At 38.0% G+C, this 242750-nt stretch overlaps 2 protein-coding genes across 4 annotated transcripts; both read right to left on the reverse strand.

The window, feature by feature from the left end:
- Nucleotides 1–18212: 18212 nt before the first annotated feature.
- LOC118816678 (glucosidase 2 subunit beta-like) lies at nucleotides 18213–204236 on the reverse strand. Of its 3 annotated transcripts, none has more exons than XM_036583199.1 (14): nucleotides 203942–204236; nucleotides 203526–203642; nucleotides 197849–197944; nucleotides 196721–196778; nucleotides 195714–195831; nucleotides 191803–191932; nucleotides 173988–174036; nucleotides 168344–168407; nucleotides 118718–118805; nucleotides 69722–69791; nucleotides 62644–62733; nucleotides 44193–44264; nucleotides 23959–24058; nucleotides 18213–19898 (listed from the first exon to the last, which is right to left on the reverse strand). In XM_036583199.1, the coding sequence occupies exons 1-14, from the start codon at nucleotides 204030–204032 to the stop codon at nucleotides 19761–19763; spliced, it is 1281 nt and encodes a 426-aa protein (XP_036439092.1). In that variant the 5' UTR covers nucleotides 204033–204236; the 3' UTR covers nucleotides 18213–19760. The 3 variants fall into 3 exon arrangements, with proteins under 3 accessions (XP_036439092.1, XP_036439091.1, XP_036439093.1); XM_036583198.1 differs by having other exon boundaries at nucleotides 203505–203642; XM_036583200.1 differs by lacking the exons at nucleotides 18213–19898; nucleotides 23959–24058 and adding an exon at nucleotides 31418–33777 and having other exon boundaries at nucleotides 203505–203642.
- A 5186-nt stretch (nucleotides 204237–209422) lies between these two features.
- LOC118816900 (doublesex- and mab-3-related transcription factor A1-like) lies at nucleotides 209423–212246 on the reverse strand. The gene is made up of 2 exons (XM_036583507.1): nucleotides 211817–212246; nucleotides 209423–211020 (listed from the first exon to the last, which is right to left on the reverse strand). Exons 1-2 carry the CDS (start codon nucleotides 212097–212099, stop codon nucleotides 210242–210244), a joined length of 1062 nt encoding a protein of 353 aa, XP_036439400.1. The 5' UTR covers nucleotides 212100–212246; the 3' UTR covers nucleotides 209423–210241.
- Between the last annotated feature and the right edge of the window lie 30504 nt (nucleotides 212247–242750).

Genomic DNA, 242750 nt, shown 5'->3' on the forward strand with positions numbered 1-242750 from the left:
TCCACTCACTGGCCACTTTATTAGAAACACCTACCTACGTCCTAAGGCCAACAATGGACAGTGAGTGGAGTATGTTATATGATCTCTAGCTATAGAATGGTGTTACTCTGTGCTGTGCAATGGTGCCAAATCCAACCTTCAATATCCAATTAATCAGCATTAAAACAAACATTTAATCTCAAATCATCTGTACTAATTACTGTGACAACTGTTACACCTTCAGAATGGATGATCTAATTCTGGAGCAGTTCGCTTTCAATTAAAGTTAACTATAGCAGCCACTATTAAATACAGTAAGTGCTTTTGGATTAATCTTAATTAATTTCGAGCTGGAACAGCTATTATGATTAAGGATGACTAAAAGTGTCCTCGATGACAAAACCATGTCATTTTGACTTCTATTCAAACTCCAGCTGAATGAATCTAGATTTTGGGGTGGGGGTAACTTTTGTGTTAAAAACATTCAGCATGTGAAGTCAGTGCAAATGTTAGCTTTTGGCATCTGCTTTGACTAGTTTTGCATAAATGCGACAATTTGGGGGATTTTTTATTGAATAACATGATTCTGGCTAAAACTGCTGTTAATTACAGGTTTGCATAATATCTGCTGTATAGTGTCAGTTACATAATCACACTCGAGGTAAAGGGAAATTCTTTTCAGTGTCAATTTTTAAGGGCCACTAAATTATACTTTTTCTCAGGTACTTTATTTTTTTCCTCCCAACATCCACGTGTGAGTATGTTGCTTAATGTGTATTTATTTATTTGTTTTTTTGTGTTTTTTGATCCTCTCTTTATCCCTTAGACAGGCTTTTTGATACACTTCTTCAATGCACGCAGCTTATTTTCAGAAGTGGTGGGGAAATGAAAATCTAGCCTGGTTATCGGCAGCTGTCAAAGCTCATGTACACAGACAGGAATTATCACCCCAGCTACATCTCTCAAGAGAGAGTGTATGAAGAAAATCATTTTATGCACCAGATATTAATTAGTTTGTGTTTGCTGACAACACACTTTACTGTAGTTTTGTGCGAGTGGAATTTCTGGTGTAATTGAAGTGAAAGCCTCAGCTGGGTTCCAGTGGGAGAGCAGAGAGTTTGTTCTCCAGAAGCATTTCTATACAACTGCTCCAAGTCTGCAAAGGAATGACAGATTTACCTAATTTCAACCTCTCTCTTCCTGTCTACCAACCCTCATTGAGCTCTTTACACCCTTTTGCCATAATGGTGAATTTTGTGGCTCAGTCGCCTGAGCTGGTACGTGCATATTAATCAGTACTGATCTAGAAATTAACTCATTTTAAATAAGGAGGAGAGCAAACACCCCAATCCACATACACAAGGTTTCCTAACCCAGTCTTTACATTCATGGCAGCTCTGGAGTTTATGGTAACGCCTATGGGCGGTGACATCTTTGAAGTTACCATGAAGTAGAAGACTAGTCCTGGAGTACGTAAGGGAAGGTGTACAAGAAAAGATCATGAATTCGGGGCTCCCAAATTCATTCTCTAAGGGTGGGCCTTTCAGTTCAGTTCTGAATCCTTTTAGTCAGTTCTATCTGAAAGGCTCATGCTTTAATGTAGTTGTTCATTTTTGGTTCAACTGCATAGGTAGAAAGGGGCTTTATCCTATGGTAAGTAGTTGTAGTATACCACCCATAGGTGTTAAGGTTACTGTAGAGCTGTTGGGTTTGTTGTATGAAATAAACACCATCTGAAAGTACAGCAGGCTGCTCTTTCAGAAGTGCCCAATCCATTAGCATGAAATGAAGAAAATGCATGGGATGAAGTTATGATAAAAAAAAAATAATACTCAAGATTAGTTTTAAAAGCAGGCCAGTCTGTGACTACTACAACTAGAGTCTCTAGGCACCTCACGATTCGATTCGATTACGATTCAGAGGCTGCGATGCAATTATAAAACAATTATCGATGCATCTTTTTTTCTATACAGCATTTCTATTTTCTTACTGTCTGAGGACTTCGTAATTAATGATCCATAATGAATTTACTTCCAATATCTCTTATTAATAAATCAAATGGAAGTGATGTGGCAAGTAAGAAGCGACTTCAGCCTCGTAAAACAGTCAAACGCATTTTACAATACGCTGCTCTAGTTTTGAATAAAAGTTTCTTGAGGGAAAGGAGAGGAAAGTGGCTAAAGCTAAAGCAGAGCGAAGTAAATCTGCATTTTAGTTTATATTGTTTAGTCTTTCATTGGACATTATCACACACTGAGACATACTGGACATTCAATGTTGCGGCTCCCAAGCTGGTTTGAATTTTTGTTGAAAGGACAAAATGGCTCGTCTTATCATTTGTGTTGTGACTCCTGATCTAACCTGGCTTTAATGCAGAGGGAGCCGGTCGGATTTCTCGCTCATCCAGTTGTGTTTTTGTTATGTGCCGCCACAGACTGTCCGGGCGCTGCGCTTCCGCACTTCCAGTTCCACCTTTTGCGTTCCGTCAACGTTACGTTATAAATGAAATATTTAGAAAATCGATTTTTGACATTTGTGAATCGATTCAGAATCGTTCACGTTCGCATCGCGATGCATCTAAGAATCGAGTTTTTCCCGCACCCCTAGGCGTTACCATAAACTCCAGAGCTGCCATGAATGTTTATTCATAGTGCTGAGAGCAGACTGAGCCTGTTAATTTACACTATTAGTGTTAACTTTTGGATCATTTCACTTGGTCTATTCATCATAATTTTCAAATCTTTTGATACACCCTGGACAGGTCACCAGTCCCTCACAGGGCAGACAGACAGCAATTAGCCTGACTGCATGTCTTTGGACTGTGGGAGGAAACTGGAGTACCCGGAGGAAACCAGTTACCATCCAATACCCACTCAAGCCTTTATTAAAAAACAAAAAAAAGGTGTTTTATTTGGCTAGAATGCAGTGAGAAGTCAGGAACCAAGCCTGTCTTCTTCTAAGAGTATCACACTATTTTTTTTCCTTTTTTCCTCTATATACAGTTTTGGAGATACCATGTTTAATATGCTATCTAGTCTTGCATAGCTTTTTAGATGTATCATATGCTCCGAGGTAGTAAACCATTACTGAGAATGAGAAACGGCACATAGATAATAAAAATGACAATGAGGCAGTGAGTGTTTATTTATTTTATTCATTGCATACACCAAAACAGCTTCCTGTAACATACCTTGTTTCTGCTATGCACCAATGCTTTTTTTCTCTGTGATGGTCCCAATTCCCATGCAAAGTCCAAAAGTAGAGGATTCCACCCTTACGGTTTCATCTCTGCCTGTGATGCTGGTGAAGGAGGGGTATGAAGAGTTTTGAGAATAAAATGGCATTCCAGAAAGTAAAGCAGGAGATTCTCAAGCCAGTTTAATCAGTTTGACAAAAAGTGGACGTGTACAGGCAGAGGATGAACGGTTCCTCCTGAGTTTTGAAAGGTTAGCTTGTTTCCTTGTTTGGAAGGCCATGAATGAGATCCCAACAGTAAACACATTCTCCCTGGACACTGGAGCTTCCCTCTGCTCGCCTCTATCAAATAGCACACAGCTAGCCTGGAGATAGACAAGCCTACAGAGATGCTTCTCTCTTTCTCTCTCTCTCTCTCTCTCTCTCTCTCTCCTCCTCCTCCTCCCTACACTACAGTAGAGATTGGGCTCACACCTAGAAATCTTGTGAAACTGAAAATGCAGATTACACTAAATATTCCATATTACTACAAAATTCTCTGGACCGCTACAATAAAATAAACAATAACAATAAACAATATTCTTTGTTAATGCCAAGTCTTTTTTTCCCCCCTATAATGTGTAATTTTATCATTCTCACAATGTGGCATCCATCTGTCCAGCTTTGAAAGTTAGCATGGAGCTAACAGAATAAATTAAACTGGGGCCCACGAAGATGTTTTGTTTTGGCTTTTGTTGGGATGTATTAAAGGATACAACAGTACAGTAGGTCCATGGTATGGATGTATAATGGTTTTTGGGCCACAGTAAAGGTACAGTTTTGGTATCTTTAAAGAAATATGTATGTACATTTAAAAAAATCACCCTTTAAACAATAACCTCTTTATTTTTAAATAAAACCTTCCATTTAGAAAAATGCTGCATGACTGACTAGGCCTGGTTTCTGTCACTACTGAATTTAATAAGTAGAGAAAAACATTAAAATTAAAAGTTCTTCTTAGCTTTGACAACCTGAAGGTGGCTTTGCCTTTTCTATCCTAAATAAGTTAAAAAAAAAAGTTTCTCTCTGTGAAACATCACTGAGTTAGAGAATTACTTTGCTGCTGACATGGAAAAGATACACCCCCATTTCCAAAAAAGTTGGGACGCTGTGCAAAATATAAATGAAAACAGATTTCAATGATGTGCAAATCATTTAAACCTTATAATTCATTGAAATGGGTACAAACACAACATATCAAATGTTGAAGCTGAGAAATTTTGTTTTTTAAGTATATCCAATTTGAATTTGAGGCCAGCAGCACGTTTCAAAAAAGCTGGGCAACAAAAGACTGGTAAAGTTGTGTACTTAAAAAAACACCTGCTGGATAATTAATTAGGTCAACTGGCAACAGGTCAGTAACATTGCTGAGTATAAAAAGGGCATCCCAGAGGCTGAGTCTTTCAGAAGTAAAGAAGGGGAGGGGTTTCACCACAGTGTGAAAGACTGCACGATCAAATAGTGCAACAATTCAAGAATAATGTTTCTAAACATAAAATAGCACAGGGCATTTCATCATCTACGAAACATAATATCATTAAAAAAAATCAGAAAATCCAGAGAACTCCAGGACAAGGCCAAAACCAGTACTGGCTGGCCATGATCTTTGGGCCCTCAGGCGGCACTGCATTAAAAACACACGATTCTGTAGTAGAAATCACTGCATGGGCTCGGAAAATTTCTGAAAATCAATGTCTGTAAACACAGTTCATCTCTGCATCCACATAGAAGAAATGCTGCTGTCTTCTCAGAGCCCAAAGTCATTTAGGATGGACTAAGACAAAGTGTCCTGTGGTCTAACAAATAAAAATGAAAAATTATTATTGGAAGTCATGGACGCCATGTCTCCTGGGCTAAAGAGTAGAGGGACCATTTAGCTTGTTATCAGCGCACAGTTCAAAAGCCAGCATCTCTGATGGTATGTGGGTGCATTAGTGCACATGATGTGTATTATCGTATAATGGGTGTCTGTAAAGGCACCATTAATGCTGAACAATCAAGGCTTTGGAGCAGCATATGCTGCCATCCAGATGATGTCTTTTTTTTAGGGAAGGCCTTGTTTATTTTAGCAAGGCAATGTCAAACCACATTGTGTCTCTGTAGTAGAAGAGCCCAGGTGCTAATCTGGCCTGCTTGCAGTCCAGACCTGTCAACTATTGAAAACATTTGGTGCAATATGAAACAACAAATATGACAAAGGAGACCCTGAACTGTTGAGCAGCTGAAATCCTTTATCAAGCAGGAACAAGAAAATATTTCACTTTCAAAACTACAGCAGTGTCTCCTTAGCTCCCAAACATTTACAGTGTTGTTAAAAGAAGAGGTGATGAAACACAGTGGTAAACATGCCCCCGTCACAACTTTTTTCTGGCATCAAATTAAAAATGGGCAGATATTTTTCAAAAACAAAAAAAACTAAAGTTTCTCAGTTTCAACATTTGATATGCTGTCTTTATAGTATTTAGAATTAAGTATAGGGTTTTAATAATTTGCACACCATTCAGTTGCAGTTCACATTTTGCACATCGTCCCAACTTTGTTGGAAATGGGGTTGTATTTCTTTAACTATAATAAAATAGTAGAGAAACATAACGAGCATAGATGCTTCCAGACATACTCCCAGGCATACTATATGATACAACTAAGCAGTGAACATCATGTCTTGCTCTGTGGCAGGTATAAAAATGTTGTGCAGGACCAGCTGACATTGATTTTAAATGATGATAGCAAGAGAAGAGCTAAGTGACTTAGGGTTCGTCATCGGGGTGGAAATAGGAGCTTCAGTCACAAAGACTTTAACTGGCTAGTGTTTCAATAAGACCAGTGACTAAGATAAGCTCTGCATTTGGAATTGTGGGAAAGACATCAGTAAACAGGGCTGGATACTGTGGAATGAGTGTGATATGTAACAGTGCCTGTTCCTCAGGTGACTGAGAATGTCAATGCAGACAGTGTCAGAAAGAACAACCTGTCCACAGCTACATACGGAGGGATATTATAGTAGGGCTGCTGTGCATAAACCCCTCATTATAAAGAAAAATGACTATTTTAGAGGTCTCGGATGTAAAAACCATCAGCACTGGTCTACAGAGATGTGGAAAAAAGTGCTCTGGTCAGATTATGCCTGGCCCACACGACAGGATAATTGGGCTGATTTTCAGGCCAACAATGGCAGAAGGTCTCCCGATATCAGGGTGATCTTAAACGATGATCTTCCTAGATTATCCTGTGGTGTGGGGTGTCTATAATCCAATCCTTACTCCTCCGATGTTCTCCCAGTAGATGCCGGCCCGGTTGTGAATCGTTAATATTTAACGTTCACTATTTGCGATTCAGTATCCTGTAGCGTGGGCTGGACGCCAGTCCTCTGGTGTGAAACGCCTGAAAGAAGGTCAACCAATGACAGCTGAGCTGAACTGAGTCTTTTAGTGTGAGCAGAAGTAGTTGTAAGCATGGCGGCTAAATCGAGAACTATACGCCTCGTGTGTGTATGTAGTCACCTCAAGCTCGCGTTGCAGTATGTATAAGCCCTGTTGACCCCTTCTTTTCAGTCTTGGCTTCATCCACATTTTTGTCCTCCACTTGGCTTTTTCTGTACAGAAAACACACATCATCAGCCTAACAACAGCCTCGCTGTCATCCGCCGTGTTTGTTTAGATCTAAAGTCACGTTAATGACTCCTGTGAGGTTTTGAGAACCGTAACCAATGGTTGGCCCCTCTTGTTCGTGTGCATAATCTGAAAGTGCGGGGTGTTTAATTAAGGGCAAATCGTGTAGTGTGGGACTTCGATGACTAACAGTGATCAAGGACAGAAAAATCAGTGAAATATGTGTGGGGTCTCTCGTTTTCAACATCAGTTAGGATTTTTAAAATCCTGCAGTGTGGGCCAGGCATTAGTCACCCTTTAATATATTCTCTGTAAGTGGGAGAGTGTATGTGCAGTGTACAGCAAGAAAACACAGCAGCCCTAAAGGCTTGACCCCTATAGTGAGGGGGTCTGGTGGATCTGTTATACTCTGGGGGGGGCTTTTTGCTCGCATGGTTTGGGTCCACTTGTCCCCTTGGAGGGAACTAATCAATACAAAGTTTTGTCATCTTTATAATCTGATAAGTCATTTCTATCCTGATGGGAGTGATCTCAGTGCCCCCATCCACAGGGCATGAGGGGTCTTTGAAGGGTTTGATGAGTATGAGAATTATGTAAATCATTTGCTGTGGCCTTTAGTCATCAGATTTTAACCCAGTTGAACACCTAGAGAGATTCTGGAGTGATGTGTTAAATAGCTTCTCCACCAGCATCATCAAAACACTGGCAGAACGGTGTTCCATCTCTCCAGTACAGTTCCAGAGACTGGTAGAATCTATGACACTGTGCACTGAAGCTGTTATGGAGGCTTGTGTTGGCCCAGCCTTACGCTTCATGATGTTTTTTTTAATTTGTCAGCCATCTGTGCACAGATTTAGCTTCAGGTTTAGATATTGACCAATGAAAAAACAATAAACAATACATCAGCCTGAAGGTGGTGATTCAGCTGTGTCAATTTTGGATTTTTAACACTAAGCCTAACCCCAAACCCAGAACTCTTTACGGAAAAGATTTACTGAAACCCTGCAAAAACAGGGTGGGCTGTGAAACAAAATTTCCACATTGATATTTGGTGTGACCACCATTTGCCTGTAGCAGTGCAACACACTACTATGAAAAATCTTGGATTTTTTTTTTTTTTATGAAACTGCTGCAAATTGTAAGCAAAACCAATAGAATATTTAAAATATAAACTAAATAAATAAATAATCATTTTACTGTAAAAAGTACAGAGTTTTTTTATTGACTGCATTCCAATACTATAAAAACAGTTATGCAGTATTGTCTCAGTTATTATTAGTAGGGGTGGGGGAAAAAATCGATTCTTCACTTGCCACATCACTTCCATTTGTTTTATTAATAAAAGATATTGGAAGTAAATTCGTTATGGATCATTACAAATACTTTGCTTTGAAAGTACCTCACACAGTGAGAAAATAGAAATCCTGTATAGAAAAAAAGATGCATCAAGATGCATCGATAATCGTTTTATAGTCGCATCACAGCCTCTGAATCATAATCGAATCGTGAGGTGCCTAAAGATTCCCACCCCTAATTATTAGTATTACTATCATTAGGCCTGTTATTACTGCGTGTAATTTCCATGACAGAGAATCTGTGGTATATATATACAGTCTTTAAAGCTGCCTTCATGGTTCTGCGACTGTTAGCAGTCACAGAACCCTTATTCGGCACTGTACAGAAGCCGTTTTATTGTAGGGGTGGTTTGGGAGTGGAAGTTTGTTGTCAGTTTTCAGGAATGTTCTCCAGATTTGTCTGGAAAAAGATTGGCATCCTGGTCTGATCCACTCTGCACAACAAACCGCTCTTTCTCTCCCACGATGAAAAATTAATCAGGGACTTTGATTCTGCAATCGTTCTTTTGATCCTGAAGCGGCACTTCCCTCCTGCGTGGCATGCGTGTGTGTGTGTGAAATAAAGCGACAGACCCTTTCATACGTCCTCCTACTCACCACTGCCAGAGCTCAGACACACAACAGAACGACAGAAAAAGACAGAGTGGGGGAGACTTCACTGCTTCATCATCACGCCATATGAACTTTACTGTGGGCTGAAGTCTGAACATATACCACACTTTCCACTCGCTTTTAAACTGCTTTCTCTTTGTTTCTCGGTGGTTTAGAAAAAAGCAGATCAGTCCTGATCTGAAGTCTTTTATTCTAATTTTATTTTAAAAATGAGTTTTTTAGGACACAAGTCCACAATTCACTTTAATTCAGTCTGATTATGTCGGTATGATTCAGAATTATTACAAAAATACACTGAATGTACAAATGTAACTGGAGAAATTATTTACAGTAATGAAATTGAAACACTGATTCTCATAAATACAGCACATTATTGAATATTATACCTTATTATAATCATTTCTAACCTTCCGAAATCTATGTATCACCACCTTCAGATCAAAGTATTTTTAAACCCTTATCTATTAGTGAAGCCAGCTTGCTCTCTTTACTGTTTCAATTACTAAACACACTAAAGTCGTGGGCACAATGAACGTGAATAAAATCTGACTGGCAAGACAGCCAAAATAATGGTAAAGGATGTGGGAAGGTGAATTTTATCCCAGCTGATCTGGGACACTCAGAAGTATGAGCCAGCAGAAAACAAGACAATCTCTAGTCCTCTTTTTACATATAGACAGACTCACCAAACTACACGCACTAAAATAGCCAAGTGACGGTCCGGTGTGACTACGGCACAACCCTTATGCTGCTATTACACGTTGGTGATAGACTTATGATGGCAAACCAGATATTCAATTGTTTGTAAAGGGTAGTGAAGGAAAATTCTGCCACTGCCAGTAGGAGTGTTCTGCTTAGCATTATGGTCACGAGTTCATTTTTCCCAACTTTTCCTGTCACCTGTGGCGGTGGAATAAACTGGATGTTGACTTTTTCGGAAACATGGCCGCTGAATGCTCGTAGATGAAGTTCAGAAGTTTACATGTATCAACTTCTAAACGTCAGTGGGAAAGTATTAGAAACACTGTTCAAAACACAAAAAATAGTGACAACAACATCCCACAAACAGGCAGAAACCCCAGTACAGCTATCACCACGGCAATGTTTACATGGCTTTGTGCCACTGTTAGCTGTGTATCTTTACAAATTCTGATATTAGGTGCGTAACAACGGTGTTTGAACACTAACATTGAGACACAGCATTAGACTAAAGTAGGGGGTTTAGTGCTGAAAAATGCAAGGAAAACTGCACTGCCTGTTTTCTAAAGGGAGTCACAATGGGCTTTAAATTATTATAATTTAAATATTTTTATAGATTTATAAAAAACTTTTGTACAAACACAAATAAATAAAAAAGGAGGGGAGAAGAGGGTTTACATGTCATCCTGTGCTAGGGCTGGGCAATAAAACGATAACGATAATTTATATAAAGTTATATAACAATATAACTTTTCCTCGATAGAGCGATAAGACACGTTCGATAAATTTTCGATATAATACACCATTCTCACACTTCCACGTTCTAGAGAAAGCCCTGGTGGCTTTTTCTACTGCAAGGAAAGCGACACTACTCTACTCTGAGTTATGCATTCCCTGTCTGAGTGGAGCGACCGGCGATCTGTTCTCCTGTGACCAAGTGCGAGTGACGAGATAAATGGCGTAACTGTACTGCCCTAAAGTGAACTCTCCTCTTTTCGTACATCCTAACAAGCTTTAGCAGCGTTAAATCACGTCTGATACTCACAGCTACAGCACTGTTACAGCGCTCAGACAGTCATATTTGAGTGTTAGAGCATTCCCGAGCAACGAAAGTGAAAGAAAGAAGTGGGTTTATGCAAGTTACAGCCCTGATTTAAACGAAAGTAAACTGAGGAAGCTGTGAGGCATTGGAGAACGGGAGAGCGCTATCTTTCCAGGCTAGCTGTTTTTAGCAGCTGGCTAACTTGAAGCAGCGCTCCGTCACTCACACAACACAGAGAACTGATGATACTGTAGATCAAACACGACACAAAAGCACCGCTTTCAGTTTAAACATACCTAAAAGGACGACTCTGTTTGTCTGGTGTTTGATATATTGCAGTTCACCCCTTAAACTACTACGATAGTATAGAGAAATCCAGTCGTTGCTGGCTGGTGTCTGAATACTGTGATATGCTCTGACATGGAGCCAGCTAGCTTAACGTTTGCTGTTCGTACCAAGTTGATGTTGTTGAGAAACTAAACAGTTTGGCGCGGTTGTTGGCCACTTGTTTAGCATTTGTAACTGGATAGCCGAGCGCTCGTCACCAGACAGCTAAAAATATTTTTTTCTTTCCTAGATGATGACTATTACAAAAACTGCGGCCGTGCTTTTCCAGCTGATGAAAACAGCTCACCAGACACTTTCTCCCACTCTCCCATGACAGATTAGTGAAATGTTCCACTGTTTGGTGAGTGTTTGTCGAGTTCCGACCATAAAGGATAGTTTAAAACAGCAAATAACCACCCAGGAGCAAAAATCAGCCTTCAAACTTGAAAGAAATAATGATTTGACATTTATCGCAGTATAAATCGAAATCGAATGATATGAATTTTGTTTATCGTGATAACATTTTTGGCCATATCGCCCAGCTCTATCCTGTGCTGCCTCTGGCTACACTGCTCAACATGGTGTTTGGGTAAAAAAAGTTATTAGCATGTACATTATATACACTTACGCATGTTCTTTCATAGATGAGAGACAGAAAGGGCCCAGATGAACGCCAGCTGGCACCAACACTCAGCTAAATTACATCAGCCTAGAAATATCCTTTTTTTGGCCTGAGTAGCCAGTGAACCACCCAGTTAGCATCAGTTGTGCAAACCCTCAGAGCACATCAATAGAATATTTAAGGCTTATTTAGCAGACTTTAGTGAAACTAAACTGCCAAAAGCTCAAAAAAGTGCAAATCTAGAACCAGAGGCACTGCACAGTTTCCCAAGACTTCTCATGCTCGTGGAATTGATTCACTAAAGAGTTGTAGCTTGAGTTAACAAATGCATGTCTCTCCTTATGTTGGCAATGATTGGACAAAAGATGTGAATTTGTGCTGTGGTTTTAACAGAATATGAGCCAAAGCTCATCACCAACTTGGTAAAAATTTAAATGTACAGTTTCCCATTTTTGCGCTAAAGCTATGGGGCTAACATAGCTAACAAATAGTGGAAGCTTATACTGACCAATTAGCATTTGCACACTGCATGCATAAATTATCACACACTAATGGTGCAACGTTAACTTTTTACTGCTTTCGTTTTTTTGGACTTCACAATAACTACAATAACCGAAAACACATTCTGCTTAGGTGTTATTCCTTTCACTATAGAGTTGCTGTTATAGGTATAACTTTAATAACTATAGACTTGAAAGAAGGTGTAACAGCAGGCTTTTTAAAGCTGCTGTAGATTTGAGGGGGATTTCTGATGATAATCATGGATGCGTATGGAGAACGGGGTGTGAAATTAAGCAATGACTGTTTTTACACTGATAGCCAATAATTACCCTGAAACTTCACATTTAGAATTCTGGAACCCCTGCAGTTCGACTACGTACGGACATCCTCAACCATTACATAACACACAGCATCTCTTATTTCCCTTTTTGTTATGTGTGTACATAAGTGAGTGAGTGTGTACAGAATACATATAAACCTGCCGTATGCTGAACGATGACACTGACATTATTTACACACATGCACACGAGCTACAAATTTAAAATGCTGAAGTTGTCAAGGCAAGGCTAAACCCACCTTACTGCACAAGGACGAAAACAGAATTGATGTTTGTAGCTGACAGAAATTTAATCTTCCTGCACCCTGTAAGTGTGTGTGTGTGTATGTGTGTGATGGGTGACTCAGGCGTAATGTCATAAATCTGGGCGTCTCACTCTCAGGCACGATTTACGATCGCGAACAGAATGAGAGAGAAAAGAAAACGAGAGCGAGAGAAGCAATGCTAAACTTTAAAACCTTTCAACTACTCTCTCCTGAGGACGGACTTTTAAATAACAGCTTCCCTTGTGCCATTTTACCATTAATACTAAGCATGCATGGTTCTTACTTGAAGAAGAGGTGTGTAAGATTTAGTGGAAGCTAGCGGTGAGGGTGCAGACTGCAACCAACTGGATACCCCTCCCTCACCCCATCCCTTTCCAAGCATGTAGAAGAACCTACAGTAGCCATCATTTCGCTTCTTTGAGAAAAGGACTCATGCTGCCTTGCTGTTTCTTGTGCTAAATAATACGTATGATCCTCCATTTGTCAAAATTTTGGGTTCTCAAACCTCTCACCACACAAATTGGTAAGCCAGCACTGGAAGCAATGACTGATTCTTTTTCTTTCTACGTCTTCCAACCGGTGCTATAGCACCACCAAATTTAGGTTGCCAATTCAACATAAAAACGGTAATTATATTGTAGTTTTTTTAGTTCAACAAAAAGTCTGTTAATGTAATACCTGCAGTGAAAATGAATTCAATGTGTGCTCTAATAATAATATGGTAATAATAACAGTAATAATTTAAGTAAAATGCCTTATAGAGGAAGGTATGCTCAACACTGGAAAGAAAAAATACCAAGGTGTAAAAGAAATATCATGAATTAACCTACTATCTCTGCTCACTGCTGCATTGTCAAACGGTCTGGTTCCGGTTCGCAGCCCGGTGGTTGGGAATCTCTGACATAAACAGTTCAGTCAGACAGGAGGCAGCGTGCACCGTGATGGCTGAGAGAACTTTAGTATGTTTTCTTAAAGAACACAGTGATAGGTATACTGCTGAGTGTGTGCGTGTGCATGGCGTGTGTGCAGCACAGTGTCAAGCCTCTGGGCCTTTTTAGCAATTTCCAGTCAACACACAGTCGCCCACGCTGCACTGAGGGAACACTTCCTCTGCTTCGCTTCATCTGCACATCTGACTGTGAGTGTTTGAGTGAGTGGCTCACCACTTAACCCACGTTACGTCCTGCACCCCTCCAAATCCATCAGTGGATAAAGATCAATGACTGCAGTTTTAAAGAGTCTAATTGAGAATGAATTACTAACCTGGTTAAGGATTCACTGAAATGTAAAAGCCAAAAATATACACTTTTTAAAGTGCACCCTGGACCTGAATGGGGACCATTTCATAATGAAAATGGAACAGAATTGCACAAAATGATTGTATTAAAGCCAAACAGCACCAATTCTACAGTCCTTAGTTCACTGCAACACCCCACTGTAGAATGCCATCTTCATATCATGGCATCTTTTCCATGAGATCACAGATAACTGCAACGCATCAGCACCACACCGGCTATGTGCAGCAATCTTTCTGCATCAGGTGTTGCATAAATAACAGTGGAAGGGATGCATGTCGCTTTCAAAGTTTCAGGTTTGCCGTGAGCTGCAAGTCACTACAAGCATGTACAAAGTTCGCCTGCTACATTTGTCACTCTTGGACTGTGTTGCTGCTGCATGGTTTTTGGTATAAAATGAGTTTGTATCTTGTGTTTTTGGAATTTCCTGTTCTGTGACACACTGAGCTAAATAAAGTTTAATTAAGTTAGCCTACTACCAAGATCAAGGCCTCTTTTTACTGTCAATGAACTATTAAACAACACACTAGTTTGACACATGCCACCCTAACACCATCTGGGAAATATCTATTTAACAAACAGGATATCTGCAATTGTTCTGCTAGCTCTCACAAACACGTCACAGTACGAAAGAAGAATGAGCTGAAATTTCACATTCACAAAACAGTCCAATATTCCTGATTACAGCTTTACACACAATTAATCTGCAGCATTAATCAGCGCAGTATCGTCATAGCAACGTACATATGTACCATGTGACAGATTTGACCTTTAAGTGTGGACAGAGAAAGGCAGTTTAAAATGGACATTTGTTATTTCTGTGCCATGTATCATTTGCCACCCAGATGACTCAAAACTACGCTAGATGGACACTGAAGCGCAGCACTGTCAGCTAGGCTTTTTCCATCCATCCATCTGTGGGTTGACCCAAACCTACTCCCTTTCTTTCACTTCTGCAGTAAAATTGCATCAGATGCAGTTGTCATTGAAGAACTGATGACAGCTGGAGTCTGGGCTATGGGTGTTATCATCACTAGTGAGGCTGCAAATATCACTTTAGTGCCACAGGATCTGTGACAGCAAGCCTGAGACTGATTTCTTAAAGGTTTCATAAGATTGCATTGTCTGAAAGTGACCGCAACATTGGGCATTGTTCAATTTTTTCACAATGGAATTATTGTTCATAAGTCTGAGAAGCTCAAAATGCTCCTCACTGCAATGTCCACTTCATCAGTAACCTCTCTACTGTATAGCCGTGAAACAAAAGTTTGAACACTTGTTGATTTTCTCAGTGAAAATAAATTAACACATCCTCTACAGAGAACACCAAATCTTTTTTCTATCTATCTATCTATCTATCTATGTATTTATTTATATATGGTTTACCATGTTGGAGAAAAATACAACATAAAACACAAAATATGCGGTAACTTTCTTTTTTTAATGGCAAGCATTTCTAATAAAGTGGACAGCGAGCGGAAGTACAAGGTAGGTGTTTCTAATAAAGTGGACAGCGAGCGGAAGTACAAGGTAGGTGTTTCTAATAAAGTGGACAGCGAGTGGAAGTACAAGGTAGGTGTTTCTAATAAAATGGACAGCGAGCGGAAATACAAGGTAGGTGTTTCTAATAAAGTGGACAGTGAGCGGAAGTACAAGGTAGGTGTTTCTAATAAAGTGGCCAGTGAGTGGAAGTACAAGGTAGGTGTTTCTAATAAAGTGGACAGCGAGTGGAAGTACAAGGTAGGTGTTTCTAATAAAGTGGACAGCGAGTGGAAGTACAAGGTAGGTGTTTCTAATAAAGTGGACGGTAAGTGTGAAGCTGAATTTAGCTATAATTTTCTAGCATGTAGATACATCCATTTCCACCGGACACAGTGAGTGGTAATATTACTTGCATGTAAACTTTGTCCTTGTCACTACAGAAAAGAACAGCTGTCCTGTCAATAATAATCGACCATCTGTATCCCCTCAGTTACCAACGCACACACCATTTCACACATACTTGAGGCCCTGCTAAGCTCTGATACAGCTGTTCAACACCTATCAACCCATCCCCCCTTGTTTCATTCATCCATCCACCCATTCCTCCATCCACTCATCTATCATTTATTCACCATGCGGATGCTGATTAGCAAAAGCTAATTTTGCATTTCAACTGAGTATGTGAGAGAATTGGTCTACTTTCACCATCTATCCATCTATATATCCATCTCTATTTAGCCACCCGTATATTGCATGTGATCATCTATATTATATCACAAACATTACATATGATCCAGTACAATATTGCTTATTGTTGCTGTTGTAAGAAAGCCTTTTATCTCTGTAACGGTAACTTTGCTTGCGAAGAACATGCACAGTTTTAATTTAACTTCCACTGATTTTTAAAAAAATGTCTTCATATTTGATGGTCGAGATGCGAACAGTCAGAGAGATTCAGATTTCTTTACAGTGGTGGTGATAGGAACCAGGGGTCACAATGTCCACACAGATGTAGCCATTTTATTTACTATCCAAAACTACCAATGAACCTACATGTGTCGTCTGAGTTCTTATATGTAATAATGATGGTAAAATAATGATAAATCTTTCTAAGCTTTCTTTGGGGACTATTTTGCTTCACAAGGTCCTGCACGTACCTCTCCTTTATGAATGGATTTTACAATACGTTTTAGGCCAAAACCTTCTGAAATCTACCATGTGTCTAAGATATCGGATAGCGATTTATAACCATTTCATGTAATAACTTTCTGTGAGGGAGTTTTTAGAGGTGGACATCTGGTTCCTATCACCACCACTGTGAACAATTCTGACTTGTAAGTTTCTCTAGAACAGAGCATTTCACACCAAACCACTCTGAATGGCTTTGTTTACATCTTAACCATTTAATTGTGCAGAATTTTTAAAACAAGGGTGGAATTCCCCTGTAAAAACTTTCAAACTGTTGTCCATTCGTTATGAAATGTTCACACAATGTAAAGGGCAGCTGGTGTTTCAAATGGTGTTGAAAAGAAAAAAGGGAGTGTTCTTGTGACAGTGATGTTATGTACTGTATACATGCTGCTATCATCAGCTTGGCAGTGTTTTACAGTTTTACAGGAGTTTTTTCTTGTGACTAATCGTGACACTGAGCAGGAAGCTAAAAAGATGACTCTAAATACGACTTTACTGTTAACGCTGCCATGCTGTTGCAGCTTTCGTTCCAAGAAAAGCTGTCCTTCAACACAGTGTGATTCATCCTTCAATCTCTCGTCCACCTCCATCCATCCATCCATTTTTCTAATATTCCGTACTAAAAACTTTAACAAAATTCAAATTACCTCATGAAAAATAGCAAAACATGAAGATTTTAAAGCATGGCTCTGAATCTATAGAGTGAGCTTCTTGTTCAGGCATGCTGCTACATGTTTTTCTTCCAAGAAAAGCGTTCCCTTTAGGTTTTACACGTTTGCTTGAATATTCAGCATAGCCCATGAGAAGCAAAGAATTAATTAGTCAGAGGGAAAGATTTTCACTCATGAATAATGGAAAAGCGACTCCTTGTATACAATCATGTAAAATTATTTTATTCATTAATTACTGTACATCTGTGAAAAAATCAGCCAGACCGGTACGTGTGTAGAATAGCCATTTTCATTTAGACTACTGATAAAATCTGATGCTCTTGATCATGTCTAGACTGCAAAAAAGCTTTTAAGATCATGTAAAGGGGAATCATGGAAGGAAGAGTTTTAAAGGCTTGTACATAAACGATGACTCATATCCAGACCACAGTGAAGTACTGGCTCTCTTTCTGTTTAATTTAGCTCTCTAATCCTTCACACTGCACTTCCACTACTTGTTTTACTTTTACATGTGATGTACTAATATACTTATTTTACCAGTGTATATAAAAATAGATTTAAACTCTATGTGGCCAATACTAAGCTAAAGATTCTACACAGAAATCACTTTGTATTCTTTAATAAAACTATAGGACAATCTAGAAGAGACAATAGTGAACACAGTAACACAGCCACGTTAACAACGTACTGAGAAACTGAACAGTTCAAAAATTAATACCACAGAATGAACAAAAAGGATTTCCTCCAATAGGACAATACACAGCAGTAACACTGACCTTAAAGGGGATCTCCACCAATTTTCCCAAATTTCTGCAAAATTAACTTTTAAGATGAAAGCAAGCTTGTTCAGAGTGGTTTGGTGTGAAATGCTCCATTCCAGAGAAACTTACAGAGTGAGATCTGTTCACAGTGGTAGTGACAGGAACTAGACTCCCACCTCTAAAAGCTCAGTCACAGAAAATTATAGTTTTAAATGTTTTGGCCTGAAATGTAATCCATTTATGAAAGAGAGGTACATGCAGCAAAACAGTCCCCAAAGAATTTTTTTTTTAGGTGTACCACTATTTCACCATCATCAACATATAAACTCTCAGAAGAGACACACTGCAGTACACATCGTGACCCCTGGTTCCTATCACCACCACAGTGAATAAATCAGTCAATAAGTTTCTCTACAATTAACCATTTTACATTAAACTACTCTGAATGTCTTTGTTTACTTCACTTCAATTGAATTTTAGCAATTTAGGAAAATTGGTGGAATTCCCCCCATCTGGTAAGACATGGGACCTATTGCTGTCATCACAAAACCTCTTGCCTCAGAAATGGTCACTTTGTTGGAGAAGTGAAAACTTTTTATGTAACTTGTATGTAAAATGTATGTAACAAGACTTTATTTCACATAACTTTGGACAATTTCTATTGGTCCATTCATCATGAGATCACACTATGTAAAGGGCATAGGGAGTTTTCAAATGGAGCAACAAAAATCACTAAAAACCTGTTTTGTGTTTAGATGTGTTTTTACATCAATGTGTAAATAGATTTAAACTCTCATTTGTCAAACTAACCAAGATGATAAAGAGTTACAAGGTCTTAAAATGACAGCAATGATCACACTAGAACACACTAAGAGAAAACAGTACTATAAAGAGAAAGTAAGGAAAACAATCGTAACATCGCTTTTTGACGCCCAGGTTTCAGTAGTTTGGCTTGTGGGTTATTTGGTGGGTTAAAAAAAAAAAATCTCAAACTCTAGTTCCACAAGGTCAGCTGCATTATGCAGTTTAGTTTTTTCCTACTCCAACACACCTAATTCAAATCGTGAGCTTATAATGAAACCTTGACCATATCTCCAAAAGTCTCCTTCTTGTCTAATATTTCTTCCAAAATTCCAAAACATTTCTTCCAAGGCTATATAAATAGTTTTGTTTCTTCTTTGCTGCAGTAACAAATTTCACTCTTCTGAGAAGGCTTTGCAGATGTTGAAACGTTTTCTGGGGTCCAGAAACCGTTTCGACTAATTGATTCCACCAAGCCACAAGAGTGTTAGTCAGGTCAGGTCAGGTTCTGGTGATGGATGATCCCCAGAGGTGTTCAACAGAGCTGTATCGCTCCAACTTGACCCCAGGATGTCTCAACAGAGATTCATATCAACTCATCTCATAGGTTCTCATTAGGGCTTCATCATTTAAATCATTTTCAAAGTGGTTCAGTGAAGCTTCACTCCAACTCGTCCCAAAGGTCTTTGGTGGAACTTTACTTCATCTCAATTAGTAGGTGAATCTACTAATTCAACTTTCTACATATAGGGCTGACTTCCTGAACCACAATTTAGCCTAAAGCTTGAGTAAAAAAGAATTTTCAATGGTCATTTACCATTGTTGTTATATTTTAGTGAGAGACTTTGCTTAATCCATGACTAGGAAAATGGCCCATAAGTTGTATCATAAGTTAAAGCTGATGTGTTGGAGTAAAACACTTCTCCAGGACTTAAGACAAATAACCTGGGTGTAGATGGTTTTCTGACCTTTGGAGATCAGAGTTCGCTGTGTACGCTGCGTTGCTGTGTGTTTAGGCTGCAGGCTGCTGGTGTTTGCAGCTCCATGGTGTAGAGGCATTTACTGGGCTCCTTCACTGACTTCAAGTCAGTCTCCGTTCCACAAACCAGAGACACCTAAAACACAGACCACACAGCTCACTCAAGGCAGAATTGTTTTTTGTCTTATTTTGATTTGGTTTTCTCCTAAAATAAAGATGTCAGTCTATTCGTAACACACACAGGTAAGTAAGTAGCTGTAAGTAAGAAAAACATCTCTACAAAGGTTTAGTGAATATAAAGCAGCTTATCAATTGGGTATGTTTATCTGTCAACTTCATATTTGTCAAAGCACCTTCCTTGGTATGAAGACCAGGTTTTGTCTAAATAATAATCTGACTGCTTCTTTTCTAAACTATTGTTAAAAGCTCATATTGAAACTCTTTTGTCCTAAAAGGTGGTTTAAACATCTGAAAATGCATAGCCTTTGGCATTATTAAACAGTATTGAAGTATAAGGCAGTAGTTGTCAGTTGTGCAAAGAAAATGGAAAGTTCTAAAAAAAACTTATATTTTAAAAGTCTATTACTATTTACAAGATAATTCATAGTAGAGACTGAATATTTTTTAGTAGTTACTTAATAATTCATAGTAAATGCTGAATAGTTCAGAATATCAATCCAATTCCAAAAAAAGTTAAGACAGTTTGTGAGACACCTTTTATACGCAAGCCTAATTACATCCAAACTCGGTCCCAACTTTTTTGGAACGTGTTGCAGGCATCAATTTTAGAATGAGAGTATACTTACAAAAACAGTGAAGTTGAAAAGATAAAACACTTAAAAAAAAAAACATTTTTCATTTAAATACAGGTTAAAAACAGCCAAGTATAGTTGCTGAATAATTCATAGTGGTTACTGAATAATTCATAGCGGTTACTGAATAATTCATAGTAGACTCATAGAAGACTCAGATATTGATTTAGCTATCTATTCAATAACAGTAGCTGCTGAATAATGAGTTTAAAATGAATAAGTGAATCTGTAGTGAGGCTTGTAGTTTAAGGAGTTAAAATGCATCTGGATTTAAGATACTGCTACTGAGCTTTATGATTTATGGACTTTTTTCCTTTTCTTTTTTCCGGCTAAAAATGGTTTTCGTGTCTCTTTCTGTGTCAGTGGAGTGACTGTACTGTGACTGAAGGATGGCACTTTCTCTACAAAGGGAACTGCATCCCATAATACAACACAAGCCTCTTTTGTGACGTCCATCAGTGTTGTATGGAGACGTGGCTGAGTCACTCTGATCTACGACCAGCCATAATCGGCCTTATCCCAACTACCAAAGTAAGAAAAGTAGAGCTAATGCTGATCTGAGACCAGCCCCAAGCATCACCAAACCGACTCCGCCAGACCCTCTTTACAGCAGAGGAAAAAGTTATTGTACTCCCAGAGTGGTTTCCATAGCAACCCTTTCATCAGTCTCTCCCCCACTCTTACTCTCCATCTCGCTCTTGACAATCTATTCTGTGGACAAAAGCTACCTGAATACAGAGACAGAGAGAGAGAGAGAGAGAGAGAGAGAGCTAGCTACAGATTTGGTAGAGAGAGAAAAGCACTAAAACAACCAGGCACACATACTTTATTTGTCCTTATCATTATATCATTCACTGAATGACTCTTCTCTTATTGGCTTTGCTTTGCCTGAGCGTTTAATTGAAGCAGATGCAGAACATTCACCAAGGCCGGTCTGCTAACTGCAGCATATTCTGGAAATACTTTAATGCACACAGTGTTTTACACAATATTCTAGAGCTGACAGTCATCTCAGCTCAATATTCTCACATTGCTTTTAAAAAAGGCCACACAATAAAAATGAACTTACAAACCATGCAAAACACTTTACAGGCAAAAGATAAACTACAAAGTAGGGATGCAAGTTTTGGCAAATTCTTTTGACTGGTAACTGTTGCCAATAAACCATTAACCAGCAACTCTAAAACCATTGAACTCTGGAATGTAGAACCGATAGGTGTGCCATCAGTGTGTATTTGAAGTAAAGGGTGCTGAATCATATTAAACATACCCTACATAAGAATCCGGTTCTGTTTAAACTGAGTGCTTGTCAAGATTTTATAACTAAAAACTGAAAAGCTGATTACATCTTTGGAATAAACAATGATGGGCTACTTCAAGTTCTACATTCTAAAGTTATAAAGATATATTTTCTCTTCATTACCAGCTCACGTTAAAACATTCATCACTGAGGAACCTTAACTGCGCTTCTTTTTTTACTAGGCCTATCTAGCAAACCCAGCTGCCTATTGCACTATTACAAATGTCCCTCAACTTGAATGATAAGCCTGTCTAATCAAATAGGAACTGTTTCTTATTAGAAAGGGAATAAATTCAAATGAAACATAGTTTTTATTTTTACAGATACTGATCGAATAACTGTTTATTTGCCGGTTAATAGTTAATTGCTTAAGCATTTACATCCCTACTACAAAGCCTTTGATTAGACTCCATAAACAGAAATGCTATGAGGTAAAAAGAAATGCATATACATGAGTGTGTATTACAATGTGCAGTGTGTGCAAAGTTATAAAGCATTATAGAGCGCTTCAGAAGCCAAAAAACAGAAGCCACATTACTACACTTCCTGTAGTGTGTTACAACCTGTCAGAATGACTGTGTGGATCAAATAAACATTATAGAGCATTATAGAGTTTTTGTTATTTAGTAAATGATGCATCATCACTTCATAATCCACATCATAGACGACTTCTCGATTTTGTCGACTAATTGCTGCAGACTTTTCGTAAAGAGAAAGTTTAAAAAACAGTGATGCCTGAGACTCTTAATAGATATTTGTCAATTCTGAAAATGGAGAGTAATCATTCCAACAGCATTTCCACTGGGATACAGTTTGGCAGAGAATCTTAAAAAGTAGTGGTATGTGATACAGTAAAAATGACTTCAGGATACACAGTAAGTATCAAGTTCTTTCTAAGTCTGATTAGCTGCAACAGACAAAACCATAACCAGTACAGCCAGACTTTTAAAAATAATATCGAATACTATACTTTTCCTTGACCATTTCATATACTGTGCTGCACTTAATCCAATTAAACAGAACTACTGATGCTCTCTTTGTAATGAAACACACAGCTGGTCAGTGTTGACACACAATAAATAGCTTCTGCTCACCACTATTACAAACTCAGCACGGTGTCCTCAGCTTAGTTAACTAACCGCGTGCTCAGTGCCACGGAACCATTGAGATATGACTTAATGAGGTTCACTGAATGCCTTTACATTTACACTATTTCTCTGATGTCCTTTCAAAATAATAAAAAAAACAGTCCAAAAAACTAATACAATTCAAAATTCTCCACATCAATTATCAGAATGGGTAATGGAACACAGTCACAGACCCACAGTCATCACAATAATTTTTTCAGTACTTCCTAGTCTTGATTTAGCCGTAAGGCCGTAACCATTTTCACAGAACAACATAACACAGCTAAGGAAACTGTTGAGCTGCACAGTGGAAAAGAGGCTTGTTGAGAGTGCGTCCAGACTGTGCTCTTAAATTGGCTTAATATCGTGTTCTGCACCAATCCAGCTGCTTCTGTAGAGCTACACAACTGCCATCCCTCGTTTTCTCTCTGAGAAGAGGAGGGGGCTGTTAAGAAACAGAACGAGGGAAAGAGAGGCCTAGTCGGCACATTTAATGTCATAATGAGTAGGGGACTGCTGCTCTCTCTTTGTTTATCTTTCTCTCCATTCCCCACTTCTCTCTTTATCTATCTCTCTCTCATTCACACTTGCTCGCCTGGGGGAAATTGAAGGCATTAAATTTACACCTAGACTCTCAGACGGACTGAGAGAGATAGTAAAAGATCAACGATAACATCTGAAAATGCCTGGAAAACACTCAAGGCAAAAGACTACGAACATTCAAAATGTGATGCTAATGGAGCTACTAGATTACAGGCTATTAAAATAATATCAATTAATGATGAAACCCTTTGTCAGCCAGACGATGATGAGGGTGACGCATAACAGACAGAATATTGTTTGGATCACTAGATTTAGAAGATGCAAATATGTTGTCAATGCACCTCCTTTGGTGAAATGATCCCCTTCCCATTTCCTGACCCTATGCTAAAAGATGGGGTGACGTGGAATACTCACCACCGTGGAGCGCTTCGGGCCCTGCCAGCAGGCTTCTCCTTCATCATACTTCATCTGCCTATAAGGAGAGTCACTACGACCAAGCCATCCACCCCACTTCCTGTACAAAACACACAAAAACATGCACAAATTAGTATTCTTGTGTTTGTAGGGTGTTTCCATGTGCTCCTGTATGACTGTATCTAAATGTGCCTTACACAGTTAGTCTTGGAAGCCATAATTCTCAATTATCATCTGAGAGTCTGGTGTGTTTTGTCACTTAACATGACCAAGAACTGGTCATTTTAACAGAAAGTTTCAGTTCTATAGCAAAAGTTGTTTTTTTGTTTGTTTTTTTTTAAGTTTTACTTGGAAATATCATTTCACAACAATGTGCAATACATAACATTTAAAAAAAAAATGTACACTTCTTTTGGTCCTGGCTGCACTGAAGTAGTGGAAGGAGCCTTCAACATAGAGTTACAGGTAAGACACTTTATTTATCAGATATAGTTTCAATGTGATATTTATTTAGTTAACAAAATTACATTTTATGTTAATAAGCTAAATTGTAGGGCTTGGTCTGATTGTAGTGAGCATCATGCAACTACAAGTGCACACAAACATCCCTGGAGTTTATGAAAGCACAAGTCAGGCAGTTTGCGGGTAAACGAGTACAGGAAATATAAATGAGAAATCGCTAGTAGAACACAACCACTTTATCCTGATTCTGGAAAAAGACACCCAACCTTCCTGGCCTGACAATCTAATATTATCAATCAACTACCAGCTTTACTTGGGGGGCACCCATGGGTGCCAATCAAATTTCGGCGGGGCTGGTATCCCACCCCCTCCCAACAATTCTGACCACATGTGGTCTACTATCTTTTGATGTTGATGCTTCACTTAACCCAACCCCACTTTTAAAAAAAGATGGTTCTTCAATGGTTCTTTAGTAAAGAAAATTTTTGAAAATGTTCTTTATAGAACCATATACAACACATTCTCCATCAATCTGAAAAACCATTTCACTTGTAAAACCCTTTAATCATGCAAGGGGTTATATAGAGAACCGTTTTCTTTACTAAAGAACCCTTGAAGAACCATCTTTTTTAGAGTAATCTTAACCTCAACAATCAAAAAAAAAACTTAATGGCCTTGTGGTTTTTTTATAAAAGCTGCATGTTTTGAGCAAAGCAAAAACACAATTTAATACAATTTTTACATTTTTAATTTGAAATACACAAACGTTTTCAAATGTCTGAAGCTATATTAATACTAAAAAGAGTTTGGATATCCATATTTTCAAATAGCTATGTCCAATCCTATGAAATAATAGATCATATTAGGCAGATAAGGCATTCATTTCACAGTGCAGATAGGGAGTACCAATACGGCAGCCAAGTGGGTTCACTTCACTGTGTGTATAATGACACCATCAGCAATCTAGTTATATGCATAAAGCACCCCTAGTCAAATGACATTGTGTTGATTTTCTAAGTGAAAATAATAATAATAATAATAATAATAATAATAATAATAATAATAATCTATATAGCACCTTTCATTGAAAAAAGCAGTTCAAAGTGTTTTACAGGGTTTAAAAGTACAAAATGACATTCAGAATACATAAAACAAAAGAATAAAAACATATTTTTCCTAAAATACATTTTATATGTTTAATAAAATAAAAGATGTTAATAAATGCATGGAAATAACACAAGAAAGTTAACACATGCTCTACAGAGAAAACACTTTACATTAAACTGCACAATTATCTTTCATTTGCTAAATTTACCATGTTCAAAAAAAAAAACACATACATTGTGGCCTGTGCAAAAGCTTTGGCACATTTAATATCATCTTAAACTCATCAAATAAATAGACTGTGCAATTAAATTAGCAAAAAAATCCATCTTTAAGTTTGTCCCCAGTAGATGATGTGTTTGAACGTTTGCATGCAACTGTATATATATATATATATATATATATATATAAAATGAAGAATAGACTAATGTTCCCACAAAGACACACACACACACACTTTTATACTTTACTTTTATAACTTTTTATAACTTAACTTTTATACCAGAACTTCTAAGAAGAGCACTAGCTTTAGCATAAGGTTACCATTTTTAATCTTCTTGCCAACTTGACTCCACCAATGCTAGCTTAGCCTTATGCCAATGTTCAGTCTTATAGCAGGCTTCAAGAGAGGATGCACATGGTTTATGTACCCACAAACCACTGAAGCAACACATTAGCGAAGGCTGGGCGCACTGGTGTTAAAGGTTTAGCAACAGCAGAGTTAATTTGATCCATTTGAGTGGAGCAACAAGCGGCATCCTGCGACCGCCTGTTAGCGCTGGGTGTTAGCGCTCCTCCGCCACTGCAGGGTGAAAATATTAATTATCGTTTGTCTGAGTTAATTTTGTCAGAGGGGCCACAGAACCACTGAACTTGATCCCAAACGAGCATTTTCTCTCGCTGGAGCCAGCTAATTAAATCTCTCTGCAGCAGAGAGTTTGAGAAGTAAGTAAAAAATCTGTGCACTAGTGATGAAGATGAAGACAGCAGGGGACAGACTCTAGAGGGAATTTTTATTAAAAATTTAATTTTATCCTCCCTGATGATGAATGACACTTTCAATTAACATATAGCTTTAGTGAGGTGTGTGAATCATATACAACCCAATAAACATTAATAGCAGTAAACATTTGTAAACATCTGTAAAAATACATTTTTGATGATTTGTACGGTCCTGAGTGTTTTCAAATGATAATACTTTTATTTCTACTTTCATTAACATTTAGTTCCTAATTGTCTCTTTTTTGTTTTAGTTTAATTTTATTCTTCTGTGTTGTTTCAGCCCCGGACTGCTTTACTGCCGATCACTCCTCTCACTTTCGAGCTTTGGCATTTGATTTTACACCAAAGAGAAGAACTGAGCTGTGCAAACTTAGATGCTGGATGTTAAAAGAGGTTCCACTGCAGTGCTATAAGTTACTCGGTACTTAAGTCGTTTTTTTGAGTTGCTACCTTTAAGCATCTATTCTAGTTGTTTTTAGAAATTTTTTTACCTTAATTGCATTTATTTTTTCACTGACAGTAACGTTTTTTTTTTTATTGGAGGATGGGTTTAGGAAACTCTACACACCTCAGAGTACCTCACAGAGCTACACTCAGCAGCAGCCAGCATGAAGCCTGAGATTTGTTGCTACGTTTGTCCATGTTTATAGATAACAGCGCAATATACAGTGTCACCACATAATCAAGTCTATTAAGTAGATTACTGAACAACTGCACACAGTTTGAGGCAAGCGTGTGATGATATAGGCATGCAGATAGCGGCACGCTAACTGGTGGAGCATAAGCTTCCAGCAACTTCACTGCTCCAGTGCAAAATTAAAGAAGCAAATTTCAGACACCAAACATGTCTAATCATGTCACTGTTCTTTAAAAATAACACTAATGTAAAGTATGTTTGAGAAATAGAACTTTATGACACAAAGGTTTGATCTAGGTTTTAAAACGTATTTTAACTCTTAGGCCACTCTCTCTTTTTCTTTCTCCCTCCCTCTCTTTGTACCTCTCCACTGGTGTGGTACATGGTTATCTGACTGCTGTTCACGCTTTATTTCAGTCATGTGAACAGGTCAAATGGAGGTGAATCACCCAACAGAGTGGATGAGCGACCATCCCTTACAGCCTTCTTCTTTTCCTCTCTCTCTGTCTCTCTGCCTGATTAGACTTTATCCTTCCATTCTTCATTTCTTACATCAGAGAACAGGATTGTTTGCACCCCCCGCCGCCCCTAAACTGCCTCTGGCTTCAGAACTCTATTAGTTCTAGCATTCTGCCTTATAGCACCTTTCACGAACCAAAGGATTGAGAAAAAATGAGACGTAAAAGTATATTATTCATTATTTTAATCAATAAAACAGGGCATATTTTAAACATTATGAAACAGAAACCAAAAGGTAACAGTGATTTTAAACATTTGAAAGGTGATTTTTAACTATTAATTGGTGCTTTTAGAGTCTTAAATGGTGGTTTTAAACTTCTGAAACATGATTATAAACTTCTGAGCAGTGATTCTGAACTTTGATTCTGTACGGTATGGTAAATTGGGGATTTTTATCTTTTGAATGGTGATTATAAACTTTTCAGCAGTGGTTTTAAACTTCTGAGTGCTGCTTATAAACTTTGAACAGTGGTGTTATTACTGAGCCACATTGCACAAGAGTATTTCTGTATGTTGTGTGTGTGTGTGTCTGTGTATGCTGACAGTATATGCACAACTGAGTATACAGTGCGGTGTGTGTGTAGGACCCAGCGGGGTGTGCTGGTTTAATGCCTGATTTTAATGTGTATTTTAATGCATGCTGTAATGGCTGATTGATGGAGCGAATCTGCAGTTCCTCCTATTAGCATTCCCCTCACTCAGCTCCACAACTGCAGCTTAAAAGCAAACTCATTTACCACAACAGCCCTGTTCCAGCACAGAGAGGGGGAGAAAAACATGAGGAGAACAACCAGAAAAAAATTAATTACTCTGGAGTATGTAAATAGATTTTCATTTGGAGAAGAAATGAAGATTGGCCCTTCTGAATGTGAAATACTGCGCTAACTCCTGCCAGAATGATAAGAAGATATTTTTTTCATTATTATGAGCAGGACGTTCGTACATATTTTCCATTTGTAATTTTTTTGCTAATTAAACGAAGGATTTAGCCTTTCCCCAAGTCGATATGACTTTTTAATTGATGAACCTCAGCTAATCTACAATCTGCAGGTCAGTCGATGATAAGACTCAATCCACCGCTCACCCATCCACTGTCAATCATGTTATGCAAAGACAAGCCATTTCTGCGAATGAAATTAGCATTTTGAACCATGCCTAAAATACCCACATTGTTTAATTGATGTTGAAATCTAATCCTTATTAGAACTAATTAGCTTTCTAAAAAGCTGATTAACGTTGTGTTATTATGATAATGGTTTTAGCTGATTTAAGCTCATCTGTTTTTTTTTTTCTTCAAAATATGTGCTGGCCAGAAGCTCTATCACAAGCCTAATCCCGACGCCTTGGACGATAATTCCAGAATAATCCAGCACTAATCTCGGCCTGCTGCCTGAGCTGAATCGGCCCCGAACGCGGACACCCATCAGCCTGACAGCACGAAAAAGACATTATCATTTAGACGAGTCCCACAGGACGCATAAACTCCGCAGCAGTGCTGAAGGGAACTAAATTTAAAACATGGAGGAGAGGAGGAGAGAGAGAGAGAGAGAGGAAAGAAAAAAGAGAACAGCAAATCTGATGTATAAGAAACACCTGGACAGGCTTGAGCTGATAAACTGGGATGGGTTTGGATGTTTCCCATGTTATGTAAACGTTTCCTGCTATATAATGTTTTTACCTTCTGAATTTGCTTTATATAGCATGTATACTGTAGAATTCCCTCCCAAATAAATACTTCAAACATTTTACTGAAAGACACGTACACTCTTAACTCACTCTTACACATTTCGTTATGATTGTTAATTGGCCACCTGAACAAGTGATAAAATGATAACTGCAATTATTTACAGTTATTTTATTTATTTAGTCAGACTAGGGAGGGCAAATACTCTTGTTATTCAACTAGCAAATTATCAGAACAACGTTACTAAACAGAGTATATGAATATCCCAACAAGAAAATAACTTCTATTGTTATTGCTTATTGCATGCAGCTCCCATTAGATGTGATCTGTACCTGTTGGATGGGCTGATTTAATGATTTATCTGTGTTTTAGTCTGATTTAGTGATTTATCTTTGCGTTTTAGGTTAATTTAGTGATTTATATTTGCATGTTAGACTAGTTTAGACTGATCGAGGATGTATGAATGGAAAGGTCTGGGGTAAAAATGTTGTACTGTACACTACACTCTTCCACATTCAAGCACACAAGGTGAGTTCACCCACAGGGCATGTTATAACATTATGATGCTAATACTCACACTTCCTCCACTCACACATCCAGCCAGTTAGTCGTTTTAATATTTACAACATTCACTGCCTCCCAGCCACGCTCCATGAGAAAAACGTCTGCTTTTATAGTGACTCTGTACATACAGTGCAGAACTTGACCCAACCTATTTTTACAGTGTGGGCTGTTCACTAACCTACCAATGTGTATGATCTATCCTGATTGTATATTCCATAAATACATCATCCCTCTGATTCTGCTGCATGAAAATGCATGCTGTATTGGCTGACTGACGGAGGATGTTGTACAGTGTAAAAGACGGTCAGTGTGGTAGTAGACAATAATCCCTAAACCTGGGGCACCTGTAAAATCAATGTACATACAGAACTGATGTTAAATTTTAAGCAATCGTGCTGCTTATGGTCTAGATCATGCATACATTTTATGCATAAAGCTGTCTGAATTCCTCCTACAGACAGTGGCCTCAGATTACATACAGCTAATGAAAATCAGATCATTGAATCTGAACAACAATAGACTGAAATGTGAAAAATAACTAAATTCATAATCCTGCCTTTCAAAGCCACGGACAAGGCCAATCAACAGGTTGTTAGTCCAAATATTCGTTGCCCTCAATTGGTGCTCTCCCAGACTCCAAGTGCACAAATACTTGTCCTGTTAAGGACACATTTATATATTTTTTTCTGTTTGATTTTTGTTATGCAACCTGCTGAATGAAGCTAGACAGCTACTGGCGATTTGATCAACAGAGGAAAACAACTTTATGTTCAAATGTCAACATTGTACACCTGACTGACACTTTATTTGGGTTTGGGCTGTTGCTTTGATCACCTACGCCTGGCTAATCCTCCTGACAACAATGTCATCTGAGAGCCTTTGAGGCTAACCAAAGGTACATATCACCAATGATCCGCTCTCTGGGTGAGCTGTGATGGGCTAATTGGTTGTCAGACAGCTGCTAATGCTCTGTTCAAAGTTACCTCAAGAGAGCTGTCCTGAAGACTAATGAACTGCTGGATGTTGGATATGCTTGTTTTTTTATCAACACATAGTTTGTATATGTATGTATTGGGTTATTATGCCAGAATCAAATTCTGCAATGAAATTAATTTAAGCACATATATAATGGATAATATCTTTCACAACAGGCAACATTATTGGCCCTGTGTTTGATTTTTGAGAACTTTTGCAGGTGGCATGAACTCAATCCACTAATCACTGTTTCTCTGACTTTGGCATAACAACAGCCAAGCTTGATGAATTAAGTTCAGTTAAAGTTATCCTTTATTAATCCCACAACGGGGAAATTCAACTCTGCATTTAACCCATCTTTGCAGTGAAACATACACACTAGTGAAAGCACACACACTAGGGGCAGTGAGCACACTTGTCCGGAGCGGTGGACAGCCCTATCCACAGCGCCCAAGGAGCAGTTGGGGGTTAGGTGCCTTGCTCAAGGGCACTTCAGTCACGTACTGTCAGCAACCTTCCGGTCACAAGGCTGGTTCCCTAACGTCCAGCCCACGACTGCCCCCATTGGCTGTGTCCCAGCAACAAGAACTTTTTGACAAACATCAGAAAAATGAAATTGTTTTCTGCTTCATCACGTGTGGTGCTGTGTTTTCACAATCAGCTCAAACTGAGTTATGAAAATGAGAGATGTGAGTGAAAGCGCTCATAAAGTTTCAGCTTCTGAGTGAGTAACAATTGAAAGTAGCCTACCCAATATCACTGTTCACCCATTTTGTGAGGAGCAAAGGATATCTTTCTGCACTTGAAGACAACCTGTCTGTTCATTTTTTTTCCCAGTGTAAACAATGTTTTGATGCAAAAAAAATTGTGTCCATATATTTAGCATTTTCGTGTCATTTATTCACATTGCGTTTAGTTGTCAAGTCTTTGGTCTTGACAACTGAGTGAGATGTTAGGATTTAGAAAATGGCAGAACCTCTTTGTCAAACACAAGGCTCGTGGCACAATCCTATCTAGCCCATGAAATTATTTTAATTTTCCTATTAGCCTATTTCACAATGTGCTGCACTACAATCTCCAGCATGCACTGGGGATTGTGCGCAATGTAGTGTAATGTAGCTTTTTGTTTAAATATATACACACACCAGTTATATCACCAAACACATTAGCTGTATTTCATCTGTAGTCCAACTAATATAAACACTTAGCTCAGCGACTCAGAAAACGGTTCCAAGCATTAATGAACTTGCAGCGAAGAAAAGAGGCCAGGTGTCTAGATCAAGCAAATAGGTAGGTTTAAAAGACCTACCTCCTGGGGACATATTCAAAGGTTTAACAGTTATCTGTAGCTATTGTAACCTATATTATAGCCTATATGTAGCCTAAGCTTTTTTAATATATACATATGACCATGACCAGCTGCTAACTGGCCCATGCTAGATATCCATGAAGTCCGTGAAGCACTTTACTTAATGCTAATTATTATCGGGAAAGGAGGAGTACCAGACAGACTCAGTGGTCGCCATAGCAACTCCACACGAAGCCTGCAGGGTTCACAGTGCCACATCACCCCTATTCACACAGTTTGCCGCGACCTCACGTTGGGGTCACACCCCTTGATAATGGTACCCGTGGAAGAAAATTGCAGGGTGCGCTACCTGCTAAGCACATATTCCATAACGTTTAGCATAAATGTGTAGTTTTGCTGGTACTGAAAAGTCCCTGAACCTCAACACCGTGCACAAAATCCATTGTGTAAGAGCACGTACGTGCAGGTAAGAGGGCCTCCTCTGATGGCACTCAAGCCAGAACACCCTTGACAATCTGAAAACGAGCCCATTAAGCAGAAACACTTAAACATGCAATTATGCACTTAGTCCCTACGAGCCATCCCCCCACCCCCCACCCCCAGCACACCAAGAGAGGAACAGGGATGAATTAAAGAGGGAACGCTTTTTAAAATCCTATCAAAACAATTATAGACGTGATTGCCTTTGATATGAAGGCATGAAAGGTGCCGTTTCCGAGTCGTTAGGTAGAAGGCCTTTTTTATGCCAAACAGTTGTAACTACAGAGGCAGGAACATGAATGGGATAAAGCTCTGCTGGACACTGACCCTGTCCTAAATCGCACAGGTAAACATGCCCCTGAATGGACCAGGATTTGTGTCTCTACACACAAACAAAGAAACAAACTAAGAAACAAACACCAACAAACCTTGTCTTGTGTGTGATCGTGTGCGTAAACGTTATAATGGCACCGCTCAATAGAAGAATCATGATGTTTGTTGAATAATATGGTGGTGTGGATAATAAAGATGCTTGGTGGAGAATGATGATGCCTGGCTGAAAATTATGATATGATGTATGATAATAAGCAGAGAATGTTGGTGTTTGGTGGGGAATGCTGGTGATTGGCAGGGAATGCTGGTGTGGAAAATGTTCATGTATGGTGGAAAATGGTGTTTGGTGGCGAATGTTGGCAGATAATGTTGGTGTTTGGTAAGGAATGTTGGTGTTTGGTGGAGAATGAAGGTGTTTCGCGGTAAGTGTAAGTGTTTGCCAGAGTATGGTTGATGGTGAATGGTTGATAATGAGCTGATTCGGGTCAGAATTTAGCTGAGCTCAGGTCAGTTTCGGTCTCAAAACTTGATTATGTGGTTTGGATTGGGTCCGAGTCAGACAGGAAGTTCTTGGGCTGTATTTGAGTTTGCACCAAAATTTCTGGCCAGTTCTAGATTCAAAGGGGTGTTTGGCCCTGACACTTTTCTGGACAGAGCTGACCAGAAGTGGAAATTGCTGCAGTGTTGGACATCTCAGTGCTGCAGTGTGTGAGGAAGCAGACAGGTTCACACACAGACCTCAAGTCCACTCTGAAACAGACGAGAATAAGCATCAGAGTGTGTCCAGCTTCAATAGTCCTCAGTGTCACTCTTTCTCTCTGTCTGACTTCCATAGGCTCAGAGTGACACCCCTCTACAGTACAGTCCACTCCTGAGTTTCTCTGGCTGCTTCACTGTATTAAAGCATCACAATTCTAAAGAGATGCAGATCAGAAATGTTTACTGTATTTTTAGCTTACTAAAGTTTCACTATGCTCAATTTTTATCTTACTGAATTTTGACTACACTGAATTTTTACTAAATTTTACTACACTGGCTGCGTTTGCATGCAAAGAATTTTGCCAATCTGAATAAATGCATTCCAAATAAAAATGAGGTGTTTATATGCACTCAACTCAACAATCTGATGGAAAATCTCCATTTACATGCACACTACACGTAATCCGATCTAAAATTACGTACGTGCGTAGAGTACCACTTAGTGTAGATGTTACCATGACAGCGGGCATCACGTCCAGTCAGGGTGAGACGAGCAGCAGTGGATTTTCAGCTGTAGTTTTCAGCTGGCGTGTTCGTGTTTTTTAATAACTTTAAGACATGTTACCTTTTAAAGAAAGGCGAGGGGATGACGTCATGTTCCGAGACACATAAACTGGACGCCAGTCCCACTGCCATCTTCTAAAGTTCAAAGCTTAAACTTCGTATACATGGATGTATCCTATTACGAATAAGATGTTAGTCGAAGTATTAACAGATTATCAGGCTCCATGTAAACATGGCTACTGAATTTTTACCTTAATTAAATTTTTCCTCACAAATTTTTCATTACGCTGAATACTATGCTAACTACTTTAATGTTTCTAAGGTTTTGTAACTGTTTGTATGTGCTAAATTTTACTAACTACCCTTTTTAGCACCAAATTTCCAATTAGTAAATGATTTAACTGTTAGCACATTCTTAACACCCTGGTGGTTAATGTGACAAAGTAGGCATGCATGATGATATTGGAATCATACTGGTATCAGTAGGTAATTGCTTCAGAGATTATGGACACAGGACAGATGTTCAATATTTCAAACCGACATTTGCTAATATGTTTATTGTATTCTGGAAGAGAAGTTTAGAAGATGTTGGGCTACTGTGCTAAATTATCTGCATTTTATTCATTTCACTGCATTTGTAAACATACAGAAATAAATGAGCTTCATTCCAAATGCTGTACATCCATTTGTAACAATTTTGGATTTTTTGGATAATTATCTAGTTAAATAACTAGTTTAATTAAATAACTAGTTTATTTCTCTAATAATGGTGCTATTATTCATAATGTTAATCCAGGCAGATTTAGGCTCAATTTCTACATTCTATGAAAGTTTATGTATCAGCATGGGCATAAAAATAACAGCATCAGTCCACAAGTCCCGTATTGGTACATGTTCCTATTTGAATTTAAATAATAACACCACGTTTCTAAAAACATACAGCATAAACATAAACTTTTTCATGTGAAAAGTAAAAAAAATTACAGATTATTCATTAGACATTAGGATTAGGATTAAAGCAAAGGTTCAGTAGATGTAAGATAATCAAGCCTATTAGAGATTACTTAACAACACAGTTTGAGGCAAGTGTTTCATGATTAAGACATGCAGTTAGCACCATGCTAATTGGTGGGGTACAAGTTTCCATTTCTTGCTAGCTACATTAGCCTCATAAATGCAGTAATAAAACTAAAGAAGTTCAGACACTAAACACGTCGTTAAACTACTGCTTTAGGAGCTAGCACGGTTCCTCAGTGTGGATGCAGAGTGGCTGTAGGTTTCATCAGTCTCTGCAGTGTGCTTGGACTGCTTGGCTGCTGCAGTAGTTTTTCCTCAGCTGGCTGCGTTTGGCTACAGCGCATTTGGTTGCTAGGCTACAGTGCTTCCCTATCGGCTCTCCAAAAGTCGCTGTGTGACGAGAGGGAATCTCCAATTCTGCATGCAGAGCCCAGCAGCACAACAACAAAGACCCTTCTGACTGACTGACGGGGGGGTTGGGGTCGTACTTAACTGTGAACATTCTTTCTATCTCACATTCACATGCACGCGCACACGCACGCACACACACACACACACACACACACAGGGAGGCTCTAACACCTCACGTATCATCACATCTCCAGTCATTTCTGTTCCTCTGTATGAGCTTTTCATAATCTGTCACTATTCATTGATCAGTTTGCTGAGGAATTCAGTATTAACCCTTAGCGGTCTAGAGTTAACATTGCTGATTTGCTAAAAGTTTAACTGGCATTCCCTAATTGTTTAATCATAACTGCACAATTATCTTCATAAACACATAGTCTGTTACATAATGATTCACATTTTTATTTTATCTGCACTTCTGATACACTCCACATATTATCTGATTTTCTGAACAACATTTAAATGAAGCAAAATGATGACTGTATCCATGTTGCTGTACAACTTACTAATGAAAGTTATGCTGGGAAGCACAAGGCAGTGTAGCATATGAGGTATAGGTTATTGACTGGTGCTGGTTGTTTGCAAACTCTAGCTCTAAACACTGCAGTTACTTTAGATAACAAACAGAATGCCTACTGTTCACGATGCACACGATTTTGCACCATGATATCACAATGTCACAATCTACTGTCACACTCCCATGTTTTCTTTCAATGTCAAAAAAAAGACAAAAACAAGCCCCTGAGTGCTGCCACCATATAAATGGCTGTATGTCCAAGAAAGCGTAACTGTCCTCTCTCTCTCGGTAGGCAGAGTCGTCCTCCCTTTCCCCTCATCACTTAGCAGAATGCTTGCCAATGTGGGTGTCTGTCAGCTGACGTAACATTTAGCGCTGTCCTCGAAGTGTGTTGAGCTTTCCAGTGAAGTTGTGTTAGCAGCAGTTTGAAAGATGTAGTGGAGCTTCACATGCCTCAAAAGACGCATATGCTAGCCTTCACCTTCCCAGTTTGGCAGCATAAAAAGACATCAAATTCACTTCATAATAAAATATTTCCTCTTCTACTTAAAAACATTGGAATCTGCACTTTCCACATATTTTCCCCACTTGATTCAATGAGCTGAACATTAGAAATAATTCATTTTATATAAATTTATATAAAATATATAAAATATATATTATTTTATATATGCAAATATGCAAGTTTTTATTTTTATATGTTGTTGCCTGTGAAAAATGGGACTTCTAAAGGTCAACGATGAGTATTTGTCTCTCTAATTTCTTTGGTCCAGCACATTTGCCCCGACTGTGAAGCTATATCTCATCATAAGGGCCTTTTTTGAATGGCAGTGAATGGAAGGAGCTGAGTGTATACTGAATGAATGACACTCTGAACGGTTACATTTGATAAGTGATTCTGTTGCTAGACCTCATACGGGTGGGAAGGAAAAATGTATCAGACACACATGCATGACTGTTGAATCCCTACTGGCTGCGACAGATGGCTCTGTGTCACCGGCCTGCCACTTTAAGGTCACTATCTGTGACCTTTAATCTTTAGGGCCAGAGTCACATGATTTCCCCTGAGCCCTGTGTCTGAGTGCAGAGGGCGTGTATGTGTGTGGTGTCTTTGCCTTTTATCTACTCCTGTAAAAACACAATCTGCCCTGCACACATATATCACAGTATTCATATGCTAGAGACTATTTATGTACAAACAGTTAGCGCACTGAAGGAACGTTCTTATGCTGAGTTTACACTGTGAAGGCAAATCCGACAGTCCATTGGTATTCAGTGGAGCAGCGATGGAAAATTCTACCACCATCAGCAACAACACAGTCAGTGGAACGTTCCATCGTCCCAACTTCTGCCACCGACCACAGTGGTGGAATAAACTAGATATTGATTTTTTTGGGAGCCATGCATGGGAACATCTCTGTGTAAGTACAGGTGCTCGGATTCTTAGTTAAAGAGTATAGCACATCCTGCTGCCTTTTTTCAGCCTTTAATAAACAATCGGCACTGCTAAAGCTCTGATAATTATCTATTTTCGCCAGTGATGCCACCACCATTTTCAACATTTCCACTGTTGGTTGTGTACCACTTTAAGGTATGCAATAATGTTTTTTCGTCATGCAAATGCAGCGATACAGTATGACTATCGTTTTAAGATATTAAACCCACAGAATTCTGAAGTTCAGCCTCCGAAATTTTTCAAAGAAAAATTGTAAAATATGCCATTTTCAGCCAAAGGAAAAAAAAAGCCAAAATGTTGGACCCATACAAAAGATAATTTCATCCACAATGAATTGTGAACAGCTAAGAATTATGAAATTTATTGGATGGCCAAATATTCTCTGTTGACCAGGATACTAGATTTTGTAGGTACCCACTGTACATTCATAGTTCTGTGAAAGTAATGTTATGTTTCCATTGATTGTCAGCTAAGAACTGTCCTACTGACATGGCAAATATATAAAGGATGTTTTTTTTCTGCAAAACAACTCATTTCATCAAATTTAAATCATAATAAAATATTTCCTTTTCTATTTACACAGACAAATGTGTTTTAGATTGAAAGTTTAGAATCTGCAATTTCCACATATTTCTCCACTTGTCAGGTATAATTCATATTAAATGACAGCATGCTTTTGTTATCAGTGGTGATAACTGCAGTGTTTTAAATACTGCAATACTGATGACATCAACAGTGAAAATCCAAGACGTAATATTGTAAAGTAACATGATGTATAAAAGCTTTTAAAGCTGTAACCTTCACTGAAATAGCACTGACATCACTGCTAGGAGTGGCCGTGGCTGGAGAAACAGCTAGCATGCCCGCTCTACCATCTAGCACTGGCCCAAGCCAAGTCCATAACAGCAGCCATGAATATTTCAAATGGCAGGGCTCGCTACAGGGCCAGTGGACACCATCCAAAAAGCACTCAAAGCTTCTGTGTGTTTAACTGCTGGTAACAGAAATAGCAAAGGAACAGTCCAAAAAAGAGCTGGCCGCAAAAAAATTCTTATCACCCTGCCCAGAAACAGCCATAAAGACGCTACTGCCACAGGCCAGGAGATACGGACATTAGGCAAGCGTGTGGTTATTCGAATACTGTCACTGTTATATGTCATAAATCCATATTTTTCATTTATCACTTTATATTATTTTTGATTCTTTTAACATTTGAAAACGACATGGCCCTTATGATGAATGGATCAATAGAGATGATCAAAACCCTCCCATTCTCAAGATCCATCATCAGTAAGGCGTTTTCCAAGTCTCATTCTCATTCTAGACACTACTGCGGTGTAACTGTAGGATGTGAAACACAAAATGTTGTATGGATTGAAAGTTTAGAACCTGCACTCTCCACATAATTTCTCCACCTGTTTCAAAGAATTACAAGTCAGAAGTAAATCACATAAAATTGCTGGAGTCTATAACTGTGAAGGGTTAAAATGTCCAACAGATGCTCCATCTGATCAGTGACAGTAATAGACTGAGGCAGTATTATATGTGCGTGTGCTTGTATAAGCACATATACACATAATATCAGTAAAAGGACGCGAGTAAGCAGAAGCTGGATGCTTATCCACTGCTTTTAGGCCACTGTCTTTAGCATCCTGCTTAGCTCAGGCTGCTGTGAAGCCTATCCATCAGCACGAGAGACACTTACGTGTACGTGCTCACTTTTGTCTATCCGTAGTACATTTCAATCTCTGGGGTAATCTTCCAGTGGAAAAAAACACGCTGCTGCACATCTATCTATTCATTTGTTTTTCACACCTTCCACCATGTTTTTATTTATTTATTTTTTTTATCAGAAGCTGCATTTCCATATGTTAACAGTCCCGGGTGCATGTGAGTGTGTAGCATTATGGAGATTGACGAGTGTGTCAGGAACAGGCGGTGCTTTTGGCTGACTGTGTTTACCTCCTCCATTATCATTATGACACACCGCAGTATTGCCACAGTATATATTACACATACGCCCTGAGAGAAAATGTCAGAAAACAGTGAAACAGAAATGCACAGAGCTGCTAACATGCCTAGTGTAGGTTTGTAGTCGAAGAGAAAAGTGGAGTAAAACACACTGAAACCTGAGCAGCATTGCACTGATCAGACACAAAGAACAAATAAATACTCTCTAATCATTAAGTAAAGTCTGTATCACACATACTATCTGTGCATGGTATGAGCACACTGACCGCTATAACTTGCATGCACTGGCTGTTTGTACATTAAGCATTCTCACCACTTGCAACCAAATTCTACAGACATCCTTTTTCCAAAAGAATAAAAATCAAATCAGTTACTTTGCTTGATAAAAAGATTATTCATAAAAGAGCAAGTTGTATTCTTTCACTCTCTGCAGTTTTCTGACTTGAGACTGGGCCATCATTTCAAGCCTATACACCCATCAGAAATTGTGTATGTAACAAAATGTTTACTTAGTATTCCATTTGATAACAGCCATCAATGGTGTAATTCACATTTTAACATTTATCAACTTATTGTTTTTCCTAGTTTATTTTTTAAAATGTGCTCAAAAATGAGGAGCAAGACGTTAATGAGGTAATGTAAATGTAATACTGTCCCATTCTGCCTACACATATATTCCTAAAAGAATAGGTACCAAAAGGGGATCTTTGCAATGCCGTAGAAGAACCAGTGAATAGCTGTTTAAAAAACAGTTTTTGTGCTAACCTACTGCTGTAGAAGTCTAGGCCTTCAAACCCGAGACATTGTTTGCCCTTGCCATTTATTTATTTGATTACATATTAATATATCAGTTTATTTACGTGGTTAGCTGGTGATGCGTGCGTGATAAATGTGGGTGTTTAAATCGGACACCCCAAAAACCCCCCACACACACACTCTGGGGGAAGAAGTGTCTCCACTGCACATTAATATCACTGGCCAAACGCTTTCCAGCCCAGTATGACGGATGAGGTGTCTAGATAAAAAATGAACTTTATTCCCACCTCAGAGACGATGATTCATTTTAATGTTGCCTCTAACCGACACAGACACCCCCAACGACCCCCCCTCCCCACACACACACACACACACACACACACACACACCCTTATATATACATGCGTATGTACATATACCCACAAACTCTAGTAGTAATCAAATTTGCTGTGCTCATCTACAAGATCAAACAGCTTTAATGTCAAGCGAAAAAGAATTAATGTATCTTAAATGTTACTTCCGCTTTGAAAGCCTATTTAATGCACCAGTAGATGGAGAATGCAAAAGAGATATTGAGAGGGAGAGAGATGTCCCCTGAGGCTACTTTAGCCCCTTAACCTCAGTGGTTGTGGCTGGTCTGATGGCTGTGGTCTGGTTTTACTCCAGAGACTCTTTAGCAAAGTAAACAGAGAAGCAGTCGGAGCCCCAGAGGCTCCGTCCACTGAATTACCCAAACCGTCTGCTGTGCCGCAGTACAAAGTGCAGCTATACCACATAGAATGCATCGCGGTGAGAACGCTGATAAAAAAACAAGCTCAAGCTCATTTTATGCTCTACTGGTACAGATTAATTAAATAAAACTTTCAACATCATTATGTGAATTTATCATGTTTGGTATCAAACAACTACTCTTCACAAACTCATTGTTTTCCAGCTAAAATGGATGAGGAGAGTTACGATGTTACGATGTGGCTTGGCTAGTAATGCTAGCTGAGGTAACAACAGATGATTAGCATCTGTCTGTTTATCTCACAGACTACAGATTGACTGGCCTCTCTGTATAAACTTCAAGCCACCAGTCACCAACTACAGCCGTTTCTGCTCTGGGTCTTTGTTAGTTTAAAGAAGTAATTCAGCAAAAAGCTGAGTGGTGCACTGTGGTGCTTAGAGGCAATGACTAGTGCTGGAAGTCACTAAGCAGTAATGCTTTTCAGTGATGAATGTCAGCGGCAGTGCATGCAGCTTTATTAAGAGCAATAGTTTTCATTCTTTTAGCCAGAGCACACTAAACAAACAAATACCTCTATGTACAAACAGAGCCATTTGGCTGGTGTGCTGTATTTATATACGACTGTTGGGAAACTGAACAATGTTCTCCTCCTTTTACTTTGATTCATTTGGTCTGTGAGCTATTTTCTAGACATTCTAAAGACAACTGCCAATATTCAAATGCTGGTGTTTGTGGCAAAGTTTTTGATCAGTGTTCTCTGGTGTTCAGACGGCAACAATTACCAGAATTTTGTTACACTGTAATTCACTCTGCAGTGTGTAGGCACTTTCAGGCACCATTGGAAACAAACTTTTGTTTATAAAGCTAAATGCCAGCTAATCGCCACAAGCGAGTAGTTTCCTGCTTTGATCAACGTAACAACAATGCACTGGTGAGAGACGACCACTAGAATGAAAAATGTACGGCATCCCTTGAAGTTAGTCATGTGTTAGCATCTAGCTATTCAGCATCTATTAAGTATTTAGCATATAAACCAAGCCTCAGCAGGGCTGATTATGGTTAAACAAGGACACAAAGTGTCACTGATGCAAAGCACCAGCACATAGTACCACATATGGAATTTTATTGTTTTGTTCTGAATAAAGTTGGATGGCTTTTATGATTTTAGTAGCCTAATAAATCCTAGAAAGCTTGCACTTCTCGCAGGTCCACAATGCTCAGTAATCTCGTCCATTTCAGCTAACACAAAGTTGTTTTCACTCTAGGTACTAGAGTGCCAGCAGCGCCCCCCTTGTGGACAATCTTGTTAAACTTGACTAAGCGTGTGAGTCAGTGAGTGAGTTACAAGCCAGGTCCATCGGTATCGCATCTAGAAATTTTCGATACCGATACCAATACCAGTACCTTGATTCTGATTCCCAGGAGACACTTTTTTCAATACTTTAATATAATTACAAACCTTTATTTACTGACTGCAGTGGATTACAGAAGCACTTAAGTTAATAGCATGCATACAGAATGCAACTTAAACAGCCAGTCAGCTTTCTAGATTTCAGAACAAGCATGCTTATTGTCTCAGGGATGCTGACAAGACAGCATACTTAAGTATTGAACTTTGGTATAAAATAAAATTAGTTTTTATGATACTTGGTATTGAAGTTGGTACCATAAAAAAAAACTGAATTTTAATACCCAGTTTTAACACTCACATAGGGAGTCTATTTTGTTGTAGCACCATTTTGACACTCTCCTGTCCCTACATGCCAAGCAGAAATGGTCTGATGGGTTTGCATGCCAGTTAAATGGCCCTTTTCCATCAAAGCATGCAGTTGTCGATAATGTTGAGCACTGAAACCCACCAGACTTTCTGGAGATGGGCAGGAGTCTAGTTTGCAAGACTAACAGTAAAGATGAGAGGAGATCTCTTTATATTACACGTAACCCAGGCTGGCTATTGGAAGCCAGAGAGCTGCACTGGATAAAGAGAGCGACAGAGAGAGAAAAATGGGTCTTACGAGGTCTCTGTGTGTGCGCTTGAGTCTATGTGAGTGAGCAGGAGCAACAGGGTAATGAAACTGAATAGCAGCGCCACTGAATGACATCCCATAATTAGCTGCCATCAACTAGAGAATAGAGTGTCGCCAAGGTTACAGAAGAATGAGGAAAGAGATTAAGAAGTTGTTCACACTTTCAGACAAACTTAAACAGAGGCTAACCTCATCAGGTATAAAGCTCTACTGGGTGTCTGTAACAATCAAGTTAAATGAGTGTTGTAAAGCACAATATGAGTATGTTACACAGCAGAACTCAATTTTTCTAGATGCATTTCGCAATTTTTCTGTAACAGAAGTTTATTGCTAGGTTTCTGCATGTTATTTTTCATGGTTCTCAAATATAAGCTTATTATTTTGAATGATAAACAGGTAAGTGAGTATAGAGTCAGGCTTGCAGTTAATAAGCCAATTCAAGTTGAAGCTCTGCCAACAATACTAAGTTAAACTGCTAAGCTAAGAGTGTGTCTGGACTGTAGTTGAACAGTCTAGACATGTTTGGTGTCTGATGTTTACCTCTTTCATTCTGCAGTGGAGTTACGAGGCTGATGTAGCTAACAAGTTCTGGAAGCTTATACTTTTCCAATTAGCTTCACGCTAAATGCATTCATAAATTATCACACACTCCCCTCAAGCCACATTGAGTTGTTTAGTAATCTCTAACAGATCGTTAATACACAAACTATTATTTATAAGGGACTAATTTATATGAATTATTAATATTTTTATAAATGAGTATATATTAATTAATTATATGAATTAATATATACTCATTTATATAAACTAAACAGTGTTGCACAGCTAAAAACAGCAGTAGCTGTAGGTTGACATATAGTAAAAATGTAGTAGTTATAATGATTTAGTAAAAATAATTTAGTAATAATTTACTCCTCAATACGTTTCATCCTAAACCAGTAGTTCAGTATATGTTTATGCGAGTCAAGACAGCATCAAGAATCATGAACAGTGTAACACAGAATTAGTGAGAACACTTACCCCAACATAACCTCTGACCCCAGATTGTTCTTCTGAGTCACCTGACTGAAGGGACAGAGAGTATATGTGTACCTGAGAGAGAGAGAGAGAGAGAGAGAGAGAGAGAGAGAGAGAGAGAGAAAGAGAGAGATCCATTGTTTACAATTTGGGCATTCAAATGAATAAATAAACAAACAAGGTAACAAGTAAACACTGCCAATATAAACAGCTTAAAAATGACATTCTGGTATCATGGGGGATTTTGCAGTGATTAGTGCTGCTGCTAAAAATAAAGACAACTAGCTTTATCTGATAAATGTTATATGAGGAATGTTTATGTCTGGTTCCTTTCTGTGACATCTGAACCACCAGATCCACAAAGGATGACATGGCAAGAGAAAAAGAGAGACAAAGAAAGGAGGATGAACAGGGTTGAGGAGAGAATGGGAAAGAGAGTATGAGAAAGAGGAAGAGAAAAAGAGGATGAGTCTGAGAGGGAGAGAGGAGGGGGATCAAGCAGAGTTAAAGGGAGGATAGCAAGATGAAAGCAAGAAAATCAGCATCAGGAAAAGAGAGAGAGACAGAGAAATGTGTGGTGGGGGGGCAGTGAAAGATGGAGAGAGGGTTAGAATCCTCACATGCGCACACACTCAAAAGACACCCTCAGAAACTCAGATGTTCACATTTACTTCATGTTGCCTAACGCATACAGTATCTGTTTGACATTTCAAGTAAGCAGAGAACTCAGAGCTTCCCACCTGCTCTTATTTAAAAGCACTGGCAAACAAAAACAGCAGAATACACACCCCAAACCCAGCTAACAAAACCCTCAGAGTCCTCCAAACCCAGCTAACAAAACCCTCAGAGTCCTCAGAGCTAGCAAGACCCCCCAAAGTTCCCTTCAAACCCTGCATGTTTAGTTTCAAAGTAAATGAGGCCACTATCTTCAAGTTTACAAGCTATTAGACTTCAACCAGTTGCACCAAGTAACATAGTTTCAATGTAGCTTTAAGTTACAACTAAAAATTTACACATACCCCATAGCAGGTAAGTTCAGTTTAAATGGCTGGTTGATTTGATTGATGGGAAACACGTCTGGTTTGTGTCGGAGACCAGTTCTGCAGGATTTTCTACACAGTCATTCCAAAACAGGTGGGTGACTCTGTTCAAGTACACAAGTAAAATGCGTGCAGAGAAATAACTGCATCAGTGCTCAGGCTGTGTGTGATGCTAACCTTTTTAAAATATATCTAACATAGCTAACATTACCTTTTTGTCACTTGGCAGATTCAAACAGTGATTATGTTAAGTCACAGCTTACTGACCATTCATTTATAGTATCGTTAACATATAGCGCATGAGAATCTAGTTGGAACATCACAAAACTTCCAAGCAGCAGAACACAATAAACAAACATACAAGAGACGGACGCTTTGAGGACACCACTTTATTGTAAAACATAGTCTCTTTTTGAATTACGGCTAATGTGACACCTTAAGCGAAGTCAGTCTACCACGGAAAGAGAGAAATGCGAGTGATTTACTGCATGTCGAGATCATACATGTAAGGTTTCCTGCTTATGTTGGGTGCCGTTACTGATTGGCTGCAGAGGGAAAACATCATTCTGTGAGACAGTGTTATGATCTTCGATCACTTTACACACTACTAGTTAAGATGTACCGTAAGTGAACTTGCGTTCAGCTGGTGCAACTGGCCACTGACACCTAATTAGACAGCTTAATAGCATATAATGAATGCAGAAATAACCAACATGAATGCAACAAAGTAACACATTAAACTCCGGTATGCTTGCTAATTTATGTGTAAAGGCAATGCAGGTAAAAACAATTCATTAAATGAGGAATGTCTTCATTTTTTGATTCTTTAAGTCCGCTGCATAAGGTATGGAAGCATATCAGTACCAAAATTAAAATAAAAATGTAATATGTAAAATGGCAATGCAATTTTATGTTTGCATTTAAATTTCCCACTCATATATACAATGTTGAGCTGAAAATGAAAATTCAAATTGATTAGTGAGATTTTAATTTGCCATTTGGTCCATTATTATTGACATTTCAATTACACAAAGATTTACATGCTTTATGAGTAGCTTTGTTTAAAGTTAAATGTATTTCTAGAACTACATATTTATGCTTACTGTGATTATGCAATAACTGTGTCAAAATGACAATTATGTAATTATCTTACATGCCTTGTCACTCTCTAATAATGCAGTTAAATTGCATTAATCAGAGAAATCAAACTAGAAAGAGGCACCATTCAAATGCAAAAAGGAAACAGCGCCTCTCCTCTTTGCAATTACATGTTCTCGTCATACTGCGCTCATTCTGTGTCAAAATGCTTTTGAAAATGCATTTGATTAGACTGCATTTTCAACCTGTCAATCATCCCATCAAGGTGGGCCAAAGAACACGCTCAGCAAAAAAGGAGAAAGTGTTTTAATTGAATGTGGTTGATAAAAACAAGGCTGAACTTTGTTTCCTTCTCATCAGCTTCTTTTTCAAATTTTCAGTCCACCTTAAACAGTGCACCGGTTACAGTTCTCGTGCCTTAATGTGTCCAAAAGTTACAGCAGCACCGTTTAAGGTGGAATGGAAAATCTGAAAAAGAAGCTAAACTGAGAACAGTGACTGAAAGTGAGCTTGGACAGTGAGATTCCAGTTGATGCCATGCAAGGATATCTTCTACAAAGTGACTGTCAGAGGTGGATATATTGCTCTGCCATCACCTCACCTACTAAAAGCCATTGTTAATGCTAGGTAATACTACATTCTCAAACAATTTCCCTGTCTGCTGATTCCACCAGCTGGCTAACATGGTCCAGTGTCACACACATATACCAGCAATTTTTGTAATATTAATATTTAATATTAAGGACACTAGAACATTAGAGACCCTCTAGTGGATTTTGGGTGAAATATAACACAGTCACTGTAGCCACAACAACAAGGTGACAAGATGTCTGTATGAACCAGTACAGTTACAACTAAATACAGTATATTAAAGTAGAAAGTAGAAAGTATATTTTTGGTAACAGATAATGTGAAATGCAGCAATATATCCACATCTAGCTCACTATGTAAGTTAGAAAACAGCCCTCCATGCTGGATTAATTTGCCACAACTGTAGCCTACAGTCAGCTAACACAGACAGGAATTTTGACCAGCTAATAAAAACAGAAACATCTGCCACATGTTTGATTAAAGATTATTCACGGGTCGTGTATAAAGACAAAGTATTCATCAAAAATTATGTATTGCTCTGTTTTGCTCCACCTTCTTAAAAAAAACTGGCCACCACATTTTTAAATAAAGCCTTTTCCACTGAGCATACTGTTAGCCCTGCCGTGACGGGATGATTGCCATGTCATTTAATAGGAAGACCATCAAAATAAAAAAAAGTAATCTCAAGCATTTTGATACAGATAATGATGTAATTGCAAAGAGGAAAGGCGCTGTTTCCCATTTACATTAAAATTTTGCCCTCTTTCTAACTTGATTTCTCTATGATAATGGAATTTAAAATGCATTATTAGAGACTGCAAATTCATACAAGATAAATGACATTTTAATTATCATTCTTACACAATTATTGCATTAGCACATTAATCATACATGTGCTATTCTGGAAAGACATTTTAATTTGAATAAAGCTACTCATAAAGCATCTAAATCTTTGTGTAAATGAAATGTCAATACTAGTGCACCAAATGGCAAATTAAAACCTCACTATTAAATTTGAATTTTCATTTTGATTATATTTTACATTTTCATTTTGATACTGATATGCGTCCATATATAAGCATCGTATATTGACCAAATTTTATCATATGTAGTCTTAATCAATAAGTCAATATCACAATGAAATTTTACAGCAGGCTTTCTTAATTTAAAAGACACTGTTACAGCCACAAATAAGAGAAGAGAAATGAGGAGTCAGAATAAACAGTGAGGAAATCACATTATGGTTGACACGCACCTCCAACAACACTACACCCTTAAAAAAGATGGTTCTTCAAGAGTTTACTAAAGAACCCTTGAAGAATTATCTTTATAAGAGTGTAGCTTGCCTGTGATTGGCTAGCAAATATTATTCTGCTCAAATGTGACTAGGAATTGGGCCCAAAAAATGTGATCTCAGATATCTGTGCTTTTGATGGGAGGTATAGCTGTTACATCAAATATGACTAATATAGTTTATTATACCCATTACATATAGTACAGTTTTTCTGAAAAGCAAGATTTGATGAGAAAAAAATGCATTCTTCAATAAACTGCTGCCATTGAAGGCCAGTTTTAGTAGTTAGATATGTTCAACTATTTCATCACTTTGTTTACAGAAAAATCCTAAATGACATATACCAATATCTAAAATGTGTGACAAGTGAATTATGTTTGAGTTCTGATCTCAATGAGGGCTATTGCACACCAAATGCGTGAAATATTCAGATGTGATTTTTTTGCTTCAAAACTATACATGGTGGACACAGGACATGATGCAATGTTTTCTGGAAGTTTGCTGTGTTTTTGCGCCACGTAAAAATGGGCACAATACATATAAAAAATTATATATTGGCAGACAGTATATCAACCATATCAAAAAACGCCCTTTGCCTCTCATAAAATGGGCAAGCTTTGGAAAACAGCTAAGACTTTGTGAGTTCTTTTATTGGCAGCTGGGATCTTAGTTGCATTTGAGCTAAATGAAACACAAAACTAACTGGATGTCTTTAAGGGCAAATAAGATTCTATTCTTTGCTCCCAGCAGAACGGAAAAATATGACACTGGGCTACTGTCCATTTTGGAAAAGAGAAAGTAGCGGAAGAGCTGCATCACTTCATTCAGAAGCTTAAACTTTGAGTGCTTTCACATTTAACTCAATGTTTGTGGTGAGTTTGAGCTGCTGTCTGAGATTCTGATCCTTTTAGCATTGGTGAAAAAGTTTGATTTGCTAGAACACAGCTGCTCTGTCATCTTGGTTGTTGTCTTGCCAACAGCAGACGCAACAGTGACTGGTCACAGAGAAAGTTCACAAAACTCTAACAGAGGGTGAACAAAATAATGTTGCATTTTCGCCAGCTGAAAACATTGCTTTTGGTGTGCAGTTATACACATGCTCGAATTAATGTACTGTCGTCCAAATAAACTGCAACGTATTCAATTAAAGCTCATTACCTGGAATTTTCAACCTCCAACTAGGGGAAAACAAAACACTTAATCAACTGGGAATTCCAACTTGGAAAGTCAGGAAGGTGTTCTCAACTCCCAAGTTCAGCATTAGATGTTATTTCAACATGGCTGCTTACTCAGTCCACAGTAATAAAGTATAGTTTCTCTATTTTTAACAGATTTTAGTAGTATTCCCTTTAACCTTCATCAACATACAGACGTAGTAGCTGGTTAAATCTATAACACTGACCAAAAAGTTTAAAGTTTTCTGAAAACGGTCGCACCTGTGTTGTATGTTCACATATAAACCTGTGAACTCTAGTTAAAGTGCAAAGTTTTTAGTAAATGCAGGTATAGGGAACATATCGCTGCAGAGATGCTGCAGAATTCTCTGGAAAAGGCAAAAAAAATAAGTCACACACCAGCCCTGTTCAGCCCAGTTCCATTTCAGTGTGTAGAATTTAAGTTTTCTATGTACTACCATGTTTTAATATGCACAGGGCTTTTATTATTGAATACTCTGAATATTATTGAATACATTTTTTTTTTCACGAGCAATTGTGTGAGATCATTACTGACAAGAATTCGGATCAGTAACAGCTTATTTTTGATTCATTTAATTACTGTAACAATAAAGTGAGACTGATGTGTGATTTATATTGCTATTTATATGTTACCTGGTACGTTGTAATACCAACTTAAATCTCAGAATTTTTGGCTTTGTTAGATCATGTTTTTTACGTGTCAAATTAGCACAGCAACAGAATTCAGAAATCACATTATTAACAGAAAAGAGTAGACAGTAGATTTTTTTTTCTATTGGTCTTAAAGGGTTTAATAAAGCTTCATATCCTGTAGAGCTGAGAATCCTGCAGGCTAACACTCAGAATTCTACATAACAGATTCAGCGCTAATCAACTATGTGTGTGTGTGTGTGTGTGTGTTAGATCATATATGAAGAGCATGGCAGGTGCTTGAACAACAACACACTCCTCTGACCACGAGAACAGATGGCAGACCATCAGTGTGTGTGAATGAATGAATCACACTCCTTTACTGGGACCTGGAGACCCTCCTCAAGCAAAGCAGACTACAATCAGTGTTTGACACTTGCATTATAATGCTTGCCAGTGCACACATCATTTGACTTTGCGTTACAAAAATGAAACCACAAGCTGTTCAATAACAACAATAAAAGCAACATAAACAGCTCCAAATGAAAAGAGGTGGTATGTGAGAGAGGTGTGTGTGCACGCTTCTAAAGGAAATAGGGTGTGATGTGCAAATGTGTTTGTTTATTGTTATTTTCTGACATTTACACTGACCCCAAAAAGTATTTGGACAGTTTAGCCATTGGTTAAACTGAACTTTGATGAAGTTCTTTAGGTAACTTCAGAAATTGTTAAACAAAATGAAATTTGTTTCAGAGAAGAACACTTTTAGCACAACATAATACTGATGGAGGACTCTCAGGATGAAGAAAGCCTGGAAAAGAACTCTTTTCAGAATACACTAAGGCTACTGTACAGCACAGAGGTGGAACCATCAAATTTTAAAGCTGTTTTTGTGTCGGTGAGGTTGTGTTCACTGATGGGATCATGAACTCAGAAGTGTACAAAGGCATTTTGGATGTAAACCTGCAGAAGTTTTTACAGAACACTTGACAGACTGTGGTTTGTGTAAGGAACTGCTTTGCTTTACTTTTTCTTTATTTTGCTGAACTGTTATAAATGCAACAGGACACTCAAGGTCATGGCTGTGAAGTTTTTCATGATCACACACTCTCGTGTTCTATTGCTTACATATAAAATGATGCATAATATAATAATATAGAAGCTTATCATATGAAAACCTTGTTACTGCACTGTATTTACTTTTATTATTATACCAAATGGACCAACAGAAACATCAAAAATTACTTGAAACAGAATCTTGTTAAATTAAAATGAAGAACGTCTTCTCTTCAAGTTATCAACTTAAAGTTATCTCTTACACTGTAAAATGCAACTTTTTTTCACTAATAACTATTTTTTGGGGGTTTACTTTACTCATCTGTTACACTTACTAATGCAAATCTAGTAACACATACTTTTTCTTGTATAATCCTTATTTACTTATGTATAGTTATAGACATTTACTTATGTATGCTAAATTTCCTTCGGGATCAATAAAGTATCTATCTATCCAGTTAGTTGAGATCAATTAATTTGCAAAAGTCCTACAGACTAAGAGTATTTTGCCTAAGCTGACACAACTTAAATATTACAGAAATTTGGAGTGACAAATTCAAACCAATTCAAAAATTTACTCAGTCATTTTGAGTAAAATTATTTGTTAGCATATTTTGAGTTAAGGTTACTTTATCAAGTGTTTTATGTTCACTTCTCATGCTTTTCATGTAACTTTTGACAACTTTGGACAGTCAAATGGGATCTTTGAGTTGAATCAACCTCTTACAGTTTAGTTTAGTTTGTTTAGTCTTCTCAGCTTTACTTCATGACAGTTTGGTCAATGCAACCTTGAGTAAAACCTGCATCATTCCTATTGGCTCTTGGTGGCATGCATATTGGACGTGTCTTTCTACCTTGTTTAACCAACCATCTCTGTGTTGTCATTTTCCCCAGCCTACCTTCCCTTGGGCACTTATATATTTTCTATATTTTGGGAGCTCATCTAATCTCAGTCAGTACTTACTGTAGATCAGTGCTGAGTAATCTGAGCTGCCATGACCCCACCTGCTGTGAGTGTGGTTCTGAACACTTCAGACAACTTCTGTATTCTGGGCTGAACTGTCAATATTGGGTGAGATGGTCCAGAGCAGTATTAAGTTAAACTGTTTAAGGCCATTAAGTTAAACTGTTCTGCACCTAGTTTAGCTTTTAATGTAAGAAACAGCTGAATTTGAGTGGCTAGAGTTGTGTAAATATAAGTTAGAATTACTTAACTGTACTGAATTTGTACCATTATAAGTCTAGAATACTCAATCATTTTAAGATCAAAGGAATGATTTACTCAATTTACTTAAGCGTATACAACAATAAACAAACGTGTTGTTCATACTCAGTTCAGGGAATTACTCATGGTCAAATTCACTGAACTCATAAGGTTGCGTTGAGACAGCAACAAAATATTTCTGTGTACTTGTGTGCTCTCATATTGTGCTGGGCTGTTTCCATACTCTTCTGTATGAATATGTGTGAAAGCTGCTGTGCTCCAGCTAACTTTAACCTCACCGACCAGTTCAGCTTTGGCCTCTTGCACTTTTTCTAATAAAAGCTGTAGTTTTTGTTGAACAAAGCATCTTTTCTCGTGGAGAGGAGACTAATGTCCTCACAGCTACTAAAGGACCATGTTTTCATCATCCTGAAGGACTGCAGTCTCCACAGAGATTTAAGTACACACATAGATGTCCAAAAGTTTGTAGACACCTGCTTCTCTAGCGTTTATTCTGAAATCAAGGGTATTAACAGGGACTTTGTCACACCTTGCTGCAGCAACAGTCTCTGCTCATGTTTGAACATACATTGTACATGCATACATATTACATGCATGTGTGTTTTCTCTAATCCTATAGTTGTGGTTAAATGCTGTTTATTTCTTCAATAGCAGTAACTGCAAAAACAGCAGTGTGTGTGTGAGAAGGTGACTCATACACAGACACACACATACACACATAAAAACAGCAGCCCACAGAGTGAGACAGTGGACTAATTGTTCCTTTTCTGCCTTCCACAGTTTTTTACCGAATACACACACTCACCCTTTGTTACAGACTTTAATGTCTATGTATGGCCTGCTTTGTCCAAACTGCTCCATTATAACTAAAGCCAATACTTCAAAATTAAATGACTGCTTGTGCCAGCTTTTGTTCTTCCCTGTTAGCCTGCTGTGCTTTGTGATATACTTAGCTATATTATTCATTCTGCATTCTCTTGACTCTCTTGACAAATTTTACACAGAGCTCAGATTCCTCAGGGAATCAAATGAAGAAAACTTCTACAGGAGACAAGATGGGGATGCACTGCACAATGAACATGAGGATGAGTGAAACATCAAGTACAACTTTAACGGCTGTTTAAACATTAATTTTCAAAGGCTAACATACACACAGCAGATTAAAAACTCAAATATATAGCTACAAACCACAGACAGACATATGGATCTATAGATAGATAGATAGACAGATAGATATTGGAAAAAATAATGGCAATGACAGCTGGAAAAATGAAAAAATGACAAAAAAAGTTTTCAAAATGCCTGCAAATATGCGTAAACAATAATGACTTCTTTATAATCAGAATGGTACAATGTATTAAAGAATAAATGCTGCTATTTTGGCCAACCAGTGGAGTAACTGAATGTGTTGTGTATAACAAAGTCTAACACTGTCTTTACTGAGTTCATAAAGGTTGTGCTTATTGCTGCTGTAAATGCAGAATAACAGAAGGCCATCTGTGACCAAAACCCCACTATTATAAAATTACATTTAGCTTAATTACTTTAATTTTCTTCAGCCTTGGCTGCTGTACTTTTTAGGAGCATTGCAAGAAGAAAAAAAAATATATATATATATATATTTTTTTTTATTTAAGAGTATGGACATGACCTGCACTATTTATCCCTCCTCCCTCACTTTCCTCTTTCATTTCTTTGCTCTTTTCTGTTATTTCTCTCCTCCCCCTGAGGGCAGAAGAGGAAGTGGATCCTCTTGTCCATTCATTTGACCTTTTCAAAACCGTCCTCCTCCACCTCACAGCAGAGAGGACACACGCGCACACACACACACACACACACACACACACACACACACACACAGGGTCATTTATAAGCAAATGCCTATATGCAATAACAATGTGTTACACGTACACATCTGTAAGCAATTATTTATGTATTACCTTTGCACCAAAATGTAGCAAGTTAACTGTGTTAAATGTAAAATCAAGAGGCATAAAGAGCCACAAAACTGTCACAATATGAGGTTCAGATGAGTTTTTTAAATATTTGCAAGATGAAACTGAATGTGGTTTTGTTCCAGTAAGTCTGGAAAGCATTTCAGCCCAGTTTATTTGCTGAAATGTATTCTGTTCATTTATGTTTAATTTCAGTTTGTTTGGTCTGTTCTGTCACAGCTGTAGACTGAAAAACTCGCTTGGGATCAATAACAGGTTTGGAATCTGATGAAGGCCTGCGGTCACACTCTTCGTTGTGGGTAACACCACTGACCTCTGAGCAGCAGACTGGGGTTTGATTTTCCATCCCCACGTACACACAGTGCTACACCAAGGAGGCCTTGAGCATGACTCCTAATGCTACATTCAGCTACATCTGTAATATGACGAACAAATTGCAACGTGTGTAGATAAGAGCATCTACCAAAGGCATACATGGAAACGTTCTTCAGAACCTGACCTGCAGGCCGAATATTATCTTACAGAAGTTACCCAACTTCTGTTTATATGTACCGAAATAGACTAAAAACTTAGCACTGGTTGGAAGCAGTATAAAGCCGTCATTACTTAGCAAGTAGAGCTGAGTGTAATGACAGTATTTACAGCGTAATGATTTTTTAAAAATCACAAATAACAGAACAGCTAGAATGCTTCTCAATCCATCAGAATGTCTTGTCAGAGGTAGTGGCGTGTCAGAGCTAGCGAGTCAGAATTGAAGAACACGTAGAGAAACTCCAGCATCAGTATAAACTTCACTACTGGCCCCAGGACACAAACTCCTCTTAGTGAACTAAATTACAGCACTGCAGAAGTGCATGACGGACAATACACTTGTCAGGACTACGTGCAACGGTGACAGTTCCTCACTGACAGAGATAAGTGCAGGTTTGTGGAACAAGCTGCAGGATGAGATACTGAGCCTAAAGCTGCTGTACACCAGCCAGTATTTTTTTTTCTCTTATTTGCTCCTTGAGTCCTTTCTGTACCCTACGCTTCACACACAAGGCCATCACAACCTTATTTCTTCTTATTTTTATTACTGTATAATTTAATGCTCAAATTTCATTGATCAATCTCATTGATTGCTTTTGTTTTTTTATTTTAATACAACAATGTTATATATTTATATTGTGGTAATTATAACTGAATTGTTTTCTGAGTCGTTGTCTTAATTGTGTGTCAATCTGTAAAAGATCAATCTCTAAAAAATTATTTAGTAAAGGACTTAAAATCTTTAACATGCAAAGGATTTTGAAGTTTCAATCTGCAATTTCCCTTCAGGATCAATAAAGTTCTGACTATCTATCTAAAAGACTAAACAGTTCATTTGTAAATGACTTTGAATCGTCTATCTGCAAATGATCAATCTTTAAAGGACTTTCAATTTTCAATCTGTAAAGGATATGAAATGTCAATCTTTAAAGAACTTTGAATTGTTCATCTTTGAAGGAATGTGAATCAGTCTGCAAAGGATGCTGAATAGGCAATCTGCAAAGAACTCTGAATTATCTGTAAATAGATTTAAAATTGTCAATGTGTGAAGAATTTTGAACTTTGCCCCAAGGTGTGAGTGTGTGTGTACATGATTGTGTCTGCCCTGTGATGAACTGCTGACCTTTCTAGGGTGTTTCCTGCCTTCCACCCAGTGAGCACTGGGACAGGCTTCAGCTCCCCCTGTGACTCAGGACGATTAGTGGCTTAGATGATGAGCAAGTAAAAGAATATGAACTGTCAATTTGTAAACAACTGTAAATTGTCAATCTGTAAAGGACTTCAAACTGGTAAAGGACCATAAGGGCAAGAAACAGATAAGAGAGAAATATAGAGGAGACAGAACTGCTGGCTGTTTAAAAAATAATCTCTTTCCCTCTCTCTCTCTCTCTCTCTCTGTGTGCCAGAATTCATGCATGTACAGAATTGAATATGCATGAATATTATCATATTTAAATTTTATTTAAAAATACAAGGAATAGTTACTTTTTGGTGATATGAGCTTTTTATAGCTGATTGCACTGTGCAGGGATTGTGAGCTGATCACTCATTAATCTGCTCACATTGTATTTAATCATCAAATTCTGGTGATTTCAGGTGTGTATAAAATCTGATGTGAGGCTGTGGTGAAGCAAAGACATCAGAGAGAATTAACTTATTCTTAGGTAACAAGTGAAGCTTTCGTATCATGCTGCGACAGGTGAAAGCAGCTTTATAAAAGGAGGCTTCCTTAATTATTTCTATTTTGACGAAGGCCCAAACAGTGACCTTTGGAAGTAATTAACTGCTTCAGTGACTCATTAAAGTGCGGCTGAGTTTCAGGCGTTAATTCAGCAGTGTTCAGCCTCAACACATCCATCAATGTTTAAAAAGCCACTGAGTGTGACCATGGGTTCCTGAATGAATATGAATGTGTAGTAGATAACATTGTATGGCTACACACACATGCATACAGAGACTAGATTAAAGGTTGCACGCTAATTATTAATTATGTTGTGTATACTGATGTGCATTGTGACTAATTTTGCTTTTCATATATCTGATTATGAATGAATAATCAGTTAATTCTGGGGTGCAAAAATGATGTGACTTCGGTTAATTACTTCCTTTAGGTGACAGCACTGGTGCTGTGCAAAAACTGAACAGCATGCATAAGAATATATTTATAAACATGTTTTGATATTAAAAAATAGACAACAGAAAATTACAGTTTTTGATGTAGAATAAGTAACAGTGGACACCCCAGACAAACTACAGCTACTGGTAACGCTGGATGCCGATGAGGAATCGTCATCTTACACGTGTTTTCTCCTCAGCGGACGAAGTGCCAACTTGTTTCCAGAGAAATATATTTTCACTTTGGCTAAGTGAACACACTCTTTTGGGCCCTAGCTAACCTAACATCAACTACAACAGTCAGCCTATGCAGTGATAAAGCCACAATATCTCAGCCTTTTCAGTTACGTCTTTAACAACGCATCCTTGGCAACAGGCTCACGTTAAGACACTCAAGCTTCGGAGAAGCAGTGTTATTAATACTTATAATTAATATAATATTAATTTACTTACCAATACAAGTAACCACGTTACAGTCCTGTTAAAACCTAAAACTGATTTCACTGAATCGTTAGCGCTTATATTTTTTCTATTTTCCTATAATGAAACATAACAAATAACAGTAATTTCAGCATTTTAATATTTGCACCTCAGACAGTTATCCAAGTATTTGAGCTCCTGTACACATTCAAATGTGTGTAATGTGTTTTAACCTAAAATACAAAAACATGTCTGAACTTACTTTGTCCATTTACATGTGTTTACTTGCCTGTTTTGATTACGATCCTAAAAGAACACACCCTATAGCATGAACAGCAGGATTTTACACACATCAGTGTCAGTGCTGACTTAAGAGTGCTCCACCATCCAAAAATATACAGACAAGAGATGAAGGGCTTGCATATGTTAGTACCCATCCTCCAGACTAGTAACTGAAAAAATAGGCAACAACTAACATGAGGGGGAAAAATTGTCAGTATTACAGAAAAAGAGGTATTTAGAGAGTTACTATGCAATAAATATCAGGGTATTTTATTTATCAAAGCTTAGCGGAGAGGTTTGAAACACACCTCCAAGGAGTGGCCACACTTTAATCGTTTCACTTCAAAACAGCTAAATGAAAGAAACAGCTTCCCTTTCAAATGTGGAGTCATCATTATTACAGTCTAACAGACCCAGATGTAGCTCAGTAAACAAACCTAAGCTAGCTTTATTCTTAATAATAAAGCTGTGATGTGGTTTATGTAGTTCTATGATGAAATGGACTTTTGTAGAGTCTGTTTAATATCCTTTTGTGGACTTTTTAGTAAAAGTCAAGTCTCTTAAATGTGTTCTTCAACCATCTCTCACATACAGTCACTCTAGATCTCTTTTACACATTGGAGCATTGTATCTGTGATGTCTGAAGCCTCAGGCATTCGTCTCACAGCCTCTCTCTCTCACACACACACACACACTTAGAAACGGTCCATGTCTTGACGTCCCTCATCAGGGACACCTCAGAGACCCCACCATTCCCTTCCCCAAAAGAACTCAGCAGCTTTACCCTTTATTCCATGTTTGGGCTATGAATAATCATTACTTCTGCAATTAACATTTTAATTGTTCAATCAATTTAACCAGTCAGCATTCTTTGTTCTACCCTAATCACTCAAAATCTGTGCAACAAGCTTCTTCTTGCTTATAGTGCAATAAAACAACAGAAACCTGTTGTAGCTTCCTATAGTAGTATTCATTCTACTTCACACGTCTTGTTGGTGCCATATTGTTGACGTACCACTGGTCAACACGACAACAGGGCCACCATTTCTACACAGTCACTACAGCATCCTGATAAAATATAGCGATGGTGTGCTGTGTGGTTCACGGGTGTAATAACAACAGCAACGAAAAACTATATGGTGAAAGCTTTTATAGCATCCTAGTGCTCTGACATCATGAGGGGAAAACAGGCTGAAGAGCTCAGCCAATGAAGGAGAAATCTTTGGGTAGCGAGAATAACCAAGAACAAATAGACTCTCAATTTATATGCTTGTAGCCCCTGTGATGCGGCCGCTGCTGCACTATTCACAAGGTAATTAAAGATGTTTGCACATGTTCTCGCACAGAAAAACACATACTCCAATATAACTTATTGATCTAGTACGGATCAGCACCTCTGATCAAACTGACTTTTTGATTTAAAAGTCATAGCCGGTATTGACTGCTCATATACACTATGCTAGCGGAATGTCAACTATACGGCCGCAGGATGCTTCTTCTCAGTTTTGCAAATATTTTCTGTAGTGTATTACAATCTGTCAGAATGACTGTGTGGATCATATGAACATGATCGTCTTCCATAGTCAATGTTGTCAATGACTGACTTTGTCAACTGATTTCAGCCCTTTTATCTAATTAATTACAGTGGGTTACATGAGTAATATTTACATTTGATATACATTCTGTATCAACCAGTTTTTCCCCCGCTTGGTTTAATGTGAACAAACTATATATTTTTTCTTTCTGCAAAGCAAGACTATACACAACATGATTTTTTTTTAAAAATTCAAATCTTAATAAAATTTCTTTTCCTCTATTCACACATATATTTGTTGCATTGCTTATATCAGTGGCTTCTAAGTCTTATTAAAAAACAATGCAGCAGTCATTCAGGCTGGTGTGAATCAGTGTGTAACCATCTTTAAAAAGCTTAATGGTTCTTGAAACTTCAGTATTGTGTCTATGTGTGTTCTCCTATTAAGGACAAAGGTTCCTGCCACACACAGAGCAAAACACAATCACAATTCAAGCACACCAAAACCCTGAGATTAGTTAAAATCCTCAAACAAAGGTAAGGAACTACTCTCAGCAGTTAAAAAAAGCCTAAAGAATGTAGAAGTTAGAGGTGTAGGCGAATTCACAATTATACTACATGTACGAATTTACCATTGACAGTCACCTCTTATAAAGTCAGGACCTTGAGTTATCTAAAAGGTTCTCCAAGTTCTAGGTATAAACCAGTGTAATGTACAAACTTTAAAGTGCTGTGTCATTAATTTGGGTAACATGGTAAGAAGTACCAAGACAGGTTAACTAATTTCAGGCCATCAAACTACTCAACTACTCAACTCCTTCTAACAATACACAACATGCTGGCCTATCAGGACTGTTGAACTCCTAAACATATACACAAACTATGTGAACACTTTTATGGAACTCATGTCTTCTATATTAAAAATGCAGCTATTTTGTCTGTGCAATATTTACAATGTTCTCACCACTTTTATCACTATTCACCAGTGTCAAGTTTACATTTCCTGTTACACTGTGCAATAATACTATCACCAAGAACAATGTGCAATATTTATTCTACACAACGTGCAATAGTTCTTATAAATATGTGTGTGTATTCATACATATATATATATATATATATATATATATATATATATATATATATATATATACACATACACACACACACACACATTTTTTTTCCTTATTTGTATGTTTTTTATGTCTGTCTATACTGTCTAGTATGTCTATGTGCAGTTGCCTTTATGTTATATTTACGTATATTTTGCACATCGGAGTTGGAGAAATGCAATCCCGTTCAGCTGTGCACTGCTTGTATAAGTTCACTTTTACTTTGACTTATATTAAATAAACAGGTTTTAGCTGGTAAGTACAAAACACAAAAACATTACTTACATTTTTTTTTCTATTACTTGGTATTTATATCTGATACCTCTCATCACGTTGCACAAAATAATTATGTACTGCACACTTGCTGTGTTAATATACAGAAACTTAAGGGACTGTAAATGAAAGCATTATCAAACTTGTTTTTATTAAAGTTTTACTTTAAGGTCCTCTTGGATTCATATGTTTGTGAGTTCAAAGAAAAAACAACATGTATTAGAAGTTTAGGAGGTTTAAATGTTTGTACATGTGAAATAATGTGAATGTGTGTATATGTGCATGAAGGTGTGTTTTCCTGCTTTTTAATGTCCTAAAAGAGTTCTAGATAAATTTATATTTGCTGTTTTTTGTCTCGGAGTTTCAATAAAAAGGAGACAACAACAATAAAAACAACAACAATAATAATAATAATAATAATAATAATAATAACAACAACATTAAGAGTCCATATTGTTACTGTAAGAACACAACTTTGTATCTCTATAATAGTAACTTTTCAGGAGAAAAGTAAAAAAAAAAAAAAAATCATAATTTTAATGTAAGCTAAAGTAACAAGATTTTATTTTTGAGTAATTTGAACCATTTCTATTGATCCACTCATTAGGAAATGTTCACACAATGTAAACGCAGAGATGGCACTCCTCTGCCGTTTAGCATTGGGAAAAAGCATAATGCCCGGCTTGGCCTATCAAATCAGACACATAATTTGTAAGCCAGTCATTTCCAACCTTGATGTCAGTGAAGTTCTTCCAAGACAGTTCTCTTTAACAATGGCAAAACAGGTCATCAGTGTAGCCCTGAGTCATTAATGTTAGTACATTAAAAAGGTTGGTTTTGAAAAACCATTACGTATCTTTGTCATCATAACACACTAACAAACTATAGCCGTTTAGTTCTGCATATACTGAGGAGTGTTTGTACTGCTGCTGTAGCTAACCTTAATAGCATCTAGAGCTGTTAGAGATACTTTTTTTGGGTTACTGTCTCTGATAATGTCTGCGACAAACAACTATGTAATGTGAACAAGACTTTTTTACCATCCAACAATTATGAAATTAAAGTAAATTAATGGGAAAAGAGCACAGTTTTGATGTTTGATGACTTGCCAGTTAGCTGACTTGAAAGTGTTCTGCTTTGTCCTACGTCAAGTTATATTCTGGTATAAAACAATGGACTTGCCAGATGGGCTAATGTCTGAGAAACGACATCCGGCAATACATTTTGAATTCAAAACACTATACCAGTTGTTCCACACATACTTTTCCAAATTATTTCATCGTGTGTTGATCATACCATCTCTGGAAAAACGAGTTTTATGAGACACTGGTGCAAGGCCGTAAATAAGTCCCGTCACAACTCGATCTTGCTGTTACTCATCTCACAAAACCTTTGTTTTTTTCGTATTAGACACATCGCAGCTCATTAAAAATGGACATGATAGAAAACATGTTGAAAATTAATGACACAACAGTCAGTTTGATACATTATGACCCACGTCCACAAAACAGCAGTTTGTTGTTGGTATTCAGGCATTTTCTCTGTTTACTCCCAATCACTCACTCAGAGCCTCTGGTCTCCCTGCTCCCACACTGTTACGTTTTATCACCAAGGACTGCAATCTCCCCCTGGGGGAGGGTCTCTGGTAAAGGGCAGCTGGTGTTTTTAAATAGTATAAAAATAAATTAATAAACAAAAAACGAAAAAAAAATGGAGATGCAAGTTGTTCAGACATTTTTGTCATTACTATAACAGTTTCATGTTACTATTACTTGTAACTGTAATGACAGATAATAATAATGTTTGATGTCACGTCATCACAACTGCCGGTAATGGTAACATGACACTGTTATGTAACTGAACAAAATGTGTTATGATAACTCATGTCATGTCATATGACATCTGCCATGACTTGTTATTGGCATGGTTATGTCAATGTTATGTAGCAGGGTTCAAGTAGTGTGCCTAGTCCTAACAGAAACCCACTGAGATGCTGAGATGTTTCAAGCTTTTTTTGCAGCATCATACAATCATAAGGTCAGACAATAGAGTGTGACGTCAGCACAGACGACCTCAGCAGCAGCAGCGTGGACAGTACTCACTCAGAAACGGCCATCTGCACACAACGGCTCAGCAGAAACACAAACTCCCGCTCAGGACCATAATCAATATCCAGCTTCTCCTTCAGCTCCCTATAACAAACAATATTCAAACAATATTCAATTAATAATCAATTAATACAACTGTTAGCTATTTGTTCATCATTATTATTATTACTATATATATATATATATATATATATATATATATATATATAACACTATTAAATAGCCTCTACCAAGTCAGCTGTAGTAATGAGTACTTTTTCACACTGAACATATTAAACAATTAATTAAATTAATAATTTAATATTTTGTGGCATTACACATCCTTTCATTATTACTAGTTATTGTATGGATGATTCTACTGAATTGCTTCAAATCCAAAGTCAAAAACATAAAAACACATTTTGGACTTTTAAGTGGGTGAATTGGATTTGAGACTAAAATCATTTTGCCGTGAGTGACGCTATCCCTTAATTATGTTTATTTTATTTAAACATATCACTGAACATTCAAATTCACTACCAACAGAATAATAACATTACTGAAACTTCACCAAATGTTTTAGTAGTGACTTTTTCAGTAGTGACAAATTTAGCGAATTTTCAGCAGAATGCAAACACACAAGCACATGACTAGCAAATGCAGCTTTGAACAGCTGTACACATATAAAATCATCTCAGTATTTTCCATTAAAAAATAAACAAGTTTACTTAGAAAATATTTACAAATATGTTTGTTTCGGTAGTGACCATTCTTAATGTTACACACTGATCTTTAGACTTTAGGATACATTTACCTCGATATAATGAGATCTAACATCTCACCATGTGGCCAAAAGGGACAGGGATACAGTCTCACTTCCTGCTTTAAAATGCAGGGCTGTGGCTAAAATATGGACAGTTTCAGTAGTGACATGAATCTTTATTATTTAAAAAAATCACTCATAAAAGATTCAAATTTTTTGACCTCACTTTAAAAGAAATCAAAAAGATATTTTTGAAAACTACACTGAATGTTTAGGGGTTAGGGCTTGGGACAGACACTTCCCAACAGAAAGTACCTTTGGAAATGATGATTTCATATACATTTAGCTTACTGCAATCTCTATTAATGCCTTGAGTTTAAATAGCTCATAGTATAGTCTTTGTAAATATATAACATTGGAATGCTTTAAAATATACTAAAATTTAAAACTAAAAACTTTAAAATATGTATTTTTACTGTGGGACTGCAGTGACCCTGTATTAAAAAGGTTTAAAAAAAATCTAAAGGTCAAATGCTCAAATGTTAGACAATTTAATACTCAATCTTTAATTTGTAGAATGTAACTTCATATGAATTAATACATTTAAGGACCCATAGGCCAGTTTCTTGCTATACACACAAGTGAGCAATAATACACTCACACTAAATAAGTGTGCAGTCACACTAACACACGCATAGTCAGAAACTCACGTATATGTGTGCAGTGGGTAACTACTCCCACACACACACACACAATGACCTTTAAAGGAGTGTAATAGTGGAGCTATGTTGTCTGTGACAGCGTGCGGTAATAAAGAGTATGCTAGCCTGAAGCTCACTGATACACCATCACTGCAGCTCAGCAACACACACTCATCATCTCAGCTAGCATACATCAACACTATACACTGACACTGTGCCTGTCATACAGTCAGACTGCTGCTCAACAAGCAACACAGACTCACATGCATTCATATATTATATGCATACTATAGTATTTACTACACACATTCTACAGCATACACTATACAAATACTACAGTATATACTATGTAAATACTACAGTATGTCCTACAGTATATACTATACATATACTGTGGAATATACTGTAGTATATAATATACATATACTACAATATATACAATATAAGGTGAGGAGCGAGGTCCACCCACCTTACTCTCACAAAATCCTGTGGGAAACACTTCTACAGTACATACCGGTGGTTTTCAAACTGGTCTTCAGGGACCCCCAGACAGTCCACATTTTTGCTCCAACCCAGCTCATAACACACAGGGATAGACCAAAAAATATGGGCTGTCTGGGGGTCTCTGAGGACCAGTTTGAGAACCACTGGTATATATTATCCACATGCTACAGTATATACTATACACATACTATAGTGTATTCTAAACCATACTACTTTTATACAGACATATCATCGTACATAGTGTACTTATTCTATGATGCACACCATGCTGTTGCATTAAAGCATCATATACCCAAAATGGTGACTTCAAAGAAGAAGGAAAAAACATTCTTATGTTTGAATGTAAGATAATGGAACAAGATTTTTTTCCAAGTAATTCTGGATAATTTTTGCTCCATTTATCATGCTGGCAAAGTAGTATTTACAAATTCTGAAGTAAATTAACACCACAAATGGAGATTTGTTAATGGCATATTCATGAGCAATGCAGTAGCACCATTTTAATCACAATTATTTTAAAATGTTCATTAAATATATTCATTAATAGCAGTAACGAGCATGTAATATAATAAATGTGAAAAAATAGTCAGTGGTATTTAGTGCATACTACATGATAATATCTTGAATTAATTAAAATACACATTTCTTCTTTCCAGGGAACAAATACAACGCTAAACAAATGGTATTCAAAAATATCCATATTGCACTTATTATTATTCCCTTTTCAAAAAAGCATTCAAGAATGACACAAAGTCAGGCAAATTAATGACATTTTACATTTCTACACATTCTACATTTCATACGTTCTATACTGGAAACTGTGCATGAGTTTTATAAAGCATTCTGTATTCTGTATCTGATAAAGTGATCATTTTAAACATCTTGAAAAATAGCCAATATAATTTGGATCTTGATAAGGCTCGCTGTGTGTTTAGCACCATAGGTGGTTTATTCTCTGAGTAGATTTTAATTTATTCGTGACCATATCATGACATATACACTAAGCATCACTGAGTGAGAATCTCTCTTCTCTGATGATGCTTTTCTCTGCTAGTGTCCCTATGGGATTGCGGTATGTAAGATTAAACATGGATATAGACATTGGTTTAATTCTTTGTCACTTCCTAATTATGTTGGTAGCTAATCAAACATGTAAGGTCTTCAGTCCAGTTCCTGAAGTCCTAACCAATAGGAGAGCTCACTTGGCTGTATCTGCCTTAACCCTTCTGTTTCCAGTCTAAACCCTTTTACTACAATGCATACAGAGCTTAAATAAAATAAATATGTTCATATTAAAAATTACAGATATATGTTTTTAATTTCACAAAAATTGCTGGACCTTCTCTGAAGACCTAGAAGGCCCTGTGGTGTCCCTAATGATACACACATACTCTCCTAGTACACATTCCAAATGTTTAATGCGTTGGTCAATTTACTGATTAGTTATTTGAGGTGTGCTCCTGCTTAGCTGGAATAAAAAGGGTCACACCGTCCTTTTGTGGATAATATTGGTGACCCTCATACACACAATCTATATGAGTAGCATACATATACTGTAGTGCATACTGTATACGCAGGTGTGGGGCAAAGCACGTAGTGGCTGTACGAGCTGTGTTAGTGATAACTGCTGTTTTTTTTATGATGGCGACAATTTCGCTGTGGCTCAAACAGGTTACCTGAGCACTGTGTAATCATATCATTATAAAGACATGTATCTGACCACTTTTAACCGAAATGCCTATGCTCTGCATGAGTTTTCTTCGTAAGACCATTCATTTTTGCTAGAATACACTCACTGAGCAATCAATTAGGATCAATATATTAATACTGGGTAGGGGCTCCCTTTACTCTCAAAACTCATCTCCTTATTACATCGATTTCACAACATATTGGAAACATTCCTTTGAGACTCTAGCTATGTTGAGATAATTGCATCAAGCAATTCCTACAGGTGAGGATCCTTTATCAGGTGCACTTTCATGCTGCACATCTCCTTTTCTACCACATTCCAAAGGTGCTCTATTGGATTCAAATCTGGTGGCTGGAAAGGTCACTGAAGAACACTGTCATGTTCATGAAACCAGTTTGAGATGACATGGTGCATTATTATGCTAGAAGTCGGCATTAGATAAATTAGATAGGTAAACTGTGGCCATGAAGGGGTGAACATAGTCAGCAACAATACTCAAATAGGCTGCGGCATTCAAGCAATCTGTGTACCTCAGCAGAAGGGATTCCTCAGACCAGGCTACGCTTTTCCAGTCTTCAACTGTCCAGTTTTAGTAAGCCTGTCCCAGTGCAGCCTCAGCTTTCAGTTCTTGGCTGACAGAAGTAAAGGTTGGACGTGTTGTGCATTCTGAGACGCTTTTTTTCTGATCACCAGAATTGTATAGATTGATCATCTGAGTTACTGTAGCTTTCTGTCAGCTCGAACCAATCTGGCCAACTGGCATGCTTAAACCAGTCCTTCTGGCACCAACAATCAGGCCACAGTCATTTTTTTCCCAATTATGATGGTTGACATGAACATTACCTGAAGCTGCTGGCCCACATCTCCATGATTTTATGCACTGCATCGCTGCCACACGATTGGCTGATTAGATAATTGCATGAATGAGTAGGTGTACAAGTGTTCCTAATAAAATGCTTGGTGAGTGTAATTTCTGCTACAGATTTCTGAAGTTATGTTAGCCCCATTGTCTTTTTGTTTGTCTGTTATTATTGTATGATCTGTTGTGGAAGCATAGCTGCTGTAGGTGCAGCAGCTAGTAGGTATTCTAGTAAAGAATAAGGAGTGTTAGATTCAGGTACATTCAGGTTCCCACAGTAGGCCAAATGCAGCCCACAGACAGAGATGCTCTGCGAGTGTGTATACGTTTGTGTGTGCATTTTGAGTAATCTACGCTAAGCTGAGTCCATCAGCATTTCCCCATAGCGTTTAACAGTGTCTCACGGTTGCTGTCTTCTCATGTTTGTTTGGTGTGTATATGTGTAGGCTGCAGGAGAAAAGCCCTGAACCCCTGCAGGAGAAAACCCAGCCACTACTGCACAGCAGGCAGGCTAACAGCAGCATCCACGTTTGTTCATTAAAATGCACCCTGGGTGTCTGACTGCGCTAACTCATTACTGTACGCCCTCTTAACAGTGTGTGTATGTGTGTGTGTGTGTAGCTATTTTAAGGCCTGGTTGTGTGGAATGCCATGTAGACAAGTCAGAATGCAAAAGGTGAAAGCACTGAGAGAGAGAGAGAGAGAGAGAGAGAGAGAGAGAGAGAGAGAAAGAGAGAAGGAAGAAAGGTAATGGCCATATTTCTAGGGATGTGCATTCTGGCTAATTTTGAAATTCAAGTATGCATAAGAATTAATGAATGGATGTTTGGTTAACTGCTGGGAAGATTTTTTCGCTTGATATTAACATAAAAGCATGCAGCATTTTTTTTGTCGCATACACAAACATACACAACAGGTGCACTGTAAAATATGAGATGTCAGCTGAACTTTCATTTATAAGGCAACTAATCACACAGCTTAATTGGTATACATTTAATACAACTTGACTAGATTTCATCCAACTCAGTTTAAGGTTCCTAGTACTACATCTCAGTTGGGTAAACAATACAGGATATACAGGTATGTAAATAAACAAGTCATGCTGTCGAATTGTTATTTTAGCTATCTACCACAGTATTTTGGAGTTTAAATTAAATAATTTGATAATGAATATGAGTTTCAGCTTTAGTTTGAGGGTATTTACATTTACACTGGGTGAACGATGCCAGAATAACAACCACTTTCATATACATTCCCTTTTTTTGAGGCTGAAAAGTAACTGGATAGTTGGTTTAGCTGTTCCATGGCCAGGTGTAAGCAAGCAAGCAAGCAAAGTTTATTTATATAGCGCTTTTTACAACAGGTGTTGTCACAAAGCAGATTTACAAAACAGCATTACAGAAAGAAAGCCAGATCCGAGCCCCCATGAGCAGGGCTTGACAGTGGCAAGGAAAAACTCCCTAAGAAACAGGAAAAGCCTTGAGAGGAACCAAGACTCAGAAGGGGAACCCATCCTCCTCTGGTCAACACCGGATAGTAAACATTGTTAGTATAAAGTATTATAGTACAAAAAACGGGAAAAACAGGTGGAGCAAATGATTAATTTGATTAATTTGTTTATGCAGCAGCAGCAGCATCATCAGGTGTGTGTTATTCCGTCATTATTTCATTTACAAGTAAGCAGAAAAAATGTCTAGAGTTGATATGAAATATGGAATTTGCACTTGGAATGTTGTTGTTTTAACATTAAATGATTAACTTTACCTATTAAGTTTACATAACAATGATTATTAATTTGATAAGTTACTATTCGATGCTAAATTAGAGCAAACGTTTAGGTCACTATTTCATGTGCTCCTAGTACTGAGACCGATTGTGTTGGGTTAATAAAATGTAACATTTTAACCCCAAAAATGTCAAAATCTCTGTTTAGGTTACAATAAAAAAGTGCTACACAGGCCAATAAATTTAAGTAGATTTTTGTTTTACCATGTGCTAGCATGGTAAAAATATATACATATATTGTATTATCAAAAATATCCAAAAGATATCTTTTGGTTTCTGTGTTTGAGTAACACCTTCAGTTGTGCTCATGCACTACTGCTAACACTACAGCTAACCAGTGCAGTGGTAGATTGTAATGACTCAGGCTTCTACATGACATTTTTTTTCTCCCAATCATTAGATGATTAGCCAACATGTTAGTTTGTTGAAGTAACACTGAAAACACAGAAATGTCTTTTCATTGTTTTTGGTTCTAGCTAACATCACCTAGAGTAGTTTAGAGTTGCTAATTTATAGCTGCATTTCTGACTTCATGCCCTTAACAAAACATCCTTGTCAATGTGCCTATGTTCTTCTGTTTCGTCATAGCAGGCACTATATAATAAACCGTACTTCAGTGCCCTGAAAGGTATTTCACTGAATTGTTGGTCTGAACTTTTTCTTCCGGATTTTCCATGATGAAAATTGACGAATACCAGAGCAGTGATTTCAGTGCTCATCACACAGTTGCACCTACAACAGTGTTCGAGCATCTGTGCACATAACTATGTATATCAGTGTAACAGACATACCTGATCTCCATTTGAACAGTGTCATACGCCTCCTCAACCTTCTGCAGTTCAGCTACAGCACTGTCTACAGCTAGAGAGAGAGAGAGAGAGAGAGAGAGAGAGAGAGAGATAGAGAGAGAATAAGTAAAAGGTTAGGCTTGTAAAGAGCAGTGTCTGGATTGTGCTAAGTAAACACTGACTGTGTTTCATGTTTAATATTCATCATTAACATCACTCCAATATCAGTCTCATACTTCTGATACCCACAATGCAACAGGAGTGATCTTAAAAAATAACATCTGCTAAAGCACAGAGAGAAGAAATACTACCAAGGCAGAAAAGAAAAAGTAAGCAGAGAGAGAGAGAGAGAAGAGAGGGAGAGGGGAGAGAGAAGAAGAAGGGGGGAAAGGGGTGAAACAGAGAGAAGGATGGAGGGAGAACAGGGAGAGAGAGAAAAGAAGGAGAGAGAGAGAACGAGAGAAAAGCAAGAAATAATGAAGAGGGAGAGAGAACGAGAAAGAAAGGGGACAGGGAGAGAGAGAATGTGAAAGAAGGAGGGCAGAGAGATGAGTGAGAGAGTAAGAGAGTAAGTGAGTAAGATAAGAGAGAGGAGCATGACAGAGAAATAGAGCAAGAGAGAGGTGCAGAAAAGAAGAGAGGGAGAGAGAGAAAAGCCGAGCAGGTTGTCGAAGAGACTGTGCTGTGTGATGGAGAGAGAAAGAGAGAGAGAGAGAGGGAGAGGGAGAGAGACGTCCTAATCACATGTTTACAAAAACTACTGAAGGAACCAGTCCTCCCACCTGTTTACAAACAACAACAGGAAAATAATCAACAAACATCAGGCCTCTGTGCAACAAATAAAACAGCTTACAGAATGAAAACAGCACAAATTAAACAAACCCACTAAGGGCCGGTTTCCCAAACAAGGATTAAACCTCGCCTTAGACTAAACTGTAGTGGGGGCAATGGTGAATCACCATCAGAAATTACTTTTAGTCTAAACCTAAGCTTAATCTAGGTCTAGAAAACTGATGCTAAAACATATTAGGCTTTATTTTCCTTGGACTTCCATCTGCCAGTGAATTTGCGTTCATGCATTGTCTTTGAGTACTATGGGCCAGTTTCTCAAACTAAGCCAAAGTCTAGACTTAATAAGATTTTTAATGGTGAATCATCACTAGCACAGCATTTTAGTCCAAGACTAGCCTTAATCCATGTCAATGAAACGGATTGTGCAGAAGTCAGAGAGATTTTTTATCTATTATCACTATTCAAAGCAGTGGTATGGCCATCATTTAATTTTACAGGGGCTTTGTTACAGGTTGGGGAGTTCAAAGCTGGAATTCTGGCCAGTGGTCTTCAGAATCAGCAGCCCAAATCCCAGTTGTCATTGGGCAGAAGGCAGGATACACCATGGACAGGTTGCCAGTCCATCACAGGGCAAAGGGAATAGTTAATAAATAGTAAATATATAAACATGGAAGAATTTAAAATACCTGTACATAAAAATATATACTTTTAATCATTGTTGGCCTCTGCAACTGGCTGGAAAATGCAAATGAAACCTCTAACCCGAACTCTGAGCATCCCAACCAATCACAGTTTCGGATGAGTTTCTGTTAGTGTTTTGATAAATGAAGCTAATCAGCAAAAAATTTTTTGGCCAGAAGAATTCAATATAATCTTTAACCACGTCACATTATGTCAATGTCCAATTTAGTCAGAAAACCTAATGAGAAACTGTAGAACACACTCAGTTTATATCACAGTACCTACATTTAGAGTCAGATATTCATTCAACCTAATGAGAAACTGTAGAACACACTCAGTTTATATCACAGTACCTACATTTAGAGTGAGATATTCATTCAACCTAATGAGAAACTGTAGAACACACTCAGTTTATATCACAATACCTACATTTAGAGTGAGTTATTCATTCAACCTAATGAGAAACTGTAGAACACGCTCAGAGCAACAGCTGTTGACCAAAGTGCTGTACAATCAACATAACAAAACAATATACACACAGTAACAGCAATAAAACACAGAAGCCAGGTTAAATAACAAAAAATACTTGTAACAACAACACAAAAGTTAAGCGGCTCTCACACTAAATCAAAAGCCAAAGAATAAAAATGTGTTTTGAGAAAGGATTTAAAAAAAAAGAAAGTGGAGGGGCCAGCCTAGCATGCAAAGACAACTCATTCCAGAGTTTGGGGGCTATAACTGAAAAAGCACAATCTCTCCTGTGCTTCACCTCTGATTTAGGGACAGTCAAAAAGAACTGGTCAGCAGACCTAAGTGACCTTGATGGAACGTATGGTTGTAATAGGTCAGAAAGATAGGTTGGTGCTAGCCCACTTAATGAATTATAGGCAAACAATAGAACCTTAAAATCAATTCTAAAACATACAGCGAGCCAATGAAGAGATGCTTTGGGGATTAACCCTCTTCTGTGGAGACGAGGTGAATGACAGCAGGGAATCTGGATCTCCTCCTCAACAGGTACCAGCCAGGTGTACAGAGGCTCCAGAGAGCGCCAGAAAACAAAGCAACGACAACCCGAGGCACTTTTAGCCAAAATACCATGGGGATTAGTCCCAGGAAACACTGCCAAACAGAATTTCATTCTCACCAACAAATCGCTGCGCTTACCCCGGCGTCTATGACGTCTCCTCCGGGGGAGCAGAACTGGAGCGTGGCAGAAGTGAGCAGTTATTTCCGATAGAAGGGGAGGAAAAAAAGTCTTCTGTTGACCCAGGCTAAGATTTACCAGTTTTTTGGTATCAAGTCAAATATTAAGGAGTGTTTGGCGATCATAAACCAGTAGAAAGTCGGCATTTTTCGTAACAAATAACAAAGATGAGACAAACACAAAGCTGTCAAGGGCAGATGGCAGGCCACACATAATGGCGCCACCTTGACCACTTGAGATTATGGATTGACAAATGTGTTAATGACCTTTTGTAAGCCATGTATGCAGTCGCAATGTGAGGCAATATAATCATGATACTAGTATCTTGTCCATACTGTGCAGCTCTAGTACAGATCCAGCTTCTGAGCACTGATCTTCAGATCACTACAGCTGTAGAGCAAGACAGTGGTGTGAAAATGGGTGCTTTTCTGACTGTTACTCTTCAAAGCCGCTCTCTGGCTCTCCGGCAAAGGAATTCAGACCAAATCAGATCACAGTGACTCATCCACAACTCTCAAATAAGAAAGAATAGAAATAGGAGAGAGAGAAAGAAAAGGTCAAGGACATTCTCTTGTAGAATACAGACGTTTGGAGAATAAAGGAAAGCTACAGAAATAGAATGAAAACTGGTCCATTTAATAAAAGAAGAGTTCTGATTACTGCTGCATTTATGTTATGGTCACCAAAATAGCACAAACATTCAGAATGAACAGATACATTCAGAACAAAGGCACATCATGACACAGATGTACGGAAGCCCTAAAATGGATGGTTCCAGGGGCCATATTACAGAAACATCCTAACTCTGAAATCTTTTTAGTCACCATGACAACTTCAGCTAGGTCTGAATTTAGGACAGTAACTATTACAGAATAACAGTTTCTAAGATTATAATCTTGCAACTCCAGATAAGAAAATAGTATTATAGAAGCATCTTTACTAGACAAAATACCCTAAATACTCTCCTAACTTTACAGTAAATACCAGAACACAAGTGGCGTTCTAACTTCTGCTTTAACTGTCCGCTTCTATTATTTCTGCAAAACTCAGCTTTCACTCAATGTTTTTTTCCCTATTTCTTCAGTTTAAAAATCTCAGACACTACATATATGATGTCCACCATCTTCTCTTATTGCCCTCATGTGTTAACATTGATTAAAAAATTCAATAAAATAAATTAAATAAATATTTCAGTGATGGTGGTGAATAATGAGGAAGCTGAATTGAACTTGTGGCTTTACTAGGAGGATTAACGTTAGTGTGGCTCGCATGCTGGTTAAAGAGTCTGGGAAATGGAAAATGAAACTGGGGAGTGGTGACACTGATAAACAGCAGAGGGCGCTGTCACAATATTCTGAACTTTTAATTTGCACTTTAGTTTTGCTTTGACCTTTTTTACATTTACAATGGTAAAGGTAACTGTCCAGCCAACTAACTTACATTTCTAGCATCATTTTGATGTTGATTTATGTGTATTGATGGTTGCTTGGTAATAGACATAACTGATTGGCTGAGTCACAATCAAAACTGTAGTGAAACAGGATTGTGACAAAAAGTCAGAGACTACTGTTCATTTATTAAATTTCCAGTCAAGACAGCCATTAAATATTTGTTTACTTTTCAGCTTTAGAGAAAAAAGCAGAAAACACATATTTAACAGAGAATTACACAGAACCATCAACAAATAAAATCTATAAAATGTTTTGGTATTTATTCTGCTCACACTTTACTTTTGCTAACGTTTTGCTATTCTAAAAATAATTCTTTGTTTGGTTTGTCTATTTCTTCTTCTCAGTAAGAGCTTTTTGTCAGCTACACATCCTTTCAGACTCACAGTGTTGAGTTGTCTTCTCACAGTGGAAAGATAGACAGAAACACCTGTGGATTTTTTCAGATGTGAAGGAGCTTAATTTCCTCCTCTCTCTCAAGAATGCTGTTTATCTGATGGGGTCTGTTTTGGTGGTCTACCAGTTCTTGCATGTTTGTTGGAGTCACATTTTCTCTGTAATCTAGAAACACTTTTTTCCCCCACTGACTTCATGTAAGTGGATTATTTTATGTCTAATCTTGTTTTTAGTGTCTGTTAATTAAATGAAGAATGATCTCTTTTGCTATTGAGTACTGTATAAATGGGCCTGTTCCCTGTTTCTTACTGTAAGGGAGAGGAGCAGCTGAGCTTAAAATACGCATTATCATCATTCAAACAGGAACTAATCACTACCAATTCAATGTGAAGGTAATTTTTTATCAAGTCTTAACGGTCAGTGACATACTCACTTCTGGTTCAAATCAGAATAAAAACTGAGACATTTTGAGCACTAAACAGACCCCTATTTCAGTAAAGTTGCGTTACACCCTAAACAAAAAACACATTTCAGAAGCATTTTCTTTTTTACACACTTCAGAGCAGCCCACACACTTCTGGTTGTGAGCGTCTGGGCAGCAGTGTATGACCTCTGGCTGGTTGGCAGGGCTTCAGAGTGTGTGTATTGACGAGCCATCGACAGGCTGATCCGCCTCATAAAGACATAAGAGCAGTGTTCATTTCTCCAGAGGAGAAGGCTAAAGAGCTAAAGGCTGCGGGAGAGGAACCATTTCAGACGAAAAAAAGGAAGAGGAGGAAGTCTGATTTAAACACAAGATACCCATGTAACACATATATTGACCCATATAAACTCAAATTATCATATTTATCTGAGCTCTGAACTCAGTTTATATCACAGTACCTACAATTAGAGTGAGTTATTCATTCAACCTAATGAGAAACTGTAGAACAGACTCAGTTTATATCACAGTACCTACATTTAGAGTGAGTTATTCATTCAACCTAATGAGAAACTGTAGAACACACTCAGTTTATATCACAATACCTACATTTAGAGTGAGTTATTCATTCAACCTAATGAGAAACTGTAGAACACACTCAGTTTATATCACAGTACCTACATTTAGAGTCAGATATTCATTCAACCTAATGAGAAACTGTAGAACACACTCAGAGCACATTTATAAACAACAGCTGTTGACCAAAGTGCTGTACAATCAACATAACAAAACAATATACACAAAGAGGAAGTCTGATTTAAACACAAGATACCCATGTAACACATATATTGACCCATATAAACTCAAATTATCATATTTATCTGAGCTCTGAACTCAGTTTATATCACAGTACCTACAATTAGAGTGAGTTATTCATTCAACCTAATGAGAAACTGTAGAACAGACTCAGGGGAGTAATGACAGGGGAGTAATGTGTTTTTATATAGTTTATACACAATATACCTTGCCTAACAATATATAGAACTATAATCACAATACTATTACTTACATATTAGTTTCAGAGTAGATACAGAATAAGCCATAGCAGTGACTGAAAAAGTCATGATAAATGATAAATAGTAGGTACTAAACAATTCAAAGTAGATATTCACAGCAGTTATTAGACAATTCACAGTAGTTACTTAGTAATTTATAGTAGATAGGAAATAGTTAAATGTGATTCATTGTAGTCACTAAAGAATTCATACTGCACTGACACTAAACCAGGCAGTGATGTACAGACTAGACTACATGCGTCCTCTATGTTCTCTCGACAGCCTATTTTACGAAGACAGTATTAAAAAATCTACATATTCTATTCAGCCAAACAGAGCAAAATGGGCATATACAGACACAGATACAGTTTTTAGCCTTTTGCTAGCATTTTGCTAACCTATATGTTTCCACCTGTTTTGGTGAAGAAGTTGTGAAAGTGTGTTTAAATATGGGCTAAAATTGAGTGTACTCCTGGTGGGAATCTGCCAAGACGGAATGTTTAAAGTGACCAACGACTTTGTGCCCAACTGCCATGGTGTCAGCACGCTGTGTGAGTAAATGAGCGCAATACTTGGCCGATACCTGGTACCAGTATTGGTACCGGTGCATGCTCAGTAGATACTGAATGATTAAAAGTGGATACTGAATAATTCATAGTAGTTACTGGATAATTTATAGCACACACTGAATAAATCATACTGCATGTTGAATAAAGGGTTAAGATCAATGACTGAATAATAAGACTGCAAATTAAGGAGGTGAACTGAACAAAACAGAGTTTTGCTACACAGAAAATGGACAAACAAACAAAATCTTTTGAATCTGCTCTTCCTGCCCACTTTAATAGAAACAATGCTCAAACCTCTATCAGTTATGCACCACACACACATACACACTTGAACCTAGATTGGCTCAATTGTGCTCCACTGCTCAATGTCATCTCACAGAGGTCAAAAGGTCAAGGGTTAAGTGCTGTCTGACCATATACACAACATTACAACAGCAGGCTGTAATTAACACTGCTGTAGCACAGAGTAATCACAGTGGTGTCTGGAAAGAGAAAATAACAGCTGATGAACTGCCTTAGGGTGAATCTCTACCACAAGTGTCTGGACATGCTGACTGAACGTTTTGCATGTATGCTAATCTTTTTGAGTGGTGCAGCAAAGCAATGTATAATCAAAAGTACTAAATCTTGGCATACACGAATGACTATGAGTGGGTTTCAGCTTTAGTAGTATATTACATATAGCAATGATTTTGTTTCTTCTTCCTTTTGCCTATTGCAGAACACAACCCTGTCAGTAAAACACCATCAATCAGTTTTTTTCCATTTGAAAACAAAAGCTGCTGTTTATATTGTATACCAGATTTTATTCCACCATTTCTATTGTCTTTTTCTTATGAAATGCTGGAAAATTATTTGCATATATATTTATTCTATTTATTTTAAATTTTATATATATATATATATATATATATATATATATATATATATTTTAACAGCGGAGAAGCAGTAATCAGTAAAGTAACATGGATAGCTCACTGCAACCCAAAGGTCCGCGGATAGGACACAAACAAAAGTCAATTTAAAACAGAAATTTGACCAGATTACTTTCTCTTTTAGGACTGTGAACAGCGAAAAGGTCAGAGACTTCAGTGAGCACAAGGACTATGAACAGAACATTACAGGCTTTCCACAAAAGCCAAAGCAGTATACATCAGCACCATGGACAGCACCACTGTACTGTCTTAAAATATCGTGGAACAGCATCACTACACTGATCTAATTCAGCACCATGGACAGCATCAAACCTCCTAACATGTTCTTGATGAGTTCCACCTACCTTATAGTTTCACTATAAAGGTGTACAATAGGTGTACCGTAACAAATACTGTAGGCTATCTGTTGCTGCACCCCTTATTTATCAGCCTTGTTTATCAGCCCTTCTAACCACAGGACCCCCGCTGATCAGATATTAACTCAGTGTGTGTGCATGTGTGTGTGTGTGTGTGTGTGTGTGTGTGCTGGGGTTATTACACATTAGTGTCACTGCTAGGTTGATTTAGTCATTTCCAGCCAAAAGTGTCAGAAATTGATGAAGAGCTGGAGGATGGCTAACACAAACTTTGCATAAACAGATGGACTACAGGCTATAACTGTGCACCAACAAAGCGGAGCTACAAGGTAATTTAAAGCTGGAAGGTTTAAAAGCTCAGCTTGCAGCTCTGTGACCAATCAATTGGCTCTGAAAAGAAGCCGCTTAGCCATGCTAGGAGCTAACTGGTTATATTAGCTGCTTGATTGTTTTATGTAAACAGCTACAGTAAAAGCTAAGTGGCTAAACTGACATGAGTTCATGACTCATCAACACGGCCAATGAGTCAGAGGGAAAAGAAAAAAGAGCGTGAAAAAGAAAGGGAGAAACGGAGAGAGATAAGAAAGAGTCGGAAAGAAAGAAGGGGGTGGTGAGAGAAAGAAAGAGAGAAAGAAAAACAAACACAGAGGAAGAGAGAAGAGATGGAAATAGGTAGAGAGAAACAACGAGGGGGGTGAGAGAGATGTAATGTAATGATGTCGTTCTATTGGTCAAAGGTTTACTATAACTATTATGCAGGATGCTTCAGCAACAGGTGCAGCTTAATAGGAAATTCCACCATTTTTTGTTAACTTCTCCATAAGTCAATGGTTAATATGTGAACAGAGTGGTTTGGTGTGAAATGGTTCATTGTAGAGACTCAGATTTGTTTTACAGGGGTGGTGATAGGAACCAGGGGCCACGAAGTCTATAGCACAAATATAGCCATTGTATTTACTATCTAATGAACCAGTGAACCTACACGTCTTCTGAGTTTTTTTATATGCAATGTTGATCATGATAAATAGTGCTAAAACTGAAAAAATAGGTTTTCCCTGGGTACTATTTTTGCCATTCATGTGCCCCTCCACCATGAATGAATTTTATGCCAAAAAAATAAAATCAGTCTCAAAACAATCATAAAACAATGTCTTAGACATCAGGCAGCGTATTCATAAATAGGGATGCATGGATACCTGATAATGTGCTCATTTACTTCTACCACCCAAAATGCACCGATAACAATATCCGATACCATGTACCACCTGATACCATGTAAGCCTAGTGTACACTTTACGGCTACTGAATAAACAACTCAAGCTGGCAGTGAATGAGAGTCTGTTTGCAGCATTGCTGATGCCGTGGCAGTTCGATACAAAGTCGCTGGTCACTTTAAAAATTCCACCTTGTCATATTCCCGCCAGAAATACACTGTGTGATTTTAGCTTGTTTACAAACACATACAAACACAATCACAACTGCTCCCTCAGTATGGGTAGAGACATGTAGGCTAGCAAAGAAGTGGCCAAAGGAGGCGAAGAAGTGGAAATTTTGCGGTACCAAAGTCTGTATATGCCAAATTTACTCTGTTTGATTAACATAATGGTTTACATTTTTAAAGAGTGATTTTTTTTTTTTAATTGTCTTTAGTCTATAAGAGGGACCACACTGTCCTATCAAGCACATTACTGCCTAGTTTAGTTTCAGTGGACAGTGTGGCACAAGTTAGCAATGTTGCTGTAGCAGCATGTTTGCTCAGTACTCAGATGTGGATCAAAACTATGAAACGTATCTTATTAACAGCTACCCAGAAGCATTACATATGTACTTTATATTCAGCTGCACAGATGGCTTTTCAGACGTGCGACCAAAAACACTCTTCTCCACTGCAAAATCAGCTAGATTTTAATTATTTAACTGTTAAGGTACATTGCACTAATTTACACTAAGAACTACTTAATACTCAGCATTGTATTGGAATCAGTATCAGCAAGTACTTAAAAACGTAATCGTACTCGGTCTGAAAAAAATGTTATAGATGTATCACTGTTCATAATTATTTTATTTAATATCTTTCTGTGAGGGAGCTTTCAGAGGTGGATGTCTGGTTCCTATCACCACCACTGTAAACAACTCTGACTCAGTAAGTTTCTCTAGAATGGAGCATTTGACACCAGACCACTCTGAATGACTTCACATCTTAAACATTCAATTATACAGAAATTTTGATTGAAGAAGCTAAATTCACTCATTATAAAGGGTGTGTGGACACTTTTGGTATATATGCATGACTCCATATATATAACAGTTAATTCTGGCCACGCAAGCTGATTGGTTGAGAAGTGTTCTAACCGTGCTATTATTTTGCCATCACATCACAGGTTTTTCACAAACACTGTATCACTCCGCTATGACGCCGTTGCTAAGCAACGAGTTTGACAGCTGTGGGAGACGCTCAAGCCATTTGAACGTTTTTACTTCTTACTTTGCACACAAACAGAAAATGAATACTTTTAAGATCACGTTTGACCGACAGCTGATTTGGTCAGACTCTGAAGATGAGACTACACGTCTTCATCTGACCAAATCGGACTGAGCCATAAAACTGCCGCAATAAAAAACAAAAAAGCTGCTCAGTGATGATGACAGTTTAAGAATTTAGTGTGACGAGCTGGGGAACGAACTGCTGGCTGTGCAGCGAGTGAGCAGAGCTCGTTACTATGATGTTGCAACGAGCTGCTTTTTAAGGAACTATAATTTGGCGGAAGGAATTGCTAACATTAAAACATTAAACGCCGCGTTCACGGCCCAATTTATTAATTTCTTACTTTATTTATTTAACTGTTGTATAAAAGCAATAGAACACTCGAGGTTGTGTGTTATTGCGTGATATTATTTCATGATAACACACTCCCTCTCATGTTCTATTGCTTAAATATCTTATACTAATGGTCAAACCTTATTCTCTGCTGTTATTGTTTGCTACCCAGTGTTGAGCAGAGGTTTTCCTTGCACTGTCACTATTTGCTTGCTCATGGGGGCTTGAACCCGGAACCTTGACTTGACTTAATATTTTTATTAAATATTAGTACTACGTGAACTTTAAATATCTCCAATAGGGCCTGACTGATATATCGGTTGACCCGAAATATCAGTCAATATTAGCAACCTGCGGTATTACCAGAATCGTCAGAGAATGCAATAATAATTAGTGTCTTGTTTTTATTGCCACACTGCCAGGATTTGAGATCTCTGGATGATGAGGCATAGCCTTACACAGTAGTACCACTGGGCAGCTGAACACGATGCACCCTATGTGAAGCAATAAAGACAGGAGAATTTGAACACAAAACACAATCATGGTATTACAAAAACATATGAACTGCATCCAGATCTCACCTTTAGCACAAGAATGACACATTATAATACAAAAAAGTTTTTTTTTTTTTTTAAATGATACTAATGAAAAATAAGAACAATAAGAGGCAATAATCAGAAACCCAAAACAGACAGCTCCAACCACCATGGTGACTACATATTATTTAAGACTGTGCAAAAAATGTACAGCTTTTAATTCACAGTTTTATTCATGTCTGTACAGTTGTATGCAAAAGTTTGGGCACCCAGCTCAAATTCCATGAAAAGAGAAAAGACTTCAGCACATTTAATGCTTAATTACTGTTTATTTGATGAATTTAACATCCTGGGGAAAAAGACAATATAAAATGTGGCATATGCAAAAGGTACATTTTATATTTAGTTTTTTTTTTCAATAAATTCAGCAAATGATAAAAATACAGAAATTTGCAGAAAAATGTCATTTATGTTTGTTCTCTATACAGGATGTTTTGAACTTATTTTCACTTACATACTTGGATAGGAGGTGTACAAACTTTTGCATTCAACTGTACATAATCCAGTTTAATCTGTTTACACTGTGTACAGCACTGCAGTGTGGATGGGAAACCTGCTCAAAGTTGAAGTGGCTGCATTTTTGCCTACGGCACTTGTTGCTATGACGACAGTTCTTCTATGACAAGTATCCTGCATCTATTCCTCATTTGCATATGTGCATGTTTACGCATCCGTAAACGTTACACAGTGACCGTTCACAGCTTGATGGTATTAGAGCATAAATGGGCTTTAGTGTGTATGTGTACTAAAAGGGGAAATCTTTGCATCTACGTGCGCACACACACACACAAACATACATACACACACATAGACATTCTCACACACATGCATACGTAAATAAACTCACTGTTCAGGACACACACACTCAGAGCTATGATGTTATCAGGCTGTGTGAGTGTTAATTATAATTGAGGATGGCAGGTGACCACACAGATCTAAACGTGTCATGCCTGCAGGAGGACAAAACATACTCTCCATCTCTCTCTCTCTCTCTCTCTCTTTACTGTCTGTATCCCTTTCCCTCTTTATCTATCTCCAGTTCTCTCAGTTTCTCTCCTATTTCCTCTCTTTCTCCCAATCTCAATCTTCTCTCTATCTGAACATCTCTCTCTCTCTCTTTCTCTCGCTATAGATAAAGGATTTCATTCTAAAATGCTGAATATCCCTTCACTACAATTTTTGGACATAACAAGGTTTGAAAAGGACACCAGCTGACAAATAATGTAAAGCACATTTTTATTTCTATAATAAAGTTGGAATTGATTAACACTGATATTCCCTTTATTTGTAAAGCTCACTCTCAACAATGTATGTTATGAAAAAAAGAAAAGTCTTGAAAATGGTCTACAATGTGTTTGGAGCAAAACCTCCATTTATGTTTATACAGTTGTATGCAAAAGTCTAAACACTCCTGGTCAAAGTCCAAGTATTTTCTGATTTTCTAAGTGAAAAGAAGGTAACACATTCTTTACCTGGGGCCTGTGCAAAAGTTTTGGCATATTTAACATTTTGTGTGTTCTTTTTTTTTGTTTGTTTTTTTGCAATGTTTGTACAGACTATTGTCCTCTCTATCTCTTCTGCTATTTCTCTCTCTCTCTGGCTGTTTCTCTCCCCTCTCTCTTCTGCTATCCTAGCCTCTTTGTCTTTTTCTCTCTTTCCTTTCCTCTCTGTCTTCTGCTGCTGTCTCTCTCCTTACATCTCTCCATTTCTCTCTCTCTCTCCCTCCTCTTACTCTGTATTTGATTTGAGATAAATGGAAGTGGGGCAAACTTAGGAATGAGGGATGCTGGAGGAGAAGATGAGAGAGAGAGAATAAAGGAGTGGGACTGGTGAATAATTCATTGATCTGAATGAGGGAGATCCCCAGATCTGAAAAACACACACACACACACACGAACACACACACAAACACACACACACAAGTGGTCTGCAGTGTATTAGTCATACAGAAGTGTATGATGGGACATATTAGTGCTCCTGTGTATAAGCATTATTCAAATAAGGCTGCTGAACTCTTTACCCATAATGCCTCGCTGTAGTGGAGGACCGAGTTCTTAAATGTAAATATTATAGATTAAGATAGCTGATGACATCATTTTATACACAGTGATCTGAAGCCACCCCATTGGTTCTCCCTCTCTGCACTGCAAAACAAGCAGTTTAACATACTAATGTCTCTAAGATTTATATGTAAATGACCCCTGTTCTGATTGGCCACCCTGTACTGATATATTATAATTCAATTATACATGATATACATTAATAACTAATAATAGATTCTATAGTAAATTTTGTAAAATACAACCCCAATTCCAAAAAAGTTGGGATGCTGTGTAAAATGTAAATAAATGTAAATAAAAACAAAACGCAATGATTTGCAAATCTCATAGACTCATGTTTTATTCACAATAGAACATATCAGATGTTAAAAGTGAGACATTTTACCATTTAATGAAAAACATTAACTCATTTACAACTTGATCGCAGTAACGCATGTCAAAAAGGTTGGGACAGGGCCAAGTCTACCATTATGTAGCATCCCCTCTTCTTTGAACAGCAGTCTGTAAACATCTGAGAGGTGAGGAGCCTAAATGCTGGAGTTTTGGGAGAGGAATGTTGTCCTGTCCTGGGTCTTCTTTGCCGGATTTTCTGTTTCATGATGTGCCAAATGTTTTCTATTGGTGCAAGGTCTGGACTGCACGCAGGCCAGTTCAGTACCCTTCAGGACTCTTCTTCCATGAAGCCATGTCTTGCTGAAATGTGCACGGCCTTCCCTGAAAGAGACGTCATCTGGATGGAAGCATATTTTGTTCTAAAACAATATACTGCTCAGCATTGAGTGCCTTTCCAGATGTGTAAGCTGCCCACGCCATAGACACTAATGCAACCCCATATCATCAAAGATGCAGGCTTTTGAACTGTGCGCTGATAACAAGCTGGATAGTCCCTCTCCTCGAGTCCGCAGGACACAGTATCCTTGGTTTCCAAAAATAATTTCAAATTTTTATTCATCTGACCACAGAACAGTTTTCCATTTTGCCTCAGTCCATTTTAAATGAGCTTTTGCCCAGAGAAGACGGCGGCGTTTCTAGATCGTGTTGACATACGGTTTCTTCTTTGCATGATACAGCTTTAACTTACATTTGTGGATTGTACAGCGAACTGTGTTCACAGACAATGATTTCTGGAAGTTTTCCTGAGCCCATGCAGTGATTTCCAGTACAGAATTATTCCTGTTTTTAATGCAGTGCCGCCTCAGACCCGAAGATCACGAGCATCCAATACTGAGGCCGTGTCCCGTGCAGATTCTCTGAATCTTTTGATGATATTATGTACTGTAGATGGTTGGATATTCAAATTCTTCACAATTTCATGTTGAGGAACGTTTTTCTGAAATTGTTACACAATTTCTAGATGCAGATTTGCACAGATTGGTGAACCTCTGCCCATCTATGCTTCTGAGAGACTCTGGCTCTCTAAAGTGCTGTTTTTATACCCAGTCCTGTGAGTTAGTTGCAAATTATTTACATTTTACACAGCATCCCAGCTTTTTTGGAATTGGAGTTGTATAAAATTCAATAATATGTAGGCTAATTTTATTAATAATTATTATAATATAATCTTAGTCAAACTTTGCATTGTACTTTAGGAAGTAAAAGATGGTGAGGTTATTCTATGTCCCTTCTTCTCTAAAACTTATTCAGAAGCACCACCTAAAGTCAACTGAATACAAACATCACAGATCCATTTTATCTGTAAATGAAAACACTTCAATCTGCCCAGTTAAGCCATCACAGAAAGGATCAATTTAATTCATAAATTGACAGAGGGCCACTAGCCAGGTTGTCTTCTCCATGAGGGTCTGGTAAAAAAAAATAAGGAAGAAAAGTCCTGTATTTAAAGAATGAATTTTATCTACACATATGCGTTCATTTGAATGCATCTTAGTTATCGCTTAGCAAACTACGACTACTACTAGTGATGATTATGTTGATGATAATAATGATTCCTATCAGGCACTACGGCGTTCCAAACTCACTCTGGAAGCAACATCAGCAAAAGAACTGCACAAGGGAGCTTCATGAAATGGTACCAATGGCTGAACAGTTGCACATAAGCTAATGCCAAGCGTCAGCTGGAGTGGTGTAAAGCATGCTGCCACTGGACTCTGGAGCAGTGGAAATGTTCTCTGGAGTGATGAATCACACTTCATATTTGTCTGTCATCCTGATGGATGAAACTGGGTAGGCAGATGCCAGGAGAATACCTACCTATGCACGGTGCATGCATAGTGCTAACAGTAAACATTGGTGGAGGAGGGATAATGGCTTGAGGCTGTTTTTTAGAATTAGAGCCCCTTAGTTCCAGTGAAGGGTAATGTTAATGCTACAGCAAACAAAGACATTTGGGACAATAATACGTTTCTAGCTTTGTGGCAACAGTTTGGGGAAGACCCTTTCCTGTTTTACAAAGTGAGTTCGATAAAGACATGACTAAAAAGTTTGGTGTGGAACTTCAGTGGCCTGCATAGAGTCCCGACCTCAACTCCACTGAACGCCTTTGGGCAAACTCTCTAAAATGTTGTGGAGAGCCTTCCCAGAAGAGTGGAGGCAGTTATAGCTTTAAAGGGGGGGAGGTGGGCGGGGGGGGCAACTCTATATTAATCCCTGTGGTTTTGAAATGGGATGTCCATCAAGCTCATACAGGGATGATGGTTACATGTCCACATACTTTTGGCCACATTGTGTATCTATGTTTAGGCTGCTCTTCACAACACTAATGCTCCAGAAGACGCTCTACTAAGATACTGAAAATGAACAGACTGTCACACACACAAACACACACAGCAGTGTGACTGTGCCTATCAGGGGAGAGAATAGCTTCAGCACTTTGCCTAACACAAACACACTCACAGATGGTTTCACTCTTCTTTGCAAGGCGAGCAAACAGGGTGCTGTTTACTGATAGGGAGGTGTGACTGACATATACACACATACACATACATATACACACTGTTGTATGTGTGTATCACCGAAAACGTGTGCGCTTGTATGGTCCCATAAAGCAAGGCAATATACAAAATAAATGAAACTTAAATTATTACGCTAGCTTTACACGCCAGTGAAGTGCCCGTGGTGATTCCTCTGCTGAGCTGGCACCAAAGATGTTGTTTCACTGAATTAATTCAAAGTGGTTAAAGACATATGTAAATGTTTAGGTGCCCTAGTCAAATGACATGTTTTGTTGATTTTCTAAGTGAAAACAAGTTAACACATCCTCTACAGAGAACACACTTCTGTATATTTAAATGCACAATTACTCTTTATTTGCTAAATTTAACATTTTGGGGAATTAAATACAAGATAAAATGTAGCCAGTGCAAAAGTTATCATGCATTTTATTTTAATGTAAGTTTTATTTTCTGTTTTCTTTTATCCAATATGTTAAACACAGCAAACAAACAGAAACTGTGCATTAAAATTTGCAGAAAAAAGTAATATTCAAGTATGTTCCCTGTAGAGGATGTGTTCACATCAACATTTTTTTTTTCTGTTTTGCGGGTGTTCAAATATTGGCATATGACTGTGCCTACATTGCTTACATGAATGTCACAGATGAAATGAACTGAGAAGCATTTTTAAACTTGTGGAAAAACATATTTCCATACAGTGGTTGAAGACACAGTCCAGAACTCCAGGAATGAATTCACTTACAGCCAACAATGAATCTGAAATTGTATTGCTTTTTCCTTCCATACTGTGACATATATTTTAGTGAAACAGTATCAGGCAGGATCTCTGAGCCAGAGGCAAGGCACAAGTCATTACATTTTGATAGTAGATTACAGAAAAGCAAGAACATTGTCTTTTAAATGACATTATATGATAAATCATGCTTGATTTGACAGGAGACATGAACTTGACAAGTAAAAAAAAGATCAGATTCGATTTCAGGGTGACTTTAAAGGTGAGACCCCTTGAGCAAGACACAGCTCAGATAGCAGCAGTTAGCTAGTTAGCTAATATGGTTTTATATGATGATTGTGACAGCCTCAGGGCCAATTCACAATGGTATGAATGTTAGCATGTTATTTAGCTAGCTGGTTACCACTACAGAACCAGCACTGTTTCGGATGTAATGATGCCAAGTTATGTTATTATTATGTAGTATGTATTTTTGCTTTTCATTGAACTTGTTTCAAGGTTGAGACGGCTGCAACTGTTGGGGCTGAGTATCAAACAAGCTAAGCAGACAATCTACACATACAACACATGCTTGTTAACATAGACAGCTGAACCAATCAATTTGTTCAAAGAAAACAAGAAAAAAAAACTCTTTTTTTCTTTGATGAACAAGAACACACTGCACATACAAAAAAAAGTGTTTCTTTATAGTGAATTGTAATTCAGAGCTTATGATCATGCTTGTCTCTGGGAGGTAGGGTTGGTGTAATCATCTTCTGCCCATAAGAAATGTTTTAACTGTTCTGACTGCGTTCTGTGGCTCCTTAGTCAATTATTCTGAACTGCCAAAGCCTTTGTGAGTACAAGAAGGATAGACAGTTTGTTTCTGCTTTAGGTCATATTTCACACAGACTGAAGGAAGTGGATAAAGGGAGTGGGAACTGAAACAGTCACTATGTCTGAAACAATAAGGACTTGATTTACTAAACCTTTTGCACCAGTTTCAGCAAATTCAGCCTGCATTATGTACAAAACTGTTTATGGGCTGTGAGAATGCAAAAACACAAAGTGTGCTTCTGTCCTTCATACATATGCATTTGAGGCGGATCACACAGACAATGGGTGGAGATATTGGAAGTGCACCTCACAAGTGTGAGCAGCCAGCGGTAGTCGGTGTTGCATGGATTTTCCTCAGCGTTTTAAAACCAGACATAAATTAGCAGTGATCTCAATTACAATTAAGTGGTATATAGTTTAAATATGTTTATATTTATTAAAATTACACCCCTGTGGAATGTTTTGGTGGAAAAGAATTTGACAAGGCTACCACTTCATTATTAAATTTTCATTTTTCTTTTATCTTAGGCTTGTTGAGGGCTTCATTATTTCACTGCATCTTTAAAATCCTGTGCCTCAAGAGCACTTAGTGGGCAGGGTTGTGCACAGCTTCCATGATTAGATACAGCCTCAGTTAAATTCAGATGCATTATGGGCACACACTCTGCTCACATCAAGACACGTTCTGTGATTTGCCTATGCTCTCACATATGTCTGAGATCTTTTAACCATTAATTATGCACAAAAAACATATGTTAGCAATGTAAGTTGCTACATAGGAGTGTAACAGTACAATCTATCATGTTGTACTGTTCAATATGAGCCTCTTAAGACAATACATTCAACAGACTAGAGCAAATAAACTACCCAGCTTAATACCCATTATACTACATGGATCCCAGTGAAAATACACACACATCTCTGCTGTCGGAACAAAATCTTATATCTCCAAATTGCTAACTTTAAAGAAGAAGGAAAAATCCCACCCTACTTTTAATGCAAGTCAATGGAACCAGATTCTTTTCCAAGTCATTCTAGGCCGTTTCTTTTGGTCCATTCATCATGAAATTTCCATAAAACATACATCATAGAATTTTCATTGTTACACTGATCTATTTCAGCGTCAGCTCTGATCAGACTACACCAGCACCTGCTTTATCTGACTGTATTCATGACAAAGTCATGGATAAGCATGAACTTTTTAAAAATGAATGCGAGCAAAACTGAGTTGCTTTTAATTGGCTCAAAGGCTCTGATATCTCGTTCATCTTGGCACCAATATTGATGGGATTCTGGTAACATCACCTCCCCCACATCCACAGTCTTAGAGTTATCTTTGACCCCAAACTTTCTATTGACATTCAAATCAATTTTGTTGTTAAGACAGCATTTTCCCATCTTTTTGATAGTGCTTGTCTCTGACCATTCCCCAGCCAAGCTGATGTAGAAATACTTGTGCATGCATTAGTGACATCATGTTTAGACTACAGCAGTATTCTTCTATCTGGCCTCCCGTCAAAACCCTGACTAGCTGCTAGGATTGTCACCTTTTAAAAGAAAAAGGCTTCACTGGTTACCCATTCCATGTTCAGTACAAGGTTCTCCTTATTACATAAGCATATTACATAAAATAACATGTGGCTTCTCAATATCTGGCTAAGCATATTCATCTGTATGTTCTATCCTGTACTTTAACATCAAAAAATTGAGGACTTCTTCATGTTCCAAGGTCTAAACTGACTTCTATGGGTGGGCGACCATTTAGTGTAGTAGCTCCCAAATACCCTCCCCCAGTCTATTCGGAATGCCACCTCTCCATCTTCATTTACATCTGTTAAAGTCTTTCTTGTTTTCACTATGTTATCCATGATCAGTTTATATTTGAATGTTCTACTTGTATTGTCATTTTGTTGTGAATTGTTTAATATATGTCAAAAAAACATCATCAATACACCAACCCAGAAATCACTTCTTTAAAATTATGCACTCTATAAGCACAAGCTGTAAAGCACTAGCACGTAAAATGCAAAGCTTTTTCTTTCTCTCTATTATCAACTCCCTATCCCCAGTCTGTCAGTGTGATGCTGCATGAGTGATGTGATGTTGTGGCTCCATACTGAAATGTGATAAAGGGATACTATTATCCATCCTGGCCTTGAAAACTGCTGTGTTAGTGTTGGTCTTGTAGTCTGAACATTCTGTACAATCACTCTCAGTCGTGTGTGAGATTGAATCTGAGGGAACTACAATGAGAACCATCAAATATAACACGCTTTCATTAAAGAGACCTCTGACACACCGCCTCTAATGCCTCTGACACACTGTTTTCTAACCAAACACCATCTTTTTTTATCAAATGCCATACTTGTCAACCAAACATCATCATTCTGCAACAAACAGAGACATTCTCCAATCAAATGCCATCATCTGCTATCAAACACCAACATTTTCATCCAAACATCATCATTCTCAATCAACCACCACCAGCCATGGTCTACTGACCCAGCAAAAACCCAACACCGCCTAACAAAAACATTCTAATGTTAAGTGTCTGCTTTGGAAGGTTCCAGATACCACACATTCATCAAAAGGTTGGATTTCTTGGTGTTTGCTGGAGAATGTTGGATAAGCAATGTTGCTCTGGGATTCATGAATGAGTTATAGGCTTGTAGGTGTGCATGCATACCTGAATACCAACCTAGAACGGCAACAATCCAGCTACGCCTCATAAGGGCTTTTCTCCTGCTGCATGCGAAAGAGGCTGCTGCATTTAATGCTAAAGCAGAAACAGTGTGAATAATGCCAGCATTTCTGGGTGAAGGCAAAGACAGAGACAGGGTGGATAAAGCCAGCGCGTTTTGGACGGAATCACACTGGCACCTGATGTGGAGGAACCGTGTCAATGACAGGCAATACCAGCTTATACTTAATCCCATTACTTAAAGAAACGACGCTTCGTTTAAGACCCTCCGAGAGCCGCGAGAGTATGAAGGAGAAGCAGCATGCTGTAAAAAAGGCAGAAAACACACTAATTGTTGTTGTCTAAAGGGCGATTTTCTGAGGAGAAAAACTCCATTTTCTATGCTGCCATTTGGCTTGTCAGCGGGAGAAAAAAGCTCAATAAAACTGGAGACAAAAGGTACATTCAGCCGTACGGAAATGCTAAAGGATAATTAAAGTGCGTCTGAGAATAAGTGCGTATGTGTATCTGTATGAATCACTACATTACAGCAGATGCGCGTCTATTTATTCCTGAGCCGCATTTAACAGCTCTGACATTAACGAAAATTGATTCTCTGTCTCTCTTTCGCTCTCTTCTGCAGATAAGTGTGTTTGTTTGAACACACACTGCAGTGTCTGCAACCCCAGTTTAATTAGCGCACACACACACACACACACACACTCACACTCACACACATACACAACACCCCTGTTCCCTGCACTGGTGCCACGCTGGCAAAGAATCAATCACCAAGGAACCCGTTGCCCTGGCAACGGTGGGTTCCATTGCCACGGAGTAAGTGGTGAATGATTGTGTGTGTAAGTCGTCGGTGAACGAGTGTGAGAGAAAGAGAGGAAAGGAGGGGGGGTTATTGCCTCACTCCTTTTGCCCCGCCCGCAAGTTAATTAAACAAGCTGACACGAAATACATCTGAATGCGCAAAGAAATTAAACACACAGAACAAATCGAATTTCCTGCGTTATCAGGACAGGGAGAGAAAGAGAGAGAGAGAGAGAGAGAGAAACAGAGAGAAAGAATGAGGGGGTGATAGAGTCAGAAAGATGAAGAGAGAAGAAAGAAGGAAGAGGGTGAGAGAGTGAGAACAGACAGATGAAAAAGAGAGATAGAGGAAAGGATATAAAGAGAGATACAGAGAGAGGGAAGAATGAGGGTGAGGAAAAAAGACAAAAGTAGATGAGAGGCTATAGAGAGGCAGAAAGAAGGTGAGAGAAAGAAAGAAATATGTAAGAGGGACAATGCAAGAAAGAAAGAAAAAAGAAAAGTGCTAAACAGAACAGCCTTTACAGAGCTGTAACACCGTCACTGTATTTTATATCAGCGTTGAATTCCAGGTGATATATAATTGACCCAGCCTCGAAGGCCGTCGCAAACATTCAGGTGCATCCCATTCGAAGTTCAGTTACTGTAAGCAATGGCATTGGATCTCTTTCATCGAATCAACTGTTATCAAACTTAACATCTTTAACATCCATTTTAGCTAACTTTGCAATGGCCACTTGTTTGTTGGAAGGATTCTCCGGACAGTCATAGCAGTGGGACATCTTCAGAAAGAAATATGAATTAGAAGAAATGGAGAGCCGCTAGCCTGTGTCGGATCCACTTGGTTCAATTCTAAAAGTAACATTTTCTCAAGGCTTCTGGTCCCGACACCAGCCTTGCAACGACTATTCAGCACTTCTCTTAACTTATGGCACCAAGTAAAACATGTCTTTTGAGTCTAGAGGAATATTCCAGTGATATTCTGCCTACGCTGCATTCCATTCTACAGGGTTCCAACGCAGTGCTCTACATTCTCTACACACTGATCACAGGATGTAGATTAACTTCATTAAACCGGTTCATTAGGAATGCCATGTAACTTCATTATTAAAGAGACATTTCATAACCAATAGCAAAGTTTTTGCATTAATTATTATACAGTGTAATGCATGGCATTTAATTAATCAAACAGATTGTTTGAGCAGTGAAAACAATTTAAAAAACAGGCAAGTTTGGGGAAACCAAACTGATAATTTGCAAAATAATGAGTGACGTGCTTGGCAGTCAATCACAATCATCTGTAAAAAAAATACTTCCTCCATTAAGCGAAGAAAAACTCCTTAGAATAAAGCTGCAGTGAGAACAGCAGTGGCAGTAAATCAGAATTATTAGGCTAAAAGGTGCTCCTGAGGAACATTTAATTCATATACACGTTGTCCTGAACACCCCTGGCTTTTCCTGATCACCTGACCTTGTCAAAGTTAAAAAGGTTTGGGATTAAAGTCTAAAGAACACTGAATTTAAAGCTCTTATTATTAATAGCTCTTAACTATTAACAGAGATAATTAATTCTTGATATACAGTAAAGACAAATTTTATCTGGGTTACTGTATTTCCTAAAAATAATTTCAATATGATGTCTAACAATATATACTAGAAAAAATCTGGAGTCTTATTATGTGAATACAAGAATACTAATCCAGTTATTGAAGAGGCCCCTGTTCTTTTAAAGTGTGCTGTAAGATTACAAGACATCTTAAGAGAAATGGGGTTATCTTTTTGCTGACTCCCATATGTAGGAATCCAGAATTTTCCCATGGTGTAACCTCTACGCTTTTAAGTAAAGGGCAATGTAAAGGATTACGTGTGATAGGGGGTCTTTTTTATAAAAAACACTGTAATGTCGTTCCAGTGGCTGCAGCAAAAATTGAAGCCAGATCACTATAGGTTTTTTTTCGTTTTTTCGTTTACTACAAAGAATTTTCTTTATATGAAAATTTTATTCATTTATACTTTCTCAAGGTTCACAACCTCAAAACTTGGTAGAAGGACTTCAATAACATATATATGTATATATATATATATATATATATATATATATATATATATATATATATACACATACATATGATGATTGGCAAGAGGCCATAGAGTCTGTGAGAAGTACTTTTCTCTGCAACCAATTAAAGCAAACACAACACAAGATATTATATAGATTACATACAACATCAGTGATACTGAATAAAATTGATCGTAATACTTCACCTCTCTGTGCAAAGTGCTATGCGTGCTTGGGGATGTACTTTCATTCCTTCTGAAGGGGTGAACTCATTTCAAATTTTGAACTCTGGTAATGGGCAGAATTCTGAACATAAAACTAAAAAGAGATCCAGGCTTGTTTTTATTGGGCCTCCCCTCCAAAACAGTTTCACAAATTGTTACTCCTATCTTAATAATCTTAATAATTGGCTAAGAGAGACAGCACCTTCTGTTACTCAGTGGTATAGGGAAATCTTTAGGATACTACCTCATAAACGATTAGCTGTGGTACTAAGGAGCAACAACCTAAGGAGCAACAATCATTTATGAATGTTTGGAGACCATTTATAAAGAGTCTGCTTCCTGAACTCATAGACACTATTTTCTCTTTAGAATAGAAATCTTCTCTAAGATCAGATGGTAGGTAGTGTACATGGGAACCTAGTGAAGTGAAGTGTAATGAATGGGATCAGCAAAGCCTAATGTAGTAAATAGTGAAGAATGTGGAATTTTGTTTTTCTGTATCTCTCCGTTTTGAAGTGTTCCTTTTTCTTTTTGTGAGGATGGCCTTGTTTTGGTTTGGATGGGAGTTGATATGTATTTACTTGTTTTCATGGTACCACACACTCTCTGCTCATGAATACACCCTTTTATTGCTAAAAACCAATAAAATTTATGTTACTGAGGAAACAATTTAAGATCAGTTAGCTAACCAAGTTACAGCTGAATTGGCACTGAAAAATCAGTCAGATTAAATGACTATACAATGCTCACATTTGGTTTAAAACATTGTGTAAATACTAACGCATTTCATTTAAGTTTGCTAAAAGACGTGTACAAGCCGATGAGTATCTCAGCATCATATATGTCTTTGACTAGTTCTAATGTTAGCTCTAGCATTAGCTTTAGTATTAGCTTGTATGAAGGGGCAGCATTCTTGGTTCAAACCACCTTATTAGACACGAAAAGCTGTGTTTTTAATGTCATACATTCCGTTTCTGTATGACACTACTGAACATCTCATCAATTCATTTTTTTTATTTATAACAAACTGTTTTTAAAATAAAAGGTCAGAAAATCTGTTAATTCGAAACACATTCAACAGAAGCAAGCAGACGTAGTTTAAGGAAATTACTGTCTGTGGTAACAGCCTGTAACAGTTTAGAGACTGAAAAATGCTGAATTATTCCTTTAACCTCTTTCTGCAGGCCCCCAGTGGCCATTCAAGGTACATAAACTCTAAATTTTAAGGTACATAAACTCAATTGTGCTCGTGCCTTAAACTCAGCTTTTTAAAAAGTTTCGCTGCACACATGACTTTTCACCATTTGTTTTTGTTTACTTGATGTATTTTCTTCTTTCACGCTCTCAGTTTTCATTGGCTGTTGCAGCAGTCCGTTCAGATTGATCTGTTGACCAGTTTACACGAATAGATCACACTCAGGGTCAGGCTGAAATTAATCAAGCATGTTTGATGTCTGGTCTGAAATGCGACTGGGAGGCCAAAAATCTGAGTCTGCAGCCCTCACACACTACTCGATTGTTTCTCCAACTGTTGTCTCCGACTGACCCAAAAATCTGCAGACTAGAGCCAACTAGCACAGACTTGGCCAGACGGAGAATCATGTCTAAAATCGGAGTAAAAGTTGTGTAGTGTAACCCTGGCTTAACTATGATCCTGTTTTTTTTTCTATGTTTGAAATGTTGTGATTCTGTGTTGAGCTGCTAGTGAACAATGAGGGGTGAAAGGGCAGGGGTGAGAACTCCCTGCTGTCAAAACAATTCTCACCTCCCCACAAAGACAGAGGTGTCGACAGCACAACTGCAGCTTTCGTCATATCAAACAACGATGAACAAATGAAACAATAAAAAATTTATTTCAACTCAATAAAAAACAATTTTATAAATGCTGACTTACTTGCTTACCTACGAGGACAAAAATCCAGTTTGCTTTTTTTCAGTTCGCCCTGGTTAGAAGCCTTGCCCTGCTATATTCGGATTTAAGGATATATTTTAAACATGTAATTTTGTACATAATGTACATTTAAATCTAAACATATCCCATCAACATTATTCAAAAAAATGCAGAATGCAAAGCGGGCAGGGTGAGCAGGACTGAAATTCAGGGAGTTTCCCTCCTGAAGCTTCAGGGCAGCACTCCAACACACTCCAACACACACCAACACACTCCTCTCTCGCTGCTCCCTGGAGTGTTCACACACATCTGTCCAGTGTGCGGCAGCCAATTTCAGTCAAACTCACACTGAAGTGCAGCTCGCTAACTGGCCTTGGCAAGGGCAAGGAACGAAACGACTCAAACTAACAGAAACATGATGTTGAGTAATGTGTCTTCAGGGGAAAAGGCTGTGGATCAAAAGGAGTGTGACATGCAGAAAGATGCTGTGGAAGAAAAGCCACTTCAGGCAAGGAGACGTTTTGAAGCAGGTGGCTTTTGTTCAAGTATGTGCAGGGAAGACTCAAATTATCTCAGAGAAAACTGGGGGAAGTGGAGATCTAGCAATATTTTTTATTCAGCATATGTGAAGAAGTGTCTATCCAAGGAGCAGGAGTTGGGGGGGGTTCAATATTCAATTCAGTTCTATTTGTGTAGTTCTTTTTAGGACGGTCCTATTCCCTACTTGAAAAACTGCAATTTGTTCTATCCAGGGTCCCCCCACAAATGCATTCTTTCTTAACGACTGTTGGACAAGCTTTACAGAACACTGTTGAACATTCAGCTGAACATAATGAGGATGTTTCTGTATAAACACCCAAAATTAAAATGGATTTTCAAATTAGATTTATTTTGTTTGTGTTAAATGTTACACTGATAGGATAGATTAGGCAAAGTTTTTGTTATATAATTGAGTTAATGTTATCAAAGTACCAAGTTTGTTGCTGTTTCCAAACTGTGTAGTCTTCAGTTAGCTATAAAAAACATAATCCAGCTCGATAGCATAGCATTTCAATCTAGAAACTCAAGTTCATAAAGTAGAAATCTAAGAAACTAAATAAAGAACGATATAGTTTCTCATTAGGTTGAATGAATAACTCACTCTAAATATAGGTATTTTGATATAATTGTGATATATTTGTGATTGAATTTAAAGCCAAGACATGTTTGGTGTCTGAAGTTTGCTTCTTTAGTTTTGCACTGATGCTATGAGACTAATGTAGTTAACAAGTAATAGAAGCTAATGCCCCACTAATTATCATGGTGTCTAACTATATGCATAAATTATCACAAACTCACCTAAAACCTTGTTGAGGTGTTAAATAATCTCTAATAGATTTAATAATGTGGGTTCTGACACTGTGTGACATAGCAGTCTTCAAGATGGAGTTATTGCTGTTTTGAGCTATGCAGCAAACTCCTGTCCGTTTTTATAGATAACAGTAGCAGAAGCAAACTCAGGACACCAAACTTGTCTTAGCTGACTGACTTTGAGAAAAGGGGAAATTGTGTAAATTAGATTTGTCACCAAACTACAACTTTAAACTCTCTGGAGTGTCCAGATGGCGAATGCCACATGGAAGCAGCTCCAAACTGTGCTATTTTATCCTGCTGTGCTTAAAAATCCTGCAGCTGCAGACTAACAGGGGACTAAGAATCACAAGCATTTGTTCAGCTTCTATTGTACTAAAAACTGTAAAAAGTTTCCCACCTTCTCCTGACTGTGTCTTCAGCAAAACCTCTCAAAGCAGGAGAAATAAAACAGTAATGAATTCAATAGCTTCTGGGCTTCTTTTTCTTCACAACCTAAAAAAAGTCTAACAAAAGGTATAAAACATGAAATGCCAGGAGTCCCCTCTACAAACATCTTACAACCCAGAGGGGGCTACATTTAGTATTTCTAAGATGACTAGGGCATCATGGGAATTCAAATTTCGCAGAGGATTCAGTCAAGCTGGTGTTTTGTAGTCTTCAAATGGCCCAGAAGGTGCTTGTAATTCTCAAAGTGATCAGGGTGTCCATCTGCCTACCAACTTTGCCTGCATGTCTGCATGAGGTCCTCCTCCCCTTCTCTACTTTTCTCTTCTGTCTCTCCGTCCATCCATCTTTCCAATTAAAAGCTACACTCTGGGAGGTGCCCAGATGGCAGAAAAACACACCTCGAGCTTTTTTGTGCCACTTTCCACAGACTAATGTGGCAACAAATGGCTGACAAGGTCAACAGCGTTCATCTTGAAAAAATAGACAGAATTCTTTTGTTTATGCATACTTAGCTTGAAAAAAACTCTATAGCACCCTACAATCTAGATATCTACAATTTTACATGCAGTCACTACAACAGACTGTAATACGCTCCTATTGTTTCATTAAAAAGAGCTCTCTATAATGCTCTATAACGTTCATTTGATCCACACAGTCATTCTGACAAACTGTAATACACTACAGGAAGTGTAGGGAGCGGTAACAGTTCTGCTGTTACGTTCAAAGAATTGTCTATAATACTCTATAGCAGCGTTTTTCAACCTTTGGGCCTGTACTCAGAGGGAGGCAGTAATTCAGGCCGGTAACGCAAGTCATAACAACATAAGTGCAAAATAATTAGCTTAGTAATCAAAAATCTAAGAACTAAACATTTTCACAGTATAACCAATATACACAGGTAGATAGATAATAGAGACATACAAATAAAAACGTACAGTAGTGAGGCAACTAAACGTCAACAGTCTGCAACAACGCAGCGCTATGCAGACAGCTAGTCAGAGATGGCAAGGTTTCTCAAGGCTCTTTGTTTGGTGTGGACTTATTACACCTTTTCCTTAGTTTGCTCTGTTTTGACACATGTGAACACTCAATCAAACAAGGGAACTCATCAACAGAGCTGGCTTTTCTTCTCCTCTAGAGGCACATTGGTGCCATTAACGACTGAGTATCAGCGTTTAAGAAAAAAAAATAGTTATACACAGGTGGGTCTTGGGGTGGAAAAGGTTGAGAAACCCTGCTCTATAGAAAGTTTAGGGGGCAATATGGCTCCTATTGTTGTGTTAATTGTTTTTTGGTACTGCTTTTGTTGCTTTTTTATCACAAACCCAATTCCAGAAAAATTGAGACAGTGTGAGAAATGCCACTAAAACAGAAAGCAGTGATTGTAAATTCTGTTTTATCTGTATTAATTTGAAAACAAAAGCACAATATTTGATGTTTTACTTTATGAACTTCATTGTTTCCAGACGCTGCTGACAAATGATCTCTGCTGTGAACACTATAGTCTTCAGTTTATGGATGCAGTGACAGATGGTGTTTACTAACAACAGTTTGTCAAAACATTCCCAAGCCCACGTGGTGACATCTATCACAGAAGCATGCTCATGCTCATAAAGTACCGGACCTTTCTTAGATGTTCTTAGTCTTACACCGCTCTGTCCCAACTTTTTTGGAATGTGTTGCAGGCATCAGAATGAGCGTGTTTCATAATAAGTGTATCTTTACAAAAAACAATGAAGATAAGAACAAGATAAAACATTAAATATCTTGTTTATAAATAATTTTGTCGGAAAATTCCTGTGGCCCTTAACATTGTGTAAACATGGCATGATGAATGGGTCGATAGAAATAAGCTTAAATTACTTCAAATAAAATACCGTTACATTAATCTACATTAAAAGTAAGAATGTTATTTATTACTGTAGCACTGATATGCAAAGCATAGCTGCCTTTCTCAGTAGCACATCATTGACATAACATTTAAAACAAAAGCATAGGGTTCTATGTCTTCTGCTGGTTACAGTAGATTCATGAAAACAGATTGGGTGAATTTAAAAATAAAAGATTACAAAAATAATCATGTTACAGCCCTAGCTGGTGGAGAAAAACAGGAGTGTAAGCAGAGCAGCATGGTCCAGCCCAACACCAGTGCTTGAAAAACGAAGACGCTCGCACAGCTTCTCCTTCTGCAGTGATACGGTGCCAGGATGCTCCCTGAAGGACGTGTTAATTATAGGACCAAAGACGTCAGAGCTGTTGGTCCACGTTTGGAATGATCTGCTAGGAGAGGCTTGGAGCTTTGGTGAACGCTAAAGGGATGTATTTAGAAGCCCCTATACTCAGAATCACGTCTTTTGCTATATACATTAATACATATAATTTGTACCTTTTAATTTATATTCTACTTCTGCGTAAAATTCTCCAGTCACATTTTTTAAAAATAATTCTGAATTGTACCAATATAAAGACATATGAGATTTCTTAACATATTTGATAATTTCGTAAAGAATCACAAACACACTGAACCGCTATGAGGTCAGAAAGTTACCTTCCTATTAGGAGTTTGTCTCTGTTTGGTCACAAAATGCCACATTCAGCACAGTTTACATCCACATACAGCATGTATGCATGCATATACACCGATCAGGCATAACATTATGACCACCTCCTTGTTTCTACGCTCATTTTAGCGTCCATTTTATCAGCTCCACTTACTATATAGGTGCACTTTGTAGTTCTACAATTACAGACTGTAGTCCATCTGTTTCTCTGCATACTTTGTTAGGTCCCTTTTACCCTGTTCTTCAGTGGTCAGGACCCCCATGGACCCTCACAGAGCAGGTACTATTTGGGTGGTGGATCATTCTCAGCATTGCAGTAACACTGATGTGGTGGCGGTGTGTTACTGTGTGTTGTGCTGGTACGAGTGGATCAGACACAATGGGCAATGAGCATAGAAACAAGGAGGTGGTCATAATGTTATGCCCCCCAAAAAAAATGCAAACATTAATCTTCAACAAAATTCTCAAGCTTGATACTAGGCTGCAAATCTTTTTCATGACTCTCACGTCTGGTGCTCGTACTAATCATCTAACAACACACATCTGGCCAAGAAACATCTGAGCAGCTAAGCGTCCAGTTACTTTTGGTCCTTTAAAATAGGAAGACATCATGTAGTGCCAAGAAAAAACATTCCCCAGTGCTTATCAAATCAATATGAAGCCTTGCACCAAAGACTAGCAATCAGCAGTGTTCTTCCGCAGCGTTTCCCTAGTGACCAGACACCAGTCACCAAGCATCAATCATCTCAGTACACGCCCATTACTTTTCTAAACAGCTTTCTTTGTGAAGAATATACAGTACCAGGCAAGCTAGACAGGAGGACACTTGAGCTATTATGTTCTGCATTTGACCACATGGCTCAGTGCAGCTGAGAGAAGATCTGAACTGTAATTTCAATAACGATATCGGCAACAATCTGAATAATTTATGGCATCATGATATACCAAATAAATGAATACATAATAATCCTTATACATAAGTATCCTTAAAGCGCAAATCAGAAATCATAACTTATTCAACTACCATACCATGATGTATTTGTGACAAACTCTGAACTCAAGTCTCTCCAGGACAGGTGGGGTGGTGGGAGGGAGTAGTGAAACATAATATAATTGGTTAATCTTATTTGTAGGTGTTATAGATTGTGTTTGGAACTACACTCTGCACTAAGACAGATGTCCAGGACCAGGGTTGGTGACCACTGCTTTACATTTCTGCCAAGTTTCTGCCATTTTTGACATTAAAGCAAATGAAAAAAGCAGTAGTACAGTTTAGAATCTGTTGATGTAGAACATAAATCAAATGTAAATGTAATGAATTATGTGACCACAATTTTTACAAAAATTAACTATGTAATGTGAATCAAATGTACAGTAACACAGGGGGCCATATTCATAAAACTGCAGTAGTGTGCCATGCCACACAAAATGTATGGCACAGCAATTCCTATTCATTGAGTCACAGTAGCGGCGATCAGCACACCGGATTCTACTTAATCCTCTGGTATTTTTTCACATGTCCTTGGTCAAAGCCAATCAAATCAAAATCAATATATTGGTTACTCAGCTGAGTGAGTGCATGTGTACAATTACAAATGACTTGCTTGTGTGAACAAACATGTTTGAAAACATTACAGAAAAGGTGATTTGATCCACATATCTTACATTTACATTTACGCATTTGGCAGATGCTCTTATCCAAAGCAACTTACAATTTAACCATGCTATACAATTTAAGCAGCAGTATTACTTACTAAGTTACTCCACAATTCCTCTCACTTCTCCTTTATCTGCAGACTTCTCAAGATTAAATCATTAATCAGACAAACTCAAAAACCCCTGTAAGTCAAGGCAAGTTCATTTATACAACGTATTTTAAGTCCTTTATACAAATAAAAGCAACATGAAAAACATAAGCAAATAAAAAAGGTGGAAAGAATCTGCTTAAGTGTCAAAGGCATGGTAAAAAGGAAGTGTGCCATGATTGCAAAACCCAATCCAGTCTTTTCCGACTCTGTGAAACCAGAGGGGGCTTGTTACTGCAGTATCTCAGTTTAGGTGGGACTTTGCCCATTGCTGGTTCCTCTAGGGGAGAAGTCATTGTGAATTTCACCCTCTTCTTCACACTTCCAGCCCATGGATCTACCAAGATCGCACTGATACGCTAATGAGAACGAAATGTGCCAGTAAGTTCGTTTAAATTTTAATTAGCAGTTCTCAGCGCTACCCCTCGATCTGTTTCGGCTGGTTAGCATCCAGCCGCAGCTCTACAGAGAGAAGTGTAAAGCGTATCGCTGGGAAAATCTAGCGTGTAACCAAAACCGTGCGTTCTTAAGGGATGGTGGCCGTGCCAGGATATGGCTTGCTTTCAGCTGGTCTCTGCGTTCTCTTCGGGATAACAAGCAAAGTGTTTTGCTGGCTTTTTTTTTTATGTCTTTGTGAATAATTCAATGTCTCGCTTTTCATGCTGCCAAAGAATAGGACTTAAAATATCTTGACCATTAACCATCACTTTGACAAAATCAAGATGTTTCTAAATGACTAGCTGTTTATGGCGAAGTCAACAAATTTGGCTCAACAAATTAAGTCTCACTTTATGTAGAGTAGCACTAGACAGTGGATACGATCATTAAATAAACAGCAAAAAAATCAGAGCCCTGTTTTTTAGAGATGCCAAAAGAACTGGACTTATCTTCTTGTTTTGTATGAATCTTTGCAAAACTGTAAAACAGCTTTAGATTTTAATAAACAGTCAAAGAGCAGGTCTGTGGAAACTTCAGTCTCCAGTATACCAAAATAAGTTAAAGGGCAAGGGTTTTCTTGTATTTTTAGGTCTGCTTATAACATTTGCATGCACCAAAACCAGTCATTTTCATTATCTCTCTTTATTCCTTGAAATTTGTATTACAGTGTCTTTAAGATTGATATGGTCTCACTGGCTATACTGTAAATGCCTGGGCAGGGGTAACGTCATTGTGAATGATGTAGACTAGATATGTGGATATACAACACTGTACAAAGTCAGCGGCCATCCTCAAACCTCAGTTTTCTCCTGTAGCTTCTCCATATGCACATACTTAAGGATGCGTAATTGTAACTTAGCTGCAATGTACGTGTTTTTAAAGGTATCCTGGGAAATGAAGCAGAAGATGACAATAAAATATATTGGCACACTATAACCTGATCTGCTATGTATTGCATGTACGACCAGCCACTTCATTTAGTACATCTCCTTGTTTCTACACTTGTTGTCCATTTTATCAGCAACAACTACCATATAGGATTACTTTGTGGTTTTTACAACTACAGACTGTAGTCCATCTGTTTCTCTGCATACTTTGTTAGCTTGGTTTTACCCTGTTCTTCAATGGTCAGGACCCCCACAGGACCGCCGCAGAGCAGGTATTACTGGGTGGTGGATCATTCTCAGCACTCATGTAATAATGGCACATTAGTATGTGTTGCAGTTGTTCATGGGGATCAGCAATGCTGGTGCTCATTTTTTCTCTGATGATGATGCAGGATAAATACATAACTTTCATTGAATGTTCATTTAAATGTTTAAAACATATGAAATAAATATCAGCTGACATGACAAAAATGAATTCAGCTTTTTTCACTTAGTATTAACACACACATTGTTCTAACCCAACCTACATAGGTCAGCTGGGTTATGGTAATGTCCACTGCAAAAAAACAACAACAATGGAACGAAACAAAATAAAATACTTATGGGGGTACTACGTACTGGTGCTTCACATGAATGAAACTTTCTGTCTTTATTCAACATCAGAAAATTATACTCATCAGAAATCCCAAAAACTAAATGTATCAAATACTTCAGTATTTAGTGGTTCCATCGTTTTCCTCCTTTCTTTCTAGGAGACTTGCTTTCAGTTTTTCAAAGAAATCTGCAGGGATATTTTTCCACACCTTCGGAGTTCAGTCTCAGGAGCTGGTTTTACATTTTCTACTTCTCACAATCCAAATAATCCCAAAAACAGTCAATAATGTTGGGCTCTGGGGTGGATAGTATACTGTTCAGAGTATACCTTTATTTGAAGGGCAAATGTTCCTCTTTGTCTATTTCCTTTTCTCAGTAAGAGCTTCTTAACAGCTTCTTAGCCACACATTCTTTCAGACCCATAGCATTAAGGTGTCTTCTTAAAGAGGAAGGATGCACAGAATCACCTGTGGATGTTTTCAGGTCTGGAGCAAGAGTGAAGTTTGGTTTTCTGTTGTATCAGAGATGAAAGCTTTAAATGCTGTTTATCTGACAGTGACAGTTTTGGTGGTCTACAAGATCTTGTATGGTTGTTTGGTTAAGGTTTGGGTGCTATTTTCTTTGAATCTCTGTTTCTATGGCTTCCACCTTCCTACTGCAAATGGATTATCTTATATATAATCTCTTCAGAATTAGGTCCTGACTTGTTGGTCGTTTGGACTGGAAATTAACTAAACAAAAGGATGGTCTCTGACTTCTGTACAGCAATGTAAGCAAATGAATTGGTTTTCATGAAAAGTAATGCATTGAGTCCAACACTCCTACCCTGCTCTGCCACTCATACAGAACTAAAGTCATTACCCAGTTTATTTGGCTGTAACAGGACAAAAAAAGTCACGGATAAACAAACATGCAGACGGATGGACAAACGAACAAATGGACGGACAAAGCAACGAAAGAAGGAATGGAAAAACAGATGTGCAGATGGACGGATGAACAGACGAACAAACAGACAGATGAAGCAACTTTTGAATGGGGATGAACGAAAGGATCTGATGAACAATGTTTGTATATGGATAAACGACTGAATGGGCAACAGGCAGCTACAGACAGGTGGTCTAGCTTGCTAACTATTGGTTAGGCAGGGTTAGCTTTAGCTCTCTAAGTTTCTCTGACTCTGAAACTTTTTTGTGTGAGTGGACCAAGAGACATCAGCCTTGTGACTGGTAAGGACAATGCTTATGGAAGCATTACCCAAGATCAGGACCACCCAGTTTACTTTGAGAGGAGAGAAATATGGAAATATAGTGGTCAGGTATTGATCACTGGAACATTATTCAAAGGGTATACTTAGTACATGTTTACTTGTTAATCTTGTAAGAACAAGATTAACCTAATTAGAACGAAGACACAGATCTAGGTTCCCTAGGTCTTTTTTGTAGATTTGGCTACCTTGGTAGGCAAGTTCATTCAGCAGTGCCGTGGTGGTCTGTAATGAGACAAAGCCATAACAGATCCAGCAACAGTAGTAAAATGTTTTTGTAACACTTTTTAATTTGCATTTTTAAAGCATATTACCCAATGTATTTGAGTGTATTGCCTTGATTTCATTTGATTTGCTGCTGCAGTGATAACAAATGACAGATAAAAACTAAACAACTGAGATTCCCTGCTGCGTTATTATTTTCACATCCCCAACCGCATACTAGCACACTAAACAGTATGTGTAGCTTGGCTACCATACATGGCGACGCGGTCTACTTAATGACGTAAACGAATACTATGAATTGCTAAATAAGTAAGTAAGTAAATAAAGAAGGAAATTAGCTTTGTGCCAGAAACTGGCATCCTTCATTTCTTTTCCTTTTCTTTCTGTGTAGTGTGTGCAGGTGTTCAGCAGCTAGCAAGCAGTTTATTCTCTCACACCTTCCTTCGACCCTGCGATAAGTGCCAAAGCAGCATTTCTATAGGAGGACAGAGGTGATAACAGAGAAGCTAATGGGCTTTGAGAAAGCTCTGTCTGCTTCTGTGGACCTGAATATAGCGCTGATGGGTCCGCTGTGAACCGCAGACGTGACATTTTTTATTCCTCAACTCTTCACCCGCAAAAACACACACACACCTCTCACAGCTTGTCCTCCTACTTCAGCAGTGTTTTTACATGACAAGCAGGGCATGTTTCTGGCAGACTTGGCTCCAATGCAGTAAGCAAGGAGGTAGATCACACAGACTCGCTGACAAGTCAACTTAAAGGACATACGTATTTGGACAGTTACACAGTTACACTGAGCTGACAGTTTATTAGAAACCCCTACATTGTAACTTCTTGGCCATTTCACCAGAAACAGCTACCATATACAGTCGTATACAAGCCTTTACATATAACGCACTTCTGCACATTTTAATGCACAATTACTGTTCAATTCTTAAACGTAACAAAAAAAAACATAAAATGTAGCCTGTGCAAATGTTATTGCACATTTTAGCTGGACTATGTTGTTGTAGCTAGTCACATAAAACTCCGTCTCCAAAAAAGTTGGGACGCTGTGCAAAATGTGAATAAAAACAGAATGATATGCAAATCATTTAAACCCTATTTTTAATTAGAAATAGTACAAAGACAACATATCAAATGTTGGAACTGAGAAAATGTATTGTTTTTTGAAAATTATATGTCCATTTAATGCCAGCAACATAGCATCACAGCAATAGTGCATCACTGTGTTGCATCACCTCTTCTTTTAACACTCTGTAAGCGTCTGTGAACTGAGGAGACCAATTGTTGTAGTTTTGAAAGTGAAATGTTTTTCAAAAAAGCATTTCAGCTGCTCAACAGTCGGGGTCTCCTTTGTTGTATTTTTCATTTCATAATGTGGCAAATGTTTTCAATGGGTGACAGGTCTGGACTGCAGGCTGGCCAGTTTAGCACTCAAATCTTGTAGTATGGTGCCATGCTGTTGTAATACATGCAGAATATGGTTTGGCACTGTCTTGCTGAAACAAGCAATTCTCTGGAAAATTAGTCGTCTCAGTGGTAGCATTTATTGTTCCAAACCCTGTATATTTTATTCATCATTAATGGCGCCCTCACAGACGTGCCAGTCACCCATGCCATGTGCACTAATGCTCCCCCACACCATCATGGATGCTGGTGTGTCGGTATTCTGTTTATATATGGTTTCTTTTTTATATGGCAGAGTTTTAACTTACATTTGTGGATGCAGCGACGATCTGTGTTCACAGAGAGTTTTTCAGAAGTGTTCCTGAGCCCATGTATTGATTTCTACTACAGAATTGTGTCTGTTCTTAATGCAGTGCCAACTGAAAACCCAAAGGTAACGGCCAGAGAAAATACTGATTTTTTGGCCTTGTCCTCTGCATATGGAGATTTCTCCAGATTCTCTGAATCTTTTAATGACATTATGCACTGTAGATGATAAAATCCTCAAGTCCTTTGCCATTTCATATTATTCTTAAACTGTTGCCTGTGTAGTATTTTACAGAGTGGCGAACCCCCACCACCCCATCTTTACTTCTGCAAGACTGTCTGGCACGCTCTTTTTACACCCAATGTTACTGACCTGCTGCCAATTAACTTAATTAGTTGTAAGATGTTTTTTTCTTTTAGCATTACACAACTTTACCAGTGTTTTGTGGTCCCTGTTCCAACTTTTTTGAAACATGCTGCTGGCATCAAATTCAACACAGGCATATCATTAAAAGTAAATAAATACATTTTTCAGTTTCAACATCTGATGTGTTGCCTTTGTACTCTTTTTAATTAAATACAGGGTTTAAATGACTTGCCCATCGTGGCATTAGTCTGAACAAATAAGTCACTCTAAATGTAGGTACTGTAATATAAACTGAGTTCTACAGTTTCTCATTAGGTTGAATGAATAATTCTCTCTAAATGTAGGTATTGTGATATAAACTGAGTGTGTTCTACAGTTTCTCATTAGGTTGAACACATAACTCACTCTAAATGTAGGTGATATAAACTGTGCGTAAATACCTCAGCAACACTGCTGCGTCTGATACTTATACCAGCACCACACACCCCACCATGTCCATATCACTGCTGTTCTTAGATTGGCCCATGAGAACTTCTTAATAAAGTTAGTTTGTATAACAGCAACTCCACTTCAACCAGACCTACAGATAAACCTGACTTAAAAGTTTTCTGACAGGTGCTACTAAAAGCTGCTGACACTTTCAGTGAAAAAAAAAAACACACGTCATGAATACCAAGGACTCCTCTGTTTCATATGGGACATTTGCTCTTACATAATTAACCTTAAATGACTAGGGCTAATTTAATAAAATATCCAACAAGGCAATGTCCTTACATTATGAATGACTAAAATGTTTCAAATGTACTGAATGGATAAATAATTCAAGTTTAATAATTGTAATAATTTGAAAAGACACGTAGATGTAGACGGATCTGAAGGGAAAAAAAAAGATTTAAGGATTTAGACTTGATTTCTTATGTAATACACAGACAATAAAAGTGCAAAAAAATTAAAAATCCTAGGTAACATGATTAAAATGTTTCTGAAAACACTTTTTCAGACTCAAGTCACAGTCAACACACACTGCTTTATAATGAACAAGGTTCAATTATTTTTCTGAGCGTTTTACAAAAGAACTGAAACATCAGCATTCGCGTTGTGCGAGTTTTGTACTGGAATGAATGCTTTAATTTCAGATACAATCTATATATTGAAAAGTGCTGGATACAAAACGGCTTTCCACGAGCCAGGGATATTATTATGCTTTTTTAACACAACTGTTAAATCTGCCATGTATGACTACAAAACTCCATAATGGAGGGAAAAATTCTTCAGCAATTCACAGGTACAAAATCCAATCTATTCATTCAGTCGGCTGATAATTAAGAAGTGCCGCTAAATTACAGTCATTGGCTGCATCTCTGTGTGAGTGAGAGGTATAAGAATGAATTAGTTATGCAGCCAGAAGACAGAAAAAGGAGGTGATTACGTATCAAGTGAAAAATGCTGAATTATTTCAATCCCAAAGACCAGGCTTCACTGCAAGAGGTGTTAAAGTGATAATTCGGTAAGACATTTTGTTTAGTTTCTCCTCTTCCTATACCACATTTAGTCGATCAACCAAGACATGTTTGGTGTCTAAAGCTTGCTTCATTAGTTTTAGCACTGGAGCTACGAGGCTAATGTAGCTGAGAAGTAATGGAATCTTACACCCCTGACCAATCAGGATACTGCAGAGAGTATGTTATAGATCTGCAGTTACTGGCCCTCTGCAATACCTTCCAGTAAATACAGAAAACATTGAGAGGCCTCTTTCTGTTATTCTGCTTCGAAATTCTGGAATTCACTTCCACCTCATTAGACAGTCAAGCTTTCTTTTTATTTTAGCTTTAAATTATATTTCTACCTTTTTTTGTATCTTTTTAATTTGATCCATGTTATTGCTTTATATGATTTAATTGTATACTCCTCCATTTAACTATTTATTTTTCCTTATATTGCTGGAACTAATCAGTAACTAAAATAAAAGCAAATCAATCAATGATATGGGAAGTGTATTATAAGTTGTATTATTATTATTACTATTACTATTATACATATTTATAGATATTAGTATGACACAAACCAGGGGTGTCCAAAGTCTGACCCCCAGTTCAAATGAGGTCCACGGACTGATTTTAACTGAATTAATTACAAATAACTTGTAAATTAATTTACAGCACAGTAGACAGTGAAAACAGGCAATTTCACAAGCAATGGATCTTATTTTATTGATAACAAATGCTTGTGCCTCATATGTCAAAAGACTGTAATGAATTTAATTTTAAAATACATTATTAATCCTAGACGTTAAAATAAATATTCAGGGGACAAAAATGCAACAAAATAAAGCAGCTTTTTATCAGAGCAAATTCATTAGTTCAATAAATATTACTGGTTCTATATGTTTGTGTATCATATTTTAGCCATTGGAGAAACTGAAGCAGCGATGCTTACATAGGTGTCTGCTCTCGATTCGGTCACATTCTGGCATGTCTTGACTTCAAACTACATTTTGAACTACAGGATTTTCTGCCTCTTGCTGCTCCACGTCCCTAAACAGACATTACAATGCACAGAAAACCATGGATTCTGACCACAGTGCAAAAGCAAAACTGCTTTAATGGTGAAACTGGTTGTAGCCCAAAATTTCCCCAGACAAGCCTTGGACAAAATATTTCAAATCATATACTATACTGCAAGTATATTACATGTGCATGTAAATGCTGAGAGAGAGAGAGAGAGAGAGAGAGAGAGAGAAAGAGAGAGGTCACTGAGTAGATGAACAAACAGCTTATTCCAGGCAATTAATCTGCTCTTATAACAAACATGACCCTTCAGCAGTGACCCCAGAGAACACACAAACAATCGGCTAGCTGGGAAAGATCAGCAAAGAACACTCCCTAGCCTCTCCAGGTGTGTGACTGTGTAAGAAAAAAATCGGGAAATATAGCTATTTTACCCTTTGGGCAACAAAACCAAGCTGTGCATGGCATCTGCTAACAATCAAAGTCACCCCATTTCACCAGTTACGTGGTAATGCATAGCTAGAAAATGAATGTTACTGAAGTTAGAGCTGAAAAATGGATTATCCTCTCTTCAAATGACTTTCATCTCCCTTCTCTGCTTTCTGTTCAATGGTACTAAATCTTTTTTATCGTCACTCTAAAAGCATTCAGCCATTCCAACTCACCAGCATAGCATAACTATGTACATGGGTCTATGCAAAAGGCTGTAGCAAACCATGAAAATGGGTGTTGCACAACCACAGAAAATGGTGTAGCATACCCACAGAAAAGGGTGTAGCATAGCCATGGAAATGGCTGTACCATAAACATGGAACTGTGTGTAGCATAACCCTAGGAAAACAGTGCAGCGTAACAACTGAAAAGGTTGTAGCATAACTATGGAAAAAAGTGTCACGTAACCATTGAAAGGGGTGTAAGCATAACCATGGAAAAAGACTGTAGCTTATCAATGGATAAAATAAGTGGTATATGGAAATTAGGTATAGGTCAACCATTGAAAAGGAGGTAGCAATTCCATGGAAGTGGCTGTACTCTGACCATGGAAATGGAAGAAACGTAACCATGAAAACAAGTGAGGTCCACTGATGCATTCAGGAACTTTCTATCTTCCAAAGCTCTGATAAGGTCGAGATAAGAGTTTTACAAATTCATATTACAGAAGCAAATCTTATTTTAATTTGGGAATTTTATCTTATCCTACAGCATCTCCAGATAGGAAAACAGTAGTACAGAAACATCCTAACTAGACAACATGTCCTGAATATGGTACTCATTTTAGCACAACCCCAATGGTGTCCTAACCTCTGTTTCTATCATTTTTAGGCAACTGTTATAAGTAGCATAGTTCACTACTAGCCTAATGACATTACATTTATTTATACTGCAAAATGGTGGTTTCACTGCAGACATGATCTCCACCATACTCTCTTATTACCTTTGTGTGTTAATGTTGATGAAAACTCATCAAATTAAATATTACAGCAAGGGTGGTGAATACTGAGGAGACTCAGTTGAACATTTCGCTGTTTGTTAGGATGAATAACTGGCTAAAGCATTTGGGAAGTGGAAATTGAAACTGAGGAGCAACAAAGCTCTAATAAATGGGGGGGGCACTGTCACAATATTCTTTACTGTAGTTTTGTTTTGACTTGAATTTTTTTTCAAACAGCAGCAACGCTAGCTGTAATGTACATTTTGGAAAACTGTTTTGATTACGTGTTTACGTTTCAGGTGTGCTCACATTGTTGGAAACAGACATGACAGTTGATTGTCAGCTTCGATTGAGTAGTGTAAGATTTCCTAACTGGAGTTAGGATAAGATATTACTATTCTATAACAGTTACTGTCCTAAATACTAGTAGTATGTTTACTAACTAAACTTGTCATGGTGACTAAACAGTTTCTGTAATAAGTACTTTTTTTTTTTCATCAGCCAGCCCATGTTTCATTTCTTTTTCAGTCACCCTGATTATGACAACTGGTCAGTAAAAGCCATTACATTCCAAACGCAACATGAATAAACAGCATGAAAATGCAAAATATTAAGACACGGTTCATCTGAATTAAAACTATGCACAACTAGATGCACTGCCATTTTTCTGTTGAGAATACTGCCAAAAAAAGGTGACAAAAAGATATCTCTTGCCTATTAAAAAAATAAGCAAATGGCAACATTGTCCTGGCAAGATACCATCAGTTATACACGGAATTAAATATTTGTTGACATGAGAATAAATCGGTAATTTACAATGTAAAGTCCTTAAGAGTAGATCTGCTCTATTTACAGAATTCACACACAAACATTAAATCACTTTGGAATTCCACCAAAGTGGAAACTATGGCTATACATATGCACACCTAAAAGACCTCAAGAACCAATATTTTCACCTGTAGAGGCAAAGATTAGAAGCTTTAAGTAGTTGTAGTTTTATACTTAAAGCAACTTATTCATTCTGTTTAACATATGACCATATGTTTTAACTTAATGCTCTGTGACACAAAAGACTGAGATGTGTTTAATCTCTGAAAACAACATGAAAACAACTGACACACTGAAAAAAATCTGAAAATCTATTTCTGTTGTTCTGTTTTTGTGTTTTGTGTGCCCAAAAAATGCCTTTTTCCAGGAGCAAATCTCTGCAGTTCCTGCATCACAATTTAGTCACCATCTTCATCCATTATTTACAATGAAAAGACTAAAAAGGCTTCTCCAGGAAACACTCTCCTGGAGCTGGGGCTGTGACTCAAACACAGGAAACAGTGTCACCGCAGGACACACACAAAAGCCTGCACTCAATCAGGCTTTTTACAATTCATTGATAAGAAACAATAACAATTAATCAAGTTAAATAAGTGGAGCAAACACCTCAGTCAGAAACAACCAATACATCAGTTTTTAAACCTGATCTTTATCTGATGTATCTCAATTAACCAGTTCACCACATGTCCCTGAAAACCTGCTGATTCAAAACTTTATTATAGTAGAAGTCAATGGCTAGTTGTTGATTTCAGTCAGTAAACATTTATGCACAACATTTTTTTGCAGAACATGAATTCTTCAGTCAAAGCTTTTCATAAAATAAGGTGTAGATCTTTAGAATTTGTTCTTTAAGAGACAGAACTAGTTTTCCAAAGTGAAGAATTTGTTTTTTGACTGTGTTGCTCAAGTTGTGAAATCTTCATTACAGCAGCTTGGTATGACATTCTGATAGTCTGTCTCATCCTAACACTTATACTGTTAGAATTTCCAAGAGTTTCCAAATTGTGTTAAATTCAATATCTCAAATGTTTATCCACAGAATTCAGGAGCTGCCTGGTGGCTTCTGATAAAAGTTTTGAGTCAGCAGGCTTTCAGTTCTTTTCTAACCACAGGGAGATTACGATTACAAATGTGGTAGATAAAGATCAGGGCCATTATTACAGAAACAACTCTGACATCTTCTTAGTCACCATGACAACCTCAGTTAGGACTGAATTGAGGACAGTAGCTATTACACAATAACAGTTCTTAACTTCATAGTCGTGTCCTAACTCCAGATAAGAAAAGAGTATTACAGGAGCATCCTAACTAGACAACATGTTGTAAATACTGTTCTAACTTTGGGATAATTTGTCCTAAATTCTTTTTTAACTTCTTTCTACCCTTAACTATTCAACTGAAAAAAGAATGTTATTGTGCGCACTGGTTGCTTGGTAACTGACACAATTATCAACTTTGATTAAATAGTTTGGGGTTTCCTAACTTGAGATAAGATGTTGGAAGATAGGATATAGCTCAATTTTAAATTTGCTTCTGTAATCTGACTTTGTGAAAAGCATTACATTAAGATGATCAAATCTTAATTTAGAACTAAAGATAGGAGGTCTCTTAAATACAGCCCCAGGAATCTTCTATTAAAAAAATTTAGGCACCTGGCAGGAGAAGATTTCAATGAAAATCTCTTTGAAAATAAAAATCAATTCCATTGCAAATCGACAGCAAAATCTCACAGTCCCTCTTCTTGTCACTCTGGCTGCATGGACATCACACGGCTATTTTTAGCTCAAGGTCCTCCAAGCTTACCTGCACTTCCTTTCTATTGCTCTAGAAGCTTCACTGGATCGATTTCTGCTTTCCGTCGCTCTAGAAGTTTTACAAGATCAATTTCTGACTTCACTGAGATGCTGTTTGCAGGGTTTATCATGGGGGGGGGGTGTAATTGCTGTTTTCTCCAAAGCTAGAACAGATCCATGTGAACACACCAAATATATACACATATATATATATTGTTCTTGACAATGTTTGGAACAACATACACCTTAACAGGACAAACGAAGAGAAAGGAAGAGGATCGAAACAACACACAGCAGCTTCAGTAATTGGCCCCCTGGCTTAGCTTGTGGAGGTACAGATAGACAAAGAGAGAGGGAGAGGGAGAGGGAGAGGGAGAGAGAGAGAGAGAGAGAGAGAAAGAGAGAGAGAGAGACAGAGAGATAGGGTATAGAATCAGGAATAGCTTCTCTTTTCTCTTTCTGACCCTCAGTGGCCTGTATATAGTATCTTCTAGCCCAAGGCTTAAAGCACACAGCATTATGAGAGACCGCTGGAGGAACTACACAAGATCCATCTCATGTAACAACCTGCTGTTTTTAGGAGTAACTATAATCCCTTTTACTTGTGTTCCCATTGTGTGTTAATCAATTAAAGCAATGGTTTAACAAAAATGCAAATTAAAATAAATAATATTTTTACCCCCCTCCCCCATTTAAAAATTATTTTTTAAAGTTATTACTATAACTACTACTATTATTGGTACAGGAAGCCACAATCAGTAAGAAAAAAAATAAATTCCATATTTGCAGGTATTTCTTGTATGTGTACAGTGAAGACCGCTGGTATTCGCTGTAACTCTCTGTCAATTAGTGAACAAACCCAGAAGATCTTTCCAGCACTGTGCCTCATTGGATGCGTTATAGAGTCTGGCTCAGCTGGTGTCTGTCTCTACACTCACCCTACGGAGCTCAGCCAAACACTCACCCCTGGGGAAAACAAACCTCTCTCTCTCTCTCCACTACTCTCTTCCTTTCCTGTTTTGAGACCGCTCCTCAACCCTTACATAAGAATTATGTCAAAACACATATAAATAGACCGGTCTAGGTAGAGGTTTAAGTAGATTATATAAACAGTGTTAGAAGACAGAGGGAGTCATGGGGAATTGCACCAAGGGATGAGAAGAAGAGACAAGAGGAACTGTGGACTGCAGCTAAAATAACAAAGATGTTCAAAGTTTGTAGTCGTCTCTCCTGTGTGTGTATTGTCTTGCAGTAACAACTGCTAAAGGTATTAGCTGTGACATTTCAGTTTACTTTTTGAATTATTGTAATTATAATGTTCATCTATTCTATAATTTCGTTGCTCTGATGCTTTTATTAATCATGGTGGATGTTGCTGGCTGTTGGTGGTGTTGGTCACTGATTGTTGGAGTACGGCATGCTGGGTGCTGGTGGAACGCTTCGGCCATTGGTGTTTTCTTTATGAATGGTGTGGGTTGTTAGTGGGTGGTGTTGGTCTTTGGTGTTGACTGTTAGTGGGTGGTGTTGGTCTTTGGTGTTGATTGTTAGTGGGTGGTGCTGGTCTTTGGTGTTGATTGTTAGTGGATGGTGTTGGTCTTTGGTGTTGATTGCTGGTGGATGGTGTTGATCACTGGTGTTGATTATTGGTGGACGGTGCGGTCTTTGATGCGGGTCACTTGTGGATGATGTTGACTGCTGGTGAATAGCACTGGGTGCTGGTGGATGGTGTTGGTCAGTGGTGTTGGGCTTTGATGGATGGGGCTATATACTGGTGGGTGGTGTCGGGTGCTGGTGAGTGCTGGTGGATGCTGTTGGACGCTGGTGGATAGTGTTGGGTACTGGTAGATAGTGTTGGTCAGTGGTGTTGGTCAGTACTGGATGGTGTTGGTTTCTGGTGAATGGTGTTGGATGCTGGTGGATAGCGTTGGTTGTTAGTTCATAAGAATTTGTTTGTTTTAATATGAGATGGGATGGAATAAAGAAATTTATCAATTTCAAGAATGTGTGTTCAGTGCCGACTCTAACTAATAAGTGACATAAGCATTTGCTTAGGGTCCCAAGACTGCTCTTAATAAAATCTGGGTTATTATTGTACCATTACATGGTGTAAGATGCTTAAGTGTAACTGGTTAATTATGTCTCAAAAAATGTACGAATGTACGCATCCGAAGCCAAAAAACTGAAAAAAATAATGGAAGATGAGGAAAAAGTCATTTGTTTTGGCATGTAATTAAAAAGCTACAAGTAGTGGATCTCAGGTCTGTCTAAAGAAGCAGGTTCAACTTGGACAGCAATTTCTGACAAATTTTCAGCTTCATAAAACCTAACAAACATAGACATGGTTAATTTGTTTAAAACAGCGGTTAACAACTTTCTCTGTTAATCCAGGATTAGATACTCAGACTATGATTTAAACAGGTTTAGATACTCAGGCTGTGTTTAATTTTCATTACAAACAGTCCATCACATGAAACATAAGATGGAGTTGTCGTTGAATGAAAAAGAAACGATCTATCTAAATATGAAGAAAGTAAAATATTTACAAAGGCAAACAAGCAACACTATTGCCACTGCGACCACGGTTAGATCAAACTAGGCTTAAAGTTAGCTGTGTAAGCAAGAAATACTGTGTTGTGACTAAAAACCCTGGATTGAAATTGCAGGGAAGGTTGTCTGTAATTTAAACTGTAACTTATTAAATTTCCAAATAAGCATCTCATTACCAGCAGTACACAAATTACCTAGTTATACATTTATACAGTGTAAACAGCTTGCGGTAGTCATCGTTATTAGCTGGCCCTCTGATTAGGGCCCCCATTAAGCAAGAGCCTGTCTGCACGGGTAGATATTTCACTCCTTTTCTCGTTCTCTACCTTCCACCATACCTCTTCCATCACTGGAACTAGTTTGCAGCTTGACTTTTCTCATCACTTTGCTCTCTCTTTCCATTAACTACTCAATCCTGGCTACTTTCCACACCACCTTTCAGCTTACCCTTTGCTCTCTCTCTTACCCCTTCTCTTTTTTCGTTTGCCAGCTTCCCTTTTGTCTTTCTCTCTTTCTTTATGAAGTATTAGGCTGGTGGTATGTTGACTGGAGAACAGGGAGCCAGTGGAGAGACTGGTATGAACACTCCACCTGAGAAAAGCATCTTGTGCTTATTTTAGACATATCTGGCATCCACAGGGAAATAAAACACTTCTAATGCAGGCAAGCCATCTGGTATCAGCGACCAAGAGAGGGAGAGAGCAAAAGAGAAAGAGAGAGACTGAGAGAGAGAGAGAGTGAGAGAGTGTGTGTGTGTGTGTCTGTGTGTGTGTGTGTAAGAGAGAGAGGACACAAACACATTCACTATGTCACACACACACACATGCTGAGCCGAGGCAGCAGACAGGCAGTCTGGACAGGTCCTAAACACTAAACAAATTGCTCACTCCGTTTTAATTCAGCTGGATTGTCAGAGCTGCTCTAAATCATGCGTGTGCGTCTGACAGCAAATTTACTGAGTTTTATGTTACTCATAAATACAACTGTGTGTATGTGTGTGTAATACTGAAGCTCTAAAATGAAGTGAACCAGGTGGAAGCTCCAGTACAACAGTAAACTTCATCTGCCGCTGGTCTCCACACTGCAGCAAAACCATAAACAGTAAACATGCAGGAGAGAGAATTGGGTGCTCCTGTTTTTGTTTTTTTAATCAAGTAACAACTCTGCCACCTGGATTTCATTTACAGGGGCAATGTTTCCTTAACAACAGCATCTTCCCTAACCTTGAGCATTTTTTGTAGGCCTCTTTCAATGTAACCAATTCAGAAATTACTCCATCTTATAATTGAGAAAGTTGTCCATGCAGTCATCCATGATTTTTCAAAAAATCATGTGGACTAATCTATCAAGCACAGGCCACTGTAGTGACCATAGAGAGACTTTTTAAATAGGATTCATAGATGGGGCTGTTTAAATTAAAGTTTTTAGTCTTTTTTTAATCTGATGCTGTCAGAAACTAATACTCATTGATACAAAAATAAAAAAAGGTTTGAAATAAGTTACACTTCTTTATGTATTCAGTCCTTTTGTTACATGTAATTGAATCATATAATTAAACTGCAAAGGAATCATACAATTCAATTCAGTACCTTCTCCAACAGCCACTGTCCCAAGATTCAGAGGAAAAAACTCTCTAAGAGCATGAGGAAAAATCTGAGAGGAACCATGACTCAAAAGGAAAAATCCCTAAGAGCATGAGGAAGAATCATGAGAGGAACCATGACTCAAAAGGAGAAACTCCCTAAGAGCATGAGGAAGAATCACTGAGAGGAACCAACTGTTAAAACGACAACCCATCCTCCTCTGGACTGCAACAGATAATGCAGTTAGGATATAAATAATATAAAATTCAGCAGACAAAATCATCAAACGGTTCTTGTCTGCAGACCAGGTTTCTCAGTGCTGGGACTCAGTGGCATGACTCCAGCGAATCATTTTTGAATCAGAAAAATTGCTGACAGCTAGCTAGTCATGCTGGTGCTGGTGATACCTAGTCCACATGACTGGAGCAAATCTTAAGCTGGCTGACAGGATTTATGAGAGGATTTCTGTAAGGATGACTGCAGTCAGAAAAACAACCTGCATCTACCTGGGGACAAGACATCAGGACACATACAGCTGCTTTGCTGCTCTCAATGTCAAGACACATCAACGCACATACATAAGTGAAGAGAGATTTAGACTCTCCCAATTCTGGATAGCTGGAAAATGTGCAGATGTAAAAGCAAAAAATATATATATTCCATCACACTCAGCCTGGCTCCCTCAGCACTCTCCTTTCGAAAAAATCTTTCTATCAATAGAAGGATGCACCTTTTTCATGCTTATATCATGCATTTTTTTTTTCGTCGATTCCAATTTCTTTGCATCATAACTCATTCATAAAACAGTCCAGACTAAAATGTCAACATCAATGGGTGGAGTTGTATACTCACTAGGTAAATAATGTAAATGTGAAAGAGTTCAAAATGGTTTTTGGACTGTATGAGCTGGAAAGTGAATGGTACATTTTGAAACCTTAACTATTTGTTTACCAATCAACTGTTTTATTTCCAAAAACGAAAAGATTCATATAAGAATCATCTGGAAATCGCTATAATATTACTGTAGCTATTTTCCATAAGAGAACCACACTTAATATGAGAGAGAGAGACTACAATGGTAACTAAGATATTTGATGAAGACACTGTCAGATTTACCCACCTGTGTAAAAGAGTGAGTACAGGGGTGTGTGTGTAAAATATATGAGCACATGACTTACCACCCTGCGCAGCTCTGATAACAGGAGGTAATTTATCGGGGTTTTCATGTGGAGGGGTTCTGACTGGGTCGTTCTGTCCTTGTTGAATCTACACACAAACACACACACACAACAGAGAGTAAGTCCAATATCAAAACCTTGTACAGACTCACTGGCCACTTTACTAGAAACTCCCACCTTATATTTCCACTCACTGAGCACTTTGTTAGACACCCCTACCTTGTACTTCCACTCACTGGCCATTATATGAGCTCCACCTCACTTTTGGCTCCGCTATTTATGATACCGGTCAAAATCAGAAACCCTTTTTTTTACCCATCATTTATTTAATTTCTAGCCAAACGTTAATCCACTTGCACAAGGGAGGAAAAAGTCAAAGAAAAAAAAAGTTTGAAAGAGTTTGAAAAACTTTCTCTTCTTTTCAAGATGCTAAAAAAGAATAACTAGTATTTAATGGCCATGTTGACCAAAAATTAAATAAATGAAGGGTGGGCTCTGACTTTTTTTTGTGGTACTGTACATTCTCAGAAAAAAAGGTACTGAACTGTCACTGGGGCAATATCGCTCTTGTCAATAGGGTGGTACCCTCATAGGCTACATCTAAAGTACCTTTAGTTAGGGAACATAATTGTCTCATAATCCTATGGAATCATATTTTTAAATTGTATTGTCTCCACACATCCTGTCTTGACTCCACTTTTTTACGTTATTGTTTTGTTTTAAACATTAGGTATTTAAAAAGAAACAAATATGTACCTCTCTCCTGGGATAAAACTTATTTAGGGTACACAGTTTTACCTTTAAGGACAAATTTTGCAATGCCTGTCTCTTGACAAATAAAAAATGCACATGCTATGTATATTTTTTCTGACAGTGTACATTTACTGGCTGTAGTCCAACAGTTGCTGCACAATTTATCAGCTCCCCTCTACCACAGAACCACTGTTGTCCAGATATTATCTGGGTGGTGATCCATTCTCAGTTTTTACACATCAGTGTCACTGCTAGGTGGAGAGTGGATGACCAATTGTGTATTAATAGATGAGTTACAGTCTATTACTGTACACCAGAGAGCTAGAGCTACAAGGAAGGGTTTTTTTTATAAGATCATCACTTATACTCTGATATACAGAGTAAAACAGATGAAAAAGCTATCTGCTCCATTCAGCTATTTCCTGATTATAGTAAGGGCTGCAATCTGCAGGCAGAGCATGGTTCAGCTGGAGTTTTCTAAATGCTGTCTGCAGCATTCGTGATGTCTGATATGGATGATTCTGCCAAAACGGTTTAAAGTCAGAGCTCAAAACATTTTCCAGACATTTAACTGACTTAAATCCTGTTGTGAATCAACCAATACCTTAGTTCCAACCAATACCTTAGAACATTCCGTTTTGTTACTGCCAACACATTAAGAACGCCTCTGAAACTTCACCAAATGTTTCAGAAGTAACTGTTTCAGTAGTGACAATTTTGGCTAACTTTGAGCAGAACCCAAAACCCCTTGCTAGTACATGACTAGTAAACACAGCTTTTTCATTATTTTACTTACTTATTCACAAAAAAGTATGTTTTTCAGAAGAGATTATTCTTAACGTTACAAACTGATTTTCTGACACATTTACTTCAAAACACTTGGACCTAACTGCCTAACATGTGGCCATGAAAAACAGGTATGCAGTCTCACTTCCTGCTTTAAAACGCAGGGGTGTGGCTGAATTAAGGTTCTGCCAATCAACTAAAACTCTGTATATTGGTAGTGACATGAAAACTTGAGACAGCATGTTTTGAATAGTTTTTTTTTTGTATTTAAAAATGAAATGACAATTTAAATCTTTCACTTTAAAGACATTAAAATGTTTTTTTTAAACAACACTAGAAAAATGCAAAATAACTAATAACTAATTTCTGAATTTGAAATATATTGGGGTTAGGGTTTGGGACAGCCACCTCCAAACAGAAAGTACTCTATAACTGATGATTTTGTATATATTTAGCTTAACACTATCTCAATGCCTTGGGTTTAAACAGATCATAACAATCGTTGTAAATATCTAAGGTCTGAATCCTTTTTTTTAATAGTTTTTACTGTGGGACTGGAGTTTGAACTAATTTGGTAGAAATGGTCCACACATACTATATTTCCAAAAGTTTGTAGACACCTACTCATCTTACATTTCTTCTGAAATCAAGGGCATTAATAGGGAGTTTATCCCTCTTTGCTGTGGTAACAGCCTCTACGAAGGCTTTACGCTAGATGTTCGAAAATTGCGGTGAGGATTCAATTGCATTCTTCCACAAGAGCATTAGTGAGGTCAGGTACTGACGCTGTATGATTAGTTCTGGATTACAAACGCCACTCCAACTCATTCCAACAGAACTGGATTCACTACTCCACAGTCCAATCCTGGGGGTTTTCATAATCCTCTAGCCCCCGCATGACTTAAGGCTCATGTGCATCTGCTCCTCATGAAACATCCATTCTATTGGTCAATGCTTTTCTATAGAGTTTCTATATGTGTTTGTGTGCAACACCTTTGTCCCTTTGCCAGCAATGGGTGAAGTAGGTGAAGTAGCTGAATTCACTTATTATATTAATAGTGGAATTTATAATGGATCATTATATGCTGAAACTACTTTATACAGTAGTTTAATGTACCAAGGACAGAGAATTGTTTGCTAACGGTAACTGCAATGTTAGTATCACAGGAGGCTGCAACATGCAAATGAGCCCTCTTACCAATCACAGTGTTTGTTTACTGTGTGCTGTGTGCATTTTTACCAAATACAGTTCCACCTGAGTTTCTGTGGTTGTTCTAATGAAACAGTGAAAATAATGCAAGCCAAATTTTAACCATTAAGTGATCACATTAATGATTCACAAATACATTTTTAAAGGGCCTATATCACAGAAAATCATATTTTCCACTTTTGAAATAAATGAATTTGTTGTAGTATGTCAACATTGTTAAACATACTGAAAACCAAATAATTTACATGCATCCTATTTAATCTACAGCAGTTTAGTCTTGCCGTTAAAGATATAGGGAATGGTCTGATGTCAACTGCTCTTTGAATGACATACAATACAGGGCAGCCATTTAGAACAGAGTTCATTTATATATATTATATGGCCAAAAGTATGTGGGCACCTGACCATCACATATGGACATCCCTTTCCAAAACCATGGAGATTATTCAAGATCATTCAAGCTGGAACAGGAAAGGACATTCTCCAAACTGTTGCCACAAAGTTGGAAGCATACAATTGTCTAAATGTCTTTGTATGCTGTAGCTTTAACATTACTCTTCACTGGAACTAAGAAGCAGAGTCCAAACCCTGAAAAACAGGCCCAGACTATTATAACTTCTCTACCAAACTTTACTGTTGGCACTATGAATTCCAGGAGGCAAAGTTCTTCTGGCATCCGCCAAACCCAGATTCGTCCATCGGACCACCGTCAGACAATAGTGAAGCATAGTTAATCACTCCAGAGAACACATTTCTACTGCCCCATCTATGTACCTCCTCAGCGACAGGTCTTGTGCTGATGTTGCTTCCAGAGGCAGTCTAGAACTCTGAATTGAGTGACACAACAGATGATAGGTGTTTTTTACGCGCTACGTGGATCACTCAGAGGCCTCCCTCTGTGAGTTTGCATGGTGTACCGCTTTGTGGCTGAGCTGATGTTGCTCATAGATAGGGCTGCAACAAACAACTATTATGATAATCTATCGATTATTGAAATGAATAATCGATTATTCGGATTATGAATCGCTCAGTTACCAAATAACTCTTATGTAGCTATCGGCATTTAAATTTAGCTTAAGGTTGTGTTATGCATTTGTTAACTAACAAATAAGACAATAAATATAAATAATGAACTTTACTGCTAATACAAAAGACAAATAAAACAAGATATATTTCCTGTAAAAAATTTAAATCAAGGATGTGCAAAGTAACAGCAACAAAATCTAACAAAACTTAATCAGTACTTCCTCAATCACACCAAGAGATTCTCTATGCTTCACCAACCACATGGTCATATCTACACAAACAACACACAAACCATAAGCAACATACAAACAGGAGTATGGATTGCTACATTCTCATCGTTTTATAATCCTATTCCGCTTTCTAATAATTCTAATAACATGCAATATTCTTGAAATAGTGTAATTTTGCACACTTCTTAAACTTCAACTCTGTAATGGTACTAAACGCAGTCCAGCAGCAATGTTGACCGCCCAAAATAGCGGCGCTATTGCTGTGAATAATAATTATGCTGCTGTGTTGCTGTGAATAATCATTATGAGCCGATGTGTTTCCTCTTCAGATGCTCCAGCATGGAGAATGTGCTCCTGTGCCAGCTAAGGTCAGCTTTACAAATAGCACAACTGACAACTTCTTTTCGGAGTTAAGCGTAAAGCGTTCCCACACGTTTTGATCTTGGGGCTGCCATCGCACTTTGCCATTATTATTATTAGTATTATTAGCTGTTATTACTGCTATTTTTTTGCCAACTCTCCAGTAAGCAGTAATGTCAAAATATCCCTAATTAGCGTGAGAAACATGCACAATGATGTCACCAACTAATCAAAAATGTTATTAGCTGCCAACTAATTTGGTTCAATTTTAGTTGACTAAGTCGATGAATTGTTGCATCCCTACTCATTTTATACACCTGTTAGCAATGGATGCGGCTGAAACATCTGCATTTCCTAATTAAGATTATATTGGTATATCGGTCTTAAAGACACAGTAACAAAAACAGGCTCTTCAATTCTAAGGGATAAAGAGGGACTTGAAAATGATCATGTAAAGATGAATGATGACTGGTTTTGGTAAATCAAACCATGCAGATGTAATAAGTGGGCCTTATGAAATTCTGAAGTACAAGATATGGTCCCTTTAGCATACTGTAAAGCATACTGCAATCACATTATGCAACAATACGGTCACAACAATGGCATTGTGTCCATCCTGTGCAGCCCTAATATAGTACTTCATAAGAAAGGATTTATGAATTCAGTATGCAGAGTGGTTTTGAAAATCAGAAAATCTGCATGTCCTGTTTTCTGGAAGTAATTTATCTTTGTATGAGGACATGAGCCATTTGCAGTTAGATGCACAAAAAGAGGAAGTAGAAGTAATGCATGTGTTCTGATGCTTTTTTCATGTTAGAAACGATCTGTAAAACCCATCGGGAGCAGGGTGCTTACTGACAAGCCAAAATTACACAGGAATCAGAAAGTAGGTGAACATTTAAAGGGCAGTGGCTGCAGAAACGCTCAAAAAAATCTGGCAGCTTGTGGATCTGAAAAATAAACCTTCTTTTATAAATCTCTTCCATCTATCTCCCTTTCTCTTTCCTCATCTGTTTCTTCCCCTTTTTATCTTCTTTCCTTTTTCTGTCTTCTTTCCCTCTTTAACTCTTTTTTTCTCCTTCTCTCTCTCTCTAGCTGTAGGAGTTCTCATCCTTACTCTGTAGGAAATGTTCTCATTTTAAGTGAGAATGGAACACTGTTCCTAAAGCATTAATAAACTGACAAGCAGATCTTTTATTTATTTATTTTTTTGTCATTTGTAATTATCATCAAACAGACTTCATTCCGTGTACAGCGAGAGGGAACTTTATCAGCTAAACACAGACAGTGTCAAAAAATGCATAAAAACATAGGAACATAGGGGGGGAGAGAGAGAGAGAGAGAGAGAGAGAGAGAGAGAGAGAGAGAGAGAGAGAGATTGTGGATTGTCATTGTTCAACAACACAGAGGAAAAATAACATTTTTTTTTATTATTATTATTTCATTTCTGATGTTTGTTTTGTAAATGTTCCCTTCAGTGTTTCTCTGAGGGGCAGCAAGCCTAGATGTGTCATTGTCGCTGGTGCAGACCAGCCCCAAGTGATCAGGATCAAATTAATAGCTTGACTATTCATGCCAGTGTGGTAAAGAGTAAATGAAAGCTAGTAGCCCAAATTAACAAATGTGACTTGCATAATGCTAACTGGTGGCTGTTTTCATTTATTTAATTTCTCAGCTTTTCTAAACATACCTCTTTAATTATTTTCATAATTCCAAAGTCCTTGCTAAGTACTTTGATGTTAAAGCAGCTAACAAGTAGCAGAAGTCTATGAAAAAGGACAAAAGTGGTGCTGGCCCTATTGCTGGTGGTGTCACAGCTATCCGTGGCCAGGAGTCCAAGAGATCATAATTATTCTTTCTCTCCCTCTAGGTGGGTAGGATCGGCCTTACTCTTCTCCAATCACTTAGCGCGATGCTTGAAATGTGCGTCTGTTAGCTGACGTAAGAATTAGCAGTGTTTTTCAACAAGCATGTTGAGCTGTGGCACTATGTTAGCTGCGGTCTGAAAGTATGCGCTAAAGCTTAACATATCTCAGAGGAAGCCCATGCTAGCCATTACCCTCCTAGCCTGGTAACACTGTATGACAGAGGAGCTAGCACGTGGGAATTAGACACAACATAAAATGGGAAGAAAATTAATCTTGAAGCTTGAATTTTGTCTGTACTTTTGTGCATTTTTATATATACCACATATCTGAGATCCATTTAAGAACACCTAATGTGATTTGAGACAAGTGTGAAAAGTGTTCAGTTTGTTAGGAGGTGGGATATAGGCTTTATTTACTTGTTAGTTACAATAGCCTAGAAGATCCGGTGCTAAAACTAAAAAAAAAAACCTCACACACCAAGGACTAGATTTACAAAACGCACATTGTGACATTAAGAGCCAATTGCATCGTAAAAGCTGTGTGAGTTTGTGTTCAGTGAGAGGAGCTGCAGTTTATTGATCTGGTAGAAGTGTTTTTACTGCAATGTACAAACAAATGCACCGTCACAATTTATGTCACTACACTGTGTATTTACTAAATGTCAGGTTGAACCTAAGACTGCTTTCTGATCTACCATACTTGGTGTGAACTACTTCTTTAGTTCAGTAAACACTCTACCCATAAGGTCTGCACTGAAAAACTAATTCAATTCAATAGCAGAGTGTGTTTTTTCTCAGTATACGTCAGAGATGTACTGTCTGCACAATTTGCCTGTTTAAACAGTTTACTTTTTACAGATGGTAATATCATTCCCACAGCTCAAGCTTCTGTTAATAATACGAATGCATCAATAGTGAAGATGTGTTTGATTTTGGCACATGGAATGCAGAGCATATTTTTGGCCAAGCATCAGAAACCTGATTGCTTACATTCAAATTGACAAACCAATCTTAAGCAAGATATGAAGTATGATTTACTACTATTGCTATCACTGTGATATACTTTTTCCTATTTGCTGATTTTGCTGATATATTTTTTGTATCTTACGGAATTGCTCTTTTGCTTCTGAAATCTTTCTTTTGCTTCTGACTTTTGACACGGGGTGAATCTTAGAAGAGGGTGTTCACCTGTACTTTCTATTGGTCAACGGATTTGGAGTGAAAGGTCTTCTGAACACGTAACCACTAAGCATGAACCGGCCCCAACATGGAACACGATGTACTGACTGCCACGCCTTACTGGCATATCCGACATTATAAGCAACGTTTACACATTCTTTTTAAGTTATTAATGTAACGTGGGTCTTGTGTCGACCAAGGTAAAACATAATAACTTAATACTGGCGTTGAAGTACAAACTTTGTTGTTTATAAATGAACGAAGCTGTAGCAACTTTCGAGTTTGCAGCTGCTAGTGCTGACTCAGTGTGCTAGCAGTTTCCTCTAGGTCTAACTGGGCTAGTCATGCTGAGACTAAATTGCTTAAATATCTAAAGTTAGTTCATTGTATTAATGTAAAGACAGTGATTTGGATCAGAAGCATTCTGTAAACTAGCGTGCTGAGATAGAAAGCCTGTTTCAGTGACCAACATGGGCATTCGGTAGGTAGAAACAATAAAAGACTGACCAAACAGCCTTCATAACCTCCAGAACTTACAGCCAACCATGACAAGTTAACTTGATTTCTTTTGTAGCGATTAAACATTACTGTCAATCAACTATCTCATGACAGCAGTAATTCACTGCTGGCTGTAATCAGAAGTATTTTCCACTTTTCACTGTTCAGGTTAGGTCAGTGCTGCATTATTTCCCTCGACCACACAGCACCGCAGATACAATAATCTTCTGACCCAACACATCTGATCTAATATTCAGTTGGTAAACTGGATCAGGTGTTTTAATGTAAGGAATGGATAAAACCTGTGTGGAGCTGTAGGATTCCAGAAGCAGGGCTAATACACCCTAAATTAAAGAGTTGCAAAGCTCTCCTAGTTAGCTCTTTAGCAGACACTGATACACTTGGTAGCGCTAGCAGCTGCAAAGAGCTAACTTTACCTAATATGCCTCAGTTTCCAATTTTACACAGGGTGACACAGGACCCTGAGCATGTATTACATTAACAAATACGACAAACATTGCTCATAAGGTCAGACGTGTCAGCACAATGCTCTCGGGCAATACTATATTGAGCATCAAGTGCTCCGTCATGTTCGAGGCTCATCACGGCTCATGGAGTGGGCGTGGTTGCATGTTCAGAAGACCTGTCACTTTAAATCAGTTGACCAATAGAGTGTGCAAGTGAAAGTCCTCTTGTTAAAAAGTGCCTAAAGTTAGAAGCAAAAGAGCAATTCCAGGATCAAAAAATATATCATCAAAATCAGCAAAAAAATAAATAAATAAATAAAATTAAGCAATAAAAAAAAAAAAAGAGTAATACATTTAAATCAGAATGAGTGAAAATGAGTAGTAATCTTTTTGAAAAGTAAGGTTTAGATTAACTCCCATTACAATGTTCCCTGCATTCACAAATTTACGTAGGGTTAGATTATATCCATTCACTTACAATAATCCTTCTGGTCTGGTTCTGATGTTATGCCAAAGATGCCTGTTTACCGTGTTGCACAGATATCCACTGTAGTTAGCATGATAACCAGCTAGCCCTGGCCCATCCTGTCTCTTAATACCACTTTGGACCTCAAGAGGCCATGGTGAGTCACTATAGTGTCGAGTCTGCCATCAGTTCAACATGAGAGGATGAAGAAGCAGCACATCGGCTCCCAGCAAGAAATCACAAAGAAACGAAGTGACATAAATAGGAGCAAAACAAGAGTTAACATTGGTGTTGCTTTGCATCGCTGAAGACAGGTCTTGGCAAGTAAAGGGATGAAGTTTGATTGTGAACCTGCAACCTTTCTTTTGGACTGGTAAGTAAACAGAATGAGGAGTGAAGGGGGAGGGGGAGACACTGTGTGGAGTATGAATTCAATAGGTTGCGTCACCTTGCATATTGCTCCTTTAATAGCTTAGGACCATCTTTTTGTCTTCAGTTAAGATCTGACAGGTACAGATAAGATTTTTCACAAATTTGTATTACAGAAGCAAATCTTACCTTAATTTAGGAATTGTATCTTCTCACAGCATCTTATCTCAAATTAGGAAATCTTAACCTACTCGATTCAAGTCGACAATCAACTGTCAAGCAACCGATGATCCGCACACAGCTGAAATGTAAACGTAATCAAAATAATGTAGTTACAGCTACCGTTACCCTGGTTACTGATGTAAAAATGATCAAAACAAAACTAAAGTGCAATAAACTGGAGATTAAGAATACTGTTATTGTCCCCCCCTTGCTGTTTTAGGTTGACACTGCTTAACAATTTCATATTTTAACCTGGGAGCCGTTCAAATGTTGTTCCTTCTAATAAAAAGCCACACATTCAACTATGTTTCTGTCAAATTATACACCGACATCACTGTAATTTATCTGACGAGTTTTCATCAACATTAACACATGAAGGTAATTAGAGGACTCAGTGGAGATAGATTTTTAAAATGCAGAATAAGAAAAGAAAAACATCAACTGAAACCACCCTTTTGCAGTATAAATAAATGGAACATCATTTCGCTAGTAGTGAAATATGCTGCCCGTCACAGCTTCCTATAAATGATAGAAATGGACTGTTAAAACAGAAGTTAAGACAACACTGGGGTTATCTTCAAGTTCAGACAGAATTTAGAAAATTTCTGTACTGTAATACTGTTTTCAGAGTTAGGATATGATTATAAATGTAAAAACTGTTATTCTGTAATAACTGCTGCCCTAAATTAAATGCTAACTAAAATTGTCATGTTAACTAAGCAGATAAGATTTCAGAGTTAAGACGTTTCTGTAATACGGTCCCTGGTTATTTACACAAGGAAGTCCAGCAGAGCCTGGAGCCTCAATCACTTGGTGAGGGTTGTTCACATTACATACAGATACAAATGCAACAAAATTAAAGGAATTCAAGTAAAAGTAAAAGCCAGACTCCTAAGTATATGTACATCCAAGTGAGCTTGCTGCACAGAGAAGCTCTGAACTGATGTAGTGAGATTGAACACTTTAATTTTTGAGGGTTTTTGAATCTCATTCCAAATTAAAGAGGTTTTGAAGCAGAATTCCCCCTCTCTCAATGCAGTAGAAGTGAAATTGCAATTCTAACAGTAAAAGCACTGCATCAGAATCTGCGTGGACTAACCACTGACTGTCCACTTGATCAGAACCCCCCCCTCATCTAGAAGCACCTTAGATACTGAAGAAACTGAAGAATCATCAGCCAACGGGCAATTTGTGTTAGCCATCCTTTAGTCCTTCATCAATGGTGGGTTTCTGACCATAGAGCTGCTCTTGTCTGGATATTTTTTGGTGGTAGTCCACTCTCATTAAAGTGGCCACTGAATGGAAATACAAAGTACACTAATAAAGTGACAACAGAATCTAAGCACAAGGTAGGTTTTTTTCAATAAAGTGGCCAGTGAGTGGAAGCACAAGGTAGGTGTTTCTAAGAAAGTGGCCAGTGACTATGTATGTCTTTGGACTCAAAAGTGAAAAAGAAAAGAGTTTGGTGATTTCTAAACTGCCACATACATAAGAGGTATAGTCATCCTGCTTTCTGCTTTATTTGCCACCACAATATTGCCCCATCTATAGAACTCTGAAAAAAAGTACAGCACTGAATTTACTTTATTCAAATGTGTACATAATTTCCATAAGAATAAACTATATTACACCAATACAATTTTGTGTTCCAGTTACTGGCAATAGCCATATTGATGTAATATATTTTATTCATGTGAAAATGATGCGCATATCTGAATCTAGTAAATACAATGCAGCTCCATTTTTCACTGCATGCAAGATGTACTGGCACAGTATTGATTAGAGGGTAAGTAGAAAATGAAACTGTCCTAAATCACAGCAGCAGCACTGTTTTCCTCAGGAGCTTTACTAGTACTGGTGGAAAATCTGCAGGGTAAAATTAGTCACCTGTTCCCTCAGACCAGAGACACATTTCAGTAGCATTTCATCTCTGCAGGATAAGATGTTACAGTCATGGTGGAGTTTGAACCGTTGACAGTGTGTATATATGTGTGATATATACACTTGGTTGGAACATACAGACACTATTGCTCTCACTGGATGCTAGGGGTGGGAATCTCTAGGCACCTCATGATTCGATTCAATTAAGATTCACCGGGCTGCGATGCGATTATAAAACGATTATCGATGCATCTTGATGCATCTTTTTTTTCTATATAACATTTATATTTTCTCACTCAAGTTTCGAGTTCAAGTTTCAAGTTTAGTTGTCACTTATACAACATGTCAGGACATTTATGCATTGAAATGCTTGTGGTGAGGCACAGCCAATCACTCTACAGAAAGTAAAAGTAAAAATACAAGAAAAAATATACTAAATATACACAAGATATACACAAAATATACACAGAATATACACAGAATATACACAGAATATAGAGACAATGTACATTTTAAAGTGACTAAGTGACTCTGTGTTATTGTTATTTAAAGTGACCTGGTACTTTTAAAGCAAAGTATTTGTAATGATCCATAATGAATTTACGTCCAATATCTTTTTTTTATAAAACAAATGGAAGTGATGTGGCAAGTGAACTAGAAGACTCTCATTCAGTGCTCTTGTTTGGAGCATGAAAAGCTGCTGCTACTCATCTGCCATAAAATGCGCAGTTACGGTGAAATAAGATCCAGTGGTGATGGATGTCCACACAGTACGTTACAGCTATTCTACCCGTTTTCTTTAGTGATTTTATAACTTTGGTTTTGGTCTCGTTGTAGAGACGGGGGGATCGCTGTGTCAGTAAAGTATTTTTGAGACGGGACGTGTGAAACCTGTTAGCCCTGTTTCGCAACGACTGAGAACCGCCGTGCAGACTGCAGGTCACATAGCAACGATGCGTTATTCGCATTTATAAGCAGCGCAGTTGGTTTCCTGGTACGCTAAATCTGCATTGAGAGACTGTCACACACTAAAAAGTTGCGAAGATGAAGTCGCTTCTCTTTCGAATTCTCCCGTTCCACCTTAAATGGTGTCGCATTTACATTCGGCGCCTCAGTTAGAATTTAAGGTGGAACGGGTAAATTCGAACAAGAAGCTGGAGAATAAGAAGTGACTTCAGCCTCGTAAAACAGTCGAATGTTGAGAGACATTTAAGTGATCGACTTCTGAGGAAAAGTTTTCTGGTGGAGATGGGAGGAAAGCGGCTAAAGCTGAGCTAAAGCTTAAAGCAGAGCAAAGTAAATCTGCGTTTTCGTTTATATTGTTTAGCCTACACTAGGACATTATCACACACTGAGACATACTGGACATTAAATGTTGTGGCTCCCAAGCTGGTTTGATTTTTGTTGAAAGGACAAAATGTTAACATTTGAGTTGTGACTCCTGACCTAACCTGGCTTTAATGCAGAGGGAGCTGGTCGGATTTCTCGCTCATCCACTTGTGTTTTTGTTATGTGCCGCCACAGACTGTCCGGGCGCTGCACTTCCGCACTTCCAAGTTCCGCCTTTGCGTTCCGTCAACATTACGTTGTAAATTAAATATTTAGAAAATCGATTTTTACATCTGTGAATTGATTCAGAATCGTTCATGTACGCATCGCGATGCATCTAAGAATCGATTTTTTCCCGCACCCCTACTGGATGCCAGTGATGAAATTGTGTTCACTTGCAGATTAAATGCACAAAATAATAATGATTCATCACAACTGTTCTAATTATTTGACAGCCCTAATAGTTATATTTGTAATAGTAATAATGCTACTTTTGCTATGAATCACTTTGCCCCACACAAAACTGTACAAGGATTGCATTTGACTATGATTCACAGTCATTTAATAAGTGGTCATTGAGGTAGGACAGAAAGCAAAATCTTTAGACCATAACATTATCTCTAGAGTGGAACTAAATTGACAGCTCATTGAGAAAATCAAATTTACTAAATTTTTTCTCTTTACATCAAATGTAGTCCAATAGCGCAGTTAACAATTAATGGCACCATATATCCCACCAATTAGCATGATGCAAAGTGCATTTCTAAATTATCACACACATCACATTTGCCTCAAACTCTGAGGAGGTGTTAAGGAATCTCTAGGAAACTTGATTATGTGGTTTCAGACAATGTGCAACAGACTGGTATCTACAAACATGCACAAAAGTATATGTTGTTTGCAGTCACATGATTCTAAAGATGCGTAAAGAGCACAATTGTTATCTAACAAAAGTTTTTAGCTATGCAACATAGATTTGTTAGAGACTGAGTGAGAAGAAAGACTAAATGATCAGTGTTGTAACTTGTAGGTTGTTCAGGAAGAATTTGAGACTCACAGAAAAGCTGAAGAAAAGTCTTTGGGATCGCAGGAACGCTGCTGAAAGTGCAGTATGGGTGTATGTGCGTGTTTGAGTGTGTGTGTTAAATGACTGTGTGTGTCCCCAGTTGACCTGCAGCAGAGGCAGGAGGGAACAGTGCTCCTCTATATTTCATCGCTGGTGTGCCGGTAATGGGCTTAGATCACCAGAAAGCCCTGCGGTGCTGCGGACAGGAGACAAACCAAACCAGCTACTGCAGTTCAGCCAAGAACACGAGCAAAACTAAAAGACTTTTAGGAATTTGTTACATCCTGGAATAGTTACAGTGTCATTTAAATCAACATAAACACTTAGTTGATCTAATCTGACACTTCTATATACTTCCTTACTGTGGTCTTTGTGATGCTTAGTATTGTGGCTTCTACCGAGAGTGTGTGTGTGTGTATGCGTACAAGCATGTTTCAGAGAAGTGAGGTAGTGTATAAACAGCAGAATCAACTTCAGGACTCTTTAAATCATCACTAAAAATGATAGATATGAGACTAATGTAAGGAGAAAAGTAAGAAAAAGTAAGAACAATAGGAAGAGATAATGAAAGAAAAAGTGAGACAAAAAAAGAAAACAGAGAGCATGAGAAAGGAGGGACAGAGAGAAGAGGAAGAAACACAGAGGAGAGAGATGTGTGTGTGAAATGTCACATTCACAGAGAGAGAGATAGAAAGACACAGAGAGAGAGAGACAGAGAGAGATTCCTGAAGTGAGAGTATTTGTAAACGGTGTGTGACTCTAGAGACTGAAACTGAGGTAATGGGCCTGATGAAATATTTAATAAAGTTTTCTTGTCTTGGAATAAAAATGGAGACAGACTGGAGCAGCTAAACCATCCGGACATTACGTTCGTAACATATACACACACAAACAACCACTCACTTTGTGCAGAACACACAGCAAAAGGAGACAGGTGGGCAACATGAGTTTAAACCACAAAACTATATTTTCAAATACACAGACAATGAAAATATGAAATCCCAATATACTCATATCGATTTTTGCATTTATGTGAGAGGGGGATATTGGCACGGCTGTGCTGTGGTCATAGGCATAACCACAAGCCCAATGAGCAATATCACACAGTATAGCACAGCCTGAAGTGTATTACTGCAGTTATACCACAGTTATCATTCATTATAACAGCTACCCTGAATATTTCTAATACTTGCGTGTTTGTTTGTTATGTTAGTATCTGATTCTCTGTGGCTGTGATAGAATCCACAATTATAGCCAACCTGTTCAAATACAGTGTTAATGGGTTTTTTTTATGATCCACTTATATGAGTCACCTTTCCAGACACTAAAGTTTGTGATGAATTAAATGTATTGTTTTATTTACAGTTTTAGTTTTGGTTGTTTTTACATATCTGAGAGATGTCAAAAGTATCAGTACAAATGTGATTAATCTTGATTAACTACACTAAATCACTAAATAATGTGAGTGATTACAATTAATTATTTTAATCATCTGACAGCACTAATGCACTAACTATATTTTCAATATTTTATATTTCTGCACGGAAAAAAGCACACATGCACACACAGACCCAGACATTCTAGGTCCAGACACCCAGTCGTGTTTTTGTCTCTTACCTACATAAGGCTCTGTCCTTGCTGTCTGATGTTGGATTGCATCATACTGACCCAAATTCCCTCACTGTATTAACCAGCCCTCCGCTCCACTGGACATTAATACACAGTCTCTTTGGACATTTATACAGTCTTTTTAAAAACAAAGTCATTTCACACAAAATAAAACATCAGAGAAAACAATAACTAGTGAAAAAACTATCAAATACTAAAGAGTAACTCCTACTTTCTGCCGATTGGTTGAAAAAGCATGGATACATGTTTTGAGAGTGCACAATCCTCATCATTTTGGTGTTCTTGACTTTGTTATTGGTTTTGCTGTTCTCTAGCCTAGCAGTCAAGGGGAGGCCTGTGTGAACTTGGCCTACCCAAATCGATCACAGACCTACCCAATCAAATGGGGACAGAGTATTTATTAAGCCAAATCTTTAAGACAATGCAATTTGAATTGTTTTCTGTGAGTGCTGTCACTGTAATATGACCAATCATATCATTACACTCTCCACCAAGTTCTGCCTTTTATTTCTCAGCCCTCTATTCACTTAACAACAGTCGCTATTTTCCATTGCCTCAAGCCTTTAGTTAATTATCAGTACCCTTCTTGCTAATGTATCAAACCAGGACATGTGGGTGGAGCCAGAAATAGTGTAGACCACAGAATTCTGCCCTACCTGACATGCCCTGCATGTAAACTAAATATGTTAAAAGCTGAATCAGAACTTGAAGCTCCTCCACTGTTACTGCTCTTGTTTGTGTTTACTGTTAGCACTAACATGACATAATAAATGTAACCACACAGTCTCGAGAGATTTCGGATTTGGATTAGGATTTGTAAGTGTACTGTGCTGTACAGTACTGTGTGGTAGAAAAATGCCTAATCCCCAAACTGATCAAACACTCTCCTACAGCAAGTAAAACAAATATTCAATTAGTCTTTGAATAAAAAAATCCCTTACATATATGTGTATAACAATTGATTTTTAAAATAAAGAAATTCGTAAGTAACAAAGGAATTTGGAATTAAAATAAATTAAAAGTAAATTGTCATTTTAGAATAGCACTGTCTTCAGTGTACTTAAAACAGTGTTATAAGTGAATTAACTTACTGGTTTGTTTTTTGCTGGCATGACAAAACATTTCTATGTAACTACATTTTTTTGGTGTTTTGTTTTTGTTCTTCTTTACATAATTTCTAACCAGCTGTTGGCTCAACGAGTGAAGACTATGAAAAAACATCTTACATAAACATTCTTTACAACAACAAAACAAAACAAAGTTAAGACCGTTTTTCATTCACCTTTAAAGTTACCATGTTGGAGATGCAAGGCTCTGTTTTGACAGTGATGTTACTTTAACAATAGGCTTCACGTAGCTTCTGTTGTTAATGACCCACTTTACTTAGTTATACTTTGTTATCACTTTGTTACTAAAGGACATTCTGTGATGTTTGAGATTTTTGTTACAGAATTTTAACGGATTCTTCCTTTTTTCTCGGGAATTCGAGCCAGCACTGTGTGATGCTATTGGCCCGCTAGTGATACTCAGCACTGAGCCGATGCAATGTCTAGTCAGTATTAAGTATAAATAAAAATAAAAATGCTTGAAAATTATTCTGAAACAAGTTACATACTGCCCACATCTATGCCCACATCTAATACACACATACACACAAGCCCACATCTAATACACACATACAAAACCCACACACTTTGTATTTCAACCCAACTGTGGCTGCTTCACACGTCTCCTCACACGACTCCTCCTAACACGCTAACGCACACCGTTTGGTGCACAGAAATAACACTTGCCCACTGCACCACTGGAGACGCTAAATAATTCACCCTGCCTATTCAACTCGCAAATCTTCTATTAATAACCTCAGATGGACGAGAAGGGAAGAGAGAGCGAGAGAGAGCAAGAGAGAGAGAGAGAGAGAGAGAGAGAGAGAGAGAGAGAGAGAGAAGGAAAAAGAAGAAGGAGAATAAAAACAGCTATTTGTTGTCAAGAATGACATGGTTTACATTTGAAGCTGTACCATTTGTTTTCTTCTCCTTATGTATATGACTCACACTGGTTTCTTTTTTTCATTCATTATGACCTCATTTCTGCAGTTTTTTAGCTGTAAAAGTGAAAGTGGCCAGTAAGTGGAAGTGCGAGGTAAGTGTTTTTAAAAAGAGTAGACAAGGAGTCTATATCATTTTTTCTTGAATCCCAAGCCAGGATTATACTGTACACTCAATGACTCAAAACCACATTGGGAAAGCAGAGCTGCACATTTTTACACTATTAGCACCAAGAGCCTAGTTTACTGTGAAGTGGCAGACTGCTGTATTAGTCAAGTGTACAAGTAGAGCCAAGTCACGCAAAGTGATTGGCCATGTTCTTCAGATGCCTTATGGCTCTCCTACCTACATTCATCCTCTACATGATCACATTCTTTACATGAATACTAGCACTATATTTACATATCAGCTGAGCGGGGCTTTTTTCTTTTCATCTCCTATTTATTTTCTATGGAGACTGGCAGGAATCTAATGTCAAGGCTTATTGGGTGGCAGTGGTGCAAAGCAAGGAATTAGTGAAATTAGTGTTGAGAAGCTAAATAATTACAATGGTTGAAAATGTAAAAACAATATCAGATATCACCCGCATTTCATCAGCGCTTAGTTCTAGCCCACATTTCCGCATACACTGTTATTCTGATTAGCTAAACCTGCTTAGATTTTTTTGTGACATGGCCCGCTAATGGCCAACTGATTGTAAAGAGGGCACCTTGAAAAAGGAACAAATAAGAACAATCATGTGATTTCCCAAATAGCACATTTTTCAACACTGTCCCAAAGCAGTCTTGCAGCTGCAGCCTCCTAATGAGCGCCACCGAGGGAGACAGTGTCAGAAAAACTCCAAAAGAGCACGAGGAAGAGCCACAAGAGGGTCCAAAACTCAGAAGGAAAAGAAATCCCTAAAAGCATGAGGAAGAACCATAAGAGGAACCATGACTCAACAGGAAAAATTCCCTAAGAGCATGAGGAAGAACCACAAGAAGAACCAAGACTTAAAAGGAAACCCTAAGAGCTTGCAGAAGAATCAGTGAATGGAGCCATGACTCAAAAGGGGAATCCATTTTCCTCTGGGCCACACTGGGATACAAGTTGAAAAAGTTTACAAGGAATACTAATCAGAGGCACTGGACCATACAGAGGACAGATTTTGGAGATATAGTAGTTACCAATGAGAAAGACTGTAAACATCTGTAGAACTGTATGATACAGCAGGGCTGCACAATATATTGTTTACAAATCATTATCATGATGCTGGCTTTTGCAAGACTGATATTTCAAATTTGCAATACTGATATTTCAGAAGCGTATGATTTGCTAAATAGCCTCTAAGCAATCTCTGGATGTTTTACTGTACGCTGAGTGTGTCTTGACCAATTATAGATGTTCTTTGGGTTTGGCAGAATCAAGACATTTGCACGTTCCAGTAAACTTAAATTATTTTGGCCAAATATAATACAGGCCACAATATGCAATTGTAATATGGCATTTTGTCCATTTCATGAGCCTCAAACAACACTAAACTATTGCCTTAGTTCCTTCTTTAGACACACCCTTTTCATTGCTAGAGTGATGCCTGGGACCATTTGGACATCATTTATTAAATAATATTGCAATATGTATCGTATCACAACACATCTCCTTAATATCATTCAGCTCTGACATGTTGGCTGGTAGATCTGAAAATATCACTGAGAAGAAAGTGTGTCTGTGTAACTGTAAAGATGTGAATAAAGAAAGGATATATTTCCACAGGATTTGTTTTTTTAGCTCTTGGTCCACATGACTTCTGGTGACTCATCAGTACCGTCTGTTTAGGATCAGTGGTAAATGTGTTAACAGTGCAGGTTTGAAAAACTGTTGCAAAAACACATTTTAAAACAATCACAGGACATTGCTGTAATGTAAGTTCATGGAACAAGATTTTTACTTCTCTTGTGTTAGTGTGTGCTTATGTTTAGGTGTTATGCTGTACTACACTAACTTTTCCATATAAGAGACTGCACTGGGTTACTCTGTACCACATGGGGTATCAAACAGGTAAGCCTATACATTTTACATCACGTACGATTCTACTCTGTCTTATCTACGTTGGAGGTGGGCATTGGTGGAAAAGTGTAGGTTAACTTCTGTTTCATTTTGTTATTGTAGTAAAGTACATTTGCATTAGAGAGTAAATAGTGTGGCTGTGCTTTGTTTTGTTCTTTTCTTTGCTGCCGACTATAGTTTGATTCAGAGTGGCAGTAGACAACATTGCTAGGCTTTTGTGTAAATAGTTCATTTAATGTTACATTTTATAGACTCCACAACACCTTATGGAAAAAGTGGGACTGCAACGACCCTGTTTTTTTTTTTCAAAGTCAGGACATTTTGTCCTGAAAATGTACAAAAACAAACACTCTCACACACGTGCGGTCAGTACTAGTGTTGGGTCTGGCAGTGTTAAAGCAGTCTGTCAGAAACAGAATTAAAAGGGCAGAGCACATAAAGCACAGGCACAGCACAGAAAAGGTTATTCATGATAACACTCACTATCATCATTATCATCTCTGTACAGCCTTTACCTCTTCATCAGAACGACAGAGAGGGAGAGAGAGCAAGAGAGAGATATGAGAAAGAAGCAAAGGAAGAAAAGAGAAAAGAAAAAAGAAAGAAGTATAAAATAAATAAAAAGAAAGAAAAAGGAGGATAGAAAAAGAAAAGGAAAGAGCAAAGATAGAAAGAAACAAACAAACAAACAAAGAGGAGAAAGAGCTCAGAGAGAGAAAAGAAAGGTGAGAGAAAAAAAAGATGAGAGAAAGAAAGAGAAAAGAAAGAGAATGAAGAAAAAAGAGGAGAAAGAAAGAAAGAGCTTAGAGAGAGAAGTGTGTAAAGTCATAAATATTAGATTATCAAACGTTATAAAAATATCCACTGTGAGTCATCACGCTCAGCCTACCATCTCCTGATAGGGTGATGTTCAGGTGCGATAGGCGTGCATGTGAGGTGCTATCTCTGAACAGTATGTCACAGTGCATTTTAATTAGAGAAGCCACAGCCGGCTGAGTCTAGCTCTAACACTAACGCTAACTGGAAATACAACACTTCCCTGCTGAAACACAAACATAATACATCAGAATTACATTATCATTTTACAGTTACAGCTGTCATGATTCATTGATTCAGCTCAATTACTTGTGTTTTAGACATCTTTAATGTCTTTTAAAAGGCTTTCTAGTTTATCATCTTTATTCAGAGTAATAAAATACTTTATGAAGTATTTTGGAATATTTGAAAGAGTCCTATATGGTTTATTTTTGTTCAGATAAGTCAACTGTAATTGTTAAAACTGAATTGAATCATCCAAAAGTATTAATCGACAGATTGTTCGATTACTAATACAACCAATAGCGACATCCCTGCTTGCAATATAAAACACATTCTAATTACACTACAATACATTTACATATATTACTAATACATTTATGTGGGTCATTCTATTATTGCAGTGTGAAATTGTGTCCAATAAATTTGTCATGGAAATTAAAATAAGCCTTTTAAAACTGTTGTCTCTGTTCTTGGCTCTATCCCAAAATTAAATCAACAAAAACCATGACCATTTTCTTGAACTTTTATTTCAGTGATTTGTAGTCATATTGTGCATGAAAAACAGGATGACACAGCAATGACGTCACGGATACAGAAGAATTCATTTTTATCTGAAACAACAATCTCGATACTTATTTTTTCAGTTTTAATTATAGAAAAGCATTTAAAGTACTGATCTTTTGTCAGTGGTGTTGTAGAAACATATAATGTTATTTAATAAAAGTAAGAGGTAGGTCTTTTTGAATCCACAATTAGTGAAATCTCTTTTTATATTTATGATAAATTTGGCTAAAATACTGACAGATTCATCTGGTTGCAAAAGGCTGTGTCAGTCATGTTACTTATGAAACATGAAGTGAGTGTAAAATAAAAAATAATAATTGCAATACTTGTAATTTTCCACATACAATGTGAGTTTGAAAGTAAAGTGTCTAAGGTTAATATTTTAGAAATGCTTAGATTTAAGTTGTTGTCAGTGGTGTTACAACTTCACTTATGCTGTTCAATATAACAGATTACATTTTACACTTGAATTACAAATCAACATTTGTACTCTGTAACATTTGCCACAGCAATGGAAGAATTGCCTATATCAGTTAGTTAGCCTTATTTCTTTTCAATATTTATTGTTTTTATTTTTTAAATTATTTTTGTTATTCTTTTTTCTGGTCTACCTGTGTTGTTTTATACTTTACCTGTAAAAAATGTTTCAAAATTTCATATATTACTACAGTTTAATCAAATGCAATATATATTCTCTTCATATACACTAACTGGCCACTTCATTAAGTACACCTTCTTGTATCTACACTCTGTCCATTTTATCAGCTTTGCTAGCCCCCTTTCACCCTGTTCTTCAATGGTCAGGACCCCCATAGGACCACCACAGAGCAGGTATTGTTAGGGTGGTGGATTATTTTCAGCACTGCAGTGACACTGATGGTGTGTAAGTGTGTGTTGTGCTGGTATGAGTGGATCAGACACAGCAGTGCTGCTGGAGTTTTTAAACACCACAGTGTCACTGCTGGACCTGTGTGTCCTGTGGGCAGCGTCCTGTGACCACTGATGAAGAACAAGAGGACGACAAACACAAACAAAAATGAACTACTGTCTCTGAATTTACATCTGAAAGGTGGACCAATAAGGTAGGAGTGTCTAAAAGAGTGGACAGTGAGTTGTACCAACACAACACACACTAACATGCCACCACCACGTCAGTGTCACTGCAGTGCTGAGAATGATCCACCACCCAAATAACACCTGCTCTGTGGCAGTACTACAGTTTGTAATTGAAGAACTACAAAATTCACCAATATGATGAGTGGAGCTGAGAAAATGGACAACGACTGTAAATACAGGAAGGTGTATTTTATGAAGAGCCCAGTCAGTGCACATACATTAGGGGTTGCACAGAGTAATCAACTTATCAACTAGTTGACTAAGACATACACTAGTCACCGCAGTGAGAAGCTATTGACTAGTCAGAAAGGGAAGAAAACAGTAGCAAGGATGCAGGCACACTGTAAAGAAAGCAGCTCTTCTGCGAAACACTGTGCTAATCAAACTTTGGCGGTCTGGAAATACTTCAGAAAAGAAGTCTTCAGTAAGCTGCACAATGTGTAAAGCTACTCTTAAGTACATTACAATATCCCCACAATGCATAACAATCTCAAAATGAAGTATCCAGTGCTTACCGCTAACACCGGTAGTAGCAAGATGTAACATGGTGGAAATAGGCAGGCTAGCATCACAGAGCTTTCAAAATGTCCCCTCAGGCACAATTGAAGACAACAAATAACGAATTTGCTTGTCAGCTTTGTTGTTAAAGATATTCAAGCACTCTCTGCTGTTTCTGGAGAGGTGTTTGGAGACCTAATTCACATTTTTGAGCCAAGCTACAAAATCCTATCCAACACTAACCCTCGGAATACAATCACCCTGCAGTATAATGCTCTAAAAGCGAGTATTTCCACAGAGATGAAAGATTGCAGTGTCTACTACGACCTATGGACTACTGATCTATGGACATATTGCACTATGGAGCCGTACATCACAGTTACTGCTCACTACATTACAGACACCTGGGAGTTAAAATCAAGAGTTCTGAAGAAACACACTGCGGTCAACATAGCCTGACTGTCTTTTGTGCCATTCGTGACAAAGCAAGCAGCATGAATCTTGCAATGGAGCTCTGTGATCAGATTCCCCATCATCTTGGTTACATGGGACACTTGAAGTTGAGCCATGCTCGTTGATGAAGCCATTATGAAGGCCCAGTACCGAACATCTGTGTTCACGAATGCTTCCCAGCAGGAATTGATTGAACAACTTATTCCAGTGTTGAAGACTCTGGCAACAAAGATAATGTGTAGAGAATTACATGTTGGCCTTTTCATTCATCTACCTGGTGCTGTTAAGTTTGACCGACACCAAATTGAGAGTCAAAGAGTGTGATCTTGCAGCTATTCACACTTTCAAAAATACAACCCTGAAGCAGCTGATTATACATTTTAAATTAGAATCTGGTGAATTGCCAGAGACCATTCCTATTGTGGCATGCATGCTTGACCCTCGGTTCAAGCACCTACAGTTCCTCTCAGAGCAAAACATACAGAGGGCCAGTGCCCATCTGACTCAGCTGGCTCAAGATAAGGTGCAGGAATGTCATGAAGCTACAAGTCTAGAAAAATATATTAATCTGCCTCTATTGACAAGGTTTTTGCTGCTTAGTAGCTAGTTCATAGGCTACCTCTATGTCAATAACGCAATGTATTTTCTTTTCTCCTAGTTAGAGAGGTGCACAATCAAGGCTAGAGATGGACTTTGAAGAACCGTTTGGACCTCACTATGAAAGCAAGAAAAAAGGGAGGACCAGCACCTGCGGCATAAGGTTCAGGAGTACTTCAATACACCACACATACCCACAATGGAAAATCCTTTACAATGGTGGGCACACAACAAGGACCAATTCACTTGTCTTCCCAAGCTTTCCAAAGTGTATCTGGCTCTTCCATTCACCAGTACCCCAAGTGATAGTTTTTCCTTAGCCGGGAACATCGTAACCCAACAGCGATCAAGCCTATGTCCTTCTCATGTTGATCCTCTGATCCTTTTAACAGAAACAAACAATGCAAGGCCAACTTTTAATGCAAGGACACTGAATGTGAGTAAAATGTATTTTTGTTGACTGCAAAAGAGATTTTATTTTGTTATACTGGAACATTATGACGTTCATATCACTTTTGTTCTGTATTTAAATATCCACTGTGGGCCACTAGAAGTGTTAAGTGTAAGGAGCCATGCAGATGTATTATTTTGCCCGTTAATTTATTTTTGTCTGTAAAGGTGTAGCCTAAAGAAGTTTAATTTAGAGCCTTTGTTTGGCTGTTATCTGAAATATGATTTGATTCATTCTTTGCTGTTATCAGATTTTAACTGCACTAATTATAGCAATATAATATATAAATATAAAAAACTAAAAATAGCAACCTCCCAAGTTTCTTTTTGTTTTAGCTATGAAAATTACAACTAGTCACCTAGTCGACTACCTTCATGAATAACAAGTTAACTAGTAAAAATTACTAACTGTGCAACCCCTAATTTATACATATTCAAGTGTATATGTGTGTGTGTGTGCTTGCGTGTGTGCCATAGGTCATTATATTCCCGATAAGACAGCAGACTTTAGGACTTCAGCAAAACTGTTCTTTTTTGGTTCATAACAGTGATTAATCTTCATTAGAATTCAGGCAGCTGCTGTAGATTGCATAAAATGAAACACAGTTTGAGGCTCTCTAATGAAGAGCAGAGAGCTGTAGTCATAAAAAAGGTCAGAAAACACAAGTAGAGCATGGTTACTGCTTCAGACCTGAAAGGAACATTCACAACTTTACAAGAAGCTCACAGATTTACAAATATTGCCAAGCATTCTGGATTTGCAAAGCACTGCTGAACAATAATAATAATAGCCCAATAATAATTACATATACACAGACGAGGGCTAGCCTTATACCTCTTGTATCACTTTAATATAGGAGTTTTTCCACAATACAGCAACTGGAACCTTTGGAAACAGAAAATTACATTTACGATTTACCCATTGGTCACTGATCCAACATGGAAGAATCCAGTTCTAAGGTTTTTGGTACCTGCTTAAGAGGACTTCAAGACAACACAACTGAAGCCAACAAAAATTTTGCAGATTCTTTCCTAAGTGAAGACAAAGTCACCAAGCACTATTACACGAGCAATAAGAACACCAGAAGGTAAGCTAGAATGGTATGTTGATGTGTAGTGTTGTACTACAGTAGAATTATTACTGCGTAGAGTTTGTTAATTACAAGTGAGAGTTTGCTAATTACAATGCTTATACTAATGTTACTCATTTATGCTAGTCTCCAAAGAACAAGTGTTTTTATTCATAGTTTCACATTCGAGAAAATTTTACAGTCTACTTTCCTGCCTAAATGTGTGACATCAGAGTTATTTTAAGTGAATGTTTTACTTACCTTTGTTACTCCAATTATGCAATATTTTATTATATTTTTATGTCCTTTATCCGCTTAACATCTAGACCCTGTGCATTTCAGTGTAATTTAAACTGTCTTGAAACTCACCATCATACATTATTAAAAAAAGATGGTTCTTCAGGGGTTCTTTAGTAAAGAAAATGATTCTATATAGCACTGTGCATCACAGAGCATTCTTCAGACTGATGAAGAATGTGCTGTAGATGTTTCTATATAGAACCTTTTAAAAAGCGTTCTATGTAGCACCAAAAAGGGCTCTTCTAATGTTAGAATGTCAAGCTTGTAACAACAGAACAACACTTGGGTTTTCAAAAAGGTTCTATATAGAACAATCTATAGCACATTCTCCATTAATCACCATTAACACCATGAACACTCAAAGAAAGCTTTGCATGATCAAAAGGTTCTTTGCATCATGAAAGAGTTCTTAGAATGTTCATGGTGTTATATATAATCATTTTCTCTACTAAAGAATCTATGAAGAACAATCTTTTTCAAGATTGTAGAACCCAAAATAACTACTTAATAGTATTTTGGAGTTTTACTTATTACTCATATTTTATTGTACACAATAGCATTACAAAATCTAATGCATCTCTTATAAGACACTTTATTTAAGCTACAGTTCCTGGACACTTTAGAGCACAGCTTTCAAGTTCACTTGGCTTGTTGAAGCTTGTGTAAGTGTCAACTCCCACCTCCTCACCCCTCCCCACTCCCCATAGACCCACAGACACACCCCCACACACACAGAGGGGGTGACATTTATTAATTAAATATGGTGTTATGCTGCAGGACATCAGCTCATCTCACTGTCTCCAGACTTTAATAATTACATTGGCATTTAGCTTGACGATAAGCTGACCTTACCGCCCATACGAAATCTCCTCAGCCAGAGAGAGAAAAAGAGAGAGAGATGAAGATTGTGAGATAGCACAAAAAAGAGCGAGAGTGTAAGAGATTGATAGAGATAGCAAGAAATTAAGAAAAAAAAATTGAACGGCAACCCTTCCACAGCCTATTGATCCACCCACACCATCTGTATTTCCATGCTGTTCTAGCAAAAAATGGCAGTTTATTACAGCTTGCAGCCCTAATAGCAGCTGGTAGCCATGAGGATTCAGCTCTAATTCTGTCCTTTACTTTCAGGATGTCCAGCTTTTAAGAAATAGTTCAGAAAAAGAAGCCAAGACATGTTTGGTGTCTTAAGTTTGCTTCTTTAGTTTTACATTGGAGCAACAAGACTAATGAAATTAACAACTAATGGAAGCTCATACCCCACTGACTAGCATCATGCACATCACAGATTTGCTCATGTGGTTTCTGACACTCTGTTCCTTACTCAGGCCGAATTACAGACATTTCGTACCTTTTGTCTGAAGTTAAGATCTGACAAGGTCGAATAAAGATTTTTCACAAATGCACATTACAAAGCAAATCCATATCTTCATTTAGGAATTTTATCTTACTTTACAACATATGTTATTTCAAGTTAAAAAACCTTAACCTACTCAGCCGAAGTCGACAATCAACTATCATTGTTGACAGTTGTCTGTTACCAAGCGACTGACAATATGTGCACATCTGAAATGCCACAAATGTTAGTTAGTTAGCTAGACCATTCCTGTCACCAATGTAAAAAGGTTAAAGCCAAACTAAAGTGCAATAATCTGGAAGTTAGAAATATTATGACAGCACCTTTTGCCAGTTTCCATTTCCTAAAGCTTTAACCAGTGTGTGGGCCATGCTAACGTTATTCCTCCTAATAAACAGCCACACCTTCAACTCTGTGTCCTCAATATTTTGTTTGATGAATTTTTATCAATGTTAACAAACAAAGGTAATTAGAGGGGGTGGTGTCTAAAGTGTCTGGAATGTTTCTTTAAACACAGAGTTAGAAAAAAAAACATCTCAGAAACCACTATTTTGCAACACAGATTTACGTAACGCCATAATGCTAGTTACAATAAACTAGACCACTGTAGTCAGGCATCATACTGTAGTCTGCCTATATCAGGAACTCTGGGTCTAAGCTTGATTTCTCTATGACGAGAATGAACAGGGTTCTCGAAAAATCGCCTCTATCGCACCCTGTTTTAAATAAATTTTCAGAACCCAGTACGTTTGTTCTGTGTACATTTTTCTCTCAAATATCACTGGATCCTCTATATTGCGAGGTCATTAATGAGCTTAAGTACTAATATCACTACATGCAAGCTAATGCTACTCATCTACAAGGGCTACGGTGGTGTTCTTGTGAGACTACGAGGCTGAATTCAGCTTCTTGTTCGAGTTTTTTTCGTTCCACCTTAAAAGGTGCAGTAGTAGTAATTAGCTATCACAAACATTAGGAAACAAACAGCAAAAATAAGTTAATGTTACTCAGCAACCTGCTCATATCATGTCTTTCAACTCTCCAGGAAGCTGAAGTTTAGAATATAACTGCAGCACCATTTTAGGCGGAACGGGAAGATTCGAACAAGAGACTGGTGAATGTCCTGAAAAAAAATGTAAAATGTCCTCAGAAAATGTTACCAGCATTAAATCAATAATTAGGATACAACAGAAATGAAGAAAATAGGTGCAGAAATAAGAATTAGAATATTTTGATAGCCTAAATCAGCTGATAAGGAGTAATATTAAGACGGGTCTGCACTGAATTAGCCTGAGTGCAGGTAAGTTTGTAGATAAGATAATCCTTTTTACGAGTCCAACAACGGGGAAATTCATAGAGCTTTTCATATCAAGCTATGTAGCTACAGAACGGAAAGATCTATTGTGTTTCAGGGAGTAATATATGAAGAACAGAGAACTGCAGGGAAACCTGCTTGATTGCTTTGACTTCCTTTTATCTGCCCTCGGTCTGTAAATACATTACCACTCTGGCAAAATGTGCTGGTTTGTGCGGTTTGTAAAGAGGCTGCAGGTCTAACGACGTCGATTCACTGTGCAGTAGCATTAGCTTACGTGTAGCAATATTCATGTTTCGAATCTTTAACAACCTCATAATTCAGAGAATCCAGTGATATTCAAGAGAAGAATGTTCACAGGACAAAAAAGGTATCAGCTTTGGAACATTTTTGACTATCACAAGATGCGACAGAGGCAAATTTCAAAAACTACATTGATTCTTCTCATAGAGAAATTTCTTTTAGACCTGTTCTTTATATGGACATAAGAGCATGATGTTGACTACAAAATGACAACACGACTACAGTGGTCTCTTGTTTTGCCCTCTGTCAGAGTTGGCTAAAAATTATAGAAACGAACAGTTAAAACCCAAGTTAGGACACCATTGGTGTCCTCAAGTTATGGTACTATTTAGGAATTTTGTCTAGTTAAGATGATTCTGTGATGCCATTTTCTTATCTGGAATTAGGATAAGATTTTAGGAATTTAGGAATTGTTATTCTGTAATGGATACTGTCCTAAATTCAGTCCCAACTGAAACTCTCATGGTGACTAAATAGATAAGATTTCAGATTTTGGATATTTCTGTAATACGACCCCTGGTATCTATAAACATGGACAAAAGTACAAATGGATAAAAATTAAAGTGTCAAGAAGGGTTCTTTTGTTTTAGCTAGGCTGACATACCTTTATCCGTTTTAAGTGATTGTGTGTCACACAGTGTCAGAAACTACATAATCAAGTCTATTAGAGATTACTTAACTCCACACTGTTTGAGGAAAGGGTCTAATTATATAAGAATGCAGTTAGCATCATACTAATTGATGAAGTAAGCTATCTACATTAGTCTTTTAGCTCCGATGAGAGTTATTGCCAATCACTTTTCATTCAGACATTAGGGTGCAGTTTCAGTGGTGTCACACTAAATTCACTCAGTGCCAATGTTTGCTCACTCATGCTGTTTGAGCTTTGCCTGTTGTACCAATGTCAAAAAAATGAAGCAAAGTAAATAAAACATGCTTTTCACAATAGATTGCTGTCTTGGTTCCAAAGTAACCAGTAGTAACGATGGAGGACGGCTGTTTGGAAAGCACATGATAACTCTGCTATGCTGTATTGAGCTGACCTGGTAAAAAAATCTCTTCAACTAAAAAGTGACACACTAGAAACTGGGCAATCCCCAGGGCTTTGGATGGTGCCTCAAGGCATTGTGGGATGCCGAAGCCATTTTGTGCCAGGCTCGATCATTTGTATGACACCTGAGGGGAACTGGGAACGGGGTGGATATTTTGCCTGCTCACATTCTCTCTCTATGTGTCAGAAAAGTGAAGACATCTACTGATGAGTTAGCAGTCGCAACTAAATTCACCATGGGCTGATTCTTCACATGCAAACAAATGCACAAAGGATTAAAAGTTTGAGTACTGTTTTTTCTTTCTTATTAGACAATCAACTCAATCCTTTGCAACAATCTTCCTCAGTTTGGAGTTTAATACATTTACTGTGCACTTTATTAGAGAGACTTACCTTGAATTTTTTTCACTGGCCACTTTGACTTTTTGGACAACGGCTAGTGGTTAAAATCATCCCCTGTGAAATGGGACAACCCTTAAATAAAAAGAACATTGCTTCATTAAAGGGCTATCAGCAGTGCTCTGTAGGCAACCCTGCCAGTCTGCAGTGATAGCAGAGGAGGGTGAAGTTCAGCAACCTCACTGCTGGGCTTTAGATACATTTAGGGCATCATGTGTCTTCATATATTATGACCCACGCTTAATTCGTCGGTGATATGAAGCTGAAGTCAGCTATTCTCTAGCTTCTTGTTTGAATTTTCCCATTCCACCTTAAACGGAGCAGAAGTTACATTCTGGTACTTCGGGTGTCAGTACTGCTGGACCATTTAAGGTGGAACGGGAAATTTAGCTAGTAGGCTACCGACACATTATTATACTATTAGCGACTTTTTATGCTTGTCATGAAGAAAACAATACAACGGTTATTGTCATTTTTAACAGACAAAAAAAAAATTTGTGGGTTTCTTAGGTCGCTTGCACAGCCATCTTGCCGGTTTTTCTTTTTTTTCTCATATCACTCTGTTTGGAATGTGCCTCGGAAAACCTCTGTTTGGAGGGCCACATAGCCTTAACACTTCGCCCTACCGCTCTATCTCAACAAAAATCGGGACACCCTACTCCGAACGAAGGGTTTCTGACATGATGTGTAACTTCTTAGCAACTTCCTGAGTGTCTGATGATCAGTTTCATACAAAACGTAGATAGACAAATGAATCAATTACACATAGTAAGAGGTAGATGACATATACTTTGACCCCTCTTGATAGCATCATAACTCCAGATTTGAGTCACGTATGATCTCATGATAAGATTTAATCAAAAGGGCAGACTTTACAGATTCAGGAAATGTTTGCACAGTATTTCTGTGCTGTATTATTACAAAGATTAATAAACATACACAGAAACATCAAATTTGACACGTGGGCGAGTATGTTGACCCTAGGGAGTTAAAGGACCACTTCTGCTGTGTAAAGTGCATCCTTTGAAAAATTCAGCACAAACCCTTACAGATTTGCTTCTGTGTTTTCTCCTAACCACAAGATCACAACTGAAGTTGAACTTTCTCTGCACAAACTACTTAATGCTATGACTGCCCCGTCTGCCGCTGCTCGTCAGTCAGCTGTGTAGCTCAAGGTCAGATTCAGCTTTGGCTAGTAATGTTAACCAGCTTTCACCAGTTATATTTTAATTAAGAGCTTTGTTTTGGGTTCAACTCTAACTCTGCCTCCTTCATTGTTCGACGGCTTCGCCTCACATATTTAAATTAATGTGAGTAAAACTCAAATGCTAACTTTACACAGCAATGCTAAAAATATAGCTGGTCATTCATGTAAAACTTGCTTATAGTATCAATTACAGCTATTTATGTGGTAAACTGGTACTAATTTTCACAACAAATGGGGTAATACAATTAAAAACAAATTCTCCCGCGGTCCCTCTGAACTGGTGCTGCTCCTTTCTTGTAGTAGTTTGCTATGCAGAGGCTCATGGGAACTCAAAGCCAAGAAAGACACGAGTGCATCCTCAGAACAGAGTCAAAATAAGGATGCATTTCTCTGCCGCATTTCAAAGATTGTCTGCATTCTGTTGAATTACAGCGCTTACGATGTATTTGGCCGAGAAATGGGACCTTCGAAGGTCGCAGCCCTGTAAATGAGACACTGCGACTGTACTGTTTAGCTGACTGAGTTTGAATTGAGTCCTGAATATCTGAACCGAGGTTGCCAGTATTACTGGCACAAAGGTTCAGTAAATATTCGACTATGATGAATGATTCGAGTATCAGATAGGTCATTTTATTTTTACCATAGTAAAAGACTAAAGCCCTAAATATTTTACCCACTAGCAAGAACAGATACTGAGACAGAATGCCTGGGTAGTTTAATTGAATTCCTTTAAAAGACTATTTTAGTTGAGCACTGTGGTGATGACCCGTAATGCACCTGGGTTTTGGGGCAGTAATGTCCCTGCACACTTCCACAACCTCGGCAATCAATAAAACAAGAGCTACGAGCATTCATGCAATATGAGGAAAAAAGAAAAACAGAGGGTCTAACGTTCATGGTGGCTTGTGCAAGACATATTTAGGTTTTCTTCCTGGATTCTATAAGCAAATGAATCATCTTTTGCTAATGAGAATGAAAAGTGTTAGGGATGCACAGTATGCACAAATACTGGCGCTGCAGTGATACCGCTGCACTAAGTCTTGTAATATACTACAAACAATAATGAATCAATAATGTGGCAAGCTTTACTTTGTTCTGACCAAAACAACTTCTGTTTGTTGGATTATATGCATACCTTGATCCCCCAAAAATCTAAATCATCTAAAACTGTGACTGGTCAGAGTGCTGAGAGCACACAATAAAACCACTGTAACTTTTTAGAGGGCTCCTATGCATATTGTAGCCATATTGGAATTGCAAAGGCTAATACCTTGATAATGATTAGCATACAATATATTGTGCAGCCCTAAAAGGTGTCACACCTTGGTGATGTACAACTACACAAGAGCCATTTTTTTGTTATTTTTACTTATAATCTGACTGTTTTCTATTAGCTACATCCACACAGTCCAGCACAGAAGCGTAGCATTTTAAACTGGAAGCTCAATGTTCGCAATGCCTCTAAACAAAAAAACAGAGTTTCTCATTAGGCTGGATGGGATTTTTGCTATCATTGCATAAAACTTGTTCAATGCTGCAAAACTAACTAGGTAAGAATATATTTGCGGGTGGAACATGAATAGGCCAGTTGTATCCTTACTGTACTATCTGGTACAGTCTAGAGGAGGATGTCATTTTCTTTGCAAGTGATTGATGCACAGATCTGCTCAAACCAATTCCATAACTAGACCAAAATGAAACATAAATGCAAAAGATAATTGCTGGGATTCAGCCAAACTACCTTTTAGCGCCCATATCTGGCACTTTTTATCTTCATTACTGTATTTTTTTCCCTGGGGTTCATTTATGTTGTTTGTCTAGTGTTAAGCATTAAAAAAACAGTCATAATTATTTTACATGACCATTTTCCAATCTCTTATTATGTTTTAGAATGAAACAGACTGTTTTTGTTACAGTGCCTTTGAGAATGATACATGTGAATGAGCTCTGTTCTGACTGCCCGCCCTATATTGTGCCTCTTTCAAAAAGCAGTCCGAGCTAAAACACTTTTTATAAAGTCAGTGTGAATAAACTGTGCTAAACCTCTGTAAGTTGAATGGACGGATATATACAGTAGTTGGTTTTCATGACATCACAAAAACACAGAATACAATGTGCTGTTTTTTGCAGCTTAGTTTCCATTCATGGACTGGGTGGCTATTAACACATCTTTAAACCTTAACAGTGTTTACATACTACATCAAACTATTTGGTTTTCTGTGATATTGGCTCCTTAAATCTGCCATCAACCCAACTGTGGATCTAGGATCCTAAGAATGCCCCCATTTCAAATTATATTACCTCTAAAATTGCTTGTTTATTGTAATATAGGCTATTAGTTAACATGTATAATTATATTATCACAGCTACACAGACGTTACACATTTAAAAGTAAAGATGTTAGGGGCCACAGCACACATGCCTCCTGCTCTGCCAGTAGTGCAACAGTCGTGCCACTGCATCAACCATGGTGACATGTATAGTCATGTTCAACCCAAAAAATCTCACCCAACTCCACACAACTGCTGAAGACTTTTCCCTGCGAAGTGTGTGTTCAGCTGCAGTGTGTTATTTCCTCCTGAGGAGAGTCTCCTGGGAAAAGGTCATTTATGAGATTGTGGTTTACTATTTACTGCAAACACAACAACAAAATACAACAGCACAGCAACGCTGGACTAATGGAATTGTAAAGGTCAGTGCAGAAAGACTGTGGGACTGAGTGTGTCTGCCTGCAGTGTATGTACTGCTTGTGCACATGCGTACACAAAAATAATAACTCCAAAACCTTTCAGAGAGGAATTTTGGGAGTAAAAGGCCACCAGCCTGACTGTGTTATCTAACCAAGCCACAAACATTAACATACAGGCACAGAGCTGAGCTTAGCTGTACCTAAGACTGCAAGTATCAATTAGATAAGAGAGTGCCCTAACAGAGACTGCAGAGGTAAAAGCCAGCTATCAGCCTATGCCCCATATATATGTATATATGTATGTGTATGTAAGTGTTCATTTGTGATATGTCCCATTTGCATTATACATCTATAAGCAACTATACGCAATACTATGTCACATATGTATTATACATACACAAACTGCTAAATGTAACATGTACCATATGTACTACATAAATAAAAGTATTTATACCTAATAACACGCCCCATGTGTGTTCAGCAGTGATTTTACGTATGTCAATGTGTTCATTTAACCATTTCCAAATCTTTGTGGAAGCCCCGTGTTATTTGTAGTTATTATGCCCAGACAATGCTACCTACCGGAATGAACAGTGCCAACAGTAAAGTTTAGGCTCTTCTTAGTTCCAGTGACAGGTGATGCTAATGCTGCAGCATACAAAGACATTTTAGACAATTACACAGGGCTGCTGGAACCACAGTGGAGAGCGGGCATTTGACCCACCACTTTTCAAAGTACTGTAGTGACGCCCCACCACTTTGAGTACCTGGTGAGCGCACATAAAAACCTCCACTCCACCATCTATGTCACCAACGGAAAGCGATATAATATATCTAAAAAATAAATACATAAATAATATTTTTTAAAAACTGTGGTGTGGTCTTTAGAAAAAAATGAACTAGGTATGAAAACAGCCTGATGTACTTCGGAAATGTTACAAATATTGCTATCTGAGGCTGCAGCTACTGAAGCAGCATCAAAACAAACACTGACACTGTTCATGATCAGGTTCAGAGGTGGGTAGAGGAGCCTAAATCAACACTCCAGTAAAAGTTTTAATACTTGCATAAAATATTTACACAAATGAAAGTACCTTGCCCAAAACAACTTGAGTAGAAATACAAAAGTAGCAGGTCAAAAATCTACTTAAGTAGTAAGTACTGAAGTGGAACTTCTTACTAGATCCAGCATTTATCACCACAGTAACTAAACATTGAGCGGCTCTGTTCTTCTCTTTTTGGTTTTTTTTTTTGGTCTACAACACAAAGCTCAGAGATGTAACCAATCACAAAGCAGTGCAAATATTGCCACCTTCAAAACATACTGAAATTAAACACAAAAAATGGAATTACCAACTAAATACGAATGACTATATAATTCCTTTACTCACTTTAGTTGAAATAAAAGTAATATGATTTGAGAGTACAAAACACCAATATTTTACTTAAGTACAGATATTGAGTAAATGTAACTAGTTACTACCCACCTCCGAGTAGGTTTATAAAGATGTCATTAGCATGACATGAAGGGCAATTTTAGTCAGTGGCCTAATTGTATTATGTCACTCAGCCAGCTCCTTTTATTTAACAATATGTTTAGCCCCCCCACTTTTGGAGGTGTGGTGCCACCCTTGCAATTACATGCTTCCAGCTTTTTAGCAAAAGTTTAAGGAAGGCCTTTACCTCCCATTTGGAGGCTGTTATGGCCATAAAGGCAGTGCCAACTCCATATTAATGGTCATGAATGTCTAGAATGGTTCTGGAATGTCCAACAATCTCATAAATGTATTTTATATATATATAAGCAGCTATATGCAATAAAATGTCACGTATGTGTGTGTGTGTGTATGTATGTGCATATATATATATATATATATATATATATATATATATATATATATATATATATATATATATATATATATATACACACACACACACACCAATCAGGCATAGCATTATGACCACCTCCTTGTTTCTACGCTCATTGTTCATTTTATCAGCTCCACTTACTGTATAGGTGCACTTTGTAGTTCTACAATTACAGACTGTAGTCCATCTGTTTCTCTGCATACTTTGTTAGCCCCCTTTTACCCTGTTCTTCAGTGGTCAGGACCCCCATGGACCCTCACAGAGCAGGTACTATTTGTGTGATGGATCATTCTCAGCTGTTGCTGTTTGTGTTGGTCATCCTCTAGTCCTTCATCAGTGGTCACAGGACGCTGTTGGCTGGATATTTTTGGTGGGTGAACTATTCTCAGTCCAGCAGTGACACTGAGGTGTTTAAAAACTCCAGCAGCACTGCTGTGTCTGATCCACTCGTACCAGCACAAGACACACTAATACACCACCACCACATCAGTGTTACTGCAGTGCTGAGAATGATCCACCACCCAAATAGTACCTGCTCAGGCCCAAAAAAAGAATGCTCCAGAAATTAGCCTAATTTACACTGACAGTAAAGAACATTTTGCCTTGCCTTGTAACCATTGTAACTCCCACCCCCCTTTGTGTACAAAGAGCACAAAGCTTTGTGACTGTGGTAAGTACCCAACATCTCCACTATACTGCAAAACCATCAATTACTGCTGTTTGTTGTGTCCAGTTTGATTTATGATTCACCACTAAACATCCTGTTATCAAGGCTGAAATCAGAAACACTATTAAACTTCAGCTTGTGTGTTTCGATTCCCGCAAACGGGGGCAGGGTGTGTTTTTGGGCTGTGTGTACTGAAATCCACAAAAAGTCTGTAATGTGGCTGTACTCAAGATTTTTGCCTCCTTTCCTCAAATGCACTTAATCAGTCAAGACGTGTTTGCATGCTTACTTTTACACTAGAGCTACGAGGCTAATGTAGCTAGCAAATGATGAATGCTTATACCCCAACAATTAGCATAGTGTACACTGCATGTCTCAGTCATCATGCATTAGCCTTATGTTGACTTATTAAGTAACCGCTAATAGCAGGGATGCAACGATACTGATAGCAGGTATTGGGCCAATACTGCACTCATTTACTTGTACTTGCAAAAATTCACTGATACCAGCATTCTGATACCAGTTGAGACATAAACCGAGTACACTGCCGCAGTAATGAACAAACACAGTAAAGGAAGCTGTGCTCGCACAGAGAAGCATTACTGACTCCATGGAGGTCGAACAGAAAGCCATCAGTCACTTTATAAATTCTGCCTTAGCAGATCCACACCAGACCTACACTGTGTGACTTTAGACCATTTTAAACACACCTTCACAACCGCTTCCCCAATATGGGGGGAAGTCTGTATATGCCAACTTTACTCTGACTGAACAAAATAGTGAGGTATAAACATTAATACAGTGATTTTTTTTTAAAAATAGGCTGTAGACAGACCGTATTGTCATACCATGTGCATCACCCCCTGGTTTAGCTTCCGTGCACAGTGTTAGCAGTGCTGCTTAGTTTCTCTTTGCTAAAAAAAAAAAAGTATTGATACATCTTTAGCTGATAGACTTAATTATGTAGTTTCTGACAATGGGAATATTGACAAAAATGGACAAATATTAGCACAGCATCCACTGAGGAGAAAAATCTTTGTGGAAAACAACAATTTCCCCTCAACATCTACGTTAGCCCGAGCTGTAGTGTTAACGCTAGTATTTGCTAAAATATTTCCTTTGGTTGTTTCTGAATCATAAAACATGTTTTTAAATGTAGCCAACTCTGAACAATGTAAGTTTCCTTTAGGCTACTGAATTTTTCAGACTGTTACTCCAGACTGTGACTCCAGTGCTAGCATATAAAGAATAAGTATTCAATTCCGGCCCACACACAGGCATTATGGGGGCTGTGGCTTTTGGGGGGGGAAGGGGCAAACTGAACATTGAAAATGAGATTCAATGCTTTCAGAAGTACGGTCACACAGGTAGGATTTGCCATTGCTAGTCCACAGAAAGTACAGTCCATAACGCAGCATTAGAACATTGAGAGCTACAACTTGCAACATTTGGCTTTAGTTCTTCCAATTCGTCAAACCTAGAGCTAATCTTTAAAACACAACCAAATCATGAAGACACTTGCAACACACTTCTGAGTTAATTAATGTAAGAAAGCAGCAAGCAGTGCAGCAGTGTGAACAAAGAGTGTAGTACATACTTCCAATATACCCTTTAAGGATGACTTGTGAAAAAAGGAAATGTATTCACGGAAATGTTCCGCTATGTCAGCCATGTTGGGCACGTCTGCTATAAAACAAGCTTGCTGTTCATATTTTGTACTCCATACAATATGTCAGACACACAGCATGCAGGCAGTTAGCCAAAGCTTAACCGAGCTTAATGCAAAGTCATAATATGTATATTTTTATATACATATAAAAGAAGTGTTAAAGCAATATTAAAGTTTTAGATGTGTACTAGCCTAGATGCTCTTTCACTCTGAGAGATATAACTTAACTACAAATAAAGTACCATTCTGAATGATTTGATGTGCTACTGTATTATGTTGTTATATAAAAAGGTATTATCCAGTAAGCTACTTCCAGAACAGCCATGAGGCCTCCCAACTCAAGCTGAACCAAATCATATAGCGTATTAGTATAACCTTTCTATGAGTATAGTATAGCATTTTTATCATCATATCCAGAAAGCAATAATTCTCAATAATGCAGCTAACATTGCTACACCTACGGTTGCCTATAAATTATCTTTTTAAATTATCTTTTAAAAGTTATTTTTAAAAACTTTATTTTGCTAGTACTAGTGAATACAAGAATCAGGAATCAAGAATTGTGACCATTTTATTGAAACATGCAAAAGTCAGCTAAAAGAAAAAATCTTGTTTACATGTAGCCTACTGATTCCCAAAACCCAGGGACACTTGGAATGTCATCTTTTACTCAGACCTGAATAACTTCATGATAAATTAAGCTAAACTCACAATTTTTTTTTCTTCTGAAAGATGATCCATTTGTCCACAAATCTGAATTATAGACCGGATCTACAATGGTGTCTCTTCTTCAGATTTGCAGTGCAAAAAATTATTTTCAGAAAAAAATACAAAGAGCACCTAAGACTTTTGGCTTTCAGCAGTAAATTGCAAGCATATGGCATTATGTTTATATTCATAAAACAAATTTTCTGTTGATATGTGGGGAACTTCTACAAAACCACCAACACTTTACATTTATTTCATGCAGTTAGTGAACAATTTGCCTTAGGATTTGGGCATGTAAATTCAAGCAGAAAATCCCAAATATACCCTGGAGCATAAAGGTTTATACTGTCTGCATAAATTCATGTTTTTTCCAATGATGAAAAACTTAGTCATTAGCTCCACTTAATGCCAAGATTATGTCTGGTTAATGTTGCTGAAATCTCTATAAAGGGCCAGTATTGCACTCAAGATCAATGAAGTTCGAAGACCCTGTGCTGAACTCACCTGCTCTACTCCTAGGGTGAGTTTGAGCCAACTCTGCCTAACCAAAGCACACCTTAAACAACCAATCTCTTGGGTCATACGTCTTTTTATAATCAGCAACATGATGAAACACGGAACTCTGAATCTAAGCCATTTTTCTTTATAGGCCCTTATAAAAATCTCCGCTTGTCACACCTTGTGGTGAACAAAAACATTCTAAAATAGCCATGATTGACCTGCTTGACCTGCATTTAATTGAGAGCTGTAAGATTAGCATTAGAATTCTTCTGCTTCACGTCTTCAGCTTCGCAATCATACAGGGGCTTAGCTATCATATTTTGACCTTAATAGCACCCACACTAGTACAGCCATGCTACTGTAGCACATACAGATTGTGGCTTGGTGTTGTCATGTTGAAATACGCGAGAGTCCTTGAAAAAGAGGTCATCTATAAGGCTGGATATGTTGCTCTAAAATATGTTCCGCATTAATGGTGCTTTCACAGATGTGCAGGTTACCCACTAATAGCCCCCACACTATTGCAGATGATGGCTTTTGAACTTTACACTGGTAATAATCAGAATGGCTATTTTCGTCTTTGGTCCAGATAATACAATGTCCATTATTTCCGCAAACAATTTAAAACGTTGACTCATCAGACCACAATACATGTTTCCACTGTGCATCGGTCCATTTCAGATGAGATTGAGCTCAGAGAAGTCAGCAGCATTTAGGACATTGTTTATGTATGACTTCCAATGTGCATACACCAGTCTTAACTTGCATTTGTGGAAGCAGCAACAGACAGAGCTTACTCACAATGGTTTGTCCATGTATTTCTGGGCCCATGTGTGATATCCATCACAGACAAATGCCTCTGAAGATATATATTAGCATTTCAACTAATTAAATGACATTCAAAGGGATACAAAACGTGTCAGATTTGGAACATTATGTTTAGCACAGCATGCAAAAGCAGCAACTTTTGAAAAAGCAGTTACTTAGACCTGATACATCCTTAGAAGTCTTTGACTGAGGCCTATGACGAAGGTCTGTAGAGTACGGTGCAGGTCTCGGGCAGAACTCTATGGCGGGGGTCTATGGCAGAGGCCACATAAACAATTATACATTCCTACCTAGAGGCAACTGATGCAGTCTGAGGGCAAAAGGGCAGGAGTATTCCAGTGCATGTGCCTGAAAACAGCCCTGCTGAGTGGATGTTATCACACAGAGCAGATGCTGTATAACATGTAGGTCCGTATGAACGGAAAGTCTGGCAGAACGAGCCTCAGTTGTTTATGCAGGTGTCCCTAATCAACACAAACGTAAACCAAATGTCAAAACAACACCGGCACGTTGGTGTCTAATTAACACCATCCCTGCCTCCACTCCTCTGGCGCTGCTGCTCTGTCTTTTTCCTTTTCTTCATTCAATTTGTTTCCAGTGTGTTAAAAAGAGAGAGACTCCTGTTTATAAACACACATAATCATAAACACAGCCACATAAAACTCCTTTTAATAAACATGCTGCATCATAAACATGCACTCTCTGACTGGCAGCTTTGTTGCTGCTGCAGACGAGTCGCTACAGTTACGCTGACATTCTGACAGTGTTTATATATCAACATTACCAAATGGTACCATTAGGGCGCATTTGTTAATAAACAACAAAAAAGATAAAATACAAGACAGAGAGAGTGAGAAACAGAAAAAGAGAGAGAGAGAGAGAGAGAGAGAAAGAGAGAGAGAAAGAGAGAGAGAGAGAGAGAGAGAGAGAGAGACAGACAGACAGAGAGAGAGAGAGAGAGAGAGAGAGAGAGAGAGACAGAGAGGGAGTAAGAAACGCTCTAGCAACTATTGATAGATCTAGGGAATCAAACTGGGACGTGTCTTTTGTGTTCTATTCATAATAACTGTTCTTGTTTCAGGGGTTATTTATTTTGAAGGCATCTGGGGAAAGGTTTTGAAATACTGCTTTAGAGGAATTCAGACCGAGAAAAAGAGAAAGAGAGAGAACAAAGAGACAGAAAAAGAAAGGGATAGAGAGAAAGAGAGAAGGGAGGGAGAGAGAGAAAGCAAGGAGAGGAAGAAAGAAAGAAAGGAGATGGAGACGGAAAAAAACAGCAAGAGAATTGAAAGAGAAGAGGGAGCGAGAAAGAAGAAAAAACAAAGTGAAAAAGAGTGAGGAAGAGAAACAGAAACAGAGAGAGAAATTAAAAGAGAGGAAAAGAGAAGAAAGACGGAGATAAAGAGTGAAAGAGAGAGGAAAGAAAAAGAAAGGAATAAACAGAAAGAAAGAAAAAAAGAAAAAAAGAAAAAGAATGAGAGAAAGAAAGAGAGAGAATATTAAAGGATATTAACTGTTTAGGGTGAAACTTTCTCTAAAGGTACAGAAAAGCCATGTACAGCTCCTTCACCACGCACGCATTCAGAGTGAGGGGTCAAGGGAAGAAGGAGAGGGCCAAGAGAGCATCTCTCACCCATACACCGCAACACGCAAACTCTTCTGACAGTTCCATTACTCTCGCAACACATCCTCTTCATCCTTCCATCTCCTTCATTACCAGGCCCTGAGTAGAGGGATGCCTGGATGGCAGGAGTGGAGAAGAGGAGAGCAACCACTGACACAGACGCACACAGATGCACGAATACTGCTGAAAAACACAGGTGGAGCCTGAATGTGAAACGCAGCAGGAGCAGATCTGGGGTCAGTGCGTGTTTGTGTTCCTCTCTGAAGGCCCTCAGATGGACGTCTGCAGTTATATAAGCTCTTCGGCCTCAAAGGCAGAGGCAACAGCAAAAAGTAATGGCTCAGAGATGTTACTAGAGCAGGAGAAACCGAAAAAGAGCAGAGCGAAAATCGAGAATTGAGAAAGAATTGAAGTAGACTGAGAGCGGAAAAGCACAAAAAGGAAATTTCACTGATTATATTATTATTATTTTTTTACATTTCTGCCTAATTCAATGATTAAAATGTAAACAGAGCCGTTTAGAATGGTTTGATGTGAAATGCTCTGCTCTAGAGAAACTTATTTGTTCACAATGGTGGTGATAGTAACCAGGCGTCTGAAGAGTTTAATGCCTATAAAACTTTCCTCATAGAACGTTATTTCATAAAATGGTTATGAATACGCCGCTGGTACCTGACATATTGTTTTAACAATGGAAGGTTTTGGTCTAAAACATATTATTAAAATTACTTCATGTTGGAGAGATACATGCAGCTTTTAATCTGTAATTTAAAGTAAGGTATTAAAAAAGTATGGTTCAGAAATGAGTTAAGTCTAGGTCAAGATATCAGTGTTAGTATCAGTGTCAAAACATTTAGCCAGCCCAAGTCAATAATATGTTCTTCATCTACATTCCTTTAACATCATTGTTTTTACTAACATATGATTGTTTTGCATCTGTTCTCTTGTCTTGCACTTGTACGGTTTGTAGCCTTTGTTACTTACACAATGTACCAATTTCAAGTAAGGACTGAGGCGACAAGCAATTTTGAAAAATCGATAAATTATGACAAAACTAGCAATAAATATAATTAGTTTTCTATTTTAAATTCACAGGTATTTTTTCATTCAATATTTAACATGTCTAGGACAGTTCCTATTTCCACCAGAGGGGGCAACAAAGCCTAATTCACAGTGACTTAATATTCAACTAAAATAAAAAACAAACAAACAAAAAAAAAAAATGTCCCCCTGACCCCCTGATCGTAGTGTGGCAGTTAAATAATCACTAATAAAAAAAAAATGATGAATGGTTCCAACTTTAATCCAAATACCACCAGTGTTGTGTGCTCTGTGAAGATTCTTAAATCTGTACACCATTACTGTCATGGATGAAAGATAAACTGTATTTGCTAGCTAAATCCTCTTCTTTTTAATGCAGTCTAATAAGCAATGTACATATAAGTATAAAAAACATTTTAAAAAACATGCAATAATAATGTTAAAGCAAGTTCAACTGACTTCTAATTTAAATCTTTAGAGCAGCTTGCAAAAATAAATAAATATTCCAGTATCTATTTCATACTACTGTATACAATATTTATAGTTAACACTGCCTATACATGTCAGAAAAGCCTAGAGGAGGGAGGTGCAGAGAGAGAGAGAGAGAGAGAAAGAGAGAGAAAAAAAGAGAGAAAAGAATGAGAAAGAGAGAGAGAGAGAAAAGAATGGGAAAGAGGGAAGAAGTGTGCAGAGAGAGAGAGAGAGAGAGAGAGAGAGAGAGAGAGAGAGAGAGAGTCAGAGAAAGACAGAGTAAGAAAGAAAAAGGCAGCAACAGAGAAGAACGAAAAAGTCTTCACTTCCCATTACTGAGTTAAGTCACAACATGACAAAGCAATCAACTGTCCAAGGGCACACTAGCAATTAGTAAAAGCATTACAGCAACACATTGTGTGTGTGTGTGTGTGTGTGTGTGTGTGTGTGTGTGTGTGTGTTTGAGTGTGTGTGTGTGTGTGATGTAGCAGGTTTAGCTGGACTCTTACGTAACACGCAGCACTGCAGGGACACCACCGCTGATTCAACAGCTACACTACTAAATACATACAGCAGAGACAGAGAGAGAGAAAGAGAGAGAGAGAGACCGAGAGAGTGAGAGAGAGAGAGAGAAAGAAAGAAAGAGAAAAACATAAAAAGAGAGAAGCTTATCCACACCATGCAAACCATACAAGGAGATGAGCAGAGACTTGGAGGGAAAGGGAAAGACGTGTGGAGAGAAACAAAGGGAGGGAGGGAGAGAAAGAGAGAGAGAAAGAAAAAGGAGGGAAGTGATGTGTGAATGTGACTCTGCTTTCATTAAACCACTTGTAATCTGCTGCCACCTATTGGTAATCAGCAGAGACAGACAAACACACACACAGACACACACTCACTAGTTCAGGATAGTCCAAGTTAAAAACGGTCGGTTTTTGGCTGTAATGTGAAAGTAACTGTGTACTCGTATCCCAGCCAAGTCAACAACCAATCAGCGAACACCCACATGTCTCATTTGGCGCACTTTAGCCGGTGCAGTGTGAAACCTACTGAACCAAATGAAAAAGACACAATGTCACAAAAACCCAGACTCTAGTCTAGGACTAGGTGTGAAAACAGCCTTAATCATGACTGGGGTTGGGCATACAAAGAGTGGGGTTGGGCATACAAAGAGTGGGGTGGGGCATCCAGGTGGGTGCAGCCACAAGGCATCTGCAGATTTGAACAACAATGGTCCTCATGTTTTTTTCCAAAAGTGACACATTTAGGACAGAATCAACAGGAGAGACACATTTATAGAAAAACAACAAAGGTAGTCCCACAACATACAGACAAACTCTAAAATGTAGCCAATACAAAGTGATGCATGCAAACCCTCCTATCTTAATCAGCATAGTTTTTTTATACAGGGTGCACACTCAAGTGCAGTTTAAGTGCAGTGATGCCCACACAACCACTTACTGTTCATGTTTATAACAGACTAAGGGGATTTGGTCCACATAGTGTTTCAACTGGATAAAACAGAAATCTAATCTTAAGTAGCAGGTGTGACCTTACATAAGCTCAGCTGAGTCTTGTTCATGTGCAAAAACAACCAAGAAAATATCTCTTAAGTTCTCCCTAAATTTTTGTGCACATCCACATATAACGATAACATGTTTATGGAACTAATAAAGGTTCAGGGGAATATTCTGGATCGTAATAAGTGTGAGCTTAGAGTTACACAAAGTGCTACATGGTCTGAAGATAAACTTCAGGTAAACTGAAGACATGGCAGAAAGGCCTAATTTCTTACTTTAACTATGTTAATGGCAGCTGTTTGATCTTCACTCTACAGGCTCAAGTGAAGAACATCCCATGGTATCAACCAAACCCCCTCGCAGCAGCAACTCTGCAATGATGTTTTAATAAAATAAACTAAGCAGTGACTGACACAAAGTGCAAAGGAAAAAAAAATAGAAAAATTGGCAAATGTCTTCGTGTCATGCGTCCGTGGTTATTTGATTGGTAAGAAGAAACAGACTGGCATAACGTTTACAGCATCCAGATCCATTATCCAGAGCGACTTACAATTTGACTTATTGGTATAGTGTAGGATGCTTACCCAGGCGAGGACTGAACTCCAGCCTACAGCGTAGAAGGCAGAGGTGTTACCCACTACACTATACCAACCACTAACCCAACCTGAACCTGAAGCACAATCCCCCTGTTCAACTGATCGGAGGGTGCTACCTCAGTTACGGTTCTCTTTCTCCAGCCAGTACTGCTAGTATTTCGAAACAGAAGTCTTTTCCCTTTTCTTCTGGTTTGAGGAGAATTGGGAATTTCATTAGGGACCACTTGACTAAATATTTTAGAAGGTAAAATGCATCTAAAGCTAAAAGCTCACTGACCCAAAATCCTCCACCAAACACCAACAAACCAAAATGTTGGGCTGGTGCCATACCTGTGAGGTTGCCTGGAGCCTCTGGAAAGTTCTTCCCATTCACACTCATTTAATTAACTTATCGATTCTTCTTATAAACATTATTAAAAAACTGAAAATGATGTGTTACGGTAAAGAATGTTGGTGTTTGTTGGAGAATGCTGGTGTTGGAGAATGTTGGTGTTTGTTGGAGAATGCTGGTGTTTGTTGGAGAATGTTGGTGTTTGATGGACAACAAAGGTGTATGGTGAAGAATGACGGCATTTGACAGAATGATGTTGTTTGATGGATAATACTGGAGTTTGGGGAAGAAGGGTAATGTTTGATGGAGAATGATAGTGTTTAGTGATTAATGTTGATGTTGGAGGATGATAGTGTTGAAGAACTTTGGTGTTGGAGAATGTTGGTGTTTGGTGGATAGTGATGGACTGATAAATTGTGGGGTTAGAAGAGCCCATTCCAGCAGCACAGACCAGTATAGAGCAGAGCACAGCCACAGAAAAAATAATATTACAACAAAAAAAAATCATAGACACTGAGTCTCAGAAACTCTTAATATTAGCACAAAAGGCAGTTCGTTCAGCTGAAGCACAGTTTCACTGACAGAGAAGGATGTTTCCTGTGATTTGGAAAATGTTTTATCTTAAACTTTTCTGTTCCTGCATTAACTTAACCATTCGAGTGGAAACTGAATTTATCATAGACATCACAAGCCACGGGAGAGAGGGGAAGCGAGAGAGAGAGAGCGAGAGAGCGAGAGAGAGAGAGGGGGGGGCAAGACAGTGACAGATACATGACTGAACGAGAGAAAGCACCAATATGGGACGAAAAAACCTTTTTGAAAGCAGAACATAGGGTCAGCTTTAATATCCCCCTTTAGGGCTTATTTTTCATCTTTTCCCAGCTAACACTCTCAGGGTGCAGTTTCCTCGTTCAAATCTGAACCATTTCAAAAACAACAACAACAACAACAAAATCATCTACGAGGTTGCAACTTAGCTATTTCACGCCCAATTGGGCCCCTTTTTTCCAAATGTCTTTTCTGAGCAACTTTTCTCTTTACAATTGCTCAATTCCCTCTCTCACACACTCATACACTCACACAAACCAATTTAAAAAGATGTCACTCAGACTCATATCAGCCATGGGTTAGTGCAGATTGTATTTGCAAAAGAATAAACGTATAGCATGGCGAGCTGACCCAGGTTTGTATTACACATGCAGCCTGAAAAAAAACGGTGTAATGTATTTTTGACAGTAGTGCCAGCAGCTATGAAAAAAAATGCTAGCAATCACTGTGGACAAGTGGGCTAAAAATAGAAAAGAACTGCAATCAGATCCTCTTCTGAAAGCACAGATTCTTCATATGCCATCTGATCAGAAAGCAGCATCTAAAAAAAGCAAAGTGGAGCTTCAAGCCTACTGTCAATCATCCACAATCAAAGCACTAATTTACTTTTCAATGAAAATCAGTGAAATCTAAAAGAATTTACAGCATTTCTATAAGGACTTTGCTTGTTTGTCGTGGTAGTTTTATACTGCTACGCAGAAACAATGTTGAGTATGGTTGTTCTGACAGATTAAATTATTTAAGGACATTTGAAAAAGTTAAGGATCTGTCACTGCAATCGTGCAAATGCATTTTCACTGTAAAATTAGGGGCATGCTGAGTGATAACATTTTTAGAGTTTCTTTTCATGTTGCAGCAAAAAAATTAGCTCCTCTGATCAACTACAGTCAGCATTGATCTGATCTGGCATGTAACTGCAGTAGCACCTTATGCTAGGTGGTCAGAAATATCTAAGGAAACAGCCTGTTTGTTCATCAGATAGCAAGAGAAAAAAATTGCTGAAGTCTATGTATGTTGCACTTTCCCTCACACACTTAACATGTGAGCTGTTATTAGTTCGGCAGTTTTCCATATGTATACCCCCATTATCTCCCACACACTGCTTCTTGTTGTGGTCATTAACATCATTGCTTATGTAAATTGCTCGTTAACTACAATCAGTGGCGACCGGCGTAAAACGCAAAGCTTGATCATCGTTTGTTTTGATTACGGCTAAGTGTGCATTTGCATACTCATGCATATTCATATATTTGGTAGCTCAAAAAACCCTCAGAATTTATTGCTATTCAGCTCTTTGTTCTTGGTGGTTGACAAAAGTCATTTTTTGATTGTTGTTATGAGTATTAGCATTTTCATTACTCTCAGGATTAAGAGTGTCATAACATCTCAGGTGAACTGCTAAGAACCATTGCTTTTTTCAAAATTTTAAATCATAAACAAAGCTCGAAATGGGCACTGAAATGTCCAGTCACACTCTCATTTGCTCACTCTCACGTACACACACAATTATCACTACACTTCTCAAGGCCTTTCTCTCACATACTCTTAGTTGTAAGTCAATATATGACACAAAAAATTACAATGGGCACACACACAAATAGCTCTAAGACTAAATGTGTTTGATGCAATATACTGCGTGTTAAGTAGAAAATGCTGATGTTTGCTAAACATTTTACAAGGTAAAATTTGTCTAAAGCTATTAGCTCACTGACCCAAAATCGTCCAACAAACATCAACAAACCCAAACAATCCAAAATGTTGTTATACAACTGGCAACAGTTGTATTTGTTGGTGAAAGCTGTGTAGGGTCAGGGAACGTGTGGCTGATGAAAAATGATGGTGTTTGATGGCAAATTATGGGGTTTGGTTAGAGAATGCAGGTGTTCGGTTGGAGAACGATGGTGTTTGATAGAATTTTTTTTTTTGATGGAGAATAATGAAGCATTTAAGGGTGTGGTAAGAATGATGTGTTTAGTGGTTAACGTTTGTGTTTGGTGGTTACTGATGGTGTTTGGTGAAGAACACCGAGCCACTGTGGGCTTAAGAGACGTCATTATAACCAACCTGTGGTCACAGGAAAAATGCTAAGAACAAATAATCATAGACATTGAGTCTCGGAAGCTCTAGATACAACTCATCACTCAAAAACATCAAATGCTCTGCAGATCAGTAGAAGTAATGAGAACATGATTCTGCCAGTCTAGAATTAGTTCCCTCCAGCCAAATCAGCATTCTGCACATTATCCCTCTGCCCAAGTGAGATCCGTCTCAGGTCAATAACAAAACCCTACAGCCCTCACAGGCACACACAGAAGCCATTTTGTTTACACAGAGACTTTTTGGAGTTTTTGATGTGAGAGACACAGTTGAAAGTGGAACAGATGGTCTTGTTCTCATAAACACACACACACACACACAGATATTCTCTCTGTCTCCCCATCATACACACTCTCTCTTAAACACATACACACACTCTCACTGCTCTAAGGAAAACCATTTGTCTAAACTGCACTTGTCACGCTCTGAATCCAAATGGAGGTGCTATGCTTGTGAGCTCAGTGTCCTGGCAGAATGTTAATGAAGATATCTGACCTGGAGATGGAGCTTCCTTACTTTATGATTTAAATCTGGCTCATTCATTTAGATAAATCAACAAAGTAAAGCACACAAAGCTTCAATACAGAAAAACCGATATAAACAAAACACAAGATAAAAAAAAACAAAAGGTGGCAAGTGTTTGGTGAAGAATAATATTTGGTGGAGAATTACGGTGTATGATGAAGAATGTTGTTGTTTGATGGACAACAGTAGCGTCTGGTGAAGAAAGCTGCTGTAGCTGGAGAATGATGGTGCTTGGTGGAGAATGTTGATGTTTTGAGAAGAATGTTGATGTTTGCTAGATAATTAAGGTATTTGATTTGAGAATGTTGGTGTGTGATGGAGAACAATGGAGTTGCGGGTAGAATGACAGTGCTCGACAGAGACTGCCTGGTGTTTACTGGAGAATGATGTTTGGTGTTTTTTTTTTTTTACAGTGATCGTGTTTCATGGAGAATGGTGGAGGCTGACTGAGAGTGTTGTTGTTTGGTGAGAATTCAGTTACTCTGGTATAGATTAGATGAGCTGTCACTTACCTCCGTCTTCTCCTCCTGCTCTTTACCATGGATCACACTGGGCTTGTCTTTGTCCACTCTTGTCCTGTGATGGACACAAAGACAGAGAAATGTGTAATTAGTGGTAGTCTATTGAAACACAAACCTGGTACAACCATAACACATACACACATAACCCTACTGACAATCTAAAACTGTGCTGACATTGCATTAGCTATGTATGTACTCCAGTGCTTGAATTATCAACAAACTTCTTAAATGTCACAGATGTTCACTTACTGAAGCTTAATATTTAGAAAAATATGCTAAATTATGTAAACACACAAAGTTATAATTTCACAATAACAATGAGGCATGGGTGGATCTGCCAGCATTTATGAAGAATGTGAAGTGGTTCAAATGCAATGCATTGCAGATTTTGGTAAGGTAACTGAATAACCTCAATGTGTCAGTTGTCTTTTTTTCATGTTGGGCAACCTCTGGGTTGAGTCTAGATTTGTCTAGATGTGCCTGCAGAGTGGATTCTTAGAAAAAAAATATATAAAAATTGAGGAAATCTTTATGTAGGGCAGGCCTCAAGGGCCAAATATGAGAGCTGTTTTACTTCATAATATAAAAAGAGACACCAAACACCTTTTCCTATTTGGTCTACTCTGTTCGACCTTGTCTAATTCAAAATATGATAAATTAATATTCTTGTCCTATTCCAAAGGAACCACTTTCATCATTTATTTGAGAGAGAGGCATTAAGATTAGCATAACAATCAGACTGGCTTTTTACATCTTTCCCTTTTCAAAACTTTCATTCTGCTCATTCTTCTGCAATCAAAAAAGATCACGATGTAATACAATATGACACAAATGCAATACGTAGAGAAATGTAATTATAATAGATTTCATTCATTATTTCCATTAGGAGAATTAGCCATAGTAATAAAATGGCAGAATAAAAAGCCTTTTTATGTTTGACAGTGACTGAAGGCAAAAGGAGGACGCTTGTGATAAAAAAAAAGCTGCTGCACCTTCTGAATATATACAATATAACAACTCAGCATAACAACACAATTTTACCTTTTAAAGGATTAATATCCTACACTTCTCGTGTTCTTACGAAATTTGTGTTTTCACATAACAAATACAGTTATAATTCATTTCTACATGATCGTTTTCCAACCCTTCTATGACCTTTAGAAGTAAACAGCCTGTTTTTGATACTTTAAGACTTTTTAAGTCTATATGCAAATATGTACATGTCTATGTATATGTGACTAACTTATGTAAATGAGTTTTGTCCTTATTGGCTGTCTCTTACCAAGGCTCGCCAGTTAATCAAATTTTATTTTCAATTACAATTTTGGCTTCCAATTGATTATGAAAACAAGATAGTCAAGATAAAATGAATACTGTGCCTATTCCAAAAAGTTTGGGACAGTTTGTGAATTGTTCATAAAAACAGAAAGCAGTGATTAGCAAATTCAGTTTGACCTGTATTAAATTAAAAATGGTACCAAAACACTATATATTTTATGTTTTACCTTGTGAAGTTTATTGTTTTTAGTAAATATATGCTCAATCCAAATTTGATGCATGCAACAATTCCAAAAAAGTTACAATCTTGTGCCTATGTTGTTGTATTTTGAGGTTAATAAGACATGTTTTCAATGAGAGACAGATCTGGACTACCAACAGAGCAGTCTAGCACCCGCACTTTCTGATTAGACAGCCATGCTGTTGTAACACAGGCAAAATGTGGTTTGTTGTCATGTAGAAATAAGCATGGTTGTCCCTCAAAAAGACATTATCGCAAAGGCTGTTGCTCGAAAATGTGTTATTAGTGCTTTCACAGATGTGCAGGTTACTCACTAATAATTGGGTTTGTACTTCATTGGATTTGAATTTGAATTAAATTTTAAATCTAAAAGTTGGAAAAATGTTTCTTATTAAGCTCTGAGCATGTGTGGAGTTAGAGTGTAACTCACTGAGTTTGTGCAGTGAGTGGATTGGGCATATATGAAGTTTAATGTGAGCTTGTCTTAGTCCAGTTCTTTATCTGCACCAGCACACCGAATGCATTTACTTCTGCAGGTTGCAGGATGGCTGCAATTACGCAATTTTTTATTTTGAATCGTTTTCATTTTTCTGTTTTAAAGGCTCTAAGATATCCTATTTTTATTTATTAATAAATATTAATAGATTTATTTATTAATAAATTAATCAGTAAATTATCATCAATTACTGTTTAATATCCCATAGGTTTGTAACTTAGCTTTGGCAATATGAAAGCATATATGCTAGCCTAAAGAGATGAATAGTGAGAAGAGGGCAGAGAGAGAGAGACAGAGAGAGCGAGAGAGAGAGAGAGAGAAAGAGAATGGTGTCTGCAGTTGGTCATTAACTGCATCACCAGCGTTTTCCTAATGTGCTCCTTTTATAGAGGGTTTATTTTACAGCCCCACACCCTTCTCTAACTCTCCTTTCTGCAGTTCTGAGCCCTCACCTTCTTTTATTTGCTCCCTCAACTTCTCACCTCTTCTCTCTCTCTCTCCCTTCTGCATTCCTCAGTCCTCATTCTTGTGCTTCCTCAATGTCTCATTTCCTTTCTTTTCTCTGCCTTTTCTCTTTCCCTCCCTTTTCTTTCTCTCTCTCACTGTATTTCTTTCCCTCTCTTTTCTTAGGTTCTCTCTCTCTCCATCTTTGTTCTCCCTTCTCTCCTCATTCTTTTGTCCTTCTCCCTTTTTTCTCTCTCTCTCTCTCACTCAATCCCCCTCTCCCTCCCCTCTCCCTTTTCTTTCTTTTCTGACTCTCTCTCTCTCTCCTCTCTCATTTTTCTTCTTTCTTTCTCTGACTCACTTTCTATCTCTCTTTCTCTCTGTTAGTTTGAACTAACAGTAGCACTGATTCTCTGCTGGCCATCCTGTTTTGCAAATCTAGAAGAAATCTAAAGATCTCTTCAAAAATCAGTATCACACATACATACACGCACACACACACGCAGGCGAGCCTGAGAAGAGCCTCCTGAGCCGTAGATTATAGGATGCAAACAGGGCGATAAATTGTCTTTTGACTGTGAAAGGAAGATGAATGATGGTGCTTAGAGAGGAGAGAAAAGAGATTCTTCCCTTTAACAAATGACATTCAGAGTGCAGAGAGAAAGACTATAGGTGGGTGGACACTAATGCTCACCACTAACGTGTTTCATTCAAAGCACATGAATCAAAACTGTGCAGCGCTGACTGCTAAGGAGAGCCTGCGTGAAGCTAAAGAGCCGCTGGGGAAAATAAATAAATAAATAACTAAATAAACTCTCTTGGGACCCAGTGTCGGTGTTTGATAAATCAACATGGCACAAAGCTGGAGCTGATCGATACAGTACGAGCGACAGATAATGGAGCGGGCTCTTGGATACGGTTCTGTCGATATGAGCTCTAGAGCCAAACTGAGCAAATCTAAAATCAAAACAGAGAAAGCTCTAGAAATTACACCACATGAGCAGAGTGCTGGACAATACTGATAATTTAATATCATAATATTTTGAATATATGTACCGAAATTTATCAGACATATACCACATATATCATATCATCGCTGTCCAAAAAAAAAACGTATCTCCATTTTTTTGTTTTCTGCATAATTTGAGCTTTGCATCTGTCCTTTAGATTGCATGAAATAGAAATGCTCAAAAACTTAAAACTAATCTCTTTACATTAATAAACACTGAAAGTAAAGAACAATTTTGCCCTCTCCTGTAAAGTTACCATTTTGGAGATACATGTTTTGATCAGAGGTTTGATCATGAGAAGTAATACTGAAAAAAGAGCATTTTGGACAAGGTCAGGCAACTTTTAATTATTGTAAAATAAAAGTAAATCACATTAAAAGTAAAAAAAAAATTAAAAAACATTCATTTTATAAATCAAACCAACGTGTGTGGTATATACACTCATCGTCAAAAAAATAGTTGCACCCAGAAGGGATCAGCCGACAGGAATGAAACTTGGTGGGCAGGTTTTAAAACGTGAGACAGGCGAATGATTCAAGTTTCACACTCAGTGCATGTGACGTAATCAAGGACATGCCTTATCGCTGTACCTGACTGACTATATAAGGTTGTCCCGTTGCTGGTGCTTTCCATTCTGACTCGTGCTGTTGTGTTGGCAGCATCCTTATGCCTCGGAGAAGAGTTTGAAAGCAAAGAGTTCGAGAGGGGTCGCAACGTAGGGCTCCGAGAAGCGAGAGGGTCTTATGTATGAATTGTGTGCCATCCTGGATATTACCATAGCACATTGGTAGTGGCAGTGCATAGAAGAAGGCAAGCACCAGCAACATGAAGGATCTGGGAGACCTACATGAACCACGGAGAGGGAGAACCCACAGATTGTCCAACATGCACGGAGTGACCCAACAGCCATGACTGCGGACATCCAGTTAGCAGTGATGCCCTCCATGAGTCATTCTGTTAGTGCCAGCTCCACTGGCAGACGGCTGCACGATGCAGGACTACATGCATGCAGACCATTACGATGACTGTCCTTAACACCATGTCAACATTGCCAAGGACTGCAATAGTGTCATGCCAGACTGTCATGGAGTGACTCAGATTGGCAGCAGGTCATCTTCTATGAAGAGTGTTGTTACGCATCACACGTCCAGAAGGCCTGGTGTCATTATGTGGGGTACAATTTTGTACAATGTCAGATCACCTTTGGTCTTCATTACAGGCACTTTGACAGCCTAACGTTATGTTAATGACGTCCTACAACCAGTGGCCCTACCTTTTCTGAGCACACACTTAGGTGTGCTATTCCAACGGGACAACGCTCATCTGCATACAGCTGCCGACTCAAGAGCTTGCCTTGAAGACACAGATACCATGTCATGGCCAGCCACATCGCCAGACCCATCCCTGATTGAAAATGTGTGGGATGCTATTGGACATGCTACCAACCCTCCACCCCTACTGCAAAACTTGTAGGAACTGTGTGAAAATATTCAAGCTGCATGGGATGGATTATCACAAGACACCATTAGGAACCTCCATGCCGAGTTGTCTGGCATGTTGCGTTAGCAAACATGGCGGCCCAGTACCATACTGAGAGACACTACCTCTGTATGTGTAGCTCAATAAATATTGTCCATATCAGTCTGAATTTTTAGTCATTTATTGTTCCTGATAACCTTTACCTTCCTTTCAAATAGCACTGAAATCCAACACTTCCTTCTGGGTGCAACTATTTTTTTGATGTTAGGTATAATTAGAGCTCTGTAAAATCGAGACATTTTTAACATATGAAATATTGAAAATCAGGTCGAATCTTGACCTTAGAATCAAAAATGGTATCAAACGAAAATATGTGTATCATTACACGCCTACAAATGACATGCTTTGTTTTAATACATAACATTAAAGTGAACGTTTACAGGACAGAACGCACATTTATGAAAAGGAAACTTAAAAATGCAGTACAACAGATTTGTTGACTTAAAAATTAAGTAATCTGTCTTAAAATATTTAGTTCACTGAACTTATAGTAATAAGTAAATAGAACAATAGCGCATGTCTTACATTCTTTCAACTAATTATTTCTATAAAATCTACATTTAAGCCTTAACTACATTAAAATGCCATGTTATTTTTAAGTAAAGCTGATGATCTTTTTTTTTTTACCTGCTACCACGGGGCACAACTCCAAGCCACTGACTCTGATCTCCAACACCTTTGAAAATGAGAGAAAAAAAAGAGGGGGGTACATTTTTTTAATTTTACAGTGCCAGAATTATTGTCAATCTTAGTACAGAAGAGCCAAAGAGACTCGTTTGTGTTTCTCTGAGTGAAATCAAACATATCATGCTCATGATATAGTTATTATCCAGATAATGGAGAACACTGCTAAGTAAATTCATATCACCCATTCCAAAAGTTTGGTTTTCTCACATTGTCAGTGGAAAATCAAACCATAACGGAAAATGATAAAAAATGACAGTATCACAACCTGCAATGAGAAACTACTTTAATAAATCTATTGTTAACCTGTAGGTGCTGAGAGTTTATACGACCCCAATTCCAAAAAAGTTGGGACGCTGTGTAAAATGTAAATAAATGTAAATAAAAACAGAATGTAATGATCTGCAAATTGAACCATATTTTATTCAAAATGGAACATAGTACACATATCAGATATTGAAAGTGAGACATTTTACCATTTCACGAAAAACAGTAACTCATTTAGAACTTGATGGCAGCAACGCATCTCAAAAAAGTTGGGACAGGACCAAGTCTACCATTGTGTAGCATCCCCTTTTCTTTGAACAACTGTGTGTAAACGTGTGGGAAGTGAGGAGACCAACTGCTGGAGTTTTGGGAGAGGAATGTTGTCCCATTCTTGTCTGAAGTAGGATTCTAGCTGCTCAACAGTCCTGGCCTCTTTTAATTTATTTATACTACCTCCTGCTCAGTTGCACAGCATTATTTTGCTCTTTCACTTCGCGCATTTTGCACCTTGCACTACTATTTCTTATTTCCTTATTGCTTCATGTGAGCAGGCAGTTATCCAAGCATTTCACTGCTAGTTGTACCATGTATGACTATGTATGGGACAAATAAAACTTTGAAACTTGAAACTTAATGCTCCCCCATACCATCATGGATGCTGGCTTTTAAACTGTGTGCTAATAACGAGCTGGGAGGTCTTTAGCCTGGAGGATGCAGTGTCCATTATTTCCAAAAAGAATTTCAAATTGTGATTCATCGGACCACAGGACACATTTTCACTTCACCTCAGTCCATTTTAAATGAGCTTGGGCCCAGAGAAGTTGGCGGCGTTTCTGGATCCTGTTTATATATGGTTTCTTCTTTGCATGATACAGCTTTAACTGACATTTGTGGATTCCACAGCAAACGGTGTACACAGACAATGATTTCTGAAAGTGTTCCTCAGCCCATGCAGTGATTTCCAGTACAGAATCATGCCTGTTTTCAATGCAGTGCCACCTGAGAGCCCAAAGATCACAAGCATCCAATAGTGACTGTTTGCCTTGTCCCTTGTGTACAGGAATTTCTCCAGATTCTCTGAGTCTTTTGATTATATTATGCACTGCAGATGGTGGGATGTCCAAAGTCTTCGCAATCTTACTTGAGAAATATTTTTCTGAAATTGTTGCACAATTTTTAGATGCAGTTTTTCACAGATTGGTGAACCTCTGTCCATCTTTGCTTCTGAGAGACTCTGCCTCTTTTTATACCCAGTCATTTGAGTTAGTTGCAAATTGCTTCTCCAGCTGTTTTTTTTATTAGTACCACTTACTTTTCCAGCCTTTTGTTGCCCCTGTCCCAACATTGTTGAGATGCGCTTCTGCCATGAAGTTCTAAATGAGTTCATGTTTTGCATGAAATGGTAAAATGTCTCACTTTCAACTGTGAATAAAATCTATGAGTCTATGAGATTTGCAAATCATTGCATTGTTTGTTTTTTTACATTTATTTACATTTTACACAGTGTCTCAACTTTTTTGGAATTGGGGTTGTACTTAAAATGGCTACGTTTCTTAATTTGTCCATTATCTGCTGAAAATTTGGAGGTGGTTTTCTGTCCCTCACAGTCAGCAGCAACAATCAGGTTCAAGCTAATTATAACAGACTAACTGGTGGCCAGTTCCTTTCCCGTTATATTAGCCATCTAGATATTTTGGTGGTGCTGTTTCTGCAGAAAGAGGCAACAAAGAAAAAGAGAGAAAAAGAGAGAGAGAGAGAGAGAGAGAGAGAGAGAGAAAGTACATGCTTTAGTGTTTAGTTGGTCCTGAGACAAAGAGAAAAAAAAAGAAACAGTGAGCAAAAGAAAGAGAAGAAAAAACAGCAGCGGAGAGAAAAGGACAGAGTGGACAGAGCCTAAAGAGAAACTAAAGAGAAAGAGAAGAGGAAGCAACAGAGAAAAAGAAAAAGAGCAAAAGAAAAAGGAAAGAGGAGAGAGCAAGAGAGAGCAGGAGTAAGAGAAAGAGGAGAGAAAAAGAAGAGAGAAAGAAGACAGAAAGAGAGAAAATAAGAGCAAGAGAGAGAAAAAAGGGAAAGAGAAGACAGAAATAGAAATAGAAAAACAGAAGAGTAGAGAGAGAGAGAGAGAGTGGAGGATGGAGAGAGCACAAGATGCTGAAATTAAGGCAGCAATCAGTGGTCTTTGTCCTGCTAGCTAAGCCTGATGATGATGATGATGATGATGATGATGATGATCTCTCTCTCTCTCTCACACACACACACACACACACACACACACACACATACTCTCACACATTAAAAAAAAAAAGTCATCTTGCTCTCTGTGCTAAACCCAGCTACCTGTTCCACACTGACTCTCAACCACACAAAAGCAGCATTGTGCTCATGTCGCCTAATTTCTCCCTCTTTCCTCGCATCCGTTTTGGGAATGCTGAGAGGTTAAAGTGGCAGCAGCTGTGAATAGGACAGATCCGCCTGACTCTGCACTCACAACACAAAACATGAGTAATTACACAGCCTCTGCCCTGTGCTGTGATGAATTCACTACAGCACAATCACCATGCTCAGGCCTGTTTCTGCTGGAGTCAAATCTGACTCTGCTCACCCAGATGTGGCCATTTGGACCAAAACCAAAAGTTTTGCTGTTCTCACCGAAACAAGTTTTGTTGAAAGGGGGTTATGGATACTAACCTTTGTTTGTATTTACATGTGTGTGTGTGAGGGCTGTAAAATAATTAATCACAATTAATGGCACTAGTTTGTGTAATTAATCACGATTAATCACATTTGTCTTATTTGCTCAAATTCGAATCGTAAGAAAGATTTTCTTCAATTCAAATGCAGGGCATTTTGCTACATGAGTGAACCTGTACATATATACACATCATTGCACGGTGAACACGAAAATAACATACACAGTTTCCAGTTTTCATCACTGACATAATGTGAGAGCAACAGAGGCTGCATGTTCCAACCAATAAGTGTCAATATCATATATATTATATATACAGTCAATGTTTTAACTCCTCCACGTTCACAGCCTCTCATTCTCATACTGCTACGTTACGTCTTGTTTCGAGAGGAACTGAAGCCTTCCACTTTGCTACTATTGCTATTTCTTGTCCACAGTTCTCTTGTGAGCACCATCCAGTGTAGACTATTGAGGGCATCCACCAGTGGTGAAGTTAGACTTGATGTGCTTAGGCCTAATAATGAAAAAAGAACAAATCAAAACATTTCCAAACTATAACCAATATAAACATTAACAGAGACGTATAGATAAAAACATCGCAGTTGCAGGCTAATTAAACGTCATCAGTTTGAGAAAAACTGAAAGCAGCCGCTGGTGCACAGTCACTCCTGTGGATAAGCCACAAGCATTTTCAGTGAAAACGCAATGGCCTGCAGCTCCACATTTACATCTACCTTTTTTCCTTTCCCCCTTTTTTGACATCTCTGAAAACATGTTTTTTTTCAAACATGTAATTTTTTTTTTTAGCATAACTGTAAATTTTGGCTTCTGTGATTAAACTAAAATGGACGATCTAATCATTTTCAGGCCTTAATTTACAGGTTTTCACTGTGAGCAAGGAAAAAAGTACTTTAAAAAAGTTGAATTTAGTTTTTCTGTGAGCCGCTATGCTTTATGGTTATAAACAGGTGGGCCTTTGGGTGGAAAAGGTTGAGAACCCCTGCACTAGACTGCTAGAGTGACTTAGGCTGTGTTCTAAATAGCCTATTATATACTGTTTGCATACAGATTCTACCAAAAGTAAGTATCATGCAGTGTGTGACCAACATGAATTTCCCCAGTACACCAAAGGTACCTGGATGATGTACTGCTCCGGCAAAATATTCCAGTATGCAGCCAGAGCAATCTTCTTGATATACTGCATCGTTTCGGGAGGATATAACCCCTAACGTAACTGTCTGGGTATTTTAACAGCCCTGGATTCAGCCTTTCCATACTTATATAATGGCAAATCAAAGAAATTTGACCAAATGCTGCTGCACTCAAATACATTTCCAAGTTTTTTTGCTGTTTGCTTTACTTTAGGTTGTTTTGACAGTAATGACATGTCAATGTGGGACATATATTTTGTGAAAAAACCTAATTGACTGGTAAACAATATAATTTACTACATTTAAAAATTATATATATACACTGCAGTCTCATTAAAAAGAATGTACCTAAGTCATTTGTATTTCAGTTGTTTGTTCTATGTTATAATGAATATATTATATAGAGATGGCACCAATTCAATACCAGATATCTGTATTAACATACAACATCAGAAAAAACTGGATGGAATATCAGAATGATCAAATTATTCACGTTTCATCATTTATGGTGGAAGGGAAAATCTGAATTAGAAGCTGTCAAATAAGAAGACAGCATCAGCTTCATCTGTTAAATGGTGTCAGTTGTTACAGTAACTAACGTTATCAAGTTAGCTGTGAGGTAATCAATTGTGTGTTTTGTTCAGTATTCAAAAATGTTTACCTCTGATTATTTTAAGGGAGTGAGTTACTTTCTAATGGCTTAGCTTCAACGAAGTTAGCTAGTTAGTGACTGTCACCCTCACTTTAGAGATGTCTCTTGGAAATAATGCTTGCTGCTCTAACCAGTTGGCAATCACAGTAACACACAGTTTCAAGTCTCTTTCTGCTTTTATAAAAGGTCAAAAACTTTCACGTTATTATAAAAAGGATAGTTCCGGTCCTAAAATCTGATTGGCTGAGCCGTGCCTGAAGCTGTTGTAAAATCCACAATATGCGTACACCTATGACCTCCTCACAGCAACTCAACTCATTAGTACTGCGCTTCAGCATGAAAAAACCTTGTGCTGTTAATGGATCAATCTTTGACTCTAATGCTGCTCACATGGACCACACAGTGTACTGAAGAACAGGCCCGCACAGAATCTGTGCCTGCAGGACTCTGTCAAGAACTCCACAGTATTCGAACATTGCAGTGTTGCAGAACCATTCACAAAAAGAGACCATAAGAAGACAGCCCATGTGACCACTGTGGAGACATTTAATTTAATTTAATTGTCCACGGCAAACTGATTAGCTTATTTTACACTTCTTAGTTTACCTCCGAACGAACAACCTAAATGCAAGCACAGTAAGGGCAGAGCTACAGATCTCTGCGAAGTTCACACTGCAGCCAGCCCTGTGCACGTAGACAGGAATTTGTAATTGAAAAGCAGTCACTACAGTGGAAAAAAGCCTCTATTGCATTATTTTCACATCGCTTGACTCCTTGAAAAACAATGCATGGTGTACATTTTAAATGCTACACAACTGAATACAGTCTGCCTTGAAATGTAATAAAGGCACGGCTTTATTGCTTTCCATCGTTCAGTACTTCAAACAACATTAAATTAATATAATGGAATCTTCTGCTTTTCATTTTGGCAAATGTTCTGCATGTCATCTGTTGAAAAGTAATGTCATGTGCATTGCATTTCACTGTTTTGACTAAAAACTGTTTCACTAAAAAGATTCTTCTTGTAAGCTCCTGTAATGTGGTATGGTTCATTTAACTCATTCACTTGGGGCATTTTTGTTCAAAACACACTGAGTATATCACGTAACGGCTATCTAACACTATACTATCTACAAGCAAAATATACCACAGAATTCTGCAGATTTTCCTTCTGAACCACCGCAAAGAACAAAACAAAACAAAAAAAAAAACCCAGCAGATTCCATGTGGGTTTACTGATGAAATAAGAACCCAATTTGTTTAAACTGAGGGGCCAGAATCTTATTTCCTTGACTAGAACTAGGCCAGTCAGCTAGTTAGCAGCTAGCTACACAGTGTGTTAGCTATGGAGGTTTGAAAATTCTAGACTCTACAGCCAAATAGGGCATCATTTATCGAATATGGATGTGGCTGAATTTAGCTCTGTATTTAAATCCGTAAGAAGAGGGGCACTGCTGGATTGGTGCTAAATAAAACTTGCGGTGGTAATTTGGTAACCAAAAGAACTTATACAGTGTTTGCATTAAACAGTCCTGTGTTATCATAAGTTCATTGTTATACAGCAAAAAGTTAAAAAGATCATGAAATGACTGCAACACACTGCAATGATTGGCCGATTAGATAATTACACGAATGAGTAGGTGTTCCTAATAAAGTGCTCATTGAGTGTCTAATGCGGGCACATGTCAAAAGACCATCAATAATTTAGCTGTTGCAGGAAAAAAAGAAGATCTACAGAGAGATGATGACAATTCAGTCTGTTTTGGTCCGTCTTGCATTCATACTGCCCTATGCCCTCTTATATTCATATTATTTAGGACATTCTGAGTTTCTGCTATTTATTTGAGTGTAAGAAATTATTAGATATTATCGGATATCGGAATTCTTAAGTTCTTTAAAACTGTTATCGGAGAGAGCATTTCCACAATGGCTTCAAATGTATATATGTATGCTTCTGCATGTAGCAATCCTCTTCAAATTATTATTCTATACAGTCAGGTCACCTGCTCCAAAGTGTCGAGAATTCATTTCTGTGGCTCTCACTTCCCACTTACGGTCACTAACACATCTTGGTGAATAAAACACAGCAGCGTCCCAGTGGGCGAATCCGCAGCTGACGTAAGACTGTATTTCATACTCCTGAACTCAAGGAAACCTCTTAAACTCTGCATGACCCTCTAAAAACATCTAAAATTCAAGCACAGTGAGGCATGGTGCCTAAAACAAACCTGCAATAACACATCAGCAGCTCCAGGTGAAAAAGTCAACCAGCTGTTGCATGGAACCATCAGATTTATTTTAAGCAGTGCCGGGCAGTTAGACGGCAGGTAGCCAGTGTTAGCTGCGTGGCAGTTAGTGCAGCAGCAGTCAAAAAAGTCTGGATAAACCTATCAACAATAGGATTCCACATCTCTGAATAATATTGAATAATATGAAATTTTTCACACCTTTGATTGAACGTATGTTTTTTTCATAATCTTACAGATATTTAGATTTACAGGTTTATGCTTAAAACGTATAAGCTTATAATTTCAATACAAGTATTTTTAACCATTTGCTTTTAATTCAATATATATATTTCCAAAACTAAACTGTTTTTGACCAACATTCTTGATGACTGAAATATAAATTAAATCCAGGCGACATGTCTGGATTTAATCTATATTTCAGTCATCAAGGATGCTTTTGGGTCTGATTTGGCAACTAGATCTTTAGATTCTTTCTTGACTTGCTTTTTGGATTATGGATTATTTACCCTGCACTCAAGGTTCATTTCTTATTCTAGCTTGTCACTGTAGGGCCAGTGGTGAAACTTCCACTAAACTAGCTGCAGCATTAGTATCTTGCCTTGAGTGTGTCTCTGAGAATTTGTGACAATTCAGTCAAGAGAGCATGTGTGAGGTGAGACACTAACGTTGGATAAAAAGGTCTGGCTCATATTCAATGTTCCAATTCATGCCAAAAGTGTTCAGTGTGGTTGAGGTCAGGGTTCTGTGCAGCCCACTAGTATTCCTTCACAACAAACAAGCCATGTCTTTATTGACTTCACTTTGTGCACGGGAGGAAAGTCATGCTGGAACAGGAAAGGGTCACCAAACTGCTGCCTCAAAGCTGGAAGGATTTAATCCCATAAAATGTGTTTGTATGTTGTAGCATTAACATTACTCTTCACTGGAACTAAGAGCCCTAATCCTGAAAAACAGACCAAGACCATCATCCCTCCTCTACCAAACTTTACTGTTGGCACAATATGTTCCGGTAGGTAGCGTTCTCCTAGCCTTTGCCAAACCCAGATTCTTCCATCAGACTGCCATATAGTGACACATATTTCATCACTCCAGAGAACACCTTTCCTCAGCCTCCAAGTCCAGTGGTGACATACTTCACCACTCCAGCTGATGCTTGGCATTGTGCATAGTAATTTTAGATTTGTATTTAGCGGCTTGAGCATAGAAACCCATTCCATGAAGCTCCCGACAAACAGTTCTTGTGCTTATGTTGCTTTCAGGGGTAGTTCGGAACTCTGCAGTGAGTGATGCTAAAGGGGACAGGCAATATTCTTAACACACTTAGTGGCCCCACTCTGTGAGTTTGCATAGTCTACTGCTTTGTGGCTGAGCTGTTGTTTGGAGATGCTTCCATTTCATAATGACAGCACTTACAGTAGATCGGGGCAGATCTAGCCAGGCAGAAACTTCACAAACTGACTTGTGGCAAAGGTGACATCCTATGACAGTGCCACACCGAAATCACTGAGCTATTCAGCATTCCACTGCCAGTGTTTGTCTACGGAGATTGCATGGCTGCATAGCAGAAAGTGTGGCCGAAGCACCTGAACTCAATAATTAGGTAGCGTGTCCACATACTTTTGGCCTTATAGTGTACATAGCAGATATAGATGACTAACAAAGCAGAACGAACTAGCTAACTAGTTAGATAAGCTAACAGGTTACCAGCAAATAAACATAATCTGAAAAATAACAGCGTATTTTTTTTCTAGCCAACAATGCATCAAATGAAATGTTCTGGTTGAAATAATATTGGTTTATGTGATTACATGGTAGATGTTCATTGTGTGAAACTCATTTCACAAGGTTGACACGGTTACAATCCAAAGTTTCAAGTGATTAGCAGGAGACTTTGTATTACAATGCAATGCAAGGTAAAGTTAGTGTTATGGACATTTCAAGCAATGCAGTACAATAATGGGGTTTCTTACTTCTTCTCATTTCGAAAAGGCTTCTTGTACAGCATGCTAGTGAACACAACAGATCCTCTTAAACTTTGCATGACCCTGCTAGAAACAACTTGGGACAAGCCACAGAACGGCACCCAAACTCTGCATCAATAACAACAGCAGCCCCACTGGAAAAGGCCAATAAGCCAGAGTACGGTCAGAGGAATCATACTGCAAAAGAGGGAAAAAATATCATTAGTGGACAAAATATCCATCTGCATTTGGTGAAGCAACATCACGGATGATGAAAAGGCCTTTGAGAATCATCAGAATGCTTTAAAAGGCCCTATTCCCTCTTAAACTAATGGAATCTGTTCTTATTAAATGACCGAATAGGTAACTATTCCAATCTCTCTGATGTAGGTAACCTAAATCATGGTCATTTACATTAAAGATTTGTATAAAAAGGCATGTATGTCAAACCATCTTTTTGACCAGGGGTGGAAAAAGTACAGAAACATTACTTACTTAAGTGAAAGTGTGAGTACTTATAAGCACTGTGAGTGAAAATCTTACTCAATTAAAAGTGGATGTATGGAGCCAAATATATGCCTCACACAAAGACTAATTAGAATATTTGTGGGCAGTTTCATTTTATATTGACATGAATATGGCTAGATTTGAAAAAATAATAACTTAATTAGTAATAATACTTATTAGTGAGAGAAAAATATAAACAATCAACTGATTAGTGAGTGAAAAAAAAACAGAAAAATCTGATCTTTGAGATTTGTAACAAGTAAACTGAAGGTATAAAAAATGTAAGGAGCAAAAAGTATGTTGTTTTTTTCTCTTAGAATGTAATTAAGTGAAAAGTATAAGCACTTGATTTCAATAATACTCATGCAAAGTACAAATCTTCCAAAGATAAAACTTAAGTATAGTAACAAAGTACAATTACTCCAACTCTTGCTTTTGGCTACTAAACTACAGTGACCCCTGCTGACTAATCTGAGCGCATTTGTGCGTATTACAGAAACATTTAATTGGATACGCCAATCAATCAACAGAGAACGTGAGTATACTGTCAAAAGCATAAATAATGCCTCCACTGGACAAACATTAAGTTATGGTAACACACACACACACACACACACACACACACAGCTTGACTATTTCTAATAAGCAATTCACAAAAAACTAATGTAAGTCAATCAAAAGAAAAAAAATCCATTACCAGAAACACATCAAATATTTACCGAGGAAAATAAGTCAGGGAGTTTTAAATTTCTCTTTCCAAGAGCGAACCTTCAGTGCATTTTAATTAGGAAAATGAAATCAAAATTCATGCAGCAGCTTATCAGGCAGCACCACCAAACAATAACAATAAAAAACACCAATGTGCCTCATAAAACGTACCCGATTTATTGAGCAGCCAATTTGATGGCTCCCGCAAGATTTTAAATTACTAATCAACATGCTCCCAGCCTCTGTGTGTGTCTGTGTAGCGTTTGCAATTACCACATACACAACTGTAGCTCAATGCAAACTGAAAAGTCGACCTATACCTTATTTATATAATGTAAAAAAGTTGCACATCTATACTTCATTTCACAGCAAAAATAACTGACAAACATGGCCTATAGAGATGACTGTAAGCAAGTCTTCTTCTCATTCTTCTTCTCAGAACAACCTTTTTTGTCATGCAAGCGGGATTTTTAGGGATAAATATTTGATTGACATGTTAAGCAGAATGGCCTTAGTTCTTTTAACAGTGCTATCTAGCTATCATCACAGCCTACACCTCTAGGTACTAGGAGTGTGATGACAGACAAAATCATGTTTTTTGATGTTTTGAAAATAAGAGGTGCGTCAAAATGTGTTGTACATTAATGTGATGTATGTTAATATGTTAATGTTAGTATGTTAATGTTTGCATTTTCAGTTTATTAAAACATTCAACACAAAGAAATACTAAATTTGAGACTTTAGAACAGCACAGTGGAGTATTACACTGAACTATTCAGACTCATTTCTTAGCAGTGTATAAACACTGAACAAAAGATGTGCTTTACAGTGCACTGGTCCAATGCTAACATGGTAACTGCCAGATAATGCACTAGCCACAAGCTAACATATTAGCCACAATGCAGGGATACAATATGATACAATACGTCACAAAACAGCACCATTTAATGACATGTTGTATTGTTACAACCCCTACCAGCTTAATCTAAGGGATTTGCCAACAATATTTTCCTCATTGTACTTGCAATATAACAATATTACAGCAGAAACTGAAAGCAAAACAATGTTACCTAGAGGTCTGAGGTGATAATAACAGAGAGAGACAAACAGAGGCAGAAGTTTTAGCAAAAATGGTAAACCATAAAATCTCTATAAAATTAGATGATGGTTCAATCACAGATGTTTGCTGTAGTTGTGAGACCAGGCACATAACCACACCTGATCTATTCTAGCAGCATGACCTTTCATGCACATACAAAATAATTATCATTTGATTGAGTTATTTTGTGTGCTACAATTTTCCATATAGGTTGAATGGGATATTTGCCAGCATTCTGTAAAGTTTGCCCAGTCTCACAATTGCACCTCGAAAGAAAGCAACATTTATAGGTGGAGCCTGGACAGGTAAATTATTTAGAGGCTCATGAACTACGTCAGGTGTGCTGATAATGTGTACCACTGGAACCGAGACCCAATGGGTTTAGGCTTATCAGGGAAACTATTAATTTGTGGAAACACGTAAACTGGGCAGAGAAGCACTGGGGCATGGTGTCCTTGCATGTCTTTAGCATGTCATAAAAAAGTGCTGTCTCAAGGTCAGCACATATCCTTATGAAATCCATCAGCAGCCTGGAAAGATCTGAATGAACGGCATTCCTCAGTCTGTGAAGGGACATTTATTTCAGGCCTGAAGAAACTGGTATAGATAATCAATCAAACTCACATCAAAAAGATCTGGAGATGGTGACTGATGTGAACCTAATATCAACATAGTGAGCTGGGGTTTTCACACACATATGCCACTGCTAGTGGTCCACCACCCAAAAATATCCAGCCAAGAGCAGCTCTGTGGTCAGAAACTGTACACTGATGAAGGACTAGAGGATAGTTAACGCAAACTGTGCATCAACTGAAGGGCTACAGTCTCTAACTGTACGCAAGCAAAGTGGAGCTACAAGAGAGTTTTCTAAAAGTGCTCATTTGCATTGTTATGGCCAAGCTACGTTCATTATCTGAAGCATTAACACTTTAAAAAACGTTCTAATGAAGGACGTAGAGCATTTTGCTACGAATGCCAACCAAGCAAACATAGTCAGTATAATGTGGCCTCAGCTACCATGACAACCTTACCCTGAAGGACACAGAGCTACAGTTTAAAATATGTGCGTGAACCCAAAGAGGCCTGACTGGTCCTGTCATTCTTCAGTATGATTTGGATATCATTTCTCAAAGTTGGGCTCAAAATGGGTTTCTCATAGCCTTCCAACAAGCCCTGTACACAGGTATTTTGTAGAGATGAGGCTCAAGGAAACAAAAGGGCAAAATGAATGTGAACTAAATAATTTTTTTTCAATACAGACAAAAATATTAGCAATACCACCTAAGCAGGGATTTGAATCTCCAGCCTGCAATGTTGGTTAATTTCTATTTAAGAGCGCCTCATAGCTTTGCATGAAACTCTATTTTTCTTTGTATTATAAAAACTTGGTTTAATGATTAGCACCCCTTACTTCCAATGTTTAGTTGTGATATGTACATCCATGAAAGGTGAAATCTCCCAGTCGGTCTGGACCGCAGCACTAAAGGAATACAAGAGCGATGAGCTCATGGAACCAAAGTTGACCCACAAGCTCCCAGGTGAGGCTGATCTCAACGATCTTAAAGAACAGCCATATAAAAGACAGCTATTATATAAAACAAAGGGCACTTGTACAGTCTGAGGACAAAAGAGCGGAGGCTTAAGCCCCCTGTGCTCTGTTTGTACACAAGCTATGGTACATGAGAATACTGCTTTCTTTGATAACCATCTCAGGCTAGCCAAGTGAACAGGCTAACGCCTAATTCAGTAATATTCAGAGTTAGTTTTTAAGTTTAAGTACATACTGAATGATTAACAGTAAAACAGCAGCATACAAAGTAAATTAAAAAATTGCTGGAATTTTCCATAGTGTTACATACCATCTGAGGAATATTCTCAGCCTGTTCTGTGCAGTTTAAGTGTCCCAATAAGTTGTAACCTAATAATATCTAATCTACATCTAATTTCCAGGCATCTATCCATCTAATTCTGCTACAGTGATACACATTGTATTTTTTTAAATATTTTACAATATTTAATATGTGATTTCCATGAAACATGTCAAATCAGTTAATGATAAAAGAATAGAAAGTAGGTCTAGGATGCAGCAAACTTTAATGACAAATGAACAAGAAAATCATAATGTAAGCTACACATATAAAAAACTGGAGATGCATCAAGATGCATTTAGAATTGTTTATTAATTGCTTCTTGATACCCCTTAATCGAACTTAAATTGTGAAGTGCCTTGAGTTAATAAAAAACGTGGAAAAGTGAAATTAGACATCATTTTGGAAAGCTGTATAACAGGCTATTTATTTTTATTTTGTTTTTCGCTAACCTGATGACATTTGTCATTATGGCTACGCCACAAGCTAACATTGCAGGCAATATCAATAGCAATATTGACTTTTATTCAGTCTTTGGTCAGTGGTGCTCAGGTTCAAACAGAATTTTGTGAGGATACTGTCAGGTTCACACTCTAAACTTGGTCCTGTGGGTCTGGTCGGACTCATTTAATTAAAATGCTGAAAATGAAAAGCAGGTGAGTTTGATTAGAGCTAAATTCTGCCGCAGTGGTGCACTTCAGGAAAAAGACTGCACATGCCTGACACAGATAAAAATAATAACCACCAAAGAGTTTTGGACAGAGTGGTCAGTGCAGCCCCTGAGGTGCATCTGTCTGTATAAACAAGGCTTCATGATGCAAGAGGAATCCAAGTGGGAGGATATTTTACTAAAACCTTTAGACTGAAATCTAACCCAGTTCACAAAGCTCAAATTAATCTTTGGTTTGCTACTGAAAGACAGCGTCTCACATGGTCAACAAGTTCCTCTAATTGACCAATATTGTCACTGTATTAGCAGGACTTTAAAAAAGTCACATAACTACCCCCATATCCAGTCGTTAGTTTAATACTATATATTAGGGATACAACGGTATAGTAGGCCCACAGTTTGGTGTGTGTCATGCTTTTTGAGCCACAGTAGTGGTATGGTTACAGTACCTTTATATATATATATCGCTGCTGTTGGAAGAAAATCTCCATTTTTGTCATTTTCAGTTTTTGGTATAAATTGAAAATGCCTGTTGTCCTTTTCATTGTGTGTAAATTTCATGAAGAATGGATCAAAAGAAATAAGGAATGACTTGGAAAATAAGTTTGGTTCCACTGACTTACATTAAAAGTGAAGTAGTTTTTTTTTTCTTTTCCTGTAAAGCTATCATTTTAGGTTTTCTTCCGACAACAGCGATATAAATTACGGCAGCATGACTGACCAGGCCTGGTTTCTGTCACTACTGCATTTAATCAAGGGGAGAAAAACATTAAAAGTTCTTCTTAGCTTTGACAACTTTGTAGGTGGCTTTGTCTTCACTATTTTAAATAAAAAGAGCTAGATAGGGTGTCTGAGTCAATAAGTTTTTAGTTTCTCTCAGAGATGTTTCACAGAGTTAGAGAATTACTTAGCTGCTGAAATGTGTACGGCAGGTCCCACTGTAAAGGTCACCACACACTGGACGCACCAAGCTGTCCCGCACCATGCAGCATCACGTAGCAGTGACCTGCTATAGAACAACGGCAAAGAGAGCTAATAATAGCCAGGTCCATGTTCACTTTTACCCTCTACTCCTATAAACTGAATAAAATTAAGCTTTCAGAATAACTTATCACGCCAGACATCTGTTTTCTACCTCTTCACAGACTGTTTTCGTCAGACTGTGGCTGACGAGGTGAAAGATATTAGTTGAAAAAGCCTAGGAAAGCAATGTTAACTGAGGTGACTTACTATTAGCATTTGTCTGTTTACCTAAAAGACTGGCTGCCGGAGTCATGAGCACCGCTGAACGGCGTGCAGATATCTGTCAAAAACAAAGGTTTAGAATTTTGGACCCTGCACTACACGACAAGGCAAGTCAGGTGTGTGGTGAACTTAACATCTCTCTCTATCTCGCTAGCGCTCGCCATTGACATGTTGGAGCTGAGGGATTATTTGTTTTTAGTTTCCACTCTCTTCTTCAGCTTATATTTGCATACAGAGCACTGACAGGCTCCAGGGAAATTCTGATTGATTCTGAGAGATGTTCTGTGGATCTGAATGTACTATGTGCATGTAGTCTGCAGCATAATAAGCATGTTTTGGAAATTATAGGAAAATAACAGGCATATCGTAACAAGGCGGTTCACATGTGCATACTGAACTGTAGGGGGTGTACTAAACAGCTGGATAAACTGTGTAATGTTGCATCCCCATTATCTACCGACTGTACCGTTCTGATATCCAGTTTTGGTGTCGAACCAATGTCAGCAAGAAATGCTGGACCAGATACAGGCAGAGGAAAAACTAATCTGATCTGTTTCTGTAACAAATCTAGCCTGAAATATTACAGATGTGCTTGTTCCATAATATAAAGTGAAGTAAAGTAGGTCACATGATAACAGTAGCTACTCATAGCCTTACATTAACATAATGAGAACCTAGTTAGTACAACACAGTACAGTACAGAACTAGCTAGCTACACAACAGGCATACAACAAGTATAAGTCACGTTTGCTAATGTTTTTCTTTGGTCCATCTACTGGTTCAGTCAGGGTTGTAGACTGTTTGCAAGGACAACTAAAGAGTTTCAATTAAATTAGAATAGTTTTAAAGAAATAAATATCAGCTTAGACAACTGAACACCTGATATCAGTATTAGAACAGTAAAGTGGTCCTGTTCCAATATTCTTCTGCAAGACTGACAGTCTGTGCTTTGTTCCATTGAATACAGATGGCCAAGTTTTTCAGGTCACCTTTTCTTTGTGAAAAGAATCAAGTAAATTATACAGAGGCTCCACTATTCAGATTTAATCAAGGAATTACAGCAACACCTGTGATTAGCAAAAGGTGGTGGTGGTGTTGCTTTTCACACCCTAATTTAAAAATATGACACATACGACCCCATACTGAGCTTGTCAAATAGAGACATTGTTAACTCCAACTAAATTTGACCAAATTTGTATGTGACACTAATTAATGGATAATTGGAACAAACCATAAGATTAACAATAAGACTGTTGATTAATAAGATTTTTTTTGCCTGTTTGAGAAAACTACTAATTATGGGTCACCTTGGAGAGAAGTGTGTGTGTGCGTGTTTTTCAACTACAATAATGAAATGCACAACGAGTAATATCCACCTTAAAAACACATGAAAACCATTACAACAACAACAAAAACCTGGAACTACTGCAGATGAATGACTGGCAAAATAGAGGGTTCGGTTTGCATGGACAAGACCAGTAAAATTTTCTAGGCTGTTTTGTGGTGCAGTTTTGATGAAAATAAAGATGAGGAGCAGGTGTTTTGAATTATGGAGAGAAGGAGTAGATGCAGAAGGGGTTTGTGAAAACGGGGTTTTATTTATTTTTCAGCAAAATATAACCTGCCCATTCTGTTCTTGAGGTTTACATTAGGGACACGCGACTGTAATCAGCCAAAATTGGATTTGGCTGTTTTTTCGCTCCTGTCAGGCATTTAATTTTTATTTTGGTCAATCTGTATTACAATGTCATGTAAACTAGGTGACCCAGTTAAGTACATGCACACTACACTGAAATGCAGTGCATGCATGTCCATTTAGAGAACATACACTATCATTGTCTTTGTTGCCTGTTGCTCAAAATTTAAGTCTGGCTGCAAAGAAATCTGAATCAGCCAATAAAAGACGTGATCAGTTCACATCTAGCTTGCATCTTGTTTAACAGCTTTTCATTTTTCATGATTGAAAATGTTCTGCTGTTGTTAAGTGCCCCAGTGTATTCTTGTTCTTCTCTTCTTAAAAATGTGTCAAAAATACCTCTTGTTTTGACTATGACTTGTCTCTTGTGATTTTTAGGCTCTCGAAGGCCTGCTTTAAGGACAATGATGCATCTTTACTCTTTATGAAACAATGGCAATAGACTATATGGACATGTAACATGTTTAGAATCAACTCCAGATCTTTTTAAAGCTCTTGTTAATGAAATAATGTTAAAGTAATCTACAGCTGGAAAAGTAAACAGTCAATTACCTTTCGTCTGAAAAATATGCAGGCTTTGTATAAAAGGACTGATTTCTAAACAGTCACAGCCACATGTAGATGTAAATACCCTTGAATGACATTTGCCACCTGACATTTGCATTAAACATAGTCATTATTTCACTTCAAATTCTGGAACTAAAACAATAAAACCTGTGCCACAGTACAAACATGAACGTGTTCTATGTCATCACTGTATTATCAAAAGCTCACATCTCGATCAGTAGTAATGGTATATGAGAAGGAAAAAGTTCTTAAACTATAATGTAGAATTTTGCTCCAATTACTTTTGGATCCTTTCTATTGGTCCATTCATCATGAAATGTTTGCACAATGTAAAGGACAGCTGGTGGGTTCAAACAGTTAAATAAATAAATAAATAAATAAAAGGGGCAGGGTTTTGATACAACAGTGTTGTGTGTATATTGTGCTCACTGTTATGGTCAGGCTTAACTGCTTTCTCCAAGCGCTCTTTTTCGGCCTCTGCCCTCAGCTTTCTCTTCCTGTAGTCCGCCACCTTAATCCTCAGGTCCTCAGACATCTTCTGGAGCTGACTAAGCTGTGTCTAAATGAAAGGAAAAAAATCCTGTTTACATTTAACTCGGAAGAAAAAGCATTTTTATACTCCTAAGTCCAGCTTCAGACTATCACATTCTCTCTGTATGCTCTGAGAAAAATTGCATGAGTATATGTTGAAACAACATATATCTGAAAATTAACCTATATTTACAATGGAACCTACAAACGTAACATTCAAGCTGAATACTATATTGTTTGTTATACATTATCATGACATCAGCTTATACAATACGGATATTGCAGATATCACAATAAGTCAATGTGCCCTCTAACCAATCCCAGTGGTTTGTTTAGTGTGCTGTGAGCATCCAGAATAATCACAGATCCAGAACTCCAGTTTCGGTGGCTGTTTTTATGAATTAAAGTATTCACTTAATCCAAAAACATTTTTTTTGGTAAATATATTGCAGGTCAATCTTTACTAATTCACTAGTGTTTTCAGTACTTTGCGTGGTGTTTGGCTACTGTAGTTATGTAGCAATAATAATCACAGTACTGCTATTTGGCAGATCAGTGCAGCCCTAGCATGTTATCAGAACACTGTGTACTTCCATATGATTACTGGTTAATTATAACATCTTTTATCACCATAGGCTTATAAACAGTTAGACAGTAGCAAAAAAATACACCAATGGTGACAGGTGTAGCTCTGACGCTCATGAACAGAAACATATTGCCGAGCCCATATGGGTATTAACGCCTTAACAGCCAGGGTCTCTCAGACGGAGAGCACAAAAATAGGTTATGTATTGATGAAATGAGGGCATGGATGCATAAGAGTCCAGGCACTTTTATGAGTGTTCAGGGATCTGATTTGCCATTATAAATCACTTCCATCAAACCACATAACAGCAATGACAAACTACACAGAATTATGGTCTATATTCCACATCTGCTAGCACAATTACTGAAAAAACCCAAAACTGTGTGTGTGTGTGTGTGAGTAGGTATACCGCATTGCCTTCCAATTTCCCAGGGAGAATTTACCCATAATGCAATGATGGATTCTATCAGTGTGGGTTTGGCTAAGCATGACTGGCTTTCTGGGGCAGAAGCAGAAACGCACCAAGCTTTTCCCCAAACCCTGCTAAAGAGATTTATAAGACTCATTTTCAGATAGCCAGACTTTCTCTCTCTCACTCCTGCTTGTTTTACTTCACTGATTCTCTTGTGCTCTCTTTCTCTTTCATCCCATCTCTCCATTTTGTCTTAGTCTGTTTTCAATGTTGTCTATTATATCAAATAGTCAATTCATAATTTAAACAGTACCTATTTGCTCCACATTGCTTTTCAGATCAAAGTGACATCTTTTCTATTAAATATATGCACCATCAGATCTTTTCTACTCAGAAGAGTAAAAAATCAATAAGCCAGACTTCTGAATCTTATTTATACTTTAATTTTCTTTTCAACTATTTGATAATCCACACTATATGTCTAAAAGTCTCCCTTGTCAGCCGTTAAAGTACCTGAATTTACTCATTTACCAGCGCCAACACTGAAGTAAATTCACTATTGCTGACGCAGACATTAATTTCACACACAGTTGGTGGAATCTCCAAAGGAAAGCAAGGACCAACAGAATGGAACACTCTGGAGATGCCTCACATGAGCCAAAGGTCACCATGCCTAATGCCAAGCATGGGCTAGAAGGGTATGATGGCCCCCCAGCACTGGATTGTGGATTGATAGAGCTCTATCCAATACCTCGGGGATGAGTTGAAGTGATCCAGAACTAATAATGCAACATCAGTACTTGCCCTCACTAATGCTCTTGCAGCTGAATGCAATGTTCTAACATCTCCTGTAAAGTCTTGCAAGAATAGCAGAGTCTGCAGCAAGGGGGGGTGGGGTGGGGGCGACTCCCTATTGATACCCGTGATTTTAGAAACAATGCTGGATCAGCAGGCGTCTACATAAATACTGATTTTCAGTGGAAACTGGATAAATCATGTTGCTCAGCATTTAGGATCCATGACTATCGTAGGAGTTGGGTAGTTTTATTCAGTGGAGTAGTAGAGTCTAGATAGGGTGGGTAATACCCATGCTAATGTATGCACCAGCACCATAAATGCATTTTTCACCACTTCTAAACACTTTGGGTGGCCAATAATGTTAATACATAACATCATGACACTTAAAATGACCCTTAAAATTGATTTGTGGGACTGAAACATGCTATTGATATTAATGACCGATTTACACTGAACGCTGTAAAATAAAAAGAAAATAAAACATTTACTACAAGAAAAAATAAACACATATATAAATAAACACACACACACATATATATATATATATATATATACATATCAGGCTGAAATGAACATTTGTACAATGATAGAATAATAAACTTTGGTACAGTTCCATTGGTCTGTTTTTTGATAAGTGAAGTAGAACAACATAAGGGGGCTGCAAGGTTCAGAGTAAAGTGCACTCTGTAAGCTTTTCTGAGACGCTTGTTTAATGTCAGTATAAAAACACTGATATTCAAAAGAAGCCTAGAAATTGAACAAAACATAAGGCAACCTTGAAGGTTTGACACATTCCTACTGCTGCAATAAAAGGTGCTCTGTGACTTCAGAATTAATTTGAGGCACAAAATACATTGATTTCCGTGTATTTTTTTAATATTTTTCTGAGACTTTTTTTGTCGGCTAGCATTAGCAGCTAGCGCTGCACTAACACCACTGAGGCATGAAGCCCTGGTAACCCCAGAAACCTCAGTAACCCAGAAACAGTGCATTGTACTGTTTGGTAGGACTCTGGAGAACATGGTCCAATCTGACACCTGTTCAGCCAATCAGAGTGACACTTCTGGGACAGTGGGCGGGGTCAAAGGTCGTCCCGCCTCTCAGTCTGAATCTGTCAATCATGCAAGAGCACAAGAGAGGGCGGCAAGCCCCTGGAGCACTCAGCTAACACTAACAGGTGTGTGTATGTGTGTGTGTGTGTGTGTGTCCGATGTCCTTAAAATCCCTCGAAAAAAAACACAATTTAGAAAAGCTGTTCAAGTTCTTCCTGAAGTGCGCTGTAGGAGACTGTTACGCTAGTCAAAATTCCCACAAATGAAATGTGTGATCTGTGCTCCTACCTTAAAAGTAAGGCTTACTAGAGCTGGATTACTTTCACCTGAGGAGGTTACGCAATTTAAGTGATTAACACTTGATGTGATGTGTAATTTTAAACAAGTATGAATCTGCAGTAAGTGCTGTTTTTATAGTCTGACTAAACTCGTGGAGTGATTTTGGTAATAGTTATGGAGTGATTTTAATCCAGTATGCATCCTCAGTGTGTGCAGTTTAACAATAATAATTTTAGAGTGTAGTGTATGATTTAGTAGTCTGACAGTAATAATTGTAAAGTGATTTTAAACCAGCATGAATCTGTGTATACGTGTAGGTTTCACAGTCGGACCGTAATGACCTCATGCTAATGGAATAAGAAAACCTGGCAAGAAAATCTGCCAACCAAGACAACCAGGTTATCACCTTTCAATCCGGACTATCTGTGGCAATCTGGGGAAATAATGCAGATACTTCAGCCTAACAAATCTCACTAATTTCATTACAGAATTTCTATTTACATTACATTTACATTACAGAAAACTAATCCAGCTCCATGAGGGGTTAACAGTTATTAATTTGTTGTTTACTAGCCCGTTTGGTTATTTGTGCACTAATATACAGGTGAACAAGTCCACTTCTTTAGTTCTTTTAGTTATGGTTAGAAGTGACAGGTCTCAAAGGTCATCAGTCACAGGTCACCTGTTTCTCCTGCCAGATGAGGGCACCCTCCTCTATTAATTCCTTCTTCAGGAGTAATCCCTCGTTCACGGCTTTCATTCTCTCTTCCAGTTCCCGTCTCTCTTTTTGTCCCAACATCCTTCAGACAGAAAAGATCTGATGATAACCACATTCTTTCAGATCTTTCTCTTTGTCTCTGACTCCACCTCAACTTCATCTCACAATCTTTTATTCTCCATTATATTCTGATTTGACCTATACATCTATACTCACTGGCCATTTTATCAGAAACCTTTCAGTGGAAGGAACACCTTGCTGGTGTACAGATTGTAACCCAACGACTGATACACAGTTTGTGCTAACCATCCTCTAGCCCCATACCAATGGTCAGACCACAGAACTGCTCTCTGCTGGATATTTTTAGGTGGTGGACACCGCTGTGCCTGACTCAACACCACACACCACAGGCACTACCCAAATAATATCTAATCAAAAGAGGTCCTGTGGTCAGAGACTGACCAATGATGAATGGACTAGAGGGGGGCTGATGAACTGTGCAGCAACAGATGGGCTATAATTTGTCTGTAATTTGAAATCTGTACACCTATACAGTAAACCTATAAAGCTGGAGTTTCCACTGGACAGGGAGTGTAGACATCTTGCTCTCTTCCCCTCTCTCATTCACTCTCTGTATTGGTGCAGGCAGACACTGCAGCACACTATATTGTGTTCATTTCTCTGCAGGCCTAATCTAGCTGCACACAGATCCAGTCTAACGCTGCCTTTATGGCGAAAGACCTGACCGTCAACTGCAGACAGACAGTGACCCCTGCTGGAGAGCAGAGGTACAGCTATGTATCACTACATACTGTATCCACAGTAAAGCTAGGATCTCTGACAAAACTTTATCCACCCTAAACTAAAAACAAAAACAAAGCTAAAAGAAGAACATATCTATCATATCTGTCAGCAGCACAAGCACACCTTTGTCTTCAACCAGTTTTTTGGTTAGGGTTAGGGTTTCTCACCTGCATTTGTTGGAACACTGCATTCGGCTAGCAAACTCATCAGATCCATCGCAGCAGTCTGCAGAAGCACAGAAAAATCTTCACTAGTGAACTTAACTCACAAACACTAGCAAATACAGATAGCAAAGGTGGAAGACTCAAGTGTTAGAGAGCCACCACACAGCAAAGTTTTCTCCTGATTTAACACACCTGATTCAACTCAGCAGCTCATTAGCAAGCCATACATGAGTTGAACTGGGTGTATACAAGCAGGATAAATAATTAACTCTGAGAAGATGTTTGCACCTTGCATTAACAAGTGTTTTATATTTGGATCATATCTGGATTTATCAGATTCCATTTATAGTTTTCACTAAAATGCACCCCCAGTGTGACCAGATGAGACCCGATTTCAATTTCCTCCCTAAAAAGCACATCAGCACATTTAATGTTTCTGTTTTACTTCCGTTTCCTTTTTCCCCTGTTACAACACAAATCCACAAATCTTGGATGCTTTCAATGGCTCAGAGTGAATGAAGGCACTTGGCTTGGGGGTTTCTTCAGCCTTGCATATCCTCCATCTTGGGATTCCTTGTTTATCCCCTTACCTGTGAGTCAGCACTCTGCAGACACGTTTCCATTTACATAACAGTAAAACGCATTCCATTAACACTTGTGTTGAATGCAGTCAAGATCCATCTGTGAAAAACTCCAAATGTGGTTTGAGTAATCCATGACAATGTGACCCAGAGGTGTTTACACCTGGCTTGTCATGCAGTCAAGTGAAATCCAAACATGATTCGATCCCAAAAACATATGCTGATGCAAGGTGTAAACAGCCTCTGATGGTTTTAAAACTAAGAACAGAACAAAACCTTTTCCTATCAAACTGTTCATTTATATACATAACAATTAGTCTAGCATCAAACAAGAGTAGTCTGGACAAAACGGAACTGTCTATATGAATAACATCTGATTGAGAATGAGAAAGGCAGAAAATATATATTATTTGTTTACCAAACACAGTTAAAATGCCATGTCTAATATTCAAATGCTGGATAAAGAATGTTAAATTAGTCTTAAGTTCAGTGGCATTCACTCTAAAACCAAAGTGTTGTTTAAACATTTACAGTCCACTGCTGGACTCACCACAGATGCCGTCATTGACTCTGGAAGACGGGATATAATGTGGACGAAAGCCTAGATTCATACAGTAGAAACGTCCATTGTGGCAGGCTGCCGTACCTGAGAAAAGCAAAAGAACAATTTTACCAATACTGTGAACATAATAAAATAAGTCATTAGTAAAATAAGGATGGAAGGCCTGGGTGCCTTAAGTTTAGAATCTGATTCAACTGTAAATGTGTCTGATGACCAAGAGGTGATCTGATGTGAGAAATTATGAGACAAACGTGTAAGAATAAGAACATCAATCTGTCATAAAAAAAAACCTGACGAAGACAAAAACTCATTTCGCAATATTAGTGTATATTTACAATAGGAAATATTTATTCAATAATAGCAACAATTATAATATGTTTTATTTATACAGCACTTTTCATTTTAGTTACAAAATTTCATTACTACAAAAAGTTCTTTAACTTCTTTTAAGAGCAAATTAGTCAAAATACTCCAGGCATATGCTCGCCTAAATAAATGTGTTTTGAGTTAGGATTTATCAAGCTTGCATTGTTAATGGTCTCTTGAATGCTATTCCTTTTCTAATTTAACTATTTATTGTCATTTCAGTTAAAATAAATGCCAGAACATAGACCGTTCCTTTGGGCTACTTTCAGCTACTTTCAAAAGCCATTGTGTCCACCCCCTGAGTAGACTGGTACTGGCTAATCCTGCTCATCAGAAATTGAATCTGAATCGAAAAAAGCTAACTGGTTCAACACTGCAGTAAAGGGAGGCGCTCTGCATAGTTCAGGCATGAATCCCAGCCATTAGCATGGTTGTGCCTTGACAGCTTCTATTCATAACTACCCATGTTAGCTTTTGGCTGAACTGTCCTTGCAGCGGCAGCACTATCTAAAATAAATGACAGAAGAGGTTTGTTCTCAACAGATATGGTGTGTGTTTGTGTGAGCACTAATCAATACGCAGAAAACAGCAACATGACAACAAGGCCCTACACTCATTAGCCGCTCGCCTGCATCTATTAGAAAAGCAATACAGTGGCAGCTTAAACACAGGTCAATAACCTCTACTGAAACATGCTGAACTGAGGCCTTCCAGGACACTAGTAAACACACAGACTCACAACTACCTCCCAACTCAGCAAAAAAGCAGATTGTCCTGTTAGTCGCAACCTTAAAAAGGCAGATGTTATTGAATTCCAGTAGGCTGCTGCTGAAATGTCCAATAATACGACACTGTGTTCTCTTTGCTGTAGTAAACCTGCATGCACACACACACACATATACAGGGTGTAGGACATTATGTTTACATCAACCATCTAAACACTGGCTATGTACTCTTTACCACTGCTGCAAAGACTGACAGTGGCTGACAGTTACTGTACTCCAGAGGTGGGTTACACCAGCTGTACATAATGTAGCATCCTGCAACTGGCTGGTGCTCTCACTCACTTTCTCACTCCGTGTTCAATACAGAGCATTGCAGCAGAATCATGGCCGCTCCTGTGTTTTGTCATCTGCCAATGGTAAATTCAAACATAGGCTATTTAAAATATAAGTGTTTGCTAAGTTTTAGGTTATGTGCTACTCATTCAAAGCTGAACTTACTATTTACTAAATATTTACCCCTTCCCTTAAGCTGTAAGTGCTGGGTGAACCACAACGTTACATGCAGTGATTTTACTTATAACTCTAATCCTCACCCTGGTTTAAAATAAGGCCAGAACTATAACAAGAACAGTTGTGCAAATTGTAGCCTAAAACTGCCAAAGCCACTTAACTGCAACTGCAGTGATTAGTGAACAAATTTCACAACTTGTTCACGTTGAAAAACGCTCTATAGTTTATATGTTCCATATAGTCATTCTACCACATTGTAACACACTTCAGGAAATGTAGAGGGCAGATATGGCTTTAAAAAAGTGCTCTATAACACTCAAACTATCCACACAGTCATTCTGACAGATTGTAATGCACACACTAAAGAAAGTGTAGGAGACGATACAGTTTCTTCTGTCTTACTTAAAAAGTGCCCTGTAATGTTCTTCATTGTTTATATGATCCACGTCGTCATTCTGACAGACTGTAATACACCGAAGGACGTATAGCAGGTGATATGCAACGCTGATGTACAATACAGTACGGACTTTGTGCATGACAGCCCAGCTGGTGGCGAAAATGCCCCATAAAATTTGACATCATACACCTCAAGAAGAACATTGTGAGCATGTACACTGTGAAAAGTACAGCTCTGCAAAGCTACAGCAAACTTTCAGAAATGTAGAAATCTTCTAACACAGGACAGCGACCTGTTACAAATACAGTAGACTCTGACATGCAGGCCACTGGGCCTCTGTAATTCGATGACTTGCACAGAATCCAAGTCCAATCTTTGCTAGTTAGAAAAAGCTTTAAGGCCTTGCACAGGTGTTTTTTTAATCTGTGAGAGGTAAATATTTCAGCAATAGGACAGTTTTATATATTTAAAATTACCTTCTAAATTTTTCCTCTAAAACCACATTAAAAGGAGTGTTTTGTATTTTCTTTTTTCTCTGTAGCCTTTCTGCTATGTCCAGAATGCTGCAGCCAGAGTTCTTACTAGAACCAGAAAGTTTGACCATATCAGCCCAGTTCTATCAACCCTACACTGGTTACCAGTTAAATATTACATTGATTATAAAATTCTCTTACTGACTTATAAAGCTGTACACAGACTCGCCCCTCAGTACCTGAGTGAACTTCTCTCCCACTATGAACCATCACACCTACTTGGATCATAAGGTGCTGGCTTACTATTAGTACCTACAATTAATAAAGTTACATCAGGGGGGACAGCCTTCTCATACAAAGCCCCCCAGCTTTGGAACAGTCTTCCTGTTAATGTTTGGGACATAGACACAGCCTCAGTCTTTAAGTCTAGGCTAAAAACTTACTTGTATAGTCAAGCCTTTGGTAATTAGTTTTCCCTGTCGGTTCTATACCTGCCAGAGTCTCTGCTGCACTGCTAACACTGTAATCAGTGATCAGTCACCCATTACAGAACTGACTGTGTGTTTTTCCTTTCTTTCTTTTCTTTGCCGAGTTGAACAGCTGCCCATCCTGTGCGTCTGATGCTGCTGCCTCTTCTGCCTTGATCGTTTGCCACTGCTGCCAGCCCTCTGGGCCGGCTTGACCACCATTGAGCTTCATGCTGTACAACGCTGTGATGCTGCTGCATAAACAAAACTAATCAAATTAATCATTTGCTCCACCTGTTTTCCTCGTTTTTGTACTATAATACTTTATACTAACAATGTTTACTATCTGGTGTCGACCAGAGGAGGATGGGTTCCCCTTCTGAGTCTTGGTTCCTCTCAAGGTTTCTCCCTGTTTCTCTTAGGGAGTTTTTCCTTGCCACTGTCGCCTCTGACGACGCTCATGGGGGCTCAGACCCGTATTTCTTTCTGTAATGCTGATTTCTTTGTAAAGCTGCTTTGTGACAACACCTGTTGTAAAAAGCGCTATATAAATAAACTTTGCTTGCTTGCTGTGTGGGTATGGACTCCAGTGGATTGATTGACAGCTTCTGTATCAAACATGACCATCTGGATGGGTGGGCACAGGCAGAAAGTAACCGCTGCACCATTTAAGGTGGAGCTGACATTGGCTTCATGTTAATGTTATAGTTGAAATGCAAAACATTCGATTAGCTGGCTGACAAACAGAAGTCTGACATAAACAGAGTGTCTTAAGAAAGAAAATCTTAAATGTTTTTTTTTTTTACTTCATTCTCGAGAAAAAAGTTACATGAAACTGTTATTCTTGAAACAACTTGCTAAGAATTATCTTATTTTCTTGAAAATGATATTTGTATTATTGAACATATTATGTTATTAAATATTTTCTTAACCTTACTACAGCCTCACACTCGTCTTAGGCTGTAGGATTCGACAATGTAAGCATCTAAATTTATTTTCCCTGTTGCCTATTTCTTTTACCATTAGTTCCTGTTTTCTAATATTTTTTAAAATGCTTGTTTTTTTCCTCCATTTTGCTCCTTTGAGTGGAACTAAATTAAACTAAATAACAGAAATAACAGTTAATACAAACTGTAATACAAACACTGTGGCCAGATTCACAGTTCACAATGTTAACTTCATTCTTGAAAAAATAGTTTGTTATTCTTCAAAAAAACTTTTTATAGATTCTCTTATTTATTTATTTATTTTCAAAAACTGTATTAAAGAACATTCTTATGAACGTCTTACTGTTTGTCTTAAGATCCTTCACAAAGCCTTTGCAGAAATCTTTCATAAATCTGGCCTCAGGTTCTTTTTCAGGATCTCCCTCTTCAGATTCATATATTAAGGCTGCGTTGATGTGATGCAAATTTCCAGTCTGCACCACACTGAGGTGCCTACACCTAGATTTCTGTTTGCTAGCCACCTAATGGCCAGTTTTGCATTTGAACTACATTGTTAACACAAGGTTGAAGTCAGCTTGTAATCCGCCAGGTTCTTGTTTGAATGTTCCACCTTAAATGGTGCAGCAGGCATTACAATAATTGCTGCACCATTTACGGTGGAACAGAAAAATTTTAATAAGAAGCTGGCAAACAGAAACTTCAGCCTCATATTGGTAACTGTAAATTCGGAACTCTAAAATAATCCAAATACGAGCTGTATAAGCATTATACTGGCATGCTATCTTTCTTTTTTGGGGGGTGCCCGACAGACAACAAGAGAAAGGCTGTTAGGGGCCTCGGTCAGAGGCCGAGAATCCGCGCTGTGATTAAATTGAGACTAATCAAATTTTATGGTTAAATTAATTTAGAGGACGCCACAGCTAATACCTTAAGAACATAAGAATGTTCATTTATTACGTATTGATCACTTTTGCATTAATCTATTCCGCTGCTGACTGAGACTCAACTGTTAGCTATGTTATTTAAAAAAAAAAATTGAGGTCATTTTATGCACTATGCAGTACCCAATGAATGTTGGGCTGAAGCACAAGTATGAATATAATCACATACTTCCTATTAATATGTCATTTTGAGTAAGGAGGAAAAATACTGTACTGGGCCTCTGAAAAAGGAAATGAAAGCCTGCTTCTTTCTGCTGTGAGGTTTACATTCCCATTGCTACAACACTCTCTCTGAAACACTGTCTGCTGACCTTTTCTAGCTTCTCACCCCATTAGAATTATGGACTTGATTTGGTTAATAATCATAAAGTTACATATCCTTTCAATTATTACTTTTTTGGTAATCAATGTGTATTTAAAGAACTTAGCGCAGTACATTTTGATGCCTCTGTGCTAAAATTTGATTAAAAAGTAAAGCCAAAGTCAATTCTAAAAGTTGTCAACTTTCAAATCATCTCCAAATTGCCAAGCACAGAGAAACAACCCAGTCGTCAGTCATATTTCAGACAGGAATGCAATGTTCACAATATGATGCCAGCGTTTTTAAAAAACACTTCAAATAATGTGCACGGCTTGTTACTTCTCAGTTTAATGTTTAGGCTTCCATTAAAATGACTGCTTGATTCCTCATCACAACAATTTGTAGATAATACGGTTACTAATACTATGGGTAGTGATCATGCAAGTGAGCATGTGTGCACAAATGCATATGAAGGATTGCAAATAAATTAAAATACGTATACAACACTTCAAAACACCTGAGACAGATATTAACCCACCAGGTTCATCTGAGCCATCAGCACAGTCACAGTAGTCGTCATTCACCTGGCTGAAGGGGATCAACCTGGAGCCATCCATACAGAGAAAAGACTTTCTCTCTCTGTACAGCCTTCTGTCTGCGGAAGCACAGAGACACAACAGTCAGCTGAACCAAGTCATTCCATATCACTCATACATTATTATCTGTATTTCTGCCTTTGAGAGGTGGTTAATGTGTTTCTGTGTCATGTTGTGCATCAGACTGGAGATATCTAGTGCCCATAAAGGGACGAATACACACGTACACCCACAAATACTCATACACATACAGTGGCACTAATCTAATCTTCCACTATCAGTAAAATTGTGCTAAAACTCAAGTACTCTTGTTGGTCTACTTGCTTTTATTCAGCAATCAATATTTCACAGTACTAACATGACATGGAAACTCCGCGGATTTTCTTCGTCTCTATAAAACACTCGGAAAAAAGCAGAAAAGCCAAAATGAGCTGAAAGAGCAGCTCCATGTTAGCGGGATACTGTTAGCAGCATGTCTCTGATTTAGACTGCATGTCCTCTAAACATCGCCTGCATGTTACGTTAGGGTGGTATGCTCGACAACTAATCTGAAAAAAATTACAAGAACTAATCTAACGGAAAGTTTACACGCTAACGCTAAACGCTGCACGAGTGTTTTACGCCGCTCGTGTTTCACGCTTCCCCAAAACAAAACCACGTGATTGCTGACCCGCTTCTGATTGGTCGACGACTTTCCCACTTTAACAAGCCGGGCGGAATTTTATTTATTTATTTATTTGCGTACTTGCTAGTTTTGTGGTGTTCATATTTCTGGGAACGTCTGTAATTTTTCGGGTTTTCATTGATTTTTTCGGTGTGCGTTTTCTTGTTTTCTGTTCTCTGTTCAGAAACTGGCCCGCCCACTTGTTTATTCTCACAAGCAGCCCATGGTCAATATATGGGGGTCAAAGATTGTTCTAATACAGTATAGGTTTGAATAGCGAGTTGACTGAAACCTCAACAGTATGATAAGAATGCCCCAGAACTTGTTCTGATCGGTCAAAAGTGATGACTGTTTGGTTTTTGATAACAAGTGATTTTCATATTTTTTTCACGATCATATTTGCACTTTTTCATTATTTTGTTAAAAATCAGTAGTTTTTGATAACAAGCAAACCCAGATGAAATGACAACACAAGTCTTTTTTCTTCGTTTTCTAGTTAATAACGTTAGTCAGACGGCGCTGATAGTACTGCGTGATTAAGAAATAAAACCTTCTAAAACATGACGTTAATTTCTATCTCACCTTATGCCTTAATACAACTGAAACTGGCGTTCATAGATGAGCTTTAATCTTATAATAAACTAATTCTAGCGAGTGTAAAAGAAGACATTGTTTATCAAAAATACGTTAAAGTTAAATACTTAAACTACTGCATACTCCAAATACTGTCAGTTTCACAGTATAACATATTTGTATTGGTACAAGTTATAAAAATAGCTTATGTGTATAACTGTCAATTAGCAAACATTAACGTTAACTGCAGAGAAAATAGGCTTGCTAGCTAAGCTAGGTTAGCTAACCTATCTTAGCCAGCTAGCGTTAGATAAGGTAGGTTAACTTTACCTGATTCCGCAGCTTCAGTGCCACCAAATGATTTTCTCTTCTGAAGTGTCAGTTATTTTAGTACGTTTACTAATATTTTTAACGCGTCGTCGTTTTTTTCCTTCTGTTTCGTCGTTTGTCTTCAGACCCAGAGCAAAGTTAATCATATTGAAATGGCCCCAAAGGCTGATGTCGGTTAAAGCCGTTAAAATTCAAAATACAAGATGTGTCTCGCGCTGCTGATCGACGTACAACGACAGAGACTAATTAAGGAAATAATTACGACTCTCTTAACCCATTAATGTCCGTATTTGACATTTTAAATGTCCTGTGGTCCGCACGTTGTAGCCTATCCGGGTCCAAATCTGAAAATTGAACTACTGATTTTTAACAAAATAATAAAAAAAAAAGTGCAAATATGATCGTGAAAAAAATTATGAAAATTACTTATCAAAAACCAAACGGTCATCACTTTTGACCAATCAGAACACGTTCTGGGGCATTCTTACCATACTGAATTCAGGTGTTGGACATGAATGCGTTAAGAGTATATATGACCATCTTTTTTAAGACCATTCCCATTAAGGTTAATAACATAGCGTTACTTGGCTGAGGCTGATGAAGTCTCGATAAAGCAACGGGACCCAGCACAGCTGATGAGGTTTGTCTGGTCCTCATCCAGAAGATGGCAGTAACTGCATTCAATGCAGTGCACGGTCCTAAGGGCAGTTCAGAGCCGTATAGAGAGAGAGCTGCGTCAGCTCCGGTCACTCCAATGGATTTTTTTTTTTACAGCTATGGCGGATCGTGGAGCCCCTCAATAGTTAGAAGTTAGCAGCAAATAATAGCAGCGCGGCCGAGCTGCAGCAGAACAGACCGGCTGTGATTCACTTTAAAAGGGTAAAACTATTAAAGAATCAGTTGGTGCATAATAAGCACATCTGAATCAAATCAACATGTATATTAAAGGGTGTCAGTGGATTATCCCCGATTAAATTAGTAGATTTAAGGAACAGATTAGGCTGGTGTACTGAGTAAAGTTAGGAACCCATAATGTGAACCATAAACAGCCTAGTAATGGTAAAACCCCTGCTCTTAATATCGTTTCATCCACCGTTGTTGAATCTTAGAAAAGGCTTCTAAACATGATTTTTCACGGGGTGGGTGAGTTAAATATTAGTATTATATTATTATAGTATTAGTAAATATAAAACTGGGGCAGAGCTTGTAGAGGGGAGGAAGTGGAGGAGATTACATGAGAATATCGTTATCCATTTTGGAGTACGAGCTAATCTGAGTTACACAATAAAAAGAAAGAGCTATTTTCGTGATACGTCACTACTGATGTGGATTTAGAGCGCATATTGGAGACTTTAAAGAGTAAACCAATATAAGACGTATGGATTGGGTGTTTGCAGGCTTTGTAAATTCTGTTGGCTGTTTCTGTACATTACGTTGCAGTTTAGTTGATTTTGGATTAATGGCAAGAACCACGGGGGGATTCAACTCAGCCTAAAGACTCCCTACAATAAGACAGCACCCCCACCCTGCACCCTGAGTCTCAGCTCCCTGGGTTTTGCAATTCTTTACCTGTTCCTTATTTTTAATAAATAAAACATTAAGCTTTCCAGTGGTGAGGCTTTTGTTTGTGCAACGTATGCAGTGTCACGTTGTTGTTGTTGTAATCTTTAGTGATGGTCAGTAATTCAGTAATTGCTCCTGCTGACTTGAGCCAGCAGTTTTTTCTTCTCTCTGTCAGTGGAGGAACCAAACATTTTCACTCCTTTCTCCGAGCGACTGAAGCATCTCCATGCAGCAGAGCAAACCATGCTGGGGCTATATGCAAAGGCAACATGGAGAAAAGGGCACAGACAAACTGCCTGCCAGGCTGTTCATGTCTGAGTTCATTATAGCTTTATTTAATGAATCCGTCGCAGTAAATACGTGCATAGTAAAAAGGTAAGATATATGAAATGTGTTTATATGTGTACAAACAAATAGAAATAGATGTGTTTATTGTGTCCTGTCCTGTCTGGATGTGATGTGTTTTAATGTTCGCTTTTTAATACAGATTTTTTCATATGCAAGCCAAACACATTTTTTTGGCTCCTTCTCCTTCTGTCCTTTGGGAAAGTCATAGAGTTTACAGTGGTCATCAAGTCATTAAGATTATCTAGGCCTTGGGATTACTGAAACAACCATTAATTAAAGATGTATTAATGTTAATTATATTTATTTATGTTGAAAATTAATCCGATCTCAATTTTGAAACATCCCTTCCCCTCCCTCTCAGTATATCAATAAACATTAGGATATGACTGATCTTAACTACCATACAAGTTTAAGAACATAATATCTATAATACTGAAAAGTCAAAGCAATGAAACAACGAAAACACACTCTGACACCATGTTCACATTAACCCAACATGTCAAAAAGGCAGGTAACGACAGCTGTTTAATCCTCAAATAGTAGCGAATTTGACTTTAAAATATATCATATTGTTGTAACTACACACACGTTGGTTTTCTATATAAATATTGTAAATCAGTGCATTTATTGACTTTAAAGTACCAGAAGACGCAGTTCTGTCGCTCTGTGTTTATGGGTTTAAATTGCCCGCAAAGAACTTCCTGGAACTATCTGAAGTCTACATGAATCACGTGACCATCAAGCATTTTGACCTTCCGTTGACGCTACTGGTTTTCCAGGGTCATGTGGGGTCATTAGACTACACACTGTAAAAAAAAAGTGGACTGACCTTACCTGACTCAGATTTGTACCTTGGTTCCATATAAAGAAAATATCCAGTAGCAAGAGGATAGTGGGCCACTATGACAAAGCTGCTGGCCCCCTGGCTATTTGCTCAGCGTTTTGCGGCCGCCCATTGGTGTTTAAGCAGAGAAATTGGACAAAATTCCACTTGTCATGGGTAATTTTCCACCCACAGTCCGGTTTAATTATTTTTCTTTTTTTTCATTGTCTTTTGTAAATTAGTTCAGTAATAATATTTGTTCAGCTCAGTGTCAGCAACAACATTTTCAACAAAATCATTTTGTATTAGGCCTAGCCATATTTTTTTCTCTCTTAGTTGATTGTAAGTCTTTTCCAGAATAAAAGTCTATGTGCATTTAAAAATCTGTTTGTGGAGATTAAAAACTAGTTAGACCTTTTATGCATGGCAGTAATCTGGGTGGTCAGGGGTGGACCAGCAGTGGCATACAGTCAGTGTGGGGCCGACCTTATCAAGCCAGCAGACCAATATATGCCTGGGATGTTACATCAACATACCTTTTTCTTTCAGTTTACTCACATTTGACAAGAATTGAGTTGATTTAATATATTTTGTGCATATGGAACACACATTGAATTAAGTAAAGTCAGCATTAGTTTTTTTGCAGTGCATGGTGGCATGCCGTTGGTTGGGGTTGGGGCAAGGAGTCCCTTATTGGTGTATGTATTGGAAGTAAACACTATGAAAGTAGCCAGAGTATTACATTGGGCTAAAGTATACTGTCATTCAGGAGCCTGTGTTAAACATTGACCTCTTAGTAAACTTGACAGATGTTTAAACGCAGTATATATGAATAAGATACAACGTGATGACTGACGGTTTTGTGAGAGAATAATTGTTCTCATTACAAAAGACCTGAACCTTGAAAACATTTGAGAGTCTATATATTTTGCTTTTTCACAGATGAGCAGTATGACTGTTTAAAAGACATTATGAGTCCAAAACTGTTTCACTTACAGCTAAAAATTTTGAATTCGTATTAAGTTTAAGGTACTAAAACAAAGGACGATAATAAATTGATTTTGAAAAGTGGCTTTAAAGCAAGATTACAGTCTATATTCTCATTTCAAAAGCCACAACAAGTAGGGATGTTCTTGAACATGGATAGGACATGGTATTATGAAACGCTCTCCCTTGGAAGAAACAATTATTTTATTTTATTATTTAGAAAATATTATTTATGGGAATTGCTTTCCCATTGAATGCTCTTATGCTCTACCAAAGTCTCACCCTGAGCTTTTAATGCTGCAACATAAACTTAATGCTACAATGTCAATGAAATATATTACATCAACACAATCACTGTCAATAGTAGACTGTAATCAAAGCGGTATTTTATTTTATTTTGTGTGGAAATTATTTGAAATCAATACATTCAAAGCAGCACTCTTTTCAGTCTACATTTATGTGAAAAGACAGAACAGATAAGGTGCAGAAGAAGAAATCAACACGCCATTTTACTGGACTTCATTTGTTTTTGTTTTTTTCCATGTGAACGTTTTATTTATGAAATGTATATATATATACAGCAGATAACAACAATAAATTGAGGCTGGAAAGCAAAATTTAAAGTATAAAAATAGAACGTTTGCTACATTTCAAGGCAATATTGGTACATTTATACATTGTTGTCAACACATATTATTGCATTATAATTACAGAACATTAATAAATGTGTAAATCAGTACCTCACAGATAAAAAGAGTAATATCTTACTTGGCCAATAAAAGCAACTCTGCTTCTGAAAAAAGTAGTGCTGTAATGCAGTGATCTGAAGGCAGTGATTCAGCTGCATTTATTTTGGAACATTAGGATTTAATATATAATAATATTAATACTGCACTAATATTATAATCATATTCAATAAAGTATGTGCTCAAATTTTGGCCAAAATAACATTCTCTAGCTTATTCTAACACAAAAAATTGTATTTTACAAAATTCGTATTCATCCCAAAACAATAATCATCCTGAATCTGATAAAATCACTGAGAAATGTGAGATTTTATGATCTATTGAATTGTTTTCTAAAGAGTTGCGATCATATTGAATCGTTATGAGCTTTAGACTTATTCAGTAACTACTATGAATTATTATTGAATGGTTCTTGGCATTGACATACAAAATAACATCATGTGGAGGTTCTTTAAAAAGGTTAATTTCCAAAAATGGTTCTTTAAAGAATCATCCAGTGAAAGCTTCTTTAGGGAGCCAAAAGTGGTTCTTCTATCGCCCCACTTCAAATAACCCTGGCACTCTTATTAATTGGCCAATTCGATTCAGAGGCTGATTGTGAGACGAAGGTTAATAATAACGGCTTTATTTTCCATGGCTGAGAGAGGAGTAAAGGCCTGTGGCGGTGAAAGTGTCTTTGCCCTGATAGGGCAGCTCGCCGGACGTCCCAGGGAAAGGGTAATGAAGAGGAGCGCGGAGAGGAAAAGCTGGCAGCAGTCCTGGAAGATATGGAGATATAAAACTGGGTAAAGCACCTCTGGTGGACGAAGCGGAATAGGCTAGATGAAGCGGATTGATCCCAAAACGAGGACTCAACCCATACAAGCTGTCGCTGGCCAACGCTTTAGTGGCTGAGGTGTGTAAAGGAGAGAAAGCGGAGCTGGAGCTGAGGGTTCCTGAACTTTCTGGAGATTCCAGAAGGTTCCTGGTGATGGAAGGAGATGGACTTTCAGATAGTGGTGTGAGTGCTTCATCTTTGGAGGCCAGAAGAGCTTCGATGGCCTTCACAATGTCTCCAGCACATGACCTCAGTGTTGATTCCACAGTGTCTGGTTTGAGATGAGGAAAAATCTTCAGCAGAATCTGGGTCGGGTCCCGTTCTCTGCTGGACACCACTGGGCTTAGCAGGTCAGGAGAAGCGGCTTTGATCTTTTCACACTCACTTCCTGACTCTTGGTCAGAAGATGTGAGAGACGGAGGGCTGGAGGTGCGGTCAGACAGCCGGTCGAGGCCGGGAGACACGGTCCCGCTCATTTTAACAGGCTCCCCGGGGAGAACGGGGCTGCTGGACACTGGAGAGGTCAGCGGGGCTGGCGGGGACGCGATCAGGAAGCCGTTAAACATGTATGAGTTCAGTGGGTCACCTGCAAAGAGTAATTAGAGAGCATTAAAGATTCGTCCTGCTTTGAGAGAAGAGAAGAGAAGAGAAGAGAAGAGAAGATGAGAAGAGAAAAGAATGGAACAGAATTGAAAACAAGAGAAGATAATATAGAATGTTTAGGCATCATTAAAACAAGAATAAAAAAAAACATGAGAAGATAGAAGAGAATAAAAAATAATAAATGTATGCAGAACAAGATATAATAAATGAAAACAGATACAAGGTATTGTGTGCATGCTCCTATAATCAGCGTGCACTGGAGTGAATAAACAATGCATTAAAGTAAATAATCAACATGCATTGAAGTAGATATGCAACATGCATGGTTAGAGTAAATGTGTGCATGCATTATAGTGAATAAACAAACAGCCTCGTGCATTCGAGTGAATGAACAGCATTCATTATGTAAATAAACAGCATGCTTTAGAGTAAACAAACAGAACGCATCAGAGTACATGGAAAACAAGGACTGGAGCAAATATGCATTCAAAGAATAGTCATGCAATAGAGCTGCACAGAGTAAATAAACAGCTTGCATGCAAAAATGTAAATAAAACATCGTGTACTGCATTAACAGCATGCACGCAAACATAAATTGCATGCATGCATGAGAGTAAGCTAACAAACAGACTTAGCGTAAATAAACATAAAAAGTCTCGTGCATTAGCCAGCTTAACATCAAGTCAAGAGACCCAAGCGGTGTGCATTCCAGCAGATGAACAGCGCACTCCGAGTGTTTGTTTGGAGTGAGTAAAAGGGAAGTAAAGGGCAGTACTGACCGTATCCCTCCGTCCTGCTCTTGGTCTCCTGCTCCTGCTGCCTCCTCAGTGCCACCTGCGCCGCCATCACCCTCTGCCTCTCGGCGATCAGAGCGCAGCGCGCGCACGCGCAATCCCGCCACCGGCACGCGCGCTTGTGGCCCTTCAGCGCGGACAGGACGCCGTGGTTCCGGCAGCGCGCGCACTTCGGCGTCCGCGGGAAGGCGCGTTCCAAACCTGCGGGAGCGCGCAACAGCAGTGGCGCGCGCAGAGGGAGCGAGAGCGAGCGGCCGGACTCATACATACTGCACGAGGGGGTGTGTGTGGGTGAGCGCGAATGAGAAGCGCACGCAGGGTCCGGAGCTTTTAAAGCTCAGGTGGAGGCGAAACACTAAGCCAGGACACGCCCTCTCACTCTCTCTCTCACACACACACACACACACACACACAGTAACGCACGAGGGTGGTCGCTCTCTGCCGCTAAACGAGCACACACATATGCATGCATGCACGCTCACAAATACAGCCGTATTCAAAAGTTAGAGCACCCCTGTTCAAGTACCATACTATGTTGATTAAAATCTTTGTCGATAAAAAAAGGAGAAAATAAGTGAACACATCTAAATAAACTGAAGCTTCAGTTTACTAGATAAACTGTCCTATATACCCTCTACAGAGAACATGCTTCAATTGCATGCATTAGAGCAAGTGAAAATATATATATATATATATATATATATATATATATATATATATATATGAGAAATGTATGAGAAAATTAAAATCAATCACAATTCATTTTTCCATGACCATTTTCCAATCTCCCTTTATCCCTTATAGTTAAACAGCCTGTTTTTGTTACTGTGCTTCAAAGGCTGATATGTAAACAGGTTCTGTTCTGATTGGCTGAGCAGTATTGTTCAATTAAGTATGAAATTGTATAATTACATTTAAATAGCTCAGCCAAATGATAACAATAACCCAGTGAGCTGCAGTCGTATGGATTAAACCTCCAGTTTCTCATACACTGTTACAGCTTTAATAGAACTGTCTTCCCCTACAATCCCTCTGTGTTGGAGTACATAGTGAAAGCTAACAACCAAGCGAAAGCTAACCTCGCAAGCATAACTGAGCTGTCAAGCGAGCTCATCTGTATGCCCGTCATCCATTTGCTTGTTGGTTTGTCCAGTTGTTTGTTTGTTTAACCAGCCATGCCAGCATTCCCTGATGCAGACCCAGCAGCATAGTGAATAAGAACATTCTTTAAGATGTGTCCGTATAAAAGCTGACAACATATTTGGTGAGCGGACACCACATGGTCTACTACACCACCTGTATAAGTAGATCCTGTAAAGAACAATTAAACAGTCCAGTTGTGAAATTTCCTCTCTACTATATATTCCACAGTCAACTGTCAGTGGTATTATAACAAAGTGGAAGTGATTGGGAATGACAGCAACTCGTAAAATGTCAGAGCGGGGTCAGCGGATGCTGAGGCGCATAGTGCGCAGAGGTTGCCAACTTTCTGCAGAGTCAATCGCTACAGAGCTCCAAACTTCATGTGGCCTTCAGATCAGCTCAAGAACAGAGTAGAGAGCTTCATGGAATGGGTTTCCATGGCCGAACAGCTGCATCCAAGCCTTACATCACCAAGTGCAATGCAAAGCGTCGAATGCAGTGGTGTAAAGTGCCGCCACTGGACTCTAGAGCAGTGGAGACGTGTTCTCTGGAGTGAAGCATCACGCTTCTCCGTTTGGCAATCCGATGGACGAGTCTGGGTTTGGCGGTTGCCAGGAGAACGGTACTTGTCTGACTGCATTGTGCCAAGTGTAAAGTCTAGTGGAGGGGGGATTATGGTGTGGGGCTGTTTTTCAGGAGTTGGGCTCGGACCCTTAGTTCCAGTGAAAGGAACTCTTAATGCTTCAGCAGACCAAGAGATTTTGGACAATTTCATACTCCCAACTTTGCGGGAACAGTTTGGGGAAGGCCCCTTCCTGTTCCAACATTACTGCGCACCAGTGCACAAAGCAAGGTCCATAAAGACATGGATGAGCGAGTTTGGTGTGGAAGAACTTGACTGGCCTGCACAGAGTCCTGACCTCAACCTGATAGAACACCTTTGGGATGAATTAGAGCGGAGACTGCAAGCCAGGCCTTCTCGTCCAACATCAGTGTCTGACCTCACAAATGAGCTTCTTGAAGAATGGTCAAAAATTCCCATAAACACACTCCTAAACTTTGTGGAAAGCCTTCCCAGAAGAGTTGAAGCTGTTATAGCTGCAAAGGGTGGGCCGACATCATATTAAAGCCTATGGATTTAGAATGGGATGTCACTCAAGTTCATATGCATGTGAAGGCAGACGAGCGAATACTTTTGGCATTATAGTGTATATATATTTGTGAGCCCCCTTCTACCCTGTTCTTCAGTGGTCAGGACCCCCATGGACCCTCACAGAGCAGGTACTATTTGGGTGGTGGATCATTCTCAGCATTGCAATAACACTGACATGGTGGTGGAGTGTTAGTGTGTGTTGTGCTGGTACGAGTGGATCAGACACAGCAGTACTGCTGGAGTTTTTAAACACTGTGTCCTCTCACTGTCCACTCTGTTAGACACTCCTACCTTGTCAGTCCACCTTGTAGATGTAAAGTCAGAGACGATAGCTCATCTGCTGCTGCACAGTTTGTGTTGGTCATCCTCTAGTCCTTCATCAGTGGTCACAGGACGCTGCCCACAGGGCGCTGTTGGCTGGACATTTTTAGTGGGTGGACTATTCTCAGTCCAGCAGTGACACTGAGGTGTTTAAAAACTCCACCAGCACAACACACTAACACACCACCACCACATCACTGCAGTGCTAAGAATGATCCACCACCCAAATAGTACCTGCTCTGTGAGGGTCCATGGGGGTCCTGACCACTGAAGAACAGGGTAAAAGAACTACAAAGTGCACCTATATAGTAAGTGGAGCTGATAAAATGGACAGTGAGTGCACAAACAAGGAGGTGGTCACAATGTTATGCCTGATCGGTGCATATATCATATACACAGTCGTACTCAAAAGTTTCTGCACCCTTGTTGAATTTTCATGTTTTGTTAATTTTCTAAGTAATAATAAGTTAAAACATCCTCTACAGAGAAGACACTTGCTCACATTTTAATGTAGAATCTAGTAAATAAATTGAAAATGTGCCCTTAAATGTGTACTTTTGCATACAACTGTATACAGTCAGTTGTTCCGTTCCTCTACGATTAAAGTGGCATTAATAATTCATCACGTCAATGCATTGACGTGATGCATTGACGTGATGAATTATTGATGAATCAGTTTATGCGTTAGCTTTGACACCACTATTGAATAGTAGAATAAACAACAATACAAACTTGCTGTCTATGGGTTAATATGCTGTTCACAGCAAATGGGTGCGATTAAAGCGTAATGGAAGTGTAGATAAAAGTCTTAAGTTCACATTAAAAAGCTGAAAAAGGTCTTAACAATGCTAAGCACTAACGTCACTCCTTGGCTAGGCTTCAGCAGCCCCTCCATCATCCACTGCATGATAAGAAACAGAGATTTCATACTTTTAAGGATGTCTTTTCATACTTTCAGGGATTTTTACATATTTTTCAGGGATATCTTTTCATTTTTTGGGGGCATAGCATTTAGCATTTAGCGACACTGCCAGAGTAAATGAATCACAGAAGACTGAGTTTAACCCAGAAGCAGAGGACGATTTGTAAGGAGATTGTGCAGAGATGCAGTTATCTACATGCTGATGTTTACCAAGCCATAACCATGCATGTGTATGTTGGGGGGGGGGTAAGTGTGTTATCTGTTCATCCCCCAGCAGAAGCTTCTCCCACCTGCGTCTTATCACTGAGAACTCAGCGCTATCTGGATTCCTTTTGTTTAATTGCACAAGCTTAGGGATGCAAGAAGTACCACTATGACAGGCAAATCCTGTGTGTGTACAGCACACAAGATCATAATCTCATTTTAGCGGTCTTGAGAAAACGCACCCCTCAACCCAACCCTCAACACCCCCACCCCCACCCCAAATAGAGATTACATTTAGCATTTGGAGAATTATAGCTGCTTGCTTAAATCTTTCCTTGAAGTCAACCTGAAATTAAAACAGACTTAGTATACAGAGGTATTACTTTGCTAGTTCATGACATGAAAATGATGGGGTAGCAAGCAACTGGACTTGTTTTATTCAAGTCAAATAAACAACGTTGTATGCAAAGATTTGCCCCCCAAGTCAAATTCTATGTTTTGTTGATTTTCTAAGTGAAAATAAGTCATCCTCTACAGAGAACACACTTCCGCACATTTTAACCCCTTAAATGGCCAGGGCCCTCAGGTGGGTCCAAAGTTTTACTACACACTTCTGTAACATAAGTCATACTGTGCCAGTTTGCATTGTAGTCCATGTAGTTACTGAATGATAAGCCTTAGTTTTTGATTGTTGGTTTTTTTTTAGGTGGGGCCAACAGGGACACAGTTCCTGTTCAGGGGCCAAATGAATGCCTTCAAAGTCCATTATGCCTCACAATGTCTATGTAATTGACAGACATAGTAAAATTTAATAGGTTCACAACTAACTAACTCCTGGTCTTGGAGATCCCCCACCCTGGAGAGTTCAGACCTAACAGCCCTGTGTCTAATTCTTAGATGCCTCTGAAAGCATCTTTTGTCGGATCAAGATATATAACTGCTGGAGCTAAACTCTGCAGTCTGGTAGATCTCCAGGACCAGGTTTGTGTACCCTTGCAAGATGAAGATTGTAGAAAGATTCAGTTCTTTGAACACAACTATGGCCATTCAAGTCATGTCAAAAACTATACTGCTTTCCAGGTATTTTGAAATCAGTGTGCACGAAATCTGGTCAACAACTCCTTTTAAGATTTTGCCTCAACAGTTATTATGAATAGAGGCCATTCTAAAAGCAACTGTCATTTGTGTTCTGTCAGCTAAAAAGCCTATTCTGGGGCCATAAGGTGTGATGTGCATGGACCCCTATGATCACTACTTGCGATGTAATTTGCAGACGATCGCTTAGCTCTCATAGGCAGTACAGTCCACAGGAATCAAGGGGTTCTACATCAATTTCAGACAAAAAAAGAGGTACTTCACTGTCTTGGTTGCAAACAATGATAATTTACTCATACTAGCCTTTTTGCTCCCACCATTCTAAAGCTATTGAGGAGCGATATCATATTTGTGAAAATGAAATCAACTGCTTAAGAAACTAATATCGCACAAAACAGGTTTCAGTTAGCAGCCATTAAAGCACTGATTTCTAGAAACCAGAAATCATCCAGCAGTGCTCCTGAAACTCTTTCAATCTACACAATTCACATGAGCAGCACATTCACCATACAAATCCAGGAATTTCACTGAAGGGCAATGAGTTTATATATAACTGGAGGCGTTTATTTGCTGAATATAACAAATATAAACAGAAGCATAAAATGTGGCCTGTGCAAAAGTGACACATTTTATATTTATGACACATTTTATATTTTATGTTTTATTCATTTGCAATATGTTAGTAACAAATAGAAATTGTGCACAAAAATGTATAGAAAAATCATTTATGGAAAAACTGAAGTGTTTTCTCTATACTGGATGTGTTCATTTAGAATGTTTTCACCTAGAAAATCAACAGGACATTGTTATTTGACTGAGAGTGTTCAAACCTTTTCACAAAACTGTAGCTACAGCAAAATGCTCTGTATTTTAAAAAGACAAAATGTTAATGTAGGGCCAATTTTGAGCAAAGTAGACAAATGCAATGAATTGCGCTTAACTACACAGAAGAATGTGATTATTGGGATTAATTATTTTAACAGTTTGAGGGGCCTACTAAAATACTGTAAACATTTTGCATTATTTTCTTAAATATATTTCTGTATAATGGGAGTTTTTATAACTCATTTTAGTTACAAAATGGCTGATTCTGTCCTCTTCTGCAACACTGATCTGAAAATGAGATACACAAATAAGCTTGCGTGTGTGTGTGTATGTATTGCTGTAACTGGATAAGTGTGTGAGATATGGGTGGACAGTGATGATGATGTTGGTGATGATGAAGTGTGTGAGAGATAACGTGCTCTATCGGGACAGTGAAGCTGATGCCTTATCTCACTCTGCATGTGACCCTGTATGGTCTTGTCAGCTCTCTGCAGCAACCACACATCTGCATAGCAGATAATGTAGTAGCTGCTGATGTTGTTGTCACTCTTGATGTTAAATCCATCTCTGTTTGCTGATATTTTTCTTCATTCCAGAACAGATTTGGTTACAAACTTACTTATAATACTGTAATTTATTCACTCAGCAGATTTCTTAGAAGTTGTCTTGTAGGTAATTGTCAATTGTAGTTAAATCTTTCGTATAAAAAAATAGTAATAATAATAACATAACATGAACCTGAATTCATGCATCTCCACAGGCATCTTAGCAAGCAGGTCATTTGCATAAAGTATTGAGGCAGTAATTAATTAGACATTTCAAGTATGTATTATAACCTATATATTGTCACTGTTGCAACCAAACCTGGTAACTTAATGGTAAATTTACGGGAGGAAAAAAATGTTTTTTATTTTACACAGAAGATAAAGTAAGAAGATTTTTTTTCCAAGTAACTTTGGACAATTTCTATTAGTCCGTTTATCATGTTTTTTAACATCATGTTAAATTCTTTAAATAAACAGTAATTGTGCACTGAAATGTGCATAAGGGTGTTCTCTGTAGAGGAAGTGTTCACATATTTTCACTCAGAAAATCAATAAAGCGTAATTTTACCAGGGGCCCTCAAACTTTTGCATACCACCGTGTATACATACAGCTTTTATGCTATAGTTTGTGTGCTTTTTTGAACAGAAAATGGTGAAGGAAACGCAGAGAATAATGCTTATGCACTTAAACACACACACACACACACACACACACACACACACACACACAAAATAGAGCTTGTGTGTGTGTTTACCTGCTATTGTTAGCTGTCAGTGAGGCGGTGCAGGTAGAGTGAGGGTCCCTGATGGATGTCTATCGTCTATCTGTCCACCGGACCACCAGAAAAGTGCTGAAAGAGGGAAGGAAGGAAAAAAAAGAGGGGCTGAAAGAGATGCAGATAAGCCAGAACAAACAAGTAGGAGAGAGAGAGAGAGAGAGAGAGAGAGAGAGATAGAGATAGAGGGAGCACAATAAATATCACTCCACAATTATTATTACTATCAGATTATAAAACTACACACACTGCAGATTCATTCTCAAATAAAATCACTCCACAATTTTTATTGTCAGAGAGTAAAAACTCCACACACTGCAGATTCATACTGGATTAAAATCGCCAAACAAGTATTAGTCTTACAGCAAAAACTACACACTGCAGATTCATACTGGATTAAAATCACTCCACAATTATTACTGTCAGACTGTAAAAACTACACACACTGCAGATTCATACTGGATTAAAATCGCTCCACAATTATTACCGTCAGACTGTAAAACTCCACACACTGCAGATTCATACTGGATTAAAATCGCTCCACAATTATTACTGTCAGACTGTTAAAAACTACACACACTGCAGATTCATACTGGATTAAAATCACTCCACAATTATTACTGTCAGACTGTTAAAAACTCCACACACTGCAGACTCATACTGGATTAAATCACTCCACAATTATTACTGTCAGACTGTTAAAAACTACACACACTGCAGATTCATACTGGATTAAAATCACTCCACAATTATTACTGTCAGACTGTTAAAAACTCCACACACTGCAGACTCATACTGGATTAAAATCACTCCACAATTATTACTGTCAGACTGTTAAAAACTCCACACACTGCAGACTTATACTGGATTAAAATCACTCCACAATTATTACTGTCAGACTGTTAAAAACTCCACACACTGCAGACTCATACTGGATTAAAATCACTCCACAATTATTACTGTCAGACTGTTAAAAACTCCACACACTGCAGACTTATACTGGATTAAAATCACTCCAGAATTATTACTGTCAGACTGTAAAAACTACACACACTGCAGACTCATACTGGATTAAAATCACTCCAGAATTATTACTGTCAGACTGTAAAAACTACACACACTGCAGATTCATACTGGATTAAAATCACTCCACAATTATTACTGTCAGACTGTTAAAAACTACACACACTGCAGACTCATACTGGATTAAAATCACTCCACAATTATTACTGTCAGACTGTTAAAAACTCCACACACTGCAGATTCATACTGAATTAAAATCATTCCACAATTATTACTGTCAGACTGTTAAAAACTACACACACTGCAGATTCATACTGAATTAAAATCACTCCACAATTATTACTGTCAGACTGTAAAAACTACACACACTGCAGATTCATACTGGATTAAAATCGCTCCACAATTATTACCGTCAGACTGTAAAACTCCACACACTGCAGATTCATACTGGATTAAAATCGCTCCACAATTATTACTGTCAGACTGTTAAAAACTACACACACTGCAGACTCATACTGGATTAAAATCACTCCACAATTATTACTGTCAGACTGTTAAAAACTACACACACTGCAGATTCATACTGGATTAAAATCACTCCACAATTATTACTGTCAGACTGTTAAAAACTCCACACACTGCAGACTCATACTGGATTAAAATCACTCCACAATTATTACTGTCAGACTGTTAAAAACTCCACACACTGCAGACTTATACTGGATTAAAATCACTCCACAATTATTACTGTCAGACTGTTAAAAACTCCACACACTGCAGACTCATACTGGATTAAAATCACTCCACAATTATTACTGTCAGACTGTTAAAAACTCCACACACTGCAGATTCATACTGGATTAAAATCACTCCATAATTATTACTGTCAGACTGTAAAACTACACACACTGCAGATTGATACTGGATTAAAATCACTCCAGAATTATTACTGTCAGACTGTAAAAACTACACACACTGCAGATTCATACTGGATTAAAATCACTCCAGAATTATTACTGTCAGACTGTAAAAACTACACACACTGCAGATTGATACTGGATTAAAATCACTCCTCAATTATTAGTATGACTGAAAAGTACACAATACAGATTCATACCGCATTAAACTCACTCCACAATTATTCCTGTTAGACTGCAAAAGCTATATTCATAAGGGATTAAAATCACAGATCATTTAAATGACCAAAACAAGTAAAACTAGTCCAGCTTTAACAGAGCGTATGAAGCGTTTTGGAGTCAGAAAGAGCTACTCTTGTGTGTTTTACCTCTTTAGCCCTCTGCTACAGTGACCCTCATTCAGCTCCTCATTCAGCAGCTTTTGAACAGGGCTATTGAGTGTCAAATGCCCACTAAACATCGCTAATGGATCTCTCAAGCTGCTTAGAGAGGGGTCACTGCCAAGGCTGTGCTTAGTGACTACACTCATCTGTGTGTTACAATGACCGTCCATCACCTGTGACCTTTGACCTTTGATCTGAGATTCGCAGCCTAACTCTAACACATGAAACAATGTGCTAAAATGGTGTGGATGGAAGAGAAAATAGTGAACAAGAGCTGCTACTAATGAGAAGGCACACAGTAATGTAAGAGCTGAAAGGGTGATCTGTGGTTCAACACTGGCAACCCAGAATCAGTTACTTTAATGGGGACTTTCTTCTGTGTGTTTATAAAGAAAGTTGTGACTTATTCCACAATGCCTCTATTTTGCATTTTTTTCTAATTTAATGCAATTATTTTACAAATTATATTATATTATATTATAAAAGTTAATATTTGATATATTAACTTGAGTGAAACAAAGAGTCTTAGAATGTTTACAGGAATTTCAGAATTTTTAATTCTGTGTCCACTCTACAGCTACATGAACTCCACAAATCCAACACCTCGATCAGAAGATCAAATGCACCTGAGAGTCGTCCAAACACAAGTTGGAAGAGATAAGACTCAAAATCTTACCAAAGGCCTTAACATGCTTGAATAGCAACTTACAAGTCGTGCAGAATCTTGAACACGTATTGTTCATTTCACTTGTCATAACTTTTCTTTGTTCAGAATGTTCAAAAAAAGATTTAAAAGATTTAACCCCTCACATGGTCAGGACCCACCGGCAGGTTCAAAGTTTCACTACACACTTCTATAACCCAGGAATAATTCAGCAAGTTCGCACTGTAGTCCAGGTAGTTATTGAATATTATAATACGTGTAATATATATTATAATAGTGTAATAAGCCTGAGATTTTGGGTTAAAATGATTTGTTCTTCAGATCAAGATTAGACTATATAATGCAGATATGAGGAACGAAAAGGAAAAGAAAGATGAGGGTAGGAGACGCTGAATCACTGCAGTGAAAGTGTCCTTAAAGGGCCAGTGTAAATATGTTTCTTTCTCTGAAGCGGGACGTTATTTGGGTTACCGTTTGGGAAACTGTCATCCCTGTTTGTACTTTCAGAAGTGGAGTGACGTTAGCGCTGTTTGCTCTGTTTGGGGTGGAAAAACTGACCCTCGTCATACCTGAAGAGGTGTGGGTGGGTTTGAATTTGTAGAGTTTAATCTGTTCTAGAGGTAGTAATCTGTTCAGAAAGACAAAATATGAGAAAGATGAGTTTAGAATGAGCTTAAATTAGCTTCAAAATACTCTTTTTTTCACAGCAATGTGAAACATAAACCCCTTAAATGGTCTGTTTTTCCCAGCTGTGTCAAATGACGATATACAATTCTGAACACCTCAACAGTGGGCCATGCCAATTCTTAGGGGAACTCTGATGATTTTTCAAATCTTCTATATATTTAATGGTTGAGATTTAAGCAATGTCATTCAAAAGGGTTTGGTGTGAAATGATCTGATCTAGAGAAACGTAATGAGATGCTCACAGTGGTGGTGATAGGATCCAGACGTCCACCTCTAAAAACTCCCTCACAAAAAAGTGTTACATGAAATGGTTATGAATGCACTGCCCGAGACCTGAGACATTGTTTTATGATAGTTTCATGATAAAATGTTGTCTTAAAATATGTGTTAATCCCTTTATATGAACCCAGTCATGGTGGAGGCCTACATGCAGGGCATTGTAAGGCAAAATAGTCCCTAAAGAAAACTTATTATTTTCAGATTTTCTGCTATTTCACCATCATCAACATTACATATAAAAACTCAGGAGATGTGTTGGTTCACTGGTGGTTTGGGATAATAAAAAAAAGTCACCAGCACTGTAAAGAAATCAGAGTTTCCCTTCAATGAACTATTTCACATCACCATGCCAAATGACTCTGTTTACATCTTAAGGACTGAACTAGTCAGAAACTTTGGAATATTGGTGGAATACCCTTTTAACTGTTAACACTGCCTCAAGCTTGACTCTCTGCTAACATAGTCTAGATAAAAGTCATGAAGTAACCAGCTAGCAGTGTTCAAATAACTGTGTTCATGTACCACTTAGCTTAGTGTCGCTTGAATATAGGACACTGGATATCAGCTAAAGTAATGTTAACAAGCAAACTTACCTTGTTAGCCAGCTAGTTAGCCACTACATGCTAGCTACCGCCACCATGGTTGTACTTCCCCTCATTTGTAGCTGAGCTACTTTCGTGCCCATCAGTTTGCCACTATTAGTAAAAAATATACATCAAAGTTTCTTAAATTCATATTTGCTATCTAAGAACTGACTATCTAGCCTGGAATTTCACTCACTGATGCATAAAGCATACAGTATCCCTGTAGCTAGCCTGCCAGTAAGGCATTTAATGTCACCATGAATTTTTTTTTTCTTCCTTAATGACATATTTCTGAGAGAAACAAGATATTTGGGCGGCACATGATTTTATTCATCGTGATTTTACTGGACACTACAATTGTGGAATCAAATTCACTAACCTGCAATAGTGGAGGACTACTTGCCTCCTGCAGCACTTTAGAGAGGAAGGGGGAGGGAAAATATGCTATTATATTATTGGTTAACATTATTTTTCCCCATGTACAGTGAACAGTAATGCAATCAAGCATTTAGAGCCAAACGTCACTACATGTCAATCAAATATAATGGAGAAACAAGAACTTAGTCTTTTTTTCAATTGATATAATGAATCGTGGTTAACCCCAAATGGCCAGGGCCCAAAAGGCCAGGGGACAAAAAAGATAACCCCGCGTGTGTCCATGTATAACTCACAGTCTAAAACATCAACAAACTGTTTGGGTTTGCATATCAAAAGTCCTATTTCATTCATCCTTTATCGGAAATCTATCTAATTTGACGCTTTGTCCTTCACGTACTCGTAGCTACGTCAGGATAAAGAGTGATAAGTTTGAAGAGAACATGAGGAAACATTTCGAGATGGCAACAAGCATGAAAAACAAAACTTGTGACCGTTACAGATAAACGTGTATAGACGTAATGTTGGAAAAAGACAGAGAAAATGAAGAGATAAAGACGAAAGAGAGAGAACAAACTGCACTATCAGATGTGAGAGGAGAAAAAAGAAAGAGAGAAAGGGAGACATCAGTGTGTTTCATCTCGCTATCTTCTCTTCAGTGTTATGGGAAAAGACGCTTCTCTTTCTCGCTCATAGACAATAACAATTTCCAAGTACTTCACCGCAGCAGTTCCTGATAGAGAGGTGTAGTGATACGCGCTCTTATCACACAGCTGCCGTTCAGATTAGAGCCATCACACTGGCAAACGCTGTACAGATAAAAGTAAAGAGTGTTTGTTATGCCTAGACAAGCAAACCGCATGCAAACGTCTCTCTTATACAAAGAAAACTCCTGAGAAAAAGTCCAAAGGTGTCTGAGCACAGAGCTGTTTTCTGTTACAAACTCAAACTGAGGGCTCTAATCATTCCAGATAATCACAACTGCTGTTGGACATGTTGAACACGGATATGAGTTTTATAGCCATCTGATCCTAAAAGGAAAGAACCGATCTATGTTTTGTCCCTTTTTTTTTCTTTTTTTGTCATTTAATTGAGCTACCGTTAGCATGGCACTCACTACCGAGTTCTATACTGAACCATCTCATACTTTAATGATTCTTTGCATGATGTAATGGTTCTTCGTAGGGATGCAGAATGTGTTGTACATGGTTCTATCTAGCACCAAAAGAGGTTTTTACAACACCAATGTCAACAATAGAAGAACACTATATAGGAACCATATACAACACATTCTCCATCAATCTGAAGAACCATTTCACCATGCAGAGAATCATTTAAGCATGAAATGGTTCTATATAGAACTCACGGTTCTAAATAGAACCATTGCCTCTACTTAAGAACTCTTGAAGAATCATCTTTTTTAAGTGTGTAAAAAATCTGTTGTTGTTTCCTGCCTGCCTAGTTTAGATTAGCTTCAACAACTCAGTAGTGCAGCATTCTAAACTGGAAACTGAATGTAAATGAATTAGGTTGAATGGGGCTCTTGCCAGATTTCCATAAAGCCTGTCCCACCTAGTAACAGTAGCTTTAAATGTATGAGTGGAGCTCAGGTAGGTCAATTAGAACCTTATCTATAACCTGCTGGTACCATGACAGTTTAAAGACAATTGCAATAACATTATATTAGAAGTCAATATTTCATTACTGTTGGGACAAAACCTCATCTCTCCAAAATGGTAACAGAAAAAGTGTTCACATAGATTTATGTAAAAAGATTCTATTCCAAGTAATTTTGGACTATTCCTGTTAGTCCGTTCATCATGAAGGACAGCTGGAGTTTTACATTAGGCAATGAATAAATAAATAAATAAATAAATAAATAAATAAATGGGCATACAAGGTGTCAAATGTATTAAATGCTACTTATGATATAGGTTTACATGTGAAAGAAATATCAATGCTATGATATGTATGAATAATACCTCCTTTATTAGAAAATATAAATGTACTCAATTATAAATCAGCTGTCGTTACTGTCAAAATCTCATTACATCCAAACTTGTTCAAATGAATACACAGCAGACTGAATCTCTTAATATGATATAATAAGCTAATACTGACTGAGAAATCCGACGGTGTATACTATACTCTACATATACAGTATGTATGACATCTGCTGTACTGCATACTGTATCTGTTGTAAGAAAACATAAACCTCTAAAATGTTAAGTTTATGGCCAGGTAACTGTGGCCCATTTCTATTGTTTCATTCACCATTAAATGTTCACACAGTGTAAAGTCATGAGGTTTTGAAACGACAGTGGTAATATTTAACAAACAGTACATGTACACGTTCTCTTGTCTAACAATTAGGTCTTTGTGTTTATCCTGTTGAACTGGATACATGTTGTTTTGTTAATGGTGTGTGTTCGTCACACCTGGTCACACTCAGAAGCGTCTGACCGCAGTCAGGAGTCAGAGTGTCTGAGGCACTGCGCGTATCTGTGCAGCCATGCGCAGCTGCTTTTCTTCAAAACGATGTGAACACGTCTGTTACTGTCTGTTTCTCACTGTTTACTCTGGTAGGCTGTGACTTTTAGGTATGTTGCAGTCTAAAGAGCAGCGGACATGATTGTTTTTGTCCAACTGGCACAACCTCAACCTTCCGCTTGTCTGGCAGGCAAAGAGCTTTTAATACTTAACTGATATTGATTCAAAGGCCTTTAATCCAGTAATTATAATCTGTTTGTAGTGGTCTACCATCAATGTTTGAACATAACTGAGAAAATAACTTAACTAAACATAACTTAACTGGAGTTTTTTTGGGGGACTTACATTACATAGATGTGCTAACAACAGGCTTGTTGTCTATCTGAACATTCTATTTTTTATTTTTGCTGTTCAACAATGACAACACAGTATACTGTTTCTGTTGTAGACATTCGGACCCTTGGTTCCTATCATCACCACTGTAAACAAATCCGGGTCAGCAAGCTTCTCTACAGTGAACCATTTCACACCAAACCACTCCGAGTGACTTTGTTTACGTCTCGATGATCGAAGGATCCATACTTCTATCTATGCAGTTCCCCTTTAAGTTACCAACGCTCAGTTAGCTCTTTGTTAAATGATAAGTTATATACTCTGGAGTCACCATCCACTCCAACTCACGTTCTTCATTGTTTTTACTTTACTTCACAGTTACTCTGGTGCACTTGCATATGGACCATATTATGACTTAGAAGTATAATTATCATAATGCTAATTAAGCACTAATATGATTTCGTTAGTAAACTCAGCTCAGATGTCACTGAAAATGTACAGTTTTCACTACTAGCATTTTAACAGTGGACCTGAAAGTGTCTGTGTACTAAAGGCAGTATTTTCCTGTATATGTTCACCCCAAAGATCACTGTGTGCGTGCTTTGTAGAAGCACAGAAAGGGTCTTTTTTCTTTCATTGAAGCACCTGTCATGTGTTCAAAGCCTTAAATGTGAAAGCAGTTGTGAAGAAATGATGAAACAGAGACAGATAACCGTGACGGAGGCCAGTTTTAGTCTATTGAGATGTGAAGTCCACAGTGTTGGCTGATCGTGTGCTGATAAAAAACTACAGATGAATTTTATACAGCAGCCGCTGAGGACCCCCCCACTCACATAAACGAGTGGGCCCTGTTTCATCTCTGTTCTCTTTTCTCTCTCTCTCTCTCTCTCTCTCTCTCTTGCTCTGTTTTCAACTAGAGAGCAAAAACATAAGTGTTAGAATCACTTCTGACAGTTTAGCTTTGGTTACTGTGCAAGCAGAGCTGAATGAAATAAAACACATGCAAAACTAAGCAAAACCATGATGTGGGTTCAGATAAACAGACCAGAGCTTTCATATATCGTCAGCACTTCAAACAAACACATCAAATCCCCCCAAAACCTATGCGCTGTGACTTCTGTTAAACTCTTCCTTCGCAAATAAAAAATAAAACAACAATTAAACCTAATCAGGAGCTGCATAATAATAATAATAATAATGATAATAATAATAATAATAATACACTGCAAAAAATCTTGGCAAGTTAAATGATCTTAAATATAGCCAGACAATATTTCATATTATGAAATTGATTGATTAGACAACATACCTCTATATAGTTTTGGTTGTTTTAATGCATTAAATTCTCAGGCTTATTCCATTGTAAATGGTATTGTTCAGCACCTACAAAGAAAACAGTACAAACTGGCTGAGTTATTCTAAATTTGGAGGACTGAGGAATGGAAACCTGAATGTACTGGTATCTCATGTCAATATATATCAGCATATTAACAAATACGGCACTTTTCAGTAATTGAAAGAAGATTCCACTGGTGTGTTGTTGGTGTGATGTTTATAGTCAGACAATGCGAATGTATCCAATGTGCGGTATGTAAAATGTAAGTCACAGCTTCTGGAGCAAAACGCACAGGTTACTAAGTTAGCTCTTCTCAATATTAGACGAGTCTTATTTGAATAATGATTATTACAGGCTATGGGCTCGAGTTTATACTTTTAACAGAAACATGGTTCAATGAACGTAGTGCTGAAACTGAAGTGCTGAACCGTATGAATCGATTCGGCTCCACCAAACAATTGTCTCACATGCTGGCAAGAAAGGTGGAGGTTTAGCTGATCTATTTGATGACTATTTCCAATGCAAGCACTTATCATTGGGTGATTCCACATCCTTTGAGTATCTTTGTGCTGTTCTGTAAGGAGCATCATGAATATCACTAGTAATTATCCACCTGACTCTGAAATATAATGCTAATTTTACTGATGAATTTACAGATTTATTATCTTTTATTTCCACATATTTTGATCATTTTGTTACTGCTAGTGATTGTAACATACATACTGACAATCCCAATGAAAATTACGCCAAGGAATTCTGTTCCATATTGGACTCTTTTGGACTCTCTCGGCATGTGACCATGGGCACACATTGTCATGGTCATGCTCTGGCTGTGGTTATCTCAAAGGGTCTCAACATATCTGCCACTGTTAAGGATGTCGCTTTGTCAGATCATTACTGTGTCTTCTTTGAAATGTGAATAGAAATGACACTAGACATCAAGACCAGACACATGTGCTTTAAGAAAAGGTTTATAAATGACAGCACAGCTATGCTTTCCATTAGCAAAAAGTGCTCTGCACCATGCAAACCATCTGATTCTGTTGAGGCTTTGCTGGATAGCTGAATAGTAATATGCAGCAGTGATATGAGCCAAGCAGAACTCTCAGATCTTTAGGAACTACTCAGTCAGTCCTACCGAAGGTGAAGACTAAACATGGAGAAGCACTGTTTAGCTACTATGCTGCTCTTACATGGAACCAGTTAACAGATAGCATTAAAAAAAGCCCTGACACTTTTAAATGCTGGCTTAAAATGTTCCTATTTGAGCAGCTTTCAGCTCAGTTTAAAACACTGTTAGCTTTACAGCACTTCTTTCCTGTAGCATCGCTTTATTTTTCTAATTTCATTTTTATTTTGATTTTCAATTTTAATGAGTCTTCTCTTTTAAAATGTGCTGTTTTATTCTCCTTACATTTGTAACTTTTAAAACAATAATTAGAATTATCTTTGTATTTCATCATTTGCAAATCACTTTGAATGACCGTGGTGAATGAGAGGTGCTATATAAATAAACTTGCCTTGCCTGAAAACACAAGCAAAGGTAACATACAGCTTTAATGACATTAAAGGAATAACAAAAACAAGGAAAACATGTAAGCAGAATGTACTGCAAGAATCAAATAAATGAGGCTGAAGAAGTGAGTGAACAAAGACAGAGAAATGGGGGAATAGAGACAGAGTACAGGAGAAAGAGATAAAGAAAGAAAGAATAAGAGAGCATGTAGTCAGGGTTGTCACAGTTTGGCTATGCTGCAGGGCAGGATTAGTGTAAGAGGACATTTAATACACTCAAGTGGCTCCTTTCAGAGCACACACACACACACACACACACTCAGAAGCTGTGGGAAATGGAGAGTTTGCTTTAGGGTTTTCTACATAAACACATCCACATACATTTGTAATAAAAAGTACTAATTGTATTTCATATATATATATATATATATATATATATATGTATATATATATATATATATATATATATATATATATATACACATATATATATATATATATATATATATATATATATATATATATATATATATGTATATTTTATGTGTGTGTACATCATTCTGCATGTATTACAACAACATTGCTCCTAGTAAACTAAGGTGCTAAACTGACCTGCCTGCAGTCCAGACCTGTCACCACTGATAACATTTGGCGCATTATGAAAAGAAAACAACAACAAAAGAGATCCAGAACTGTTGAGCAGCTGAAATTCTATATTGAACAAGAATGAGAAAACATTTCACTTTCAAAACTACAGCACTGTCTCCTCAGTTCCCAAATGCTTAAAAGAAGAGGTGATGAAACACAGTGGTAGACATGCCCCCGTCCCAACTTTTTTGGAATGTGTTGTCAGCATCAAATTCAAAATGGGCATATATTTTTCAAAAAACAATAAAATTTCTCAGTTTCTTTAAAAATATGGTTCACATGATTTGCATATCATTGCATCCTATTTTTAATTACATTCTGCACATTCGGCACAGCGTCCCAACTTTTTCGGAACTGGGGTTGTGTATATATATATATATATATATATATATATATATATATATATATATATATATATATATATACATACATACATACATACATACATGTATATATGTAGTGTGCTCATGTGATAAGAAATTTCTAATCCAAACTCTAATCCTAACCTCAGGAGCCAACAATTTTGTTGTTTCAGTCTTAAAAAATGAAACACGGAGCTTTTGTAAAAAAAAGCACCTTACAAGTCAGAAGCATTTTGTTGGTTTTGTGTGTCAGAGCTGTTTTTTTCATCTGTTTTTCTGTCAAAATCAGGACCTGTTTGTCCTGAAAATGTACAAAACAAACACACACTCTGACACACATGTTAGGCTTGTGTTAACAGCCAGCTTTCCTCACGCGTTCACGATATACTATTACCACAAGAACACAAATTTGTCAGTGTTTGATGAAATAAAAGAGCTGTTTTGACATGTCTCAGGCTGCAAAAGAGCCTATTCATTAATTCCAGAGTTACGGGAAGTGTCAAGTGTAAGAATTCAAAGGTGTCGTGTTGAGCTTGTGTAAGCTTTACACAAGCCCAGTAAACACCTTCCCACGTTATTCATCACAGCCTAACCACTTAAACCCAAACTACTGGCTTGAGCGAGCCCTCACAGGTCAGGCTGGGGTGAGCCAGGGCTCAGAGGTCAGGGCGAAATGACAGGGCAGGAGAGTGTGCTGTTGAGAAAAGCAAGGAAACTGAAAGAGAAAAGCAACAAAGAAGAAGAAATTAGTGGCTCTCTGAAGTCAGGGAATATTTGCTGAAGCCCATGATTTCATTGTACGTCTCTTTAAAGGCTTGATGTAAGAAGCTCCAGGGACCCTTAATGCTTAGATAGGTTGTTTGGCACTGATGCATGTCTGACTGACCTTAACACACCTTTCTTTGTCGGGTCTGTGTAAGAACTGCTTTATTTCAGGTCTTATAGAGGGTTTTTGCATTAGACTTTTCTAAAAGCTTTTATGGAAAGAGTGCAGGACAGCGCACAGACATTTTAGGGGGCAGGAGCTCAAGGGAGTGCTATATTGTGAGATGTTGCCACTGGTGTGCTGCAGTCGCAGGCAGTTTCATTATTAATATAAGATTTTCAGACAATTGTGACACAAAAACTGATTTACAAAAGGGCTTCTTTACACTCTGTGATGTAAAATACACTCTTAAAAAAGATGGTTCTTCAAGAGTCCTTTAGCTCTATATAGAACCATATCATGCTTAAATGGTTCTTTGTGTGTGAAATGGTTTTTCAGATTAATGGAAAATGTGTTGTATATGGTTCTATATAGAATCTTTTTTTAAAAAGGTTCTATATAGCATCAGAAAGAGTTCTTCTACTGTGACAAGCTTGACATCAAAACAACAGATAAATCCCTTTTGGTGCTATATAGAATCTATAAAACTAACAAAAACCATATCTCTGATCTAGCATTACTGCACAGAAATGACACCAAATGAAGTACAGCATCCTGGGATTCGATCTCTCACTTGGGCAAGCACTATGTTAATCACCATATAATGTTCTAAGGCAAAATGCGGACATTTCTCAAGGACAGTGGAGGTGAGGCTTGAACCCTTCACCTGTGGTTTGGATGGGCAATGTTTTCATGGTGAGGCACAAGGGTCCCCATAACAGCTCACAGCCGATCAAAATCATGGAACTTCCAGCAGGTCTATAAACATTGGTCAATGTCTTTATAAAAAAAGAAAACGTCATACATTTCTTTTCACCTCATAGAGTTTCATTTCAGGTAAGTTTAACTGAGTTTTAGCCAAAGACGGCTGGCTTAACTGCAGTATTTGTTAAGCTGGAACATCAGTGTTTTAGCTTTGTTGATTACAATGAGAGCGTTGAGGTTTTAAAGTTGTTGCTTGTGTTGCTTTCTTTTAGGACAAGAGCACAAGAGTGCTGAAACTCATGGATCCCAAGCTGACCCACTGACACTATTTTCAAAGCAATGTTGAGTTAACCGTGCCTCAGGAACGGATCTAAACACACTTGTAAAGGCCAAAAGGGCAATAGCACAAAAACCCCCCTGGGGTCTGTCTGTGCATGTGCCTGGAAAAGTGTATAATTCAAACACCTGCACAAACAAATTAGCTGATATTTTATTGCAATAGGTTGCCAAAAAAGCTAATTTGCCTACTTTTCACCATTTGGTCCAAATGTAGGTAGAAGTTTGCTTATTTAGTTGTATGCTGAAGCTACAGGGCTAATGTAGCCAACAAGTAATAGAAGCTTAAACTCCACCAACTAGCATGGTGCTGACTGCATGCCTAAACCATCACTTGCCTCAAACCGTGTGGAGTTAAGTAATCTCTAATAGATTGGATAATGTGGTTACTGACACTGTGAGAGCTAGTCAGGCTAATGTACAGCCTCCAGTTGTTTGAAGTAGTAGCAGCAGCCAACTTGCAGCCTGAAATGTATTTTACCATATTTGTTTATTTCAACATCATTATTTACTGGACAAAACTTATGAACAACAATTGTCCATACTTTTGTCCATTTTTACCAAAGACATAATGGATGCCAAACATATCTTGACTGGTCGACTACATATAGGTGGAAATCATGTAAATTTGATTGGCCAAGCTATTCCTTTAAAGTTGCCTTTCAAACAGCTGGGAGATTTGATTTTAGGCTAACGATAAAAGACAACAGTCCTTTGTCTGTCTGATTATTTAGATCACATTTTGCAGCGGTACCTGAAAGCCTTTTGCCTGAATGGACGATTTAACCTCCCTTTGTGCATCATGTGTATTTAATAGGAGACAAAAACTCTGCCAGTTTTCTCCTTTGATTCAGTCTTAGAGGCCGCGCAACAGAGGAAACCAGCGCTAGTCTTCCAACAGAGTTATTCTAACCATGCTGAGAGAGTTTGTTTAGCCCTAAAACCCCAGAGAGCGTGGCTTTGTCACATTAGCATGCCTGGCTAGCTCCGACTAGCAGGGTTCTCCAGACCCCTCACTGATGGAGAACAGACCACTCACTACAGGGGTCCAATCACCTCCACCATCCACAGAGACAAAGAAGAAAAGCCTGAAAGGAAGTGCTTCTCCACAAACACCTGATCGTCTAAAGAAAGCGTTTCTGAAATTGATGGTTTTGCTGCAGAAATGACTGTTTATACACCTGATGAGAGAGATAGGGCGAGCGAGATAGAGGAAAAGTGACATGGGGCGTTTGTTTGGGGAAACCTGTGGAGTTAATGGTGGTGTTCGGCAGGTAAATCACACACCTTCAAGCTCTCCAAATGTTGCAGATATTCACCAGTGAAAGTGGAAGAATATCTGAACTCTTACAACTTTGGACTTCACTCTTAAAAAAGATGCTTCTTCAAGGGTTCTTTAGTAAAGAAAATGAACCATGCACTGTCAAAGAACCCTTTGCATGATTAAAGGCTTCTTTGCATCCCAAAAGCATTTTTCAGATTGTTGGAGAATGTGTTGTATATAATTCTTTACAGCACTGAAAAGAATTCTTCTATTGCTACAACGTCAAGCTTGTTACAATAGAAAAACCCTTTTTGGTGCTCTATAGAACCATGTACAGTACATTCTCCATCAAAGTGAAGAACGCTTTCACGATGAAAAGAAACATTTAAATCATGCAAAGGGTTTATGGTTCTATATAGAACCATTTTCTTTAATAAAGAACCCTTGAGGAACCACCTTATTTAAGTGTGTTGTCCATTTGTTCATATGCAAACGAATCTGAAACCTACTGATAATATTAGTCTATTGAAGAAAAATAGGTATGAATATCACATTTCATATTAGTTTGAAAACTAATACTAATTACACGTGTGTTTGATAAAGAGATTAGTTAGAGGTAACGTTTCCTCGACATTTGATAACTCTAATCTCTCAAAGCACTTTGAGGGCACTGTAGATGTTTTTACTGTAGACAAACAGAACTGGGTGAATTTCTCCAAACCTAACTTGCTGGATTCAAAAGGTTAGAAAGGCACTAAATACCAGTTTTCACTGTCATATTTACAGGCGGGAAACTCAGAACTCTAGATGATACATGAGTTTACCAGACGTGATGGATAACAAAAAATTCCCCTCTTCTTTCAGAAAAAAACACAGTAAATTTGGCGGTGAATGTGAAAAAATAGACCTGCTGCACTGCTGTGTGTCTGATGTGCTTTTAATGTAGCACAGAAAAAGCAGAATACATGTTTAACAGACCTCCATGCTTATTTACCTACTTTTAAATCATGTAAAGGTTTACTGTGGTGGGCATTTCCTTCAACAAGAGCAGAGTGAAGTTGTATTTACTAGTTTACCATCTTATATACACAGCTGTATGCAAAAGCTTTCTTTACAGATAACACATTCATGCGTTTCTGTAGCCTGTGCAAATGTAATGGCACATTTAATGTTTTAATTTTTTCTATTGCATTAAACTCAGCAATGAAATGGAAAATGTGCAATAAAATTTGGAAAAAAAGCCATATTTAAGTGTGCTTTCTGTAGAGGATGTGTTACTTAGTTTCACTTTAACAAACAGATCACCAACATCAGCAAAGGTCATTGTACTGGGGACTGTACAACCACCCAATGAGCACCATAACACAGCATATCCTATGGACACTCATCTGTAACTGTTAAGCCTTAAGCCTTCCTTAAAGTTACAATGCCATTTAAAATGTGTGGGAAACAAAGTTTGAATAATAAAAAACTACAGATTGACTGTTACTTTATATCACAGCTTGAAAAGCATGACAAGTTGCTGGCTTAGCATGAGTGTTTGATTGGAGACCGAGAGTGGACATGGATGAACTTGGAGGTTTTCGTTGACCTCTGATACAACTCTCTCTCTCTTTTTAACTCTCATTCTATCTCTTTTTCATTTTCCTTCTGTCTCTTTCTCTCTTTTCTCTCTTTTTCATTCCTTCACTTTCTCTCTCTCTCTCTCTCTCTCTCTCTCTCTGCTCCTCCATTCTCTTTTGCACTCTTCCTTTCTTTTGTCCTTGCTTTCCCTCTTTCACCATCTCTGTCTCTCTTCCTGACTCTCCTTCTGTCTTCATCTCACCCTCCCTTCCCCTCTCTCTCTTTTTTGCTCTCTCTTTTTCTTTATGTACTCTCTCTCTCTCTCTCTCTCTCTCTCTCTCTCGCTCTCTCTCTCTCTCTCTCTCGCTCTCTCTCTCTCTCTCTCTCAGCTCAGTTGAACGAAGCTGTATTAATCATATTGAGTTACAGTGTTGCTGAAGAATTTGTTTATCATACACTCTACTAATCAGTCAATATAAACACACAGGTAGCCACCTACATGTAATCTTAAATCTCTCTCCCCCGCCTTTTTTCCAACATGCTTCCACCCGTAGGTGTTTATTTTCACTGTGACATGTCCACCCAGGCCCTCTACATCAGTGCCAGAACAGATTCTGTTTATTATTGATATTAAAAATGCCCGTATGGCTGATAAAGAGTTTGCATTTGAACCATAATCTCTCCCTCATATCTCTGACTACAGCACTGCATGGGACGCTGGCACACGTCTAAATACTCCACCGCCACGTAAATGAGTCAAATTCTCTCAGAGAAGTTTCAAACTGACAGACTTTTCCACTAAAGGGGAACTCCACTGAAGCTTTAGAGTTTCTTTAGTGGTTGAGATGTAAACAGAGTCATTCAGAGTAGTTTGGTGTGAAGTGGTTCACTGTAGAGACTCAGTTTACAGTGGTGGTAATAGGAACCAGGGGTCACCATGTCTACAACACAAAAATAGCCATTCTATTACTGTCCAAAACCACCAGTGAACCTACACAAGTCTCATATGTTTTATATGTAATGTGATCTTTTTTGGGGCACTATTTTTGCCATACAGGAGTCATTTAATGTAATAATGTTTAAAAGGGATTTTTTAGAGGTGGACGTCTGGTTCCTATCAACTCCACTGTGAACAGTTCTGACGAGAACAGAGCATTTCACACCAAACCACTCTGAATGGCTTTGTTTACATCCTAACCATTTAACTGTGCAGAATTAAATTTTAAAAATGGGTGGAATTCCCAACGTTCAATTTTTCCATTCACAGCTGCTATAAATCCACAGTAAACTCCACACTGCTGTGGGGTTTTGGTCACAGTAGCAGGAGCCACTCATGCAACAACAGGATCAATTAAGAGAGGAAGAGTTCCTCCAGATTTCTGCACTAATCCATCCTTCCTCTCTTCACCCCCTTTGTCTATACGCTCGTCCTCTTAAGAGGATTTTCACACCTTCATCCCAGGCCTATTAAATCACTTCCTACTCAACACATAATTAACCAAAGATTGGCCTACATGTTTAACAACCAACTGTTATGACGACTATTTTAAAACTGTATTTTACACAAAATTTTGTGTAAATATTACATAACACAACATTTATCCATTCAGATATTCAGATATTGTGTAACACAACATTTTCGCATTATGAAATATGCTCCAGCTACTTTGTTAAACAATATTTTTACAAATTTTCACATAATGATCTCTTGGACTCAAATATGCTTCAGTTATTGTACAAAACAATATAACACTTTGATAAATCTAACGGTGAATCTGTTGTGTACTTTTTGTAGGTAAAGTTTGGTGCCAGAAGCTGTCAGCAGCAGCAGCTGTTAAGCTTAATCCTCATCGCTCTTCGTGAGCTCGGCAATCTGATAGCTCAAAGAGGACAGAAAGCTTTAGTAATTGGAGTGAGCTTAGTGTAATGGGCCATGAGAAAAGCCTTTGACAAATCACTTGTATGGATCTTTAAATATCTGAGAGTTTTTGGCACTGGGTCAATAAGCGGTCAGCTCAGGGTTGTGGGAACGAATCCAATACCAGGTTTTACAATGTGCTCTACTCTTCACATTCGACTCACAAATATCAGCCTAAATACATCCTAAACACTTTCAACTCTATGGGTCTCTGCGTGGGTCCACACGTCAGTTCCTCACTGTCATAACTACACACCTTACCATTAGTGTCACGGTAGTTGCTCAATAATTCTTAGCGGACACTGAATAATACACAGTAGATATTGGATAATTTGTAGAAGATACTTCATAGTGGTTAATTAATAATTTATAGTACGTACAGAAAAATTTATAGCAAATACTGAAATATTATAATTCATAGCAGAAAAATTCATAGTGGTTACTGAATAATTCATAGTGGTTACTGAATAATTTGTAGAAGATATAGAATATTTCATACTAGTTAATTAAATACTTAATAGTAGAAACAGAATTACTTTTGGCAGTTATTAAATAATTTATAGTAAATATGAATAATTCCTACCAACTACTGAATAATTTATATTAGTTACTGAAAAAAGTCATGGTTACTGAATACGTAGTAATAGACATTGAATAATTCATAGTAGTTACAGAATAATTCATTTTATTAGAATATTTACATTAATTACTGAATAACTAACTGTACATTCATGTTGTCTATGTACTCCATCCATGTTTATTTGTTCTAATGTTATCTGGCGTTTTACTGGCATAAACACTCCTACCACTGAGATAAATAATTTTTAAAAATTTTTTGGCTGCCCAAGACTTTTGAACAGAACTGTAGTTCTTGGTTGCTGAACAAGCTGCTGAGGGAGGGAGAAAAATGATGATAAAGGTGAGATAAGATTCATAACAATGAGCACGGAGGTTATGAATAGAAAGAGAACTCTGATATCAATCTGCTTTCTGAACAGAGTGGATATCAGATTTCCTTTGTTCTGTTTGTGTAGATGCTCTCTGATAAGAGGCTTTCACTGTAAAATCAACTGAAAGCTGTGAATGCATGTGAAAAGTATGAGAGGCAGCAAGTAGAACACTAATAATGCATTGATCTGAAAGTAACCATTCAACAGCACTGATTTTGGAATTTTAGAGTCACTCTAATAGATTCTATTCTTGTGTTTTTACCAAAATAAAATTCCAGAATAAAGTTTGAAAGACGTGTGTCTTAATTGTTACATGTGTGTATTCAGTGTCTTTTTAAAGCTGATCCTATTTTGGATGAAAAGAATCAAATCTGATTCAGTCGAATCAAATTGGGGTAAATGCCATGATGCACTCAATCATTTCCTCAACCATCGTATTCACATTATTGTGAAGTCGGAGATTTACACCCCTGACAGTAATTCTTCATTCTTACTACTTTAATCAGTGAAACCATCAGTCACCACCACACACTCAGATACAGTCTGCCACATTAGCTTCATATGGTCAGCAGTGTGAACAATGCTAGCCTAAACAGAAACTACAATCTTACAACAATGCAACACTTTGCTCCCCTCACTCTGGATTCAATTCAGTTCAGTTTAATACTACTTCTGTCATAAATGAACACAATTAATAAACATATTAAGTCATGTAAGACAGTTATAAGTGCATTTGAATGTACAAAAGGACAAAACAGCAGCTGAAGAAAAGGAAAACAAGGAGATCAAGAACATTTCTCTCTTCAGTGCTTATTTACCTGCCAGATTGCATGACTGACTGACTGAATGACTGACAGATCGAGTGACTGATTGATGAAAAATGTCATTCATTATATAATAACGTAATTCAACTACAGGTCATTTTATACATCCTGAAGTTTTTTTTTATTGATATTCAATCTTGAACAATAAATGTTTGAAAGTAAAACAACACCTCCAAAGTTGTGAGTAGCAACTTCTGAGGAGGACTTGAGCGCAGCACAATCTTCATGCCCGTGCACATGACAGCATGAAACAATGAGGGGTCATGGAGGAATGAAAAACAAATCATACTACATTAATATGCAGAAAGTAAAGGATTTATAAGGGTTAAAAAGCAACACTGTCCCCACTGCCGTCAGGGTTAGACAGAACTTAAAATTAGAAGGATAAGCAAGAAATACTGTGCTGTCAAGAATGCCAAGAAGGCTATCTGTGATCTCAGCACAAATTAGCCTGTTATACATTTATGGAATTGAGATAGTTTGTGCTGTTCATTGCTATTAGTTAGCACATCATTTTATAGTATATCAGCTGGCAAGATGGGGAGCCCCACAGTATTTTTGTCTAGAAGACTATAAATAAATAAACCCAGAGTAAGAATGAAACTGTGTGAGTGTGGAAACCACACTGCGCTGTGCTCTGTGCCACTCAGTACAGGCTGAATCACAGCAGAGCGGGTTGTGCTCAGCATGGCATGAACTTAGTCACTTAAGCTGAGATTGAAGTTTAGATTCCTCTCTCTCTCTCTCTCTCTCTCTCTCTCTCTTTCTTTCACTCCATTTTATCTCTCCCACGTCCCTCTCTTTCTCTCACCCATCCTCTCTCTCTTCTTATCTCTCTGTCTTTCTCTCTTTTCTCTTCCTCATTCTCCCTCACCTCTCCTCCCTCCGTTTCTCTCCCCATTTTCCCTCTTCCTCTCTCTCCCATTTCCTCTTTCCCTCTCTTTTCTCCAATTTGGTTCTCTCTCTTTCTCTTTCCCTTCTCCTCTTCCTTTCTCTCTCCTTTTTCTCTCTCTCACCCTTTCTCTCTCTCCCTCCCCTCTGTCTGTCTTTCTCTCTCTCCCTCACCTCTGTCTGTCTGTCTGTCTCTGTCTCTCTCTCTCTCTCTGTTTCGCTCTCTCCTCCTGTTTTTCCATATTTCTTTTCTCTTCCTCTTTGTCCCTCATCTCTCCTCCTCTCTTTCCCTCTTTCCCCTGCTCTCTCTCTTCTTTCTTCTATTTCTTTCTCTCTCTTTGTCCGTGTTCGCTTTCCCTCCTCTTCCTTTCTCTCTTTCCCACTCTCGCTTTCCCCAAATGCTTCCTCTTTCTCTCTTTTTATCTTTCTCTCTCCCTCCTCTTTCTCTCTCTTTCTTCTTGTTTTTCCATCTTTCTTTTCTCTTCCTCTTTGTCCCTTATCTCTCCTCTCTTTTCTCTCTCGCTTTCTCTCTCTCTCTCTCTCTCCCCCATTCTCTCTTTCTCTATGAACTCTTTCCCTCCTCCTCTTCCTTTCTCTCTCCATTTTTCTCTCCCACTCTCTCTCCCACCCTCATCCATCCTTTTTTTTTCCATCACTCCCTCACCTCTTACTCTCTCTTCCCAACTCTCTCTCCCCATCTCTTTCTCTATCTCACTCATCCTTTCTTTTCTGTCCCTCTTTTCTCTCCCTTGCCCTTTCTCTCTCATCTTCCCTCTTTTTCTCTCTCCCTCCCTCTTTCTCCCAGTCCCTCTTTCCCTCTCTTCTCCCCATCCCCCCATTCACCCCCCTGTCTCTCTCTCTCCTGTTTGTTTGTGGATGAGTATAGGTTGCAGCTGGTGTTCAGATAGAGTGAGTTTATCTGAGAGTGTTCTCACTGATAATCAGATTTACAGCTGGATGAGTGAGTGCTGTGGTGTTCTGTGCATTCTTCATCATGCTACACGCCCCTGAGATATTCAGATTATATCTCTCTTGTGAGCTTTCTGAAGAAAGAAAGAGCAGAGATCTATCTCTATTGAGCTTTTTACAGTAAATCCTGCTGTGTTCTGGTTTAGAATATAATACTGAGATAGGACATAAACCATTGCTGCAATAGATGCTGATCTGCAAACTGCACTGAGATAGACGACTCATCAAAATTCAGACCAAACATATCATCCATCCTCAAAGATAATATTTGAAAAAAACAGGTAGCACTTTATTTTAAGGTATGGTAAGTTACTATTACGCAATAGGTAAATACGTGGTACTCATCAGTAACGATCTGGTACACACTTTGCACATACATTGTAATTTACATAAAAACTGTGTTAAAAAATTATGTGCAGCTGCACTGAATGCAAAAGGGACATTTGAAGTACTTACAAATGATTTTCTGCTACACACCCTGCATGTACTTAGTAACTACATGAAAAGTATCAGGTGTGTATGACAGTACTTTATTGTAAATTTAATGACACATATGTAGAACTTACAAGTAATATTTGGTGCATAACTTGCAAGTTCATTATGTAAATACAGAGCAACTAATGTGAGAGATAACCGGTATATTTCACCGTTTAATGACTCAGCATTTTATACGTGCATATGTGACAGAAAAGTACAGAGTAAAATAAAATAAGTACCTTTATCCAGTACAGTAATTCACTCTATATTACCTGGTACATTTACTGGTAAGTTCTTAGATACTCTGGTAATACTGAAGTAAAAGGACTGTAAAATATTGTAACTTTGTACATTTCACAGTAAATCACACAGTGAGCACATGTTCTCTTTTCGTTATCATATGCAGAAATGAACCAGACATACTATGAGGTACACACTGGTAAGTGTTTTGTAACATGATGGAAACAGGACTATAAAATGAAGTACATAGTACTTACACAGCAACTTTGTTTTCTTGTCTTTGTGGTAAGCAGAGGATAACTATACATGGTGTTCACATAATCATGTATAACATTATAGATCTCATCTAGGTTATATATGGATGAATAAAGCAAACAGCATTAAAGCAAATATCCAAATGTTTTGTACTAAAGCGGTGAATCTACAATACACAGCTGACTGGATTTTGGAATTTAGACTGGACCCATAGACAAAAAAAACCCTGGAAGATAACAGTGGCTAACGTCCTTACACACAGAATGACACAGAAACTTCCCTCTGTAACTGACCAAACACACATACCTACAGACATAGTCACACCCAGACACACAAGACTTGCTATCTGTAGAATATCTACAGAACAATGAGGAATCCAAAAGGGCAAGAGCACTGTGGAGGAAACAAATGTCCAGTTGCAGACATTAACAGGCCTGGTTTTCCAACCTAAAAGGTCCTGTGCCCAGTGATGAGACACAAGGAAGCCCGAAAGAACTGGAATGGAGTAATGGATTGCACTGGATCGGCTGTTATGGATGAATTACTGAATACAACTGAATACAGTCCACATTCTGTTCTGAACTCTGTATTTGAATCGTTCTGAACTCTCTGCTGTTTGCTTTTTGTTTTTTTTAGCTTCATTCTTTGTTATATTCCTGTATATTAGATAATAGATATTCTCTGTACTGAAAGTCTTGTTTCACTGTTTAGCTTGTATTAGTACATTTGCATTAATCTTGTGTGTTGTTTTTGCTACATTAATCCATGTTTTACACTAAAATATAGACAACCATGTTTGTTAACGTAGATCTGATCTATAATACCAAGTATGGTCCTGAACACTGTGTATGGTCATGCTCTGCATACCACAAATACAGGAAAATAAGTAGTTTGCTATGCAAATACAAAGTTACATTTTATTTTAGTCATGGTTCTATAATATTACAGAGACCTTACCAGTAAATGAACCATTAAATATGGAATAATGAATTACTATACTGGAACAAGAGATACTGACTGAG

Source organism: Colossoma macropomum, unplaced genomic scaffold (assembly GCF_904425465.1).
Source record: "Colossoma macropomum unplaced genomic scaffold, Colossoma_macropomum, whole genome shotgun sequence".
Classification (NCBI taxonomy): Eukaryota; Metazoa; Chordata; class Actinopteri; order Characiformes; family Serrasalmidae; genus Colossoma; species Colossoma macropomum.

Excerpts from the sequence above, each read along its gene's own strand:
- LOC118816678 (XM_036583198.1), bottom strand. The coding sequence starts at position 204,032 with ATGGAGCTGCTCTTTCAGCTCATTTTGGCTTTTCTGCTTTTTTCCGAG. Across the intron at positions 62,734-69,721 it reads ACTGTTCAAATGGAGATCAG|GGAGCTGAAGGAGAAGCTGG; the intron begins GTATGTCTGTTA and ends TGTTTGTTATAG. Across the intron at positions 24,059-44,192 it reads GGGTCAGAGGTTATGTTGGG|GAAGTGGGGTGGATGGCTTG; the intron begins GTAAGTGTTCTC and ends TGTTTTGTACAG.
- LOC118816900 (XM_036583507.1), bottom strand. The coding sequence starts at position 212,099 with ATGTATGAGTCCGGCCGCTCGCTCTCGCTCCCTCTGCGCGCGCCACTG. Across the intron at positions 211,021-211,816 it reads GAGCAGGACGGAGGGATACG|GTGACCCACTGAACTCATAC; the intron begins GTCAGTACTGCC and ends TACTCTTTGCAG.